Source organism: Haliotis rubra, unplaced genomic scaffold (genome assembly GCF_003918875.1).
Source record: "Haliotis rubra isolate DU_JTF1 unplaced genomic scaffold, ASM391887v1 Scf29, whole genome shotgun sequence".
NCBI lineage: Eukaryota > Metazoa > Mollusca > Gastropoda > Lepetellida > Haliotidae > Haliotis > Haliotis rubra.
The window spans coordinates 1678473-1881957 of record NW_025766957.1 but is presented as its reverse complement, the minus strand read 5'-3'; the positions used below and the strand labels follow the sequence as shown (position 1 = coordinate 1881957).

Sequence of the window (203485 nt, the reverse complement as noted above, 5' to 3'; positions counted from 1 at the left end):
AGCGATTTGAAACTATGATCGTTTGTTAAACAACTTTTATCGTAAGTTGAATAAAATTCTGAGATTTTAATGTTCAATTGGCAAGGTAAAGTTATGAGGATTCGCAATCTTAATTTCACATTATTTGATTAACTTTTTGGTTTAAAGTGAAATTCATCGGTACGTTTTTACTGCAAACAGACTATAGTAGGGCTGATGATGATTTTCAGGGGGAGTCACCCATTTTGTTCTGGAGAGGTGAGGGGAAATTGGGTTTAACGTCGCACGGGAGATTATTTCGCTCATATGACGACGTGCATGCGTGTGTATGTGTAGGTGCGGCTGCTTGTACTAGCCCAGACTGAGGCTGGCTTTATAGTGCTAGCCCACTGAGATACCATGCCGCAGTGAAGCATGAATACCCCACTCAGACACATTATACTGACTCCAAGCAGACCAGTCCTTGTTTTACCCATTAATGCCGAGCGCCAGGCAGGGACAAACAAGTACCATATTTTAACGTCTTTTGGTATGACGCGGTCGGGGATTGAACCCGCGACCTTCCGCTCGCCGGTGTTCTGGAGAGGTTGGGGTATCATCAATTTGGTACACGTGTACTGGGGTGGGGGTGGGGGTGGGGTGGGGTTGTGGTGTTGTGTCAACAATTTTGTACATACAAATATGTATATATTATGCTTACAAAATATGGCAGGGGAGGAGGGGTCATTGATTTTGTTCATAACATGCTGGGGTGTCACTTCTTTTGCACATAAAGTTTAGGGAGGGTTATTCACATTGTACATGCTTCTCCATAAAAGTCATCATTACCTACACACCCCAAACCACCACCCCCCACCCCCACACACGCACACACAGAGCCATAAATTACGAACGGGCTTTGCAAGGAACATCCCCTCAAACACATAATCATATTAACACATATTATTTATTCCACATAACATTCACATATTCGTGGCTGAATGTTCTTTTAAAGCTAATTCTTATTGCAAAGGTAAGACAAATGGACCAGAATTTAACGAATTTTAGATAGATTATATGGTCTCTGTTAAACAAAGCTATTGCTTTTTGTTAAAATATAACACTTCAAGTCTCCATGGTCCAGTGTATATTGAACCAGAGACCATATATATAATAGATATATTATATGGTCTCTGGTTCAATATATACTGGACCATGGAGACTTGAAGTGTATATAAGAAAATATATTATATGGTCTCTGATTGAACAGCATTTCGCGAATAGATGAAATCTTTATGTCGTTATATTACGTCTCACGACGTTGTAAATAGAAACTATGTCAGATCAAACTCCTTCAATCCCATTTTTCTCGGAAATCAGCTTGTAACAGGAATGTTATATTAATAATTGTTTGAATATGGATCGTAAATCACATCAATAAACTGTTTCATTTCATACTCATAGCAGGGTTTGTTATCATAGCGCCTGTAAGGAGCTATCCACGAAAATCGACCAATCAAAATCAAATGAATGCTTTTCTGCGGTATAGTATTCATTAGGCTGAAAGACGTAGACAAGGGTTGGTGGGTGTTTGTTTGAACGTTTTGTGCGTCAGTACTTCGTTAATTAGTTTACAAGGTATTAAGGTAAGTAGAAGCATCACATGCTTGCTGATTTTGAAAAAACTGTTGCGTTTCCGTATTCTGATAAAGAGCATGACCTGCATGAAAGGTTAACATGTGGTGAGACCGAAGCACACTTTCGTCGGGTCACGGCCATGTTTGATTCCCTGGTTTCGGTGATATTCAAGCTTTCAAAATGCGATGCAGGAGTACTTAAACCAAATAATACTGCTGGTGCAGTGAAGTAGGCGGAGTGTTTGAGATGTTCGATTACATGGGACTTCGCATGAGTTAGAAGACCTACGATAACCTGTATTGTGCTAGTCAAACGTGGTAAATAGGTCAAATACACAAATGGACAAGGACTCGTTCATAAATGTCTGCTAGTTCAAAATAGGGTACTATTAACTTCCATTTTCAACATCAGAATAACCGGGGAAAGAATTCCGAAGAGTTTGATTGCTGTTGTGTGTCCATACGTCTTTCCGCGTGATCTTACGTTTAGATCGTCATATGTTTTCGATCGGCCATTACGATTCCCGTTAATATTGCAAGAATATTCGTTGGTTTCACATTAGACTTTTCAACTCGCTGTGCGCGTGCGCAGAGCGTGCGAAAAATATCCAGTGGCATGTTTCCGGTTTGGTCGTATGTTTATCGATATGTATGTTTTATCCAAAGAAAACAAAAATCAAATATATAGTTTTTTAACTGATCCCAATTGATTTATGAAACAGGCCGGGATTAGTTAAATAAGTAGCTTCATTTATCATGTTTATGTTAACAAGCTCTTGTATAGACCGTCCTTCCGCACATCCCCTTCTCACAACTAAACAAACACATCTCTGATGGAATGGCAACCAAAATAGGACATCAATTATTGAAAAGCAGAGGCAAATGGCAGTATGTACTCAACTATGAATAGTTGTCATAACGTAAATAATTTTCATAACAGCTTTTATTTAGAGTGCATTTACACTGTGAGTTATGTTATGTGAAACCAACGAAGGAGAAAATCCATCCATCAGAAGCAGCCTGAATGTCATCAATGCGATCGCCCCTACGGGTAAAGTTTCCATGCATAAGCAAAAGTTAAAAAAGGAACAAATTTTAAGTTAAATTGGGGATCATTAATGCAACATCTACCTCGTAATTAAATGCGGAAACACTTCGATTTACAGACCGCCGCCATATTGCTTGAATATTGCCGAGTGCAGCGTAAAACTCAAATCACTCACTCACTCAATGGTTCTTACATATGTAAACCATTGTTCTCGTCTCGATATTGCTGAAATAATGCCGATGTGACGATAAATTTTAACTCACTCACTCACATATGTAAACCTTTCAGGTAAGATGAACGTGAAGGCATGTAATGATTTTGAAAAGCACAATGTACTGGTATTTTCCTAATTTATTGTAATATGCATTCACTGGGATTTACTGTATACTTCTTGTTAGCAAGACTCATCTGACATGGACCATGGTGACCTTATGGGAAGGTGAAAAAACTGAGAAAAGTAGACATTTTCAATGAACCTGGCTTCATGATTACACATGGTTGCAGTATAATGCAGAAAGATATACCATGATGTCAACTTTGTATAAATTGTGTGAAATCTCATCAAATTCTGATTGTAGATTGAGGGCCTTTCTATAGTGGTAAATACTCTGCAATTTGAAAAGTATGCTACAAGATGATGTTCTTAACAAGTATAATAGCATGCATTTGTATTTGTTTTTAGAAATAACAGCACAATGGCACGTAATTCGACAAGAGACTGGCGACTAGATTGCAAAGTATATGTTGGAGATCTCGGTTATGGTGCAGCCAAACAAGAGCTTGAAGAGAAGTTTAGTAAATATGGACCTTTGCGTAATGTGTGGGTAGCCAGGAAGCCTCCAGGGTTTGCATTTGTTGAATTTGAAGATCCCCGTGATGCTGAAGATGCCACAAGAGCCCTTGATGGAGCGTAAGTGATAATCCAGTGTAAATGCCCTATTGGCATTAATGACTTTTATGATGATGAACATTCTGGAGCTTGATTTTCTTGAATTCTTTTAAGCTTTTGGGTCTAGGGGGGTTTAGATTTTTGAAACAATCAAAGGTGAGATTACTTCTAACGTCTTATATTCAAAGATACACTATCTTAAGTAAAGAGGAGATACAATATAACTATCAACCTATCTGAAATCTGTCGCAGATTGTACAAAACTAGGATACCTATTGTAACTCGGGTAACTCATTTGTGTTGGAGATTGTAAAAGCAGCTCATTTCCAAATGGCATCAATGTTTATTTTTCATTTTCTGACAAGACTAAAGAGAAGCAGCACAAAATTACAGTAAATATGGTCAGGTCACTAATTTTTACGTGTATTTATTTGACATGCATACATGTATATCCAACATGCAGATGTTTTGTTTTTATGATGAAAAATGCCATGACTACCCAAACACAATGGCATGTCTGCCAGTGTGAAGACGTTTGTAAATGCAAGAAATGTTATGATCAATAAATATAGCATTACCATACTAGTGCTATTAGAATTGAAATAATGTTCACCATTTGCCCTTAGAATGATCCACTTTTGAATGTATAAATTTTGTGTAAACACGCTGCTTACTAAGTCGATTAACGGTACTAACATAGCCTGAATAACATTGGTGATAGCTTTGACTGAACATCAGACATTCACTATTCTGTAAGTTCAAAATATGTTTTCAAGTCTGATATGATTAGTAGACATTGACAATATTGCTTATTTTCCAAATTTTCTTTTAAAATCAATCCACTGAATACAAAATTAAAATTTATTGTGGAAAACATAGATGTCTGTTTTTGTTGATCAGTAAATTTCAGGTCATGTTTACTGTACTAAGTATAGCAGTAAATTAAAACATGGACAATAATCTAAGGGCTAAGATTGTTTGGAAAATCTATGCCCTGCTTTGGGCAGTGATTGAAAGCTCAAGCATCAAATGGCCAGGAGGATCATTGGTCTGAAACTGTTCAAAGTTGTATTCCCCAGGCAGACCATCTACTGATCTGCTCTGCTTGTATCAGCTATGGTGTATATTTGACAGACGTAGCTCTTTATTTTAGATATGATTAGAACTAAAAGAAGTTGTTACATCTGTCATACATGAGATATATGGGCTTGATAAGTAGGACTTCTGAGTGAAAAGTGCCTTTCATTTTACATTTTACATTAAAGGTCACATGCAACATAAAACACAACTTTGCAGATTCTGATACCTTTCGGTATGGACTTGCAGTAGCAAATGATAAAAAAATGCAAATTCAATTTATAAAGTTGAAATATAACGCTATGAACCCCCCCGCAATGAAGGGAAGTAAACCCAAGTACAAAATATTGCACTTTTGATTTGCGATTGTACGCTTATAATTGTGTTTATATGTTTTTTCATAATCAGCAATTTATATTATATGTCCTTTATAAGTGATAATTTTAATTATGTTTGTCCTTTTGGTTGCATGTGACCTTTAAATAACTGCTAATATCATAAGTTGATTTCTGCAGGAGAATGAATGGTCGTCGTGTGCATGTTGAAATGTCGTCAGGAAAGTCTCGTTGGGGAAGTCGAGGACCGCCAGTTGGCCGTCAGGGTTCTTCTTCTTATGATGACTACAGACCAAGGAGAGGCAGATCACGGTGAGTTTTCTTCTGTTATAGGAAGATAAAATATTCTTGCTGCATCATCTTGGCCAATGAAAATCTTTCACATTCATTCTAAACTTATGTTGTCATGATTTTAATATTGTATTTGGATCACAATGAAAAATATCCATGAAATTTGTAAGTATGCTTTATATGTGCTTCCATTTGTATGTTTTATTAATGTTGTCCCCAACCGTTTTGGTTTAATTTTATCAAATTCATGGCATGCATGTATATTTCAGCTGGATTTAAAAACATTGTACTAATGTACCTTTATTTTCAAATGAAACTTATTGGTTGTATACCCCAATATACAAAATGCTTTGGCAGCACTTCGGGCAATAATCTTGTTCTTATACAAACCAATGTGTAATTCATTTTATTTGTTTTGTATGTTCACTGCTTTTGGAACACTTTGGCAATATGTTCAAAGCAGATTATGTTTAGGAATAGTATTGAATTCTTTCAAATTGTTTTGATGCTTAAATATAATGTAACATTGTTTTGATATTTTGGTATCACAGATCATCATGTCTAGAAGTCTTGTGTACATGTAACTTGTATGTAATATCAAAATTCTAGACTGCCATTTCTTGAAATTTCATCCTTTGCCTCTATGTGTTACACTTAAGTGCAAGTTTTCAATTTTGGAACTTATACAAGTACTAAAACTGTTATTGAAGGCTTCTAAGATTGGGCATTAATTTTGAAATGAATCTTTGTAAATTGGTGGTAACATCATGACTGTTATAACATAGGCCTGTACCCCAAGGGTTTGAGTGTTAATAAGTGTTCACTCTTCAAGTCTTTCAATTTCATGCAGAGTCTGGCATTTCTTTTGAATAACAAATTTGTTTGAAATTTATCTTTGAGCTTGCAGGTTATACTCTTGTACTTTTGGAAACAAAGTTCAGGGTGTGGGTCTATGGTGATACAAGAGTGCATTGTTGTTTGTTCATAAGAGCCCCTATAGTGTCTACGTGCATGTTTGGGACCAGGTGGCATTTATTTGAGGGACTGCAGTTCACTTCACTGCAGAATTGTCCCCTAGGAATCTTTGAATCTCCAGATTGTTTATATTTTTGTCAGCACCATATGAATGCTTTGGAATTTCCCCTAAATGGATAGAAATGCATTTCTTTTGGCTTCCTTCCCACTTTACGCTGACATGCCAATATATGACTGGAATACTGGTTCAAAACAGTAATACACCTAACACAATACACAGCTGTTCTGACCAGTGAAGATCCAGGATAGAATTGGTCTTCAGTAACCCATACTTGTTGTAAGAGGCGACTGACGGGATCGGGTGGTCAGACTTGCAGACTTTGTTGACACGTCATTGCATCCCAATTGCGTAGATTGATGCTCATCCTGCTGATCACTGGATTGTCTGGTCCAAACTCCATTACTTACAGACCGCCACCATGTAGCTGGAATAGTGCTGAGTGTGGCGTTAAACAACCAACCAACTTAGCTGTTCTATGCTTTTGTTTGTTACTACCTTAAAGAAATAGAGAACAAATATTGAACCATTTGTATTTTGTGGACAATGGAAAATCATTGTTTTCAGATTTATATATGTTCATTTGTCATGTACCTGTTAGTTGAAATTATTTAAGGTCAAAGTGAAAACTGTTGAATATATTAAGCTTATTTTCATATGACTAATTGAAGTTTTTTTAATAGATATGTTGTTTAACATGAGGTTGTAATTGCTTTAGCAGAAGTAGTGTTAGTAACCAGGTGTATGGCCATTACCAATTCACATGATGATTTTTTGACTGACCCAATTCCAGGCTCCGGTCTCCACTACTACTACCAGCCATCAGCCACATGAGCTGCTTGCTCCAAATTCATCGGACTGTTCTCATATAGCATTATCAGCCCCCTAACTACTCCTACCACCAGCTGCTCGCCAGCCAGCCCGCCCCGACACCTGCCTTCACTTGCGCCCGCTCGCTCTACGTTTACCATCCATCCCTTCACACATTTTTAGTCAGCGGGCAAGTGCAAGTGGGCAGTCACATCGTCCAAGGCCGTCCAATCTCCTCTTCAGTCAGCGTCAACATCAATCCAGTCCCCCATCGTTCGTACCAGGTCCCAGACTAGGGCTTTCAGCCTGTCCCATCTACAATGAACCCCCTAAAGCGACACATCGTCTATAATCAACAAAGCAACCGTCAACTTTATGTACAGAATGAAGTTGTCAACGCCTTACAACTTTTCCTCTGCAACATGCATACAAAGCAACGTTAGGGACTACTACTACTACTTCTAACCTTCGCAGATTCGTCCCAACCTCTTCATGCAGGGTATGGGTATAGTAGCACTATCAAGAGGACTCATTTGGATGTTAAAGCTGTACTGTCTTGCCATCAGTTATTTGACATATCATTCATTTTGGCATGATAGAATTGAAAATGTAATAGGATCTGATTATTAGATGTAGTGCCATGTGTAGGTCAGATTACTCATTTTACATTTAAAATAAAGTCTAGTACAAAATTTTAAAAACTTTGTGAAAGCCGCCTGGTTGGAGAGTGTTTACTGTCCAGCCAATCAGGTCTTGACAACTTGGTTCTCGATTTGTCAGCTGTTGCATGTTGAAAGAGTCATAGCTGCTGCCAGCCGTTCAGTCAGCTCTTCTGCATCATCCCCTGTCATCATTATTACGGATTTAATTTGTCAACTTGCAGATCTTTCTCCCCACGTCGCAGATCCTACTCCCCGCGTAGGCGAAGTCGCAGCGATTCAAATTCACCTCGTCGTCGTAGCCGCAGCAGGTAAGATGGTGTCTAATCTACATATTTGGTAGTTCATGCAGTTGTATGCTTATTTTGAGTTGTAGTTGAGTTCAGTACCTTCTGCATGAAATGAGAATGCCATAGAACACATGCTTTCCAAAAGTCTCATGTTAAGATCTTTCAGCAGTTTGGAAGAGTGTTTTGGTGTTGTTTGTGTATTAACCAGATGCTCAATCTAATCCACTGTGTGCCATGAGAAAGTAAATGTCTCAAATGAAGTAAAAGAAATCCAGATCAGAAGGCATTGTGTTGCAAAACCCACCCGATGAACTCAAGTCATATGAAAAAATTCAAGTGTTCTTTAGCTACTTTTGAGTATAAGTCAATGTTTTTTAAAAAGGTAAATTTTTGAACAAATCAGCTGAATTGGCATTTTTCAATCTCTAATTGCGCGCCCTTCTTTTACCCTGGTTCTCTTTTGGCTTATTTCTTTATGGATGATCTTTCAGTTCACGGTCCCACTCTCGGGGCCGCAGTCGGTCTAAGGGTAGAAGCCGATCCAGGTCTAGGGGTAGGAGTCTGTCCCGATCTAGGGGTAGGAGTAGGGATCGTAGCAGAAGCCCTCATTCAAAATTGAGCAAGGAGAGAGAGGAAAACGACTAGAGGTAGCGTACACCTCGCCTCCTTCATTATAGAAAAAGCACAGCAGCCAGTGTCATTACTGCCATCCTGTCTTAATATGCACCTAAACTACTTTTCCTAGGCTGCCAATTTAAAGCAACCATTCTTAATGTCTGTCTCTGTGATCTTTCCAGTAGTAAACATTCAGTTATGCTCTCATATTTAACAAATAGTAAGGCAACTTGGGACATTATCAGTTTTGCTTATATAGAAGAGAGGATAATATTTGTAGCAGCATCTGTAAATATTAAAGTTATCACAGACTAGTGGCAGCTGTGTGATTTCGTAGGTTGTATATATAGCTGGGTTGATAACCATAATTATTTGTGTAACAGTCCTGTGTTTGTGATCAGCATGACGTTCCCTCTGCTTGTGGAAGCATCAACATTGTCTCACAAAATGCTTCAACTGATGTGTACTACTTTTGATGCAATTAACCCTCCTTTAGTGTACAGGTCGGATATATTTTAGAAAAACATTTAACGACACTAAATCTACCTTTAACATCTGTATACTTAAGGGATTCCTTAAGTTGTTCAGTCAAGGTCTTATAGTGTTGGTAGACATGGGCTTAGTTAAGTGAAAAGTTGTTAGTACCTGATCAAATTGAAGCTTCCTTTGGTGGACAGTGTTGAATGTGCTTCCCTCCCCCTTCTTTGTTGCTTAGATTCTTGTTTTGTTTGGGAGTGGAATATACTGATATTGTCGTGATGTTGGTAATATGCACTATATAGCCCATGACCACATGCTCTTAAAATGGAAAGCAAAATGTTTCTTTTCCAGCCATGAACTTATGTTTAAAAAATTAAATTCTTGCTTCATGAACCTAAGAATGTGATGAAATAGTACTTGATTGCATTAACATTTTTATCAGTCACTTAGAGTTCATTTGTTTACACTTGTTAAGTACTTGATTGGTGTATTGTAGATTGATGTAAATTGAGTGCAGTTACATTATTCTATTGATGAATTAAAAGTCACTGGGTTTATATTGTGTGTGAGTACAAGGCCTCATTTACCATTAATTTATTCTTTCTCTCTTGCAGATAAGCTGTTGACTGTTGATACTGAAGAATTACCTGTTTTGCAAAGTGAGTGCATGTTTTAAGAGCATTTAAGTATTTAAGGAAAATGTTTAAAAATATCCAGGCAAACCACAGCTCACTTTATCATACCTCAATTTCTTTTTCAATATTCCTTGCCCATAATAGGAAAGTTGGATACACAGAGTTGCTGTAATATACTCATAATATTACCTTTTATGGAGCAAATAAAATCTGAAAGGTGATGGTTATATGCTTAAGAAATTTTGCTTTTATTTTGGGGGGTGGGGTTATAAGCTTAAACCACCTCTCGCTGAAAAATGCTGGGATGCACAAACTACTGATAAGTCAGTCTATGAAACGTGTTTCAAATTTGAATTTATCTCGATATATATGTAGATCAGTGATCTGAGTTGAAGCATTGCCCCTGTTTTTTTTGTTAAATGTTCATGGATTTCATTTATTTCTTTGCAGGAAATCGGGGCCTAAATGTTGATACCAGCGGGGAGATAGCTCCTTGTCACATCAGTTATCTCCATAGGTTGTTGTAAGCAGTGATGTGTACTTATCACTTCTATGTGTTCACACTGCATTCACGGACAGTGACGATCAGTGACGATCCTCCCAGTACTCTGTATTTCTAAACCTGAGGCTACCAAGACCTTTTTTAACAGTATCACTAAAGTAGACTTACATTTTAATGTCTTATGAAAGTGGGGTAGCCTAATGGCCTAAGCATTTGCTTGTCATGCTTAAGGCCTTGATTCAATTCCTCCCAGTTGTTATATTGCTGGAATAATGCTAGAAGTGGCTAAAATCCATGTCACTTTATGTGTTTCTATTCATCACACAGTACTTGCATGTTCAGGGCTCTTGTTCACCAGGCAGTCATGGGGCTACAACTGTTGTAAGTCTTATGTTAAGGTATAGGGGTTAGGATAGTTCTAGCCCTACAATAGCTTTGTGAAATGGTGCCTAAGAAACATTGTAACCAAGAAAAAAATTGAAATACAATGTCCTTCCTGTAAATAAGTGTTTTCATTTTTATATAGGATTCATTCAGTTCATGATTTTAATAAAATGTTGCAAAGTTCAATCCAAGTTCATACATTACACTTGAAGCAAAACTGGGTTACACAGATCAGTGTTTTAGTGTGAACTTGTATTTTTATCAAATATCCTTTTGTTCTTGTAAGGCATTTTTACAAATTGTCAACATGTGCCTATTTTTCTTTGTCTTGCACTGTAATCCTTGGGATGATTGTTGTTTTGTTTAATCATGTCAATAAGACACACATTACGATGTCTTTATCTTGGAAGAATAGCCTTCATATGTATAAATCTAATTTAGCTACGAAATATTTTTGAGTTTCAGATTGATAAAATATTTCAACATTTTTAACTACTATAAATGTTCCTGAAGAAACAAAACAGAGATAAACAGTGAAGTTTAAGTTCCGAAGGCAGTTTCTGTAAATATGCTTGACTATATCACAGTAAACCTCTGATCTAAAAAAACATTATCCAAGATCAAAATTGTTAACTTGGCTTAGCTCATTAATCAAAAAGTTATGTTTTTTCTGAGGTTAGCTGTATATGCTTTGATTTTGTTCAATGAATCATTTGTCTGTGCTGTTATGTGTCCAAGTCTCAATTAAAAAATCAACTGAACAGGATTAGTGCACTTTACCAGGTGCACTATTTTACATTTCAATTAGCATGGCACAGAGGATTGAACTCTCAAGTTCGGCTAATGAGAACATCCAATTATCCAACAGCCTATACTGGGACCATGGCTGTTATCACAAACCATTAGTGCTCTTCTACCAAGTCATCAGCACTTGTTTATCTGTTTGTACATGCATAATGGCCGTTGATTTCACTAAACTCAGAAGAACAGTGAATACAGTGAGTTTCATCACTTGCTTTGGATTTATCATTTTGAAGTACACCCTACCTCACAACTTACCCTAAGGATTGAAATGTTTGCCTGACCCTTAACATCTTAAAGGGTGTTTGGTGGGAGTGGGATCTAAGGGATAAGGATGTTGTTAGGTGTCCTCACCCCAATGATTGAAAATGCTTGTGAGATCCTTGACGCAAGAGCTGGAGTTGCCAGATTGAGCCAGTTAGCACGACAGGTGACTGTACCTGGTAAATTGCACTCATGTCCAACTGAATTATTAGATCTCTTTGCTGTAATTGTCTAGTGTTTTAACGGTTACATTGCCAAGTAATACATTTTAGAAAATTGTATTTCACTACAATGGTATTGCTGCTCATGTATTCATTGAATAAAATTTTATTGAATGTAGATTTTGTTTTGTCGAAATTTACCTGCTTGTGTTTTTCACTCCATGCTGTGCAATATTTCAGTTTTATGAAGGCAATCTGGAAAATATCGAGTCTGGACAAGACTATCCAGATAGCTGTCACCTTATTGATCAAGGTAGTTGTGATACAATGGCTTGCTAAAGGTGGAGTAAAACTCTCTCACTCACTGAACATCTTAACTGTAAAAGTGTATTCAGGAGGTTTCGAGCTGAAAACATCCTACTGCATTGAAACCTTAAGTTGTTTTTAATTATAATTCCTTGGAATAACTTACCTCTGTTCATCCTAGTCTCTGTGTCATAGTGGTTAGAGCATCAGCCCAGAGAGTGGAAGGGCACGGGTTTGATCATACCGAAAGACGTTAAAATATGGTACTTGTTGGTTCCTGCCTGGCCCTTTGCATTAATGGGTACAACAAGGACTGTTTGGCTCAGTCAGTATAAATGTGTCAGAGTTGGATATTCATGCTTAACTGTGGCATGGAATCTGAGCTTAGCACACTATACAAGAACCACACATACACACGCATGCACGTTGTCATATGAGTGAAATATTTTTAAATTGATTATTTATTACAGCTAGAGTCCGTCAACTTAACTTTTGGCACCCTGTTTTTCACAATTTACATAAAACTCCTGAATATTTTAAAACGCTACTCTCTTCATATGGTAATTGTATACTGTGACCTAACAAGATATATTGATTTTAGTAATTCTAAAACGACTATTAAAGATTTTGCCTTTAAACCTGTCATATAATTGTAAAACTGTGGAGAGTTTTACGAGGGGTTAACGCAAGTGATGGAAAAGCCAACAACATTGTAAAATGTGTGTCAGCGTGATATGTACATGCACGGGTATTTACATTAGCACGCTCAAGTGATGTCAAAGATCGTCAACACACAGGTTGTGGTAAAAACGATGTTGTACAAAGATGACCGGTAAATCTTTTTTAAAGCGAAAGAAAGCCCTCTTTTTTCAATTGAGTGTTTCTCCAAAAGACACAATGCCACCAAAATCTGCAAAAGAACATAGCAAAGAGTTATCTCCCATGACACTATTTCAGAGACTGACGATGACATGGCAGTTAAATCGGGGTCTGTCTCAAAACATGCAAAGAAAAGATAGCTTGATGAATTCGATAGAAGGGTTGTGAGGGACGTCATGCGTCGGTTAAATCGATCCAGTGAGTCCATATCGTCAAGCAAACTGAAGAAAATAATGTTCAAAAGAAGACTATGACATCAATGTATCAAAGCATACCATATGCAAGCTGTTGCTCAAGTTTGGATCTTGATACAAGAGATTGAGCAACCAGTATTTAAAGACTTCAATAAATCTACTTGTTAAAAATGGATTTGTGATGATTATACAGTCTCTTTAGATTTGCTTGCAGGCGTTACAATGTAAACAAGATGCACGTGTGTCCCACCATGTTGTTTGCTGTTCCATCGTATCATTTTACTCCCTTGTATAACTACTTCTATTTTTCATATTTTTATAAGATGGCTTCTTAAGAAGAAGCTTTAATAATTGACATAAAATGATGAAATTTAAACCTTAGATAGGTCATAAGATATAAAGAGCGTATGCCTAAAAACATTTTGAAGGCATTTTTTGGTTAAAAGGTAAATTGTGAAAAACAGGGTGCCAAAAGTTCAGTTGATGGACTGTAGGCTGCTCACAGACGCTTTTTTCCCCTCGATCATAAGATGTCAGTCTCAGCGGCACTTCGTATTATCAATCTCAACTCCCTGGGGATCATACAACTCTTGCAGCCACAAGGCGCACTGAGTTAATGTGGCTTTCCCATCCTTACGAGGTACCCATTCACAGCTGGGTGGACTGGGACACATATACTTTGTCCAAGTTTACTGCACGTTGCTGTACCCGCAACTAGGTGTTTGCACGTATTCATGTGGCCACCATGTGGTCATATACCATATAAATGAGACGTTAAACTCCATTTCACCTCACCTCATCCTAGTCAAACTGTTTTTGGCTTGCACAGATATACATTTCTGTATATAGTACCCAAAACAAACAAAATCTCCGAGATCAGGTTGCTTTTTTTAGACCATCTTTTCTCAGGTAAAGTTGGAGATATTGTCAAAAATATACAATCAAAACATTAAATGAGTTTACAGTTATCTGTATCTGCAAAGGAAAGTTCCAAACTGATGTTTCTTCTGCTGCTTAGTATATATTCCCTCACAAATGGGATTGGGTGGTCTGGCTCGCCGACTTGGTTGACATGTCATCATGTTCCAATTGCTAAGTTCGATGCTCATGATGTTGATCACTGGATTTCTGATCCAGACTCGGTTCTTAACGGACTGCCACCATATAGCTGGAAGATTGCTGCGTGCAGCCCCGTTAAACAACAATCCAACCAACCAACCTAAAAAGAAATTCCCCAGTACTAGCAAGAAAGGGGTCAATTCCTGATACGGGATGAGACAAAATCAAACTTACTAAAAGACACATTTCAATATGAATTTCGCTTTATGATATCTTAGAAAACAAAACATATACAGTGTGTACAGAATATTTAACGTCAATAGAAAAATATGAGATAAAAGCATACCTGTGGCAGTGACTAACTAACACCACTACATCAGAAACAATGTGGTACCCTACATGTAGATCGGTTAAAAGTATCAACAGTATATTTGAAATTTGTACAAAAATCATGTACATACAGTGAAAGACAATACTAGTACATCGCAACATAAAAAGCTTTCCATTTCCTATTTCTCCACATATGGTGTCTACTCAAAAGTACTTATGTATCAAAATAACAAGTATTGCACGAACTATAAATGCAGTTGCACAGAGTATAACATTTCAGTATGATTCCCTACAGTATATACAAAATATGTATACTGTATGGAAATATATATAAATAATTTCATTCACCTTTACCAATCAATCAACAATGCAAAGAAAGGGTAAGGAGAGTAACTTGTATTACCTAGAAACCAAAGCCGCTGCAGATTTTAATAAACATAAGGGACCATAATTTATGGCTAGCGGGGGGATGATGATTTTAAGGGGTGCCACCCATTTTGTTCTGGGGAGGAAGGGGGTCATCAACTTTGTACAGATGTACTAGAGGTGGGTGTCATTGATTTGTGTATAGGGCATGCGGGGTTGGGGGGTGGGGCACTTACTTTGTACATATATTTTAGGGAGGATCATTCGCATTTTACATGCTTCTCCATAAAAATCATCCCCACCCCCCTAGCCATAAATTATGAACGGTCCCTTAAGATATACCTTGCTTCAGTTAAATGTTTTTGCGCTTCCTTTTGCACATCACGTGAGTTTTATAAATATTGAATTTTGCATAATCTCAATCAATATCAGTGGGATTGGCTGCAGGTTGTTGATTCTGATAACCTAACAATCATTTACTTTGTTTGGTAATTGTCATTTCGTAGCATATCCAGTCAAACTGGAAAATGCAAATCAAGGGCAGGTAATCTGAGATGGCAAGAACCACAGGAATTGTTACCCATCACATTAAAATCAGACGTTTTGCCACTCAACCTTCAAATCATCCTTGAAAAAAACCCCCAACTTTTCAGATTTCATGACACTATGATTAGTTTGTCACCGATATTAAAGAGCACCAGTTCAAATAAATGATGGTACAATGTATATTTAAAGATACAGTACAACCAGAAATTATTGAGAATTTAAGATTGTAATTTTATATATATTTTTTTCACTCATTACTCACATATTAAATGTGAATATTAGCAGAACATAACTCCAGATTCAAAGACAGGTGAACAGTTAGTATTTTGTCAAGTCACCATGGGCAGCAATGCAGGCTTCAATGCGGCGGGGCATACTACTGATCAAAGAAGTTAGAAAGTCATGGTCCATGCTGTCCCAATATTGGACCACCTCTTCTTTCATTTCAGCAATATTTGTCAGATTTTTCTTATTGACACTTTCCTTCATAAGTCCCCAAACATTTTCTACTGGATTTAGGTCAGGGCTATAGCTTGGCCAATCTAATAATGTCATATTTTGGGTCCGAAACCAGGCCTGTGAATGCTTTGAACGATGTTTTGTGTTGTTGTCCTGCTGGAAAATACAAAATTTCCATAGAACACGTGAGCAGATGGAAGTAAATGTCCCTCGAGAATATCTGTGTACCGCTCACTGTTCATATTCCCTTCAAATATACAGAGGGGCGTTGCCCCTAACACAGATATGCCACCCCACACGTTAAATTTCGGACTGTACTTTGGGAGCTGATACAAAGGTTTTTCAGTTTGTTTGGTCCAGAATTTCAGTGTATTAGGAAACAGCCACACAGAACTTTCATCTGAGAAAATCACATTGTCCCAGTTAAAATTTCTATGCTGTAAGCACCAGTTCAACCTTCACTCCTTTTGTTCAGGTTTCATGATCGGTGATGGAATTCCTCGACTTTTCTGCCAACCCATTGCATGCAGCTCAGTTCTAATTGTCTCCTTACAGACAGCCACAGTTCCTCTATCAATCATATCCAGCCTTAAGTTTTCTAAACTCCTTCGTTTGTTTTTTAGAAACAAGAATACCAAGCCGCCTCCTGTCACCGACAGTCAATTTTCTGGGCGAACCTGCACCTGCCTGGTGCTCAATGCCATATCCATTTGCAATATTTTTCAAAATACGATAAACAGTGGACAAAGGGATGCCTGTTCTACTTGAAATCACTTTAGCTGATCTGATGTCCTTGTTATAATACTCTAAAATCAACTTCCTCTTCTCTAAATCATCCATACTCAGGATCACTGAAAATGCCGTCTGCTAGCAAGTAAACAAAGGGGGGATAACTCTTCACAAACTAATGAAAAAGGATTAACGGAGTTCTCTCTCTTGAATGAAACCAAGCACTTGATAGCTGGTCAAGGTTGTTTATACTACAAATCCAATTAAACATATTCTTAAAATTCTCAATAATTTCTGGTCATACTATATTGGTGTCGTTTTGATAAAATACACAGAACTTAATTAAGCACCCCTTGTATTTTTGCAATGATAGGTTTTGAACACGTACATAAAACTTCTCGTGGTGACCACAATGGAAAAACTCAGTATTTTTCCCAAATGAGCAATTATCATCATAAAATCAACATGGACTCAAATCATTTTGTCGTTATAAATGAGTCAAAGGATGATACTGGTCAGAAAAACTCATTTTCATACAAAACCATGTATGTACAGGTATGGCTGTGGAATGTTAAATGTTGAATTTATTGGTGAATGTGAACATTCAAAATATCAATACCGAAAGTAACCTCCTTGTTACTGTATGACAGCCAGCACTCTCCTCCTCATACCTACTGTCAGCTTCCTGATCCTCTGAAGGGCCAGTCTACACCATTCCTCGGTAAAGCAGTTTCCAATTGGGCCAGGTTCCAAACAGGAGCATCACTTTGTTGCACACGACATCCAATCATGTCCCATGCTCCAAAGGGTTAAGATCGGGGCTCATTCATATGTGAGATAAGTCAGGAGGTGCTTAACTAAGTTCCTTGTGGTATACATTAATTTCAATATTGAATAGGTAGGACATTTAAAAACTATAATGGAAAACTGTTAAAATGTTAAGGTTTCAGCTACAAATGTTCATAGCATAACTTGATGAGTGTGAGTGAGTGAGTGAGTGAGTGAGTGAGTTTAGTTTTAAGCAGCACTCAGCAATATTCCAGCTATATAGCAGCAGTCTGTAAATAATCGAGTCTGGACCAGACAATCCAGTGATGAACAGCATGAGCATCGATCTGCGCAATTGGAACTGATGACATGTGTCAACCAAGTCGGCGAGCCTGACCACCGGATCCCGTTAGTCACCTCTTACAACAAGCATAGTCGCCTTTTGTGGCAAGCATGGGTTGCTGAAGACCTATTCCACCCCGGATCTTCACGGGTCAGCATAACTTGATGACAAAATGGGGTAGAAAATAACCCAGAAAATAAACAAATAATTTAGGACAAATTATCGATACACCTATAAAAATGTTCAAATGTAGAAAGGATACCTTTGACACAAACTGACACTCATTCGTTTTAGCAGTTTGGTACTTATTCCTATGCTTGGCAGATGAAACCAACGTCTCAACAATGAACTGGGACGGGTGAAAAGCTCCTGTAATGCCTACAAGATCTGACTATGTTGATTCACTAGACGCTAATGAAAGCAAACAACAATCTACTTGTTTGTCTTTGTCATCAGAGCAGAAGGTATTGACAGTCAGGTGTAAAAACATGCATTTTTTCAGGCTATTTTTGTGTATCTTTGACGGATTTTGATTTTGCACCAGCAAAGGTCCTCCTGGTGTGGTTGGCTACTAAAATGATTATATTTCCCACAAGCTACACTTGTGTACCAAATTTTACGTGTAAATTTCAAATAATTTGTGTGTAACAAAATATGTACCAGACCAGGGATGCACCTTAGTCTGGATCATTTACAAGCCAACAAAACATATCAATACAACCCAATATGTCACACATTGCCTAAACCATATTACTTTCCCTTCTGCTCAGCCCTTACAGAAATATGCTATCACCCTAAATGAAGCAATTCTGGAACTTTCACAAAATCAGGCTCTGAATCTCCAGCACCTCTTTGACTGACTGAGTATGGGTTTACAATGCTTCTAGCAGTATTCAAGCAATATCACGGCAGGGGGACACTAGAAATGGGCTTCACACATTGTACCCACGTGGGGACTTGAACCCGGGTCTGACGAGTGAACGCTTTAACCATTAGCCTACCCCACCGCCCCCACATCTCTTTAACACTAGACAAACTGTTTGGGTTGGGTGGCAGTGAGAATTATTACCAACAAGCACAAGAAACAATTTCAATGATGTCATTTTCATCTTGATCCTACTCAGAATACTCCACTTCACAGCCAGAGTCTGCACTGTCAAGCCTGCGTCCACCGGACACCTGGTGTCTGGTGTGGAACACAACCTCCTCCCTGGCCTCCAGTAACCAGTGACTGACATGCCGGTACTGTCTGGTGGTCATCCTGTAGCCACTCCACAGGAACCACGTCAACAGATAGCTAAGGACCAGTCGGTCCAAGGTCATCTGGGGGTGGACCCACAGAGCCAGCACCAACAGGACCGGGCCGGGATGTCGCACACTTCGGTAACATCTCTGTAACATCTTGGGTAGATATTGCAAAGGTGGGCCAAGTTCCATGTGGTAATTGTAGATCTGGGAAATAAGAGTCGATGAATTAATGGCATGTTAGCGATCTGTCGAGGTCCCCGTTAGAATTGGTCTTCAGTAACCCATGCTTGACGTAAGAGGTGACTAAAGGGATTGGGTGTTCAGGCTTGCTGACTTGGCTGACACATGTCATTGTATTCCAGTTGCGTAGATCGATGGTCATATTGTTGATCACTGGATTGTCTGGTCCAAACTTGATTATTTACAGAATTGGGATACGATGACATGTGTCACCCTAGTCAGCGAGCCTGACGACCAGATCCCACTTGTCACCTTTTACGACAAGCATGGGTTGCTGAAGACCAAATCTATCCCGGATCTTCACGAGATACAGTCAGCAATATAAATAACATGCCTTTCAGACGTTTCCCACTGTTCATTCAAGGGTAGTCCGATCTGTAAGCAATGTCTTATTAAATAAGTGTACACACCTGCTTGAGTCCTATCATCTCTAGTGGCTCCATGGTGAGGGCGTCCAGAAACATGATGGTCCAGGCGAACACATGGAGAAGTAAGAAGAAGAGCCAGAGGAAGAACCTTTCACTTGTGTCAAAGTACCACAGGTATGGGTTCGTGATGGGCTCCCACAGGTACATCACAGTCTGAAGACAAACACACATATGTCAGGTTCAACTATGTTTTCATGCACAAGCTAATATCCATAACATTAGATCGTTAATTGAGATACTGGTCAGTGGGAAGATCTAACTTAACTTCCACAGAAAGTTATGACTTTTACAGGTGACTTTTACATTTCAACATATACAAGGGAAACAGACTCTTATCAAAAGCTCAAAAATTCAGTTTGGTCAAGTAACTGCAGCTAATTATAGTTTAATTATGATGATGATAATAATAATAGTGTACATTTCTATGGACATTATGAAAACAGGTAATCTATTAAAAAATAAAATGGTTCTGGGAGTCAAATTCGGGATAGTAGACTAAAATATTTCACACAGACTGTGAGTGAGTGAGTCTGGTTTTATGCTGCTTTTAGCAATATTTCAGCTATATCACGACAGGGAACAGCAGAAATGGGCTTCACACATTGTACCCCATTCCAATAAATCTCCACTATACCCTGGATGCATCTACGGCTGATGATTTTATTACCTCCCTTGGTTGGATTTTTATCCAATCAGTAGCCTACGCTAGAAAATTGAACGTACCAATCACAACTCACTTTCGCTTTTTAAATTATCTAAACGATTAAACTTGGCAACACAATAATATATTGTTGCAGAGGTACTCTGAAAGAGATAGAAGGAGTTCTTGCATATATATTTTTCAGATTTCAGACCTGTCAATTTGTCTGTTTTCTCCCCAATCTGAGTCGCACTGCGAACAAACTTTCGCGGCTGCAACCACTATCTTTTTTGACACTGGGAAACTCGGTTGTTAACGGTGGCTTATCTGATTGGCTAGCCGTAGATGCATCCAGGGTATAGTGGAGATTTATCGGAACGTTTACCCTGGGGGATTATCGAGGATGATTGTACCCATTTTTGTGGGGAATTGAACCTGGGTCTTCGTCGTGGCAAACAAACGCTTTAACCACTAGGCTACCCAACTGCCTCACACACAGTCTGAACACAAAGGACAAATTTGTATATTCATTTATAAGTACTGTGACACGTAATTAATACAAGGTACAAATGTAGTCAAATACAGTAACCTGATATTTGTTTTGGCAATGCAACCTAATCAGGAAACTGACAATTAGTGCACTAAGGTTCCTTAGTGGATAAACCACAGCATGTGATGTATAGAATGAAATAGTGTGATATGTAATAAAGTGACAATTATTGTTGAAAGTTATTATCCCCCTCAACGCGTTTTGCTGGGGGGTATTAAAATGGACTCTGTCCGTGTGTCCGTGCGTCTGTCAGTGCCCATTTGTCTTTTCCGGAGCAGAACTCTAAAACCGTTCAATGTTTCTTCACCAAACTTGGCACATACATGGATCTGGTGGTGTACTGGTGCCTTTTGGTAGTTTTGGAATTCTGAATTAAATATTTTTGGCGTTTCCATGGCAACAAGTTCGACTTTGACTGAAATTGGTGATAGTGCTCCTTTCTGGAGCAGAACTTTCAAAACCTTTCAATACTCTCCTTCCACTTTTCTATATACACACCTAAATATTTGACATAATCATAACTCGTAGACATAATCATGAAGAGTATTTTGCCATTGCGGGGGATATTGATGACTTTGTCTTCTTGTATTCAAATTGTTTTGACTCTAATAAATTCCATGTATTTTGCTGTCATAAAGGCACATGTCCATTGGTCCATGTGGTTGGAAAATATCAGTACTCAGGTAACCTGTTCCAGCACAAATACAAGTAAGTGGGTGTGTCATTGAACCTCTAAAATTACTGAACACACATCACACACCTTGGCATGTACAACTTACCATGAGAGTAAAGGATGTGACTGCCACATGGATGAGTCTCTCCACCACTGTGATGCCACAGTATTCAAGGAACCTCTTGAATCTGTCTGTTGACATGACCTTATGTTGAAGAATGAAAAGAACAACAAGGCAGAGGTCAAGGAGACAGAGGCTGATAACTGGAGCATCTGAAAAAGAGAGAATGAGAGGTGGAGTTGGCCAGTGACATAAATATTCTAAGTGGAATGTTATCATGGTTATGGCAAAAAAGTCACCATTATGACTTCCTAGGTTGGTATACACTCTTATCTTCAATCATATCAATGCATTTATCAGCAAGAAACATGGAAAAACCTGGGCCCACTTGCACAAAGCAACCTCAAAACTAAGATGGTTTCGAAACTCCCTAGTCGAGAGCTGTGATGCAGTCACAGACAGCTGCAGCTTTCGGCTAGTAAGTAGATTATCTACCATACTCTAATATAAAATCAAAACTTTCGTAGCACTATGATTGCTTGTGCAAATGGGCCTTGGTGGTTTGAAATAATAACAACAGCAACAATAACAATAGTTCATAAACTCGTATTCCATCCAAGGCCTACATCGAGCACACCTAAAACGGTATAACCCGTATAGAGCACACCTTGCAACGTCGTCTAGTTATATGCTGGACTACAATAACAACAGCAAATATAACTCAGGGGATGATAAATTAGGTCGGTGGTTCGATCACAAGCGGGGTCATATAAAAGACAAAAAAAATAGCAATGGGGGCGAAAGGCGTGTAAAATTGTCATCTGTATAAGATATCGTACCTGGATTTGATTGGAGAACATTTTGACTTGAGACAAACGCAACGAACGTTGTAAGACAGCTGAATAACATAGAACATGTTATTAGAGGAAGTATGATATGGGCGACCAAAGTCTCCATTGCAAACCCTGTAAGAAATAAAAGATGCTAGTGACAGCAAAACCGATAATACAATATAATCAGCCGGTGCTGAGCTGATTGTTTGTCAGACAAGACAGTTTGGAGTTCGCTCCAAGTTTTGTGGGCCCCCTAGCACGACGTTGAGAAATGTTAACGGTGCCTCCTTTGCATATGTGTGTTTTGCTTTAGAAATTGACTATGATAAAAGCACTTAATTATCTTTATTATAGTCGAGAATGCTTCCACCAAGAATATCAACCGCAAATACACAGCACGTTTGTGTGAGCTGTAAGGGGTTGAACAAGGGACGTAACTCTGTCGAATTCAAAGATTTTGCAGTACAAAGACTGAGGAAGATATTTCAAAGTTCGAAACCAAGAAATATCAGAATTTGTTATTACCTTATAATCATTTCTCTTTTGATTAAACATTTGCTGAAATGTTTTATTCATTCTTCATTCTGAAACGATTTCTGTGAAAGTGCCAAATCGGAAATGGAGGAGATGGTACAAGGTTTACACGAAATGCAAATATAACTACTATTTTCGCCTCTTAGTAGAATATATAGAGAAACCGAACAGGGAATATACTCAGTTCAAATATACTATTCACACTTTGCTAAGGATCAAACCATTGATTCAACAGAAAACTATGATGTGGGGTCTAATTTGGTTTAAATATCTAAGCTTATTGTAAGCATGGATCCTAGGTTTCAGTATATCACCGAGTTTAGTTTTACGCCTTTTTAGCAATATTCCAGCAATATCACGGTGGAGGACACCAGAAATGGGCTTCACACATTGTACCCATGTGAGGAATCGAACCCGCCTCTTCGGCGTGACGAGCGAACGCTTTAACCACTAGGCTACCCCGCCGCCCCGAGTAACATAGAACATAGTAATCCCAAATATAACATATGTTAACATAGAACATGTTATTAGAGGAAGTATGATATGGGCCACCAGAGTGCTCATTGCAAACCTTTTCAGTCTGTTTAGTTTGCTTGATAACGGTGTTAGAACCTACACCGAAACGTCGCTCTCACTGTAAAAAAGAAGTTGTTCATCCATATATTGTTATCCTTCCTTACTGCTCCAACTACTAAAAGCCTCTCAAAGAAGTTACGATGTCATCGTTGAAGGGAACAGGCAAGCTACGTTGGTCCATTGGTTTCTGATATTGCTGACTGCGATATAAAAACTAGTCAGTACTGCCAGCAAGCACATAAACCAGTGATATCCATTATTACCATCTCCCTTTCCATTTTCGTTTTCATTAGTATTGTATTAGTTAAGCACGCTGAGTGAGTGGGCAAATATGGACATTTTTTACACTAGCTTAGGGCTTTCCATCTTCATTCAACTCGCACATTTTGCGTTGTCCCATCTACATCGAGGCACCACACACGAGCTTCACAGATTTTATCCATGTGGAGAATCTATAGCTCAGGGCTCGGCGTGACGATCCAGCGTTTTCACCGACATAATTTACCCCACTTCGATTTTGTTTTTATGTAGCCATGGAGAAGAATAGTTAAAAATACATCATCAATCTGAATTAATGATAAAGTATCTCGGAGAATCTCGAACACAGCGGTGAGCCACGGTCCGAATTCAAGTAATGTTGATCAAAATATCCGTTCTGTAGAGAAATATCCATTTTATAATCCATATGTTACCATGTTTATGTATCAAATATGGACAGCTCGGCTTGAATCATTTGTTATTGATGTAACGTACAGCAGTAATGTTCTCTGTCTGTATTGTTATTGATGTAACGTACAGCAGTAATGTTCTCTATCTGTATTGTTATTGATGTAACGTACAGCAGTAATGTTCTCTATCTGTATTGTTATTGATGTAACGTACAGCAGTAATGTTCTCTGTCTGTATTGTTATTGATGTAACGTACAGCAGTTCTCTGTCTGTAATGTTCTCTGTCTGTATTGTTATTGATGTAACGTACAGCAGTAATGTTCTCTATCTGTATTGTTATTGATGTAACGTACAGCAGTAATGTTCTCTGTCTGTATTGTTATTGATGTAACGTACAGCAGTAATGTTCTCTATCTGTATTGTTATTGATGTAACGTACACCAGTAATGTTCTCTATCTGTATTGTTATTGATGTAACGTACAGCAGTAATGTTCTCTGTCTGTATTGTTATTGATGTAACGTACAGCAGTAATGTTCTCTGTCTGTATTGTTATTGATGTAACGTACAGCAGTAATGTTCTCTATCTGTATTGTTATTGATGTAACGTACACCAGCATTGTAATGTTACTCTCTGTCTGTATTGTTATTGATGTAACGTACACCAGTAATGTTCTCTGTCTGTATTGTTATTGATGTAACGTACAGCAGTAATGTTCTCTATCTGTATTGTTATTGATGTAACGTACAGCAGTAATGTTCTCTGTCTGTATTGTTATTGATGTAACGTAATGTTCAGCAGTAATGTTCTCTATCTGTATTGTTATTGATGTAACGTACAGCAGTAATGTTCTCTATCTGTATTGTTATTGATGTAACGTACAGCAGTAATGTTCTCTCTATTGTCTGTATTGTTATTGATGTAACGTACAGCAGTAATGTTCTCTATCTGTATTGTTATTGATGTAACGTACAGCAGTAATGTTCTCTATCTGTATTGTTATTGATGTAACGTACAGCAGTAATGTTCTCTATCTGTATTGTTATTGATGTAACGTACAGCAGTAATGTTCTCTATCTGTATTGTTATTGATGTAACGTACAGCAGTAATGTTCTCTATCTGTATTGTTATTGATGTAACGTACAGCAGTAATGTTCTCTATCTGTATTGTTATTGATGTAACGTACAGCAGTAATGTTCTCTATCTGTATTGTTATTGATGTAACGTACAGCAGTAATGTTCTCTATCTGTATTGTTATTGATGTAACGTACAGCAGTAATGTTCTCTATCTGTATTGTTATTGATGTAACGTACAGCAGTAATGTTCTCTATCTGTATTGTTATTGATGTAACGTACAGCAGTAATGTTCTCTATCTGTATTGTTATTGATGTAACGTACAGCAGTAATGTTCTCTGTCTGTATTGTTATTGATGTAACGTACAGCAGTAATGTTCTCTATCTGTATTGTTATTGATGTAACGTACAGCAGTAATGTTCTCTATCTGTATTGTTATTGATGTAACGTACAGCAGTAATGTTCTCTATCTGTATTGTTATTGATGTAACGTACAGCAGTAATGTTCTCTATCTGTATTGTTATTGATGTAACGTACACAGCAGTAATGTTCTCTATCTGTATTGTTATTGATGTAACGTACAGCAGTAATGTTCTCTATCTGTATTGTTATTGATGTAACGTACAGCAGTAATGTTCTCTATCTGTATTGTTATTGATGTTAACGTACAGCAGTAATGTTCTCTATCTGTATTGTTATTGATGTAACGTACAGCAGTAATGTTCTCTATCTGTATTGTTATTGATGTAACGAACAGCAGTAATGTTCTCTGTCTGTATTGTTATTGATGTAACGTACAGCAGTAATGTTCTCTATCTGTATTGTTATTGATGTAACGTACAGCAGTAATGTTCTCTATCTGTATTGTTATTGATGTAACGTACAGCAGTAATGTTCTCTATCTGTATTGTTATTGATGTAACGAACAGCAGTAATGTTCTCTATCTGTATTGTTATTGATGTAACGTACACCAGTAATGTTCTCTATCTGTATTGATGACTTGTTCAGTTATGATACCATGATGCTCCTCAAATATGACTGGCAATTGTTACATAAACAACACACACGAAAGTAAACACATTGTTAACGTACTCTGCCATTTCTACAGGCTGAAATATATACTTGAGCATTTTAATATTGTAACCTTCATAATACATGAAGGAAAACCATGTTCTATCGATAACACCGTATCTACACCAAAACGTCACATTCACTGCAATAAAGAAGTTGACTTGTTCTTTACAACTTCTAGAAATGTCTCTCAAACAAATTCATAATACACGTTCATTGGCGGAGCCAAGCTTCCGGGGTCTGAATAGCCTGAATACCCGATCCAAAGTCGCCCCATACGACAAGCAATCTTGCCGAAACAGTTCTAACCCAGATCTTCACTGGTTTAGTACATGGGTTACACATTCTCGTGATGTTGTTCATCTTCCAGTTCTATGTTTAACAAAGCCCCACAAACTCATTAAAGAACAGGAAATGAATTGAAACATACTGCTTATTTTCTTGAAATGTTAAGATCGACATCTTGAAATTTCAATAACTCTATCTACCAGCTACCAGGGTCTATCTGCAGTGAAAATCACTAATGGATTGTGTGTCTTGATTTAATGACTGCTAAAGCGAATTTAGATTTCCCAAGAGGCCGTGATTGACAGATGTCTGGCCTCACTGTATGTTTCACACTACCGATGTATACTGACGATGATTACGTTAAGTTATTTTACACAGAGTTGACACATTATTGTTATTACAATGAAGTCGTTGAAGGACATCGATAAGCTTCCTCTACCCGCTCAGCGTGAGGTACCGTTATCAATGTATAGATGACTATAATTACGAACAAGAACCGATCCCAGCAACCCTTGCTGCACTGTGCTCATTGAATGATCTTAGCACTAAGGTAATTGTAAGTTCATGATAAAGCATGGTAGTTACAATGATAGAACGAGTGAGTGAGTTTTGTTTTACGCCGCACTCAGCAATATTCCAGCTATATGGCGGCGGTCTGTAAATAATCGAGTCTGGACCAGACAATCCAGTGATCACCAGCATGAGCATCGATCTACGCAAAAAATGATTTCTTGTTCATCATAGTACAGGAGTACATATATAAGGAAAATCACAAAATAATGACACAACACGTATTTTTTCTCCTACATGGCCCGTAACGTTTGGTAACAAATTTAAGGAATTAAAGAGCTGATACCGCTATTGTTTGTAGAAGTGAGTGAGTGAGTGAGTTTTACGCCGCTTTTAACAACATTCCAGCAATATCACGGCAGGGGACACTAGAAATGGGCTTCACACTTTGTGCCCATGTGGGGAATCGAACCCGTCTTCGGCGTGACGAGCGAACACTTTAACCACTAGGCTACCCGCCGCACTGATCTGCAACTTCTAAACAATAATAGCTGTGAGAGTGAACATCCCATTTTACCTGATCAAGGATGAGCTGGACTTTAATCGTGATTACTAAACGCATTATGATATAGTCGGAATTAGTGTAATAGAAAATAGTACAAAGGACTACTTTTATCAGAGATTCCATATTATTAGAAGAAAATACATGTTTCCAGAATTATGGGTTTGTTCAGAGGAAGTCATACAAGTACTACTCTTATTCTACTTCTGAAGACGAAGTTCGAGTTTGTTTTGTTTGGTAACTAGGCGACATTTGAAACACACATGAACGATCCACTGGGAAATATATAGTTTACCTTTGTTTACATATGTGTTATTTTACCAATGGAACTGTAGTCTGATCTTTCCGAACAAAACATACCTAGATCAATGTACTATTGTGTGACATACGACCATCAGACAGTCCCCTCTAAATGCATGCATTGTGTCGAACATTGGCGTTCAGGAGCGTCACTGTTATACTGAAATACACGGTTGAATGACTACCACAATACAAGTTGGTTTCCGTCAGACACATCAAAGGTGAAGGTCGTTTACCTATTGATCGACCTTACTATTACTAACCAATATTCACGCAGTGACCAAATATGATGATATCGAGAGCGGGATCTCATGTTTCGACTGCCGTGTAGCGCGATGTAAGTTTATCTCCGTTATAGCGAGGTTGGTTATTTCAACTCTGAATGGATATATGACAGGATTTCATAAACCACTACCTGCAGTGTAGGTGTACACCTTATTAGTCAAGGCCACAATCAAGGTAAGTCGCACTGCTTGTATATACCTCTATTGTGATGTGTTCTTGAGGCGCCAACATAACACGAAGTGCGGCTTTGTTGACATTCATTTCGAAACTGTGTGAACTTCAAACCCGATCAGGCTTTATGTCACTTTTCCTTTGAAGGTTTATACATTCTTATATATATTCTTTTTTTGCGTTGACTTTGGTTTTCAAAAAGAATACTTAGTTATAGTTATAAGAAACCATTCTCCACTGGCGTTCTTTCCTGCTTTCTCTGAATCAGCTCCAAATTTCATTTACACGAGGTTCTTGTAAAGAAAGTATCTGTCTAGACCTTAATGTAGTTATGCTCCTGTCTTGTATAGGGGCGGTGGGGTAGCCTAGTGGTTAAAGCGTTCGCTCGTCACGCCAAACACCCGGGTTCGATTCCCCACATGGGTACAATGTGTGAATTCCATTTCTGGTGTCCCCCGCAGTGATGTTGCTGGAATAATGCTAAAATCGGCGTAAAACTTAACTCACTCATTCACTTGTATCATGTCCTGTGTAAGTATTTATGTGCACTACACCACCCACTGTATGATCAAATTTACACGCAGTTATCGGTATTGTGTCAGTCAGGATACTTAGGAAGTAACGTACATCCGTCTTGTCTGTGTGGGGCGGTGGGGTAGCCTAATGGTTAACGTGTTCGCTCGTCACGCCGATTCCCCTATGGATACAATGTGTGAAACCCGTTTCTGTTTTCCCCCGCCGTGATGTTGCTGGAACATTGCTAAACGCGGCGTAAAAGCTTACTCATTCACTCCTTGTCTGTATGTTATACTGTGTCAAAGCCATGGGCTACGTGGGTCAAGCAATGGGACAAAGCTTTTTTGATTATAGTAATATATAACGGTCAACTACAGTTATAACGAACTCAAACTGACAACTAATTTTGTTTTCATTAAATCGTTAAAACCGCAATTCATTGTACGCATTTTGTCTTAATATAGTGCCTGGGACTGTACAGTTCGTTACAACCGTCACTTCGTTTTAAAGCAGTTAACTGTGCAGTTTTGGAGTAGTTCAATACCGAGAGCATTTTCTGGTGATTCGGAGGTGTCATCTTTACTGAGTGAGTGAGTGAATTTATAGTTTTACGCCGCACTCAGCAATATTCCAGCTATATGGCGGTGGTCTGTGAATAATCGAGTCTGGACCAGACAATCCAGTGATAGACAGCACGAGCATCGATCTACGCAATTGGGATACGATGACATGTGTCAACCAGCCAGTCTGACCACCCGATCCCGTTAGCCGGCTGTTACGACAAGCATGGGTTACTGAAGTCCAATTCTAACCCGGATCTTCACGGGTCTCAAGTTTACTGATTCTGTAAGATCCTAAGAGAAAGTCAATTTCCTTGCTATTTGCAAAGTACTTGTAAGATATCAATCATGTCATGCAAAAGTTGTTAATGGGATCTGACCTGATTTAAGTGTGTGGCGAAACTATGCTGCATATACTCTGTGATGTAGACATAGTGAGGTGATACCCTGGGTGTATGTGGTGTGTCCATAACCTGTGGCTTGGTATCCTCGTATCCTTGGTGATAAACATCGAGCCGGATCCTAGGTTGACGAAGTGGACTCTAAAATATTTATATTCTGACAAATGAATGGCAAAATCTTATCTTTGTTTGTGTTTGGGATTAAGAGAGTGAAGTAAAATGGCAAAGTAAACTCTAAATATTCATGTTCTAGCTATTGAACGATAAGGGCTAATCATCTTTCTTTTGTTTGGGAGTATATAAGCTAAGTGGTGTGACAAAGTATTACCAATGCCATGACAATTGAATGATGAAGGGCTATCTTTTATTTGTGTTAGAAAACACGCATTAGTGAATTAAATTTTATGGGGAAAGAAAGATAGAGAGGGACCGAGAGAAGGAGGAATAAAGAGCCGTGAAAAGCAATACCATCGTTGAGAAATACAAGAGAAAGACTATCGATATGGATAGGGAGAACAGGGAATATCTGGGACGGGAAACTAGCAATACGGGGATCAGTTAAAAGTATAGGGAGAAAGAGAGCAGATGGAAAAGTGACAGACGAAATAGAGATACATGGAGAGATAAATGGGGTTGTTTGTTGTTTTCTGCCGCACTCATTCACTTCACTTCTATGTTGACTGTCAGCATGGGTATTTTGGATCAGGTCAACGTCTTGTAGCTGGAACATCGGATGTTGCGGTGTTAAACACTAAGTAAACTTATAGGTCACTAACCAAACACTGACCACTCTACGTGTCATTTATCTCAGATAAAAGCGATCGTCGCTTGCTACAATTGGTTTACTTGCAAAACGTATTTACGCTGCCTCTTGTGCGTTTATTTAAACATTCACAGGCGAGTTTGCGTGATGGTATACACACGTGTAGTTCTGTTTGGCGTAACTCATGTATTAGTAATGCATGCCAGTGGGGCTAAGCAGGTGCTGTTATGTGTCTGTCCAAACATCTTCAGTGTTGCAGCCACCAGCATAGATGGTAATCGATCTCGCTGAACCGTGGCAATTAGTCCTGCCTGTGGGCAGTGGGGCAGTGGGCAGTGTCATGTTGGTTGCAGGTAACTGAGTGTACGGTGTGTGATGTGTGATGTTGGTTGCTGGTAACTGAGCGTGGGGGGTGTGATGTTGGTCGCAGGTAACTGAGTGTACGGTGTGTGATGTGTGATGTTGGTTGCTGGTAACTGAGCGTGGGGTGTGTGATGTGTGATGTTGGTTGCTGGTAACTGAGCGTGGGGTGTGTGATGTGTGATGTTGGTTGCAGGTAACTGAGTGTGGGATGTGTGATGTTGGTTGGAGGTTACTGAGTGTGGAGTGTGTGATGTTGGTTGCAGGTTACCGAGCGTGGGGTTTGTGATGTTGGTTGCAGGTTACTGAGCGTGGGGTGTGTGATGTTGGTTGCAGGTTACTGAGCGTGGGGTGTGTAAATTGTGATGTTGGTTGCAGGTAACTGAGCGTGGGGTGTGTAATGTGTGATGTTGGTTGCAGGTAACTGAGCGTGGGGTGTGTAATGTGTGATGTTGGTTGCAGGTTACTGACCGTGGGGTGTGTAATGTGTGATGTTGGTTGCAGGTTACTGAGTGTGGGGTGTCTGATGTGGTATGTTGGTTGCAGGTTACTGAGTGTGGGGTGTCTGATGTGGTATGTTGGTTGCAGGTTACTGAGTGTGGGGTGTGTGCTGTCGTATGTTGGTTGCCAGTTACTGAACCTGGGGTGTGTGCTGTGGTATGTTGGTTGCAGGTAACTGAGCGTAGGGTGTGTCTTGTGGTATGTTGGTTGGAAGTTACTGAGTGTGGGGTGTGTGCTGTGGTATGTTGGTTGCAAGTTACTAAGCGTAGGGTGTGTGATGTGTGATGTTGGTTGCAGGTTTCTGAGTGTGGGGTGTGTGCTGTGGTATGTTGGTTGCAAGTTACTGAGTGTGGGGTATGTGCTGTGGTATGTTGGTTGCAGGTAACTAAGCGTAGGGTGTGTGATGTTAGATGTTGGGTGCAAGTGACTAAGTGTGGGGTGTGTGCTGTGGTATGTTGGTTGCAGGTTACTGAGCGTTTGGTGTGTAAAGTGCGATGTTGGATGCAGGTTACTGAGCGTGGGGTGTGTGCTGTGGTATGTTGGTTTCAGGTAACTGAGAGTAGGGTGTGTGATGCGTGATGTGTGATGCTGGTTGCAAGTTACTGAGCGTGGGATGTGTGATGTTGGTTGCAGGTTACTGAGCGTGGGGTGTGTGATGTTGGTTGGAGGTAACTGAGCGTGGGGTGTGTAAATTGTGATGTTGGTTGCAGGTAACTGAGCGTGGGGTGTGTAATGTGTGATGTTGGTTGCAGGTAACTGAGCGTGGGGTGTGTAATGTGTGATGTTGGTTGCAGGTTACTGACCGTGGGGTGTGTAATGTGTGATGTTGGTTGCAGGTTACTGAGTGTGGGGTGTCTGATGTGGTATGTTGGTTGCAGGTTACTGAGTGTGGGGTGTGTGCTGTCGTATGTTGGTTGCCAGTTACTGAACCTGGGGTGTGTGCTGTGGTATGTTGGTTGCAGGTAACTGAGCGTAGGGGGGTGTGTCTTGTGGTATGTTGGTTGGAAGTTACTGAGTGTGGGGGGTGTGTGCTGTGGTATGTTGGTTGCAGGTTACTGAGCGTAGGGTGTGTGATGTGTGATGTTGGTTGCAGGTTTCTGAGTGTGGGGTGTGTGCTGTGGTATGTTGGTTGCAAGTTACTGAGTGTGGGGTATGTGCTGTGGTATGTTGGTTGCAGGTAACTAAGCGTAGGGTGTGTGATGTTAGATGTTGGGTGCAAGTGACTAAGTGTGGGGTGTGTGCTGTGGTATGTTTGGTTGCAGGTTACTGAGCGTTTGGTGTGTAAAGTGCGATGTTGGATGCAGGTTACTGAGCGTGGGGTGTGTGCTGTGGTATGTTGGTTTCAGGTAACTGAGAGTAGGGGTGTGATGCGTGATGTGTGATGCTGGTTGCAGGTTACTGAGCGTGGGATGTGTGATGTTGGTTGCAGGTTACTGAGCGTGGGGTGTGTGTGTGAGATGTTGGTTGGAGGTAACTGAGCGTGGGGTGTGTGAAATTGTGATGTTGGTTGCAGGTAACTGAGCGTGGGGTGTGTGATGTGTGATGTTGGTTGCAGGTAACTGAGCGTGGGGTGTGTAATGTGTGATGTTGGTTGCAGGTTACTGACCGTGGGGTGTGTGTAATGTGTGATGTTGGTTGCAGGTTACTGAGTGTGGGGTGTCTGATGTGGTATGTTGGTTTGCAGGTTACTGAGTGTGGGGTGTGTGCTGTCGTATGTTGGTTGCAGTTAGTTACTGAGTGTGGGGTGTGTGCTGTGGTGTATGTTGGTTGCAGGTTACTGAGCGTAGGGTGTGTCTTGTGGTATGTTGGTTGGAAGTTACTGAGTGTGGGAGTGTGTGCTGTGTGGATGTTGGTTGCAGGTTACTGAGCGTTTGGGTGTGTAAAGTGTGATGTTGGATGCAGGTTACTGAGCGTGGGGTGTGTGTGCTGTGGTATGTTGGTTTCAGGTTACTGAGAGTAGGGTGTGTGATGTGTGATGTGTGATGCTGGTTGCAGGTTACTGAAGCGTGGGGATGTGTGATGTTGGTTGCAGGTTACTGAGCGTGGGGTGTGTGATGTTGGTTGGAGGTTACTGAGCGTGGGGTGTGTAAATGTGATGTTGGTTGCAGGTAACTGAGCGTGGGGTGTGTGATGTGTGTGATGTTGGTTGCAGGTAACTGAGTGTGATGCGTGGGGTTACCTATAATGTGTGATGTTGGTTGCAGGTTACTGACCGTGGGGTGTGTAATGTGTGATGTTGGTTGCAGGTTACTGAGTGTGGGGTGTGTGATGTGGTATGTTGGTTGCAGGTTACTGAGTGTGGGGTGTGTGATGTCGTATGTTGGTTGCAGGTAACTGGGTGTGTGTGCTGTGGAGCATGTATGTGTTGCAGGTAACTGAGCGTAGTGGTGTGTGATTGTGGTATGTTGGTTGCAGGTTACTGAGTGTGGGTGTGTGTGCTGTGGTATGTTGGTTGCAGTTACTGAGTGTGGGGTGTGTGTTGTGGTATGTTGGTTGCAGGTAACTGAGCGTAGGGTGTGTGATGTTGAGATGTTGGGTGCAAGTTACTGAGTGTGGGGTGTGTGATGTGGGATGTTGGTTGCAGGTTGCTGAGTGTGGGGTGTGTGATGTGGGATGTTGGTTGCAGGTTACTGAGTGTGGGGTGTGTGTGTTGTGAGATGTTGGTTGCAGGTTACTGAGTGTAGGGTGTGTGATGTGTGGTGTGTGTGGTTTGCAGGTTACTGAGCGTGGGGTGTGTGATGTTGGTTGCAGGTTACTGAGCGTGGGATGTGTGATGTTGGTTGCAGGTAACTGAGTGTGGGGTGTGTGTTGGCTGAGTGTGGGGTATGATGTTGGTTGCAGGTTACTGAGCGTGGGGTGTGTGATGTGTGATGTTGTTGGTTTGCAGGTTACTGAGCGTGGGGTGTGTGAATGTGTGATGTTGGTTGCAGGTTACTGAGCGTGGGGTGTGTGATGTGTGTGATGTTGGTTGCAGGTTACTGAGTGTGGGGTGTGTGATGTGGGGTGTGTGTGGTTGCAGGTTACTGAGTGTGAGGTGTGTGCTGTGATGTTGGTTGCAGGTGACTGCTGGTAGGGTGTGTGATGTGTGATGTGATGTTGGTTGCATGTTACTGAGCGTGGGATGTGTGGTATGTTGGTTGCAGGTTACTGCGTAGTGTGGGGTGTGTGATGTTGGTTGCAGGTAACTGAGCGTGGGGTGTGTAAGTGATGTTGGTTGCAGGTTACTGAGTGTGGGGTGTGTGATGTGAGATGTTGGTTGCAGGTTACTGAGTGTGGGGTGTGTGATGTGGGATGTTGGTTGCAGGTTACTGAGTGTGGGGTGTGTGATGTGAGTGATGTTGGTTGCAGGTTACTGAGTGTGGGGTGTGTGATGTGAGGTGTTGGTTGCAGGTTACTGAGTGTGGTGTGTGTGATGTGTGATGTTGGTTCAGATTACTGAGTGTGGTGTGTGTGATGAGAGATGTTGGTTGCAGGTTACTGAGCGTGGGGTGTGTGATGTGTGATGTTGGTTGCACGTAACTGAGCGTGGGGTGTGTAATGTGGTATGTTGGTTGCAAGTTACTGAGTGTGGGGTGTGTGCTGTGGTATGTTGGTTGCAGGTAACTAAGCGTAGGGTGTGTGATGTGTGATGTTGGTTGCAGGTTACTGAGTGTGAGGTGTGTGATGAGAGATGTTGGTTGTAGGTTACTGAAGTGTGTGATGTTGGTTGCAGGTTACTGAGTGTGGTGTGTGATATGTGTGATGTTGGTTGCAGGTTACTGAGTGTGGTGTGTGTGATGTGTGATGTTGGTTGCAGGTTACTGAGTGTGGAGTGTGATATGTGTGATGTTGGTTCAGATTACTTAGTATGAGACGAAGTATGGGCCACTATATACTGCAGGGTTTTACACGACGCTGAAATGAACGCACAGATGTATTTAAACACGCAAAGAAAACACGTATACAGTAATCCGAGGGGTACACAGTCATTCATTTTACTAAACTCCCTCCAATAACAAAGGGTCTCGTTATGAAGCTTATGACCTTACATTAAAGTATGTCATCAATTAATACGGCCCCCTTGTACGGTTCTTTGGATTTCCTTTGGTCCTGATTTTAAATCGGTCAAGGTAAGACCCTGACATACTCTTTCATTGGTGGTTAATCCATTAATGCACATAGCCTACGTACCGCCTTGTTATCCGTTATAATCTTTACACTATGGAATAAATAATATGATCTTGCACGATATGCCATTCATTGATAACGGTGTTAGTATCTATACCGAAACGCCGCAATCATTGCTATAAAGAAGTTGACTATCCACAGAAGTTGGTTTTTCCTTCATCTTTACAACTTCTAAAATGCCTCTCAAAGAAGTTATAAGCTGTTCGGTTGATAATGGAAGAGCTTCAGCTTTATGTTTAACAGAGGGCAGAACCAGTCTTTGGCCACTAATCCGACGTGGGCGATCAGCCGTTGCTAATCCAGAATGGAACTTGAGGCAGTGTCGGGTAACCAGTCGCCAGCATCGGGGGTAGGTCGAGGCATAGAGGTGGTTGACATGGATAGCGACAGTTCTATGGGTTCGCCCAAACTACAGAAGGTATGTCGTTTTCCTTAGTAACTCAGCTCTGTGTGAAGACCGTGTTTTTGATTCTGAACTGCTAATCAGTAACTAACTATTAATGACATATTCGACTTCCCTCCACAGACGCCATTGGACTGATCACTGTGGGTGAATGCTTTAGTGACGTATTTGTCGCGATTTTCACCCAAATTACTTTTCAGTGAATGCTCAACATAATTTTAGCAGTCAGTATTTATTCCTACGAAAACTTTCCCAAATCGTCACTTCAGGTTTTCCAGTGGAATATCTCCAAAACCAGTCTCTAAATTACCCACATGGCTTTGATGACAGTGTCTATGCGATAGGGGCGGTGGGGTAGTCTTGTAGTTAAAGTGTTCGCTCGTCACGCCAAAGACCCGGGTTCAATTCCCATATGGGTACAATGTGTGAAGCCCATTTCTGGTGTTCCCCCTCCGTCATAATGCTGGAATATTGCTAAAATCGGCGTAAAACTATACTCACTATGTGATAGCTTGTTTGTACAGACAGTTTTAAAATCTAGTTATACGAACGATTTAATGTAAATGTATAGAAATATGCAGTGTAGGTATTTTAATATATACGTTATATTTAGTATTATTATCAGTTATATTCATCGAGTATACATTCGGTAGATTAATTAGGATACATGCTGCACACATGTGTAATTCCTCTGGGCCATTGGATATAATGTATAAGTGAATCACTGTACAAAATAACAAAGAACGGAAAACATATATAATTCGGTATCCATTCGTTCTAAAACTACCAACTTGTATCACAACATATGATATTCAAAGGGTCAATACTACACTCTAATGACATTAAAACGGATAATCGTCACACCTAATCCGGCCAATGTAACGTTGGGTAATTCCTTCCAGGTCTTAGGTTAAAGGGGCGGTGGGGTAGCCTAGTGGTTAAAGCGTTCGTTCGTCAAGGCGAAGACCCAGGTCCGATTCCTCACATGGGTACAATGTGTGAAGCCCCTTTCTGGTGTCCCCGCTGTGATGTTGCTGGAATTCTGCTAAAAAGCGGCGTAAAACCATACTTAAGGTTAAATACCACAATTTTAAAAAAAATAAAAAGGCTTTTACTGAATCATTTTGAAACATGAACAGGGATACATATATTAATCCAGAATATTGATTAAAAATTAACTGATTCTTTGTAGCATTTGAAGCGGTTTTCCACAGTCACAGGTGCATTGGCTGCCTTCCCCTACAGGGTGCCTGGCAGACAAACCCGTCTCGACTGTTCACTTGAAACACTCGTTTCACCAGAACGCATAACACAGGAAATGGTTCAGGCAAGTTGTACCAGCAGTTATAGTATTGGTTCTGTTGTAGTACTTTTAGCAGCAGTAGTAGTAGTAGTAGTAGTTGTAGTAGTAGTAGTAGTAGTAGTAGTAGTAGTAGTAGTAGTAGTAGTAGTAGTAGTAGTAGTAGTGGTACAGGGGCGTAGGAACGGTTTTCAGAGGGGGCTGTTTCTACGCCCCTGTGGTAGAAGTAGTAGGAGTAGCAGCAGCAGTAGTAGTAGCAGAAGCAGTAGTAGTATTAGTAGTAGCAGCAGTAACAGCAGCTTCAGCAGTAGGCAGGTAACTTGGCGGAGGCGACAAGTAGCGTGAAAACATGCATTAGCTACGAGTTACGTGGAGCCGTGAATGAAGTAATGGTTACGTGGAGACACGCATGAACTACGAGTTACGTAGAGACACGGATAAACTACGAGTTACGTAGAGACACGGATGACCAACGAGTTGCGTGTAGACATGGAATAACTACGAGTTACGTGGGGACACGCATGAACTACGAGTTACGTGGAGCCGTGAGAACCGTGGATGGTTACGGATACGTGGGGACACGGATGAACTACGAGTTACGTGGAGACACGCATGAACAACGGTTACGTGGAGACCGAGCATGAACTACGAGTTACGTGGGGACGCGCATGAACTACGAGTTACGTGGAGCCGTGAATGAAGCAATGGTTACGTGGGGACACGCATGAACTACGAATTACGTGAAGACATGAGACGTTTTCGAATCAGAAAGCTCTAGTCACGTACCAGCCAAACACATACAAACAGTTCGCGCCATGATGTTATAAATGGGAAGCAATTGAAAGATAGATCATTATATCAGTTGTAACATCTAACCGTTTGTAGTGATTGTACCTTCAACTAACAAATTGTTTTATTAGTAACATTTGCAAATTAATACTAATGTTTTAGGTGTGATTAACTAACAATACTTCAATTAGTATTCAGCAGTTTCGGGGGGTGGGTGTGTGTGGGTGGTGTGGTGTGTGTGGGTGGTGTGTGTGTGTGTGTGTGTTGTGTGTGTGTGGGTTTGTGTGTGTGTGTGTGTGTGTGTGTGTGTGTGTGTGTGTGTGTGTGTGTGTGTGTGTGTGTGTGTGTGTGTGTGTGTGTGTGTGTGTGTGTGTGTGTGTGTGTTTGTTTGTTGCCTGATGGTTAAAGTGTTGGCTCGTCACGCCGAAGACCCGGGTCGATTCCCCACATGGGTACAATGTGTGAAGCTCATTTCTGGTGTCCCCCGCCGTGATATTGCTGGAACATTGCTAAAAGCGGCGTAAAACCAAACTCACTCACTCACTCAGCAGTTTCTACGACAATAAAAAAGAAACGGATCTTTTACACCCTTACCTATGTCACTATTTATCATTGATTTAAGGAATCGCGATGTACATATTTCTGTGTTTTAATTGTGCAAAATTTAAATACTTTATCTTATTTCTGTTTGAAAAAGACGTGTTGAAAGCAGCATCTGAACTGAATGGGCATCGCATTGTCACTTGACAGCTCCGCGCATAGTTTGTACTTGGAGAAAGTGCATTTCTTGTGTATTCTTAATGTTTCCAAGCAAGGGTAAATTGTGCTCATACAAACTTGGAAATGAGAGACTCCTCTAAAGAAAATGATAAAAAGTTCAAGAGTTGCAATCACATGCGTGTTATAACGGGGTATTGTCGATACCTGTTCCCCAGCCACTATATATTTTAAGAGTTGTATTTGAAAGGATCAGAGTTTTACGGTAGCGTTCGAATCTGCTGTTTGCTGAAAAGACGATGCGCCAATGATGTTTTCATCAACAGATCAAAATACACTAAATAATGGAGCTGACATGTTGCGTTGATCAGACCGCAGCTAAAATCTCGATATGCTCATGGTAAGCACGTGATGTTCGTGCATCGTGCATGTTACGTCCCAACGTGCATTGTGACCATGCTATTTGATACCGAGTTTAAATCGTTTTGTTTGGAAGAAATGAGATGTCAGCCCGGCGTTTAAAACGGGAGGAAGAAAGTGACCCCTCACCTACGTCACGTATTCATGAGGTTTGTGACGACATCGTTAACGGAGATGTTGCGCGTATATTGTTAAACTGGTTTCAGTATTAGTTTGCGCTGCCACATAGGCTGTTTTAGGCTGTTTTGTGTCCACAGTGTCGATTGAACTCACATGAGACATGTTCAAACCTCGAATATTATTTTAGGTTACAGAAACCTTATAACAAACAGCACCTTTGACATTAATTGTAGTGAGAACAACCTTTCTTCTCAAAGAAACTTCAACAAGGCCGTTGGTGATAAGTGAATTATGTTATGTGTCATTGAAATTGCCTGGTTACTTGTTAAGCTAGACAGGATCCCAGTCACGTACATTAATAACGATCTGAATTCGAACAAAATGCTACGCAGATAATCGACCTTTGCGTTGACCTTCTCAGACACTTTCAGCTTACTATGCAATTATTAGTTCATCAGGACATATATAAATTATCTTATTAAATTATTCTTAATTATATGATTTTGAATGCCTTATCAGACCTATTTTGTCAGGAACATATCAGTGATGGATGATGCTATATATTATTATTTTAAAAATATAACAGTATGGCGTCAGATAGCTTCCTCTGACCAATCATCTTTTAGAGGGTTTCGCCTACACCTCAATTCGCCTACATCCCATATCGCATACAAAAACAATGTAGGCTAATTGGGATTAGAAAATGCACCCCTACTCTTATAATGAACCTGACTCACTGGTCAGTGCCATACTAATTAGGTAAATTATCCTTACTCATGTCTAAATTACTTTTTTACGACACACATTTTGGAAAAAGTAAGCATAAATGGATAATAACATTAGATATGTTTTGGACGAAATTGGACTTAGTTATATCTGGAATTCCCAAAATTTTGAATGTAAACTAGAAGAGGCGTATATATATAGCTCCTTATCTAACTTAGATTTAAGGTTGAGTAAATATTTGGATATTTTAAATGATAACTGTTCAAAGGCATTGTTACGTTATGAAACAGTAAATCATAACATACCCATTAAAACAGGTCGCTGGAGCAAAAGTATTCTGTAATATTATCATAAATGCTTTTAAGAGTCATCGGTAAGAATATTCCATCTAATTATTTCTATTATCTTTATGCAATCTATTTGTAGATAGATTTGCAATCTATCTATCTATCTATCAATATATATATATTACTTATTCATCTGTATACATGAAATACTCGACTGCACACACTATGTGAATATATTTAATTGTAACATATATGTAACCTCATATGCCGCTGCCTGTGGCCTGAGTTGGAATAAAGTTCAGTTCAGTTAAAATAAAATGAAAAGGCTTAATGCACAATCTAAATTGTAAAAGCAATGGTGATATGTAGTTAATTTCTCAATGTAAAATACTCAGTTGTTATAAGGATATGTAGCTGAGTAAAGAGGATTGGTGCATCCACTAAGAAGTTCAGACTGAGACAACGTGTTCGTGATGAAGTGAGAATGGACATCCGCACAAGTAAACTTCCTTAACACTAAGCATATGTGATATGATGTTATATGATGTGAATATCATTGTGATCGGAAAATGGACAAATAACAGAGTAAATAAATAAGAGACAAATAACAGAAATAAATTCTTTAAAAAAATGTCTTTTTGTCCTTCAACTACTTCAACTAGAAGAGTCCAGTTTTAGATTATAGGGGTGCTAGTTTACCATTGCGTAATCAACAGTCTACAGACCATGAAATATTGTTTTAAGACTGTAGGCGAATTGGGATGTAGGCGAAATGAGAACATGCCTTTGAGAGACCCGTGAAGATCCGGGTTAGAATTTATCTTCAGTGACCCATGCTTGTCGTAAGAGGAGACTAACGGGATCGGGTTTTCAGCCTCGCTGACTTGGTTGACACATGTCATTGTATCCCCATTGCGTAGATCGATGCTCATGCTGTTGATCACTGGATTGTCTGATCAAGACACGATTATTTACAGACCGCCGCCATATAGTTGGAATATTGCTGAGTGCAGCGTAAAACTAAACTCACTCACTCTTTGAGAAATACTAGAATGCTTAAGTTAGTTGACCAGTTTTTACTTTGAAAACTTCAGCGTTACGATTAAGCAAATATACTAACCATTTTATATGTATGTCTCAAAAGAGGAAGACCTGATGGGAATCATAAGCGTTTCTCCCGTGATGTCATGCTCATGTCTCACAATAAAAATTGTTTAAAAGTTAACACTGCTTTGATATTTTATTCTTTTTTTAACAATCTCGATACACAGTCTCAATGTTTAATGAATATCAGTTCACTATAATCCAATTTGAAGTAAATAACGTAGTGTCGTACATATATTAGTGCGCACGAGAGGGCGATGCCTCGACGCTGGAGGCGATTATCAACGCCCTGGGGAAGGATATCGAGAAGCACGTGAACTCACAGGATGAGATAGGCCTGACCCCACTCCACTACGCTGCCCAGTACAACCACCCGGATGTAGTGGACATACTGCTGAAGAACAAAGCAGGTGATGATGATACTAACCCTCGATACGAAACAACCTAATTCCCAGCTAACAATTTCACGTTATCACAACGTTGTTTCAGCGTTTTGCTTTCGTTGTTACAACGTTATTCTGTGGACTCCCATTTACGTTGTCACAACGTTGTGGCCTGACGTCGCCACAAGGTCTATAAGTTATTTGATGCTAACGTATTTTACGTTGTTTTAACGTTCTATTTAACGTTAATAGTTGAATAGTTTTCACAGTATTGAACAGTGCATAAGAAACAAAGCAGAAATTCACTTCAATGTTTATTCGTCAATTTGCATGTTGTTTTGGTCGGGTGTTTTCTGAAGCTGTAGCTGAATAGTGAAGAAAGAATCTCAAAGTGAAAAGTTTTACAAAAAACTATCGTGACACCAAGTTATAAGAAACGTTGTTATAACGTTGTGAGGAGCCCAAAGCGTAACGTTTCCTCAACGTAAATTTGCAACGTTGTTATAAATCTCTTGAGATGAGAGATAGATGTTATTTGATAGAAAAGGCAAATGTTGTTGTGTATTTCTTACTGTTTGGGTCTCTATTCACAAGCGACCGTAAATCGATGTTATATTATTAGGAGCAACAACTGCTTTGTGACACGGGTTGTTGCTCCAAAAACCATTATAGCATTGAGGTAGACTGAAAGTAGTTCCACTGCAATATCGATTTTATGTCTCAGATAATGTGATATATTGATTTCATGAGACCGTGTTCAAACAAAGAAGGGCGGCGGGTAGCCTAGTGGTTAAGGCGTTGGTTCGTCATGCCAAAGTCCCGGGTTCGATTCCCCGCATGGGCACAACGTGTGAAGCCCATTTCTGGTGTCCCCCTTCGTGATATGACTTACTCACTCACTCACAATGATGTCGCCATTTATATCCCATTTTCTCAGATGAAAAAACTATTGGTAATACCAAGAATGATAAACTATTAGCCAGGGGAATTTTGAATTATTATTTTTTCATAAATCATAAGAGTCTCCAGGACTGAAATTATCCTTTATTTCCGTGTATCTCGTAGTTTATTCTGCAAGGACAGAGTTCTATTTTAATCCCCTATATTCCTCAGATGTCAACATCAGAGGGGAAGAAGAGGGGGCATGCCCCGCCCACTATGCCGCAATGCCCGTCAGGGGCAAGAAGCTCAAAACCGACCGGACGGCCCCACAGAGCGTGAGTAACGGATCTAGGATTCTTAAAGGGGGGTATCCATATATTGATTGAACCAAACACACGAGATTGTAGGTTTATGGTAAGGGTATAGTGGGTGTGGGAAGTGAGTCAGGGCGTTTGTCATTTTATCCACAAGAAATGACGAAGAAAGTGCTAATGCAGGAGTAACGTTTAAACATATCCTGTTACACTGAAACTACCTTTTGCGGACAACTGCAAAAAACTGATTAAACAAAATGCTGTAAGAAAACCAATTCCTTGATAAAACAGCAACAAGAACAATAACGATTGTAGTGATGATAATGATGATGATTATGATTGTTATCAGATGGACCAAGTTTGGTCGGGATCTTCGTGTGTCCCAAAGCTGAAAGAGAATGGCGCCGACTTCACCTTGCAAGACACATATGGCCAGACTCCTCTTCACTACGCCGCTATTCACGGCAACGTTGTCGCCGCCAGGGACATCCTCGCCTTTGAAGATGTGAACATAACTGAGGTTTGTGTCTTTGACGACTGTTGTACACATTCAGCACTTATACCCATACATGCTTCTATCTTGAGTGAGTATTCATGCTTCACTGCGGCATGTCATCTCAGTTGGCTAGCACTATAAAACCAGCTTCAGTCTGGGCTAGTACAAGCAGCCGCACATACACATACACACGCATGCACGTCGTCATATGAGCGAAATATTCCCAAGTACGACGTTAAACCCAATTTCACCTCACCTCTATCTTGACTGAGTGAGCCGGTCATTTCGTTAGTCTAGCAAAGTTCGATATTGAAATCAATTCATTTTTTTCGGTTTTATTGGCCGTTGGCCCATGTGTAGTAGGAATACAATGAACACAATAAAGTGTAGCAAGTTATACAGAGAAAAATGCAGTTAAGTGTTTACAGGGGAAGTAACAGATTTCTTTACTATATTTCGAACCGTTAAAAAGTGTATGGGTACAGTTGCTGCTAATGAAATTAAAATATTTAGTCAGTATGCTATCCTGTCCACAATACAATTGCGTTGATCGATGCTCATGCTGTTGATCACTGGATTGTCTGGTCCAGACTGAATGATTTACAGACCGCTGCCATGTAGCTGGAATATTGCTGAGTGCGGTGAAAAACTAACTCACTCACTCTTTCTCTGAACTTACCGGAACAACATCCTCATATTCGCCCGCGTCAGTTGTCCACCATTTAGTGCGGTGTAAAACTCAACTCACTCACTCACTGTCAACAATATGGAAAATACTTATCTCTAATAAAATTCTGTACTGTACATTCAAACATGAAGTGAATTTCATCTTCATTCGAGCTTCAGTCACACATTTTACACATCTTATCAAAATTAATACCTCTAATTTTACAGCTCAATGGAAATGCATGTAATCTAAATGTATATTTCTTCTAATTGCTATGTGATTAATGGAAGTAATATAATATTCAACATTTAACAATGATTTAACTTCTGTAAAATATCTGAGATGGAGAGGTATGGAATGTTGCAAGATATGTCGCATTGGTATTTAATGCTACTTGATGCATGTGACATCAGAAAACATTATCTGCTAAACATCGTAAAATACTGTAGTAACTTTGTCATGAAATCATAGTAAAGCGATCCTTTATATCTTGCTATTGCTGTTCCAGTCTGAAGATAATCAGAACATGCGAGCCCTGCACGTCGCAGCTCTGTATGATGAGCTGGGCGTTGCTAAGCTCCTCCTCAACGCTGGTGCAGAAATTCGGTGCATGGATCACGAGAGTTCGACACCGCTACATCACGCATGCTCATCGGGGAATCTGCCTCTCGTCAATATGCTTTTTGATATCGCAGCAAGAGATCCTAATAATAATGTTACAGAGCTGGTAAGAGAATGGGATAGATGCAGATTCTTTGTTTCTGTGCTTCAGTTTAGTTATCTATAGGACATTAAAGTTACGAATGGCCCAGCCGTCTGAGAGCGCAATTTGCTATGCAGAGTTGCGACCCTTAGGTTCGCCAGTATCCTATGAACGTTGGTTCGAATACCCTATTAGCACTGTGTCAGCATAGATAAGACAGGCATCCTCCCATACTGACCTCACACGTCGTGATATATCTCACTCTAAGATTGAAAATCTCCTCGCTTCAATATGTTACCATATAATGTGTCCTTTCCAGACCAAGTGGATTGGTGCTTATGCTATCGACCACTGAAATGTCTGGCAAAGAAGGGTGAAAATCGACTTCGACCGGATTATAATCTATGGTATTACGCCAGGATCATATCCGTGTCGTGGGTTTCAATAAATACACGTTTTAACTGTTTCTCCAACATTAACATCAAACGGCTTGGCACAACTGAAATCCTATTCGAATCCCGTTGAATCCAACTCTTTCACTTGTAAAGTGTACATTTGTTTTCAACATGGCTTCTACAGCTAGTACATGACCAGGATGTTGAAGGAAGCACCTGTCTCCACCTAGCGGTAGAAAATGGCCACAGTGAGATCACCCATCTTTGTGTTAAAAAAGGTGAGTTGTGCCTCTTGAACGTCTTGGAACAATAAGCTTTATCAACCGCGGTAACTGAACAAGAAACAGAATGTTTAAAAACAGCCCTGGTTGTCTAACGTCATGCATATGCATAGGTATAGTATTTACGAAATATATTTAATTCTTCTTCGAGACGGTCACGTATCATTATTCCTAGCAGGTAAGCTCTGAATCGCCATAAATATACAGCCGTTTTGGGTGGTAAAGTAAAGAAGTAAACAAATGGTTGCTCGATGGTTATGTGGTTTCACCGTTGTATGAGGACCCTAAGTTGTCAGTGTTTCGGCGATTCTTTCAGTCTTGTTACGTTTTGATAACGTCATTGTGTCATTGTTTGGCCATTTTCAAATGTACACTTTCATTTACCCGACAATATATAAACTTTACCTGTAACTTCTCCGTGGGGACTTCGTGTCTGAAAATGTCCAGTAATAGGACGACTGAAAAGTATAGAATGGTCTCAGTTTATCGTCTTTGAGAGGCATTTTAGAAGTTGGGAATAACGATTAATACAATATTAACAAATTGTTACAAACGTTCTGGATAACAACTTCATTTTCACGAGTGCGTCGTTTCGATACAGATTCTTGTATCGTGGTCAAGCAGTTTGCAAGAAAACGGTACATGAATCTGTATGCCTCACTCACAAAGTAAAACACGTTGTTATCCATAAACCTTTGTTAATACGGTTTCAGTTTCTGAACTGCCTGACTCAAAGAACTAATTGCTGCTCACGCTATCAAACACTGGTTTGCCTGGTTTTGGCTTGAGTATTTTCAGGTCACCTCAATGTAGATTGGACATTGATGTTATCTGTAACACACCTACTTAATCTATGCATGTGTTCTAGGGGCAAATGTCAACCAGAGCCGCAGTGACGGTTTGTTCCCGCTCCACCTGGCGGTAGTGTCCGGAAAAATTGACATCATACGGCACCTGGTGGACAAAGGGGCGATAATCGACGCCTCCAATGACATGCAAACAACCCCTCTACACAAAGCAGCCCAATTCAACCGTGTAAGGGCTGCGAAGCTGCTTCTCAGAAGGTAAGATAAAAATCACTACCGTATATTTCAGTATAAGAGAGCCATCATGAATGAATATCTGACGGAACATTTGCTAACATTCACATGTGAATACAGAATGGGAAATCGAACAACTGAACACGTTTTGAAACTGGCAATAATTATTAGACTACACTTTTAATTATGAGAATGAATATTATGGATCACAACTTCTGTGTTATATTTCAGGGCTAACTCCTGCACCTTTTCAATTGCTATCCCTTTTCTTTACACCATATAACAGGTGAAGATCCGGGTTAGAATTGGTCTTCAGAGAGACAATTGCGTAGAACGAAAGCTCACGGTGTTCATCACTGGGCAGACTCGATTATTAACACACCGCCGCCATATAGCTGGAACATTGCTGAGTGCGGCGTTAAAAACCAACCAACTTTACTACATATGATATCCAGCAGTGACGGCGTTTTTCAGATCAGATGGTCATGAATGGTTACATCTTTCAAGGGCAAGGAGTTACCTGACTATAAAGGTCAAGTTTCCGAAATTGGCTGGAATTTTGTGTCTCGAACGTAGCGCCACCAGTGCCTGTTACGAGTTATGTCCCGTCTCTTGATCAATCAGATTTCAAATCCCACATCACTTTATTTTGCATCAACACAAGCGGCGCCGAGACATGTCTTTGTGATCGATAATCGATATATTGTAGTGAAGCAAGCCCTATCTCGCAAAGTGTATGAGATCAATTTAAAGTCGTTATAGAAAAAATCCGTAGATGGTGAGTTGTCGGTTCACATGCTTTGCGGAGCCCGCAATCAACCGAAATCTGCACAGGGTTGTTTTGAACCGGTTGTAGATTATATTATATTAACTTAGATTGATTGCAGATTGTTAGTCCAACCAAAAATTTAAGTTCAACAAGAGTAGAAATTTACTCCATTGTCTCGTGAAGATACATGATGTGGATATTTCCAAACGACACACATATTATTAACTAACACTTAGGTCTATAAATATAGCTACTTTCACTTTACTTGTATAGGCTTACTGCAGACGTACATGTATATACACCTGGTGTACATATATTTACATTACGATTTCACTGGACACAAGTAAAGGCAAAAGGTTTCCCTTTACAGCAGTGACGGTTTCCTATAAACAGGCAACGATAACAGGTTTCAGTGTACACAGGCAACAAAAACGTCTTTCAGTGTATACAGGCAACGATAACAGGTTTCAGTGTATACAGGCAACGATAACGGGTTTCAGTGTATACAGGCAACGGTAACGGGTTTCAGTGTACACAGGCAACGATAACGGGTTTCAGTGTACACAGGCAACAATAACGGGCTTCAGTGTACACAGGCAACGATAACGGGTTTCAGTGTACACAGGCAACAATAACGGGCTTAAGTGTATACAGGCAACGATAACGGGTTTCAGTGTACACAGGCAACAATAACGGGCTTCAGTGTACACAGGCAACGATAACGGGTTTCAGTGTACACAGGCAACAATAACGGGCTTCAGTGTATACAGGCAACGATAACGGGTTTCAGTGTACACAGACAACGATAACGGGTTTCAGTGTATACAGGCACCGGTAACGGGTTTCAGTGTACACAGACAACAATAACGGGCTTCAGTGTACACAGGCAACGACAACGGTAACGGCTTTCACCAGGTACAGGCAACAGGTTTCACCTTACATTGTGTTTATCACAGGGGTGCCAACATCGAGTGCCTTGACAAGGACAATGATACTCCGCTGCTGATCGCCGCCATGTACGGCCACGTCGAGACGGTGGTGATGCTGGTGAAGAAGGGAGCTGACATCGATGCCACTAATCTGAAGGAGAAGACGGCTGTCTATGTTGCTGCTGAAGAGGGCAACCTGTCAGTGCTCCAGGTACATTCAGTATTCTCACCCAACGTAATGCTTAGGACTGTTGACTCATAATAGTCTATGACAACATTCGATCAACTCATAAAATAATGGGATACGTCGATCATGAGCGCCGACCGACGTTGACCATGACCTTGTGTAATGCGTCATGGGAGTGAAGGGTGTTGCTAGTTGTTCTGTCGGGATGTGGTTGATACTGCTTCCAGATTCTGTTTCGTATCACCACCAATGGCAATCACGGTACCTAAAACCAGGGTCTTTTCTAGCAATTAGAAAGTAGAAAAGAACAATTGAAGTAGATCGTTACAGATCGTGTCCAAAGATAGACCCTAGCTGGTTTGTGGTTAGTGTGACGTGTCCAGTTAACATATACATGGGGAAATTATCTTAATGTTGCCATGGTTACAGTACTGGACGAGAACAATTGTTTAGTGTAGTACTGAACATTATATATGTCATACGTGTTACATGCCTATCGTTAAAGACGACTATTTTGGTTGCGTGGTCTGACTTGCTTGATGTATGATTGGTGCATATCGGTATATCACAATATCGATACTCATGATGTCCAAATACTCGAATAAATATATAACGCAGCTGGAATATGCATGAGTGTGACGTTAAACGACAAACGAATATGTCTCATTGAACGCCATTGCTATTGGGTGTACCCTTACCCTTTTTCACAAGTATATATAGATATATTTCACCAAACATGTATGTATATATATATATATATATATTTCACCAAACATGCTACCCGGATTTACCTTTGACCTGTAAAACACCAAAGTAACACCCACCCAACGATTAGCTAAATATTCAGATACGCAGATGTATTTGAACACTCCAAGCTTGTATTATTATTTTATCTAAATTGTTTACCATAAATATGGTTTCCGGCCTTGGCACAAATAAATACCTATCACAGAACGACGCTGTTTGTTTGTTCCCAATAAAGGCAACTTCACATTTACGTAGATCAACAGAACTAGTTGAACAAACTACAGGCTGTTCAGTACCATTCGCATCAATGGATTATGAAAGGCACTTAAAAGACAATTCTAATTAATCAGAATAAATAGAGAATCTCACCCAAGTGTCTTCTGATATCAATTATATCAACACGAGTTGATAAAGTTACAAATATCCGAGGCTTGCCGAGGATATTTTTACTTTTATCAACGAGTGTTGATATATTTGATATCAGAAGACACGAGGGTGAGATTATATTTATCATCCAAAATCACTCTTCATTAATTTTCAATGAAAAATGTACATCTCTGAACATGGTACTGCCATTAAACTTGCAGTGCAGCAATGTCATAGCATTGTGACGTCATCAAGTTGATGACGTCATAGCATTGTCAGGGCATTGTACAAAATCTACTGTCAAAACGATATCTCCTAGGAGATATCGTTTGATCTCACACAAGCGATATCTCCTGTGGAACACAGTTTTTGGATGATAAACAATGAGGTTTTGTTTCCATAGAGCTTGTTGTCAGTTCCTGAAATGCAATGTCTCATCAACTGGGGCGACCGTGACGGCAATACTCCACTACATATTGCTGCTCAGAAGAAAAACCTGCACATTGTCAAGGTAAGACCACTGAACCAAGGAGATGACAAGATGAGCAGTTCAAGGTTGAAGCACATAGATATGATCGTTAGGCTGGAACGAAACCGGTTTTACAACAATGGGCGCGTGTGTCACTTCGTTTCTTCTTGTCTTGTAAAGAAACACATAATGGTTGCATTTCCTTTGAAGATGAAATATTAATAGTGCCAAGTGATCTTTGGTGTGGCATCTGAATCGAGGAAAATCAATGATGGTTTAGCTGCAGGTAGTGAATGTTTGTAACTCTTTTGCATTTTGTATATTTTATCACTAATTTTCATTGATACAGGGGCGGCTGGGTAGCCTAATGGTTAAAGCGTTCACTTGTCACGCCGAAGACCGGGGTTCGAATCCCCACATGGGTACAATGTGTGAAGCCCATTTTTGGTGTCCCCCGCCGTGATGTTGCTGGAATATTGCTAAAAGCGGCGTAAAACCAAACTCAGTCAGTCAGTCAGTCATTGATACAGTCCTGTAATTTCACAGCTATTTTCCCGTTAAGAACCCCCACAACAACAACGACGTTGTATTTGGTCACTGTTTCTGGTGTTGAACTGTAGTCTCCGACATTCATCATAAACTCAGCACCCCCGTTGACACATGTCATCGTATCCAAATTTTGTAGATTGATGCCCATGCTGTTGATCACTGGATTGTCTGGTTCAGACTTGATTATTTACTGACTTTCTATAGCTGGATTTATATAGCTGGAATATTGCTGAGTCCGAGTGTAAAATACCCCAAAGGAAATATGACCGGCGTGATACTATTGGTGCCATTGGTACACATTTGTTTTTACAGATTCTCCTCAAGAACAAGGCGTCAATATATTCCAAGAACGAATTAGAGGAATCTCCACTACACATGGCGGCCAAATATGGGAACGTCAAGTAAGTTTCGATGTTCCTGTCGCGATATTGCTATAGTATTACAAGCGCCATACAACTCTACTCACTCATTCTCGGGTTAGAATGAACCTTCAGTAACCCATGCTTGTCGTAAGAGGCGACTAACGGGATCAGGTGGTCAAGCTCGCTGGCTTGGTTGACACATGTCATCGGTTCCCAATTGTGGAGATCGATGCTCATGCTGTTGATCACTGGATTTTCTGGTCCAGACTCGATTATTTACAGACCGCCGCAATAAAGCTGGAATATTGCTCAGTGCAGCGCACAACTCACTCACTCACTCTATGGTTCTTTGCTACTATGATGCGCGGTCTATGTTTCAGCACCATACGGGAAATTGTGAGGAACGGTCAAAATTCTGTCTTTGCCGAGGACGAGAAGAGTAACACACCCTTGCATCTGGCTGCGCTGTATGGACATGCGATGAGCGCGGCTGCACTCATTGAACTTGGCGCTGATGTTTCACAAAAGTAAGCATTCACAATCTTACCAATCCAAATAAGTAATCCGTTTTTCTAACTCAATACGTCACTGATTTAGGGTTGCCAAATCTGTTTTAATATAAAACTTTAAATTAGATGAAAAAATATGGAATATTTGATGGGAATGCACACCGTCCTTTGAGACTGATCATGAAGGGGTCCCCGGGTAAGAGGTGTGTGTGCGTGCGTGTGTGTGTGTGTGTGGTGTGTGTGTGTGTGTGGTGTGTGGGTGGGCAGATGGCGGTAGCTATTGTTGAGGCCTTCTCTTTACTTCCTGAAATTTAATAGGATGTCAGTACGATTATCATGTTGCTGACTCGTGAAGATCCGGGTTAGAATTTTTTTCAGTAACCCTTGCTTGTCGTAAGAGGCGACTAACGGGATGTTTGCGAACACAAGCACACTTTTACACTGATGGTGCCAGATGTCGCCAAAATGTGACCATCTCCTGCCCCACCAATGGCATCCGTCACTGACAGGCCAAGTCAGTTTTTCACCTGAAAACGGGAACTTATGGTATAAGTTCAAACAGGGACTTGCGTTTGATATTTGAGTTTTTCCAACCTGAATACACGTCTTGTGGTGGCAATTTGTCCCTGTAGGAACTGTGTTCTGTGGACGCCACTGGACATGGCGGCAGCACAAGGCTGGAACAACACCTGCAAGGTTCTCCTGGATGCCGACGCCCCTGTAGATCCCACCGACAAGAGGAATGTAAGTACCACCCAAAGTGCAACAAAAATTCAAACGCTTAGTCTCTCAAAATGTCTAATTTGAATAGAAGCAAACAACTACATTATATAGAAAAGGATCCCATAGTACTACCAAACACTAACGCCTAGTCTCTCAAAATATACAACTACAAATATATAGAGAAGGAGCCGGAAAGATTCAGCATTACAGTAAGGACTCGGCTGAATTGAGTGGTAAAGGCATTCTATGGCAGACTGTTACAACCACTTTGAATCGCGTTACTCACGTTAGGTGACGAGTGAGTTTGTTTCAACACCAATTTGAACAGTATTTCAGTTACATCAGTTTCATCTGACTGTTGGATGAGTGAGTGCGTATAGTTTTACGCCGCACTCAGCAATATTCCAGCTGTATGGCGGCAGTCTGTAAATGATCGAGTCTCGACCAGACAATCCAGTGATCAACAGCATGAGCATCCATTTACACGATTGGGAACCGATGACATGTGTCAACCATGTCAGCGAGCCTGACCACCCGATCCCTTTAGTCGCCTCTTACGACAAGCGTGGGTTACTGAAGATCAATTCTATCTCGGATCTTCACGGGTACCGAACAGCAGTCCAAATGCTATGTGATGGTGGTCTGAAAACAGAACAGACAGTTACGTCTTGGACAAGAACATTCTACAACACAAGGGAGAAACGGGGTCATTTTAATGATAGAAACCCCATGTGCTCATGTCATATCCTGCGTATCCTTATAAAATATTAGTCATGGAATCTTCTCCCCGACCCAGACTACTCCCTTGCACCTGGCCTGCTCAAGTGGCCATCGAGAAGTCGTGCAGTTGTTGCTGAGGTGGAACGCCAGCGTCACCAAGCGCGACATCAACAACATGAACTGCCTTGACCTTGCTATTGAGAACAATAAAAGGTACTGTCACTTTTTGTTTTCATATTTTCCAATATTTGCTAAGCACAAAATATGTAGTCTTTAGTCAAAGGTATTGGTGATGGCTCGCAAGTGCTGAGAAGTACAGTATGCATTCTGGAGTTACAGGGACGATTCTCCACTGTCTGGTGTCAAATTCTAGTCTACATTTTCCTTTTTATAAGCATGTAAACTTTGTTTCAAATTTATGAAGACATAAACTATTCTATTACTGCCAACTGAAATCCTATTCTGAAACATGCTTTTACACAATTTCAATCATTAATAATTACGAAATTAAAAGTATCGATTTTTGTATTTGAAATTCTGTTGGGATATAGTTTCTAAGCTGAATCGAATCGTTTTTCATCCGAGTTGATAAAAAGTACAATGATAATTTAAATGGCGGAAATTAACTAAGGAGAAATGTTTTACTTCAGTGACATTGCTCGTCAGATCATCCAATCACACAAATGGATGGATGCATTACGTCATGCTCATATCACGAACAAGAGAGGTAATGTCACTATAGATACACCTCTACGTCGGCTCATCAGGAAGATGCCAGGTGAGAAAAATACAGTTGTGGGTACAACAAGATTGCCCTTTTTAAGCCTAGTTCCCTGTGTTCACTGCGCTGGTTCTTCACTGCTGGCACTTCACTAAAGTGTCAGGGCAGCATACCCAGGGAACCAGACTGGCCACCTCTTGAAGGGCTTTTTTGGTCATTCTTTAAAATATTTCAGTTTGTTGTGCCCTTTTTACATTAAACTTATCTTTCTACATTAGCAAGTGTATGTTTGCTCTATACCAGCGTATAAAGGCCTGGAAGTATTGTAGCATTCCTGTAAACAAGATTTAACCCGATTGTAGTTTAAAATGATTGCGTCACTTTAGGTCGCTATGTCCTGATACTATCATTCGGCCTCTTTCTGGTTTGGATTTGATACCCTTCAGGCCTTTCAAAAGATCTAGAATGTGTAATTGTTTTGGTTGTAGACTAATAGTTAAAGCGTTCGCTCATCACGCCGAAGACCCGGGTTCGATTTCCCACATGTGTACAATGTGTGAAGCCCATTTCTGGTGTCCCCCCTGTGCTATTGCTGGTATATTGCTAAATGCGGCGTCACCCGTGAAGATCCGGGTTAGAATATTGATCTTCAGTAACCCATGCTTGTCGTAAGAGGCGACTAACAGGATCGGGTGGTCAGGCTCGCTGACTTGGTTGACACATGTCAATTGCGCAGATCGATGCTCATGCTGTTGATCACTGGATTGTCTGGTCCAGACTCGATTATTTACAGACCGCCTAATATTGCTGAGTGCGGCGTAAAACTAAACTCACTCACTCAATAAATGCGGCGTAAAGCCAAATTCACTCAATCAATCACTTACTCACTCACTCACTTTACAGACCCTGCCATATAGCTGGAATATTCCTGAGTGCGGCGTTAAACAACAAACAAAACTATTTACACAAGAGCAGGGCGCATAACTGTATTACTTCAGGTTTTTCTTTCACATTAATCGCAGTGATACTTCTGAAATACTGTTAAAAATTAGTTTTATCCCAGTGCGTGAGTGAGTCTTGTTTTACACTTCAATATTTAAGTAATATCATGGCTGGACACTAGAAATGGGCTTCACACATTGTACCCATGCAGGGAATCGAAACCGGGTCTTCGGCGTTACGAGCGGACGCTTTAACCACTGGGCTACCCCACCGCCCCTATTTATCCGATTTCCTTGGATCATTAAAGATGAGTGTAACTGTATGTTGCAGATGTGGCGAAGGAGGTGTTTGACCGATGCATCACAGCAGGGGAAGAACAGGTTCCTTCTGATACAGACTTTGAGCAGCGTTACAACTTTGAATTCATCGACGACCTCTATGCTGAGTGGGCCCAGCCTCCGTCTAATGACGGCGGCACATCGAAAACAGGTACTTGGTTAATAAAACAGGTGTACGTACAGGGGCCGCCGAGTGTTGCCTCCAACTATGTGTAGCACCCAAAACTATGAAGGTGCAATTTGGATAGTTGATCACGCTGTCAGCAGCTGATTTATCTGGTAAGGATTATTGGAAGTCCATTAAACAGGAACATCCATCCTTTCTTTGACTGATTCAGAATTTTGAACGATGGTGGTGGTGGTCGTGTTGACAGGGATCACGTTGACACGAAATACGATTGGTTGGTTGGTTGTTTAACGCCGCCTTCAGCAATGTTCCAGCTATATGGCGGCGGTCTGTAGATAATCGAGTCTGGACCAGAAAATCCAGTGATCAACATCATGAGCATTAATCTACGCAATTGGGATACGATGACATGTGTCAACCAAGTCATCGAGCCTGACCACCCGATCCCGTTAGTCGCCTTTTACGACTTGCATGGGTTACTGAAGATCAATTCTAACTCGGATCTTCACGGGTCCACGAAATACAACTGAAATAGAGTAGTGCCCGTCACAGCAACCCACCACCTCTGTATTCATTGATTAAATTGCAAATAAAACTGTAATGACATTTTAGTTTACTGATTGGAGAAACTTTGTTTTCAGAGCAAAAGATTTCTTACAGGCGGTTTGGGAAACTAACGCCCTACTCTCACAGGTCCAAGACGATAAAGGAAAACCACCCCCTGTATATAATGGTACGATATTGTTTTTTATGGATATACTATCAAGGGACGTGCTTCTAAGGAATGCTAAAAGTTAAAAAGACTGTGGAGTGGTATGAGGCATCCTTGAGCTTGTAGTTCGGCACCATTTCAGTAACAGTTGTCACAATTGTTGGTCACTGCAAGAATGTTAAGATCATGGAGGATTCCCTATCAGCGGATCGTTCCGCAAAGCAATCGTAGCCCTAAGGCGTTACTCCACTACATTAACACAGATTTTTGACTGTCGACTCTCGTAGTGTTACGGAGCCCAAGAGTGAGTGAGTGAGTTTAGTTTTACACCGCACTCAGCAATATTCCAGCTATATGGTGACGATCTGTAAATATTCGGGTCTGGACCAGACATTCCAGTGATCAACAGCATGAACATCGGTCTACGCAACTGGGATATATACGGGGTCTTGGAGACTTTGGCAGATGTTTCAAGGGTTCTATTTGGTATAAATTGGAGGCTTATGTGATACCAAGACTCTTCAGTTGCCAAGCCGTGACAGTGATCCGCAAAATAATTTTACACTTCAGTTTCAAATGTGATGATATCTGTACATCTGAACTACATATGTTTTGTACCAACAGGTATCTGCCCACCAAGAGCACCTGCTTGCCCATCCACTGGTGACGTCATTGATTTCACACAAGTGGTGGGCGTTCGGGGCGTGGTTCCATCTATATTCCTTCTTCCTCCATCTGATGTTCATCATATTCCTGACAATGTTCACCCTCAACACGACGCCACCGCACCTTTAGTGAGTTTTAAGTCCTAAGCTATATGTTTATAATTCGGTATGTGAGAATTCCTTAAACACATTTGGCCGTGATTTTATAAATCTGGAGTAATTTTCTGAGTCATATCTTCATATTGGTGTCTACTGTTGTCAGTCATTACCCATTTAGTGAGTGAGTATGCTTTTATGCCCCTTGAAGCAGTATTCCAGCAATATCAGCAGAAAAGGGTGTCATACATTGTATCGGGCGGTGGGGTAGCCAAGTGGCTCAAGCCTTCACTCGTCACGCCAAAGACCCGGGTTCGATGGGTACAATGTGTGAAGCCCATTTCTGGTGTCTCCAGCCGTGATGTTGCTGGAATATTGCTAAAAGCGGTGTAAAACTAAACTCACTCACTCATACATTGTATCCATATAGGGAATCGAACTGGGTCTGGGGCATGACCATGACAAGCGAATGCTTTAACCATCAGACTATCCCATCGAGTGTTAATACCTGGTGAACATGACTTTACTTCACACTCTACAAATCTGGTTATGCTTTTCTGTTTTTGAGGAGTACAGGGTTTTACCCAGGGGGAGTTAAGAGTCCTTGAGGACCATATGGGGGTCCTATGGAGTGACAGTGTAGAGAATTGTCCCTTTTGATAATTTCTTTAGAGCTTGGAATGAATCATCGATCATGCAGTTTACTGTTAGAGGTGAATGTGAGAGATACCCTCTATATATGTATATGTATTTAAACGCTGTGTTAGTTATTGGTGTAAATTATTAAGTATACCCGAATATAGGTACCTAGAAAGTGCTATGATATGCAATTACGGGTACTTATAAATAGAAAGATTAATTGGGCTCCTAAGATAAAGTTTCTTTGGTATAAGTATGGACTTAGATATGTATGGGAACAAGAAGTTTACTTCCCAGATAAATTTGTATCTGAATTTCTTTGGAATGGAATGATATATTTCAGTATTTTCAATTGATCAATACATGCTCATACATGTTTTAGATGCAGTTCCCATACACTGCATATAGAAACTGAAAGATATAATAAAACCCCTCCTGACCAAAGAACGTGTTGTACTTGTGAACAGGGTTACGTGGAGAGTGAATTCCATTTATTGCTCGTGTGTCAGATGTATGATGATCTCCGATAACAGTTCTTACAGGCTAAATACTATGTACACCCTACTCTTCAAAAGTTCAACATATTGGTGTCTTGCGAAAATGAGCATGTCATTAGAAATGTTGTTTTGAACATATACTTTGGAATGCGCATGTGAATTGCATTTTGCAACATATGACTATAAAACTGTGGTATGGAAATCTGATCTGAAAGAAACAACCAAACACTTAACAAAGTCATAGATGTGTTGTGGGTTACAATGAATAATACTGTGATCTTTTCCTGCGTCCATTCTCTACATTTGAGCGTCCTGGACGCACATTTGCGCGTCGCGTGAAACCCCATATATTACTTTCAAGTTTAGGTTTGCTTTGTTTCAGCACACCTGCCATTGCGGACACCATCAAAGGGGGTTCGTGTGATGCAATCAGCAGCGACTATCATCAACCCGAGAGCACCAAGAACCAGAAATATGTTGTCATATTCCTCGTCGTGGTGTGCATCCTCAATGAGGTGTGTTCGAAATGAGATGTTTGTATAAGCCGAAACCAAATTATATAAAAAAGATCAATCAAGATCAAGGTTAGTGAGTAAGTGAATGAGTGTGGTTTTACGCCGCTTTTAGTAAAATTCCAGCAATAACACGTCGGGGAGACACTAGAAAAGGGCTTCACACAATGTACTATACTACACAGTAGAGCGATTGAGCATCGATCCAATGATCTAACGATCCAGCCAGCCAGGGCATCACGTCTCCTTTCTATTGTGATTAATAACGTGAACCTATCCACCTGTGTAGCTTCTTTAGGACCAAATTCGAATGTTACGACCCCAGTACAAGTCGTCCAGATATCTATGGTATATAATTATATATTTCTTCGTTGTTCAAAGCTGTTCCCAGCAATATACTAGCTGTATACTCTTGGAATAATCTATTCTGTGCCATAACATGATGGGTATCGAAGTATACAGATTAGATGAGCCTTCTCATCCGGTTCCAATAGTCGCCTTTGCATGCATTTGGTTCGAATAGGTCCAGGGCTGTTTAAATAAACTCGAGATAATATACATTAAATAGACGTAATATTCGAGTCGAGTTCTCAGTAACCCTCAGCGTTCTTTGTTTTTTTTATGATGATGGTAGGTGACCAGATGGTGGACACACGAGCACGTGCAGACACCTAGTTACGGGTATAGTAACGTGCGGTATCACTGGGCAAAATACTGTGACTATGTGTCCCAGTTCACCCAGCTGCAAATAGGTACCTTGTGAGGATGAGGCTGTGTGATAACTCGCTGCGCCTAACAGGCTGCATGAGTTGAATACTCCCCAGGGAGTTGAGTTGTTTAAGAGAAAGCCAGAAAAAGGACATCCGTTGATTAAGGGAATACTCCATCGCCTTGAGCATGTACTAGTTGCATGGATATGTGCGCTATATAAATATCCTATAATTAAAAAAAATAAAAAATAATGATGACCATAATATTTACAATAATTTATCAAACTTTGTAAACAGCCATTTTCTGTTTTTAGTTGTTCCAGATATACCAGAGCAAACTGTCATACTTCTCCGTCAACAACGTAACTGAGTGGGTAGCATACATCTTCACCATCCTCGTCCTCGTCGACTTCAACAACTGCCAGACCATCACTGGCTACAGATTAGTAAGTCATGGACCCTGGTTTTTGTTGTTGTTTTGTGCCGTTGCCAGTCACTTTCCATTTTGTTTAAGTTGTAAATTACCTGTGGCCATTTGTTACCATAACACCCTACCAGCCGAGTCATCTAATACGTCACTACGCCTGCCACTAACCTATGATCCTGACTTGGAATCCCAATTCGTTCTTACTTCTGTTTTTAATTTGTCAAAGTGATCTCAGGACATCTAAGATCTGTCTCCATTAGCATTCCCTTCCACGTGAAGCTACACACCATGATATAAGTACAACAATGTTATAATAGGCTTTAAACTCAACTCACTCACTCAGGCACTCTATTGCAGGACTGGCAGTGGTCCCTGGCTGCTCTGGCCGTGTTTCTCAGCTGGACGGACCTGATGTTCTTCGTCCAGGGGTTCAGCTCTCTGGGGATCTACGTTGTCATGTTCCGAGACATCCTCGTCACGTTCCTCAAGGCAATTACAGTTTTCTTCGTGCTCATCCTGGCCTTCGCCATTGCCTTTGTTGTCCTGCTGAAGAACCAGGTAAGTTTCCAAACCAGGGTCCCGATCTACCGGGCATTCGTAACGTTACGACCTGTCGTAACTCTACACCTTTTCAAAGGCTCACGAATGTCGTAGCGCTAGAAACGGTTTGTGAATCGGGACCCAGGTTACCAGTGTTTAACTTTCAGGACTTTAAAAATGACAATTTTGTTATATAACAGGCGAAAGATACCATCAATAACGAAGGCAAACTTACGGGCATATATTCTTTCATGACACAAGGGGCAATATAACGTTCAAACTCGAGTATACAGCCGGTTATATCTCACTTCTGTTGAAAGGATGTTCGATACACTGCGTAATCGAGGATGTATGACTCGCAACGCCTATCTGTTGTCAGATCCCATTTCGTGACGTGGGGAGTTCGCTGATGAAGACGTTTGTGATGATCATCGGTGAATACGACTTCAACGATATCTTCAACGCCGGCGTTCAGTCTACGGCTTCAGAGGATGAACTGTACTATCCTGCAGCTACCTCTATACTGTTCGTCTGCTTCGTAGTGCTGTCATCCATTGTGCTGATGAATCTACTGGTAAGAAGCTGAATAGTGTTTTCATGATGAGAATGATGATGATGATGATGATGATGATGATGACACATTATTTTCAAGTTTCAGGCTTCGGAAACATTTTAAAGGTCAGCATAAGGCTTAGAATTTCGAATCAAACATGGGTCAATTCTGTTTTGAAATCGTTAAATTAGCTGCCCATCAGGTTTATCTCTAGCCAGTCTACCATGACGAAAGTTGGCCAAATATGATAAAAGCGCATGTGATGAGTAAACCATGGGATCTGCATCACTTCGGATTTTCCTCCCATACTGAACTACCACACCACGAAATAACTGCAGTTAAACATTCGCTCTCTCAGAGAACCATCCACTCCCTCGCTCACTTATCTATGTTTCTTCAGTCAAAAACTTGACGTAAGATCATTTTGTCGTCGTGGCTGATTGCATAGGATTGATTGTACGGCCCAAGCAAAGCAAACCTCATCTAACTGCTAACAAAGCGAATATCCCTTTACATACACAATTGACATACACATTTACATATACAGTGCATGAACAAGTGGAACAAGTCGGTGAACGTCATCCCTCTGTCTTCTACTTATTATTTCTGAAACTTCTAGGTTGGTTTGGCCGTGGATGACATCAAAGGTATTCTCCGCCAAGCAGCGCTGAAACGAATGGCAATGCAGGTGAGTACAGACGTCATTGATCAAGTGAGTGAGTTTGGTTTTACGCCGCTTTTAATAATATTCCAGCAATATCACGGCGGGGAACAACAGAAATGGGTTTCACACACTGTACTCATGTGGGAATCGAACCCGGGTCTTCAGCGTGACGAGCAGAGGCTTTAACCACTAGGCTACCCCACGGCCCCTCATTGATCAAATCTGTTGGAGATGGCATTTAGGTATTCCATATGCTGCTGAAGCCCTGAACGGGACTTCTCTCATCATGATTTTTTTAGCGCACAAAAATGTCTATTATTATGAGTCTCAAGTAGTGGTTATAGCTCTTGCCGTGTAGCGAATGTTAACATGGTAGTCATCGAGGACTTACTTATCTGTGCGGCATATAATGGAACTGCCTAATGATTGAGACGGGAGGTAACTTTCGTAAACTTGTGTCCCCGTGTCGTTCAAGGTGGAGCTGACGCTGGATGTAGAGAAGATCCTCCCCGACGTCATCAGACAAAAATTCTTCATTTCGACGAAGATCATCAAGCCCAACCTGGAGTCGAAAAACCCGCTGCGTCACGTGATCGTCGCCTTCACTGACTGGTGGACAACGGACGCGGGCGAAGATGAGGATGTTGTTCTGGTAAGAGTTCAGAGAAAGAGTGAATGAGGTTAATTTTACGTCACACTTAGCAATATTCCAGCTATATGGCGGCGGTCTGTAAATAATTGAGTCTTGATCAGACAATTCAGTGATCAACAGCATGAGCATCGATATACGCAATTGGGATACGATGGCATGTGTGAACTAGTGAAGTAAGACACGGAGCCTGACCCGTTCCCGTTAGTCTCCCTCTTACCATAAGCATGGGTTACTGAAGATCAATTCTAACCCCGAGCTTTACACAGAAAGATAAAATGCAGTTTTAACATCGATATGTATGTGTGTGTGCTCGCGTGCGTGTTTGTGTTTGTTTGTTCCTGTGTGTGCATATATTTTTATCCCCCCCCGGCATATAATGCGGGGGGATATAGTCAACACCTCGTACGTCTCTCCGTCCGTCCGTAATCATTTTGTTTCCGGAGCATAACTCCAAGACCGTTCGATATTCTTCACCCAAAATTGGTAGATATATCAAACAGAACCTAACGTGGTACCTTTTACTATTTACAGGTTTTTGTCATATTTAGTTTTCTCGGTTTCCATGGAAACGATTCGGACTTAGTCTCAAAAGGGAGGGGTAGGTTTTGTTTCCGGAGCACAACGCGAAAACTGCTTAATATCTTTCAGCAAAACTTGGCAGATATGTGAGGCAGATCCCAAAGTGGGGCCTTTTGATATTTGCAGATTTTTGTCATTTATGTTTTTCATGATTTCCATGGAAACGATTTGCACTTAGTCTAAAATCAAGTTGGACTTTAAGTAACTGTCAGATGATTTGTTCTTTCAAAGATGTGGGGGCAGGGGGGATATGTCATCTTCTGATGACTCTTGTTTAATCCTGCATTCAGCAATTCCCCAGCTGTATGACAACGGTCTCAGAAGAAGAAGAATTTATTTCGGTATATAGACCATTGGCCCGTGTACAATAAATGCAAAGTGGTATATGATATATGACAACGGTCTCTAATTATCGAGTCTGGATCAGACAATCCAGTGGATGACATCATGAGCCTCTATCTACGCAAATAGGATACCATGACATGGATCAACAAAGTCATCGAGTCTGACCATCCGATCCCTTGACATATCCTAATTACGTGGGGCGGTTGATATTTGACGCTGTGACTAATGTAATCATCCTTGTGGTATAATTTTAATATTTCCTGCTTCTTTTTGTCCACAGAAGGATATACCGGAAATTAAAAACACCCAGATTAAGATACAGAAAGAGGTCAAGGCCATCCGAAAGGTCGTGAACGTTGTACACGACATGCACCTGCAGAACAAACGCATTGAGAGCATGCTGAGGGCGATATTGAAGAACTCGGACACTATATCGTGGGTGGAGGAGGACTACTCGAGTGATGAGGACAGGAGCCTGACACAATCCATGGGGAAGCTCTGAAACATGGATGGTTTGGCTTCAGTCTCAGACTTTCAGACCGCCGCCATATAGCTGGAATAGTGCGGCGTAAAACAACAACCAATCAACAAAAGGAATATTTTGTCCGAGACATTAAAACAGACTCCCAATGTGTTGTAAAACGTATCAAGCAGTCTTAATTCATAATTTTCTAACTCACTCAGACACAGTTGTAACATAGCAATTATTCTGCAAGTTCATGTTTAGTTTTAGGAGACTTGTTTCTGATGAAGCTGAGAAACCATCCTGCACAGATACACGGGTTGAGAGGGGTCTGCAATATTTGAGCTTTTCGTGGAGGGGTTGTTTTTTGAAACGGGTTTTGCATCCCGATCAACGTTTATTTTCTCAACTTACACCGATCTCATGTTCTGAATACCACGTGACCTCGTATCCGGAGTTGATATGTATGGTGTTGAGCTGAAAGGTCTTATTAAACATATGTATGAAATCAATAACGTTCGAGTTGATGGAGGTTCTATGTACAGAGTATAATGTATTGTCCAACAGCAATGAGGCTGGAACAACCTATTCAAAGGTGAACTCTATGGATCATGTAAGTGTTTTGACATCAACTGATCGAAATATAGACAAATGTACAAAGCTCATCCTCCAATCATATTTGTTATTCAACTTTTTGAAAACATTCTCCGAAGTCCTACGAGTGTTGTGCCTTATCTAGAGTTTAGCTATTTCCAAATTTACTTCCATAGAAAAGTCAAAGGGACCGCAGAGTTATGTCCCTTTCGCCTGCAAGGATCCTATAAACGGGGTTTGAATCTTAGAATCAACCTGATCATATGACCTCTGTGCCATGAATTCCAGTCATTAGGGAATTGCATCACTAACTTACCTTATTTGTAACCACAGACATTCTTTTCAAATGAATTTAATTCATTTTGTTAAATGAATAATGTTTCTTACTTAATAAATCTTCAAACATACAATGAGATTAAGACAATTTATATTTTGAATATTTGTTGTGTTTTCAATATTTGTTCTACTTGATATACTTTGTTTGAAATAAAACAAAACTACCCAAATAAATTCCATAAATTATCGTTGTAAATTGTCATTGTTCATGGCGTTAAATATGACGTGTCAATGAATGATGACTTGGTCAACTCTGACTTCCACAAAGAAGATTTCCTGTTGGTCTGGACCCGTGAAGATCCGGGTTAGAATGTTGATCTTCAGTAACACATACTTGTCATAGGAGGCGACTAACGGGATCGGGTGGTCAGGTTCGCTGACTTGGTTGACACGTGTCATCGTATCCCAATTGCGTAGATTGATTTTCATGCTATTGATCACTGGATTGTCTGGTCAAGAATCGAGTGCGGCGTAAAACTAAACTCACTCACTGTTTGTCTGGTGAGATTGAAATCATTATGTCTTTATTAAACGCAGTCACCTAAAAAGTAAACTAACATGCTGCACCAAAAGGAAGAACTCGCCAGTGTTTAATGGTCTATACACAAACAAGCAGGTTATTTGATGGTGACGCATCTGATTGGGCTATCATGGTTGTGTTTCAGATCTTAACTTTGCAGTGTTTCGGTAACAGTCACAAACTAAAGTTTTTGAAATTATTCATTTCATCACTAATCTACATTCACTGCGGATTCTAATGAGGTCTATGAAAGACAAACAAAATGTTGACGTCATTCCATCGGCCCATGACGCAGATGGTGACGTATACACACCTACGTAACACTCGTGTTATTCCGTTTGACACTCTGAAGGACCCCCTGCGTGGTCTAGTGGATCCAGTGTTTACCTAGAAACTGAAGATCGGTGGTTCGATTCCCAGTTGCCTCGTGCCATAAGAAATGAAAAGATGGTAGGTGTTGCTACCGAATGCTTGTCATATGAGGCGACTAACGGGATCGGGTGGTCAGGCTCGCTGACTTGGTGACACATGTCATGGTATCCCAATTGCGCAGATCGATGCTCATGCAGCTGTTGATCACTGGATTGTCTGGTCCTGACTCGATTATTTACAGACCGCCGCCATATTGCTGAGTGCGGCGTTAAACAAACAACTGAACCAAACCATCCCGGTGGCTAGCACACGCATGCATGCTCGCACACATAAGCACGCACGCACAGGGGCTTGTATTGCTGAAAATAATACGTCCTGGGTCCTACAAGCGTACACTGATATCCATATACATATAAAGAAGGAAAGGGATGTAACGCACACAAACTTGACGCTGTACGAAATTGGTGGAAATTGTATGTCACAGCTGGAGTTCTTACTGTGAATCCCTTTCGATTAGATCCAAAATTATCAAAATCGGTGCACTATTGACCGAGTAACTTTGCTTGGAACTCGGGAAGATAAACTTTTCATTTGCGCCAAAAAACCTGCCTACGAAAATCATCGTCGGCGAAGAAATACTAAGATTTCACTCGGCGATTTTTCGTCGCTGGCTCCTGACTCGATTTATTTTTACCTGCCATACATTGAATTAGCGGTATCGAGTGATCAGGGCCACCATGTTTGTCCTTCACCTTCAATAGACTCGCACCAACGACGAGCTACTCTCTGATTGGTTAAAAATAAAATACCAGTATTATTTTTATTTCGTGGCGCGATATTTAGGAAATAAAGTTCATCCTCGTGCTTTAAATATAATAGTTAAGGGCAAAACTATACTTTATTACTAACACATTGGGGTAGAGCGAACTTTATTTCCTAAATAGAGTAGCTCGTCGTTGGTGCGAGTCTATTGAAGGTGAAGGACAAACATGGTGGCCCCGATCACTCGATACCGCTAATTTTCCAATAAAGTCGTGTATGGCAGGTAAAATCAGTAACTCATTACATTTGAGATGTTGTAATGCGAAAGCGGAATATCTAGCGATTACGAAAAGGTTATGTGTTTTCGCCGATTGCGTGTTTTCAATTGAAATACTTAGTATTTCTTCGCCGAGAGGCAATGATTTTCGTAGGCAGGTTTTGGCGTACAAAAATGAAAAGTTGTCTTTTCACGAGTTCCAAGCAAAGTTACTCGGTCAATAGTGCACCGATTTTGATAATTTTGGATTTAATCGAAAGGGAATTTATCTGGCTTTATTTCAGTAAGAATCCCGGCTGTGTATTTCACAATTTCCCACCCAGATTTCGCCCATTTACGAGAGGGGGGTGTCTGACAAGTTTGTGTGCGTTACATCACTTTCCTTCTTTATATGTATATGGATATCAGTGTACGCTTGTAGGACCCAGGACGTATTATTTTCAGCAATACAAGCCCCTGTGCACGCACGCACAGCTATTCTTTATATGTGCAATGATTTTGAATGCGACTTTGAACATCATTTCACCCGTCCATCAACAAGTGATCTCTACATGTCGCGTCATGTCTGTCCTTTTGTTGTCAACAATCCGCACGAACAAATCACAGGCCCTCGTGTCTTTGCAAGGATTAATGATTAAAAAAATATTGGTTTTGAGATGACCCCGTCTCGAAATGCTTCACAGTACAATACGTTATGACAAGGCCAGACACTTCGGTACACCCCACCCGACTGCTTTGCCGATCGCTACGATACCATAACATGCAATTGATTAAAACTTAATGTAAACATAATCATGGATGATTGGCCTATCGAGCACCACTCATGACACCTACCAGTTCTTTATTGTTATTTCTGCAAGTCGATTGAAACCCGATTTTGACCCTCAGCTAAACGATCTTGACACAAATGGCTGACAATATATCCGCACAAAATGGGGGTGTGGTCGAAGCAAGCCCTCTGGTTGGTCAACGCTGCTAAATCTGCACATTCTTTATAAATTCTCGGGAATATTTACTTTCATCGACTGCTTGACTTGGAAGAAATGTAAGATTTTTTTCCATCAATGGCTTCTCAAAAGAAAGCATCATTTGTAAATGTCTCCTTAACAAACATCAACCAACCAGAGGGCTTGCTTCGACCGCACCCCGTTTTGTGCGGATATATCGCTAGCCATTTGTGTCAAGATCGTTTAGTTGAGGGTCAAAATCGGGTTTCAATCGATTGCATCCGATGGTAGCGTAGCGATCGGCAAAGCAGTCGGGTGGGGTGTACCGAAGTGTCTGGCCTTGTCATAATGTATTATACTGTGAAGCATTTCGAGACGGGGTCATCTCAAATTTGTGTATATATTTTATAAAATCTCTAATCCTCGCAATGACACGAGGGCCTGTGGAACAAATGTAAGACACAATCCTGCCAGACTTCCAGCGTTCGTTGGTATACGTGTAAAAATCACCAGGTATTGCACATCGGATGATCACAATGAATGGCGAGTACGGACCAATATTTATATTTTACCTGCTAACCGAATACGATTTTATTTACCACCCACCAGCAATATTGTCGAGCCACAAATACCCTCTAAGACTACCGCATACCAAATACTTTTTGTACATGACATGTAGGGGGGTCCACTTACTTTGCACATAAAGGGGAGATCATTCACATTGTACGTGCTTCTCCATAAAAATCATCATCACCCCCTGTCCATAAATCTTGAACGGTCCATAACAGTAGTTCAGTTATAACATGGCATAAACAACTACACAACTTCAAATAGATATAATTTCTTTATTAAAATGTATATACAAAAAATCAGTATTTAGAAAAATCCCATAAAATCAAGGACTTATAATAATGCTTTTACAAGAATGCACAATAGTTTGTTTTACAAAATATTACACAGTAGTGATTGAATATTACTATAAATGTATGACATGGATGTACAGGATGAAAGAAATGGTCTGACATGCGAAGTATGAAGAATAAGGACTATTTTTATGGATATACAACTTCTTTATTCTGTATGGGCAACGTTTCGACATAGATGTTAATGTCGTTGTCAGGCAAGTGGTGAGGTAGACATTAGAATCTATGTCGAAACGTAGAATACAGAATAAAGAAGTTGTATCTCCATAACAATAGTCATCATTCTTCATCTACCCAACTTCTAGAATGCCAATCAAAATGCGAAGTATGTCTACGCAAACACTCAAATTTCTTTTATTTTTCAAACAAATCCATATCTTTCTCAAGTAATTTGCGTTTAGATTATGTTAAGTAAACAGCTCTGGAAATAAATCTGGGGATTGTTTTCGTTGCTGGACGTCGCGTCGGTCAATGTACGATGACTTGACCAACGCACACCAGCACGTCTACCTCTTGTCTGCACGGATGCTTTTTTACCCTACTTCGTGTCTGTTAACATGGTCTAATTCCAGATTTAAAACTGTTAGGAAGGAAGACTAAAAATCTCGATTAAATACTTCACTATCTATGGCAAACATTATCATACATTATATACTACTCAACTTTTGATAAGAATATTACGCAGGACGTATTCACAGAAGCTGTCAGGTGTATATTTACATACAATGGCATATTAGCTTATCCTTATGAAAAGTGGAGTAGTATATTCATACACGAGCAAGCCTATAACATATTTACAGATCAGTAAATGAATATTCTGAATTATGCCGATTTGTGTTTTTCTCAAATATAGCACGAATTGTGGACACATGAAATGCTATCCACAGCTGTCTAACGTTATCCAGGGTCTCTGGATAAGCTCTAGATCTACTTGAACACAGAATTTGAAACTACAAAATGCATTATGTAAAATATTCCATCTGTTGATTGCAGTGTAATGAACACATCGACGTCATAAAAAGACCAGGGATATTACTTCATATACAGTCGGTTTGATTTCATTTGAGACCAATGAATTGCTAACACAAAATCTAATAAATGCAACAAAACCAAATTTTGCACAGGTACATGAAACCGACAGACCAACTCTGATGATTTGTCTCATATTTTTGGACACCCGAATAAAAATGTTTGGAACTAACGATCATCACTTTGTTGTCACTTCTTTCTATTTTGTAGGAGGGGGAACCACTTGCTAGTAGAACAGCAAGGTGTGCGAGTTGCACATGTGAAATGTCAATTTCACTACACACGCTTGTTGATTACATGGCTGTTCTACCAGCAAGGGGTCCCCCCTGGCCAAACAAATAGCGAAAAGTGACAACAAAATATTGATCGTTCGTTGGACAACTTTTTTATTCGGGTGTCCAAAAATATGAGACAAATCAACAGAGTTGGTCTGTCGATTTCATGCGACTGTGCAAAATTTGGTTTTGTTGCAATTATTATATTTGTGTTAGTAAGCAATTCATCGGTCTAAAATGAAATCAAAGGGGCTGTAAGTGTTTATGTAAAAACAATTTAATTTCAAACACACTAATTTTGGCAAGTGGTGTTTTCAGTTATTGTTCCCAGTGGAGGCGATTGGTATTGGGCACACATTGTATTTTCGTATGAGTCTTTTTCATCACGTTGCATAAAATCGACGACGTTATATGGACATGATGAAACGGTGATGTCTCTAGCTATCTCTTGTTGAAAGCAGCTACCGCCACGGACAGTAAGACAGTAGTCGTCAAGGTCGTAAGGTTGTACATGGAGTTGGCGCTGTTGCAGCCGTCCGTGCTACATCTACACTTGATAACGAGACCCCCGGCGGCCTGGGTACCCTCACACCCGTCACCGTACCCTGGGTCTCTAGTGCACCCACGTGTGACAATCACAGACTCTGAAAAAGATAGATACAAAATAGACAAAAAATAAATGTAAGAGTGGGTGAGTATGGTTTTATGCCGCTTTCAGCAATATTCCAGCAACATCACGGAGGGGGACACCAGAAATGGGCTTCGCACACTGTACCCATGTGGGGAATCGAACCCGGGCCTTCGACGTGAGGAGCGAAAGCTATAACCACTTGGCTACCCCACCGCCCCGTAAGAGTGTGCGAGTGATATGGGTTTTAACGCTGCTTTGAACAGTATTCCAGTTATAACATGGGCTGTATGCTCAATTTGGGAGGAAGGACCGAAGTAATAATACTAGTATAGGTTTTCAGCTTTGGTGAAACATATTGTCCCGGTAATTCTGATTAGAAACGATCGTATAGGTTATTCTACACCAAATCAGAACCCGTAGATTAACAAGTACGTATTCGTACTATCCGTAGCCTTCAGTGCAGACTGAATCGTCTGACCGCTATGATTGGGTGATTTTCTGTAAGATTTTTGTGTTTTTTAAAAATGTACATCCATCCAGTAATTAAAACAAACCTCATATCTATTTTATTATTTAGTGTTGCCTCTTTTTACATGATCACGCATACTGACTGTGACCACAGTTTTTTTACAAGCGGTTTACATTTTGTGCAGAACTGGGGTTGGTCTGTTAAGCTTCCTGTACTCGGAAAGGGGCTGCACAGGGGAGGGAGTGGTTGAGTCTGGTTTTATCAATATATCAAGCAATGTCACAGGACACTAGAAATGGAATTCATACATTGTACCAGTATGGCGAATCAAACCCGGGCATGACGAGCTAACGCTCTAACCACTGGGCTACCCCACCGTCATAATGCACCTACCTCTCAAGCGGCCGTTGATGTAACCTGAGTCTCCAATCCATACTTTTGTCTTGAATTTGACACAATGGGTGTCTTTATCTCCGCAATCGTCAATGTTGTCGCTATTAGCTGCACCGTCGTAGTAGTCCCCGCAGTCGTCGCCTCCCACCATGGCGCACTGGTGACACTGTATGCTCAGGCCTGGGAGTGAAGTAAGTGCACGGATGAACAAAATATTACGTAACTGTTTTAATTTATGTATTTTCCTTCTGTGTTATGCTCACTAACTTACTTATTGAATGTATTGTGTAACTAGGAACTTCACAACATTACAATTGTATGAGAACTGTATGTAAATAACCGTGTGGACCGGACAATCCTGTGATTTACCCTAGAAGCATCGTTCGAAGGAGTGGGTAAGGTTTTACGCCGCTTATGGCAATATTCTGGCAATATCACACCATAAATGGGCTCCATACATTGAACCCATGTGGGGAATCGAACCCGTGTCTTCATGACGAGTGAACGCTCTAACTACTAGGCCACCCAACAGTCCACATCGTTCGAAGAGAAATCAATCAATCAAGTGACCTCCCGATCCATTTCGTCTCCTCACACTGTAGGATAATCCCAATGATATACGACGCACCTCCTGTCACTTCACAGCTAGCAGGGGCGGTGGGGTAGCCTAGTGGTTAAAGCGTTCGCTCGTCACGCCGAAGACCCGTGTTCGATTCCCCACATGGGTACAATGTGTGAAGTCCATTTCTGGTGTCCTTTACCGTGATATTGCTGGAATATTGCTAAAAGCGGCGTAAAACTAATTCACTCACTCACGGCTAGTAGCAATTCTGGCCACACACGCCTCGTTTGCAGCAGATCAGTATTTCTAATGTGGGATAACCCCACATGCAGCTTGTCTGCTACTTTCGAAAACCAACAAATACGATTCAGGTGCTGGAAAACTAGAATTATTATTAGGGTGAACCGGGAGATAAAATCCGCGATCGAAGGAACACTGGCCTAAGGGACATAACTCTAAACAGCGTCGCAAGTCTCCCCACTACCATTTAGAAAAAAACCCGAACTGTGCACATTGAATCTATTCGTCCCGGAATCCCCTCAGCGCCATCATACTGAATACTACTGAATGAGTAATAAGTTAGTTAATTATCGACATTTAGCAATGTGTGTTTAATGCGTGTTCGAATACGTGTATTTGTTTTTCAACGCTGAACTTTGCAGTATTACAGCTATATGAAAGCGTTCAGCATATGAAAGCGTTTTCACCATACAGTCCATCGAGTGATAAAATGATCAATCAGAGACGTAACGTGTACGCGAGACGGGTGCGCTCCGCGGTACTAACTGAAGCGCTTCACCCTATAATGCAATAACCGTGGGACCAACTCGATTGGGTACGAACACGGCGCGGGGTGATTAAAGCGTCCCGTAAAATCCCCATGCGTGGTGGTTACTTGACAGTCGTGAATAGAGAGGTTTCTCGATCTCGGATTTCACGCTTTCGTCATTTACTCTGAAGAGATTACCATGGATGAATCTTGTTTTCTGCAAGTTGTAAAGTTGATTATTTATTTCTGTCTAAGATTAGTTTGATCACTAGATCTATCTTTTGTCCGTCAAACTATATAAAATCAGCCTATGTTGATGTATACTGGGTGGGACTCTATGTTTTTGCGGCACGTGAAAACATCGGGAAAGCAGAAACACCACGCCCAGGGTGGGCTGTTTACATATGCAAATTAGGTAAAAACAATTCATCGCATTTGAAAAAGCGATTTACTTCACTGGAATGTCATGTCATAATGATAAAGACATGTCTCCACGAGGACCAGGGCACACCATCAGCTAAGTCAACATATGACAGGTTGATCATCATCTATCCCTTATTCTTCCAATATCCATATATCTCTTTCTTATGCATCCATTCTCAATCTGTCTTCATCAAATATTAGTTCGAATATCCTTCCATTCATTTTCTATCCAATCATCTAAGCTCATCATAAGCCTGGTTTAGTTTTATCCACCTGTCTTCATCAAATGCCAGTTAAACATATATTCGTCTCTCCAACCATCTTCATCAAGCGCCAGCTACAATATTCATCCTTCATCAATCGCTAGGTACAATATTCATCCATCTTCATCAAATGCCAGATAGAATATATATCATCTATCTTCATCAAACGCCAAGTATAATATTCATCGATCTTCATCAAACGTCAGGTAGAATATTCTTCCACCCAATCATCATCAAATGACCAGTAAATATTCATCCATCCATCTTCATCAAACGCCAGGTAGAATATTCATCCACCCAATCATAATCAGATGACAAGTAAATATTCATCCATCCATCTTCATCAAACGCCAGGTTGAATATTCATCCACCCAATCATAATCAGATGACAGGTAACATATTCATCCATCCATCTTCATCAAACGCCAGGTTGAATATTCATCCACCCAATCATCATCAGATGACAAGTAAATAATCATCCATCCACCAACCTTCCATTTTTCTATCTTCATCATATGTCTTGCCGAAAACGTAAACAGAACAAGTATTCCCCGAGCACATCTAATTATATCATCAACAATTGTTTAGTTTAGTTTTACGCCGTTTTTTGCAATATTCCAGCAATATCAAGGCGGGGTGTGTGTGTGTGTGTGTGTGTGTGTGTGTGTGTGTGTGTGTGTGTGTGTGTGTGTGTGTGTGTGTCACAAAAGACCGTGTGGAGGGTTGTCAAATACATCTATATATGTTTATATATGCCTTTGTGTCGTCTCCAGTGCGAATATTGTTTCCTACGAAGTGTTGACTTAAAAGTAATATACTTCCAAATAAAAATATATTATGATCGCTGCATTAGAATACTGCCCCACACCGTTGAGCGTCACTGCTGAGTGAACTGGGTTTTAACCCTGCATCTAACACGAACAGTTACATCGCAGTGCTTGGGAAAGTCAATTGTAACTTGCAGGGTTGGATATTGTCTTGGTGAGTGAGTTTAGTTTTACGCCGCACTCCGAATTATTCCAGTTATATGGCGGGGAAATTGTATTGTGATATAACAGACTTAACGCTGAGACATTTCAACACTATGACCATGGTCGGTTTGGTGATATTTAAGAAACCCTTAAAACCTAAAAACCTGAATTGTCAACATAGAAACGGTGTCTTTTTCTCAAAATCTCTATACACGCTTTGTAGATTTCAAATACAAAAGTTCTGCTTGAAAACTGACGTAATAACTACATGTACAGTTGCCTCATTATGTAAACCCGACCTCCGTGGCAGCTCAGGTACGATATATTTATCAGGCTACACTGCATGGTTGAACTGCCAACGTACTGCGAGGGGTCAGGTTGTCACCCATTCATTATCAGCAGCACACACACATACCTGCACCTGATCATGATGAGTGACATTGTCAACCTTTCTACCATACCAAACTTTCCATACGATTCATACAGATCTACATACATTTTCAGAATCATTTAATGTACATTGGACGCCGTTTTGAGAGATCACTTCCGCTATTTTCAACACTTGTCAGTGTTTAGAGAGGCAGTGCCTCAGCGATTTTACGTGTTCCGTTTGTTATTCAAATCGGCTGATAATTGGAATGTCTATTGTCTAAACAATATACGGGTTGCGATTTGTGATATATACTTACATGATCCAAATAAACTAACGATCAACACCAAAACTATTAGTAACTTCTCCATCTTTTCGGTTTTCGAATACCTGCGACAGGTGTAAATACTAATTGTCTGAAAACTAATTGTTTTGAATGTTTATGTTCTGAAACTATATGAGCAATCCGACATTGTTGGCAATTTTAAAAATAAGTAGCAAGTGGACTAAAAATAGATACAAAATAGTAAATGGAAATGGAATGCATGTATAGGCACTGTTGTGAAAACTCGTCGTTAAACAACATTATTTATTATTGAGAGTATATTATCCTGTCGAAAAGTTCATATATTGTGGTAATTTTTTCAGCTTCTTATTACATAAATATACAGTATTTTTACAAGTTATATCCAAACAATATCTAAAGGATCTATTCCCTTAAACCGATGTTTCTTCAAATATACGCTATAAATATTTGTCGCCCTCTAACTCTCAAAGTTCATACCTCGCAGGTAAGATAGTATGACAAAGCGACCTCTGACGGACCCCGGGGACAATAATCTCGTTCAACCAGTCACTTTAAGAATGCTCTTTGGGTATCATGACTGGATCAACGACGCACTAGGGAAGGCTGGTGTGTCGTGTTTCTCGCGGTTGAACTGTATCGAAAAATACGAAGAAGTCTGATGTTTGTGATTTGTTTTTAATAAAAAATATGAAAGCATGATATATACGACCATTATGAAGTCGTGGTATTTACAAAGAAAAACGCAACATAAGTTTACAATTAAGTATATAAAACATCATACAAGTGTCAATGAAATATACATTTATGATTATGTTACTGAGTATGGCTAAATACACACATTAATACTGGATATGATCATCATGAGTGAATGCTCGTCCTTAACTATTTAATACATGACCGTATTGTTTTCAAATACTAATTTGTTGAATACCAGGAATTTATAAATTCAAAGAATACATTTGAATACTTCAGAAAATAGAATGTCAAACGTCTTTCAACACGACCAACATACGAATGAAAACATGCTTTGAATGAAAATAAAACGTAGGCATGACAAGAAATATGAGTGAGTGAGTGAGTTTAGTTTTACACCGCACTCAGCAATATTCCAGCTATATGGCCGCGGTCTGAATAATCGAGTCTGGACCAGACAATCCAGTGATCAACAGCATGAGCATCGATCGGCGCGATTGGGAACCGATGACATGTGTCAACCAAGTCAGCGAGTCTGACCACCCGATCCCGTTAGTCGCCTCTTACGACAAGCATGGGTTACTGAAGGCTCATTCTAACCCGGATCTTCCCGGGTCCAAGAAATATGAAATGAGTACTAAAGTATATAATACACTCCAGATCTGCTGTCGTTAAAAACTACAAACATATTTACAGATACAGTGAGGCAAGGCGACGATTCCAAATTGTTGTAGATATTGAAACCTTTAATACCAAACATATTATGAATTACTTATTAGATTTGTAATCTGACATGTAAGGGTAACAATACAATATGCATGTTAATAATCAGGGACATGATTCAAGAAGAAATATTAACCCACATCAAAATAATGAGGTGGATAAACGTGAAGGTCCTCTTATTTGGACCAATCAGATGTTTTACGTATTGTCCAGTGTTACTTCTAATGAGTGAGTGAGTGAGTTTAGCTTTACGCCGCTTTTAGCAATATCCCAGCAATATCACGGCGGGGGACACCAGAAATGGGCTTCACACATTGTACCCATGTGGGGAATTGAACCCGTGTCATTGGCGTGACGAGCGAACGCTTTAACCACTGGGCTACCCCACCGGCCCTTACTTCTAATGAGTAAGTTGGGGTTTCACGTCGTGTCAGCTTGATTTTGAAGGATTTGATGCAGATTTAAGATATTTGTCTCATTGGTTTCTGGAGTGCTTAAGGGACGCAACTCTGTACAGCGAACTGAATTCTGACCCACTCAAATCCTCTACTTTTAATTCAAACCGAAAGAATTCATGAATTTTTTAGTTCGGATTTTTAAAATAATTTAGATAATATGTATACATTATATTATTGATGGGTCAAGGGATACATTATATTATAGATCTAACGTAAATATATTTTGGTTATGAGGACATGGTATAATATCTAAATATCATTTTAAAAACTTGACAAAATAATATATCTTATGACAAAGTAACCCGAAGTTGGTGTAAAGTACTGTAAAATTATTGATCTATGTTACACGATGCGTCTATAATGAGCACATGCTAAGACATGATTTAAAATTAAGGGAATGTTTTCTTTTTCTGCCCACAACAAAGTAGCTTACAGTAGTAGTTTTCCTTTCACTGGAATAATCCATCTGAATGGAACCAATTAAATGGAGTGAGTTGCATTTAAATAATATTTCATTTCTGTCAACTCGTGATAAAGGATACGCGAGGCCTTTTACAAAGGCTCCTTGCCACTCGTGGAGCCCATGGGTACGTGTCTGGTACGGACAGACCAAGGATCAGTCAGCAAATTGACCCTTTAGCTGCTAATGGCAAAATAGCTATGCAAGAATACAAAGAACCAGCTGGCACGGATAATGACCAGACCCAAATGCGGTCTAGGGGAGGCAACTCTAACAGCATTAACGTGGCCATTTTATATACAGTGGCCCACAGAAACCTCAGTCGTTGAAAATGGCCCTAATAATACATATCTTGAAATCATCCTGTTGAGCGTAGATAAACCAGTAAGTGAATCTACGCCTTGCTTTTTATTTAGCTGTCATCGTTTCCATTTATTCATGTACAAACTGACACTTTGATTACAGCGTCCAACCAACAGAATCATTCGGAATACACCAGACGTGAATGTCGACAGCAGAAAGGATTTGTATCTCAATCAACAGCATGATTCAAAAATCAAACGCCTAAATTAGTTTAGCTGCCTCGGAGAAATAAATTGCAATCCAGTTTGAATGCACATTCCAACCCAAGCCCAACTCCCAAATATTCCGCTTCTTTAAAACGAACGATTCACCACAACTCGTCATTCCGTCAAATTGTTATATTTACGGAGAGGAGACGACACCGAAGGAAGTCAACTCTGTAATGCTAGTAGTGAGTTATCTCCCTTCACCACATGATTATTCTGGTTCCGATGGCCACCAATACTGTAAGAGAAGACAGTGTGAATGTCGTTGCAGGGCTGTTACAGTTATGCTCGTAGCAGTAGCAACGTTCAGTGTAACCGCCGTTGTTCTTCTGGTAGTAGCAACCGGCATCCTGAATAAACGCAGTCGCTGATTGTTTGATGCAATATCGCGAGATCACCTCTGAATCTGTGAATTGAAAATATAATAATTATACATGTAAACATATATAACTATCAGAAACAATTACTGTATATATTCTGATGCAATGTTATTGTTTAGATTTGCCTGTATGGCAGTATGTGATGTGTTCCGTTGCAATTGCATAAAGTCGATACTTGTAATACTGTACATATTTCAATATATATATAATAATAATATATATTGGAGCTTCATTGAATTTCGTGTTTTTCCGATCAAGTTGAACGCTGACAAATCCCAAAATGTAACAATGAACGGAGAACGACTGGGAGGTAAATATGTTTCTTATGCCCGAACTATTCTTGTATCCTTTTAATGGACAATTTGATGGGTTAACTTAAAAACCTAGCCCTGCCGTACTAACAATTGTCGCACTGTGGTCACACTGTTTTACAACATTTATATAGACCACTCTTGTTATACTTACACTGGCCTTACCAAACTTATATTGGCCTTATTTTCCTTGCACTGGCCTCATTATATTTACAATTCTCTTACTATATCCACATGGGCCTTACTACAATTGGACAGAATTTACCATCCTTACCTGGGTGCCGTTCCACTAACCGATCTTAGCCCAACGCCAATCGTAAACCCCTAAAATCCCAATCTTAGCGTGACGTTACAATCGGCATACCGTTCCACTAACCAATCTTACCTAAGTCAATCGTAAAGTTAAGATTCAAAGTCTAAGTTGCTCATGACCAACTTAGGATAGCTAAAATCAATCGTAGAGAAACCAAAATGGTGGCTTTCCTATTCTATGTGAAAAATAAGAGCGAGCATTTCACCGTGAGCGTCCCCTAAAATCCCCCCATAAAATGAATTTGTATATTTCTGTGATGTAAACAAACACTGCTCTGAAGCCTTACAAATGTCAGGCCAGTCTGACCACTGTCGTCATAGGAACACAACCGAGCGAGTCGGTGTAACACATTTGTACAACAATATTGCAACGTAATGGTTAAGAATAGGGACAGCCGTAAAGTGAACAATGTTCTGAAGCAAAAAGATACAAATATGCTTGATTTTACTGCGCATATATGGTGGGGGATTCTAAAGGCAGGCCGCGTGTTATTCAAGACCACTGACAGATTCTACATACGTTATAGCCTCGTCATGCCTTGTTTATTCTGATTGACAAGGTTCAGGCACATATTAAAAGCTCTGAAAGCTCTTAAAAGTCCAGACTTAAAACCTGTTCTCAGTATATTACTTATCATCTCGGCTGTAAATATTCTCGTGTAAATTATCTGTACACAGCGCTTTGAGCATGCCCAAGGATGTGGAATAGGCGCACTATAAATATGCATTTATTATTATTATATTTTGCTTGATACCCAGCGTTCTCACGCACTTGCACCTGAAACCAAGGTGCCCACTACCCTAATATTTTGCTCTAGGTTTTTTCTCCACGTTTACACTTGGTTGGAAAAATACCCATGAAGGTCCGGGTTAGAATATTGAACTTCAATAACCCATGCCTGTCGTAAGAGGCCACTAACGGAATCGGGTGGTCAGGCTCGCTGACTTGGTTGACACATGTCATCGGTTCCCAACTGCGCAGATCGATGCGCATGCTGTTGATCACTGGATTGTCTGGTCTATCATTTGCACGTGCGTGTATTTGAATCTCTCACCGTCAATCGCATGATGCTTATCCAAAACTTCACATTAGACAGCAAAATCCTGTTAGCTAAGTTCTTTGTACTTTCAATATGACGATGTATATTTTTCATGACTTTTTAAACAATGACATAATGCCATAAACGATTTAAGTACTCGGGATTATTTTTACCAAAGCACCGCAGTCATTTACGCGCGTTCTGATTGGTTTGTCGTATTTTCGCACATAACAAGCATCGAGAGGGGGGACGAGTCTTCTTGCAGGTTACGGAAAGGGGCGAGTGGTGACGAATGTTGCTAGACTATGCAAAGGGAGATAACTCGTGCCTCGCATTCCTCTATCTCTCGCACGAAAGAGTCTCGATCTAAGCTTGGATCGGATCGTAAGATCGGGACCAGCTACGATCGGCCTAAGATCGGTTAGTCGAACGGGTGTAACTTTTAGCTAAGACGATTGTAAAATTGGCGTAACTTGCTAAGATTGATCTTAGATAAGATCGGTTAGTGGAACGGCACCCTGGTCGTAGCCAATGTTTTAAGTGAGTGAGTGAGTGAGTGAGTTGGGTTTTACGCCGCTTTTTGCAATGTTCCAGCAATATCACGGTGGCAATGTTTTAAGAATGGTCTAAGAAGTTCGTTGGGCTACGAACGTTTGGAAAATATAGGCCCAAGTCATTTTAATCTTTTTTTAATGACCCTATTATCCTTACTCGTGCCCGGCTAATACTCCTATAATAAGCTTACTTTCCTTACACCGATCTTACTATCCTTACACTGACGTTATTTTATTTACTCTGTTCCTATTGTACCTACATTGGCCTTACTACAATTACACTGACCTAACTATTTCTCCACTGTCCTAACTGACCATACTATACCTCCATGTATACATATACTTACACGAGTACTCCCCCAGTCTGTTATGGAGCCGTATTTTGGTGTATGTTTTGAGACATGCGAAGCAGTCGTTCATCTGCCGCGGGTTGTCACACGTGTTGGTAACTCCCTGACTGAACACGTTGCACTGGGAGCAACCGATTGCATCTGAAACACAAACAGGAAACACTGGTGCATCACAAACAGGAAATCCTGGTACATCACAAACAGGAAACCCTGGTACATCACAAACAGAAAACAGGAAACACTTGCACATCACAAACAGTGTGTAAGTGAGTTGGGTTTTACGCCGCTTTTAACAATATTCCAGCAATATCTCGGCGGGGGACACCCTAACTGGGCTTCACACAATGTGCCCATCTGGAGAATAGAACCCGGGTCTTCGGCGTGACGAGCGAACGCTTTAACCACTTGGCTAACCCACCGCCCCACATCACAAACTGACCGACATCTCAAAGCTTCTCGCAGACAGGCTCACATCACCCTGCAAACTGTCTGGCATTTAGCTTTTTGGGAGATTGGAAGTAAACAAACTTTGTCCACGTTGGAGCGTTAGGTTAAACAAAAGGACCCTGAAGTATCAGGAAATCCCGCTACCCGCTGCTCTCAGCAACGTCAAACACTCAAGTTCCCTAGAGCGCTATCTCTCTTACGTTCAAAAGAAAGCACACCTGATTCTTTGGGAAAATATTTTCTTTAAAACAGCATTAATATTTAAAAAGTGTTTTGATTCTGCCTTGTCATAAACACTGTGCACGTGTTTCCAAAACACCACAGATATTGTACCCAATTACAACATTGCTAGCAACATAGTTATGGTTTTAATGGGAATAGTCCCATAACACCAGGTGTATACTTTCTTATGTACGTCAGTATACTATCTCTGCTACCAATGCTTGGCGGCCACATCCATGAATGAGCTGAATTAATCTACTGACCTTTAAGTTTACATTAACGTTTAATGGCTGTTGTTTAACGCCGCACTCAGTAATATTCCAGCTACATGTATTTGGCGGCGGTCTGTAAATAATCGATTCTGGACAATCCAGTGATCAACATCATGAGCATTGATCTACACAATTTGGATACGATTACACGTGTCAACCAAGTCAGCGAGCCTGACCACCCGGCCCCGTCAGTCGCCTCTTACGGCAAGCCTGGGTTGCTGAAGACCCATTCTAACCCGGATCTTCGGCTATGCGTGTTATAGACGGGGGTGGTCACACACGCCATTAATACGACGTATCATTGAAAAGCGATTTTAGATGTACGTGCCCACTGTCCATTACGTTGAAAGCTTGTTTTATTTCACCAACTCATTTCGAGCAACTACCATGTCAATATCGCTGTTTCATTGAGATTTTAGTAATTAGGGCTCCTTGCCTCTTGGCAGGAGACCTATTGTAATCGTTCGGATTATTATTGTTATTATTATTTATTACTCCGCCGATTTGTGTACCAAACATACCTCCTAAACCAATGCTCCGAATCGCTTACAAAAAATCACACAGATGCCCACCGAGGTGAAGCTCTAGGCCCAATAGCAAAGGGGAGATAATTCAAAATTAATTTCAAAGTTTGACAGCAAATATCTCAAGAACTAATTGTTCCAACACTTCCAAATCTCTTGTTCAGATGCACAATCGAATTCTGAACAATTTTTGCCTGGACGGGTCAAGTCGCTAAAATGTACCGTTTGGCAGTTATTTTTGTTTTCAGTTTTTGTCCATGTTTTTCAGCATTTTTCAGAGTAGTTTGCTCCCAAATGTGCTGAGCTCGAACCATCAGCTCTAGACATTCCAAACTTTCCATAACTGATGTCCCAGTAACCATTGTGCAAATTCTGCACAAAGTGCCAGTATGGTAGATGACGTCTTGGTGATTCCAGAACACTAATTGTTTTGACCGTAGATCCAAGAACAACTGAGATACAGCATTTTAAAGAGGGAACTATTTCTTCTCCGCATGACCCCCGCGACCCCGGCTGTATTTGAAAGATCCGCTAGCCTGTCAAAACGTGTTCTGGCTCCGTTTTGGACGATGATTTCTAGCCCTTAAATACAATAGATAGAACTAAAGCCAAGGAGCCCTCATCGTTGCTTGTAACTATATTTTCAGTTCATTTTACTTCATGCATCTGCCTTGTATCGATTTTTTAAGTAGACTGATTTAAAACTGTGCTAAAATTCCCGTTGGCCCGTTTAACAGGAAGAATATAATTTTAAAACCTTATCTCAGATATTAATCACACACCCACTGCTGTCAAGAAGACTGATTAATAGATTTGTTGGGGTTACATTGTTTTTCACAGCAACACGTTGTGACGTGTTATAAAAAAATGAAAGGGTAGTTGAAATGGCGAGACGTTTAACAAACGGTAGTCTTCATTCTTGATCTACATGTAAACAAGGGAATCTACACATTGTTAATTTTTTATCACTTGCTGACCTTTTACCTCTCAGGGCGTAAAAAGGTTAAGATGTATGGAGTCTATTATTTTTTAGTATGCTGTGACAAAAGAATTGTGTTACATTTAATTCAGTTGACAAACATACATGATAGATTGGTAATGTTATCACAAACATGGGCGTATTAGGAAGGTGAATTGCAAGTTAGAGTAGGGATGCTGTATCACAGCTGCACTGTCGCATGTCACAGCTGCGCTGGTCCGATCACGATAATGCATGGGAGCTAGGAAGTATTTGCTTTCAACATGTACTGCATGTTCGTTTGTTGTTTAACGCCGCGCTCAGCAATAGTACAGCAATGTGGCGGCGGTCTGTAAATAATCGTGTCTGGACCAGGCAATCCAGTGATCAACATCATCAGAATCGGTCTGTACTACATGTTTTCGACCAAATTTTCACCACCATCACCACCATCATCATCATTATGACCAGATATCCAGCTAGAAGATGTAAATTAAGAGAAATTAACATGATTTAGGGTCATATTTAATTCACTATGCAATCTATCTACTTCGGATCTCATTAGGGAAGTGAAAGTCAGAGTTTCTCAATAAATACATATGTTCAAACATATATGTATACTGACATGTGTTGATATTACATACTGGGCAACAGGTCACCGTGACATGCCTCGACATACCTGTTGCATGGCTGCTTTCAAGGATCGATATGCGCACAAATACATTACGTTCAATTATTTAAATTTGAAAGATGAGCTAACCGTGGTTACCGCATATCTAGCAGCCATGGTTAACTAGACTCAGTCTGTGATATCCAGCGTTAAACACGAATAACTTTCACGAACAGAAAACAAAATGCAACCTTAAATTTAATTCAAAGTAGTGGCAAGACGGCGACAGCAGAAGTTGGGGCATTTAGAAGTAGGGGTGGTTCTGATCAAACTTGTATATATGCTCCTTCATCCTTATGCTGTGGGGCGGTGGGGTAGCCCAGTGGTTAAAGCGTTGGCTCATCACGCCAAAGACCCGGGTTCGAATCCCCACATGTGTTCAATGTGTGAAGCGCATTTCTGGTGTCCCCCGCCGTGATGTTGCTGGAATATTGCTAAAAGCGGCGTAAAACCAAACACCGAAACGTCGCTCTCACAGCAATAAAGAAGTTGTTCATCCATATATTGTTATCTTTCCTAACATACAACAGGTTGAAAAGAGATTCATTTCCTTTTCTGTTTAATGGTTTAAAAACGAAATGAAAGTGGATACAAGCGTCAATTTTTCGAGACTGAAAGTGAGAGACAACATGCATATTGAGACAAGGCACACTTACATTTTCAATTTCATTATGTGCTGGGAAAAGTAGATTAAATGCAATATCGTGGAATCACAATGAAATGCAAGTACTGCATCGTATACAGTGAAAATACTGGTGATATTACATCCCATTTTCATTTAAATGAATCCATGTTCATATTTTTCGAAGAAATATATTTTTTCAATTTGATACACATCTTTTAATACCGCTTTATAGATACTAAAACTGGGTTTCAAACCCTTTATGTTCATTACAAATATATTATGGCGTTTGGCCAATAAGATCATGTTGTTGAGTAGGTGGTTGCTATTGCAGCAAAATAAAGTATCTACAGTAGAAAGTTCATATGTTATGTTCAATAGTCTATTAACGAGATTGATGAATTCTTTGGGAAACAGTCTGATAGTTGGTTATTCAACATATACATGATAGATGTTTTCACTTACCGAACCGCACAGTGAACATAAATCATTATCAACTAGTTTCATTTTAAGCAACTCTCTCGTTTTTGTAATATTTGAGCCTAACAGAAGAATGTCATTTATAGGAAAACCAGCTAAACTATAGCAATTAGAATTTGACACGTATCTCTTCAAACATGCAAGTTTTAGTGAATCAATAAAAGTTTTGATATCAACCATTCTCAGACCACCGTCTTCATATTTTCGCATTAAATTAAGTCGCTTTATCTTGTCTTTCTTATCATTCCATATGAATTTAAAAAATAAATTTTTCAATTTTGATATGAAATCTTTCGGAGGATTGGGAAGAGATGAGAGAACATGAACTATAGTTGATAGAGCTAAACTTTTAATAACGATTATTTTTCCAATAAGGTGTAAGTTTCGTTTTTTCCAGTTCAAAAGAATTCTTTCAATATGTTCAAGTTTCTTCATTGTATTGATCACCCACAAGTTTTCTACTTGAGCATGTAGCTATATTCCCATAACATCAAAATTGTCACAATGCCAGTCCAGCTTGAAATCATGGGATAAAGTTATTTTACAACCAGCCATGGCACCAATCTAAACTGCTTTTGTTTTGTCAATGTTTATGTTCAGACCAGGCATATTGTAGACAGTGATAAGTGTTTTCATTACTTCATTAAGAGAGGCTTCCGTACCGTCTAAGAATAATTCAGTATCGTCAGCCAATGATATGTTCAATTTCGTTTAACAATATACCCTTAATTTCCTTGTTTTCGCTTATCATGATACCTAGTATTTCGGTTACAAATAAAATAAATATGGAGAGATTGGATCACCCTGTCTACAACCCCTTTCATTATTAAAACACGAAGATACATGGTGATGCATTGGAAATCAATATATTAACCCATTTCTGTATGTTACAACCAAAACCGAATTTATCCAAGAGCATCATAATAATTTTTTAAGAGACAGTATCGAAGGCTTTTTAAAAATGTATCAGGATCAAAAGATCTCTTTTGTTTTGTTTTTAGGTTTCAAACATTATATCGTAAAGAAGTTATTATCATATATTTTCTGAAATGCACCTTCCAGGAATTGACCAAGTTTGATTATCATTTATAAGTTTGATTATGATTTATGTTGAACAACAAAATCATCACAAATATACATCACTCATCATCAAGCTGCTTCACTTATATTTTGTTCAAATAAAGGTAGTGAGTGGAGAGAGGTAAGCCTTTTAACGGACATATTTCCTCCATTTCTTTCTTTCATTCAACCAAACACAATATTTGCTGACCACTTGAATGAGACATCCCGGCACCTCACTACGGGGAACACCTCAAATGAGATTAACAGACAGTTCTCGTTAGGAAAATCAAATCCGAGACTTCGGCGTGAAGAATGGGCATTTAAAAAAACATAAGGCCCACAACCGATAGCTCCAGGGTCATGGAGACGAAACTCAATATAAAAAAGCTTCAACCTCTGAATTCTTAAAAGAACTACAACCTATCCACATATGGTTCCTTCGGGAATCTGGTGATATACCATGGTCTACTTTCTAAGCATAGGAACAAACACTTATTGACTGATGAGGTCAACCTCGTCAATACCAACAATTGCTTGTCAACGCCATTGCATAAACTCTCCCCGTAACGGTGTGCAAACACGTGTTTATTTAGACATCTGTCGGTGGAGCAAAAGGCATTAAAGAACTTCACTGCTCTAAATGTGATTTATAGTATTATTTCGAGGGTACAAAGTCTCCACGTGGCTGTAATTTTAACAGTAGAAAGTCTGGAGACGGCGTGTGTGATGAATCATTGGTAGACGTGGAGATTGTAAATCACTACACGAGATATATCTGATGTCTCACACATTTAAACAGACCAATAAAACTTATATCTAAAACTTTCAAACAGACACATAAGCTGTTTATTATTTCTTTGTTTGCGGTGTGTTTGGTCTGGGGATTAGGTAATTTCAGTATAACGTTTAGTTGAGACGGGTGCTTGCATGCTTGGGTTTCCTGGATTTCTTGAGACAGGTAAAGGTGTGCTGTTCTATGGATCTCCAGACGCTGGCGTCGAGGAAGCTATCAGGACGGGTGTTTGTGTGCATACGTGTTCTAAGAATCTCCCGATATCGGTCTTTGTGCATACGTGTTCTGTGAATCTCTCGATATCGGTGTTTTGCATACCTGCTCAAAGAATCTCCCGATATCGATGTTTGTGCATACGTGTTCTAGGAATCTCCTGAGACGGGTGTTACCGTACTTGTGTTCTCGGAACTGATCCCAGAAACGTACCTGGCAATTAAAGTTTAAATAATGTGATCAAAGGTATCCTGGTCGCTCTCTTTGATGTCATAACCTAAATTGACAGACTTAAAACTCCTTTTGACAGAACGGTCTCATTTCAGTTGTAATCAATGTCCAGTTTTACATCCACCTGACATAGTGTGAGTCATATGACACCCATAAATGGAAATGAATCATCAACTTGTGACGTCATCAAGCCACATTTGTCAGCTGGCAACAAGACGATAGCGACATAAACACGGGTTTCTTGTCCCGTCCTCGTGTCGTAACATTAGTGCGTACCCACGTCACATTCCTCGGCAAGTCCGATCACTCATGTCGTAGCCCTTGACCCTAATCAGTGACCTTCTTCACGACGAATGACAGGTGCTCACCTGACATGAGATTATACTATCATTCACACCTGTTAATATTAACATTGTCGTTGACACCATGCTCCCCACCACCACCATCATCATCATCATCATCACCATCACCATCACACCATCACACCATCACCATCACCATCACCATTTGAAAGCATAAACACTTTCATAATCACAACCACCAACATCATCGCAATCATCGTAGTATTCATCATCGGGGCGGTTGGGGTAGCCTAGTGGTTAAAGCGTTTGCTCGTCACGCCAAACACTCTAGCTGGTTCGCGATTCTCCATCTAGGTACAATTTGATAATGCCATTATATTTATGCTCCCCGCCATACTATTACAGGAATATTCTTAAAAGCGGCGTAAAACTAAACTCACTCACTATTCATCATCATCATTTGAAATCACAAGCACTTTCATCATCACAACCATCAACGTCATCGCAATCACCGCATTATTCATCATTGGAGTGGTTTGGGCTAGCCTAGTGGTTAAAACGTTTGCTCGTCTCGCCAAATACCCGGGTTCGATTCTCCACTGAGGTAAATTGTGATAAGCCGATTTTATTTATGTTCCCCGCTGGAATATTGTTAAAAGCGGCGTAAAATTAAACTCATTAAACACATGTTTGCAGCACCAAGACTCTGTTATGGTCAGGACATCGTGATATACATGTAGATAGCAAGAGCGAGAACTAACATATACTATCAAACAAACACAGAAACTCACCGAATCAAGTCTAGAGCATAGTTTGTTTAATAACAGGTTATGTGGATTTCACAGTGTAGCGCATTCCAGGCAACTAATCGACAACTACCCATCGGGTTGTGCCTGTGGCCTATATGTTGTCAGCTCTATGCTGCACAATTCTAGCGTGACAGATTATTTTCATGCAGAGAAGGTTAACTGCAGTGTTGCACGCACAGCAGCGAACAGCAGGTTAAGTCTGGTGCATTATGCTACTTTCTTGTTCGAATTCAAATAAGGAAACGGGTATATAAATAGTGACCTAAATCCTACATGCAAACTCGAAATGAAATCAGAAATTATTCGCATGTAATCAGTGAAGAAATACAATATTGATTTAAAATATAAACTGGGACGCTGAAGACCTGGATTCGATTACCCACATGGATACAATGTGTGAAGCCCATGTCTGGTGTCCCCCGCCGTGATATTACTGGAATATTGCTAAAAGCGGCGTAAAACCATACTCACTCACTCACGTGGCCCCACAGTACTGGACATGCCTCCTCATAAAGTATCAGCTTTGGTCACTCGCACCCATGCTAATCCAGTATACTAGCAGGGCACCTCCTGTTCAATTACTATGAATACCCTGGTACTATTGTCACCTAAGCTCCATTTAAAGCAATTCAGCATCTTCGTATTGCTAATTATAACGAAATTCAGGACCGCTATATCCATTGACGAATGTTTGGTTTTCGAACCAGTCTCAAAACGTAGTTTTGGCAGCGAAAGGGTCAAGGGTGTTTATGCCAACAGAAGGACGATAAAATGCACCGTCGTATCGAGGATGGGTCACCCATTACGATATGCATAACATCTGACGATTGAGGTCAAACATTCCATATATATTTACTTAAATCTCGTATCAGACAAAAGAAAAAGAAAGACAAAATCCCGCCATTACGCATGAGTGAAGATGACCGTGTTTACCAAATCTCGCTCAAAGCTGACAATTCCTGTTTGGGGACATGTTCTTAAAAGAAAGCCTCAAACACATGAAGGTAATGACGTCGTTGAGTCACTGACATCTGTTTCTTTCAACCAGTCTTAAACTACATCAGATGAGCCTTCATTAACGAAAACGACTACGACCGATGCTGTCTGGTAAAACGTGTTTATCACGAATATCCATGACTAACATCAAACGTGACAACGCATAGCATTGAAGCACTTTTATGGTCGCCGAGGTTCGCTGATGAGGTTGTGACGCGTTACCTAGCAACGACACATGACACACATCCTGGGCGAATTCGCATTAGCCACACCCTATCTTCTATGACCATTGTAGAATGTTGGAGGTCACCTGATCGCGAAGGCTCTTTTAACTGTTGCCAATCTCTTTTGGCTTGTTGTTAAACAATATTTTATCACCCGGTCGCTCTTGCACCATCTTCGGTGTTCTACAGTGTTACGTGTCTAATAATCCATGCGAACATGAAAGATGCAATACACGGCATAATTTTGCATGACCTTCACTCATTATAATTATTATGGGGATAGTGAGTGAGTGAATTCAGTTTTACGCCGGTTTTAGCAATATTCCAGCAATATCATGGCGGGGGACACCAAAAATGGGCTTCACATATCGTAGGCCTACCCATGTGGGGAATCGAACCCGGGTCTTCGGCTGGACGAACAAACGCTTAAAAACCAGGCTACCCCACGGCCCCTTGCAGCAGAAGAGTATTTAGTATGACCAAACATGTTTATATTTCAGCCCTATTTAATCGGATATAATTAAAACAAATTCCTTGTGCTTAAACCGTGTCATGTAAAAGACCAGGATTTATCCCTGAAATGGATACAGTGTCTATAAGGCTAGACTCTTGCTTAAAGAGGTGCAAACACAACACTTACTTTGTTACAGTAATGGGTTCGATTCCCCACATGGATACAATGTGTGAAGCCCATTTCTGGTGTCCCATGCCGTGATATTGCTGGAATATTGCTAAAAGCGGCGTGAAACCAAACTCGGTAAGTCTGTCAGGCCTGCTAAACTAGTGGTCGAACTAATCAGCAACAACTCACGACGTTGGGCCCGGCGGCAGAGAATCAAGCACGCCACCACATTGTCGAACACGTCAACGTCATACAATGAGCAGTCTCGTTTATCCGCAGTTCTGTATATTATATGAACGGATCATTGAAAATCTCTGATGACACCAGGTGTTCGCAGAAAAAAAAAATCTTTACAAGGCTTTCAGGAAAATATAAACCAATTTACTTTTGACCCATTATGACCTGAATCTACGCGGTGTTGTGTTCTTCAGGTATTCCGTACTTAAAGCAATTGGTTAACGAATGATTGACGGTACTGATGAGGTCATCGTTGACCAACCAACCGACCGTTCTGGATTACAAATAGCCGTATTTGGTGTGGAAGCCGATATCCTGGTGTCATTGGTCATTGGCTGCGAGTCGTGGCTTAACTCTACAGGTGTCCGCTCACACAAAGATGGTAAATTCCTCCACATAGAATCACAACTTACGTCCGGAAATTCAATAGTCAGCCATGGCATACTTTTGTTCATTTGTAGGTGACCGATTTTGTGTGAAAAAACCCCATCGGCGACCTTGTTTCGGACCTGGCTTTGGTGTCATTCAGAACCCCCACATTCCTGTCAAATGAACGCAACAGGTGTTCGCAAATCAGATGTCCCTCCCCATCCGTGGTGTCAGTGTATATTGCAGTCTGTGCGCGTGCGCGCATGTATATCTGTCTCATACGTTTGTGCATTGAATACATGACCTTGAATACTACGCATAAACGTATAACAATCCTATGGTGGTAAGATATTTTATCAAACTTACTTCAGCACATGATGTGAATCATCAAACGTAAAAAGGTTGTATCTGCCCTTGCTTACGCGTGGAGTGAGTGAGTGTGGTTTTACTCCGCTTTTAGCAATATTTCAGCAATAGCGTGGGCCACCAGAAATGAGCATCACACAATGTACCATGTGGGGATTCGAACCCAGGTTTTCGGCGTGACGAGCAAATGCTTTAACCTCCAGGCTACCCGACCGCACCGATTTAGCGTCGATACATATGACAGCCCTCGTAATGTTTGGACCCTAGAAAACCTTCGGCGATCAGCTTAAATGACTGGGTCGTTACTCGTAATATCAGTCACCGGTTCGTCTGGTCTAGGCACGAATATTCACAGGCTGCATGTCGTGATGTCGCTGGGCAAATTGTGAGGGCGGCGTTAAACAACAAACTGTGCAAAATCTACAGACAAACATTGTCATGCCGACTCTCGGCTGTGAGTGTTCAAGATTTTGAGCTAGGATGTGAAATGTTTGCATAACCAGTTTGAGGATGGACGGTCAACGTGTTCATGAATAAGGCTCCAAAAATGTCCAACTGCATCAACCCAGCCTAGTTCATCCATGACACGGGGGTCATTCACGGAGGACTCGAAGGTCATGTAATCGAGGTCATGTTAGCAAGGTCATGTCACCAACGGTGACATTTTTCAAGAGACGTATCAACAAAAGTTCATAAAATCTGTCAAATCATGAGATTAACTTGTGGACCTTCAAATGTACATGGTTTACATATCAACAATCGTGAATCATAGGCAGTGCGAGTTTATGAAATTCTCTTAACATTATGAGTGAGTGAGTGAGTATGGTTTAATGCCGCTTTTAGCAATATTCCAGCAATATCACGGCGGGGAACACCAGAAATGGGATTCACACACTGAATCCATGTGAGGAATCAAACCAGGCTTTCGGCATGACGAGCGAACGCTTTAACCACTAGACTACCCCACCGCCCTCGAGATACGATACGAAACGATACGATACGATACGATATGATATGATATGATTTTCAGATATTTCTTATGAAGAAAAATCCTGTTATTTACGGAGCAGACGAATTGTTTCTATGATTGGGGCTTATTTAAGCAAATATTTTCTTGGGATTTCTGTTGAATCTTTGTTATTTTTCATATTGTAACATAAAGGAGTGTTACCCTCGCCTCCATATTGTTCTAGTGTTCTTGGTTTTATTGCCGGGGCCCTAAACTGTCGGTTTGAACAGTTATGGACCCAGTATAAATTAAATAACTATGTACAAGTTGCTGATTTATACAGTAATAAATTATATACGACTGTTCAAGTTAGAAAGTATTTCCCGAAACAGGTTAAGAGCCTGATAACAAGTCACCTGCGCTCAGGTCCCCAAAGCTTTCTAAGTAAAGGATCGGCATAAAGTTCAAGCATAAATGACTCTCCTGCATAATAAAGTGGAATTTGTTTCGTTGATATTTTGTGTGTCAAGCACTCGGTCGGGGAAGCTATAACAATAATTTTATAACAATAACAATTTATGTAGAATGTAGCACATACAGAAATTTAATTGTTTGGTTGTCAGTATGTCTGATGAGTTGGAACATTATGCTTCATAAGAAGAAGAATGGTGAAATTTCTCATTGCCTGGTTTCAGCATCAGACATAAAGAGACTATTTTGTATCTGAGCCACATGAATATGTATGAATAATAATATATGATGAAGTACCCTAGTGGGAGGGAGAAACATTTGAATTATTGCTTTGCCACATACAGACATCTGCGGTTCGATCGCGCCTGTGTCAACACGTTCTGATTTATAACTGCAGTGTACAGGTAGGGCTGTCAGGCTCTGGACAATGGCTTCCTGCAACTTTCAAACCTAGGTCACGATGTTGCAGTTTTACTATGTCAGAAACCGAACCGAGGTTAGGTGTAAATGGCAATAACTGAATGGCAGTCTATGAAATAATTTTGAAAGTCACTGGCCAGGAGGGCTAGCTAAGTAGAAATGTTGCCAGCCCACATCATTCTTCACTGGTCTTGTAAAATATCAGTATCACGAAACCTTACCGGACGTACTTTTAACACCTAAATAATTGACTTCATCAAAATCATCTGCATTAAATAAAGAACGAATTATCTGAGATTTTCAGCTAGACAGTCGGGATAGCTTTAACAATATATTACTGGCCCGATTCACAATCAGCTAGTATTCGATAAGCGGGTCAGTAGCTATTTCGAACGCTGGTATATATATTATAACATCTGCGTTTAACGTTGTGTTTAACGCGGCCTTGACTGAATGAATATGGTTTTACGCCGCTGTTACAGCAATATCACGACGGGGACACCAGAAATGGGGCTTCACACATTCGGGCGTACACTTCAATCACTTCGCTACCCACCCGCCCTGGAGACATACATTTAAATAAAATAGGAACCGCATTCGAATCCACGATCACAGATTCCTGGTGTGCGCAAGGGACACAACTCTGCACAGCGAATTTGGGCGCCATTGTCGAGCTGGCCATCTGTCAACGCACAACGCCCCCCCACACACACACACCCCCACCCCCAGTGAGACCAGGTGCATGTAGGGACGTGCTTGTTATTAGCAGTGTCGTGTGAAAAGCTGCATACAAATGACCGAACATGCTGCCATTGGTTAAGGGTTACAGTTTGGCATCGGAAATCGCCATACTTGACAAGCGTCAACAACAAACATGTCAGTGTGCCACCGCACTAGAACAATGAAATCTTCCAGCTTTCCAACCGCCATGTTTGTCACGTGACTGACGCCACCACACGAGAACAAAGACCTACACCAGCCTCGTTTGACTGACGCTTATAGTCTGTTTGCGGTGAAAACGTACCGATGAATTTCACTTTAAACAAAAAAGTAAATCAAATAAAGTGAAATTAAGATTGCGAATCCTCATAATTTTACCTTGCCATTTGAAAATTTAAATCTCAGAATTTTATTCAACTTGGGATGAAAGTTGTTTAACAAACGATCATAGTTTCAAATCGGTATTATTGGTTTGTATTACAAGGGGGGTATGCACATAAAATGAAACACCGAGATCAAGTAGGGTTGGTCTTAGTTAACGCTCATCACGTACCGCACGTGCATTTGTTTCACTGTTCCAACTACTGCGCTTATCCTCTTGTACAAACCAATATAAGCGATTTGAAACTATGATCGTTTGTTAAACAAATTTTTTCATAAGTTGAATAAAAATCCAAGATGTAAATGTTCAATTGGCAAGGTAGAAGTATGAGGATTCGCAATCTTAATTTCACTTTATTCGATTTACATTTTTGTTTAAAGTGCAATTCACCGGTACGTTTTCACTGCAAACAGACTGTAGTCTCTGTATATTGTGACTTTTATTGAAACACAGAACTCCATTTAAATTGAAAGGAACCCAGAATGAGATAGGAGATTTTAGACCTAAACCTGGGCATAATCTAATCTATAATTAGATCTTTAAGGGATTTGCAGAGACTCGGAATGGAAAATAGTATGGTTTAGGGAAAAGACACAGATAAGACCGCAGCCTCGTAATTGCTGTAGTCACGTGACTGACGCCACTTGCAGAGTGACCTTTGATTTTTTTGGAGTCTGCACATTACTTCTATACCTAAGAGGCTAAAAACCTCAAACAAACGATATGCTTTGACTATTCAAGCATGCGTCTATGCTGTTTGTGTGCATTGATTGATTAATTGATTGGTTCATTAATTTGTTGTTTAACGCCGCACTCAGCAATCTTCCAGCTATATGGCGGCGGTCTGTAAATAATCGAGTCTGGACCAGACAATCTAGTGATCAACAGCATAAGCATCGTACTAGGCAATTGGGAACCGATGACATGTGTCAACCAAGTCTCCCGCCCCCGTTAGTCGCCTCTTACGACAAGCATGGGTTACAGCACACCAGTTCTAACCCGGACCATCACAGGTTGTTTGTTTGATATTTTCCGTATTTTTAATCGCTGTTTCCATAAACGATTGCCGGGTAACGTCACGGGGGCGACGGTGTTTACGTCTGTGGGAAAATGCCAGATTACAATCTTAACATTTATCAGGACAACACCGCTGTGAGTGAAAATGAGATAGTCGACATTGTTGTCAGAAAATATAAAGGTTTATTGTGCGGTGAATGGGAACAAAGCTGCGCATCCTGAAATAAATAGGTCGCCTGACTAAGGATATCATATTATATTGGTAGGTCGTCTCGACACGGATGCAATTGGTGTAAATCCATTTTTCAGTAATTTCCTTCAAGGGCGGATATCAGTTCTACATTAAAACTCGGCACTGATCCTGTGTAGATGGTCGAACAATTGTTAAAATCGTCGACATTAAACTAGGATTCTCAGTGATCTGTTTGATTGGCATTTTAGGAGTCTGTGAGTAATAAGAAAGTAAGATAGTTTATGGATAACAACTTGTTTATCATATATGACTCTTGCTTGACAACGGTATAAGGATCTATACCTAAACGTCGTATCATATATAATAAAGACGTTGTTATCCATAAAGTATCTTACTTTCTTAGGTTTCTCAGTTGCATAAATATCAAGAAATAAAACAGCTTAGTGCATCTTTAATGTAGTCAGTTGTATCAAGGCGTGTCAGCTGTATGTATGTGTGAGTGAGTGAGTGAGTGAGTGAGCGAGTTTCTCAAAACAATATAACTAAATTATCAGAAATCATAAACATTGCAAGTAAAATATAAGGAGTCACTTAAGAAAACCCTGCGCTCTTAAGCCGACGGCAAACTGAAAATCTAGCTGACCAAAATGCTACTGATCCGGACACTTTCTTCATAACGAATACAAACGTTTAAAACCCGGACGCCGTTTTGAAACCCCTTGTTTAAGAACCAACAGAGCAGCAGAAACATTCATCCCATCCAGCAGTGCTATTTTATATAAATAACACTTGTTGTCATTCATCTTAAAAACACGGGATCGGTAGGGTATTGTCCCGATACTCAAATACAAATATATACACAAATCACGTAGAGGTCGCCTTTAAGACAATGTGTTTTTGAAACAGCAGCTCCATGGAGGATGTGACCGATTTCAGTACCAGGTTCGAATTGGTCCTCAGCAACATGTCGTAAAAGGCGACTAACGGGATCGGGTGGTCAGGCTCGCTGATTTGGTTGAGACATGTCATCGGTTCCCAACTGCGGAGATCGATGTTCATGCTGTTGATCACTGGATTGTCTGTCGATTATTTACAGACCGCCGCCATAGAGTTGTAATATTGCTGAGTGCGGCGTAAAACCCAGCTCACTCACCCAGTTATATTATCTTATTACTTAACAGGCTCAGCCAACATTGTTTATTGCTATTCTTATTGCACACAACTCTTTAAATCTTTATGTTGTCCAGCATACATTGTTATTGCTCTTTTTATGTCAAATACCTCTTTAAAGTTTTATGCTGCTCAGCAAACATTGTTATTGCCAGTTTTTATGTGAAATACCTCTTTAAATCTTTATGTACAAAAGCTTAATGTGTTTGTACAACCATCTTATGTTATACTATCTTATCTCAGCATCTCATTATACCTACCGACCGTCCTTCCTTCCTTAAGGAAAAAGCACGTATCTTTCCCATGTGTAAGTTCACGGGTAGACTGTACACAGGTATTTAAGGTAATACTTAACAGTTAAAATGAATATTTCTAAAAAAATGTAAATAAAAAGAACACATAGACTGACCTTATCCAGACTTGCCTCTTAAAGGATAGAATTACTAAAGATCCATGGGCTTAGCATTCAGTACAGCCTTAGAACAAGGCCAGGTAACGATAGTGTGCCATTATAAATGTAAACTTATTTCTTACGCAGTGTGTGATGGGGACTTCCATGAGCATAGGTGTGTAGATGTGGTGTTGACAAACGTAGATATATAATCGGGGGAACCTGGTATTGTTCTCATTACCATCATCATAAGTTTCTGGCACGCCTAAAGGACGTAACTCAGCAGAAGATGGGTACCCGGTGGGATACGTCATGTGACTATTGACCTTCTAGGCAGCTTGCGCTTTGAGCAAGAAAGGCGCTATAAAGCTGGACTGTTGTTATGATTATTATAACTCTACAGATCGCAATAGACGACCCTGGCTCTGTCTACGGTCACGATCAAAGTTGAAATTAGGTTGCACCTGTGAAGTAACGTAGCAATGGCGTGAATAATAGCAATACTAGGTAATGAGTGAGTGAGTGAGTGAGCGAGTGAGTGAGTAAATGAGTGAGTGAGATTTACGCCGCTCATAAAACAGGGTACCCATTCGCCATCATGCCTGGCATGACGGAGCCTCGCTTTGATCACCTGGCTACGCAACACCCCTTCAGTATGTGAACGGGAGATTAACATATCACAAGTACATACGTTTGGATGGTGTGTAGATAGTCGTTTAACGACATCTAGACATTAGACTGTAAACACACGTATGTAAACATAACGTTGTACATCAAAAGTGTTTGCTTTTGATAGTAAATGATCAAGTACCAAACGGTCTATATTTCTGGCCCATCTTCCGAAACATACACTATAAACGCCTTGCTACCTATTTTAGCCATGTTTGGACGAGAGGCTAGAAATTGTTTTAATGTATAATTCATAATTATTTAAAAGCGACATGGGTTTCACACATGTTACCCATATGGGGAATCGAAACAATCGTGGTTCGATTCCGTGGTCATACTAAAAGGAGTTAAAAGATGGTACTTGTTACGCTTAGGGGAGTATTTTACCTAAATATGTTTTGCAGTTACCCATCAGATAAAAAAAGTGTCCAATTATTTTCTTCATCTAATCCATTAATTATCAAAAACAGTTTAGCCAAATTCATCGTCTTAGCCCAAAAGAAGAGATAGAACTTCCTTACATATTGATAATGAATTGACAGTGATATTTCTTATGACAATATGTCCAATACTTCATCATATGCATACTGGCGCTCGCATGTACAGGTACAACTTTAAAATGTAAAATGGGCCGGTTGCCCCATTACAAGGAATAAATTCATTCACTCATTAAGCAAGAACAGTAAGTTCGACGTCAGTATAATGTTCCTAAGTATGGTATCTATGTTAAACTGGGGGCGTGATATCTCATAAGGCTTTTACTATACAAGCAGTATTAGTCAGAACAGTACAAGCAACAACACTAACAAACATGCATTCACGTCGCCATATAAGTAATAATAATAATGATTTATAAAGCGCTGTATCCATCCACAAGTTGCATGCTCAAAGCGCGTAAAATGAGAGAAAAGGTACACGTAATGAAATAATTGTATGAAATATAACCTATGAATTATAGCTTGAAATAAGGCCTATGAATAATAGCAGGGGATAAAGTATATGAATAAAAGTTTATGAATAATAGGGTGAAATTAAGTCTATGAATAATAGCCTGAAAATAGTTGCATCTTGAGTTTTGATTTGAATACGGTTAATGATGATGAAAGCGCAAATCTTTAGAACAGGCGATATGTGCGATGATTTTGGTGTTCTAGTCACTACCCTGGCAGCAGTGTTCTGGGCCTTCTGGAGTTTATACAGCTGACGTTTTCTGATTCCTATCAGTAAGCTGTTACTATAGTCAATTCTAGAATGAACAAGCATTTGCACAAGTGTAAGAATGCCATGTAAGAATACTGAAACACATTAGGCTCACAGTACAGGAGTGAGTTTAGCTTTACGCCGCCTTTAGCAATATTCCACGGTGGGGAACACCAAAAATGGGCTTCACACACAGTACCCATGTGGGGAATCGAACCCGGGTCTTCGGCGTGACGAGCTAACGCTTTAACCATCAGACTACCCCACAATGGCAGGAACAAACGCGCTACACGAGTTACAGGGAATGGGGTACAGCAGTAATTAAGTAATTACTCTTATAGCAAGCCCTTGGGACTGAACAGGGGATGGGGAAATGATTGGAGTTGCCAGTAATCATACCAGGACGACTATGTACATGGTCTGGAATACCGGTTTATGGGTTTAGTTTCACATGAGTTTCAACATTACTTCTGTACAGAATAGTTAACCTTTAGTCCCCATTAATGCTGGATCAATAAGTTATTAAAGTTGCTTCATATTTTGCTAAAAAAAACAAGAAAACGCCCCCAAAAAAAAAAAAAACAAACCAAACCAAAACAACAAAAAACCCCCCAAAACCCAAACAAACAAACTAGAAAAAAACAAACAAACACCCCCAAAAACAACAAAACAACAAAAAAACAAACCAAACACACAAACAAACAACAACAACAAAAATTACGTTACTCTGCAATTCATCGTTCTCATTATTTGGTGACAAACGCCCTGTACTATACTATACTACTCACAAAATTTCACACATATACTTAAATATAGATTTATAATTTGAAAATGTATTCATTTCAAACTGGGTAAATAATGATATGGTAACCCCTTTTCAGGCAAACAGTCACTTCAATCTAACCTTATGCACTTGATACATGAGTAACCATAAACATGGTTTTTCCTGGCACCAATCAACCACTTTGCAAATCAAGGAAGGAGTCATTGACAAGTACACAACACCTGTCAATAGCAGGTATGGGATCCACAAGATGCAGTGACATACTGAAACCTAGGATCCATGCTTACAATAGGCTTAGATATTTAAACCGAATTTGACCCCACATCATAGTTTTCTGATCAATGATTTGATCCTTAGCAAAGTGTGAATAGTATATATATCCCAGAAGAGGAAACTGAATTTCATTTTTGCTTTATTCGTCCATTCTTTAAGGAACTTAGGCAGAACATTTTACATAATATTTTTGGAGTTATCCATCAGGTAGAGAGTGTGTTCAATTGTTTTCTTCATCTAACCTATTAATTATAAAATGTTTAGACAAATTTATCATCTTAGCCCAAAAGAAGAGACAGAATTTTCTTAAATTCCGATAATGAATTGATAATGATGATATATCTAATTACAATATGTTCAATAGTTCATCATATGTTTTTTATGTATATTGGCGCTCGCATGTACACGAGAAAATTGTAACAACTGAAAATGTAAAATGAGCCGGTGGCTCCATTACAACAATAAGCTCATTCAGCTGTACTGCTCAGAATACATCGCGCCGAGACTGAAGATTCGGGATTGATAACAGAGAAAATCATAAGGATGTTTTTCAATTCGTGTCAAATGACCTTAGTTTGAACTATAATACACTCGATAGCTTATCTCGTGATGTCGGCTTATGGTGTCATCGATCAAGATTACACCATATCGAACTCACGAATGATTCACTACATTATAGCCTGGTGCGAACCCATGGGAGACCCGTGTTTCCGTGTTACCCTGTCGACAGTCACGTTATTCACTCTCCAGTTATGTGAAAGGTGTGGCGTTATCAACACAAATGTTTAAGAGCAAATAATTTCGCAAACAGAATATACCATCTTTTTGACAGGTAGCTCTTTAAAATGTTTGGTTTGTAATTTGAAGTACATTAACAAGAAACGAGAGATATAATCAGGTGAACGGTCATGAGTCACCATGAAAACATAAAGCAAAACACCTTTAGAGTAAATACATGCATATTCATCTCTATAACGTGAACTTAGTACAATGCAAGGGAAGCATAATAAAATAATATAATTGCGTTAACGAAATACTGTTTGAGAAAAATAACACCAGATGTTCGGGTAGCGAATCGTTTCTACGGGTAGCAGTCGGCGTGAGTGTTCAGGTGACCCGGTAAGGGCTAAGGTCCTCGACAACACATATTCCTGGGCTCAATTTTCGAAGCTCTCTTAGCGCTACGATAGTCGCAAGTTAATGATAATGTACGGCACTTACGACTATCTTAGCGCTAAGAGGGCTTCGAAAATTTAGGCCCAGGGTGTCATTCTTTCTCCAGTAATTTTGGGGATACCGAATGTTTCAGTCATCCGTATTGAGGGGGCGCGACGTTGTACATATCCTAGATTACCTGTACAGGATAACACTTACAGTCATTTACACTGTGCTTTAAGGAGATATACAGTTTCAAGCGTTTTACACGCGCGCTAGCACGCACGCGCACACAACCTGGGACCCGTGAAGGTCCGGGTCAGAATTGATCTTCAGTAACCCATGCTTGTTGTAAGAGGCGAATAACGGGTTGTCAGGCTCGCTGACTTGGTTGACACATGTATCCCAATTGCATAGATCGATGCTCATGTTGTTGATCACTAGTATGTCTGGTCCAGACCCGATTATTTACAGACCACCGCCATATAGCTGGAATATTGCAGAGTGCGGCGTAAATTTAAACTCACTCACTCACACGTGTACACTGGTTAACTGATGTCATGCAAAATATGTACACTGTTTCAATTAGCAAGATGTTTAAAGTTCGTTCGCCTTTGTGGAATCCCAAAAATTCCACAAACACAGAAACCTCATTGGGGGAATTCGGAATGCTCGAAATGTGGACAATTGTAAAATGGAAAATGACACAATGGCCTTGTACGTAACCAAACCCCTCATCAAAGCCCCGAGCGTTGCGAACGATGTTCAGGTCGTTGTTCATGGGGCGTCATGTCAACCACGAGACACCTTAACTGATTATTACAAGGTTTCCCCAGACAGTTGCTTGTCTGAACATTGCGTCAAAATAGATATTTACCGCTGGAAAAAATAAAGAAACTAAATTTTAAGTGAGGAATCTCTTTGGCATTTCAAGTATTACCGGTGTTAATAATAACATAGTAGTTCCGTCAATACGAAAAATATATTTTGCACGTGTCAGCTTAGCGTGAGAGAAGACCCCGAAGTAAGGAAGACCTGAGGCATCTTTAACTGTGACGAGACTAGGGGTATGGTGCTGAGAAGCATACAAACAGAATCAGAACGAATTAGAAATTCGAACCCACGATCAGCGTTCCTGGACTTCAAAGGGACGCAACTCTGTTCGGCTGTTTGAAGCATGGTAACCGAGTTTCAGCCCATCACAACCTGTGACGATCCGGGTTAGAACTGATCTTCAGGAACCCATACTTCTCGTAAGAGGCGTCTAACGGGATCGGGTGGTCAGGCTCGCTGACTTGGTTGAAACATGTCATCGGTTCCCAATTGCGCAGATCGATGCTCATGCTGTTGATGACTGGATTGTCTAGTCCAGACTCGATTATTTACAGACCGCCGCCATATAGCTAGAATATTGCTGAGTGTGGCGTAAAACTAAACTCACTCCACCCATCTCAAACAGCCCATCTCAAACAAAGTGGCATTCTAGAAACTCACTCTTTGGTGAAAAACAAGCTAACAGACTTTGACCTTTAATACCTCACACTGTGGTAGGAGTGGTACAGCATTCAAGTCCCGTCGAAGTTTTGAGATGAAAGCAAGACATTGTGTCTTTTTATGTTCATCGGACAAGCTAGGTAATAAAAAGTTTGATCCCAAGTTAAAATATGATGAAAATGGTACTTTTGAGCACTATACAAAATGTTTGTGAAAAGAAAAGGGTTGCTGACACGGCCAGAGGGTCATAATGGGAGAGTTAAATATTTAAAGTTGACGTTATTAACTTTATCCAAGTGTGTTTCTTTATTTCGTGGATTATTTGTTACAAGAAAACCCCAAAATTATTTTTTGGTAATTAAAGACAAACCCACAAAAATATTGAACACTCCCTCTCTCTCAAAATGGTTTCAGACAGAAAGCCCGACAGCAAGAGCCGAAAACAGGCAACAGACTGTGTAACTTAATCTCACTTAATTAGGTTACATTATTCATAGTCTGAATATTTACGTGACCTGACTGAACAATAATATTAATGGTTTAAATCCTGTCCGACCCATTGTCACTGATAATGCAGATATTCAGGTATAGGTTTAGCCTACTTTAGTTTTAAATAGAAAATTATGCTGACAATCTTTCTGAAATTTCAATTTAGTTTGGCAATGAAATAACTTTTTCCTTGGCACAACCATTCCCAGCGCATATTGGTAAATTGAGTAAAACAGCCATGTAGGACAGGAAATGTAAATAAAGTAACATAGGTGATATCGGAAGTGTTTCAAGGACGAAAGACAATTGTTTGCATCAGAAGAGTGAGTGACTCATAGTGAGTATGGATTTATGCCGCTTTTAGCAATATTCCAGCAATATCACGGCAGGGGACATCAGAAATGGGCTTCACACAGTGTTCCCATGTGGGGAATCGAACCCGGGTCTTCGGCGTGACGAGCGAACGCTTAGCAACCAGGCTACCCCACGGCCCCTTGCAACAGAAGAGTATTTAGTATGACCAAACATGTTTATATTTCAGCCCTATTTAATCGTATATAATTAAAACAAATTGTTGATATTGAAATATAATAGTAATACTAAAATGCATAAAATATTCCGGTTAATATAGTTTCAGACACATTACAATGTAAATACACACTTCTTTATCTCATACGCAGAGTAATCAAGTACGGTTTCGTTCTTAAATAACAAGCCATGAGGTAGCCATTATGCGAAAACAACTGCTATAATCAATGAATCCGTTTTCGTTATAAGGAAAACTAATTAGCGTTATACCGAGAGTCGTAAATCAAGAATTAGCCCTAAAGCCAGGTTATACTAGTGAGGTCATTGATTGTGGCATCTGATCCCTCATCTTGGATGACGTCAGACGTCGACGCTCGAACATTGTTAATGATTTAACAGTGGCAGGTATTTTAATGAATGCCTAGAATGACGTGGAATTTGACATGTTTGATTAAAGACATGATAGCCAGTGATATATATCATTCGGACGTCTTGATTTATTGAATTACGCCTAATCCAGTATTATTCAAAGGACTAGACCGGTTAGCCTTGCTCCAAGGCTGTACTAAATGCTAAGCCAATGCACGTATAGTAATTCTATCTTTAAAGAGGCAAGTCTAGATAAGCGGACAGTTGAGGACTCCAGTTTGTTATTTATAATTTTAAAGACATTTTTATTTAAACTGTTCATTATTTCCTTAGAGACTTGTGCAAGTCTATAGACCAACAAGCCGGAAATTAAATACAAATTAGTTGGTCCGCCATTTGAGAATAACTGTATATGGCTATTCTTCTTGTAAACACAAAGGCTAAGTAACTATTATCATGACATTTGAATATACATTGACTATCGTACCCGCGCACAACCACAATACGTCACCCTTACGTTTTGAATATTAAAAGCGCATTTGCTTTAAATTAAGTTTAAAATATTTCCTTTCTAAAATTAAAAAAAACCCAACAAGATTACAATAAACCCATTCTTAAATATATGTATTCTTTGCACAGGTTGTGTTTAAATGAGTGGTTATTTTACTATGACATGCACAGATGTTTTACCAATTTTCAAAATAAACATAAAATATCAAGATTTAACTGATATGACGTAATTTCCTTCAGTATCGCACGTGTAATCGCTGTCTATCTTTGTCCTAATGGAAGATGCACATATATTTGGAAGGGGAAAAGGGTTTACCTATTTTGGCTAGATAAAATATAAATAGATATATAAATAAAGTATAAATATATCAAGCTATACATGATATGACGTAATTTCCTATTGTATCCCATCATATGACATCAATCTTTGTACATAATCCGATACTAGAGGGTCTGTATGAGATACGAGATAAATTGGGTTAAGAGTTTGGCTGCCGGCGTTCTGGGACGCCCTGCATTTTCATGGCGTGGTCAAGTGAATGAATAATTACACGTCAAATACAATATCATTTTCAATCAGTTGCCTTTGCCCTCGCAGCGGTTAGATCAGTTTTGCAGCTGACGGCACGCACACAAACAACACAGATGCAATTCAAAGACATGTCTCTATTGGTAGTCATTGAGTCATACATTAAGGCTGGAAGGTCGAAAGTAACACGTGGTCTAAATACGCACACGTCGGTAGCTTATCTTGCAAGAAACTCGCAAACAATAATTCAACAACAACTATATTTATTTATATATTTATTCATTTATTTATTGTAACTTATTGTAAAGTGGCCATAACTAGGTAAGATAACACCATTTAACAACAATATTTATTTTTATTTATTTATTTATTTACTCACGCCATTGTTCACATCAACACCACTGAAATCAGGTTACAACTACAAACAATGTCCCACATATCTACCATTACACACAATCGACAATTCGCCATACACGTAGCCTCAGTCACAAAAAGGTGTCTGCAAAGAAATTTTAAGCACTCAAAAACACATACAATGCATAAAACAGGACACATTGGCGAATGTAACCATAACAACCAGGTCGACTATTCAAAAGTAACAGAAGACCTAGCATGATATAGACATGGTCGAAGGTATTCAGATCATACGCGTGCTTGGCTAATTTACTGTGCTTAACGACTTATAGTGCTTTCAGTTAATTCACTGATATAGCTTTTCCAGCTGTTTGATGCTAGGCACGATCGTGTATTGATAATTATGATGCATCAAGCATGCTGTTGAGGAATTCTATTGTATGGTGGGGGATGTGAAGAAGCGATTGTCTGTTTTCCCACTGTAACGTAAGGTTATTTCATTTTAAGCAAACGACCTCGGTTGACGTTCACTTTTTAATTTGATTTAAGCGTTTCGTTTTAATCCGAATACACGCTCCAATTCTTCTTTTCGACTGTTTTGAAGGGGTTTCATTTCAGTTGGAAGTTTTGAAACTCTGACGTTGTGATCATCCATGAGAATCTACAGCCTATTCTGAGGTGGTTTCAAATGGACAACGGCCTGTGTTTTGAAAAAATTAATATGTCTTCGATGTTGTCCTGCACGGGTTGTATTTTATGCATATTCCCCAAGGAAAAGAAATAAATAGCATCTAGCTCAATATATGAATGCTATGCATGTTTTAAGATTAGCTTTGAAGCAGAGAATTATGTAATAGATTCGACCTTGTGTACATTTGCAACCACTTTGCTCGTGCTCGAGTTGGATGTACAAGGCTCAATATTGATACCGGGAGACATCATAAATTTGCAAAGTCTGAAAGAGTATGTACATTTTGTAACTTAAACAATATTGAAGACCTGTACAATTTCACCCTTATATGTCCATCCTTAAAGAACATTCGAAAGCAATACGTGCCACATAAATATTTAATTTGACCTTCAGTACAACAATGTATTCGCCTTCTGACGACAACAAACTATCAAGATTTAGAATCTGTTATGTCATACTTGAAATATGCCTTCAAGAACACAATCGGATTGAAATGAAACGTTAATCTTTTATAAAAGATTGTTCCTATACTGCACCATGTGCACTGTGTGTATATGGACCTGTGATCTTTCATACAATAGCATTTTAATTGGAATGTGATTTGAATAAAAAGATCAGGACATATATATGTGTTGATATTTGAAACTTAATTATACAACTGTAACAATAAGGACTATAGGGCTTTTACACATTGCCTTCTAACTTTCGCTGCTGGTCTGGTACGAATTCGGGTCAAAAGGAAAGTCTTAATTAAGACTGTTCATATATACAGTGGGCAAGAAGGTAGCATTTCCCAATAATGTGTAAACGAGAATAATTTGTTATATAGGAAGAATGAAATTTTCTTTTATCAAAGAAGAAAATATTTCAATTTTTCAATAGTTCTCTCTCTGGCTCTGTTACTGTCTTCCTTTAATTTCTTTCTCCTTCCCTTTCTCTCCAATCCCTGCAGACGCCATCGTCTTTCTGTCTCTCTTACCCTACCACCTCCATTCCCTCTCACCGATAGGCAGGCCATGTACAACGTATGTTAAAATCCAAACAGGGAAGAAGTACAATGCATGGCCGCCACTACCCTTGCAGGTTTACTCTGTAGCAGGGAATGCAGTTGCGCGCCTGGTAATTTACGATTTTTAAACCCCGTGTGAGGTATTTAGACGTGTATGGTATTTGCAACATGCTCGTAACCTTTCCGTTTGTCTTAACGGTAACAGCGCGTGACGTTTAAAGGGATTTTAAGATTTTCCAAAAACTCGTGACGGAACAAGAACGCACAAGCCTTACATTGAAAACGGAAGCTCAAAACAGTTTTTACAATTGTGTTTTTGTGACGTTGTTTACATTTCCAGAAACAGGAATGTTGACATTTATCAAAAGTATATAGTGAAACGACATGTTAATAAATGCTGATAACGTATGAAACAGACATGTTTGTAGCCGTCGCAGAGAGAGAGAGAGAGAGAGAGAGAGAGAGAGAGAGAGAGAGAGAGAGAGAGAGAGAGAGAGAGAGAGAGAGAGAGAGAGAGAGAGAGAGAGAGAGAGAGAGAGAGAGAGAGAGAGGGAGGTACATGGGTGGGTCAACAGTACAGTCCAGTTTTTGTAATGCAGGACTTCTGAGTCAGTTGTTCGTATAATTTCAGATGTCATCATTATTATCATTATGTCGACTTTAGTGGCTAATTTGACCTACATTCTATTTTCCATTTTAGAGGATAGTAAATAGTATATACTTATACTCGCGTGCTTCCGTCCATATTCACTATCATAAAACCCATTAACGGCAAAGATAGACATCAAACCGCCACGCAATTACCATCAAAATCATACAAAGCATAAATACGGTTGGGACGACACGGATTACAGTTTTACCTGAAATTGCTTATCAATTAACAGGTAACCTTTTGGTAATTAAAATAAATCTTACCTGAGTATTTGACTCCATACAAATACAAACACAATAACAGCAAAGTCCATTTCGGCACAGGTATTGTTTTGTTATCCATTTCAAATGCACTGAGGTAAAAATTCAGTGATCAATCGTGTCCATTGCGTTGAACCAATGTTCTCTGCGCAGCGAGTCTGATCACGTGACCCCACCAGTTCGGGCGACAGTTTGAGCGAGATCGCAGCAAACATGGGAAATGAAATGTTGTGGCGAACACTTGCTTTGTTTACCACCGTTGTTGACGCTCGGTTAATTTGTTTTAGGTTAAAATTACGTGGAATTTCACGATCTGCTAGGTGTTATGATTTGTTACAACGATTTGATCTGATTTAGGCGTCTCTTTTTCTTTTCCCCATAGTCTCCCCAACTCTCTTTGCTTTCACTGTTAGCACATACACATAAGTTGATCGTGAACGCACGGAACTGCTCCGTACAATGGAATGCTGTCACATTGGTACACCCACAAACCTGCACGAACTACATACAGAAATATCCTTGGAGATGCTGTCAGCAAATCTTGCTGTTCATAGCTTGTGAATTTAAGTTAAAACCCAACAGGTAACTTTCATCATTATCGTACAGGTGACATTTATAACAGATCCTGCATCAGTATATTTTCATTATCCTGCAGTAATGGACATTCTGGCGTGTTAAAACAGAAAACATTTGAGTATTCTACGGTCTTTGATTAAAATGAACATCTCAACATAAACGTGGTCCACACTGGCGACATCGTACACGGCGAGCATAATAATTATTTTACGAGAGCTTCATTCATTTAGATCTGTCCGCGAGAGAGGCTATTTTCGCTAAAGAATAGCCCCAGATCATTATTACACCGGTAAATGGATCAGTGTCTTTTAGAAATTCATTCTCAACTCCCAGGGGAGTATCTACTATATCCTGAACAGATTCATTATGATGTTGGTTGGTTCACAGGGGCTGTCCAAGGTCCAACACTCATTAACTGATAGCCATCTACATATACAGGTAAATAAGTAAAGGGATGTAACGCACACAAACACTCCCTCTCGTTTCTGGGTGGGAAATTATGGAACACACAGCTGGGATTCATACAAAATTAAAGCCAGATAAGTTTCCTTTCGATTATATCCTAAAATTATCCAAATCGGTTCACTATGTATTTTGGAACTACTCTTCCCAGGCAGTTTTATTTTCAGCAATACAAGCCCCTGTAGGTTGGTTTGTTGTTAACGCCGCACTCTGCAATATTCCAGCTATATGGTGGCGGTCTGTAAATACTCGAGCCTGAACCAGACAATCCAGTGATCAGTAGCATCAGCATGTGTCAACCAAGTCAGCGTGCCTGACCACCCGATCCCGTTAGTCGCCTCTTACGACAAGCATGGGTTACTGAAGACCTATGTGATTAAACATCTGTGATACCCTTGGAAAATCCGAAATATACATTTTAGCCTTCCCGGGACATCTGAAAATAAATTTAGCCTTCCCGGCACGACACCGCCGTAAGAGGCGACTAACGGGGTTGAGTGGTCCGGCTTGCTGACTTGGTTGACATATGTCATCGTATCCCAAATGCGTAGATCAATGCTCATGGCGTTGATCACTGGATTGCCTGGTCCAGACTCGATTGTTTACAGACCGCCGCCATAGAACTGGAATATTGCTGAGTGCGGCGTAAAACATAACTGACTCGCTACCTTGAAGATCCGAATTAGAATTGGTCATCAGCAACCCATGTTTGTGGTAAGAAGATCGGTCGGTCACGTTCGATGACTTTGTTGATTCGCGCTATCGAATTTCAGTTGGGTAGATCGATGATCATGAAATTAATCACTGGACTGTCTGGTCCAAACTTTATTATTTACAGACATTCGTCATATGTATAACTGAAAGTGACTTTAACACCAACAAACAAATAATAAAAAATTCGCTCAGCCATTGTATGAATTTGCCCCGAACCTGAACCCACTTAACACACCAGCCGCGTCACCTTCCTGTCGCACCTGCGTGAGTGAGAATTACGTCCCCTTGGATTGTTTACAGGTGACATCACGGCCTCATTCAAAATGGGGACGGAGTGGCTACTTGCGTTACTTTCGGCGATTCTCATCTTCCAAGAAGGTAAATAATACATAATATTACATTTGGGATGAAACAATAACGATTTGCTTCAGTGCGAGTACACACCTGTCAGGTAAGTCAAGGGTGTGCGACTGTCTGTGACATTCCGATCGTTACAACATGGCGGACATTTTAGAACACAATCCGGAAATACTCAGGTGTAATTGTGTCTTCAAAGTCAGCCGCCAAAATGGGATATTTAATGGTGATTTAGGAAACCAAACTTATTTCAAGTATGTTAAATCCTATGAATATAGATGAAGGCTGTTGATAAGGTGTGAATTTATTATGTTTGATGTATCTATGACTAGGTCAATGTTTGAAAGGACAGAACTTAATTTGAACCAACAACACTGTACATAGTGGATTGTTCTATGATAAGTCATAAGAAATCATGGGGCCGAAATCATGGGGAATATAACCTTGAAAACACCCGATATGTTTAACATATTTTAGGAGTTTTGTCGTATTAAGATTTCAATCATGTGTTATCGTGAAAGTAAAACAATGTTTGGTTTATGGCCAAGAACAGTGATCTGTTTCATCATATTCATGCTCATTCCGAGGATTGGACAGATGGCTTCTACAGCAGGAATGGACCATTTAGAGTAGACATGATTTTGTCATAGATGGATTATTGTACTATTACAAAATATTGAAACTGGTGTAAGGTTCAGAGTTTAGAATGGGTTATTGATAAAAAGCGATTTTAATTGCGTTTACATTGCAGTACAAACATCTGCAAATTTTGCTATCAGCAAAATTTTGCTATAGTTATCATAGCTGCTAGGGGCAGTGGGGTAGCCTAGTGGTTAAAGCGGCATAAAACCACCAGGGGCGGATACAGCTTTTTGAGAAAGGGGTGGGGGTTGGGATGTGTGTGCACAGTTCATTTTCACCCGTTTTCACGAGAGTTTCAACGGTCATTTAATAAACCTTCAGGACTCTGGATCCTGCCTATGCTCACTCACTCACTCTTCGCAGAAACAACTAATTTCAGAGAGTTGTAGCTTTATGAAGATCTGCAGCACCATAGCAGTGTTAGGATTTGTTTATCACATGGATTTAAAAAAAATATGATTTAATAACCTTGACATTTTAAGTTGTCAAACTCAAGTCTGGAATTAGAAGTTTAGATGTCAGGCTCGTCTGATTAATCCCTTAGTCTATTGTATACAACATGCACATGTACAGTTATATACAACATGCACATGTACAGTTTAAGGATATACATCAGGCTCATCTCATTAATCCCTTAGTCTAGGCTTGCATTAATCCCATACAACATGCACATGTACAGTTTAAGGATATACATCAGTCAGAGACGCATTGCATACAACATGCGCATGTATGCAAGACTGCCTCTGACCGTCTCATTTCTTCAACATGCAAGACAGGTGCGCGCTTCTGACCCTAATTAATTCAATCAGTGTGATAGGCCTACTGTCCTTAAGCAAAGACGGTGCTTGACCCTAATTAATTCGATCAGTCATCAAACAAGAGTGATTTAAGCTCCCCGTAAAATTATCCTGGTGTGGTTCATCGGAAAAAACGGAAAACTTGCTCCAGCTGTATACATATGTATCATTTCTTGTCTTTTTATCGTCATAGGTGAGTTTTGCGCTTTGTATTGCAGGTGCGGGGTTGATGTGCCACCGCTGCTTCAGTGCCATGGGTGGTTGTGGAGATGAGGTGGAGTGGAGGATGTTCCCCTGGAGGGACTGTGGGCCTTCGAACTTCTGTGTCAAGGTCATTGAGAAAGTGCCAGGTGAGTTGCATGGTGGTGAATGGTGAGTTGTATGGTGGTGAGTTGTGTGGTGGTGAATTGTGAATTGTATGGTGGTGAATGGTGAGTTGTATGGTGGTGAGTTGTGTGGATGGTGAATTGTATGGTGGTGAATGGTGAGTTGTGTGGTGGTGAATGGTGAGTTGTATGGTGGTGAATGGTGAGTTGTGTGGTGGTGAATGGTGAGTTGTATGGTGGTGAGTTGTGTGGTGGTGAATGGTGAGTTGTATGGTGGTAATGGTGAGTTGTGTGGTGGTGAATGGTGAGTTGTATGGTGGTGAATGGTGAGTTGTGTGGTGGTGAATGGGGAGTTGTATGGTGGTGAGTTGTGTGGTGGTGAATGGTGAGTTGTATGGTGGTAATGGTGAGTTGTGTGGTGGTGAATGGTGAGTTGTGTGGTGTGAATGGTGAGTTGCATGGTAGTAATGGTGAGTTGTGGTGGTGAATGGTGAGTTGCATGGTGGTGAATGGTGAGTTGTATGGTGGTGAATGGTGAGTTGTATGGTGGTGAGTTGCATGGTGGTAATGGTGAGTTGTGTGGTGGTGAATGGTGAGTTGCATGGTGGTGAATGGTGAGTTGTATGGTGGTGAGTTGCATGGTGGTAATGGTGAGTTGTATGGTGGTAATGGTGAGTTGCATGGTGGTAATGGTGAGTTGCATGGTGGTAATGGTGAGTTGCATGGTGGTGATGAATGGTGAGTTGCATGGTGGTGAATGGTGAGTTGTGTGGTGGTAATGGTGAGTTGTGTGGTGATGAATGGTGAGTTGCATGGTGGTGAATGGTGAGTTGCATGGTGGTAATGGTGAGTTGTATGGTGGTAATGGTGAGTTGCATGGTGGTAATGGTGAGTTGCATGGTGGTGAATGGTGAGTTGTATGGTGGTGAATAGTGAGTTGTGTGGTGTCGAGTTGTGTGGTGGTGAGTGGTGAGTTGCATGGTGGTGAATGGTGAGTTGTGTGGTGGTAATGGTGAGTTGTGTGGTGGTAATGGTGAGTTGCATGGTGGTGAATGGTGAGTTGCATGGTGATGAATGGTGAGTTGTGTGGTGGTGAATGGTGAGTTGCATGGTGGTAATGGTGAGTTGTATGGTGGTGAATGGTGAGTTGCATGGTGATGAATGGTGAGTTGTGTGGTGGTGAATGGTGAGTTGCATGGTGGTAATGGTGAGATGTATGGTGATGAATGGTGAGTTGCATGGTGGTAATGGTGAGTTGTATGGTTGTAATGGTGAGTTGCATGGTGGTAATGGTGAGTTGTATGGTGGTGAATGGTGAGTTGCATGGTGGTAATGGTGAGTTGCATGGTGGTGAATGGTGAGTTGTATGGTGGTGAATGGTGAGTTGTGTGGTGGTAATGGTGAGTTGCATGGTGGTAATGGTGAGTTGCATGGTGGTAATGGTGAGTTGCATGGTGGTGAATGGTGAGTTGCATGGTGGTGATGGTGAGTTGTGTGGTGGTAATGGTGAGTTGTGTGGTGGTAATGGTGAGTTGTAGGGTGATGAATGGTGAGTTGCATGGTGATGCATGGTGGTAATGGTGAGTTGCATGGTGGTAATGGTGAGTTGCATGGTGGTAATGGTGAGTTGTTTGGTGGGGAATGGTGATGAATGGTCAGTGAATTGAGAGGCTATGTCATGTACAGAAGGTTTAATATGATCACTGCACGATGCTTCTGCAAATGCCATTGATTGATTGATTGAATGGTTTCTGAGAGTCTTGGCTCTATTAATATGAGGGGCGGTGGGGTAGCCTAGTGGTTAAAACATTTGCACATCACGTCGAAGACCAGGGTTTGACTCCCCATATGGGGACAATGTGTGAAGCCCATTACGGGGCTCCCCTCATGATATTGCTGGAATATTGCTAAAAGCTGCGTATAACTCAACTCGCTCACACTATTGATATGATTGAATTATTTGAGACACCAGCCTCTGTTGATTATGATTAACTCAAAAACAAAATTGGAACATGCTAAAAAACCCCAGGCTTCGGTCAGGACGCTCTCCTGGTGATGTTGATTGAGATCTCTCAAACAACACTTTCTTTGTTTGCTGATGTTCAGAGATTGATCAACATCTGGAGGTCGATATTCTAACCAAAGTCTGCAGCAGTTGTCAGTAAAAATACCCAAATGGAAATATAACCTTAGTATTTGATGTAAATAAAGTAAAAACTAATGTAACTTGTAACCCAAGGTAAGTAGTATTCCATCATGTTCGTTGATAATTGGAATAAAATAGATTAAGAGGCTCACAGTCCTTTTAGATTATTGTACTGAATGCAGTATATAATAATAATAAATAAATGTTGTTTCCTATTTGCTTGCTGTGGGCATATTTTGGAATCCTGGATAAATCCTCTCAGCAATATAGTAGTTAATGGGGAACATTCCTGGAGTTGTGCCCCCTTGCCTACTTGGAGCGCTGCAGTAGTTACGGTCCAACAGTAGCTGTCACTCTGATACTGGCATATAGGCCTTCCTATTGGCCAGGCCTAAACTTAAATCGACAATAAACCTACTTTTTACTCTGTGATTCAGAATCTGTTCAGCTGTACTGGTGTCAATTTGAAATGACTCTCATAAGGCTATAAGCAGTATTATTAGTAATATTTGCTTTTTATCCCACCGGCATGTAATGCGGTGGGATATAGTCGTCGCCTTGTCCGTCCGTCCGTCCGTAATCATTTTGTTTCCGGAGCATAACTCAAAGACCGTTCGATATTTTTCAACCCAAATTGGTAGATATGTCAAACATAACCTAAGGTGGTGCCTTTTGCTATTTACAGATTATTGTCATTTTTATTTTTCTCGGTTTCCATGGAAACGTTTTGGACTTAGTCTTAAAGAAGGGTGGGCTTCGTTTCCGGAGCATAACTCAAGAACCGTTCAGTATTTTTCAACAAAACTTGGTAGATATATCAAACAGATCCTAAAGTGGTGCCTTTTGCTATTTACAGATTCTTGACATTTATATTTTTGCCGGTTTCCGTGGAAACGATTCGGACTTAGTCCCCAAAGTGAGGGGTGGGCTTCGTTTCCGGAGCATAACTCAAGAACCGTTCAATATTTTTCAACAAAACTTGGTATATGTATGAAACAGAACCTTAAGTGGTGCCTTTTGCTATTTGCAGATTTTTGTCATTTTTATTTTTCCCAGTTTCCATGGAAACATGTTGGACTTAGTCTCAAAAAGTAAGGATTACTTTCGTTTCCGGAGCATAACTCAAGAACCGTATAATATATTTCAACAAAACTTGGTAGATATATCAAACACATCCTAAAGTTGTGCCTTTTGCTATTTGCAGATTTTTGGCATTTTTATTTTTCCCAATTCAGACTTAGTCCCAAAAGTGAGGGGTGGGCTTCGTTTCAGGAGCACAACTCAAAAACTTCTCAATATCTTTCAGCAAAACTTGGCAGATATGTGAGGCAGATCTTGAAGTGGTGCCTTTTGCTATTTGCAGATTTTTATCCCCCGCAACGCTCTCCAGAAAGCAGCACTATTACCAATTTCAGTCAAACTTGTTGCCATGGAAATGCCAAAAATATTTTATTCAGAATTCCAAAACTACCAAAAGGCACCAGTACACCACCAGACCAATCTATGTGCCAAGTTTGGTGAAGAAACATTAAACGGTTTTAGAGTTCTGCTCCGGAAAAGAGCACTACTACAATTTCAGTCTAAGTCGAACTTGTTGCCACGGAAACGCCAAAAATATTTTATTCAGAATTCCAAAACTACCAAAAGGCACCAGTACACCACCAGATCTATCCATGTACCAAGTTTGGTGAAGAAATATTTAACGGTTTCAGAGTTCTGCTCCGGAAAAGAGCACTACCACTAATTTCAGTCAAAGTCGAACTTGTTGCCATGGAAACGCCAAAAACATTTAATTCAGAATTCCAAAACTACCAAAAGGCACCAGTACACCACCAGATCCATGTATGTGCCAAGTTTGGTGAAGAAATATTGAACGGTTTTAGAGTTCTGCTCCGGAAAAGACAAATGTGCACGGACGGACGGACGGACAGACGCACGGACAGACGCACGCACAGACGGAGTCCATTTTAATACCCCCCGCAAAACGCGTTGTGGGGGATAACAAGAAGACAAAGTCATCAATATCCCCCGCAATGGCAAAATACTCTTCATGATTATGTCTACGAGTTTGGTAGTTTTGGAATTCTGAATTAAATGTTTTTGGCGTTTCCATGGCAACAAGTTCGACTTTGACTGAAATTAGTGGTAGTGCTCTTTTCCGGAGCAGAACTCTGAAACCGTTCAATATTTCTTCACCAAACTTGGTACATGGATAGATCTGGTGGTGTACTGGTGCCTTTTGGTAGTTTTGGAATTCTGAATAAAATATTTTTGGCGTTTCCATGGCAACAAGTTTGACTGAAATTGGTAATAGTGCTGCTTTCTGGAGCAGAACTTTAAAAACCTTTCAATACTCTCCTTCCCCTTTTCTATATACACACCTAAATATTTCTATATACACACCTAAATATTTGACATAATCATAACTCGTAGACATAATCATGAAGAGTATTTTGCCATTGCGGGGGATATTGATGACTTTGTCTTCTTGTTGGTATTTTTATTTTTCCCGGTTTCCATGGAAACGATTCGGACTTACTTGCAAAAGTGAGGGGTGGGCTTCGTTTCCGGAGCATAACTCAAGAACCATTCAAAACTTTTCAACAAAACTTGGTAGATATATCAAACAGATCCTAAAGTTGTGCCTTTTGCTATTTGCAGATTTTTGGCATTTTTATTTTTCTTGGTTTCCATGGAAACCATTCGGACTTAGTCCCAAAAGTGAGGGGTGGGCTTCGTTTCCGGAGCACAACTCAAAAACATCTCTATATCTTTCAGCAAAACTTGGCAGATATGTGAGGCAGATCTTGAAGTGGTGCCTTTTGCTATTTGCAGATTTTTGTTATTTATTATTTTTTTGGTTTCCATGGAAATGATTCAGACTTAGTCTCAAAAAGGAAGGGATAGGTTTCGTTTCTGGAACACAACTGGAAAACTTCTTAATATCTTTCAGCAAAACTTGGCAGATATGTGAGGCAGATCTTGAAGTGGTGCCTTTTGCTATTTGCAGATATTTGTGATTTATTATTTTCTCAGTTTCCATGGAAACGATTTGCACTTAGTCTAAAATCAAGCTGGACTTTAAGTTACTGTCAGATGATTTGTTCTTTCAAAGATGTGGAGGCCGGGGGGATATGTCATCTTCTGATGACTCTTGTTTTGCTCTACAGAAAATGTTATTAAAATGTTTTAACCTAAGCAATTACTTGACAGTTGTAATGTTATTCCTTGATATCAAACATACAGTATTCATGAATAAATATTTGTATTTGTTACAAAATGTTTTAGTACAGTATTGCCTCATAGCGTATTCGTTGTAGCTCTATTAATATACTTATCTGTTAATATTATACACTGTGGATACGCTGAATAGTTCTCATAGCAACCTGTGCTTGTAGTATAAAGTGACTTCATGAATAGTGAGTGAGTTTAGTTTTTTGTCGCACTCGGCAATATTCCAGCTATATGACGGCGGTCTGGAAAATTATTGAGTTCGTCGATAACAAGATTCATATGTAACTGTGCATACAGTTGAAATGAATAAATACATTTTTTATCCAATCTTCTAACACTATTTTCAGGTCAAGAACCGAAATATATCCGGGAATGCGAACACGAATTGATGAAATCAACACGACACAGACTGAGGATGCCCAACTTGCGTCGCCATGGTTACTGTCTCCCAGCACGAAAAAACGACCCATTCAACCCGCTGAGTCTTTCTGACAGCCGGTTTACATACTGTTTCTGTAATGAGTACAATGGATGTAATAGTGCCTCTGATATCAAGCTGAAATATGTTCCAGCTCTTCTCTGTACCTCCATTGTAACACTTCTATTGTCACGGTTATTCTAATAACCTGCTCCCGGCCCCCCAAATCATGGTGCATACATTTTATATGATTTTTTAAAATTGAGGATTCACATGTTTTTGTTACCTGAGAAATTTAATGAACAAACAGATAGTAATGTAAAAGATGGGGAAGAAAAAGGAATTTTTTTTTAAGAAATCCATATGGCAAACAACCATGCTTTCCTGTTCTATTTGTCTGGGATAATAAGATGGCCATGTTGATATTTCATGATTCAAATGAAAATCTAGCTGGTAGTAACTCACATGTTTACAACTTAGCCTTTCTTGAACTTAATGTTAATCTCAGAAAGAAAAACTTACTCATGCTCTAATATTGGAACACACTTCATGTTAATCTCCAAATTCAGCCAGTCACAAAGTCTAATATTCAATAACATTCATACCTTTAATTTTTATGACTTAAAAAAAAAGTTGTCATTTCTTAAAATTATGAATATTCCATGTGCAAGAAAGGTTTCCTAATACCTTGTCCTTACAGTCTCAATATTGTTTTTGAAATGTTGAACTAGAAACAGCGGACCTGAACAAAATACAATCAGTTGTTCCACTTTAATTTACTTAATTGAGTTAATGTCTTTTTACTCCCGTATGCACTTCTTTCACTTTCTGAAGGATTAGTGCTCCAATATTTCTCCAGGACTTCCTTGACCAGTCAATGAATCACTTGAAGTGAACACTATCATTGAGGCCATAAATCTTGATTATCCATTAAAAGTTTGTCAACTTGACACATTCCAGACCCACCACCGGAGAAACCATTTTCAGTGAAAGGTTCAGACGTGAATAACAAGAACATATTTTATATACGTTTTATATTCACTTTATCTACTTCCATGCTTGTAAATAGATGCATTGTAATCAAATTTCATTGTAATCATCATTCTTGTGAGAATCTGTAAATATTTCGATTTTGTTTTTGGAAGGCATATTTTCTTGCTCTGTATAAATACATGCCTTTCTGGAGTCATAAAGGAAATATGTTTACCAAAATACGTAGTTGTGACAGTGTGATGACGGATGCAGTATTTCATAACCTGCCTGTTGAAAATATTTTCTAAAATAAATCTTATCAAATTGATTTTGACATGATTAATTGCATATGATGCTGCTGAAGTGATTTATTGTATTTTGAATTTGTGTGCTTAGTTTATGTAAGGCCTCCAACAGTCTAACATTATTCACAGCCGTGCCTATCATGTATTTTAACGTTCCAGTTTGGTAGATTATCGGCTCCTTGTTGTTTAGTATCAACCATAATGGAATGAATCAATATATTCAATAATTTAATGAAGACATTTACTTTTAAAAATTTGGTTCATGGATTTTACATCATAATTTAAATTAAGTTTAACGCTGACAGCTAAAGGCAGTGTGGGAAGGGTCATATTGACAAATATCCATCTTTCATTTCATTTTTGAGTGTGAATACTTCTTGGAAATAATTTCAAATAAGATTTTTATAGACAAGAAAATCATCGACAACAAACTATTTCATCCACCATGATTACAGTTTTTTCAAAAGAATCCATAGACATTTAAAAATGTGCTTGAAATTGTACAATGACCAAAGGCTGAAACTGTACATTGAAGAAATGTTCTGTAATTTTAAGTTGGTGCCAAATTCAATATGCCAGTTAATGTTTGAAATTTATGTACATTATGTTTATTGGTATTTTCTACTTTGCATTGTACACACTGATGTTGCCTGAACCATCTTTAACCAGACATATTCTGTATCTCATTGGCTAGACATTTGACATTTGACCTATGTTAGATAGCATTTGTTTTATATGATATTTGAATAGATATCATTATTCTTAAAAACGTTTTGTATTAGTTTACAAGAATTATTAAGACAGAAGTGATTTACATAACCATTCCTCATTGTAAATATTATTCATAGCAATAAATTTTGTAGTAAACAACATGATTGCTCTCACTTGATTGTCCTGTGAGGATCTCAGTAGTGAGCTAGGGAGTTTAGTTTTAGCCCCACTCAGCAATATGCCAGCTATATGGCGCCAGTCTGTAAATAATCGAGTCTGGACCATACAATCCAGTGATCAACAGTATGAGCATTAATCTATGCAATTGGGATACAAATATCTAGCCTGACCCGATCCTGTTAGTCGCCTTTTACGACAAGCATGGATTGCTGAAGATCAACAGGTCCCCAGTAGTCTGGTGCTGTTTATAAGAAGTGACTAATAAGTGTTTTGGTAATGGTAACATACCTTCAAATAAATTAATGCCCTCTACATGTGCTATCATATGAGTGTAAACAGGGCTTTCTGTGTCATTCTGAAAATTCTTTATGATAAATGAAAACTATCAATTATTTTTTTCTGCATTAACTGATGCATTAAATAATTCATTGTGTCCATCGGTGGCTTCAATAGAGTTAATGATTAGTACTGAAAGAATTGATGATCATTACAGATCATTTTTAAAAAAAGATGAGAGTTGTACCCCATCAAATAATGTTGTAGTGGGTGGTTAAGTGAACCCCCCGTCCGAAACATATTTTGCTCTTGTTACCATGGAAACAGAGCATTACATATATTACATACCCATTTCATATGACCACAACCATACTTTTCTTGAAGAATAGACATGTATGTACAAGAAAATATAGGTTTTGTCTTGTTATACCATCAGTTGGGGTTGCTCCTATTTTTATAGGCCTTTTGAAGAATGGCCACTGGACTATAAGTTTGACTGGCTTGTTTGAGTGAAAGTTTACACTGAGTATTTTTCTATGTCACTTTTAGCAATATCATGGCGGGAAACACAAAACATTGGCATCACACAATTTACAGACGGGGAATCAGTCCCGGTTGCTAGGTGTATGCTCTAACCACAATCTACCCACTGTCCCAAAGTTTATGACTTTCAGGTCACTGTGACATTGCTATATACACAACAGGGGTGGTGGGGTAGCCTAGTGGTTAAAGCGTTTGCTCATCATGCCAAAGACCTGGGTTTGATTCCCCACATGGGTACACTACAATGTGTGAAGGCCATGACATTGCTGGAATATTGCTAAAAGTTGCATGAAACTAAACTGAGTTACTACAAATACAACCTTTACTCATTAATTAACTCCAGTGTGACCACATCTCTTGTGTTGAGTGTTGTGGATACAGTGTGTGTTTGGTGATTGGAAGGTTGATGGTTAAATCCCCACCTAAGTCATACCTAAACATGTTAAAAATTGGTACTTGTTATTTCTCTGCCTGGTGCAAGGCATTAATGATATAAAAGAAAGATTTAGGGGAATCAAACTTAGCCTTTCAACACTGTAACAAGGAGACTGTAAAAACTGTTGCCACTTAAGCATGGACAATTATAAGTATTGATAGTTTGATTGATCAATCAATCAAAGTTCTTCATCTTGTCCCTATCAGAGGTACACTCCTGCAGCTTACTGTGCAGAGTCGTGTCCCCTAGTCCATGTTCAGTGAGTGAGTGAGTTTTAGTTTTATGCCACATTTAGCAATATTCCAGCAATATCACGACAGGGGACACCAGAAATGGGCTTCACACATTGTACACATGTTGGGAATCGAACCCAGGTCTTCGGTGTGACTAGCAAACGCTTTAAACACTAGGCTACCCAACCTTCCCTAATCCATATTCAACAACCAGTGGTTGATAGAATGAACCCACCCGGAAACATTCCATCCATCTTTATTTTTTTCACATAAATGCTCCACTTTATTGGCATGCTTCACAATCCCAACAAGACTCAGTTGAGATTCATGTCACTTTTAGCAATATTAAAGCTATATAGTCTTGATGGACACCAAAAATGGGCTCCACACATGTATACCCAGGTGAGGAATCAAACAAGAGCCTTTGGCATAACCACCAGCCATTTTCACCTCATGGCTATCCCATTGGATGAGAACATATGAACATGATTATATTTATATCGAAATGTTGCTTGTCATCCATAAAGTTTATGCTTCATTTTTAACTCACCAACTTCTAAAATGCCGATCAAACAATGCTATTTATTGTTGATCAAATGCCATTTCATTAAAAGACAACAGAAGCACTTATTAGACATTTTTATTACAGACAATATCAAACATTCATATAAAACTTTCATGGGATATAACTGGCATGCAGAAGTTGTGTCAATGAAGGCAGGATAGACTTTCATGGGACATAAACCTACTATAGTGCGTTTGGCTCAAAAGTGGACCGATGAATTGCAATCTAACTCAAAAACTAATAAACATATAGTACTCAATGAAACGCTGATCATGATCAAAATATCAGACCAACTCTGTGATTTGTTGGCAGAATTTATGTCCTAAAATTAAAAAAGTTGTTTAACAAACTATCATTAAAATATTGACACAGTTCACTATTTGTTACGAGGGAGGAGTGCAGAGAAAGGGACAGCCAGGTTTTAGAGAAGCACATGCACAAGTGCCGACAAAGTTATTGATTCATTAACCTGTGCTGTGCCATCTCCATCCTTTCTCGCACACCTGGCTGTCCCTTTCTCTGCACTCCTCCATCGTAACAAATAATGAACTGTGTCAATATTTTAATGATAGTTTGTTAAAAAACTTTTTTATTTTTAGGACATAATTTCTGCAAACACCTCTCAGAGTTGGTCTGACGTTTTCATTATGATCAGTGTTTCATTTAGTATTTTATGTTTATAAGTTTTCGAGTTAGATTGCAATTCATCGGTCCACTTTTGAGCCAAACAGACTATACATACAGATCGTGATTGGTTTCATATTTGGCTACAGAAATGTTATTTGCTACAGCTGTATGAGCTGATTTTGGGCTACAAATGTAGAAGTAATGTTTGACTTCAGCTGTAGAAGTAATGTTTGGCTACAACTGTAGAAGTAGTGTTTGGCTACAACTGTGGAAGTAATGTCTGGCTACAGCTGTTGAAGTAATGTTTGACTACAACTGTAGAAGTAATGTCTGGCTACATCTGTAGAAGTAATGTCTGGCTACAACTGTGGAAGTAATGTCTGGCTACAACTGTAGAAGTAATGTTTGACTTCAGCTGTAGAAGTAATGTCTGGCTACAACTGTAGAAGTAATGTTTGACTTCAGCTGTAGAAGTAATGTTTGGCTACAGCTGTAGAAGTAATGTCTGGCTACAACTGTAGAAGTAATGTCTGGCTACAACTATAGAAGTAATGTCTGGCTACAGCTGTTGAAGTAATGTTTGGCTACAACTGTAGAAGTAATGTTTGACTTCAGCTGTAGAAGTAATGTTTGACTTCAGCTGTAGAAGTAATGTTTGGCTACAACTGTAGAAGTAATGTCTGGCTACAACTGTGGAAGTAATGTCTGGCTACAACTGTAGAAGTAATGTCTGGCTACAGCTGTTGAAGTAATGTTTGGCTACAACTGTAGAAGTAATGTTTGGCTACAACTGTAGAAGTAATGTCTGGCTACAACTGTGGAAGTAATGTCTGGCTACAACTGTAGAAGTAATGTCTGGCTACAACTGTAGAAGTAATGTCTGGCTACAACTGTAGAAGTAATGTCTGGCTACAACTGTAGAAGTAATGTTTGACTTCAGCTGTAGAAGTAATGTTTGACTTCAGCTGTAGAAGTAATGTTTGGCTTCAGCTGTTGAAGTAATGTCTAGCTACAACTGTAGAAGTAGTGTCTGGCTACAACTGTAGAAGTAGTGTCTGGCTACAACTGTAGAAGTAATGTCTGGCTACAACTGTAGAAGTAATGTCTGGCTACAACTGTGGAAGTAATGTTTGGCTACAACTGTAGAAGTAATGTCTGGCTACAACTGTAGAAGTAATGTCTGGCTACAACTGTGGAAGTGATGTTTGCCTACAATTGTAGAAGTGATATTTGGATAGACTGTTAAAGTGATGTTTGGCTCTTAATGAAAGTTTAAGTACAAGACTGTATACATGAAACAATATGATTTAAACAATGTAGTAAAACATGTATGTACAACAAAAGGAAAATACACATTCACCCTCACTCTCTCTCACACACACACACCCTATAAAACACTCCTCCGTGTTTGACCTGTGAAGATCTGGGTTAGAATTGATCTTCAGTAACCAATGCCTGTCGTAAGAGGCGACTAACAGGATTAGGTGGTCAGACTCACTGACTTGGTTGACACAAGTCATCGCATCTCAATTCCGTAGATTGATGCTCATGATGTCGATCACTGTATTGTCTGGTCCAGACTCGATTATTTACAGACCGCCGCTATATAGCTGGAATATTGCTGAGTGCGGTGTAAAACTAGACTTACTCACTCACTCTTCCCACAGAGGTTACTTGTCATATCTTCCTACAAAGCTCTGTTCTAATAAGGCCATATTTCCCGGTTCTTGTAAAATCCCCTAGTGGCAATAATTCGCAACACAAATTACCTCCCTTCTTTCTATCCAATCAGAACATGTGTTACATTGACTTAAATCCAACTTGACTAATGCAAGTAAAAATGGGGCCACAAATATCCCACTTCTCTGCCGGAGACTTGTGCGACACACAAGACATCTGATGGCAAGCTTGTCCGTTGTCAACGAGGGGGATGGAGACCCCATTGATCCGGCATTACAAGACTGAATTCTGTCTAGAAGAAACGTTTGCGCATCGCGCAGGGGAAGAGTTTTTCCCGAAGCATACGGAAATCACTAAGGAATCGAGAATGATCACTTTTGAAACAACGTCGCTGATGGCACAACTAAATCTGATTGCAACCAATCACGAATCTTGAACACTCGCACCATGAAAGGTAGTATTAGAACAGAGGTTCGTAGGAAGATACGACAAGTAACCTCTGTGGGAAGACAATGTCACTCTTCCATGCTCATACAAGATGGCTACTAACCCAAATGGCACTATATCAATGGAGTATTCTGGTACTCTCTATAAGATGAAAAATATTTCTTGCCCTTTTAATATATAATAACTTAGTAAATATATTTTACAAAAACTTGAAGTACTCAAGGATCAGTCTGTTTCAACTCATCTCTGAATGTGTATCTACTGTATTCTAAATGTTCGGAACAATGGACGTTCAAACATTCAAACCCTGTCCCAACAGTGGAGGAGTAGTACATATATCCATATGACCAATAATTAAAACCAAACAAAACCGATCAAATAAAATTATATACTTGTTTACATTTAATCACTTTGAGAAATACAGATGAGATAATTTCTTTTATCGCCATCTGTTTCTCACAACTGGCACAGAAATACATACATGTACTTTGAATGCAAGCAAAATATCAAATAAATTCTTGCCTGCAAGCCCATGTCAAGAAACAAAGGGCTTTTTGAATGCATAAGGGCCTCCAACAAAATCCAAGAGACTTAATTTGTTTTCCCCCTACATATAATAAAAAATCATTGGAAAATATAACCATTGGTACCAGCAGACATCTGAAACAATTGAGCACCAACCCTTATTCGTTCTTATGTCACAAATGTATCTACATGTGGCATTTATGATTTTGATCAAAGCAAGGTTCCACCAATTCTTGCTGGAGAGATAGTAGACAAGCAATGTGCATGTTTTGTTCTCTCTGGTGCTCACAAGAACTAAAGGAGTGTTGGGGTTGCCTAGTGATCAAAGTGTCTGTTCATAGCTCGGAAAAAACAGGATTGATTCCTCACATGGGGGCGGCAGGGGTAGCCTAGTGGTTGAAGCGTTCGCTCGCCAGGCTGAAGACCCGGGGTCGATTCCCCACTTAGGTACAATGTGTGAAGCCCATTTCTGGTGTCCCTGCCGTGATATTACTGGAATATTGCTAAAAGCGGAGTAAAACATTACTTACCTACTCACTCTCAGGTACAGAGTCACATCGCATCATGCAAGGAATCAGAGGAAGAAATTGAAAGGGTGGTCATACCATTACTGCTATGAAAGAGTTACAAAACTTGTCATAAGAAAATCAATTCCAGCTCCTAAATTTCAGCTTTAGAATTATGCTGTTACGATCCACTCGCATTCTTGGCGAATCAAAATTTGATCCCTTCATGGGGGCAGTGGAGTAGCCTAGTGGTTAAAGCCTTCGCTTGTCACGCCCAAGACCCGGATTCGATTCCAAACATGGGTACAATCTGTGAAGCCCATTTCTGGTGTACCCTGCTGTGATATTGCTAAAAGCAGCGTAAAACCACACTCACTCATCCCATCAGGTCACTCGAGATGACTGGCCCTCATCTCTGGAACAATCTTCCATCTCACCTTAGAACACAACCAGGTTCAGCTGTTTTTATATCAAATCTAAAGATGTGTCTCTTTGCTGAAGCACTTGAACTCTATGTGATATCTAGACCATCTTAGAGCCAAAGCGCCTTTGAGCGGTTTACGGATATTGGCTTATACAAGTATTTGTATGTATGTATGTATGTATGTATTTGTATGTATGTATGTATGTATGTATGTATGTATGTATGTATGTATGTATGTATGTATGTATGTATGTATGTATGTATGTATGTATGTATGTATGTATGTATGTATGTATGTATGTATGTATGTATGTATGTATGTATGTATGTATGTATGTATGTATGTATGTATGCATGCATGCATGCATGCATGCATGTATCATGAATTCAATTCATAGTTCATGATCAATGAATCAAACATTTAGGGCTTTTAACAGCACTGTTTTTACTTGAATTTGGGTGTTATTTATCAAAGCAAGATATGCAAAAGGGTACATATCCAAGCCAGGCAGAAAAATAGTCAACACTCTCAGCAAATTTTGTTTAATTTTCATAAATAACACTTTTAGACGAGTTTATGTATGACATGCAGAATTTCCCTGTCTGTAATCAGGCAGTCATGTGAATGAGTGACTCCCTCTAAGGTCACTTGTACGCGTCCTCTACTGCTTATATTTAAGTAATGTGCTCATTACCAATTGTCCTAATATATATTAACACTGCCAGCATAGTCAAAACATGTCAAAGAATATATTTTGTTATAGTTTAATATCATAAATAACATATCAACAGCTGACTTGTTATTGTATTTGTTATCTAATATTCGTGATAAATAACATATGTAAATTTATACACAAAAGCAAGCGTGCTTTGTTAAAATTCTGTTTTTTCCAAGGACATATATTATCATGTATACATTTAATTCATCTTGTAACTGGTCTTCAATCAGTTCTAAAATGTTTGGAGTGCTTTTCTATTTATCTTGGTATTTAAAATACAAAAGTATGCTGCAAAGGCTTTTCAGCTCACTTGACAGAAATACTTTCTTTACCAGAAATACTACTACAAATATCTAAAATAGAACAACTATAGTGAGTAGAAGGAACATTCATGTAAAAGATTGAAGAATAAAAATGAAATAGTTTTGCAACATGGCTTAAGACTGCTATCTTAGATACAAATTCTGATGCTTTGAATAAACTTGGACCTTCTTACAGTCTTTAACAACTTGTCATTCTTAGGAATGACATTATAAAAACATTTTGTGACTAAAAACAATGATTTTTTAACAACAAATAAGAACGACACTTGCAATAAAAACACACTGAAGAAAACAAGATATACTATATTACCATAGATAAGCCAATTTTGAGGACCAAAAAAAAGCAGTCTGTTGAAGGGGGTCAGCTAATCCACAGGTTACAACCAAGGCAATCCAGTAATTGATATCACTCTTGCTTGACAACAGTATAAGAATCTATACCGACATGTTGCATCATAATATAATAAAGAAGTTGTTATCCATAAAGTATCACATCTTTCTCTGACTACGTCTAGATAAATCTCTCACAGATACCCCCATCATGGTGAGACATGCGAAACAGATTACAGAATTCAAAGCAGTGGATATCTTGAAGAAAACTGGAGTTAGAGTTTATGTTCACTAAGAAAGTGAGCAGTAAAGTCGTATTTATCCTTCAGCAGCTTGCCACATATATTGCAACAGCGGCAGTCCATCTTGTCGTGCATGCTGCGATGAAGGTGATACATTGCTGCATCCTGGAATATCACACAACAGAAGTCACAGCGGAATATATCATCCCGCGACATCATGTGACGAATCAGATCATCTGACGAGAAGTCCACCAGAGAAATCCGATTATTTGTCCGAATCTGACTCTGAACATGATTGGAGTTGAAGCTTGAGGATAACCTTGACCCATACGACCTTGATCCTAGATGTCTGGAGGGTGAATGTCCGAGAAGGGATTGTCGCAATGCTTGTGTCGGAATCCCGATGTCGGAGCTGGAGTGATTGCTGTCACTTGTGACGCTCACGTTATCAGTGTCGTCTGCTCCTTTCACACTTTTATGTTCAGGCGCAATTTCAACAGAGTCATTCTGATCATTCTTAGGGATGATGCTGTATCTTTGGGATGAGGGGAATACTGGCTGGTTGCCTCCATCTGACAGAGGACTTTTGGAGACGGGATGAAGAGGAATCTTACCATCAAGCCACTTGTCCGACTGACTTGTAATCAGACTGTCTGTGTCGGTTTCTAGATCTTCTACTTCCGTCTTGATTATTGTCTGAATATCAAGCTCTGGCTCCATCTTCCGTACAAAGGCTGGTTTCCTTCTCCGCGTTGACGAAGGTAGGGGAGACAACCCTGTCGAATCCCCTCCATCCACAACCAAATCTCGGACCAACTCCGGTTCTCTGCTGTTTGCGGTCAGTTCTGTTGTTGACCATGTTCCACTCTCGTCCAGCATGTGCTGTTGTATGTGTTGTTCAAGACGTTGTTTCCGGCAGAAGCCCATCTTGCAGATGTTACAGGAGTAGGGCTTTTCTCCCGTGTGTATGCGTTTGTGGCCATTGAGGTGAGATGACTGGGCAAAGCGTTTATTGCAGATGTGACAGGCGTACGGTTTCTCACCTGTGTGAGTTCGTTTGTGGATAATCAGGTGTGCTCTCTGTGTGAATCTCTTGTTGCACACGTTGCAGCCATGTGGACGTTCACCTGTTGATGATAACAAACAACATTATGACACATGCTGTGTTTAGTTTGTTTGTTGTAATGCTTCTATAAACCAATATATGGATGACGATATGCTGAGGCCACAATATGACACATACCCTGATAATATGGGTGTGATACAATTCCTATGCTGATAAAGGACTCTTCGTTATGTCATAAGTACATATATTCTCTTTGATTGTTTGTTTGTTGTTTAATGTCACACTCAGCAATATTTCAGCTATATGATGGAAATAATCGAGACCAGACAATCCACTGATCAACAGCATGAGCATTGATCTACACAATTGGGTGATGACCTGTGTCAACCAAGTCAGTGAGCCTGACCACACGATCATGTTAGTTGCCTCTAAAACAAGCATTGGTTACGGAAGACCAATTATATCCAGGATCTTCATGGATGTTCATAGTTCTTGTGATATGGTCTCTGCTTGATATAACTGCAATACTGAAAAAGCGACATTAAACCCAAAACAGTCACTCATGTGAGCCAATTGTTTACAGGCTGGAAGTGTGAACTGTGTCAGTAGCTTTGATAACAGCATACCTCTTGTAATGAGACAAATCACTATAAACATGTCTCAAACTGGCTGCATTATACATACGATCTTACCTGTGTGTGTGCGTTGATGTTCAAGAAGGCTGGCTGGGGAAGACAGGTGCTTGCCACAAGTGTTGCATCTCAGGCGATCATTCCCTCCATCTACCTGCTCAGCCTTCAAGTCCATGACAGAGTCTAAACATCCAAATATTTAAATGATTAACATTACAATTTGAATTGATCTAGATTCAAAGAAAAATGTCTTTGACATATTTGACATCTGATTATAATATTTGTTGCAACAAAATTAAAGAGGTCAAATTTGATGTGTATATTTGGAACATGTCACCATTAGCTGTTTTATATCAAACGACCCTTTATTATGTTAGCAAACTACTATCACTGAACAAAAGTTTGATGGAGACTAAAAACTCAACTATTTTCAAAACTGATTAGAATTTCTGATCTTTCGCCAAGCCACAATATTTGTGTGATTTTGAAACAGACCTTGACCAGACAACGATGTCGGTCCTATTTTAGTACAAAGTGTGGTCGTTATTGTCAATACAATGAGAAAAGAGTCGACATTCTGTCACAATTCAGAATCTTACGCTGGGCTGAATCCCGGAAGTTGAGTCTTGCGAACAAAGGGACGTCACTCTCATATTTTATGAATACACCAACACCCCGCTGTGATTGTCAGTTCACAGGGCTCTCTCTTTCTTCTCTTTGTCATTCGAATTTCTGTTTCACTAAAAGTTTTGTACTAAATTGTACGATTGTAATCTGGTTAAACGAACATATGAACACTGTATTTCTCATACATTCTCTTACACACAAAATTAACTTGGGGCACGGTGGCAGTGAATTTAAAAAAATACTAATTTAACAATGTCCCAAATTTCCACCCATGTGAAAATTCATAGTATTTTTTAATCGATTGTCCATTTTTGAATCAGCTAGAAACGAATTAATGCATTCACTCTAGTCTCAGGATAAAAAAACAAAACAAAAGCACCAACCAGTCCACGGAAATTGCTCTGGATCAGTGCCCCTTTAATAGTGCATTGACATTAGCACCCGAAAAGATATTTAGGAATATATACATGCATATATACTAGGCACATAAAGAAACTGTGCATACAAAAATTAAAATCTAAATTTATCAAACCTGTGTAGACACATAAGGATTTAAACTCAGAGATTAGTGACATGTATCCAACATGCATGCACGTGCCACGTTCCGTGACGTCAGTGGGTTCGTCCTTGAGACGTGCAATACGTTGTTGCACGTGCATTCCGGGAAAGAGAAACAGAGTAAATGAATGCCACACAATACTGTCACTTTGGAAAGCTCAACCCCTGCCCTTGCGATCGTTCAAAAAATTAAACGGCTATTGAAACGCATAGCATGCCAAGGCTCACGTCTGCACAAAGTCATGAGGCCATTGGGATGGTCCGTGGGGGAATGTCTCAACGACAAGTGGCTGCACATTTCCACTGCCACCGGAACACCATTTCTGCACTGGTGAGACGCTACCAGAACACAAATGACGTCATCGATCGGCCACGTTCTGGTCGTCCACGTGTAACAACGCCAAGACAGGACAGATGGATAAGGGTGACCCATCTTCGCCACAGGTTTCAGACTGCAGTGATGACTGCCCGAACCATCCCAGGACTTCGCCGTATCCATCCCAACACAGTTCGACAACGTTTACGTCATCACGGGATCAGACCACGACGTCCCGCCATACGGCCTATCCTGACACAACGTCATCGACAAGCTCGCCGAATGTGGTGCCGAAATCATGTCCGCAGACCCTTGTTTTGGTGGAGAAATGTTGTTTTTACAGATGAGTCCAGGTTTAACATTTCCCATAGTGATGGACGTCAACGTGCCTATAGACGCGTTGGAGAACGTTATGCACAGGCCTGTGTCTTGGAGAGGAATCGCTTTGGTGGTGGTTCCGTGATGATTTGGGGTGGAATAACAGCACGCCAAAGAACTCCTTTGGTGATTGTTCAGGGCAACTTAACTGGTGTGGGCTACAGGGATCAGATTCTTCGACCTGTGGCAATTCCCTTTCTGCAACGCCATGGCCCTGGGTTAACATTCCAACAGGACAATGCCCGCCCTCATACGGCAAGGGTTGCTATGGATTTCTTGCAACACCACAACGTTGACTTACTGCCTTGGCCTGCAAATTCACCGGATCTCTCCCCGATAGAGCATGTTTGGGACGAGATGGATCGACGTCTACGCCGTCTTCCTCATCCGCCAGATAACGTCCTTGACCTTGCAACAGTACTTGAGACAATCTGGCGTGACATCCCACAAGCCTTCCTTGCACGTTTGATAGGCTCTATGCGTCGTCGATGCACTGCTGTTCTCAATGCCGATGGTGGACATACCCGTTATTGAGCTTGTGACATGGTCGTTTGACCCCTGTCCCGCTTGTGGACTCGTGACGTCATTGTGATTGACTTTTAATTGAAATTCTCCCGACTTGTTATGGTCTCATGATCCCTCCATTAAAGTTTATATGTACCTTTGACATTGTTAACGTACTTATCAACTGGGATAATATTTTGACAATGCACAGTTTCTTTATGTGGCTAGTATATAAAGAAAACAAAACGGTTTGACGGAGCAATATAAAATTATACATGTATTTGTCTATTTCCTTTTCTGTCTTTCTGCCATTTGATGTTTTAATTGTACATAGGCATTCCAGTAAATTAATGCGATAAGGCATTTTGGGTTGTGATAACTTGTGTCCAATCCTTTTCCTGAGAATAAAATATGTTAACGAAACAGAGGAGGTTTTGGGACCTTTGTCATCTATTATACTGTGGAGGTGCGCTTGCGTTTGCGTTAGAGATTAGTACGTATTACCCCTGCTGTTTTACGTAACATTTTTTCATGACCCACCTGTTTAATATATGTCCGTAGTTAATATTAAAACGCGCGCGCGCGCACACACACATCCACACACATTGGTTAAATAATTTTCTGTTTCAAAATTGACAATAACCACTTTTTTTTCTAGTAAATACCACTTTGAAACTGGTAATTACCACTTTTAAAACTAGTAACTACCACTTTTAAAACTAGTAACTACCATCTTTTTTTCAGGTAATTACCACCTTTGAAAGTTTTTGTCTGGTAAATACCACTTTTGAAACAAGTAAATTAAAACTTTTAAATTTTACTTATTCTTATTCATATTCTTGTTAGGCGTTTTAAAATAATTCTATAATATCATGGTTGAACTTTCATTTTACATACTGAATGTTATGTAAATTTTGCCATTTTAAAAAATAATGCCATGTATTGATTGTTGCATTTTAGTTTGCATATAGTTTGTATAAATATATTTTTATCATTTCAGAATATCTAGATACACATGCAACATTTTCAGCTTATGGTTACAGGAATGTTTTGTCCAAATCTAGAGTTTAGTTTGTGCATTTTCATTTTGTGATTGACTGATGGTTAAACTTCGACTTACTTGTTTAATGAGTCTCACCCTCGTGTCTACTGATATCAGTTATATCAATACGAGTTGGCCTGCCGAGGATATTTTTACTTTATCAACGAGTGTTGATATAATTGTCAGTAGACACGAGGGTGAAATTCTATTTATCATCAAAAATCACTCTTCATCAGTTTTCAATGAAAAATGTGCTTCACTGAACATGATACTGCCATTAGGCTTGCAGTACAGCGATGTCATAGCATTGTGACGTCATCAAGTTCATGACGTCATAGCATTGTCAGGGCATTGTACCAAATCTACTGTCATAACGATATCTCCTAGGAGGTATCGTATGATCTCACACAAGCAATATCTTACCCGAGTGTCTTTTGATATAAAATATATCACCACGAGTTGATAAAGTTACAAATATCCGAGGCTTGTCGAGGATATTTTTTACTTTTACAACGAGTTTTGATATATTTAATATAAGTAAAAATGTACATCTCTGAACATGGTACTGCCATTGAAATGAATATGAATAAATATAAGTAAAATTTAAAAGTTCTAATTTACTTGTTTCAAAAGTGGTATTTACCAGAAAGAAGTGGTAATTACCAGTTTCAAATGTGTTAATTACCAGAAATAGTGGTAATTACTAGTTTTAAAAGTGGTATTTAATTTACCAGAAAAAAGTGGTTGTTACCAATTTTAAAACAGTAAATTAAAAAAAACCATTTTTGACCACTCTGGGTTTTCGTAGCAATGAGATCCAACTTTTATTAATAAGGAACGAGACCCCTCCCCATCGCTGAGACATCACCAAAGGGTTCAACTGCATGGATCATCTCCTGGTGATATGCCTCGTTATGACGTCTCCAGCGGCCCCCAGCAGCGTGTAAAAGACAACAACTTTCCCCAGATCAGTGAACTCTACGCCATGTCCTCAAGCTGCGGTTTTCTCGGAGCCTGCACCAGACGTTCCTCTGAGGAAAAGACGTTTGATCGGACGACGAGCCCTCAGAGTAGCAGACCGAAGACTCCTGATGGTACTGGTGTTGAGTCGGACTCTCCATTGCTGGATTTGTCATGGGATCTGGTCTTGCCATACGAATTAGGACCTGTTCATTATGGCCATTCCCCACATATTTGCTCACAAGTCGACTTACATAACCCTGTACATATTCAGGTTATCACTGATGTTGCGGCAAGACATCCTGTTATGCAAGTCAACACGTTGTCATCGTGTATTTTCTGAAAGTTCAATCCCATTTCACCTCATATTAGGGCCTACCACAGAAACCATAAACAGTCAATTTGGAATGAGTGAGTTTAGTTTCATGCCGCACTTTCATATTCCAGCTATATGGCGGCGGTCTATAAAAATCGAGTCAAGACCAGACAATCCAGTGATCAACAGCATGAGCATCGACTTACGCAATTGTGATACGATGACCATGTGTCAACCATGTCAGCGAGCCTGACCACCCGATCCCCGTTAGTCGCCTCTTACGATAAGCATGGCTTGCTGAAGACCAATTCTAACCCGCATCTTCACGGGTCTACAAAATTAAGACATGGTAACAGTGCATTAAAACTTGATTTACTAAGAAAAAAAATTCAAGCATGTGAAAATTCAATTTTTACTTTCATCCATTGTGGGACCGCCTCCGTGGTGTAGTGGTTAGAGCGTCCACCCGGAGATCGGAAGGTCGTGGGTTCGATCCCGACCGCGTCATACCAAAAACGTTAAAATATGGTACTTGTTGGTCCCTGCCTGGCGCTCGGCATTAATGGGTACAAGGACTGGTCGGCTCGGAGTCGGTATAATGTGTCTGAGTTGGGTATTCATGCTTCACTGCAGCATGGTATCTCAGTGGGCTAGCACTATAAAACCAGCTTAAGTCTGGGCTAGTACAAGCAGACGCACGTAAACATACACATGCACGTAGTCATATGAGCGAAATATTCTCAAGCACATCGTAAAACCCAATTTCACCTCACCTCATCCATTGTCTATCTATTGACAAACTGATGCATTGTCTATTTCATACTGACATGATCCTAGTTGACAAAACAGATTTCCTTTCCTTCTTCCATTTGATGTATTAATTGTAAACAGGCATTCATGTAAATATATGGGAGAAGGCTAACTGTGATAACTGGTGCTGAACCCTTTTCATGAAAATGTAATATGTTTACACCAAACAGAGGTTGGTTGTTGTTTAACACTGATATCAGCAATATTCCATCTAAAAGGCGGTGGTCCTTAAATAATCGAGTCTGGACAAGACAATCCAGTGATCAACATCATGAGCATCGATCTACGCAATTGGGATACCATGACATGTGTCCACCAAGTCAGAGAGCCTGACCACCGGATAGTTGCATCTTACCACAAGCAAGTGTTGTTGAAGACCAATTCTAACCCATATCTTCAAGGGTTCACTTCAAACTGGAACATGTACCCTCCAGAGTTTCCTCCCCTAAAAAACAGACTCTGTATGATGCTGTAAACGATTTATTTGCAGTACCATCACAACAAGTCAGCTCCTTTAATACAAAATCTAAATAAAACATAAACATACATTAAAATAAACATATAGAATCCAACTGATATGTGGTATGAAGAGCTCCTCTGATAACAAATATACCGGAATAAATACAACAACAAATGTGTTTAAAAAATCTGGGAATGTCACAACAACACCTGATTTAAATTCAAACAACTACATATTTCATAATTTACATAATATTCACACACAAGTTGAACAAAATCACACGGTAAAATCAAATTCTTTTAAGGCAAGAAAGGCAGTTTATTCTTTTCTATCAATTGATGATACCTCACTGGATATTTAGAAGATAAATAGTTTCATTTGTTCAATTCCCAGGATTCATTGGAATCCAACATAGGCAAATTTAGTTTAAAACCGACCCTGTCAGCAATGGCTTTCATCCACCAGGCAATATGTTAAATGAATTACATTTAGGTGGACAGCCCTTTCTCATTACTGGGTAATACTTCTGACTTTAAATATGTATTGTTTCATGATGCTATTTGTTACTGTAAACCACTAACATTTTAGCGTTTAAAACCTCTGTATTCAGGGCATCAAGATGCTGTTTTTTCAAAATGATTCTTTCAATCCTCTAGATGTATAAGACTAAAATATATTCAGTCAATTGATTGAGGGGGGGAAGGGAAATCGAAACCCCTGAATCCCACCTTGGCTCTGCCACTGCAAAACATAAACTTCAATGTGGTCTTTAGTCATTTTAAAAAAAAAAAAGGAAAAAAAAGGGGTGGGTGTTTTTCAGAACAACAAACACACACACACACACACACACACACGATTTAGGACAACCAGCCTCCCAATGAACATTTAATTCCAAAGACTATTTACCAAGTAGACCTGCACAAGTCTCTAAGGTAATAATTAAAAGTTTTAATATTACCTAAAAAATATAAATATTTCTCCAACAGACTGGCATCCTTAACGTCCGCTAATGTAGACATGCCTCTTTAAAGGATAGAAACATTTGTCTCACTGCAGGTAAGAAAACCTATAAACTAAGCCCTGGTTTACTATCGAGCCCCTTGCAATATAATAGTGGATTAGTTTCTGACCCGCAGTGGAGGCTAATGGATAGAATTACTATACATCCATTAGCTTAGGACGGTATTTAGTTCTGCTTTGGAGTGAGGCTATCTATCAAGCAGCTGACATATATATTTCTCAAATGCTAAATTGCCAGTATGTATATGACGCTTATCAAATTGTTACAACTAGTAGCTGTGCTACTATGTCAGTTGTATATTAATATATAGTATGACCAGAAATTATTGAGACTTTTAGGAATACGCTTAATTGGATTTCTATAATAAACACCCTTGACCAGCTATCAAGTGCTTGGTTTCATTCAAGAGAGACAACTCCGTTCATCCTTTTACATTAGTTTGTGAAGTTATCCCCCCAAGTGGAAGTTGATTTTAGAGTATTCTAACAAGGACATCAGATCAGCTAAAGTGATTTCAGGCAGAACAGGCATTCCTTTGTCCACTGTTTATCGTGTTTTGAAAAATATTGCAAATGGATATGGCACTGAGCACTAGGGAGGAGCAGGTAGGCCCAGAGATTGACTGTTGGTGACAGGAGGTGGCTTGGTATTCTTGTTTCTTAAAACAAACGAAGGAGTTTAGAAAACTTAAGGCAGGATATGATTGATAGAGGAACTGTGGCTGTCTGTAAGGAGACAATTAGAACTGAGCTGCATACAATGGGTTGGCAGAAAAGTCGAGGAATTCCATCACCGATCATGAAACCTGAACAAAAGGAGCGAAGGTTGAACTGGTGCTTACAGCATACAAATTTAACTGGGACAATGTGATTTTCTCAGATGAAAGTTATGTGTGGCTGTTTCTTAATACACTGAAATTCTGGACCAAACAAACTGAAAAACCTCAGTATCAGCGCCCAAAATACAGTCAGAAATTTAACGTGTGGGGTGGCATATCTGTGTCAGGGGCAATGCCCCTCTGTGTATTTGAAGGGAATATGAACAGTGAGCGGTACACAGATATTCTCGAGGGACATTTACTTCCATCTGCTCACGTGTTCTATGGAATCTTTTTGAATTTTCCAGCAGGACAACGACCCAAAACATCGTTCAAAGCATTCACAGGCCTGGTTTCGGACTCAAAATATGACATTATTAGATTGGCCAAGCTATAGCCCTGACCTAAATCCAATAAAAAATGTTTGCGGACTTATGAAGGAAAGTGTCAATAACAAAAATCTGACAAATATTGTTGAAATGAAAGAAGAGGTGGTCCGATATTGAGACAGCATGGACCACAACTTTCTAACTTCACATTGAAGCCTGCATTGCTGCCCATGGTGACTTGACAAAATATTAACTGTTCACCTGTCTTTGAATCTGGTGTTATGCTCTGCTAATATTCACATTTAATACGTGAGTAATGAGTGAAAACAATATAAAAATTTACTATCTTTAAATTCTCAATAATTTCAGGTTGTACTGTATAAGTGTTGCATAAATATATGTTGTATAATGAATTAATCCATGACAGATGACAATGACCTGTATAAGCCATGACCAGAGGTAAAAGACATAGGCTAGGTGTTCTGGGGCTGACCTGGCACGTAGTGTTTCTTGTAGATACACAAACCTGCATAATATTAATAATAATAATGGCATTTGTTATGTGCTGAATTTCGCACCACGGAGGGGCACACTCAAAGCTCTACAATCTGATTAATATTACCCTTGATAACCCAAGCTTTCTGTGAGGCGCTAGAAGGTTAATAGTCACATGACCTATCCCACTTATATATATAGTGACATGACTTATCTCACCTATATACATATATATATATACCCCAAGATATTGATTCCATTCTTGTCAATTCCTACCAAGAACCTTACACCAACACTAGGTGATACTGAGATCTGACAGAACTGGGGAATTAGCGCCTGTGGACTTAGTCCTGCTACCTTGTCAGTAGTGAGTGGGTGTGTGGGTGTGTGGGTGAGTAGGTGTGTGTGTGCATGAGTGAGTGAGTGGTGGGTGTATGCATGTGTGCATGAGCCAGCAATATCATGGCAGGGTTACACCAGAAATGGGCTTCACACTGTACCCGGGTGTTCGGTATAACAACTGAAAGTTTCAACCACTAAGCTACCCACTGTCCCCAAATGGTTGGAATATGCAAATAATAAATAATCAATATAACCACTCTAACAGTAGTACAAAGTATCAAAAGGTAATAATCAAAAGAAAATCTACTGTAAATTCTGTTTACAAAACTACTAAACACGCTTAACAGTTACATTGGAATATGTGAATATGACAAATGGTATGCTAATCCAGCACCAACAACTGCCGACAGAAGAAATGAGGGAGGGATTAAGAAACAATGGAGGGTTGGTTTGGGTTTTGTTTAATTATTATTAAAGCTATGTGGTGACAGTCTGAAAATAATTGAGTCTGGACCAGACAATCCAGTGAACAGCATGAGCATTGACCTATGGAATTGGGATATGATAACATGTGTCACCCAAATCAGGGAGCCTGACCACCCGATCCCGTTAGTCACCTCTAACGGCAAGCATGGATTACTGAAGACCAATTATAACCTGGATCTTCACGGGTCACAATGAAGGGACATGTAAGGTAACTGTATCTATTTTGAACAGTATGATCACAGGAAGTGTGTGGTGGAAAACTCAAAGTTAGCACTGTCATACCAAAGATCACAAATCGGTTAAATCTGGCGTTCATGGCAGTGATCAGTTCGACCAATGACCAAGGAACATGAGCAAATTACTGTTTTTTACCACAGGTGTCTTGTATGTGATAGCTGATTGTATCATTTATAACTTGAGTTTTTTTATTACAAATTAATCCTAGATGGTTTAACAAGGATTCAAAACATTGTTTCCTAGCTTTCTCACTTTCCTTTAAATCATCTATCATGGCAGCAACAAAAGGGTCGTCCAAAGGAAAATGATCTGTCCTGCACTCAACATGGATCCCTGTCAAAACAGCCACACCACTGCCAAAGCTTGTTTTCACAATGGAAGCAGGAGCTCCTTCAACTGGAGGAATATTTGGCAAGAATATCAAATCGTGGAACTAAATCACTGGTATGCAAAGGGTTATCTCCCCTTGAGGGTGATCCCAAGTCTGTCTGATGTTCAATGGCAAGACTGGGAATGGTCTGTAATGTTTGTCCTGAGACTTGGCAGCCGAGGTGATCCTTCATGATGGCCTTGACATGGTCGTATGGCTGAAAGTGTCCCCCTCCGTTGAAATAGGAATGAAATTTAACAACTTTTTGCAGATTTGTGTCCAAGAATTCAGTTGGTGCTGCAACTGCACCTTGGTAGGAGTTGTATTTGAAATTAGGAAACACAGGACCTTCACAGAGACCTAAAAGAAAGAGACAGTTATTTAGTGGGAGATGTCCGTAATGGTTTGGATTATCCATGGGTTCTATGTGATATTATGAATCAGGTAACGTGTGTATATTTGATGCTTATGCTGCTGTAAGCAACATCCCAGCTACATGACATTTGCTTCTTTGTTTGTTAGTGGTTTAACACCGCGGCACTCAGCAATACCCAGCTATATTGCAGCGGCATGTAAATGGTTAGACCAGACAAACCAGTGATCAAAAGCTAGAGCATCGATTTACGCAATTGGGATACGATAACGTGTCAATCAAATCTGAGAGCCTGACCACCCGATCCCGTTAGTCGCATCTTACGACAAGCATGGTTTGCTGAAGACCAATTCTAACCCGGATATCCACGGATCAAGCTATGTGACAGTGGCCTGTAAATAACTGAGTGTGGACCAGCTAATCCAGTGACTGATATTATGAGCAACGGTCCATGATGTCGGGGATTTGCATCAACCACGTACCAGAGCCTGACCACATGATGTATGTATACTATTCACACTTTGCTAAGGATCAAATCATGGATTCAACAGAAAACTATGATGTGGGGTCAAATTTGGTCTAAATAGATAAGCTTATTGTAAGCATGGATCCTAGGTTTCAGTATGTCATTTCATCTTGTGGATCCCATACCTGCTATTGACAGGTGTTGTGTACTTGTCAATGACTCATTCCATGATTTGCAAAATGGTTGATTGGTGCCATTTTTGTGATCCTTAGCAAAGTGTGAGTAGTATAGCTGCCCATTTCCAGCAGTATAGAATGCTAGGCAACTGTTCTAACACTGAATTGCTACTTGGGAAAACTAGGATTACATGCGGGTGTGTGAGGGAGGAGAGAGAGTTGATTTTATAAATATTTCAGGCACATCTCAGCAGTCAAACACCAGAAATCACCATCCAATAACACTCTGCACAAAAATCAGTATCATAAACAAAGGACAAAAGGTTCACATACCTGGGAAAAACTTCAGATGTCTTTCTCCACAAACTTCTAAAGGTCCACATTTGTCAAATTCTATAAAGTCACAGCCGAAGTACCCCCCTGAACACAACCCTAAGTATGCCCCTCCTTTCAGCACATAGTTTCTGATAATCTTTATCCCAGAAGCCCCTAGTGCACGGATGAGGCCAAGGTCATATCCTCCACCAATAGCAAGCAGTGCAGCATCCTTGACCCAATGACCTGTCCAAGGTAAAGGACAAATTAAAAAGGGTGTAATTTGTTCTTGTTTCTCTGTTGTTCAATGCCACATTAAACAATGTTCCAGCTATGAACAGGAACTCCAATTATTGACATCACGAGCATCAATCTCTGTTGTTGGGTCATGGTGACATGCATCCAGCCATACTGTTAGCCCTTTCTTATGATAAACATTGGAGTCTGATGGCAGATACTAACCAAGACTAACATTTATAGTTTGGCATGAAATGCATGTGGACCCTTTTTTTTAAAATATCTCTTCATCCAATGACCCAATCGATCTCAAACTGTGCAAGTGGATGTTTTGTCAGACAACCTAATCACATTGTAAATCACCGATTTTATGCATTTGTATTAAAGAATCTGTCTATGTAACTGTCAACAAAATAAACAGCAGAACGCAGAGGGCTTGCAGAGGGAGGGAGCCAATGACCTGTAACAGCGGTAGTGTTGGGTCATAAAGGTAAATGCACGTGCAGTTCATGATAGTTACCTGTGCACTGCACAGTGATAGACTGTTTGGATCATTCACATTGGCTACGTCTAGCTGTCATCATGAAAGCTTATTCAGATGATGCTAAACGTTTAATTAGAAATGTGTTGAATTTTGTTTAAAAAGAGAGCAAACGTAGCAAACCGATTTATAAGGTGTCGGATTACATGAAACGTCCAACTTTTGCTCTTGGCATGAAAAAGAACATCGTGCTAACAATTGTGAAAAATAAACCAACAACCAATAAACAAAACCTTGTACAAAAAGGTAGGCATCCAAAGTTAGATTCTTTTGACATCAGGGTCATGAGCAAGGCTGACCTACATTGACGAACGTTTACCTTTATGACCCAACACTGCCGCTGTTACAGGTCATTGGCTCCCTCCCTCTGAAAGCCCTCTGCGTTCTGCTGTTTATTTTGTTGACAGTTACACAGACAGATTCTTTAATACAAATGCATAAAATCGGTGATTTACAATGTGATTAGGTTGTCTGACAAAACATCCACTTGCACAGTTTGAGATCGATTGGGTCATTGGATGAAGAGATATTTACAAAAAAAACGGGTCCACATGCATTTCATGCCAAACTATAGTCTCTGAATACATATAATTTTGATAGATACAAACAATCCCACTTAAATTGAAAAGGAGCCCCAGTGAGATTGGAGATTCAGAACCTGGAGAAATCTAGACCTGCTTCATTTAGGGCTTTAGAATTGCAGGGAGGAGTTGGCTTTAGGGAAAATAATGTGGTTCAGGGACGGTGAGACAAACTAATTCTAACCATAAATCTTCATGAAATAAAACTCACTGTGTACATTTCATGTTTGAAATACTGTATGTATACATTTGATTGCATTGCTAGTTGAACAAAAGTTTCATTCAGGGTATCATATTTCACTATTTTCCCCACTCCCATAACGGCCTGCTGTACAGGGTTAGGGTTGTACACTTATTGATGCTTACATCAACATACTGAACATTTTATTTACAGAAATAAATAAAATTTGAAGTTTCATAAATGCTAATCAAATGTCTTTATCTTAGAAAGGAAATATTCGCATTGCATATATTTTAATTTTATTGCCTCCGTACATATTTTGAGATTTTGCAAAATACACTGCCAATTATTTTAAGGTCATATCTGAGAACATATAATAATTCTAGCTGCTGGTTATATACAAGGATAGATGACACGACTTACCTTCAATGATATCGGCTGGTTTTATATAGGCAACAGTGTAAGTCTCATCAACTGCCTCCTTCAGTGATGCAAACAGCTGCTTTCGACACTTCACCTCCGCTCCTTCCCCATGATACACATACACCTTACGCTTAGACATCCCCAGCAGTCGTCTCAGTCGAACCAGCCCCAAATACACCATCAGCGCACTAATCAAGCCACCACCTGAAAACTCACATCAAAGCCTTTATAGTGAAATTCAGTATCCACGTTGATCGGGAGGACTTGTGTGGAACCCCATCCACCTCGCTATTTGCTTTCATGGCGGCATGCACTGATATCATTCTAGTTCAATAAACATGTTTTGAAATTGATTGCTATAGCACAAGTTCACATGGTGGAGTCGTGGTGACAGATTTCTCTACTCTTCAGTGTCAGTGAATGACAGGTGTTTGCACTACCTAATGTTCGTTCTTGTCCTTGATTGAGGCAGTCGCTCGTCCGAATCGTGATTTTATAAAATTGTGGATCAAACCATTCTAAAACGACACTGGAATGTGTCGCAGGCATTATGAATAGAAGTAATGCATACAAAATCATCATTTTTGATACAACACATTCTACACGATTTACACACAATCATATTCATAATACTATTCTATCAAACACATTTATCTCACGATGATAATATTTAATATTTCAAACACTAATTAACAACTAGCAACTTATTATCGTTAAATGGTAAAAACTAAACTCACATACACGGTTTTATGTAGGAAGTTGAGTCACTCACGCCGTGAGGAGGGTTATGTTATTACTTAGTTTTCTTTTTGGTTTTCAATATAATTTTTACTCCATTGGGCCCAGTCTATTTCGTATATTTACACGGGCGATTCCAGCGTTTTATAAAACAATTCTGCGTAAAATGCTGTCTCAGGTGTGTCTCGTTTGTATCTATTCGTGTACTTCTACAATCGTGTAACACCGTTTCTTATACTCTCAAGGGAGTGAGTTTAGTTTTATGCCGCTTTAGCAATATCCCAGCAATATCCGACATATATTAGCTGGAATATTGCTGAGTGCGGCGTAAAACTAAACTCACTCACTCCCAGCAATATCACGGCGGGGGACACCAGCAATGGGCTTCACGCATTGTACCCATGTGGAGAAATCGAACCCGGGTCTTCAGCGTGACGAGCGAACGCTTTAACTATTAGGCTATCCCACCACCCCTCAAAACCTGCGCAAATATCCAATGTTCTTGTGCATGGACCAATAATGGCATGTAATTGATTTGGTTGGAATTCAAGCAGAAACACTTCAAGGTTACGAATACGGTCAGGTTTTTTTTGGATTATGTGATAGTCATATATGAATGATATTGTTTTCAAAATGACTACCTGCCTCTGCTGGCCCAGTTAACCCTCTGGTCATGGGAAACTTCGGATTGTAAACTGTACCTCCTAAATGTGTACCCAATAACATCATTGAAATGTGTCGCGCTGACAATGTTACAGCAACTCGCGAAATCGGACAAGCACTTTAACTAAACTACTTACATCTGTATATATAGGAAACACATTGAAATATATATCCACATTGAGATTAAAAACACATTTTTATGCGTTTAAGTTCGTTTAAAACAATAACTTCTCAGGGCTTGATCAACAATAAAGTAATATAACACGATAGGTGACTGGCATAGGTTAACGCATTTGAATGAGTGAATGAGTTTTAGTTTTACGCAGCACTCAGCAATATTCCAGCTATATAGCGGCGATCTGTAAATAATCGAGTCTGGAATTTGCACATTTTGTTGTAGAGGAGAGAAGCATTCCATAACTTGCAGAATTGTCCTAGGGCGTTCGTTGTGGTACTCTCAGATCAAGATGTGGACAGGAGATGGAGGACAAGTCAGGTGTGAAGTTGAAGACAGCAGCAGCCATGTTTACTATGGTTGGGGAATAATGGTAGAAATGGAACATAAGATGGAAATCACGTGACAGAACGCAGTAGTAGGAGTAATGGGGGTATGAGATCACTTTCAAGAAAGGTCGCTGTAAAGCTTTATTTCATTAATAAAGCTTTGTCAGGCCCTTAGATCTCGCCCCCATCGTATCTACTACTTTTGAATCCCCAGTTAACTTCCCGACCCCACGTGCCACTTCCTGATCACGTGATAGCTCTATGCCGTGTTGACCTCGATGAAAAAGTTTAATGTGAATCGCCTATGGTCTCTTTGGTGTTCGTAATAAAGGCTTGCTGGGCTTTTTGTATCCCCTGTTCTATGTACTTTTTTTCTCGTCTTCGCTGATAGCAGACTTACGAGACTTGGACCGGATTTCTTGTTTCATCTTACGGTACTTGTCGAGTTCAGAGAGGATTGAACGAAATTCCTCCTCTGAGATCTTACTGTCAGTGAGTGCTGCCGAAATACGCTCACTTACCGTGTTCAGCTTTGCTTCGGCCAGAACCCTGATCTCGTCGTGTTTCAATGCCTTACGATGCAGTCTGCGTGATGCAAACTTAAACACCAACCCTGCCACCCCTACAACCCCAGCTGTTATTTCAATACCTAGCACTATGGTGGCTAACAACCCAACACCTGCCGCCCCTAGTCCCATGCTGGTTGCCATAAGGGCAGTATCAGTCCCGCCCACGATATTGAAAGCTCTATGGTACTTCTTATATAGTATAGTGCCTCCCGCGTGTCGCGGTCTTGTTCTAGTTGGCGTTTTACATCACATAACTGTCTCAAGCGGAACCCGTCTATGGTTTCCAGGGTCTTCGCTACTTCCTCTACGACTGGGTACAGACCCATTCTGTGTGCATATAATATATCTTATGGGATATTTTTTAATTGGGCTTCAGTTAATAGTCGATCAATGTACTTGAAGCTTATAAGGTCTAGATCTCTGTGCAGGGAAATAGGCGAGAGGCTAATAGGTGACACTATGAACACACTAACCCCCTTGGAGGATAAATAGGATATAGGATCCTTTCGGGAGTCCAGTTGTATGACGAAACGGTGGCGTTGTGTTTCGGGACTGGAAAAAGTGGCCAGGGGGTCTATGACCAGGTGATCCCAGTATATTGTCACCGCAGGTAAAAATTGTAGTTCTGTTGTTCCAGGTAGGAGTTCCTGGTGTATGGTGAGATAGAATTCTATGATGAGTGTGAAGTCTCGTCTTGCAACCATAAGCCCCGTTTCGGAAGCGGGGCCGTCAAACCTTAACTCCCCCTTCACGGGTGAATCTAACATGTTGCCCGTGTAATCCGGTGTTAGCTTAGGAAGTATACCAGGCCCCGGAATGAAAGCCCCAGGCAAGATACCGTTGTTCCTAATTTGGGAGATATGTCCCTCTTGGTTTAACGAGATATAAGGTGCGGTGAGGGTCATGTTGATCAACCATTTGGGCTCTCTAAGGGCGTCTGCCAGAGGCTGCTGCACGTACAGGCCGTTTCTTAAGCGTAGGACGTACGAGGTGTATTCCTCGCCAGGCTGATCAAACCCCTCTATGCCTCCTAGGCCCCCGAGTGTGATTTTGGGTAGATGATCGGCCATTGCCACCCGCCTATACACGTTGTCTTTCAAGTGTAGGACGTATGAGCCACCTTCCTCACCGGGCTGATCGAATCCCTCTGTGTCCCCTAGATCGTTAAGTGTGGCGTTGGGGCGATGATTGGACATTGATATATTACTATTACGAGATAGTTTCCAATTATTTTTCTGATAATTTCTCAGGGGTGAACTTTGACCCCATGAAGTGTATGTTGTCGGGTAGGAAGATCTTGGTGAGTGATATCGTGTCTTCCACGATCACGATGACCCCCTGCAGACTGGTGTGGGAGTCGACTCCCACCCGCACGTAAACAGTGCAAACCTGATACTGGTGCCGTTTCACCCACCCGAGTTTAACCCCCTTCACGATTTCGAATTCATCCGTCGATGGTTCCCCTAAGTAGACTTTGATGACCAGCGTGGAGTTCACCGGTAGGCTCGCCAGGACGTTGACCACGCCAGCGAATTCAGACACCAACTGCAATGCCCCGTCTTGCACTCCCGGTTTACTCGATAGCATGTGGGCTGCCATACTGGCGACTGGGCTGATGACTACTCTGAGCCGGGACGTAAGCCAAGAGCAGGGTTCCGTTGTTAACGACTTTGTTTAGGTAGTTGTCTTTGTTCTCCGTGAATGAGGAAGACAAGCTCAGGAGACTGATAGCCAGCCCGGCATTCAACCGGAGCAAGATATTCACCGACGACCTAGTTGCCCTACACATGAAGAAAAGCCACATAAAACTCAACCGGCCTGTTTACGTGGGGATGAGCATCCTCGATTTATCCAAACACCTGATGTACGACTTTTACTACAACGACCTGAAGAAACAGTACGGCGACAGGTGTGAAGTGCTGTACACTGACACAGATTCCCTGCTGATGGAGATTCAAACCGAGGACATGTATGAGGACATGAAAAAACGCCTCGATTTGTACGACACCAGCGACTACTCCAAGGACCATGCCATACACAGCATGGTAAATAAAATGGTCCTGGGTTAGATGAAGGACGAGTGTGCTGGCACGCCCATAGCCGAGTACATAGGCTTGAGACCTAAGATGTACTCATGATGTCATGAAGGCCGACAATGGTGAGATCCGGAAGGCGAAGGGTGTTAAGAAGTATGTGGTGAAGCAACACATCAAACACGCCAGATTCAAGGAAGCCCTGTTCAAGACCCGTACCTTTAGACATAAAATGAACACACTTAGAAGTGATGGGCATAGGATATACGGGCTGACTATAAACAAGACGTCCCTGTCGCCGATGGACACTAAGTGTTGGATAGCTATTGATGGGATAAACACGCACGCCAGCGATACGGACATGAGAAAATTGAACCAAGACCATAGGTGTATATATCGGGATGTCACGGAATCAGAGAAAGTTTGAGGCTATTTACTACAGCCTGCGTGGGTACTGGAAAGGAGCTAGCGCCGTACATAAGCTGGCTAAAATGGCGCGAGTACCCCAAAGCGATTGACCAAAGCGTGGCGAAAAACAAGCCCTGTGGCAGATCTATTTACCGGCACCACGCTACGTGCCTAGAAGGAAGTTTGGTATTAACATGCCCAATAGCGTTAACCAGGTAGCCCACGGATTCGAACGTACATACAAGCGCAGTCCACTGACGTGGCCCACAGAGCTGCAAGTTGACCCCGGGCGGGAGTTCATGGGTGTCGTGTCATACCTGCTAGACAAACACGATACCAAGGTCAGGTGTTGGCTGCCGGAGCTCATCATAGCCAAGCCATAGTTGAGAGATTCAATTGGACTTTGGCAAGCTGATTAGGGCATCAGTATGCAGAGAATAGCCAACCGGAAGCGATCGACTGAATGGATAAGCAGCGGTTACCTCCAGATGGTGTCGGCCATCAACATGAAACCACTTTCGGGACACTGGCAAGAAACCAGCCGGCAGCTATCAGAACTAAAATCAATAGTGGCTGGAGTCGGCTGCACCATTCGCGTGGAAGGAGAAACAGATACCAGATAGGGCCCTCGTGAGGTACCTCTACCAGCCCGGGGAACACGAGGGTGATAATTAAATGGCGAGCCACTGATCCGATATGGTCAGTCAAAACTTACAACATAGACGAGTGGCCAATGTTCCCTATGTGGAGACCCGCTCTGTCACTTTCACACATTCAGAAGTCGGACGGCGATTCTTCGTCGACGTGAGTCGTTGGTGAGGCGACGGCCTTGGCCGACGCCCCGACTAGCCGCACAGTCCGTCCGCTTCGGTGGATGATCTGGGCCCGTTTCTTCGCCGCGTCTCTGACTGGTCTCCCTGCTTGGTCTCCCTGACTGACCATGTGAGTCCGTTTTATGCATAGGGACATTACGCCACGTTGTGCAAAGTCATTGACCTGTGCACATGTACATACGTAAGATCCGCCGACGTGGGGAGATGTTAACTGACATTTACTGATGGCATTGAGAATTAAGGGATCCTGCCCTGAGGGGGTGGGGGGGTGGGGGGGGTTGTTTTATAAAAGGGCTACACCGAATGATTGCGGAATACAGACAAAGTGGATAGAATTTCGGTGCACTTTGGATATATATGGAAACAATTATGTTGTTTGAATATATGAAGTTTTACAGAAACTTATTGAAATGGTTTACTCTATGACAGAATCATAAATAAATGACTTTTGGAGAACCGAGGTGCGAAATTTAGGAACAGCCAAATTTGATTTGTTACGCAAGTTGTATCCGGAAATGGTTTCAGTAAAAGGTGGAAATAAATCTATCAGGTAATCAGGAGCTTGCATATCTACAATTTTGTAGAATGTACAGTTTCCTTTGTGTTCGTCTAACTTTCAATGGTAACCAACCAGTTTCACTGTATAAACTATATCTTGAAGCGAATTTAGGCAATCCGGTTACAATTCTTGCTGCTTCAAGTTGTAACATTTCAAGTTTATCACAAATATAGCTAGGGTAATTATCCCAGAACTCAGATGCATATTCTAATATAGGCCTAATATACATTTCGTACATACTAGAAAGGATATATCTAGGTAATACGTACTTTAGCGTCTGTAATGAGGAAACACTTTTTTGAAGCCTTTTCTATTACAGCAGATGCACGATGAGACCATTTTGTATTATCTGAAAAGATGACACCGAGGTGTTTATGTTGATGTACACGTTTCAAATGTTCATTATTGAAAATCAAGTCAGGAACTTGTGGACAGTTTCCATTTTAAAAAAAATTTGAATTTGGTCTTGTTCGGGTTAAACTTAACTAACCATTTGCCAGCCCATTCTTTCAATTTTGCTAAATCATAGTTAAGAGTAGCTTCTATGGTTTTTACATCTTTTCCTGCAACACCAAATGAAGCGTCGTCGACAAACAGTCTTGTGACATTTGTTGAGTTTCAGGTAAATCATTGATGTACACAAGGAACAAAAATGGACCAAGGACAGATCCTCGAGGAACCCCTGCAAAACATTTAATTCTTTTGATAATGTACCTTTGATGGAAACACTCTGTCGTCTATCTGATAAATAGTTTGTTAACCAACTAAGTAAATGGCCACGAATACCATAATTTTCTAATTTGTGCAATGGCCCTTTATGCCACACCCTGTCAAAGGCCTTTGAAATGTCACAAAAAATCATACAATAAATGTGATGAGTATCTAGAGCTGAACATATATTGTGATAGATTTCAATGAGTTGAGATGTGGTAGAGTGGTTAGTAGTAAAACCTGATTGAAATTTACTTAAAATGCTATGTTTATTGAAATTGTTATGTAAATGCTTTAACATTATTTTTTCATTTTTTTCCCCCGAGGATAGATAATAAACTTATGGGTCTGTAATTAGTAGGGAGGGATTTATCAATTGCGTTGATGGGTCGTCATATAACTCTACAAGGTGTAGGAAAACCTTAGTAGCCATATTTTTCCGAATTTTGACCGAAATCGTTCGTCAATGGAAATTTGTATACACTGTCTTCCTTACGTAACTGCAGCTAGCAAACAAGTCCAAGAAAGGTTATGACGATACATAAATATTTCTTGAGGACTCTTTTGAACGAACCCCTGTTTAAATGGACACTAAGTAGAATCGCCAGCAGCATAGAAGGCCTTCAAAATGGGACACTGCAATACAGAGCAATTCCTAAGTTACATGTTGCACTTACAACCAACGCGCACGCCGCAAACAAGACACCCGTCATAATATCTTACTTCCCAAGTACCGGTACAACTGTATTGTAAAGGCTGGGTATTTTGTCCCAGTCCCTTGCACAAGTAACCAAATATCATACCCTTCACCAATAATATAATAGGGTTTGGGGGCCCAAGGCACTAGTGCCGTGAGTTCCAGAGCAATTGTTTTCAGCCAATCCTCTGGGGCTATGTTGTCACATGACAAGGGCAAGAGGAAGCGTTGGATCTCCAAACCTGAAATCTTCCTCGTTCTGCCGCCACAGTCGAGGCCACAACAACCAATATCAATCTGTGGATTTCATTTTAAGAGGTGAGAGCCCCTTTTGGTGTGCAGATTTCAACACGGTCTTCTGTATGGAAGTGAAGTAGATTCCAATGCATAGTTATTTTATTAACATGATCAGCAATTCTGTGCTGCTTTTAATTTAATATATTGGTTAATTCAAAATTCAAAACAATTGTTTGGTCCCTCTCATCAAATATTCTTGCTGTGCCAAACTTGCGAAATGTCACTCATCTATGACATCGGTCCAAGAGTGCTGAAGGGGTCGTTGTCGGCACGGGTACAGATGTGTACCCAAGCTAGAATCACGTACCCAAGGACGAGTCAATTCAGCACTGTGCTGTTTCTTGATCGGAAATGCCATACTATTTTATTAGATGCATTTGCGTTATATTAGAAACTTGTATGTATACTCAGTAGCGGATGTTTTGCGATGCACAATATACCACTCGCAATCTGTTGAACAGGAACGACTACATACGGTTTCGGTGTGGGGTTGCTGAATATGGACTCGTCCCTTGTTTAGGGTACCAGGTTTCTGTATCTGTATACAAAAAACGTACCTGGGCAGATACATAATGAGGTTCCGTGCCGACAACGACCCCTTCAGCCTCAATGGCATGAATAAATGGTAATTACTCATTGCAATATATCCTGTTGGACATTGACTTCAGTAAAATACCTTGTGTGTTAAGACTTAACTTCCTAATTCGACCTGCCAGTCAAACATGTCTCTAGCTCATTGCTAAATTAAAAATTACACTTATTTTTTTTCAAACTTGCTATTGTGACCAACAGTGAACTCTGACCGAGTTTCCAATCCATGTGCTCAGTCATCTGGAAGCAATATGGAAGCACTGACCACTACTGACCTCGGCATAGACTAACGCTTAGTCTCTGAATATATATAATTTTGATAGTAACAAACAAGCCTATTTATATTGAAAAGGAGCCCTAGGGAGACCAGAGATTCTGAACCTGAGGAAAACTAGACTTGCTTTATTTAGGGCTTTAGCACTGCAGAGAGGGCTTTGCAGTAGGGAAATTAATGTGGTTCAGGGACTGTGAGACAGACTAACCTCGGCACTGAGCGGCACATAACCTATGGCTGTCTTCGGCATTCTTTGGATCCCTTCCGGTTGCATTACAAATTGGGAGCACCGGATGTAAACAAAACTAGGTGTCATCGTTTGCTTTATGTTCAGTTTATGTTAACATAGCAAAGCCTACTGAAAACTAATGTCACTGTATCCAAAATATAAGTATAGTGCTAGTAACTGGTGTATAAACTGCATTTTTACAGCATATGTTTTCATCATTGGAATATTATTGCAATGTATGAACGTTTTTATTATTCTCAAAAATGAAATTTTAACTTTCTTTCGGTATTTTTTATCTTTTCCATTTGAATTGGGATCATTTTTGTATCATCTGATAGAAGGCACGTGACGATTCTTTTGGGCGATTATGTTAAAATGGTTTGAGATTGTGTGGTTACGTATACACCTATGCTTTTCGCACCAGTAATGTTCATATATTCCTTTAAACATCATTTAGGGGCGGTGGGGTAGCCCAGTGGTTAATGCGTTCGCTCGTCACGCCGAAGACCCGGGTTCGATTCCCCACATGGGTACACTGTGTGAAGCCCATTTCTGGTTTCCCCCGCCGTGATATTGCTGGAATATTGCTAAAAGCGGCGTAAAACCATACTCACGCCTTTGGGTCGTGTGATTACGTATACACTTATGCTTTTAGCACCAGCAATGTTTACATATTCTTTTATTAATACTTCTTCAATAAGTAGCCTATTATCGTCACATCCTGAGTATCATTCGGATTAATGTTTGGTGTCAATTGTACTTTTACAAAGTCAAAGACTCTTACTGCCTGCACTGTTGAGGTGACAACATCCCACATCAATCTTTCGATTGCATTTAGGTTTCATTTAGACTGAGCGTTTGTGACTTACAAACCTGTATAAATTTCATTACAATATATTATTATTTCTGTCTTTTTGTATTGTGTCATCTTTGATCAGAGTAGTTTGGGCAACGGACACTCTTGACTATCCCTTCTCCGTGAGAGTGAGTGAGTCAGTATAGTTTTACGCCGCTTTTAGCAACATCCCAGCAATATCACGACGGGGGACACCAGAAATGGGCTTCACACATTGTACCCATGTGGGGAATTGTATACGGGTCTTTGGCGTGACGAGCGAACGCTTTAACAACTAGGCTACCCCTACCGGCGACCCTTTCCCGTGAGACGCCGTTATTGCATAACTGTAGAAATTCACCATGTATTATATTACGTTATAATTATCACATCTGCTACACAGAATAGTATTGTAAACACGACCTTGTAAAAAAGTAATGACTAAATATGAGGCTCCATTTCCGCACAAAGAGTCAGCCTTTACAATTTCCCATGCCGTGTGTTTACCATGTGGACGTCCAATTTCAGGTCACAGGTGTCTATCATTCATAGAAACATAACAATATGAGTTTCATTACGGTGTGAAATAACACGGCCCGAACCCGCAATGAAGTCAAGACCATTCGCTATTGTTTTATAACAAACAAAACAACCAGCTATATTACAGAATGGGTTCGGGAACGTGTGCTCTGAATAATACACTCGCTGAGATGCCGCATGAATATTCAGATCTCCGCGAAAAATCTGTTACAATGATGGCACATTTGGACGAAAACGGGTTTACCTACCGGCATTTCACTTGCAGTTTCAACTATTTCGTGAATATTGTCACGGGTTAGCATATTACGGATGGACGGAGCAAAGAGCAACGATTCTGTCCTTCTGGAGTGCTGGAGGCTCTGAACGGATGGCCCACGCAAACGAGAATAGGAATTTTGAGCAACTATCAAAAAGCTATGTAGATTTTGTTTTGATACCTCCACTCTCATTTATTTGACGCACTAATCAAATTTATTTTTCTGTTTGCCTTATGCATTTTCAGAAATATTTTTCTCTGAGTGAACGATCTTTTACTATTCAAAATGACAACAGGGGACTCTGACATTGGCTTGGCGAATGGAGTGATAACAACAGCTCCAGATGAACCATCACCACCATGTGACAAAGAACCCATACAGTCCTTCACTCCTGAAGATGAGATAGAATCTGAGACATGTCTGCTCCAGGATCAGGATGGCAGTGGGAGAAGGTCATCCACCTGGATGAAGCCCTGTCACAAATTAAGTTTGGACTCTTTCACATAAAGATGCTGATACTTGCAGGAGGTGGATATTTCGCTGTTTGTTCGGAAATTCTGGTGTTTGTTTTCCTCAGCGAACCTGTGAAGAAGGAGTGGAATCTTAGTCACTATGACTTTGCCTGGCTTCCTTTCTTCAGTGGAGTGTGTGGTATTGTTGGTGGGTATGTGTTCGGGGTGCTGAGTGACAGGATTGGACGTCAGATTCCCTTCATCGCTTCCATATCAGTGTGTTGTGTCTTTGGGGTGGCCTCAGCGTTTGCTCCATCCTATATCCTGCTGGTGGTACTGAGATCTCTCGTCTCTGTCGGAACTGGGGGACTGGAGTCTGTGGACTTTGTCCTGCTGCTAGGTCAGTATAGAGTGAGTGAGTGTGTGCATGAGTGAGTGAGGGGATCATTGCTCTGAACATTATATCAGTTGTGAGGGCTTGTCATATCAGGTTAATGAGGGAAACTGCAGATTGATGCTGGTCTCAGCAATTTATCACATTCTCAGAACCAGCACTGGAATCTATCTGAGAAACCCAAGTGTCATAACCATGATAAATCTTGGATTTAAACACCAATCATAACATCTTGGCCTGGCAAGGGATGCAACTATGTACAGTAGAAGTAATGTGGACTGAGAACAATAGATTTACCATGCTATATAATCCAATGATAAATCAATATGACTATCATGATCAGTTATTACTTATTCTCATCCTGAGTATATCAGAGAAAAAGCTGATCACTGCAACCAGCACTTAAAGCAGTGCTCCGTGTGAATACAAATGTTGATGGTCTTGTCATCTGCTTTCATTTTTATTTCAGAATTTCTTCCAAAACGAAACCGAGGGTCCTATATGGTGTTCATTACATTCTGTGGTGCCCTCGGAGCTGTGGCAGCTGGGGGTATTGCCTGGCTTATCTTGCCTCGCTTTGGATGGAGGTGGTTTGTTGGTGCATGTGCAGTTCCATCCATAATCGTGTTTATTCTGAGATTCATCGTGCGATCTGAATCACCACGTTATCTCATGATCAGTGGCCAGAAGGAAAAGGCAATGAAGGTTCTTCAAAATATAGCAGCACAAAATAAAACAGAACTACCTGAAGGTAATACCTGTGGCATATATTCTTATATAAATTTAATTAATTTCAGGGGTAGCCTTGTGGTTAAAGTGTTCGCTTGTCACTCTGAACATGCGGGTTCTGTTCCCCATATCGGTACAATGTATGAAGACCATTTGTGGTGTTCCCGCCATCATATTGCTGGAATATTGCTAAAAGTGGCGTTAAATCCGACTCAATCACTCGCTCCCTCTAGTCCGTGCAATGCTCACAGCTTACAGTACAGAAATTAATTCCTTGGGGAGTCTAAAGAAGAAAAAAGAATCATTTTATTTATTTGAAATACATTAATCATTAAAACAAAATCCAGTTTTGTTCGGAGATGGGACCTTTTTGTTATTTGTTGTTTAAGAGCTAAATAGGTAATGTGTGAAGTAGTGTTGGGAATTGGTTGATATCTAATAATTGATTATTGGTCCATCACAACCGATCAATCATCGAAAATAATTGGTTAGCGTCATTTATTAAATGTCCTTGTTGTTTTTGTTAATGCACACAAAAAAACAACAAAAAAACGTAGTAATTAGGGTTTTTTTCAAATTGCTTAAAGTCCATTTGCAAATTTTGCATATTTAAATGATGATTAGTATGTTAGGAACACATATTTCCTGGATTCTTTAAGATAAATTCAATCATGACTTGGAACGAGCTTGTAGTGCCTATGAAATGTAATTTTTTTATTTATTTTTATTTTTTAAGTATTTTTATTTCCCAAAGTACATTTGTTGTTGTCATAGTACATTGTACAAGACATCATACACAACATCCTCATCATCAATTTGATGTTGTTGTAGTACATTGTACAAAACATCGTTCACAACAACATCCTCCTCATCAATTTGTTGTCATAATACATTGTACAAAAACATCATACACAAGATCCTCGTCATCAATTTGTTGTCATAATACATTGTACAAGACATCATACATAAACATCCTCATCATCAAATTGTTGTTGTATAACATTGTACAAAACAATGTTCACAACAACATCCTCCTCATCAATTTGTTGTCATAATACATTGTACAAGACATCATACACAACATCCTCATCATCAATTTGATGTTGTTGTAGTACATTGTACAAAACAATGTTCACAACAACATCCTCCTCATCAATTTGTTGTCATAATACATTGTACAAGACATCATACACAACATCCTCATCATCAATTTGATGTTGTTGTAGTACATTGTACAAAACATCGTTCACAACATCCTCCTCATCAATTTGTTGTCATAATACATTGTACAAAAACATCATACACAAGATCCTCGTCATCAATTTGTTGTCATAATACATTGTACAAGACATCATACATAAACATCCTCATCATCAAATTGTTGTTGTATAACATTGTACAAAACAATGTTCACAACATCCTCCTCATCAATTTGTTGTCATAATACATTGTACAAAACATCGTACACAACATCCTCCGTCATCAATTTGTTGTCATAATACATTGTACAAGACATCATACAAAACATCCTCATCATCAAATTGTTGTTGTCATAATACATTGTACAAAACATCATACACAACATCCTCATCATCAATTTTTTTTGTCATAATACATTGTACAAAACATCGTTACACAACATCCTCCCTCATCAATTTGTTGTCATAATACATTGTACAAAAACATCATACACAAGATCCTCGTCATCAATTTGTTGTCATAATACATTGTACAAGACATCATACATAAACATCCTCATCATCAAATTGTTGTTGTATAACATTGTACAAAACAATGTTCACAACATCCTCCTCATCAATTTGTTGTCATAATACATTGTACAAAACATCATACACAACATCCTCGCCATCAATTTGTTGTCATAATACATTGTACAAGACATCATACATAAACATCCTCATCATCAAATTGTTGTTGTATAACATTGTACAAAACAATGTTCACAACATCCTCGTCATCAATTTTTTGTCATAATACATTGTACAAAACATCGTACACAACATCCTCCGCCATCAATTTGTTGTCATAATACATTGTACAAGACATCATACACAACATCATCATCAAATTGTTGTTGTCGTAGTACATTGTACAAAACGTCATACAAAACATCCTCGTTATCAATTTGTTGTCATAATACATTGCACAGAACATCATACAAAAACATCCTCATCATCAACATTGTGCAAGCATCATCATAACCATCAATACAAACAATCATCATCATATGTTCAGGGTGGATTTACTATTTAATATCTGTTATCCTTGCCCAAGGCTAATATGTATACAAGTACTTGTATTCAGATGCACTTGTCAAATTGTGTTATACTTGTATAACATCTAGGTTGGTATAATTAGCAAAAAGTGTATGGAAGGAGGACCAGAAAGCGTAACATTTTGCTGGGTTTGCATTAGAAAATGCCGTATATTTGGTAGCTTTATAGTAGTTGCGTATTTCCCTTTGAAGCACTTTAAAATCTGGGTTTATATTATTTCGGTTTGTTTTATATAGCATATATTTCACTATTAGAAACACCAGATTAAGTGGGTTGTTGCTTTTACTTTTGAAACCAAAGATAATATTTTCGTGCGACAAATTAATATTTCCTTCAGACAATATATCAAGCCAATCGGATACCTCCTTCCATACTTTCACGGTATATCGGCATTCACACAATAAATGAATAATTGTTTCAGGAGCAGATTCACAGAATGAGCACATTGAAGAGTCTGTGTAATTCATCAAGTGTAACTTATGTTTAGTTGTTAAAATATTGTGAGTAATCTTGAAATGAAACCATCTCAACTGTACACTTTCTGTACATCTATTTGCCATTAAATGTAGGGTGATATTGGGTCTCCCTGTCGGCAGCCCCTAGTTATCTTAAAGAACTCACTCGCGAACCCACTTATTAATACACTTGATTCACTATCGTTTAGCAGTACTCGTATCCAATTTTGAATGCATGGTCCAAAGTTGAAAAAGTCCATAACACTTTGCATAAATTTTCTGTCAACCGAGTCAAAAGCTTTTTCAAAATCAATAAGCAGTAATAATCCTGGAATTTGATATGATTCACTATAGTCCATTACATCGTATATCTGCCTTGTAACTTCTTGAATAAAACCTTTTTGATCCTCACTGATAATAAGTGGTAATATTATCTTTATTCTGTTTGCTATAACTGCAGAAGCTAATTTGTAGGAGGTGTTTAGTATTGATATTGGTCTCCAGTTTTTTAGCATTTTTTTACTTTTACCACTCTTAGGGATACATGTAATAAGACCTTGTTTTTGTGATACGGACATAGAACCATTTTCATATGCATACTTCAAGGAGTTAATAAGAAATTTATTTAAGTCATTCCCAAAAAACTTGAGGAATTCACTGGAGAAGCCATCTGGGCCTGGACATTTATCATTTTTCATTTTCTTTAAAGCGACAAGTGTTTCTTTGTATTTTATTTCTCCCTCTAAAGATGAGGCAGCTTCTTCTGACAGTTTAGGTATTTCATCTTCTATGAACAATTCTCCTAATTTAATTTGTGTGCAGTCTTCACTTACATAAATTTTCTTGTAGAATGTTCTCGTCTCTTCTAGTATTTCCTTATAATCTTTTATCACTGAACCTCCTTTTTTTTCCAATTCCATTATTGATTTATTTAAAAACAATTCTGCTTTCTAATTGTAAGAAGTACTTTGATTGTTTTTCCCCTTGTTCGATCCACTTTGCCTTAGATCTTATGTATAAGCCTTTTATCTTTTGTTTGCTAATTTCTTCTAAGTCTTGTTTAACTTCATATCATTTTTTTATTATTTCTGTCTTTTTTTTCAGCTGGTTCTGTTTCCAGGTTGTTGTCCAATTCTCTTAATTTATTTTCCAAAGCCTTTTCTCTGTTCAAAGTCATTTTCTTTTTTGTAGATGAATAGTATATGGTCATACCTCTTATTTGTAACAGTAGAATATCCCATAATAGTTGATCATTTATGGTATATCTTGTTTCTTCGGCTTTTGCTTCCTTTTTAACTGACCGCCTCCGTGGTGTAGTGGTTAGAGTGTCCGCCCGGAGTGCGGAAGGTCGCGGGTTCGATCCCCGACCGCGTCATACCAAAAGACGTTAAAATATGGTACTTGTTGGTCCCTGCCTGGCGCTCGGCATTAATGGGTACAATAAGGACTGGTCGACTCGGAGTCAGTATAATGTGTCTGAGTGGGGTGTTCATGCTTCACTGCGGCATGGTATCTCAGTGGGCTAGCACTATAAAACCAGCTTCAGTCTGGGCTAGTACAAGCAGCCGCACATACACATACACACGCATGCACGTCGTCAGATGAGCGAAATATTCTCAAGCACGACGTAAAACCCAATTCCACCACCACCACCATCTTTTTAACTTCATATTGTTGTAGGGTATTCTTTATTGTAGTTTTTACTATTTCAACATATTTTTCGTCGTGAAGTAGTGAGTTATTGAACTTAGAAAATCCTTTCCCTCTTATCGTATCTCCTAAAGATATTGATAGTGAGATTATTGAGTGGTCTGAATTAATGCTTGGGGATATATCGGTTTGTGTAACTGCCTGTAGGAGATTATGTGATACAAGGAAGAAATCTAACCTAGATTGTTTAAGTGGGGTTGGTTGTCTCCAAGTGAAGCGTGTTTTATACGGGTTTGATTCTCTCCAAGGGTCTTTCAAGTCTAATAGAGTTATAACATTTAATAGTTCTTGTCTGGCTTTTGGGTTACTTGTGTGTTTGTAGTTATAGGTGTCTAAGTTACTGTCTAATATCATGTTCCAGTCTCCACATATTATAGATTTATCATTTTCTTGTTGTTTAAGCATATTTTTAATATTTGTAATGAACTCGGGGCAATCTTTATTAGGTCCATATACATTAATAATTGTGTAGTCACTATCATGTATTTTTACTCTCAGTAGGATATAATTTCCATTATCCATATCAATTTGTTGATCTGTAACCTTAAATTCAAAATTGTTATTAAAAAGAAAAGCTGTTCCCCTTGCATTGCTTCGAAAGTGGCTGAAATAACATTCGCTATAGCCCCATTGCTGTTTGATTAACTGTTCTTGCTCAGTAGTGAAATGAACGTCTTGAAGACAGAATTTGTTTGCCTATTTTAGCCTTAAGAACCTGAATACCTGTTTTCTTTTAAAATCATTATTGAGACCTCTGCAGCTGAGAGATAGAATTTTTAGATTTTCCTTATTTACATTACATTTGGGAATTTTTTTAGTACAACAAAAGTGAACAAAAAATACAACAGTAAACAATATATATATGTGTACACTTGCGACTTCCGTCCTGTAATGCTGATAGAGCATAGTATAAGTCCTACAGCCTTTTCCGTCTGTTCACTTATAGTTTTTTTTCGTTTTTTTTATGAATCCACTTCAGTTTGGGCTCTGGTTATGTGATATTATTGGTATTAACGGTAGCATAGCTTTATAGAACTATTTTTCTTGAATTTAGTGTATAAAGATGTGGTACGAATTCTGTCCTGAAAGATAGCACCTGCTTCAGTTCCGCAATATCGTAAATGTAAATTTAATGACACAGACAAAACCAGCCTTGTGAAAAATATTGTTAATGCAAACAAGTGTTCCAAGGTTGGTCGTGTTCGATTACGAGAAAACATGTTCGATTGCTTGGTCGCTTAGTCACTGCGACCAATCTTCGATTATTTCAATTAATCGGACCACCACTAGTGTGAAGTAATATCTCACGGTTCATATATCAGGCTATCCATGCAGATCGAGGATAGAATTGGTCTTTAGCAACCCATGCTTGTCATGAGAAGCAACTGATGGGGTCTAGTGTTCAGGCTCGCTGACATGATTGACTCAGCTCATCATATCCCAGTTGTGTATTTCGATGCTCATGATGTCAATCACTGAATTGTCTAGTCCAGATTCAATTATTTACAGTACGCTGTCATATAGCTTGAAAATTGTTGAGTGCAGCATTAAACAAACAAAACATGTTTCCCAATATGTTGATATTAATATGTATCTGTTTCAGGTGAAATAATCTGCCCAGTTTCTACATCACGTGGAAGAATACAGGACCTGTTATCTCCAGAGCTCCGCAGAAGAACACTATTCATGAGCCTCATCTGGTTTTTCCAATCCACCGGTTACTGGGGAGTGACCATCTACCTTCCAGAATACATGCACTCACTGGGAGTGAATTCCTATATGAATATGTTTACCATTTTCATTGGCGAACTACCAGGAATTGCTCTTGCGATGATCGTCATAGAACGACACATGCTTGGAAGGATCAACAGTCTGAAATTCTTCTCATTCTTTACTGGGGCATCACTTCTTCTGTTTTCTTTCATTCCCATACAAAGTATCAAAGCAGCGCTTGTCATTGTGTGTTATTTCTTCATGGTGCCGATATACTCCATACTGAATGCATTTACCCCAGAAATATACCCAACAGATGTAAGGAGCACCGCCATGGCTTGGGCGAACATCATCATTGAAATTCCTGGCTTGATTACTCCATTTGTAGGTGCAGTGTTGTTGTCGTCTGATATGGTATGGCTCTATCCAGTAACGTGGACTGCCTGCTTCTTGCTTCAGTTCATCTTCAGCTTCTTTGTGGGCGTCGAGACTGCAGGGGAGGAGTTGAACGACAAGAGGGACTGTGGGAAGGAGAGAGGCAGTGTTAATGTGTCCAGTACAGTGTAGATGGAGTTTGTGGGTATTTATTTGTATGTGTGATCTTTTGCTGTGAGAATACATGTTTCAATAATCTGATGATGGCATTTGATGTGAATATGGACCTGAAGTCATTTGATGAGTGTATATGACAATCTCGACAAATATACCATTAAAAAAAAGTAGGGGATATTCCATTTTGCGAGCATACCACTAGCCAATGCCAATGTATATGAGAAAAAGTAATATATATCCATACAGATGAAACATTTCCAAAGGAATGGAATAAATTGTCACATATTCACTTAATTTCATCTGTTTTCTCCTTGGCTTCATCATTTGCGTTTTATCAGTCTTGTAAATCCAATATCGCCTACTTTTTTTTAATGGTATATGTTTATGAGAAGCTGTGCCATGTGAGCATGAGGTAAGTCAGTGTTGGGGGTTCAAACCAGTCCCTATTAAACTTCACTTTGTAGTCCATATTTAAATCACTATAGACTGTACTTTGAAAACACTGTGTACACTCCCTATGCTGGCCTCATACCATGAGCAGTGAGGGGAGGTGGGGTAGCCTAGTGGTTAAAGCGTTGGCTCGTCACGGCAAAGACCCGGGTTTAAATCCCCACATGGGTACAATGTGTGAAACCCATTTCTGGTGTCCCCCGCTGTGATGTTGCTGGAATATTGCTAAAAGCGGTGTAAAACCAAACTCAGCCATGAGCAGTGGATATATCACTATGCCTGCAGTATGTGAGGAACCATACCAAGTTATCCTGTATTGTATCTGAAATGACATGACTGTCAGTATTTTACTTGGAACCCTATCAAGACATTCTGTATTGGAACATGAAACCTTAGCATATGCTTAGTGTGTCAGCTTCAAGGTTTGCATCTAATATTACAACACAATGACCTGACATTCAGCCTCCACACAACAGCCTACAGTGGGCAGATATGGGGCCATTACTATAGAGTTTGTGATTTCTCCTAGTGGACACAGATCTGGACGCAGAATTGACCAAACAGGACATCACTTTAGACAATGAGCAGTCAAGTATCTGTTTTAATATCCATTACATTCACTTGTGATTTACAACGAGGAGTACTGGGGACCAATTAATCAAGGGTAATTCTCTGTGGATAGTGTATGTTTGATGTTTTTGTCAGAGTGATTTTCTACTTTATATATCCAAGAAGACAGGGAACACTGTGCCTATCATTTTGAGCAGATGAAGATTTTCATCATATATCTGTGTGCATCTGTTGTCAGCTGTCTGCTTCCTTTACTAAGAGTGAGTCAGTTTAGTTTTATGCCGCACTCAGCAGTCAGTAAATAATCAAGTCTGGACCAGACAATCCAGTGATCAACAGCATGAGCATCGATCTACGCAATTGGGATACAATGTCATGTGTCAGTGAGCCTGACCACCTGATCATGCTAGTTTTCTATAACAACAAGCTGAGGATCAATTCTAACCCGGATCTTCACAGTTAGATGGAGTCATCATCTTGAAGTGTGACAGATGAAGACACTACTACAGAAAGAATCTGATATAGTGTGGAGCTCAGCGGGAAGAACCTCAAGAAATTTACATATCCAAGGTTTGAGAAGTTTCTTTGTATGACTGTTGTTCTGTCAGGCTTCCGTTTGAACCAAGGTTTTACTGTTTTCAGAATTGGTGCATTTATATGTGTATATATATATTTATTGATTATATGTTTGTTAATGCTTGAATGAGTGCAGTTGTAGATAAGTGTTTTCCATGGTTGTTTGATAATGTTTTGTGCCACAAGTGCTGCCCCTGCTCACCTTTCTGTGAACAGCTGGTGTCATAACTATTGGATGGTGATTTATGTATGCAAGTGTATAGTCGACTGTGCTTTTTTAAAGGAAATGGTTTTGTTGCTTCTATTTATTGGAAAGAAACATGAAAAAACCCAGTGTCTTGGCTGTACAAGATCAGTAACTGTACCCACCATCAACACTGGTTGTTGAACATCCAACAGTCAGCTCTATGGTTGTACTGTTACAGTGTTCACAATCAGCACTTAGACTGTACTGTTACAGTGCTCACAGTGTACAACATGATTGTGCAGTTACATTGCACACAGTCAGCACTATGATTGTACTGTTAGATTGTCCACAGTGTACAATTGTACTGTTACATTGCACACAGTCAGCACTATGATTGTACTGTTAGATTGTCCACAGTGTTAGATTGTACATTGCACACAGTCAGCACTATGACACTGTTGATTGTACATTGTACTGTTGTCAGCACTATGATTGTAGACTGTTAGATTGTCCACAGTGTACGACATGATTGTACTGTTACATTGCACAGTCAGCACTATGATTGTACTTTTAGATTGTCCAGTGTACAATTGTACTGTTACATTGCACACAGTCAGCACTATGATTGTACTTTTAGATTGTCCATGATTGTACAATTGCACTGTTCCAGTGCCTACAGTTGCACTATGATTGTACTTTTAGATTGTCCAGTGTACACTGTTGCAGTGCCCACAGTCAGCACTATGATTGTACTTTTAGATTGTCCAGTGTACAATTGTACTGTTGCAGTGCCCACAGTCAAACATGTGGTACTGTTGTTCAAGACACATGGGAGGCATCTGTAGAGATGTTGATCAAGTACTGTTACAGATGTCTTCAGACCATTTCCTTCTTACGATGTCCACATCATCCCTCGAGTTCTGTGACTGTCTTTTAGTGTGTCCCTATGTCAGTCTATCAGTGAATGTAAGTGTCATGAGGGGTATCAGATATTCAGAGTGTTTACCTAAATTATCACAAAAGATGTTTAATTGGCATTTCTTATATGCACATATTATGCAGTATGTGTAAAGGTATTGACACAATATTACAGGTAATGTGAATTATACAGTGATATAGATCTATTTATGTCTACATTCCATGACATATTTGTGTTGCTGTATAATTATGCTTATCGGTTTTCAGAGAGCTGTGAATGAATGGATATGATTTTAGGCTGCTTTCAATTAACCAACAGTATCATGGCACCAGAAATGGACCTCACACATTGTACCCATGACATGATGAGCAAACGCTTCAACCACTAAGCAACCCATCACCCTTTACAGAGTGTTTTATTCTTTGTAAACTGATAGATGCTGTATTTTCATTCATTCATTTCACATTCTTTTTTAGGCCAACATCAGCACCCACACGACCATCTGACTACAATTTGATACATTTGGTCCAGGATCAAATATATACTTCTAAAGAGAAGTTGCAGTCAGCCTGTGACTATGGTTAATTTGGCAGTGGGGTAACCTAGTGGTTAAAGCGTTAGCTCGTCTTGCCAAAGACACGGGTTTGATTCCCCATATGGGCACAATGTGTGAAGCACATTTCTGGTGTCTCCTGCAGTGATAACACTGGAATATTGCTACAAGGGGTGTAAAACCATACTCCCTCACTAATTTGTCATGTGTTCTTTAGCTTCTAGAGAGTGTTTTGTTGGACTAGGTGCTGTTGAACTTAGCGGTAAGATGATTGTAGCCCCCATATTTTAACATGGTCTTACTACAGTCTCAGTCATAAGATTGTGTTTTTTTACCCCAGCATCAGGCCAATATATCAGTGTTAGAGTAAAAGTGTGTGCTACACCAAAATTCTTCTGGAACCAATCCCCAAAAGTCATATTATCCTTTGTGAAATATGAGTTAGAAGTGGTCCTATGACTCATAGGTGTGTTGGTTTTCTGAGTACATCCATATGAATTGTTAATGAAACACCAGACTTAGTTAAGGTTTTAGCAAATATTAGATGATTAACTTAACCTCACTCCATTACACTACCATGGTTACTAGTGAGGTTTATCTTTGTTAAGGTTTTAGCAAATATTAGATGATTAACTTAACCTCACTCCATTACACTACCATGGTTACTAGTGAGGTTTATCTTTGTTAAGGTTTTAGCAAATATTAGATGATTAACTTAACCTCACTCCATTACACTACCATGGTTACTAGTGAGGTTTATCTTTGTTAAGGTTTTAGCAAATATTAGATGATTAACTTAACCTCACTCCATTTACACGCTACCATGGTTACTAGTGAGGTTTATCTTTGTTAAGGTTTTAGCAAATATTAGATGATTAACTTAACCTCACTCCATTACACTACCATGGTTACTAGTGAGGTTTTATCTTTGTTAAGGTTTTAGCAAATATTAGATGATGTTTTAACTTAATGCCCCTCACTCCATTACACTACCATGGTTACTAGTGAGGTTTATCTATTTGATTAAGGTTTTAGCAAATATTAGATGATTAACTTAACCTCCTCCATTGACACACTACCATGGTTACTAGTGAGGTTTATCTTTGTTAAGGTTTTAGCAAATATTAGATGATTAACTTAACCTCACTCCATTACGCTACCATGGTTACTAGTGAGGTTTATCTTTGTTAAGGTTTTAGCAAATATTAGATGATTAACTTAACCTCACTCCATTACGCTACCATGGTTACTAGTGAGGGTTTATCTTTGTTAAGGTTTTAGCAAATATTAGATGATTAACTTAACCTCACTCCATTACACTACCATGGTTACTAGTGTGGGTTTATCTTTGTTAAGGTTTTAGCAAATATTAGATGATTAACTTAACCTCACTCCATTACACTACCATGGTTACTAGTGAGGTTTATCTTTGTTAAGGTTTTAGCAAATATTAGATGATTAACAAATATTAGATGATTTAACCTCACTCCATTACACTACCATGGTTACTAGTGAGGTTTATCTTTGTTAAGGTTTTAGCAAATATTAGATGATTAACTTAACCTCACTCCATTACACTACCATGGTTACTAGTGAGGTTTATCTTTGTTAAGGTTTTAGCAAATATTAGATGATTAACTTAACCTCACTCCATTACGCTACCATGGTTACTAGTGAGGTTTATCTTTGGATTTGAGTCTCTGTTGATATTTGCTGACCCATTTGTTTCATGTCTGTATGTGCAATTGACATATTGAATTGTTGAAATTGTTTTCAAACCTGCTGTTTCAACTCAGTAGTATAACTGCTAGGTCCGTATTGAGCAAGACCCTATATGGGATATGACAACTGTTTAGTTTATATATTTTTACCTGCATTTTTATATTTGATTTCATTAAAATTTGTGGCATTTTCTTCAATTTTGAATCAAAATATTTCAGATTCGGATGTTTTAGTCAGTTTTCTTGAAGTCCGCATTTGTTGTTTGCATGCCCTTGTACTCAACAGGGGGGCTTTGTTCGTGTTATTAATCACTGGTCTGACCAGTCCATTTCTCACTCAACCTTATGATGCATCCTTCTGTTGTTCAGCTGTTCTGGTTTTGTATTTAAGGGTCCGTTCATAATTTATGGCAAGGAGGGTGATGATGGAGAAGCATGTATAATTTGAATGACATCCCCCCCCCAAAATAATGTGTATGTACAGAGTAAGTGACCCACCTGCATGTCATGTACAAATTCAATGACCAAACCCCACCCCAAAGTACATGTGTACAAAACTGATGACCCCCCTACCTCCCCAGAACAAGAAGGGTGACACCAGCATCATCATCAACCCCCTAGCCATAAATGTGGAACTTTCCCTAGAGTGTTGATTTCCATTCCAGCTTACACTCACCATGGTGTTTTCCTTTAACATGAGAAAACACAGTCCAGTTATTTCATTACAGAACAAGTTTTATGTGAATTTTTAGAATGAATGTGACTTTTGTTTTGGAATGTATGTAATAGATTTTAGAATAATTGAAAGGAGTGTGGTGCTTTTAAGTGTATGTCATTGCTAAATAAAATGCTTCAAAATGAACTTTATTATTTTCAGTATTATTTGCTGTATGTGTGTTCATAAAAGTTATATCTATCTGTACAATCCGTATACAAGAAATATGTACGTCTGTCTAGTACGTCATCTACATGAACGTTGAACAGTGTTCGCCAACGTCAGTTCGTGATACTATGTGTTCTTTGAATTATAAAGATCTGCCTTTCTTTCCTTATACAGTGGTATCTTTATTACTGACAGGCGCGTAGCAAGCCAATGTTTTCGTGTAAGTCCGATATGTTGCAAAGCTTTATATTCAGATAGTATTGAGGGCTTGTCCAGCCTTTTTAGCAACAATCATGTGTAAGCCCAGACTTTTTCTGTAACGGCAGCTACGCCCCAGACTGACGTATGTCAAATCACTAAATGCTGTATTGGACACGAGTTTCTGTCCTCGGCAACATATGGTGCTGACCCGTGAAGATCTGGCTTAGAATTGGTCTTCAGTAACCTATACTTGTCGTAAGAGGCGACTAACGGGATCGGGTGGTCAGGCTCGCTGACTTGGTTGACACATGTCATCTTATCCCAATTGTGTGCTGTTGATCACTGGATTGTCTGGTCCAGACTTCATTATTTTCAGACTGTCGCCATGTAGCTGGAATAGTGCTGAGTGCGGCTTAAGACTAAACTCACTCACTCACATATAGTAATATTGTCTAAAAAATGTTATTTAAACAATCGGACATGGTCATATTTGGGACAACTACCCCATCAGTTGCAACTGCCCCTACTACAGTCGCATGGCCAACATTTTCATCCATGATTATAAATTCTTGAACGTTCGATTGTTGTTACTTACGCCTCGTAAGACACCCAAACTGGTCACAACTTCATTATCAAATATGTACATATGCACATAACCTTTATTTAGAGTATGGTCAGTGTGATTACACCACCAATCTGAGTGTCACACGGTTCTCAAATAATGAGTGTTGTGATTGTATGTCCCACCACTGGTAACCATACCAGTAACTGGTGTAGCTACCCCTCGAATGGATAACAACTGCCAGAATCCTCGTACTAAATGAAATATACTTAGAAAACCCGACAGACCGTGTGCGCGTCATGCCAGAAAGCGCACGTAAAATCTCCAAAGTAAGCACACAGGATCGCATAAAAAAACCCCCACTCAATGGGAAACTTGGGTGGGTTTGGTTTGAATGTTGTTTGACGCCGCACTCAGCAATACTACAGATATATGTAAATAATCGAGTCAAGACCAGACAATCTAGTGATCAACAGCATGAGCATCTTTCTACGCAGTTGGGATACGATGACGTGTTAATCAAGTCAGCGAGCCTGACCGCCCGATCGCTTTGGGCGCCTCTTACGACTAGCATGGGTTACCGAAGATCAATTCTAACCCGGATGTTCACGGGTCGGGAAATTTGGGAGCCGCATGTAAACAAACTCACTAAAAACTTTAGGCAACTCTGTCAGCAATGTTATTTGTGATGGTAAAATGACGACGTAATTTTCGTCGATTTCGACAAAATATAGAATATTTTGGGCTGATTCTAAATCATAATCTTGGCTGATGATATCAACCAAGCTTTATGTAGACCAAAGCGAGAGATATTAATGGTGAATAGTGTAAACTAATATCCACTCCAGTCTTTCACCCGTGCGATTGTGAACTTATTAATCACCTCTTACGCACAATGGATTTACAGACTTCGGTACAAACAGACATCGATGCTAATATTGCCTTACGAATAAAATAAACAAAAAAACAGAAGTATCTTTACTAACGACAACATTTATTGCAATAATTCACAGGTTAAGTACAACATGAAACAGATATTGTGATTTGTAAAATATCACTCGTATGAACAGATAATTACATCGGCTTTGTGTTTTATACTCTCAGTTGTGTAGCAAATGTTAGATTTAAACACAGAACATTGTGAACATTGAGAACAGATTTTAAAGACTTCAAATTGATGTTTCTGTTCAATATTTTTGTGTTCATTTGATGGATACATTGTTTCGGCAAGATTGTGACATTGAATATATTTGTCATTACGTATTATAGGGTTGCCGCCTCAACCAGTCTACCCAAAGCTCTCCTTGACAAAAACTGATAAATAAAATATTTAAGAAGTGACGACCAAGAACTTGACAGCGATGAAAAGGATGCTATTGCGTTTTTTCGAGTGCTTTATTGTCACATACCTGATACTTTAGGTATACTATTTGTTTTCTAATTCGATGTATATTTAAAATATTTGGCCTCTTTGGGGTTAAATTGACAAACAAAGCCAAAACAATATATTTCCGTTTTCTGGATACATCTGGCCGTGGTCAGACATTTTCATTTGTGCAAAGAACAAACAGATCTTACAGCAACAGTGTCATACGTATACATTACGTGGTATGGATGGATTATTAAGGGGTAGAGGGCACTTTGACACCAACTTACAGTCTATCCTGCAGTGCTGTTGTCTTTCTACATCATGACAAGCGTATTATAAGTTTACATACAGACTTGATAAATATAGACGACAAAACATTTACATAATACTAAGAAATGTACCTAGAGGGTTTCAAACGCCAATCTCTCCCTGTTTGAAAATCACGTACGCCATATCATGGGTCATTAGGAGTGGGTGAATTCAAAGAACAACTTCGGAACGGACAATTCCTCTACAAACGCAGAACCTGAAGGGACAATAGATTGACAAACTATTTTTGAAATCTGTATAAACTGGCCATATTTTCATTGTGGTATATATCAGGTGAACTTTTGTGTAAATTGAACATCAGGTGGAATAACGCCCTGTTTAGTTTTAAGCCGCTTTTAGCAATATTCCAGCAATATGACGGCGGGGGACACCAGAACTGGGCTTCACACATTATACCCATGTGGGGAATCGAACCGGTTATACCCATGTGGGGAATCGAACCGGTTCTTCCGCTTTAACCACTAAGTTACCCAACCGACCCCCATTATATGATCAGAGTATTACCAGGTGTGTGTTAACTGTGCTAAACACAGCATGTAACCAGGCATGTGTAACGCCAGGCTTACAGCCACGATATTTAACAAAGTGTATTGCATATATTATTCAAAACAAATTGAAGAACACCCACAAGGGAACCATGTGTTTCAATATATTCAAACCAGGGCATATTTACTACAATCAGAGGTGTCCGTAATATATACTGAGAGAAACAAATAAAGGAACACAGGAATATTCAAGTGTCCCTTTAATATTCTCCAGTTTTCACCACCAGTTTTGAATAGTGTTGTTGGAGGAAATCTGAGAATAAATAAAGGAACACTGCCACGAAGTGGTGTTCCCTTATTTCTTCCCCTCAGTATATTTAGTATACCTGTAAGATAAAACACTGTAACATAACATGGAGATTGTCAAGACTATTGTGACACAACAGTAGGACAATATGTGAGCCAAGAGGCATCAATTAGGCTGTGCTGGATGTGTCTTGGGTATGACGAAAGAGACGAAACTGTGCTATGTTTCTGAAACCTTGCCAGTTAATTCTGCAGATAATGGCCATTTTACCGTGTTCACATCAGTGTGGACCTCTGCAGTATAACGTGTGTATATGTATGAATTTGGTACCGTCGCGATATGGCTAAAATAATGCCGATGCCACGTAAAAGGTGAATTAAGTCACCCATTCACTCTGATTCACAGGACATACCTCCAGAAGCAGGGCCTCCAATCTGGACCTGGTTTCCATCTTCTCGGTGAGGGTGTCAATTGGTGCCACCTTCTTCACATCCATTCCATTGAGGAGTTGGTTGTCGATGGTACCATTTGGTTCCTTCCACACGGCACACACCTACAGCACAATGCGTTAGAACTGAACTCAGTTAGGGGACATTCCAGGAAAAAATACCCCCGACAACAAAAATCCGAAATAGGGAACACAAAACCTTAACCGTAAACTCTTTTTCAATTTGTCAAGTTGAGTGAGTGAGTTTAGTTTTACGCCACACTCAGCAATATTCCAGCTATATGGCGGCGGACTGTAAATAATCGAGTCAGGACCAGACAATCCAGTGATCAACAGCATGAGCATCGATCTACGCAATTGGGATACGATGATATATTTCAACCAAGTCAGCGAGCCTGACCACCCGATCCCGTTAGTCACCTCTTACGAATTTGACTGTTTTTTTAGGAAACTAGTCTTAATGCTTACTGCTTGGATGCGCTTGGCTTACACATGAGAGCCGAAGACCCTGGCTCGATTCCCCACAATGAGTACAATGTGTGAAGCCCATTTTCTGTTCCTCGTCGTGATATTGCCGGAATATTGCTAAAATCGGCGTAAACCATACTCACTCAAATATAACGATCAGAGTTCTATTTATGTTTTGTTATCCCTTGTAATGCATATGTACCGACCTTCTGACACTCTCTTACTTCCCAATAAGTACGAAATGTAAAATTAGAAACGTATTTGCTCCAATGCCACACGGTGAAAAAAGTCTCACCTTTGGGACAAAGATCAAACAGACGGTTACGGATGTTCCCACGATGATACAGATTGGATAGATGACGTGAACAGCAGCGATGTTTGCCGCCCCCAGTAGGTAGTACACAGGAACGCCAACCGCAGATACAAAGGCCACGGTATACACACTCATCCGGGTGTACCTACATGCAGACAGTAATAGGAGTGGGTGAGTTTGGCAGAAGGCGCTTTGACAGCGCGATGCAAGAAGAATACCGGAAGTGATGCAATAGGAAAACCGGAAGTGATACAGGTGCTAGACGTTAACCACTTTGGTGATACCCACGAGTAGGGTAACGGTTCTGACAAACTTAGAGACACAATCTGTACAGATATACCATGTATAATGCTACAAATATTTTAGTGTTAATGGGCGCAGCTAGGCAGATCCGTGATAAACAACATGTCCCGTACGATGAAACACACCAGCCTAGTCATCCACTGCATTGTCACTGATCCCCATTACCCGGGCCGGTCGGGTTCGCTCGTCACGCCGAAGACACGGGTTCGATTCCCCCATGGGTACAATGTGTGAAGCCCATTTATGGTGTCCCCCGCCGCTATATTGCTGGAATATTGCTAGAAGCGGCGTAAAACCATATTCACTTACTCATGAGTCTGGTTTACAACAGAAAGAAGTACTGTTCTGCCTCGTTGTCTCATGTAGGCCAAGAGGCCAAATATGAGGGTATAGCAAAAGGGTCGTAACATTGAAAGCATGAAACCCGAGTTACATTATGATGAGTTCACGTTTAACCTACAGACCCGTGCCAGTTATATTCGGACACTTGACGTAATTTCCATAGACTTACATGTTAATTTAGTGTAGCATAAATAATGTTAATAAATTTCATTTTCGTAAGATCCAAGTCAAATTTTGCAAACTTGTGAGGAATCATCTTACCTACAATCACATAATTTCTGTTTAATTTCCCGTTGCTTATCTATCGAATGGCAACAAGTTAAGCAACATATGTACAGTGCCGTGCACTCCTTTACCATGGCGGCCTATGGGCTTGTGCACTGTGGAGCCATACGCAAGTTGATAAATGTGATATTTTTAGTTAAATATTGGTCGGAGAATTGAACTGAAATTATGAGCGCAGAGCAGAGATGATTTCAAATTTGCAAGTCAAATTTTACATAGATCCATCCTAAACTCACTTCATGAAAATTATTTATGCGACACTGACATAGCATGCAGGTCTATGGGCATTTCGTCAAGTGTCCGAATATAAGTGTCACGGGTCTGTAGTTGAGTTCAATGCTGCCTTGAACAAAATGTACGTTATATCACGGTGTGCAAGGAAAACCGAATAAACTCAGCTTTTTAAAAGTTAAAAACAAAACAAACCCCCCACGATCACGAGCATCGAGCTACAAACACAGTAAGAAATACAGGGATTCGAACCCACGAGCATATGGCATGAAAATAGGACGCAGCTGTAAACTGCGATTTAGAAAGTCTGAGCAAGCCATGTGTTAACTGCTATATAGAGGGGTGTGGTAGGGTAGCCCAGTGGTTAGTGGCTCGTCACGCTGAAGACCCGGTTTCGATTCCCTACATGGGTACAGTTTCTGAAGCTCATTTCTGGTGCCCCCGCCGTGATATTGCTGGAATATTGCTAAAGGCGGCCTAAAACCTTACTCACTCACTGTATAGAGACCACAGATAGACAAAGGACGCACCTGCTGTCATTGATGCCATCGATTGAGATGTGACGTGTCTGCCAGCTGAGAAACAGGCCAAACAGCAATAACAAGCCCTTGAATACCAGAAGGATCGTCATCCAGTAACCTCGAGGAAAATACAGCCCAGAGTTAAATATTTTCCAGCTTTTGTTGAAAACATTTCCATCTGCACTCTTTGGCTAAATATAAGGTGTGATCGTAATTCATAAGCGTTTTGGATGTATTTGCACTGGATACTCCATTTTGTGTCTCTATTACTGCAATATATCTTGCATTAAAAATATAAAATGAAACGTTTTTGGTCTACTTCGTAATTATTACGTTATTTTTCGGTCTCCTGTGAATGTATACTCATAAAAAGGTGCAGTCAGGCAGCAGTTAATAATATTCCAGCTTAAAGCCCAACGTAGATAAATCACTGTGGTGACGTCACGTGACGACTTCTACAATATATGAATAATACGTTATATTTTCAGATGTGTTCTTAAGTACCTCCATATTTGCACGAGCAGACTTCAAACAGTGGCTGAATCAGGCGGTCACTATCAGCTGGATCTGACTGTGTAAACAAGAACACATACATATTATGCGACCTCAAATTACATAGTTACAACATAACATCGACCTAACATAGTGACTAGGCCAAAAATTAAATTCATAAGTTGTCATCGTCCGTCAGAAAATAATGCACACAATACTGCTACCTTCATGACGTGAAAACCAGATATCAACAACCAAAGTATTCCTAATCACAGTAAAAGGACAAAGTATGATGATGGGTTCCCATGAAAAATAACAATAAGTCTGAAATATCAGTGTGCCATAATGATTTATTTACAACTATCATTTTATCAACATACAAATAACATCAGTTTTAAAGTGCTCGTTAGCGTTACTCGGCTACCTTGAGGGGAAAATAACTTGTTCATGTTCGAATGATTGCAAATCGCTTCATGAAAATGTCTAAAAATTATACATTTTGCTCTAACTTTCACGTTCCGAGCTGGTAGAAGCCTAATATACGAAAGTGTAGAATTGAGTGAGTGTACTGAAATTTGTGCCATCAACAATAGACCGATCCAGTCCCGGCCGATAAGCCCCGCCCACTTCGTTTTGACGTTAGGGGGACAACCACTGGCAAATCACAATGGCGTCACCGCCGGAGAAACGTTACGTGATTGCGAACGTTGTTGGTGAATTCTGCTTGTGATACTTTGGTATCCGTCGTTTTGTGAATGTTATTTTAAGAGGCAAGTTATACGTATGTGATTTTTAATATATTTTAGCTGGCAGATTACAACTGGCGAGTGAAAATGAGTTACATGCCCGATGAAAAAGCGTCTCGACTAGCTGCTGAGACTGTAGGAAGCGTAATTTCTTTCGAATCAATTAATCTATCTGGCAATTATTCACCACCGTCACAGATATTAGCAGGGGAAGGATAACTAAATTTTGTTGTTTGGGTTTATAATTTTTAAAACTCGTGAACATCGTTTCGGTATCTATAAAAGATTATCAATACTGCGCGTGGCGCCTTTGCTTATCCGTTGGCCTTGTTCAAATTTAGTTAAATAATCTTAAAACATGGGTTTCTATCTTTTAATGAATTAAGAGAATGGTAAATAAAAAGCAGAAAATATTTCCCGTCTACTACTTCATGCACCTTATTTGTCTGTACAATTAATGTAAAACAAATCAATCACAGCATAATCTATTTGATCTTATTTGGAAATCTGGAAAAGGTAATTGGGCTTGTAAACAATATGTTTCCATGGACGTATCTGGACATACCCAGAAGCAAATATTCAACAGCTGATCTGCAGCAACTCTCAGTAAAGTTTCTCTCTTCAAAATCTGTACACCATGATAAAATCACACTGAATATAAGGAAATCATTTTTTTAATCATCATTTCCATTTAATTTTTCTATATGTACTTTGTTGTGGAATCCTAATTTACATACAAACTTCCACAATACTGGACTTCATGAACTGCCAGCGTTTATGTACAGGTATGTCACAGCACCAGAACACAAAGAAGATCCAAGATACTGTCTGCACCTGTACACTAGCTGACCCATCTTCCAGAAATAGGAAACATGTGATGCAAAATTTTGGAACAGAGAATACACAGTTATCCGAACAATTAACTAGCATTGAAATAGAATGTTACACAAAATACAAATGTAGATCTATTGTTTTTTCATCAGAGATGTTTAACTGCTAACTACTAGTGTAAATAAGGTGCAAAGAATATATCCTATGTTCAAAGCCTTCTGTCAATACAATTACATATTGACATTATTGCTTCTTAATTAAACAATGATAATCTTTGTTTTATTTGATCTGAGACCATATCCCTAGAGGACATAACACTGATTTTGATCTATTTCCTTCTGAGAGGATACTTACTGGTGTCATAACAATTATAATAAAGTTGATTCAAAATTTAGGTAAAAGTCCTAACAAAGGTTTAGGAAAACAGACATGAAAATGCCCTGAAGCGTTCACCTCCTACCACAAACCAGTGTGCAATTTAATATGAAGCTCATTTTGCAAATAACCATCAACAAACCTTGAACAATTTGTCCAAATCCACCATCTTAATAAACACTAGCTTTGGCTCAGTCTTCAAATATTAGTAACCTCCTAAAAACTTATCATACATCAGAAGAATTACATCAAATATGGGTTAAATATATGTTTCAATCTTTATTCCGTTACATGAAAAGTCAGCTGAGATTTTTTGTAAGTTATTCTGTTCCAGGACTGGATAATGCCCTGACCAGGGGTTTGACCAAAACGTAGCCTTTGCTTTTCAAATTTTCTGGATGTTGAAATAACTTTAATGAGTTATGATACTAGCAATCACTTTCAGAATTATCTTATTAGTAAATGTAGTATTTAAAAACATCTAAAAGCAGAAGCCAAGAAACTAAGTTAATACCAAGTGATTGTCCTGCCATGATATGTATGGTGTTTGTTTGCCTAGTTCTGCCTTAAAATCTAAAAAATCTGATATGTCAATCAATTGAATAATTATTTATTATTGATTAGATTATTATTAATTTTATTACCCTTCCCACGTTTACTAAAACAGCAAGATTCTTAAAACATACCTTGCTATCATTTCCAGTGAATTAATCAAAATTACAGTTGTAATATTACTCCTAAAATGTACCATTATATGTGAATAATTTATGTGGTAACAAAACTTCTAATAATGTTCTCGTAATTAATTAAGATATACACTTTATTTCACTCCTTCCAATACTCCAGAAAGTCACTATTCTTCTCACATAGTTTTCGTATTCGATCAACATGGAGGAAGGTAATTCAGTTCAAAGTCCCATGCAACTCTTTATAAAAAATCTGAAATATTTAAAGCATGGTTTTATAGGCACTCATATGAACTTATTTTGATACTTGGATATTGCATGATAGGCAACTGCTGACACTGACAATATTTCCGTTTGAATAAAAAATATTACTCCTCGAATATTTTGCTCTGTTGACAAGATACTGTAGGCCTTCAGATTGTGCTTATGAAACTTAAAACATCCTACAATGTGTGACAAATTGAAGACTATCTAAGAGCGAAGGGGCAATATCCGCCACATTGTTCTTTCATGTAACAAGTTTTGCTATTTCGGTTGACCCTAACCGAAATGAAGATTTAATGTACATCGTGTCACGGCTTTCTCGCCTGTCTCATTTGAGCTTTATGGCGTACCAACTCAATGCCTAGTATAGTGACTAAAAACGTCAAAAGCAAAAACAATTTTGTAGTTACAAGAATTGTCCGTGTTTATAACACTTGCAAAGTCTTAAACTGCTATTTGTTGTCATCAATTGGTAATGATTTTGCACATGTGCAAAAGTGTGGAAATTCGTGCAAATTCTCTCATCAGCAGGCAGACGTAGGTTTCCTGAACGATGGTGCAGACATTTAACTGATCGTTAGGCCTATCGCGTTTCTTGATCCGCCTCCATTTTGTTGTCTTGGCCGTAATGGTTTTGTTAAGGTACACATCAAATCGCAGCAATATGTAATAAATATAGCGAGTGTAAATGGCATAATTCAGAAGCACATCGCTTCCGGATGCATCGTTTGACCCCGGAAATAAGTCTGACAAATCCACACAGCGCGCCCGGCCTGCTGATTGGCCAAAATTGACGCATGCGCCAGTTTTGATTGACAGACTGGGAGCACCTTTAGAATACAGCACCACAACTTCTCGTTGACAAGATACTGTAAGACCAAAAGCCACTGTGTTCTTTAATCTGATTGGTTGAAAAACGTGATCAAATGGTATTCGATTCCCGGAAATTCGCTGCGTATTAATACATACAAACATCGCTCACACCATTGTATTGTTACGTCGTCAGCTGAGATGACGTCATTCAAATCATATTGTGACGTAAAGTCCGAATGACGTCACAAATGAGCAGTTCTAGATGCTACCATGGGAGACAGCCGAAACGGCCGGCTGATGACATTGCACTGCTGTACCCGTACTCTATGTCAATGAGTGCAGACACAAAAACGTGTGTGGACCTTTTGGTTTACTTTTGTGTTTACAATGTCGATAAACATCATGTGTTGGCCAATTTCCGGGTGTTATTGAGTATTTGAAGCACGGGAATATTCCATTTGAAACCTCCGGCTGACGCCGTCGGTTCCAAATGAATTCCCGTGCTTCAAATACTCAATAACACCCGGAAATTGGCCAACACATGATGTTTATCTCTAATTAACGGAGAAGTCAAGTGGAAGCAATGTGAATGAGTTGGGTTTTCACTAAATTTTCTTTGCAATTACCAAAGTACTTCGCCCTTACCTCACAACTATTGTAAAACCAAAAAGTCCGAATGACGTCACAAATGAGCAGTTCAGATGCTACCATAGACAGCCGAATCGGCCGGCTGATGACATTTCACTGCTGTACCCGTACACGATGTCAATGAGTGCAGACACAAAAACGTGTGTGGACCTTTTGGTTTACTTTTGTGTTTACAATGTCGATAAACATCATGTGTTGGCCAATTGTTGAGTATGTGAAGCACGGGAATATTTCATTTTCATATTTCAAATGAATTCCCGTGCTTCAAATACTCAATAACACCCGGAAATTAGCCAACACATGATGTTTATCTCCTTAATAGCGCCCTATTTCTACAATGTTTGCTACAAAGTGTACTCTTTATCAATGTCTTTTAATGGTTCCATAGTACGCGGGAAGGTGAACTTCCTCTTTGAGTTTGGTCTGGAAAACAGCCAAGGTCTGGCGAGTAATTATTAACGACCGTATGATTATACCTGTTACATCGTCATACTCATCGATTACAGAATTACTGAGTAACTATGGGTATGTGATATGTATTTATATAATCGAAAGGTATACACTGGTGTGCTGTGAGCTTGTTGTAGATGATTAGGGGATATAATCACTACACACAGGAAGCCATGTTTACTGTGTTCGCATTCGTCACCACTCGCCCCTTTCCGTAACCTCCAACAAGATTCGGCTTGTCCCGGAATAACACGAGTTGTTCACGAATGACTGAAGTGAATATATACCATACAAAAGAAGTAAAAGGACGAGCCATTCTTTCATATAACACACATTTTGCCATGTCAAGTAAAGTTCTACGAAAGAATAGTGTTTTCGCTTATTTCTTTGTGTAGTATATTATAACATAACTTCTTTGATTGACATTCTAGTATTTGAGGAGATGAAGAATGAGGACAGTTTTTTTTATACAGGCGACGTTTCGACATATATTCTAATGTCACTAGGATCTATGTCGAAACGTCGCCTATACAGAATAAAGAAGTTGTATATCCATAAAAAAATTGTCCTCAGTCTTCATTATAGAATGACTCAAATTATTTTGGCATTTTTTGTCACTCGCGATTGTTTTTTCTAATATGTATGATAAATAACGTCCCGTAGTCAATATACATTTCTGAAAGAAAAATGGATAGGTATTTGTCAACGATACAAAATCCAGAATTTGAGTTAGTTTGGTGTTGAATTTATGATAAAATGACCGTATCAGTCATACATACTTCTCCTTACTTCCTTCATTCCTAACGCCTGCTACTGCTACGTTGTCAGCGACACAAGACGGGTAACGTACCTGTTGCGGCAGTTTAACGACGGAGCGGTCCAGTGGATCTTGACTGAACCAAGTAACCAGAATTATGCCGTCCAGTCCCAGAAGTGATGCTATGCTGGTTACCAAACTCAGGTCCTTCACTACCTAAACACCGTTAGACAAATAAATAATGCAATCATAAACCAAATTACAATATATATTTATGATAACGATCTGTTTTATTCATCAGGAACCGACCATTTATCGCTCTGGACGGGGTGGGTCTCTCGTGTTTTATGATCAGGCACCAAATCATCCACTGCCTTTCAAACCGAATGTGAGTGAGTGAGTTTAGTTTTACGCCGAGTTTAGCAATATCCCTGCAATATCACGGCTGGGGGACACCAGAAATGGGCTTCACACATTTTACCCATGTGGGGAATCCAACCCTGGTCTTTGGCGTGACCAGCGAACGCTTTAACCACTGGGCTACCCCGCCGCCCCTTTCAAACGGAATATGAAAACTTCATATTTTACTTTGCATGGTGTTATAGAAAAATGTCTAATTAAAGAAAAGGAAAAAGTTATATGTTGCTTTTATTGATTTTAGAAAAGCCTTTGATTCAATTGACCGTTCTAAGTTATATAAGCGCTTATTCAAATCTGGTTTACATGGGAAAATGCTAACTGCTGTAATGAGTATTTTACAGCTCGGTAACAACTTTTGTGTTAGAAGTGATAACGGATATACTGAGTATTTTGACTGTCCAATTGGTTTAAAAGCAAGGTTGTGTTCTTAGCCCTTTATTGTTTTCCTTTTTCATTAGTGAATTATCAGACGACATATCTAGATATGGTAAATATGGAGTGCAGTTATTTCCCAGACCTATTAGAAATCATGTTACTTATGTTTGCCGATGATGTTGTTCTTATGTCTGATAAAATTCCAGGCTTACAGAATCAACTTAATATTCTACATAATTACACTGAATATTCAGGTCTAAAAGTAAACTTAGACAAGACAAATATTGTTGTTTTTAGAAGGGAGGGCGCTTAGCAAGAAATGAAAAGTGGTTTTAAATGACCAACCAATAACAACATTAAATACTTATAAATATTTGGGAGTTATATTTTCATCAACATTTAAGATGAGAAATTGCATCAATGATTTAGCACTGAGGGGTAAGCGGGCTTTAATGGAAGTAATAAGTAATTTAAATGGAATTGGAATAGTAGACCCCAGTGTGTATTTTAAGATATTTGATGCGCAGATACAGCCGATATTACTGTATGGGGCAGAAATCTGGGGATACATAAATTTTATGAAATTGAAAAGGTTCATCTAACAGCTTGCAAACGTTTTTTGAATGTCAGCCCTCAAACACCTACTGCTATTGTATATGGCGAGTGTGGAAGATATCCTCTCTTTATAAACGCATTGTGTAAAACTTTAAAGTATTGGTTAAAAGGTTATTCATATGCATCAAGATAGAACTCCCTGAAAGTGTACAAAATGCAAATGTATTACGATAACTGTGGATATAAGACATATGCTTCATATATTAGAGAAATACTTTTTCACATGGATTTGGTTACGTCTGGATGTCTCAGACAGTTGGTGATGCAGCTTCATTTGTAAATAGATTTAAGACTGTTGCAATCAATATGTTTTTCAATCATGGAATTGTACATTGAATAACAGTTCAAGATACCGTATTTACCGAGAGTTTAAAAGTCTGTTAACTCCAGAAAAATATTTATCATGTATCTTGGACAAAAAGTTTCAGAAATATTTTGATCAAATTTAGATGTGGGTTATTAAGGTTAAAGCATAATGAGGGAAGATGGTTAAATGTTGAGGTTGCAGAACGTAATTGTCCATTGTGTAAGCTGGGTGTGGAAGATGAGTATCATTATTTTTATATGTACTGAATATAACTCCCTTAGATTAAAATGCTTGCCATATGTATATCAGGAACAACCAAACTACTATAAATTCAAGTCCCTGTTATCAACAAATAATGAAACACTTTTAAGAAATTTGTGTAAATATATCTTTCATGCTTATAAAATCAGAGCAATCAAACTCCAAATTTTCTTTAAACCACACATTTTTCCATTTTAAATGTTTATAAAGGTGTGTATATATGTTTATATTAAATATTATATTTATACTGACAAAGAAATCTATTTGAACAAATAACACGTGTATTATTGATATGTATGCCCTTTAAAGTGTATCTATATTTGTAAACAAATGTATGTATGTTGTATATGGGCCTATGGCCTACATACGGAATAAAAATACTTGACTTGACTTGACATACTACCTAGTCAGTGTAATATGACGTCAGCACAGTAATATGATTGCCCAACAGATGGTCAGACATCAACTGAAATGCTCACTGACTAGTGAATTATAAGTAGCATTAGAAAATCAAAAATGATTTGCAATATGATAGAGTGAGTGAGCATGGTTTTATGCTGCTTTTAACAATATTCCAGCAATATCACTGCGGGGGACACCAGAAATGGTACCACATATTGTACCCATGTGGGAATTGAACCAGCGACTTCGGCGCGACTTGCAAACGCTTTAACCACAAGGCTACCCTACTGCCCCGCAATGTATACTCTTAAAAAGTGGGGGAACCTGAACTTTCAATTTGGATAGGAAGTATAAGCGTTAAAAATCTTTTCAAAGACAGACATCTTATGAACGCACCACCATTTCTCTTTATCACCACCCCTAAACACAACGCATGGGACGCACGTGCACAACGCAGTAGCCCGCTACACGTGCATGGAGTGTCATTCTTGATTTTGACGGTTTTCAAGAAGGTCGATAATGGACACTGTAGACCATTAATTTTGACAATCATCTTGCATCACACAGTTGTTGTTGTTTCTAACCGTTTTTTTGGTTTATTTTGTTTCTTTAAATGAAAATGGTACACATGCAAATATCACGTCAACATTGATTGACTCGATATATCTCCAGTGTATGAAATAAGCCCAAACCCTAGCCAGACATCAGGGCTGATGACTTCAAAATGTTACCAGTCCAAAATGGATTTAACCAGACACCAAAATATGACTCAGATGTATATAACATCTCAATTTTTTACCAGACCATCGGGCTGGCTAGCTGTAAATTTAGACCGTCCGTCTGAAATCTAACCCGTCTCGGGCGGTCGGATCGACGGGCCTTATTTAATACACTGATATCTCCAAATGTTTTTCAATCGTAAATTAAGTTCCCCTACATTTTTGGAAGAGATTACATGTATTAGAATGCCTGCATGTTGTGTCAGGGACTTTCACGCTGCGTTGATCAGTATGTCAGTTATATCGCACAACACAGGGAATTGGTCGCTGAATGACACAACGTTAAGTGACACAGATGGTAGAATTGACGACTTTTGTGAAACCCAGGGATGTGGGTAGGTTGGAGACATACCAAGGATCGTATTCGAGACAAATCGGAGATTCGAACCCACGACCCTGCTTGTAGAAAACCCTCCGACCATAATAGCATAAATTAGTAATCACCATATAATGCTATTCTGTACGTACCCGTTTGCATGCTGTTTTGTTGGCAACGATCTGATACAGACGCCACGTCTTCGTGAACATCGCCCCAAACGCTACCGAGAACGCCATCGCCAACACCACCACGCGGACCTGAAAACACGCAGCTCGACATCGTTGGTTTGTGTACAGGTAGTAGTGAGTGAGTATAATTTTACGCCACTTTTAGCAATATTCCAGCAATTTCCAGAGAGAGAGAGAGAGAGAGAGAGAGAGAGAGAGAGAGAGAGAGAGAGAGAGAGAGAGAGATTAGAGAGAGAGAGAGAGAGAACCTGAGGTCGTCATCTGCCTAGAGAGACAGGTCAGTAGTTACATGTAATCTTTGCTGTCCCTACTATGGTGGCTGATTAGGGATCCTGCTTTCTCGTCTTGCGTTTTCAGCTTTTCGTCTCTCGTTATCTCGTTATATCGCTTCGTCTCGTTATCGCTTTCTCGTCTCGTGTTATCGCTTTCCGAATTTTAAGGTGAGAAAGCGATGGCCCTAATCAGCCACCATACTATACACATGATCAGGGTTATTACAGGGTATGAAACTCCCAAATATTTCAGCCAGACCACAGGGCTGGTTAGATGTAAAACTTGCCAACCCTGACCAAAACTTACCTGCCCACAAAATATCTTCATATATACATGTCTAAATTTTAACCCGACCGTCGGGCAGGTTCATTTGAGAATCTGGCAGTCCGTGTTGAAAATAACCCGTCCCGGGCGGTCGGGCAGGCAGGTATTTCGAACGCTAGTTATTGCCAACCTTTGACAGTGCACCAGGTAAATATATTTAAAATCCTGATTGACGTTTTTATTTTTATTACCTGTATAGTAATATGTCTTCTACCTAATCTGGGGTGAGTATTGTTTTATGCCGCAGAATACCAGAAAGGGCTTCACATACTGTACCCATATAAGAGTGAGTGAGTATGGTTTTACACCGGCTTTAGCAATATTCCAGCAATATCACGTCGGGGGTCACCAGAAATGGGCTTCACGCATTGTACCCATGTGGGGAATCGAACCCAAGTCTTCGGTGTGACGAGCGGACACTTTAACCACTAGGCTACCCCACTGCCCCTTTTGTTTCTCAGAAGATGATTTCTAAAGATTTTCAAATACTGCAATTTTACCTCTTTTCACCATTTTTGATATTCTTAATAAAATGTGAGGAATCGAACCCGGGTCTTCGGCGTGACAAGCGGGCGCTTTAACCACTAGGTTACCCCATCGGCCCGTACACATATGGGGATTACGGTGTGACGAGCGAACGATTTGGTCACTAGGTGACCAAACCCTTCCTAATTGAACCTTTTAAGAATTCCAATAAATCGACGACTATCACAGACTCACATTACAAAGAAGGCCAAGGTTCTGTGGTACGATGACTCTGCCGTCCACGCCATAGAGGATCAGGGCGCCATAGGCCATCATGCACCCAATTAGCAGGACATCGTTAATAACGGGCGCGGACAGTTTGATTTGGCTGGAAATAGATATTCAGCGTCAATGACCATACACATCAAAGCAAATTATACCCTTGGTCAAAATATTGACGTATTGAAAGCAGTATCTGTTTACAGCAGGTACGAAACGATTTCTGGTAATATATATAATTATAGATATCTCTGTAAGTCATTATTTCTTGAATAGAAATTAGTTAATTAGAGCAGTTTTTTTGTCCTGGTACGTCTTGGAGATAGCATTTGAAGCTGTGATGACATGTATAGGATACATTTCATTTTGAAATAGATTCTATCTTTAAAAAACCCAAACAGTACATTTCAAAACAATCCGAAACTACACAACACAATAATGGAACTTCGTTTAACTCGGAGCACTTGGTATCGCTGACTACATGTCAAGATACTCGGCCAGTACCGGAACATGTGCACTGACCAAAATGATGTCCGTTGCAGTTCTGCTTTTGACTTGCACACAAATATTACATTTTTGGTGACTTTCCGCTGCATGTGTTTATGACGAGTGCCTCCGGCGGTGCAGGATACGCTGACCTTTTCGCGAATACCTCATATAGTCATTCTGTCATAATGACTGTCGACATTTACAATTCTACATTGTGTCTGGTGGTGTCGTCGATGTTTGTTTGTTGTTTAACGCCACACTCAGCAATATTCCAACTTTACATGGGCGGTCTGTAATTAACCAGGTCTGAACCAGACACTCCAGTGATTGACACCGTGAGCATCGATCTACGCAATTCGGATGACCACGCCACATCCTGTAAGTCGTCTCTTATGACAAGCATGGGTCACTGAAAACAAATTATAACCGAGATCTTCACCGATCAATGTCACCGGTTTCAACATCCGTTATAAATTCTCTCACGTCTGATATAATGACCTTGACCCCCGGCCTGACCTTGAGTACCCTTGTTGCACTGGAGAGGGCCCGCCCTTTTGTTACAGTACACCGCATTCATGGTACAGTACACCGCATTCATGAGGGCAATTTGGCTGATTTGTCGAATGTTCGTTGGCTACATCGTGTTTTGCACAAACATGATTAATAATAATCAATGAAGGGTCATTACAAGGCCAGTTGAACATAGAATACATATAGATAAAACAAAACATTACCTGAATGTCTACCCAACTTCAAACAAATGCGCCGTTTGGAAGGAATATATTTATTATGTTGCTTCACGTGCCCTGTAAAATGTTGCTAAATATTCATGAAACAAATCGTTGGTAATATTGAAATGATTGAGCCAATATAGTTAACCCAGACTTCTCTATTGCAGTAGGAGATGACCCAACTAGTTTGCTACTTCCTGTCGTACCAAAGACCTCAGAAATAGGAATTGGTCATAACATTCGTTTTACATCAAAATATTTTCATAGATATTATTTCAACGACATCCATAGATTCAAGTCACACAGTTAATATACTAAGGGAAAAAAATAAGGGATTACATGAAAGCACAAGTGTTCCTTTATTTTTTTTTCTAGGTTTCTACAGAAGCTTTGTATGGGATAGTTTGTGAAGAAACCTGGAAACAATAAAGGAACACTTGTGCTTTCATGTGATCCCTTATCCCCCATACATGTATATATATTCTATGTTCAAAGTATATAGTTATTATAACTACCTACCCATGCTTTCTGTTCTTGATGTTGAAGATCAGGAACCCGACACAGACCAGCGTGCCAACTATCCCTATACACATGTATGTAACGAGCACCCCATATGGTAGGCGCTGTGTTCGAGTCTCGCGCGAGAATCCATCTTTTGGAATGCCATTTCCTGTATCAAAAACGTTTTAAACTCTTTATTCAGCGTGTACGCATTTTCAAAGCCATGACGCTATTTACAATAAATGTGTTCAAAATACGTCTCACACACTATATAGATCACCTTATAAGGTTCAGAAAGAACATTAACTCATAGATATTGCAGTTATTACCCTAAACGCTAATTGTAACAGACATTATTTCAATTTTAATTTTGAAGTCAAAGTCAGACGATCAAATGACAGCTGACATAAAACATATTCATGGATATGTTTTGTGTGTTGTTTAACGCCGCACTCAGCAATATTCCAGCTATATGGCTGCTGTCTGTAAATAATCGAATCTGGGCAGACAATCCAGTGATCAACAGCATGAGCATCGATCTACGCAACTGAGATAAGATGACATGTGCCAACCAAGTCAGCGACCACCCGATCCCGTAAGTCGCCTCTAACGCCAAGCATGGGTGGTTGGAGATCAGTTCTAACCCGGATATATGCAGTCTGAGGCATCCATATCGACACTGTCAGGTTGTGTCAGCATAAGCCAAACCGGCAAATTTGATCCAGTCTATCAAGTGATATTCGAGTTTAGGCAAAAACGTTAGCCCTGTGGTGTCTGAAATGATCTAATATTTAATACAGTTGTTTTATTTCAAATAGCAGTCGAGTTGACGAAATGGTAGCAGAGTGGAGAAAAGCATGCTTCGACACTTACAAAATGTGACCGCCTGTGTGCATTTCATAAGCCATTGACATAATTTACCTATTATTAAAAATAATAAGGTATCTACTGACACGCAGATACATATATGAACAGTGTCTCAATAAAGAAATACTACTTACCTTTCCACTTAATGGGAGAGTCGTCATACAGCGTCAGTTTCTTGTCAAAAGGACAATACTTCCCGATCCGCTTCCTTTCTTCCCCTGGCGTAAGTAGTGATATGAAATTGAATTCGGGGATTCACTTAACCAGGGGGACTAAAATAAATTGAATAAATTGTTTGAGGTTCTGTTCGATAATTTTCGACTTGACTGTCATTTAAACCAAACAAGAATCCGCACAAATAAACAGTCGTCGGTAAAATATGACAAATATATAAGAAAATAGACGTAGTAGTTTTTGGTCAGAGACTTTACTTTAGCAGCGCTAGCCTGTTATGTTTATATATTTCAAGTTGATATACAGATCTCAGAGAGAAAACTTATTACAGAAGCAAAGTCGTCAATAGACAGGCGCGTAGCAAGCCAATTTTTTTCGTGTACGCCCGAAAGGCTGCAAAGCTTTTAGTTTAGACAGTATTGAGGACTTGCCCAACCTTTTTAGCAACAATCATGTGTAAGCCCGGGCTGTTTTTATAATGGTAGCTACGCCCCTGACAGATAACAACAGACGCTGATTTACTGGTACATGGAAAAACAGTAAGCCGATGCGATAGAAGGATTGGCGTAATTACTGGTGTATTTCCGGGGCTGTTTTTACAATGACTGAGTAGACAATTACATTCTACAACACTGGCAGAATACCATTACATTAATGAAAGACAAGGTATAGTCATATTTCACAGGTGCAATTTGGGATTACATTTGTGTTGTAGAAACAATCAAATGATTCTTATTACTAAATTATTATACATTATTTTAACACATGGTGCTGTTGGACATACAGAATATAACAATTAATATTGTTCTTCACACACACACACACACACATGTACGCACGCACGCACGCACACATGAGAACGGGAAGGATAAACTATTTTCGGGTGTGTGAAATGTACATACATACAGTACACTTGTTGGTAATACAATATAAAACGTGTTGCACTGTTGTTAGACATAAGGTATCAATCATGTCATAAACTGTTTGTGGTAATAAGAAATAAAACATGTCGCACATTTGTTGGACTAAGAAATACAATATGTCGCACTATTGTTGGATTAAGAAATAGAATATATCGCACTATTGTTGGGCTAGGAAATAAAATATGTCGCACTATTGATGGCCTAAGAAATAAAATATGTAGCACTATCGTTGGACTAAGAAATAAAATATGTCGCACTATTGATGGCCTAAGAAATAAAACATTTCGCACTATTGTTGGACTTAGAAATAAAATATGTCACACTATCGTTGGACTAAGAAATAAAACATGTTGTGCAGTTGTTGGGCATAAGAAATAAAACATGTCGCACTATTGTTGGACTAAAAAATAGAACACATTGCATCGTTGTTGGACATAAGAAATAGACCATGTTACACTGTTGGTGGACATAAGAAATAGACCATGTTGCACTGTTGGTGGACATAAAAAATAGACCATGTTGCACTGTTGGTGGACATAAGAAATAGACCATGTTGCACTGTTGGTGGACATAAGAAATAGACCATGTTGCACTGTTGGTGGACATAAGAAATAGACCATGTTGCACTGTTGGTGGACATAAGAAATACACCATGTTGCACTGTTGGTGGACATAAGAAATAGACCATGTTGCACTGTTGGTGGACATAAGAAATAGACCATGTTGCACTGTTGGTGGACATAAGAAATAGACCATGTTGTACTGTTGGTGGACATAAGAAATAGACCATGTTGTACTGTTGGTGGACATAAGAAATACACCATGTTGTACTGTTGGTGGACATAAGAAATAGAGCATGTTGCACTGTTGGTGGACATATGAAATAGACCATGTTGTACTGTTGGTGGACATAAGAAATAGACCATGTTGCACTGTTGGTGGACATAAGAAATAGAACATGTTGTACTGTTGGTGGACATATGAAATAGATCATGTTGTACTGTTGGTGGACATAAGGGATGAAGCAACATGTTCTGTTGTTAGTCACAAGGAACTACTGTTGGATGACTGATGGAGATGGGACTCACCTTGTAGCTGCGTGATGGAAGTGTGCCCCTTTCTGTTCCCTTTATTGTCATAAGCTATTTTACCCTGAAACAATGCCAGGAGTACAAGTATTGGTATTGTAATTAATACACAAACAATCTACATGTCAGATTCCATAAACACCCCCACCACACCCCGATATATTCCGTAATTTATGGTATCTTAGTTTGATATACTCAAGCGTGAATTTGATTTGTATTTAAGTTGGACTTTGGTGTAGTACTTCAACGGGGTTGGTGAGTCAGTACAGCGCAGGCGCAGGCCTACCCTCTCCGAGAACGTCTGGAATCATCACTAGTTATCAGTGATCCGTGAATATCATTTTACCGTTATTTTGGGCCCAATAGAATATATTTCCTCGAGACTGTCTGTTCCGTTTTACATTATCATGTCTAGCGTTTTTCAGGAATTTCGTCATTGAAATGACATTTCTAGAAAATGCAATGCATTGTGATTCTATATGAACATATAGTTGTTCTAAGAGTGGTGTGACTGATTTGTGTCGTGGTTGAAAACGTCATTCTCTGGTTAGCCTGATTATCATAATGTCGCCATTTGACATCTAGCATATCACAGACTGCGGCACAAAACAACGTGGAAACAACACGCGCCATTCTTCCTTTTCCCCTTCAGACTGCACCGATTCACCTTGTCATTACTACCTTTATATTTACGTTATCTGATTTCAAATGAACGTTAAACTAAGTGCCGCGAGATTTCATACATACCGTAAGTCCATAGAACACCAGATCCGACATGATACGGGTGAACGTACGCACATACGTTTCGTTCTTGTAGCAGAAGGTCTCAAGAGTTACGTTTTCCTTTGCCGCTTGGTCGAGAGTCAATAGCAGGCTCATGGCCCCATCGAAGGCGTAGCTTGCGTACTTGTCGTAACGGGATGACTTCTGGCGTATGAATGCTTCGAAATCAGTCGGATTCTGTAGGACAAAATGCAAATGTGAAAAGTGTGAAAGTAAGATCGAACGACATTTAGTTAAGGAATTCTTTAAGTTCCTTTTGATTTAGATTATCACAACATCCACAGAACGTTTCAACTGTCATTTTCCCCAAAATATATTATTATTTAAATGATGAAAACCAACTGGTTGTGTTATATATTTACTTTCTTACAATATAACACGTCAAATGGAATGAATTACTGTTTGTTGAGGAATGAGATACTGTCACACTGAATGTATTAATATGATAATACATCACGTCACTAAAATACACGTTGTTGTGTAAACCGTTGCATCCCTCCGCGCGAGCCTTACCACGTCAAATGCCTCCTGTGTTCCTACATCGCTGTGCATGAAGTCCATCATTATCATGCCGTCAGTGACCTCCTGCAGGAGACAAATATCAGTTGAAGAATGTAGTCGTGGTACCAGTGACAATTTAGTTTTGGTCAGCACAACTAACTACTCAAGGAGAATCCATGCCTACAATCCTAGAAATGTCACTATGCACATGTACATACGTCTTGCAACGTAGACATAAGACGAGAAAACATTGTCACCCCTGTGGTCTTAAAAAATATCGTTGTTCTTTTCATTCTTTTCTTCTTCAGATACGAAATTCCATTTCTGGTGTCCTCCGCCGTGTTGTCGCTGTAGTTGTGCTAATAGCGACATAACACTAAACTCACTCACTCTTCAGACACGGGTTTGTATTTAAAATCACGAATCGTGGCAATAAGCGGTTAATCGCTGTAACAATAAAAATGCTCAGTAACATAAATTTTTTACATATACTATAAGGCCTAATTAGGAACCGCCCCTATTCATTGAGGAGGCGGCGGGGTAGCCTGGTGGTTAAAGCGTTAGCTCTTCACGCCGAAGGCCCGGGTTCGATTCCCTACATGAGTACAATGTGTGTGTCCCTATTTTTCTGGTGTCAGCCACCGTGGTAGTGCTGGAATATTGTTAAAAGCGGCGTAAATCTAAACCCACCCACTATTCATTGAGACTTCACTGCGCCGTTAATCGTTAATGGCACAAACCATACATTTCAGTAAAAGATTGAAACATAAAATTCGAAATACATCCACTGATTTCTGATCTTTTTGTGGTGCAGGATACGCTCACTCCATTAATACCTGATGTTATACCAATTTGATGTTATCTCTGGGATTACTCTACGGCCAGAGGCGGTGGGGTAGGCTAGTGGTTAAAGCGCTCACCCGTCGGGCCCAAGACCCGGGTTCAATTCCCCAGATGGGAACAATGTGTGAAGGCCATTTTTGGTGTCCCCCGTCGTGATATTGCTGGAATATTGCTAAAAGCGGCGTAAAATCATACTCACTCACTCATTCTACGACCTATTATGAGTATGATATCAGCATTTTTATTGATTATCAGCAACTGAGACAATTGAGAAAACAGTACTGTTCATCTCACCTTGATCTGCTCGGCCGTGCAGTTGCAGGGGAGGGAGGGGTCGTTCCACCAGCTGCCGGCCTCCCACCCCAGCATCACCCACACGTACTTCTTCCCGCACATCCCCCGTGTATATGCCTGGAGGAACATTGCATTTGATCAATACACTCTCCAGGACAAAAAACAATTGATCATAATAAATTAAATGTTTGTTCGTCTGAACATCCTAAACTAATTTACAGCCAGTAATTTTCATAACACGGGTATATTATTACTATATGTACCTAAATATTTATGTCAAGGAAATTTACAATACATTGGTGAACAAATCCATTTTTACAATATTATTACAATCCATATATATCTTATCCTTCTTTACTACTCCAACGTCTAAATGCGACTCATACTCATCGTATCTATCTACCCGTGAAGATCCGGGTAAGAATTGATCTTCATTAACCCAAGCTTGTCATAAGAGGCGACTAACGGGATCGGGTGGTCAGGATCGCTGACTTGGTTGACTCATGTCATCGGTTCCCAATTGCGTAGATCAATGCTTATGTTGTTGATCACTGAATTGTCTGGTCCAGACTCGATTATTTACACACAGAAGCTATATAGCTGGAATATTGCTGAGTGCGGCGTAAAACTAAACTCTCTCATTCACCTATCGTATGTATCTACGTTATTTAAAGTAAAACATGGACGTGGGTCGTTTTAACATCATTGTCTTCCTAATTTAAACTTTCCACCAATTCATGATGTCGACACACTGATTTCATTGTCAATATTGTTACTAGTATTTGTGTCATGTTCAGAAAATGTTAAGCTCTGTATATGTTTCAGCGCAGACTGACCTCACAGAACACCTGCCTGGCTTTGCTGACTGGTATGTTGGCCACGATTACCCGGGCATCACGTTGCTTAAAAGAAAACATTACAATTCATTGTGGTTAATTAATTGTAACAACTCTGTAACATATCTATGCCTAATAAATTATGAACGTAGGAACACAGAAATATATTTAAATATATTTCAAAGGTTTGGAAGAGCCGCGTTAGAATTGATATTCAGCAAGCCATGTAGATCGATGCTTATGATGATGATCACTGGATTGTCTGGTCCAGACTCGATTATTTACAGACCGCTGCCATATAGCTGGGATATTGCTGAGTGCGGCGTTAAACAACAAACAAACGAATCACTCTCTTGGGATTGCCAGAATATATCTTAGACACAATGCAGTTCGCATCACTGGTTACATCTGACATGTACTCTTAAAAAAAGTAGGGGAACCTGAACTTTCAATTTGGATAGGAAGTACATAAGCGTTAAAAACCTTTTCAAAGACAGATATCTTTTGAACGCACCACCATTTCTCTTTATCACCACCCCTAAACACAACGCATGGGACGCACGTGCACAACGCAGTAGCCCGCTACACGTGCATAGAGTGTCATTCTTGATTTTGACGGTTTTCAAGAAGGTCTATAAACCACTGTAGACCATTAATTTTGACAATCATCTTGCATCACACAGTTGTTATTGTTTGTTTCTAGCCGGTTTTTGTTAGAAAATGAAGATAGTACACATGCAAATTTCGGGTCATACACCAGTCATCTTTCAAGAGCGATTACTTTAAAACAACTATGGTCATAAAGTGAGGTGAGGTGAAATTGGGTTTAACGTCGTACTTGAGAATATTTCGCTGATATGACGACGTGCATGCATGTGTATGTGTATGTGCGGCTGCTTGTACTAGCCCAGACTTAAGCTGGTTTTATAGTGCTAGCCCACTGAGATACCATGCCGCAGTGAAGCATGAATACCCCACTCAGACACATTATACTGACTCCGAGCCGACCAGCCCTTGTTGTACCCATTAATGCCGAGCGCCATGCAGGGACCAACAAGTACCATATTTTAACGTCTTTTGGTATGACGCGGTCGGGGATCGAATCCGCGACCTTCCGCTCTCCGGGCGGACGGTCTAACCACTACACCACGGAGGCGGTCTTGGTCATAAGGAAGTGCAAGTGGTGAAGAATATTCTTTTTGAAGAGTATATATTTACTATACGTCAAATCTGGAGTATGTATGTTTCCGCTGGTCACCTCGTTGTACACTAATACACATATAATTAAAACAACTGGGCAGGAAACGTATTGGGGTATGTCGATGTATACCTTAAGTATGTCCAGAGAAGCACCAGTGTCTGTTATACACTCAGACGCCACAATCTCATTACCGTCAGCTTTCCATAGATCCATGAAGTGACTCTTCGCCTGATCCAACAAAAAATAAATAATAATATGTGTATTTATATCGCGCTGAATGCCATACATAAATTATGCTCAAAGCGCTACAATATCAAAAACAAATATCTACTTCTTTTTCCTCACTTACACGAGCAGTTACGAATGAGGAAAGTCTTTAGGCATTTAGTTGCTGTGGGTGTTGTTATTACACACTACACGCCAAAAGAAACTTTACCCTCCTACCTTCATGAATTACTGAAAAAACTGAAATGTAATTCTGTTTTGAGACAAAGATAAACCATTTAAAGTCACCATTTTTCAACTATTAAAACAAGAAACAACTGTTGTAGAGTGTGTAAAATAATCATTCCTATGATTCCAGTCTTTCAAAACATTTTCTGTCGATTTGTATTTGTGAAACAAGTAAAACGAGTCTTTGGTATTGTGAAAAAGTGTTTAGGAACATCTAAAATTATCTTTGTTAACATTTTTGCTTGCAAAGTAACATTTTCCCATTTTCTGTGTACATATAGCAATATCAATCGCCAAAACGCAGCACTATTCAAGCAGTATTTGCATCCATTTCACATGTGGAATGATTCTACAGGGTATGAAGAGAGCCTAGAATACATGATATGATACACAATTACGAGAAATATGCCACGATTAACAGCTGAAGAGAGAGAAAGAGCCATTGGGATGGTGCAGATGGGGTCGACGTACAATGTTGTTGCCAACGCCCTCGCATGCCATCGTATCACGGTTATAAGACTTATTCAGGGCTTCAGTCAGACTGGGGTCACCGTAGACAGACCAAGAAGTGGACGTCCACGCATCACAACGCCAGCTGAAGATAGGTACCTCCGTCACTAAGGCAGGAGGGTAACGTTTCTTTTGGCGTTTACTGTAGGTGAGATCACCCAGCCATTGGTGTCCAATTGATCTTGAACTGCATGTATTATTCACTCAAGGCTACAATGTAGCATGGTGAGGTATACAAGAGATATATAATAATTACATACGGGTGTATACATGGTTAAGTACATACATTGATATCATAAACATGAATAACACGATGATGGAGTATTTATCTGAATCTACATAGCACATGGTGGCAAAATATGGATAATTTTATTAAAGTGGATACATTTTTTTGTCTGAAGTAAATTAATCATATTTAATATGGAAGGCTTTGTAATGACATTTTTTTGGATAAACCTTTTTCTTATTTCGTTAAAATATTGACAATTAAAAAAAGGTAGTGGTACTCTTCTCCTATTACATTTAAGGTGCACAATGTACATTTTCTATAATTATAATCAATATTGAACCATCTTCCTCTACAATTATAATCAATATTGAACCATCTTCCACTTTCCAGAAGACGATGATTTGACAGATTAAACTGTAACAATTTGAATATGTATTTTCAGGCAGGTGTTGCAAATAAAAGTCAATATCAGTATTGTTTTTTTTTACAATCTTATCAAATCTACCCTTTGATGATGCTTCAATTACTGAATGCCATTTTTGTATGAAAAGATCTATAAGGCTATTAGTTAAAATGGTTAGTTTGAGCGCGAGGCGCCACGCCATGGGTGCGGTCTTTAGCTGAACATTTCTACGATTAGACACCAATGCCTGGAGGTCTAACTTATAATTACTGCTTCTTACTTTTTGTCACGTTTGAAATTCATCGCTCAATAGCAAGCTGATTCATCACCATTGCATGATGTTTTCACGGTTGATCGATTGCTTGTCCTATACATTGTGGTTATTACCATTGATGACCACATACCAACTCACAAGAATGATGTGAAACACGGCAGGCGGCCTCTACATAACTGAAAAAGGGGTCATCATATTTCATAACCGTGTCATCCAGTCTATCACCACGTCATCGGGTTGATTTCAATCTCAGATGGTAATGCATTTATCATGCATGTTTTGAATTCACCATATCAACGCCACACCTTACATTCTGATAAAAAGTATAACAAAAAATTGCCTAAAAAAGCTACGTCAAACATTAATCAGGCATTCGAAGTGGTAATACATTTATCATTCATGTTTTGAGTGCAATGTATCAACGCATCTTTTGTTCTGATCAATATTATTTTTAGAAGCAAAACAAAAAAAACCCATTGCCTATTGAAGCTACGTTAAACATTATCAAGAATACACAGGATATAATTAACGTTGATGTATATCAATAACCAATCAGTTTCTTTAGCTTCTGGTGTATCTGTATGTGTTTTTTGACAACAGTTCCCCCTTGATTGATTGGTCATTAAATGTTTAATAGGTGTTCGGGCAACTAGGCCCGTTTACACCTTGCCCACCATAAAAGTTTGCTAAGTTTCTAAACTTGTTTTAAGTAAGTAAAGCTGCCACACGCTTTAATATAATCATAATAACATTCTGAACTTCATGGCGAACGATATTCCTTGAGCACAACAGTCCAGCCAATGAGATGTCAATATTGAGAGCTGTAAGAGATTCCACCATCGCCTTACGTTGGTTTACATATTTTTGGCAATGCAGTAAATAATGCGCGACATTATACGGCAGGCAATTTTTTATTATTGATACTAAGATATGCTCCAAGACCACAATGCCCAAGACGAAGACTCGTTAAAACAACCTCTTCCCTCCGATTGTTTCGAGATACGTGCAACCTAGAAAGAAAAGGCTCAATGCCACACAGATGACGTCCTTTAAAGGACGAGGTCCATCTTTGTTGCCATTTTGTTAGAGCATGGATCTTACTGACGGTGCATAATTCAGCAAGATAAGGTAACATAGTCTCATCCTGTTCTGATACATCAAGATCTAATGCAGCTTTTGTCCATTTCCCCACTACACGGCACCGTTGGTATACCAAGGTATCTATAGATGCATTTCGTGCACACCTAGTGTTATCACGGATTTCAGTCATCATTTCATTTATTTAACACTATTTTGCCTTTTACACTCAGTCGAGTTGCTTTTGTAAAAAAATACAGATTATTTTTTTTTATACCATATGTTAATGTTAACTCGTGTATAATATACAGGAACAATTAACTTTCTGAAATTTTAACTGGCACTTTTTTGGAACATGTCGGTCGGTTCTTCAAATATTCCATACATTGTGAACCACATAGTCAACATGGGTACAACTACACACCGTAAAAATATATTCAGAATTTAAAAAAAAAATTATATCCCCGTTGGGGATCTACGGCCAAAATTAAGTAACATCACTATGCGTTAAATATTAGAAGACTAAATGGAACTGGTGGTGAGGCTAAACTGACAACCTCATACAACGCATTAAAATATACCAAGCACTGACTTATCGTATCTGTAGTACGGCGAGACTATTCTTGGTTAAGGGATGGTTAAGTAAGTGTACGTGCCCTTACCCCCAACTCGCACACACGTACGTACGTACGCACATTTCCTTTCTTCCCATGTCAGTCATTTTCGCTCGATGTGCTAACGGTGCTTATACATTTCTTGCCTATGCAAAAAACAACAAAACCAAAAAACAAACCAAGAAAAAAAAATCACCAAAGCCCAAACATATTGTACAAGCATGTCCACACCGAAAAATCTAAATTATTCAGCGGTCCGCCGAAATGTCCCGCATGGAGATTTCGCTTTTTATTGTGGCGTTAATCACCTTTCTCTGCTGGCAGTTGGTACTTACTAAAATATGTCTTACTTTATGTGAACGTTATACCGATACTCTACAATACGTAATCCATGCTTACCAAATATTGTTCAATATTCAGTGTTTATTCATGGGTAAATGATGGCTTTCCTTCAGCGATAACGTACCGTTGAATAAACTTGATACTTGTCGTCTTCGTACAAACAGGCGATTCGTTTCCATTGGAAATGTTTGAAGAGCGCCACCTTGGCTGGGTTGAACACCTGATCCGGTCCCAGAGTTCGGTAGAAGTAGGGGAAACGAGTTCGGCAGTTGAGGTCTGGTGTCCGAGCTCCGAACGACATCTGGTGGTGAAATGAGTGAATGATTCACACCGAGAACTAAACATACAGATGCTTTAAGGGCTCGTGAATAGTTGTTTGTTTTTGACACGTATAATAATTTGAGATCTATCTAAATGACTGTCTAGTTAGGTTAAATTCCCTATGTGAAACTGACACATTCAGTTTGTGTTTATGTATGCCCTGCTGATACAAAGACGATATTTCGTTTAGATAATACAACTGCCGTTCGTCTAAAGTGCATTTCAAATGCGTAGATTTATTATGATTGCAAAACTGGTCAGACGTCTTTAATGCGTCGTTCGTAAGACGCAACTAACGGGATCGGTCATGCTCGCTGACTTGGTTGTCACATGCTACCGAATAATCCCAACTACGAAGATCGGTGTTTATGACGTCAGTCACTGGATTGTCTGGTCCTGGTTCGACTATAAACCGCCGTCATATAGCTCTAATATTGCTGGGTGTGGCGTTATGCAACAAACAAATCCTATATGTGATAGTTTGCTCATTCTGACAATGAATAGCTCGCATATATGTCACTCGCCATTGACCTCAGCTTAAATACTCAAACATTATTTTTTAAATCATCAACCTTAAACAATTGTTAATTGTTTGTCAAGGTGTTAATCGTGTGTGTACATGGTAAAGGACTATCTTAACGTAAATACGACGGTGTAGTCTTCCAACTCTGTGTATACAACCATATTAAGCAGGATGTTTTTCTCAGAGGTTTTACGCCGCACTCAGCAATATTCCAGCTATATGGCGGCTTTTCTCAAAGGAACCGTCCGATGGGGGATGAGCTCGCATCAAGTACGCAAGAACAATATTTAGTCTCAGGAATATAGTACATTCATGAATGGACTTTGTGTACGTTGATGTGGTTTTGTTGTGCTACGTCACCTGCAATGCGGGGTCGGGTGGTCAGGCTCGCTGACTTGGTTGACATATGTGCCGAAGACCCGGGTTCGATTTGTGAAGCCCATTTCTGGTGTCCCCCGCCGTGATGTTGCTGGAATATTGCTTAAAGCGGCGTAAAACCAAATTCAGGCAGTCAGTCAGTGACATATGTCATCGGTTCCCAATTGCGCAGATCGATGTTCATGCTATTGATCACTGGATTGTCTGGTCCAGACTCAACTATTTACAGACCGTCGCCATATAGCTGGAATATTGCTGAATGCGGCGTAAAACTAAACTCACTGACTCACTTGCAAAAGCTTAGGGTTTGGTACGGGTAGATTTTGTATGAAACCATTTGATCTAGTTCATACCGAAGAGCCATTCCCTATACTCATTGCACGCGTAAACGTGTTCACCGTTGACAAACGTAGACAACTTCTGACTTTTTACCACTTGTCCTCCCTGGCCTCCAAAATGGTTTGAAACATTCTACTATTAAAATCACATCCTTTATTCCGACAACACATCTTCTCGCTTGATAATGTGACAACCCTCCATGACAGGTCACACCTAGTGAACTCTCTAATCAGCCTATCAGCCTATCAGCCTAGAGACTCCACCGAGTGAGCAAAACACTCACAAACCGTCAGTTCCTAATTTAATAAATACATGCCGCACCATAAGATTATTGTGTATTATTGCATCCTTAATTTAGACTGTTCTGAGTCCACCTTACACGACCTTCTATATAGGAACTGTCACATATCACATAGAGAATGTCGTATTGGAGCGAAAGATTTACATGAACTTGGATTCTGACTCAGCAAGTCAAGATCGATCCTCGATAATCACAAGGGTATACGTTCCCATAAATCTCCACTAGTATCGGAACGTATACCCTGGATATTATCGAGGATGGCCAAGATCCTGATTTCGCTTAAGTCACCTTAATTGTGAATAATTCAGTTTAAACGACAGCGGAGATCGCATGCACATGTCGTATATCGCCATTTTGTTTCAGAATCTTAAGCTATAGCATTCGCAGTGGTAGCTAAAACTAACCTGTAGTAAATTCCAGGCTGTGGCAGCTTCAGCTACATGTGCCGCCATCTTGGGCATGACCGGTCCAAGCAGCATCAGCTTCTTCGGAGGGGTTTGGATGAGGTCGAATAGGAGCTTTATGCTCTCAGCGTTACTACCCTGTGAATAACAGTGAATAACAATGAGTGGAGTTCCAAATTCCAAAACCTGTATTTTGTACACATTTTCTATTTGACTCCAGACACAAGTATAGACAGCCACAGACACTGTACATGTACTGACTTGCAATCATGATCATCAGCTTAATAAAACCAGAATGTAGGACACCGTTGAATAGCCTGTACTCGTCGGTGTCATTCATACTGCCTACATATGTCTCTGACCTTTAAAGTCTTTGAGGGCGGTGGGGTAGTCTAGTGGTTAAAGCGTTGGCTCGTCACGCCGAAGACCCGGGTTCGAATCCCCACATGGGTACAATGAGTGAAGCCCATTTCTGGTGTCCCCCGCCGCGATATTGCTGGAATATTGCTAAAAGCGGCGTAAAGCCAAACTCAGTCAGTCAGTTAAAGTCTTTGAAGACGTTGCTCTGGTGTAGTTTTCCAATGCGTTTACAATACAACGAGAATTACAGCAAACCCGTTTCAAGAGGTGTTTCCTCAACGAAACTTGGTTCGAACATAACTTGGTATAGTTATAATGAAGCGAATAGATCGTCACGGATTCTGTCTGCGAGTGTAAGGTTTCAGCAATATTCCAGCAATATCATAGAAGATACGGGCTTCACACATTGTTCCCAAGATTCTATTTTCTGATTCTCAACTATTCATTTGGATAATACCATCATACACAACGAATCAGTCTTGATGACATCATTGCCTTTCTATTCAGTTAGAAGTTGTGTATCTGATGGGGAATCTTATAAAACTTTCGCTTTTCAGGAGTGAGTGAGTGAGTGAGTTCAGTTTTACGTCGCACTCAGCAATATTCCAGCTATATGGCGGTGGTCTGTAAATAATCGAGTCTAGACCAGACCATCCAGTGATCAACAACATGAGCATCGATCTGCGCAATTGGGAACAGAGGACATGTGTCAACCAAGTCAGCGAGCCTGACCACCAGATCCCGTTAGTCGCCTCTTATGACAAGCATCGGGTACTGAAGGTCAATATTCTAACCCGGACCTTCACGGGTTTCGCTTTTCAGGAGGAAGGTCTCGTTTCGATTCCATAGGTACAATATTTGCATCCATATTTTTCAAGTAACAGTTACTCTAAATAATTAGGTTGAACATTGCATTTACTTTCATGGGTAGTATTTTCGAGGGTACTGTGTCGACATACCTTAAAAAATATTTTTATCCTATAAAAACTAACCAGATTTTACAGAAATTCTAGACTTTAATCTTATTTTCTATTTTATCCGTCATTACTATTGCTTAACATGAAAGTCGATTAAATTGATCGGATGGTCAAGGTTTCATGTCATCGTACCCATGTAAAAATACCCATGGTTTGGATTTGAATTGAATATTTCTGACTGCGGCGGTAAAATAACACAGAACACAAAAATAACACAGAACACAAAATAACACAAAACACAAAAATACATCTTACCTGCGTGTCATTCCACACCAACACAATCTCGTGGTCGGGGAGGATGTCTGTCCTGTTGTTCACCATGTCAATGGCGTACTGGACGGCGGGAAGAGTGGTCAGTCCCAGGTTCGAGTTGGGTCCACTCATTGGGAAAAAACCGCCAATATATAGAGGAGTTTTCTCCGCAAATATTCGTGTCAGCATAAAGCAGACAAGAACTCGCAAACTGCCGCCAGCTCCCATTTCCGAATAAACTTTGGATTATATCAGATGCATTATATTTTAGGTAAAAGTAAAGAAAAGGAAATGGCAATATACTTTTCAGTCTCAATCGCTGGCATGCAATGAACTTTAATGGCTGTATATTACAAGGAATGAGACTAATATGTATGCCTGTCCAACGCGCATGACAGGCTGTGGGACAATCGAACCAATCCCAGCTGTTCTCTCATTAGGAGCCGTCAATATTGCACGTGGTGATGAGAGGTGGGCGTGGTTAAAGACAGTGTTTTGACGCGTTGTCATAACAATACACGCATGTTGACACCGAAATTCCGTGCTGTACGTGAAGTCCTTGGGGTGTGTCACCGGATACACTTTATTGACTCATTTCACGTGCTGTGCTATATTTGATACCAATTCCTCATTTTATGATTATAAAATCTTTGACGCAAATGTTTGAAAACTTTTGCACGCCCTATAATTTACTTTCATTTGTTACTGTTTTTCTTTCTTGGGAATAATTATTTTCATTGATTCGTGAAGAAATTGCGAATTTTCCGAATTTGGAAAGATATAATCAGGTCTTATTGATTAGCAACAAGAAGCGTTATTTTGCCAGTTAGCGCTTACGAACAAAGCAATAGCAGTGCCTTATCGCATCAAGTATACCGCATGGCAACTCTGTATTTAAAAAACACCCAATAGATTTGATAATCAAGGTTTCCTCGAAACGGCATTTTGATAATGCCCCAGGGACGAGTTCAATGACAGAAAAATACTCTTCAAATATTGAGGCATAACTGTTGTTTATATGAAAACGATAGAGCTATTTTCACGAAGGGTGAGTGAGGTTTAATGCTGCTGTTTTGATTAGTATTCCAGTAAAATGATTGTGGGTCAACTTCATGGAGGAGTGTAAGTGAGTGAGTGAGTTTAGTTTTACGCCGCACTCAGCAATATTCCAGCTATATGGCGGCGGTCTGTAAATAATCGAGTCTGGACCAGACAATCCAGTGATCAACAAATGGGAACCGATGGCATGTCTCAACCAAGTCAGCGAGGCTGACCACCCAATCCCGCTAGTCGCCTCTAATACGACAAGCATGGGTTACTGAAGATCAATATTCTAACCCGGACCTTCACGGATCGAGGAGTGTGAGTGTATGAGTTTAGTTTTACGCCGCACTCAGCAACATTGGAGGAATAAAAGCCCGCAGGAATGCAGGACTTTGACGTTTATCACCTTGGTAAAATCCATGAGCATTGATATGCTGTTGATAAACATAAAAACACATACAATTAACGACGTTTTGGAAAGGTAAACGCAAACAAATCGAGGTATTTATCACTGCAAAAAAATGTATCAAGACCAAGAAAACGGATAAACAGGTGCATACCATACCTATTAAGTGTTTTCGCGACCCTGATGATTCGTGTTAGAATTGATCTTCCGTAACCCATGCTTGTAGTGAGAGACGACTAACGGGATCGGGTGGTCACGCTCGCTCACTTGGTTGACACGTGTCATCGTATCCCAATTGCGTAGATCGATGCTCATGCTGATGATCCCTGGATTGTCTGGTCCACACTACATTATTTACAGAAGGCCGCCATGTAGCTGGAATATTGATGAGTGCGGCGTAAAAATAAACTCACTCACTCGTAAATCCCGGGATTGCCTGCAAAGTGTATGCGAGTTGTACGAGGAGCTGTGATTCATTGACTCGAACTGCAAAATATCGACTCCGAACTTTTGTACTCTTCACTTAATTGGCGCGTTCGCACAATAATGTTGATTGGAAGATAATGTACCACCTTTACAAGTATGGATTTGGTAGGTTACTGGGCTGTCGAAAAGTTAATGA

General features: G+C 39.7%; 11 protein-coding genes and 2 long non-coding RNA genes across 16 annotated transcripts; 5 read left to right on the top strand and 8 right to left on the bottom strand.

Moving 5' to 3' along the window:
• The first annotated feature begins 1461 nt into the window (after positions 1-1461).
• On the top strand, positions 1462-12047 carry LOC124281818 (serine/arginine-rich splicing factor 3-like). Of its 2 annotated transcripts, XM_046717813.1 has the most exons (7): positions 1462-1604; positions 3326-3553; positions 5125-5256; positions 7962-8048; positions 8519-8674; positions 9737-9781; positions 10208-12047. In XM_046717813.1, exons 2-5 carry the CDS (start codon positions 3339-3341, stop codon positions 8670-8672), a joined length of 588 nt encoding a protein of 195 aa, XP_046573769.1. In that variant the 5' UTR covers positions 1462-1604; positions 3326-3338; the 3' UTR covers positions 8673-8674; positions 9737-9781; positions 10208-12047. The 2 variants fall into 2 exon arrangements, with proteins under 2 accessions (XP_046573769.1, XP_046573770.1); XM_046717814.1 differs by lacking the exon at positions 8519-8674.
• Positions 12048-18878: 6831 nt separating this feature from the next.
• On the bottom strand, positions 18879-22787 carry LOC124281887 (nurim-like). Its single transcript, XM_046717901.1, has 4 exons — positions 22528-22787; positions 21734-21900; positions 19747-19917; positions 18879-19300 (listed from the first exon to the last, which is right to left on the bottom strand). The coding sequence occupies exons 1-4, from the start codon at positions 22643-22645 to the stop codon at positions 18965-18967; spliced, it is 792 nt and encodes a 263-aa protein (XP_046573857.1). The 5' UTR covers positions 22646-22787; the 3' UTR covers positions 18879-18964.
• A 5563-nt stretch (positions 22788-28350) lies between these two features.
• Positions 28351-64480, top strand: LOC124281812 (transient receptor potential cation channel subfamily A member 1 homolog). 2 transcript variants are annotated; one of them, XM_046717805.1, is made up of 26 exons: positions 28351-28570; positions 36080-36255; positions 37433-37567; positions 41945-42113; positions 43200-43303; positions 43632-43802; positions 44954-45172; positions 45728-45821; positions 46693-46888; positions 48590-48773; positions 50266-50373; positions 51193-51281; positions 51623-51769; positions 52384-52495; positions 53271-53407; positions 53845-53972; positions 55188-55346; positions 55964-56055; positions 56659-56828; positions 58314-58446; positions 59468-59599; positions 59938-60138; positions 60500-60694; positions 61293-61361; positions 61813-61989; positions 63194-64480. In XM_046717805.1, exons 2-26 carry the CDS (start codon positions 36142-36144, stop codon positions 63413-63415), a joined length of 3657 nt encoding a protein of 1218 aa, XP_046573761.1. In that variant the 5' UTR covers positions 28351-28570; positions 36080-36141; the 3' UTR covers positions 63416-64480. The 2 variants fall into 2 exon arrangements, with proteins under 2 accessions (XP_046573761.1, XP_046573762.1); XM_046717806.1 differs by lacking the exons at positions 28351-28570; positions 36080-36255; positions 37433-37567 and adding an exon at positions 39517-39615.
• Positions 64481-69338: 4858 nt separating this feature from the next.
• Positions 69339-74697, bottom strand: LOC124281813. The gene is made up of 3 exons (XM_046717807.1): positions 74582-74697; positions 70905-71084; positions 69339-70055 (listed from the first exon to the last, which is right to left on the bottom strand). Exons 1-3 carry the CDS (start codon positions 74631-74633, stop codon positions 69853-69855), a joined length of 435 nt encoding a protein of 144 aa, XP_046573763.1. The 5' UTR covers positions 74634-74697; the 3' UTR covers positions 69339-69852.
• A 2193-nt stretch (positions 74698-76890) lies between these two features.
• Positions 76891-107684, bottom strand: LOC124281814. The gene is made up of 3 exons (XM_046717808.1): positions 107521-107684; positions 80417-80560; positions 76891-77878 (listed from the first exon to the last, which is right to left on the bottom strand). Exons 1-3 carry the CDS (start codon positions 107597-107599, stop codon positions 77673-77675), a joined length of 429 nt encoding a protein of 142 aa, XP_046573764.1. The 5' UTR covers positions 107600-107684; the 3' UTR covers positions 76891-77672.
• Positions 107685-109520: 1836 nt separating this feature from the next.
• LOC124281811 lies at positions 109521-119338 on the top strand. Its single transcript, XM_046717804.1, has 3 exons — positions 109521-109647; positions 111284-111415; positions 117119-119338. The coding sequence occupies exons 1-3, from the start codon at positions 109593-109595 to the stop codon at positions 117391-117393; spliced, it is 462 nt and encodes a 153-aa protein (XP_046573760.1). The 5' UTR covers positions 109521-109592; the 3' UTR covers positions 117394-119338.
• A 6808-nt stretch (positions 119339-126146) lies between these two features.
• On the bottom strand, positions 126147-129590 carry LOC124281798 (zinc finger protein 271-like). Of its 2 annotated transcripts, none has more exons than XM_046717787.1 (3): positions 129531-129590; positions 128992-129114; positions 126147-128360 (listed from the first exon to the last, which is right to left on the bottom strand). In XM_046717787.1, exons 2-3 carry the CDS (start codon positions 129104-129106, stop codon positions 127267-127269), a joined length of 1209 nt encoding a protein of 402 aa, XP_046573743.1. In that variant the 5' UTR covers positions 129107-129114; positions 129531-129590; the 3' UTR covers positions 126147-127266. The 2 variants fall into 2 exon arrangements, with proteins under 2 accessions (XP_046573743.1, XP_046573744.1); XM_046717788.1 differs by having other exon boundaries at positions 129427-129536.
• A 5319-nt stretch (positions 129591-134909) lies between these two features.
• LOC124281809 lies at positions 134910-154316 on the bottom strand. The gene is made up of 4 exons (XR_006899980.1): positions 154304-154316; positions 151161-151165; positions 148681-148688; positions 134910-135353 (listed from the first exon to the last, which is right to left on the bottom strand). It is a non-coding gene; the product is annotated as an uncharacterized LOC124281809 (long non-coding RNA).
• LOC124281801 (biotin--protein ligase-like) lies at positions 138891-143303 on the bottom strand. The gene is made up of 4 exons (XM_046717793.1): positions 142733-143303; positions 142293-142496; positions 140348-140575; positions 138891-139359 (listed from the first exon to the last, which is right to left on the bottom strand). Exons 1-4 carry the CDS (start codon positions 142872-142874, stop codon positions 139022-139024), a joined length of 912 nt encoding a protein of 303 aa, XP_046573749.1. The 5' UTR covers positions 142875-143303; the 3' UTR covers positions 138891-139021.
• On the top strand, positions 152565-163529 carry LOC124281796 (synaptic vesicle 2-related protein-like). Its single transcript, XM_046717786.1, has 3 exons — positions 152565-153882; positions 154346-154627; positions 160671-163529. The coding sequence occupies exons 1-3, from the start codon at positions 153447-153449 to the stop codon at positions 161345-161347; spliced, it is 1395 nt and encodes a 464-aa protein (XP_046573742.1). The 5' UTR covers positions 152565-153446; the 3' UTR covers positions 161348-163529.
• Positions 163530-165402: 1873 nt separating this feature from the next.
• On the top strand, positions 165403-165804 carry LOC124281810. The gene is made up of 2 exons (XR_006899981.1): positions 165403-165506; positions 165683-165804. It is a non-coding gene; the product is annotated as an uncharacterized LOC124281810 (long non-coding RNA).
• Positions 165805-169834: 4030 nt separating this feature from the next.
• Positions 169835-171836, bottom strand: LOC124281877. The gene is made up of 3 exons (XM_046717892.1): positions 171657-171836; positions 170858-170998; positions 169835-169849 (listed from the first exon to the last, which is right to left on the bottom strand). Exons 1-3 carry the CDS (start codon positions 171807-171809, stop codon positions 169835-169837), a joined length of 309 nt encoding a protein of 102 aa, XP_046573848.1. The 5' UTR covers positions 171810-171836.
• A 17318-nt stretch (positions 171837-189154) lies between these two features.
• Positions 189155-201641, bottom strand: LOC124281876 (gamma-aminobutyric acid type B receptor subunit 1-like). Its single transcript, XM_046717891.1, has 9 exons — positions 201417-201641; positions 199825-199962; positions 197683-197859; positions 193786-193884; positions 192456-192521; positions 191620-191736; positions 190495-190566; positions 189946-190158; positions 189155-189262 (listed from the first exon to the last, which is right to left on the bottom strand). The coding sequence occupies exons 1-9, from the start codon at positions 201639-201641 to the stop codon at positions 189155-189157; spliced, it is 1215 nt and encodes a 404-aa protein (XP_046573847.1).
• Between the last annotated feature and the right edge of the window lie 1844 nt (positions 201642-203485).

What these genes read in the sequence shown, in the direction of transcription:
- LOC124281818 (XM_046717813.1), top strand. Translation starts at nt 3,339, where the DNA reads ATGGCACGTAATTCGACAAGAGACTGGCGACTAGATTGCAAAGTATAT. An exon ending in ACAAGAGCCCTTGATGGAGC is followed by an intron (nt 3,554 to 5,124) that starts GTAAGTGATAAT and finishes TGATTTCTGCAG; the next exon opens with GAGAATGAATGGTCGTCGTG. An exon ending in CCAAGGAGAGGCAGATCACG is followed by an intron (nt 5,257 to 7,961) that starts GTGAGTTTTCTT and finishes GTCAACTTGCAG; the next exon opens with ATCTTTCTCCCCACGTCGCA.
- LOC124281796 (XM_046717786.1), top strand. Translation starts at nt 153,447, where the DNA reads ATGTCTGCTCCAGGATCAGGATGGCAGTGGGAGAAGGTCATCCACCTG. An exon ending in GGACTTTGTCCTGCTGCTAG is followed by an intron (nt 153,883 to 154,345) that starts GTCAGTATAGAG and finishes TTTTTATTTCAG; the next exon opens with AATTTCTTCCAAAACGAAAC. An exon ending in TAAAACAGAACTACCTGAAG is followed by an intron (nt 154,628 to 160,670) that starts GTAATACCTGTG and finishes TATCTGTTTCAG; the next exon opens with GTGAAATAATCTGCCCAGTT.
- LOC124281811 (XM_046717804.1), top strand. Translation starts at nt 109,593, where the DNA reads ATGGGGACGGAGTGGCTACTTGCGTTACTTTCGGCGATTCTCATCTTC. An exon ending in GATTCTCATCTTCCAAGAAG is followed by an intron (nt 109,648 to 111,283) that starts GTAAATAATACA and finishes TTTGTATTGCAG; the next exon opens with GTGCGGGGTTGATGTGCCAC. An exon ending in GGTCATTGAGAAAGTGCCAG is followed by an intron (nt 111,416 to 117,118) that starts GTGAGTTGCATG and finishes CACTATTTTCAG; the next exon opens with GTCAAGAACCGAAATATATC.
- LOC124281877 (XM_046717892.1), bottom strand. Translation starts at nt 171,809, where the DNA reads ATGAGTGTGTATACCGTGGCCTTTGTATCTGCGGTTGGCGTTCCTGTG. An exon ending in GTTTGATCTTTGTCCCAAAG is followed by an intron (nt 170,999 to 171,656) that starts GTGAGACTTTTT and finishes ATTGTGCTGTAG; the next exon opens with GTGTGTGCCGTGTGGAAGGA.
- LOC124281813 (XM_046717807.1), bottom strand. Translation starts at nt 74,633, where the DNA reads ATGGAGAAGTTACTAATAGTTTTGGTGTTGATCGTTAGTTTATTTGGA. An exon ending in CGTTAGTTTATTTGGATCAT is followed by an intron (nt 71,085 to 74,581) that starts GTAAGTATATAT and finishes CTTCACTCCCAG; the next exon opens with GCCTGAGCATACAGTGTCAC. An exon ending in CATCAACGGCCGCTTGAGAG is followed by an intron (nt 70,056 to 70,904) that starts GTAGGTGCATTA and finishes TATCTTTTTCAG; the next exon opens with AGTCTGTGATTGTCACACGT.
- LOC124281801 (XM_046717793.1), bottom strand. Translation starts at nt 142,874, where the DNA reads ATGATGATTTTGTATGCATTACTTCTATTCATAATGCCTGCGACACAT. An exon ending in AGGACAAGAACGAACATTAG is followed by an intron (nt 142,497 to 142,732) that starts GTAGTGCAAACA and finishes GTGAGTTTTCAG; the next exon opens with GTGGTGGCTTGATTAGTGCG. An exon ending in ACATCTGAAGTTTTTCCCAG is followed by an intron (nt 139,360 to 140,347) that starts GTATGTGAACCT and finishes TCTTTCTTTTAG; the next exon opens with GTCTCTGTGAAGGTCCTGTG.
- LOC124281876 (XM_046717891.1), bottom strand. Translation starts at nt 201,641, where the DNA reads ATGGGAGCTGGCGGCAGTTTGCGAGTTCTTGTCTGCTTTATGCTGACA. An exon ending in AGTATCAAGTTTATTCAACG is followed by an intron (nt 193,885 to 197,682) that starts GTACGTTATCGC and finishes TTGTTGGATCAG; the next exon opens with GCGAAGAGTCACTTCATGGA. An exon ending in GCACGGCCGAGCAGATCAAG is followed by an intron (nt 190,567 to 191,619) that starts GTGAGATGAACA and finishes TGTCTCCTGCAG; the next exon opens with GAGGTCACTGACGGCATGAT.
- LOC124281887 (XM_046717901.1), bottom strand. Translation starts at nt 22,645, where the DNA reads ATGGAGACTTTGGTCGCCCATATCATACTTCCTCTAATAACATGTTCT. An exon ending in TGTTCTCCAATCAAATCCAG is followed by an intron (nt 21,901 to 22,527) that starts GTACGATATCTT and finishes TCTCTTTTTCAG; the next exon opens with ATGCTCCAGTTATCAGCCTC. An exon ending in AGATGATAGGACTCAAGCAG is followed by an intron (nt 19,301 to 19,746) that starts GTGTGTACACTT and finishes CTTATTTCCCAG; the next exon opens with ATCTACAATTACCACATGGA.
- LOC124281812 (XM_046717805.1), top strand. Translation starts at nt 36,142, where the DNA reads ATGGAACTTGAGGCAGTGTCGGGTAACCAGTCGCCAGCATCGGGGGTA. An exon ending in ACGACGCCACCGCACCTTTA is followed by an intron (nt 56,829 to 58,313) that starts GTGAGTTTTAAG and finishes GCTTTGTTTCAG; the next exon opens with CACACCTGCCATTGCGGACA. An exon ending in TTGTCCTGCTGAAGAACCAG is followed by an intron (nt 60,139 to 60,499) that starts GTAAGTTTCCAA and finishes ATCTGTTGTCAG; the next exon opens with ATCCCATTTCGTGACGTGGG.
- LOC124281798 (XM_046717787.1), bottom strand. Translation starts at nt 129,106, where the DNA reads ATGGACTTGAAGGCTGAGCAGGTAGATGGAGGGAATGATCGCCTGAGA. An exon ending in ACATCAACGCACACACACAG is followed by an intron (nt 128,361 to 128,991) that starts GTAAGATCGTAT and finishes TATCATCAACAG; the next exon opens with GTGAACGTCCACATGGCTGC.
- LOC124281814 (XM_046717808.1), bottom strand. Translation starts at nt 107,599, where the DNA reads ATGGATAACAAAACAATACCTGTGCCGAAATGGACTTTGCTGTTATTG. An exon ending in GTATGGAGTCAAATACTCAG is followed by an intron (nt 80,561 to 107,520) that starts GTAAGATTTATT and finishes TTTGTGTTTCAG; the next exon opens with ATGCAATCGGTTGCTCCCAG. An exon ending in CAGACTGGGGGAGTACTCGT is followed by an intron (nt 77,879 to 80,416) that starts GTAAGTATATGT and finishes TTCAATTCACAG; the next exon opens with ATTCAGAGGTGATCTCGCGA.